Consider the following 288,358-nt stretch of genomic DNA (forward strand, 5'->3'; position numbering starts at 1 on the left):
AAATAACAGCCTGGAGCCAGGTATAGATATTTCATTTTATTGAAGTCAGCAATTCACCTTATGAAGTGAAGAAACATTTACTAACTTGTCCCCAACCTAGTATAACTTGTTTGCCAAAAAAATGTTTTCAGACCCCCATGTTAGTACTATTTTGCACCTTCAGTTTGTTTTGTACCTTCCTATTGCCAAGGGAATGCTGTTATGGGAACTGTTGCCGGGAGAACTAGAATGAACCTTGATTTTTCAACATGCCATACTTAACCTCAGATAATAGCAATTCATATTTTTAGTCCATAGGCCAGATCCTCAGCTGAAGTGAACTGGCAATGCACCATTGACTTCATCAGAGCTACACTGCTTTTCTCCTTTTGAGGATCTGGCCAGTAATTCTTTCCATGACCTTAAGATAAGATAAAAATATATGAAATAAAAGCTTGGAAGAGAAATTTTCTAAGGAAAATATAAATTGATTCTGAATATTGACATTAACATTGGATAAAAAACAAATACTTGGTTTTTAGTGCAGGGAGACCGTTATAACTAAGCTCACAACTTAGTTAGTCAATGATAGTGTGACTCGCTGGGGCATGCGTATAATACTCGAACACTGTCCCAATAACACAAAGTGCAGAAGGATTTAAAGTTCTGAGGGCTTGATTCAGCCACCCTTTACTTCCTACTACCTGAGGGTATATCTACACTAGCCACCCTAGTTCAGACTAGGGTGGCTAATGTAGTCATTCAAACTTGCAAATGAAGCCCGGGATTTAAATATCCTGGGCTTCATTTGCATGTTCCCGGACACCGCCATTTTTAAATGCCTGGTAGTTCGAACTACCTGACCGCGGCTACAGTCATTGCAGGAGTAGTAATGGTAGTTCAAATTTGGAGCTTTAGTTCAAACTACCTAGCCCGCACCACGTGTAGCCACGGGCAGGTAGTTCGAACTAAAGCTCCTAATTTGAACTACCGTTACTACTCCTGCAATGAGTGTAGCCGCGGTCAGGTAGTTTGAACTACCGGGCATTTAAAAATGGCGGTGCCCAGGAACATGCAAATGAAGCCCGGGATATTTAAATCCCGGGCTTCATTTGCAAGTTTGAATGACTACATTAGCCACCTTAGTCCGAACTAGGGTGGCAGTGTAGACATACCCTGACTGTGTGAGAGGCCACACTGAAATAAATAGATTGTTCTCCTGAAAGAATACAAGGTTGAAGTCATTCTAATGAGATCTCAAATATGTAGGTTGGCTACAAGAAGTCAATGCTCAGCTAATTTGTTCCAGAGGACTAGTGTCCTGGAAAAATAAAAGGAATGGTCACTTACCATCTAAAACCACAAAATACACAGTATTATGGGTCCTCCAGGGACCAGATATTAGAGGAAATCTTTGCCATATACTTCATCATGGGTTAATAACATTGTAAGACATTCTTCCATCTTCATGCTGATTTAGGAAAAAGAATAATTGTGCAGAGTTGCCTGGCATATAATTACAGAATAGTCTTTGTAGAAGCAAATACTATGTCCTCATTTAACCCTACTTATTGTAAAGATGAGTTCTGTGCAGACATGTTAATTGTGACCATATTTGTGGAATCATCCTATTGAATTCCTCTGTTTCCTGACATAAAATAGAAACCATGTGCTTTCCCCCTACATCTAGTACACTTCTCTTCCATTTGGTAAAATCCTTCCAGACTCACAAAATGTATGTTATGCTTAATGCAGCTATTTATATAGTGGGGTTTTTTTTTTTTTTTTGCTTTAATTTTTGCTATGGTTAAGAGTAGAAAAAAAACAACCTGTAATGACATTTGTCAGCTTTGCTCCTGGTGAGGTGAAAGATCCACACAACTATAGAGTTCTGTGTGGCATGTTTTCCTTTCAACTCCATAACCGTTAACTCTGCTGACCTTTGCAGGAGGAAGATGGGGCCACAGGCACCCCACACCATCTGAATGGAGTTAGGTACCTCTGGTCTATAAACACAAGGATTACAATCACATAATTTGGAACAATTTACCACAGGTCATGGTGCATTTTCCATCACTTACCACATCAAATCTTGATTTACAAAACTGTTTTGGAAGTGATGTTCTCATTCAAAAGGAATTATTGGGGGCGGGGGGATGTTCTGCAGCCTCTGTATACAGGAGGTCAGACTACATCATCACAGCGGTCCCTTCTGGCCTTGGAATCTATGAATAACTAAGAAATCCCTTACTACTTTTGCATCCACCTGTGCTCTTTGCTCCTGCCTGCAGCACAACGTAACACGGTGCCCTTAGATCACCAGAGCATGCAACAATAAACTGGTCTCTTGAGCAGCCACCATGTTACTTGCATTAGATATAAAAGCAAGATGGTGACAAGCACCTGTGCACAATTCTCTGCATAGAAAAGTAGCAGAATTCTAGGTATTTCTATTCTTGAATTATATGAACATGCTGGTAGTTCACCCAGCTCTACAAAGTCCATAAGGAACAGTCTTCAATGAATGATTTATTTGACACATTTCGCCGCTTTTTCTGATTCTGTAAGTGAATTTCTCAGTCAGGCTTTGATATTATTTTGGGTGACAAGTTTATTTCATTCTTATTTTGGGTGACAAGTCTATTTCGTTCTGTTGATTACTCTCCAACTATCCACTTCAACTGCTTAGTATTCACCATTTGCACTGTGTAATTAGCCAGTGCATTTGCTCCCTAATTAGATGACTCCAGAAGATATGCACAGCTTTCAATGAGACAATATGAATCTTCCCATCATGATTTCTCATGTGAATGATGAACAATGAAAAAGTATTTGCTCACTGGAACAGGGGTGGCAGGTTTGTAGAAATTTTGGAATAATTTTTAAAGAACAAAGCTTCTTCTTCAGTAGACATTGTCAAATCATTTTGCATTTGGAGCTTTTGAAATCCGATAGTTTTTGCTCTTCTGTATTGAGGGTTTCAAATCACTTTGCAACTATAGTTCCCAGTCTGGCACGCAAGCATGTGAATAGCTTTGAGACATTGTATCTGTAACATTACTAACTGATTGGAGAATAGTGACCTTAGTGGGTCAAACTCTTCCCCTAATTATACTGGTGTGAATCCACTGAAGTCAATGATATTGTCATGGTGTGATGAGGGGAGATGATTGTGCCAATGAATTAGCACACCTAGAAGTGGGTAAACATCATTGTCCCTGTTTGATAGGGGAACTGAGACATGGAGAGGTTCTGAAATGCCCAAAAATCTTGCACAAAATTTTTTATAAGTGCTGGTGCTAGTACTCAGAACTCCTGACGTTATTGCTTAACTTAAAGACCTTCCTTTCTTGCATTGCATTGTGTTGGACAATATTTGGAAGTCCTATCCCCCATTACAAATGAAGTTCTCATTGAAATCATGCCTGCACATATTTTGGCCCAAATTCTCTACACAGCAATATTTCCCTCTACTGGTTTGAACCTTGCAATTTGGAGTTAAAAAATCAGCTTGCTAACATCTGATAATTAGCTGTTGTCAGTACCTGTATCATAGGTAACTTCCTCCATTCTCTAAGAATAAAAGCATACCTTGCTATCACTCTCATGGAAATGTGCCCTCGTTAAAACTCACTTTACGTCACAGTTACATGCTTTTCTTGTTTCAGACAACACAGTGAAGTCATGGTTCATGAATTAAGAGGTCAATTGTTTGTCACTGAAGCTGAAAATATGTCCCAGAGGTTAGGCACCTGAGAGAGCCTTTAAAATGTTGTTAGGTTTCTGTGACACTAGTCCTTTGAAATAATGTGTTTGGGTTTTTAAAAAATACTTATTAAGGAAGAAACCAGCACTTGCCTTGATCACCGTCATCTGGAACTCTAGCTTGGAATCTTTTACCACTGTATTTGAATGAAGTGGCACATATCAGTGATACTTTGTTGTTGTTAATTCAGAAGAAGTTAAACTCTTCTGTTACATAGTGTAAAGCTCAACAGGTTGCTGGATTAAAAGTCTCAGGGGGTAGTCATGTTAGTCTGCAACTAAAAAAACTTAAACAAAAAATGGTACATTAGCACCTTAGACACTAACAAAAATATATAGAGATAGCATCATGAGCTTTTGTGGACACAACCCACTTCTTCAGATGAATGGAGTAAGGGGTCCGGAGGTACAAATATAAAGCAGAAAAAGAGGGAAGAATAGGAGGGAAAAAAACTGTCAATTAAAGTGCCTGTGCTAAATGAGGCTAATAGAGTGGGCTGTATGTGTCTGATACTTAGCTTTTGATGTCATTTGGGTGCTGAATACAAGGGCCCATCCAAGATATGTCTTTGTTCAATCCTTGGGTGAATCTGTAAAATTTGCATATGAAGGCCAGTTCTGCAGACTCTCTCTAGTTGCTTCCTGAAATTACTTTGTGAGAGGATAGCCACTTTTAAGTCCATTAGTGAGTGCCTGGGCAAGTTAAAATGTTTCCCAACAGGTTTTTGTGTGTTACCATTTTGAATATCTGATTTGTGTCCATTAATCCTTTGTTGTAGAGGCTGTCCAATTTGGCCAACATGGCAGAGGAGCATTGCTGGCACTTGATGGCGTATATCCCATTAGTGAATGTGCAGTTGTATGAGCCTCTGATATGGTGATTTAGGTCCCGTGATGGTGTTGCTTGTGTAAATTTGTGGACAGAGTTGGCACTGGAGTTTATTGCAGAGTGGGTTTCTGGGTGAGTATGTTTGAGGTGTGATGTGTGGTTGCTGGAAATAATTTGTTTCAGGTTAGGGGATTGTCTGTAGGCAAGGATAGGCCTGTCCCCCAATGTGAGCAAGGGATTGTTTTCCAGGATAGGCTGGAGATTAATGATGCGCTTGGAGGAGTTTAAGTTGGGGGCTGTAGGCGATAACTAGTGGTGTTCTGTTATTTTGTTGTTTGGGCCTATCTTGAAGAAGCTAATGTGTGGGTACTTGTCTGGTTCTGTCAATCTGTTTTTTTTCCACTTCCCCGGGTGGGTTTTAAGAATGCCTGATAGAGATCCTGTAGGTGTTTGTGTCTGTCTGTGGGATTGGAGTAAATCCGGTTGTACCTTAGGGCCTGGCTGTAAACAATTGATCGGGAAATGTGTCCTGGATGGAAGCTAGAGGCATGTAGGTAAGTGTAACAGTATAAGGTGGTGGAAATGTGACCATCATTTAATTGTAGAGTCGTGTCAAGGAAGTGAATCTCTTGTGTGGATTGGTTCAGGCTAAGGTTGATGGTGGGGTAGAAGTTGTTAAAATCCCTGTGGAATTCTTAAAGGGTCTTCTTCCGGTGGGTCTATATGATGATGATGTCATTAATGTAGCATAAGTAGAGTAAGGTGCTAGGGGATAAGGACTGAGGAAACGTAGCTTATCCATAAAGATGTTGGCGTGTTGTGGGTCCACGTGGGTGCCTATAGCTGTGCCGCTGACTTGAAGACATAAAGTGTCCCCAAATTGGAAATAGTTGTGGGTGAGGACAAAGTCACAGAGTTCAGTCATCCGGTGTGCAGAGCGTCATCAGGGATAGTGTTCCTGGCAGCCAGTAATCCATCATCATGTGGAATGTTGGTGTAAAGAGCTTCTACATCCATGGTGGCCAGGATGGTGTTTTCAGGAAGATCACTGATGTTCCGTGGTTTCCTCAGGAAATCATTGGTGTCTTGAAGGTACCTAGGAGTGCTAGTAGCATAGGGTCTGAGGAGAGAATCAACATAACCAGATAATCCTGCTGTAAGTGTGCCAATGCCTGAGATGATTGGAAATCTGGGATTTCCAGGTTTGTTGGTGTTGGGTAGCAGATAGAAAACTCCTGGTCAGAGATTTGGGGAGGGGGGTGTTTGTATTGATTTGGGCCTGAGTTGTAGCAGGGAGTTTCATGAGTAGAGATTTAGGGGTTTTTTGGAATTCTTTAGTGGGATCAGAGGAGAGAAGCCTGTAGAATCTGGTGTTGGTGAGTTGTCTGGCAGCCTCCTGTTCATAATTTGTTCTGTCTATGGTGACTGCAGCACCCCCTTTGTCAGCCTCTTTGATTATAATGTTAGAATTGTTTCTGAGGCTGGGAATAGCATTGCATTCTTCATGGCTGAGGTTCTGAGCTTGATGATCCAGAAAACCAACTCTTATGTGGAAAGAGACCAAACTACCCTGCATACACGTTCATTACAATTGAAATTATTTTTACTCATCTTAGGAGTCTGGCTTCATATGGATAAAGAGGTGGGCCAGGGAAGACAAAATTCCCCAACCTATGTGGCAGACAGGACACGGTGCATCAGTGAAGCTGTTCCTATGGCTGGTACTCTCGTCCGGCCGTGATGCAGTAGCACATTCTTACCATATTTCCATGAAGGGAACTTGATCTGTCTGACACTAACTCTCATCAGAGTCCTGTCAGGTTTAAGAAATGCCTAGGCCTAATATTACAGGGCACTGTGTGACTTCATAGAAGCTTGTCAGAGCTGAGGGAACTACCCAGCAACTCGCCAGATCAGGCACTCTGCCAGCATATCCATTTTCTTGAGCTCCCCACTTAGTTTGGTCTTGCACCTCGGAAGTCAATGTGATTTTTTGCAGGTGGCTTCAGCAGGAGCTGGATCGATCTCTGTCTGTATTGTTGAATTTCATTGCTCAGGTGATGAGAAATGGCATCATTCAATGCAGTTAAGATTAGGCTTGGCTTCCGAAAGAGTGGGCTAGGGATCCTCAGCTAAATGAATCCTCTAGTCCTCTCCCACTTCCCACTCATTATGTTGTGGGGTGCAGGTATTGCACAGACTTAACATACCTTTGTGATGGCTGCAGAGCTGCTTTGATGCCACTTTCAGCCAAGGGGAAGGATCTTTCTTCTGCACAACTCTTTAGCACTAAGTGTCTCAACACCTTTCCAGATTGTCCCAGTGAGCCTATTCTCCTTCCATTTCCTGTAGTTTCATATGGGAGTGGGGGAATCTGAACTTGTTACTGCTCTTTATTATAATTTGAAAGAATATTTGCAACAAACATGCTTTAATTTTAATATTTGGACTGCAATAATATTTCCACTCTCAGCCAGTTGAAATATTTCAACTCGTGGAAAGGATCTATCCTGTAATCTAAACACATTGCCATCATAATGTACTTGATTTTGATTTTCTAGCCATCCTGACATGAGCTCAAGACCTGCCTGGTTATCCTTTTTTCTTATCTTTATTTGAATAAAGCCTTTTTCTTTCTTGTTTAGTAGTGGAGAAGGGGGTAGGTTGGAGACATTTCTAGGACCACCATTTACAATCAAACTTTAGCACTTAACTAAAACAAATACAAAATAGTCTAACAGAAGCGGAGGTTGGGGGAGGGAAATGAGCAGACAGGAGCTCAGTTCTTCATTCCAGCAGACTCAACAAGCAGCAGAAGGGAAAGATCTGGGGCTTATTGCCAGAGAAACATTTCTTAGTGTAAACATTTGAAGGCATCTTTAGAATGCCCTTATCATAGGGAGCCCGGAAGCTTTTGTACTCTGGAAGTTTTCAACTCATCACCAGCTTGGCAGGCAACTATGGCAAAAAGACTTTTTATTGTGGATTTTTAGTACACAGAAAACTAAAACCTAGCTGACCAGAAAGACTGGAATTTCAGCTCTCTCTCTCGCCCCCTCATTGGATTTTTTTGTCTCTCTCTCTCTTTCTGCAAGCTCCTTAACTCAGAGATTACTTGGGTCAGTGACTGACTTTCATTATCCCTCTTGTACCAGTATACTCTTGTCTCCAAGCTCCTGAAGGAATATTGCTACCTGTAAGTATTGTCTCTGTGCCCTTCCTCTCCTATTGAATATATTGTATCAATTGAATGAATTTAGAATTTAGTTGTAGAATTTAATGTTTTTACTTAATGTTACAACAAGGCATACAGGCAATATTTACAGTATTCGGTATGAAAGCTACATCCCAATTTAAGATGCAAAAGAGGCACTAAATATTGGACTTACCAGTACCTTTAGATTAGAAGTGAAAGATTCCAAGTGTCATATTATCTTTAAATGATTTTTAACTAATTGATATGTATTTTTAAACTTTCTTTATTCTACCATCAGCACACTAACAAAGGTTTATACTTTTATATTTTGTTACTTCTACCTTAAACTAAAGGGTCTGGCTATATTTTTTAGCAAAGTTTCTTTGAATGTGTTTTTTTTTAGTGAAACACACTAAAAGAGAGAAATGTGGTACCAAAACTTGAATGTGCTTTTAATATTAATAAAAAGGCAAAGTAAAGCCCTTCAGATAGATATATTTACTTTAGCTGGGAGACTCTGAGTTTTTAAAGCATATTTTACAGATATATTTTACCTTGCAGTAGAAATTTTGAGTTAAGTTTTGTTTGCTGTCTTCTCTTGACCTGAATTCTACAGATGTCATTTGTAATATATTTTAAAGAAATGCTTCACTTTTCTCTTCCTACATTGATAAAAAACTAATTCCAAAATTCAGCTTTCTGGTTGTGTCTTGTTTAACTTTTCTCCTCAACATTACACAGAACATTAATAAGCCATGCTGCTGCTGATAATTATAATTATAAACTTTTTGGAATTTATGATCTGGGAAATTCTATTAACTGAGTCAATTAACTGATTCAATGCTACTGGATGGGTACAATGAGCAAAATTCATCTCCAATGCTAATCATGTACAGTACCCAGTATGTGCATATGAAGCACTGGAACTTGACTGTGATCTGCTGCAGCTGTGCTTCAGTAATATAAGAGCTCATGTCTTAAGTCACTTGTCCTCTGTCTTCCATTATGAACCTTCCCTATCATTTTTAAAGGTTTTCACCTAGTACTTAAACACAGAATTAGAGCTTCTGCTCTGAATTCTTCTTCTAATTTGAAGTAAAACCTTGCTTTGATGCTAATTTAGTGTTCTGTGATATGAAAAAGTCACTGTATGAAAAAGTTGGTGGGAGCATGATCTTTCGAGTTTATTTTTCCATGTGGACATTGTAATGCTGTTTAATTGCTCCCCTCCCCTGCCTATGCAAAAACAGTGACCCCTCTCTTAAGGAGAAAATGTAATACAAGTAGCTTAGAAACCAATTACTTTCTTTCAGGGGATGAATTTCTGCCCGGATAAGGGAGATACTCTTTATATTTTAGGAACTTTCCCAGAAAATGAATTTCCCACACTATTATGCCCATTAGCTATGTTTAGTGTATGGAATGACTATATGCTGATGATATACAGAGTTATGGAGACTTGGTTTGGATTCTAATCCTATATCTGAGACTTTTTCTACTGAGAGGATTTGTGCTCTATGCAGAAATAGACAAGTAATACAGCAAAAACAGGTCCATAGATACATTCATTTAAAAATAAATTAATGCCTCAGTTATGTTGTATTCAGTTTCTGCAAGAATTCAAGTGATCCAGGTTAATAGCAACCATGTTCACGGCAAGTGAATTTCAGCATTCACACCAGAAGTGAGCTTATCCAGTGAAGGAAAAGAAACGTGATCTGACCAATCACATCTGAGCAACACATTTAAAATGGTCATTTAAAATAGTTATGATCAAATGGTCAGTATTAGTTGAATGATGAATAAAACTAGAGGAAATAGTTCTCTGCTTCTAGATAGACTGTGGGCAGAAAGAAAAGATATTGTCCACTGGGAATTATTCACTTTGCTCTATTTAGCATGATTACAAATGATTCTGCAATGGTCTCATTTTGCACAAGGATAACCTTCTCTCATACATATAGCTGTCTGTGGAACCAGTTATTGTACCTAGGTGGTCAGTGCAGATGGCAGCAGCTCCTTCACAATTTGCCACATGAGATACTAAGGAAGATTCATTTGCCTTTTATGCAATTAGGTGAAAAACTTGACTAGGCTGAATCAAATGTTTTATTTTGTCTATAGCTGCCATTATTGTGATGGCTGTAAGCAGCATTTCAAAGGCTCTAAAAGCCAGCTGTGAAGATAAACTGTAGGTATTTTTCCATCTTATTATATATAAAATATTGATACATTGCTAAGGAGTGATGTGTTACACTTTTCATTCCTAAATTACCACATTTACAAGCCTGAATTAACTCTTATGAGAGAGACTATACATGTTAAAAATAATGCACTCACCTTTGTAGGTTAATCAGCAATTGCAATTATTAATAGCAATACCATGCATGTATACAGCATCTTTCATTCAAGAACCTCAGATTGCTTACAAAGAAATGTGTTATTCCTACTCCACTGGTGGGGAAAATTAAGCACAGAACAGTTCAGTTACTTGCTTGAAGATCACACACTAAGGCTGTGTCCAGACTCAGGGGTTTTTTCGAAAAAAGTAGCCTTTTTTCGAAAAAACTTCACCTGCGTCTAGACTGCAGCCGCGTTCTTTCTAAATTAAATCGAAAGAATGCGGCTTTTCTTTCGACGGTGGTAAACCTAATTCCACGAGGAAGAACGCCTTCTTTCGAAAGTGCTCTTTTGAAAGAAGGCGTTCTTGAAAGCAAACAGGCTTTTTAGAAAAAGAGCATCCAGACTCACTGGGTGCTTTCTTTCGAAAAAGCGGCTTGCTTTTTCGAAAGTTCCGCGTGCAGTCTAGATGCTCTCTTTCGAAAGAGGCTCTTTCGAAAGAGGCTTGCAGTCTAGACATAGCCTAAGTCAGTATGAAAGTCCAGAACAGAGCCCAAGTTTCCTCACTTCCTGCTCAAACCACTAGATGACACTGCCTCCCTCTCTTTATGGGATACTCGCTGATGTTAAATTCAAGCATTCAAAAGCTGATCTTTTTTAGAAGGTTTGAAAATTCTCAGTTAAAATTTTCCTCCAACTACTGCCTCCCCGGCTACTTCTCATATGTAGTGATAGGAAGTTCCCTACAACTTCAATTTTAAATGACCTGTCTGCTGTCTGTCTATTATATTGCACTCTTGGGGGGATGAGGGCCACCCATTTATGCACACTCTCGCTCTCCAATGTTGCATTTCCCTTTAGGAGACATTTGGTAGCTCACCTTCCTGCTTTTGTGCATCAAGACATGGTAATGCTGTAAATGGTATTCCAGGCCCCTCAATTTATAAAGCAAAACACATAGCCTGATTGCAAAAAACCCAGAGTGCCTGGTATCCCTCCCTCTTCATATTAATTGCCAGTTTTACACAAAAGAAGAGGGGGACCATACATGCTTCAGGATTTCATAACTCTTTTAGTATGTTGCAAGGAAATTTCAGTGTATTCTTTAGTTTTAAAACATGGATACCAGCAAAACCACTGGAGAGGATACTCGATTTTATCATCAAAAGTGAAGTATGGCGTACTGCCTGATAATGCAACATAGAATAAGGTAAAGCGAAAACTCATTTACCTCTTACCAGAGGTAAACAGTAAAATAGCTGGTTATGGAATAGTTGGGGAAATGTTTTAACTGGTAATGTTCAAACTTTCCAAAAAGTTTGATGTGTGATTGACTGAATTCCTCTGTTCTCAAATAGAAGCATAATGTTCAGGGCTCGTGCTCCTATTTGAGGACAGAGGAATTCAGTCAGTGCATAATTCCACAGGGCTCAAAAAAGAGGGAGGGAGGATAACATGGCAAGTAATATTTTACCAGTGACATAAATTCTACCATAAGCTGGAATGTGTAGTTTCCTTCAGACAGCTATCAAGACGATACAGCTATTTATTTGTGCATGGTATTCGTGGTAAGGGACCTATAATTCCTAATAAAAAATATATAATTGTTTAACGGTGTAGGTTACATTCAGCGCAAGGGCTGCCCTCTGCTCTAGGGGAGGAGTCTGCCGGCAGCAAAGCCTCCTCCCTACGCTCTATACTGAAGAGCCTGCAGCGCGGGTAAGCATGTAACCACTGAGAATTCTCAGCGGTTACACGGTTATCTTATGACACGATTTTTAACATCCCTAGAAGAGACCCAGTAACATAGATTCAATTTTACCTTCTCAGCTTCTTATGGGTCAGTTGTTTTCTTCTGGGGATAAATGAGAAGAGTCTAGAAGCCTCCTAGGGAATTTTTTTATGTGGAAAATATTTACAATATTAATGCAGTTCAACCCAACAACTAATTTCCAGCTGAAGAGACTGAAATGCATTAAGAACTGATTTTAATTGTTGGTCTCTCTAATTGCAGAATATGAAATGTCCCTTTTAAACAATGCAGTCTCTAGATCTAAGTTTTATAACTCTCAGTATGAACAAATAAATATACCACTTTAAAGAGAAACAATGCGCTAAAAGGAACTGCATGGAAGACAATGTTTTAAGGAGAGACAGCAATGGACAGCACATGTTGGTTAGTCTCAGTCAGAAACTATGAGCTATTTAACCACAATGCCTTTTCAACAATGCACTGTTAACTGTACTGGGGTACTGTGTGGTTTTTGAAGAGGTCTGCGTTATTGAAATAAAGTTTAAAGGATCCTGTTCCTGATGGAGGAGAGGGGCTCACAAGACCTTTTTAGGACTTGTCTGCACCTGGAGAAGCCTAGAACACCTGGTATGGAGTATGTATTGTTAAATAGCTATTCCATGTTAGAACTCTGTGTGGACACAGTGATGACACTTAAAAATGTTCCAGTTGTTTTAGAAAAACAATATTTGTAATTGGATGTCTTCAGTAATTGCTAGGATAAGGAAATTCCATGAACAATGAAGCAACCTTATAGGTGTTTGTCTCAGGAAAAATGGCAAGGCCCAGAACCCAGCTATTCTGGAAAACACATTGGGTGCGTCTAGACTGGCAAGATTTTGAGCAAAAGCAACTGCTTTTGCGCAAAAACTTGCCAGCTGTCTACACTGGCCACTTGAATTTGCGTAAGAGCACTGACATTCTAATATAAGAATTCGGTGCTTCTTGTGCAAATACTTTGACTCTTCCACTCAGGGATAAGCCCTCTTGCTCAAGAATACTTGTGCAAGAGGGCCAGTGTAGACAGGCATCTTAATTTTTTGCACAAGAAAGCCTGATGGCTAAAATGGCCATCGGAGCTTTCTTGCGCAAAAGCGCATCTATACTGGGCACGGATGCTTTTGCGCAAAAGCATCCATGCAAATCTAGACACTCTTTTGCAGAAATACTTTTAACGGAAAAACGTTTCTGTTAAATGTATTTCCGCAAAATCATGCCAGTCTAGACCCAGCCATTCAGTTTCATCCTCAAATACTGTAGGTTTGTCTAAGCGCAGCAATGTTTTTCCCCGGGGACATGGGCATGCATGGCATTGTGTCAGGATGTGATATGAAGTAAACTGAGTATTTCAGTAAACATAAAACAGGTTAAGTGTGGATGAAACATAGGGGATCATTGGCATTTTTGGCATTGGCTGCCTGTTGTATAACCCAATGTTCCACTGATGATACCTGATGTTACAGGAATTAAAAGGAAAATCTGTTTGTTTGTAGTCAGTCTCATAAACACCAAGAACACAAGAAGTGACAGGAGTGACAGCCCACTTCTTCCGGAGTTTTGAGTCAGCTGAAGAAGTGGGCTGTGCTCATGATACCATCTACATGTTTTGTTCATCTATAAAGTGGTACCAGACCATTTGTTATTTTTAAGTTTATCCTGTACAGACTAACTCAGCTACCCCCTGAAGCTTCTATATATACAATGTTCACTCTTATTTCAAGATAAGCTGCAATACAAAAAGGGCAGGTCCTTTCTATGTCTAGGTTCTTTGATGTAGATCAGAGTGGAAGTGGAGGGATATGCCAGGAAGACCTGGATACATCTGAAATAATTTTCTGTCTGAGGGCTGTTTTCCCTGTTTGAGAGAGAAGATTGCTGTGAAAGAATGATTAAAGCATCATGCACTGAAATAGCTAAAATCAAAGGACAATAACTTTTTCAAGTAACAAACAAAAGTTACTTACATAGATAAGGGCTATTTGAAAAAGAAAAAAGGGGGTATTGTTCTCTAGCATCACAAAATTCAATAAAAAAAACTATGCTAAGTATCTGGTTTCTGTATGGCCTGTAATCTGTGTTTGTGGTGAATGGGACTAGTACATTTAACAACAACTTGCCAGAATTGTGCTTGTGGTAATTGCATGTGACAGCTACATAATTTAAGAGCTCAGAGTCCCTGCCTTTGCCCCTGGCAAAGTTTCAACTAGAGTAATAATCTGTTTCTTTCCTAAAGCACTGTAGGACTGATTTTGTTCTTTAATTCTCTTTTTTTCTAGTGTGTATTTTTTCTACCTCACATTATTTTTTCTTAATATTGTTCATTACAAAAAAACCTCCCAAACCTACTTTTACCCCATACTAGCCACACAACACACTCCTTACCCTCCCCCCTTTAAAAAAATACAATTGCTAAGTGAAAACTTCCAGGCATCCAGAGATTTTGTCATGCACAGTGCAACTCTCATGGCCTGATCCAACTCCCTCTGAAGTCAAGGAAAAACTCCCACTGATGTCAGACCCCAGCAATTAAAGGTCTTTTACAGAGTATTCTGTACTCTAATTAATTGGAAGCCATTGAGCCTATTTCTGATTTTACTTATGGTGGTTTTACACCAGTATAAGGCCAATGAAGTCAATGGAGTTAGTCCTGATTTGTATCAGATTAACCATGATTACAATTAGGCTCAGAATACACAAAGATAAGTAAGCGCATGCAGGAATATTTCCTAGATTCTTTTAAGGTGCACATTGGTTATTTAAAGACCATCTTAAATCCTGCCATTTGATTGTGCAAAGGGATTTAAGACATTATTGGGGCAGATCCTCCCCCAAGGACAGGTGCTCAGCTCTTACAGACTCCAGTGAGAGTTGCACAAGTATATCGGAGGACACAATTGAGCCTTATAAAGTTTCCACAGCGTTCAAGTTTGTAAGGAAGTGATATTTCACTACACTTTTCTAGTGCTTGGAATGTGTATTTCTAGCCAAGTAACACCTGGTAGCATTTAAGAATGGCACATTTTTTTAAAGGAACACATTGTTTCAAAATAATGTTTGGGCTGAGGATGATTTGCAACAAGACATCCTGCTTTGAGATGATTTTGTCCACTGATTGCTTGAATGACTTGCAATAGTAATTCCAGATTTAAAATTGACCATACTCTGAATGGCGGATGTTAATCTCAAGGCTCTCACTCGAATATTTTTCATTTTTGTGCTTTTCTATAAGGGAAAGGATTCCTTATATCCTTCCATTTTCAGCCATCATGTAAGTGACTGAAAAAAACCAAGGCTCCCATTCTTAACAACTTAGAGACAGCATGGTCATGGACAAGGGAGATGATGGCGGGAGCCTATGGAGGGAATGTGTATGTGTGCACTGATGTAAGAGTAGTGCTTGCAGGCACAAGTGGTTAAAACTGGTCCCTAACAGACAGTGACAAAAGGGCAACAGATCCATCTTCAAGCATTTCAAAGAGAAGACACCTCCCCTAGGGTATGTGTAGGGGAGTAGGGGTGGGGAGGGGCTGACTCTGCACCCCTGCAAGGGATGCGGCCTCAGGGAGAAGGGGTGGGGCTGATGTCAGCCAGCCCTCCGGGTTCCTGGGCCATAGCGTGCCCTCATCCCACAAAGCCACTTGCAGCACTTGGTGTGTCACTCCAGCACTCTGGTGGCAATTCAGAGAAGGAGAAGGAGGGCTAATCAGATTTGAGCAATATTTGCCCATTCCCCCTGGAAAATGAGAGAATGTCTTGACTTTTTTATGGAAGGGGGCAGAGTATGTGGAGGGTTAAAGTGTGGGATGCTCGGGCCCACTGATGGGGGCAAAGGGGGCAGCAAGAGCCTCCCACCCCTTCAACCTCCACACACTCTGCCTCCCCCATGCATAAAAATGTCAAGACATTCACTCATTTTCCGGGGGAATGGGCAAATACTGCTCCAATCTGTTTAGCCCGCCTCCTGCATGTGCACACCTTACTAATTGACACAGGGCAATTAATTTTGCAGAAAGACAGATAAGAGCGGCCTGCTGGGTCAGTCCAAAAGTCCATCTAAGTCATTATCCTGTCTTCTGAGAGTTGCCAATGCCAGGAGCATCAGAAGGAATGAACAGAACAGGCAATCCTCAAGTGAGCCGTCCACTGTCACCAGTGCACTGCAGCACAGTTTCACAGGTGATTAATTAGGCCCACCCAGTTAGTGAGCTCCCTGCAGGGAGCCCTGAGCTTCTGACTGGGGGAGTCTGATTAATCACCTGTGAAGCTCTGCTGCCCTGCAGCTTAGAGGGAACACTGACTGTCACCCATCTCCATCTGACAAACGTGCTTGTGCCGTTGCCCTGCGTTTATGGGACAACGTCCAGGGGCACAGAAACTAGATTGGCTCATTCTTACACTGATTCAAGAAAGGCAAGTAAGTCTGACATGGGTTGTGGCCCAGGCTCTGAAAATGCTTCTTATGTGGCGCAAGAGTGGGCCCTCTACTTCTGCAGGCTCACTGGGAGCACAATGCCATTTTGTTCCCAAACAATATCTATGTTTATCTCGTTCTCCTGTTGCCCACGCTCCAATTCCCTCATGTCTTGCAAAATCAATAGTGTCGGGTTCTGTTAATACTTCAGGGGACACCTCTCTCAGTTCATCCCTGTGCCAGAATGCATCTTGTCTGTGGATTGAAATAATTATTTTCTGTGTGAAACAATGACCCTGTTCGGTGTTAGGAAGCACTAAGCTACCGGAGATGCCTTCCGTTGGGACAGATGTAAGCCTGTGGGTCTGGTCCCTTGCAATCATGGACAAAGTGCTACAGAATAATTAATGTCCCAGTCAAAGCCTAAAATCAGTAACAAAATGCAGGACAATGTAGCACTTTAAAGACTAACAAGATGGTTTATTAGATGATGAGCTTTCGTGGGACAGATCCACTTCCTCAGATCAAATAGTGGAAGAAAATAGTCACAACCATATATACCAAAGGATACAATTAAAAAAATGAACACATATGAAAAGGACAAATCACATTTCAGAACAGGAGGGGGATGCGGGGGGGGGGGGGGGGGAAGGGGGAAGGAAGGAAGGTAAGTGTCTGTGAATTGATGATATTAGAGGTGGGGAGAGTGGGATGTCTGTGAGCTAATGGAATTAGAGGTGATAATTGGGGAAGCTATCTTGGTAATGGGTAAGATAGTTTGAGCATTTGTTCATTCCTTCCCGGAGAGTGTCGAATTTTAACATGAATGACAGTTCAGAGAATTCTCTTTCAAGTGCAGATGTAAAAGGTCTTTGTAGCAGAATGCAGGTGGTTAAGTCACTGAGGGTACGTCTAAACTACATGCCTCCGTCGACGGAGGCATGTAGATTAGCCAGATCGGCAGAGGGAAATGAAGCCGCGATTAAAATAATCACGGCTTCATTTAAATTTAAATGGCTGCCCCGCTCTGCCGATCAGCTGTTTGTCGGCAGATCGGGGCAGTCTGGACGCGCTGCGCCAACAAAGAAGCCTTTCTTGATCGGCACAGGTATGCCTCGTGAAACCAGGTTTACTTGTGCCGATCAAGAAAGGCTTCTTTGTCGGCGCGGCGCATCCAGACTGCCCCGATCTGCCGACAAACAGCTGATCGGCAGAGCGGGGCAGCCATTTAAATTTAAATGAAGCCGTGATTATTTTAATTGCGGCTTCATTTCCCTCTGCCGATCTGGCTAATGCATGTAGTCTAGACACACCCTGAGAGAGTGTCCTTTCTGGTTAAAATGGCAAGAAACTGTTTTTTCTTTGTGATCTTGTCTGATATCTGTTTTGTGGGCATTAATCCTTTGGCGAAGTGTCTGAGATGTTTGTCCAATGTACATAGCAGACGGACACTTTCGGCACATGATAGCATAAATTATATTTCTGGATGCGCAGGAATATGTGTTCTTGATTTTATAACTCACTTGGTAGGAGCTACTCTTCCTACCTCAATACCCGCTGTGTTTTTAAGAAATCAGAAGCTTATCTGTAAGTGGACAAAGGGTTAGAAGGTGAAAGCAGTCCCGATTCTGTACAAATGCCTCATTAATTTGGCACTGGCTTGCATAAATGACAACGTTATGCTCCTAATGCACAGTCTTCTGTCTTTTTGTAGTCAATACACAGCTTTACATGTGACAGTGTGACAGCACTGTGAATGGTCAAAAGGGAGGTAGGAAAGGCCATGCTCGAGCTGGAATAGTCTCTTCACCTCCCTCTGCAGACTTCTATCTTCCAATCTAGAAGTTTCTCCTCAAAACTGAAGCCAGGGACTTATCTCAGTTCCTTCTTCCAGCGTCCTCGAGCAAGAAGAGGATATGGAAAATAGAGACGATCCCTAAGGGTATGTCTACACTACCCCGCTAGTTCGAACTAGTGGAGTAATGTAGGCATACCGCACTTGCAAATGAAGCCCGGGATTTGAATTTCCCGGGCTTCATTTGCATAAGCCGGGCGCCGCCATTTTTAAATCCCGGCTAGTTCAAACCCCGTGCCGCGCGGCTACACGCAGCACGGAGTAGCTAGTTCGGATTAGGCTTCCTAATCCGAACTGGCTATGCTCCTCATTCCACGAGGAGTACAGCTAGTTCGGATTAGAAGCCTAATCCGAACTAGCTACTCCGTGCCACGTGTAGCTGTGCGGCACGGGGTTTGAACTAGCCGGGATTTAAAAATGGCGGCGCCCGGCTTATGCAAATGAAGCCCGGGAAATTCAAATCCCGGGCTTCATTTGCAAGTGCGGTATGCCTACATTACCCCACTAGTTCGAACTAGCGGGGTAGTGTAGACAGACCCTAACAGTGGCCACTATAGTCTCCATTAGGCTTTAATTGCTATTTATAGGTTGGGATGTGATGCCATTCTATGGATACTAGGATTACAGCTGATATAGTCTAATAATCCTGGCATGGCAAAATACATGCCAAACTTCTATAACAGGTATCCAGACTACTTCTTAGTTACATTCATTATCTATCTCTGTAGTGCAATTAAATGCCTCATACTGCTGCCCTTTACTCAGTGATATCCAATGTAGGAGTAGGCGAGTTATCCCATTAAGGATTTATATGGCTGGGCTCCTGGGCTGTAGTTTCTTATCTGTGGGGATGTTGTCTCCTTATATTTTACCATAAAGCACCATGTACTGTAGAAACCATTCTGATTAGTTACTAAATTAAAATCCAAAGAAATGTTGAGGTGGATTATTAGCTGCTTAAATAAACTGCAATTAAGTATATTTGGGGGAGGGGGATTAGGGTTCTTTTAGAACACTTTACAAATGTACATAGCTAAGAATGGAGAGAATATATTTCTGTTCATTTCCTGAATAATTGCCCTTATTATGGTTATTTATTTTTGTCCTGGATTGCCTTTGTTTGCATGTGTTAGGAATTGCTGATTTGGAAACACCACTTATAGAAACGACAAATCTGGGAACTGGTTACCCATGGTTAAATAACATTTTATATGGACTTTTTTCTTGAAGAGAAAACAAAATGTATTTAAAACATTATAAACAGGTCAGGAACTTGAGTGTGAATCAAAGTTCTCTGCCCTTCTTGGGCAAATGAAACTGTTGTCTAATGATGCAATATATGAAGAAAAGGAAGACACTGGATTGTTTTGCACTTATTGGGACCTATGACTAGAAAAAAGGCAGAGGTACTATATACCAAGTCATTTTCAGTGCAATATACAAAAGCTTGACCTTGTCATTCTTAATATACGGCACTGTTGAATTGCAGACTATTTAAAGTACTATTCAACAACATTAATCAGTTTGGGGTACATCTAGATTGCAGGGTTTTTTTGGGTATATCCTGAAAAAACTCTGTCACATGCAGGGAACGCGTTTGCTCTTCTGCTTTTTTTTGCGGAAGCACAGACACGCTCCTTCAGAAGCCCTGTGTTCCTCGTCCCACGAGGAAGAAGGCATCTTCTGAAAGAGGTTTTTTTTCATGAAATTTGACCCAGTGTAGACGGGCCAAATTTCAGAAAAGCCTCTTCTGGAGAAAAAAAAAGTGGAAAAAGGTGTAGTCTAGATGTTGTGATGGTCTCTACGTGGCTCAGCAAATTACTCACCTTCTTGAAGTCAATTCCAGACCAACTGTAAATTAGTACAATTCTAAGGAAGTACACCAGGTCTGAATCTGATGTGGTAACACTGTTTAAAATCCAAACCGATGCCTGCATACTTTATAAATTTATGCTGTAACAGATATGTGCCACCTAAGTTTTTACATTTCTCATATGTCAGATACCACTGTAATTTGGAACTTCACATCAATAGAAGGTGTTGGATGATAGGATCTGCCTAGTATGAAAGCACAGAACTCCACCTTTTGAACCAGAGAAGTATCTCTATGAATTGCTAGCTATATAGGGCCTATGACATGCAGCTGAGCAGTCTGATTCTATCCAGTTAAGGACAGCACACATTAACTAATTACTGACAATTTATTTACTGCACCATTGATTGGAGCTCAGCAAGCAAATACTGCAGAGCATGCTGGATGCAATATTTCAAGTATAGTAGGAGGCAGTCATTGGGTGTTATCATGTGTCTCACGGTTACTTGGGGAGATGGTCCTACATCATATTGTGGTGATGAGACATAGCGGAGAAGAAATATGTTTGAAATGTGTTTCTGCTCCCAGTCAGGTCAATAGCCAGATACATGTTTGAATAAAAACCTCTTATCTTTGTATGGGACAGTGGTATAGGGAGGTGGATGAGGCATATTTTTGGTGCTCCCCACCCACATTCCTATTCAGATTTGACTAGGCTGGGAAGTTGTGGGGTTGCAATACAAAATGGGGCAGGTAAAGAAGGCCCTGATGCTTTACCTTACCATTAACACATTTCAAAAAATAAATGGAATCTTGCATAAAAATGGATTTCCTAGTGATCATCTGTCTTTCTCAGGCTTTGTCTAGACTGCAAGGTTCAATTTGGAAAAAGAAATGTAATTCGTGGTATGCAAATTGTGTATCTTTTTCCGCTTTACTGTCGAAACAGGCTTTTCTGAAATTTGGCACGTCTACACGGCACCAAATTTCAGAAAAAACTACTCTTTCAACACATCCCTTATACCTCGTAGAATGAGGTTTATAGGGATGGTGAAAGAGCGCATCCGCTTTTTCAAAAAAAAATTTCGGAAAAGTGGACACCTTCTTTGAACACGGCATTGCTTTTCCGGGCTACCTCTGGTAACCCGGAAAAACAATGCAATCTAGACGTAGTTCTAGAGAGTAGAAGTGTCTACTGTTGGTATCATTTGTCCGGGGGTTTTATGGAGGTGACTATTGATTTATTTAAGTTAGCTTTTCAGAATGGAAAACTTCTTTAAGGTAGAAGCAGATCTCCTATCTGACCTAGAGAGTTTTGAGGAGAGGAGAAGTGTATTAGCAGGTTGTTAGCCAGGAGTCAAAGCTTATGTTCCATGGCTGTCACTTTTAGCTTTTTCCAGAAATGAAGAAGATCAAAGGGCAATGGCTAGAGTTTCAGTGGCCAAGTTCTGTCATAGTTGGAGTTTGCTGAAATTGACCACAACTGGTCAATTCTAGGGTTGCAAATATATGCTAAAACAAACAAAGAAAACCCAACCATGCTATGAAACAATCAGGTATCTTTTCTGAGTTGAGGTTTAAAGGGTTCAATTATGTAATCAGGAGCCTAATATCAAGGATGTGAGCAGTTCCATTGAAGTCACATGGCTTAAAGCTAGGCATATGCTTAAATACCCTGCTGAATCAGGATCAAAGTGAGTGATCAGCCTTATGCAAAACCATAGTGATTAGTATGTACAATTGTAGGGAGCAGTGGGGCCAGTATACCAGGAAAAACCTTAGCAGGAGCTGAACTGTTACCTTTAAGGAAGGAAATGAGGCAATGAGAGGTATGTAGTTCTAGATTTTTATCATTTTGGGGGAAAAACAACTGGTGGCAGCACAACTGTGATTAGTTTGGACATTGTATATAAATAGAGGGTGAAGGTATTAGAAAATTTCTCATAGAAACTTAAGGAGTGTCTATAAGGGCCTGTAGTTTTACCATCATGGAGATATTTAAGAGGTTATCAGATTTTATTAGAATAATGTAATTCTCTAAATGTTATGAAACGTCTTTAATTTGTCTGGGAAATTTTAATGTCTGATTCTGGGTGTGAAGGAGATGCGGGTCAACTAAGCCCCTAGCTAGATAAATGGACTGTGACATTAGAAAGACTGTTGTTACTCAGAATTCAGCTGATTTTTAACAAGGTTCTTCATTCAAAGAACCCCAAGCAAAGTAAATTTACTGATACTCTGTTTATCCACCTCAGAAGGATGAAGGTTAACTCTAACTAAGCTCTTTAAGAGCCATCAGACAGTTTTTATTTCCTTGCTGCAGCTCCTCTTGGCTGGAAATGGCAAACTGCAGCCAATGGGAGATGAGGCTCTGTGCCTATGGACGTTTGGATAAACAAAGCATCTTGTGGCCCACCAATGGCTTACCCAGGCGAGTGTGCAACCCAACTTTGAAAATCCTTGTAGTAGTAGATTTAACAAATAGAAGGTAGCTCCAATACCCTCCATGCAGATATACTGAATCTAGGAAACTATTTCTATCTCCATTTGTAACCTACTTAGCTATTGTCTTAACACACTACTCAGAACAGAATCCAGTTCAGACTCTCATTGTGGCTCTGCAATGCTAACAAGAGTAAAAAGTAGTTGGATGTAGGATTCTATACACACTCAAGATTCAATGTATGTATATGTACAAGTTTGCAGAAACAACTCAGAATTCATAGACGTGAATTGAGTGAGATGGTGCCATTTCTAAATAGTCCATTTTTTGACCATGACTACACTTAATATTGCCTAGAGTCAATTTATTTTACTGTTTGACATGAACTACAGTTGTAGAACTTATAAGATATCTCTTTGCCTACCTGTTTCATACTACATTTTCCCTCTAATTTTTTTTTTTGCAGGATTAGCAGACATATAAAGCACCCTGAAAGCGCATACATCATTTTTGTCACAATTGGTCAACGAATTTTATTAAAGCCCAAGAACACTCTGAAAGGTGCCCTTGTCCAAATTTCAATCACACGGGCATATCTTAATAGAAAATATACAGTACGTTATTGCCTGCGACTAAAGCTGTTTCCCTTAATTATATGGTGAAGTTCTACGGTAGAACGAAGAGACAATCTCTTTTGTTTGGGACGTTTACTAGTTGAAGGCAACTGGATTTCCCTAAAAATATGAAGCCCTTTGAGATTACCTGTTTATTTCCACTGCTCGCTGTTATCCTGAGATGCATCTGCTCCTCCTTTGTCAGCGTCAATCTTGGGGTGAAAGTGATGAAGGGCCAGTCTGTCTTCCTGTCAGAAGATGACCTGCAATTTTCCATCCCCAGAGAGAAAGATGCTTGCAAAGTGGAAGTTGTGATTAATGAGCCAATAACACAGAGGGTTGGGAAACTAACTCCACAGGTATGTAGGGTCAGAATTTTACTTCAGTGTTGTTTCTTTAGTTGTGTGTGTCTTACAAGATGTGAAATAGTTTTATTGTAAAGAGCAGTCATCTGAAAGGGTGAGGTGGTAATTAATAGACATACTATTACATTGCCTTTGTGAATGACATTTAATTTTTCATTAAAAAGAGTTGGATGGATGAGAATGTTATCACTAGTACTGCAAACATTTTGTTTATGAATACAGTAACACCTGCACGTGAAGGTAGAGTTGACCAGTATCTGGTTTCCACTGTAATGATCTTAATCAGCAGGTCTTTCAAAACTTTTGTTAGAAGTCAGTGTGTAATCTACCAGCTGCTTGTTTGTGTTCAGTGAGGAAAACCAGTGTCCCCAGGGTAATGCATAGAAGGCAAAAACTCTTTATATTTTAGTCACGCAGTCGCTACATAGGGAGCAATTAAAAATAATCATCACATACATTAAGCACATTGAGTGCAATGTTATTTGTTCTGCTTCTCAATGACCAGATTACTAACAGATGGGAAGTATATAAAAGGATTTCGTTTTTTCTTTACACTTCTAATATGTAGTAACATCAAAGTGTACTTCATGTATCACCTTTCCTCTAATCTTTCTGGTAAATTTCACCATATGAGTTTTTTTAGAAAGAAACTCTTGGTAATAAGCATGGACGAACTGGCATTGATAAGAGATGAATAAACACAAAACAAACCATAATCAAACTTTATTTCCTACTAAGATTTGAAAGGGTAGGGTTAACTTTAATATATGCAGTCTAATGTATAATCTCCTTGCTTCCTGATTTTAGAAGCAGAAGTAATAAACTCCCCAGAGAAATATCACTTTCTTGAAGTATTTGTGATCTGGGGAACAATTTTTTTCATACCAGAATTGCTTAACTAAACTGAACTAAAACTTTGAGTTAATTTTTTCCTGTAAGAGCCTGAGCATCTGCAGACTGTAAGGGCAAGTAGAGAATGCTGAAGTTGTGGTGCTGGGCTATTACTCCTCTACATGCTGTTCTCATTACAGCTTCTTTGAGTCATTCTGGTGACCCAAAGGAATTGTAGAACTAGTTTAACTGCACATGGAAGATTCCCCCAGTGTGGAAAAATCCTCATGTGGGACAAAAGCCCTGCATTAGCTTCTATATGTCCTCCTCCTCCCCTGCTCCTTCTCTCCCCCTCCCCCCGTTGCTTTGGACCCTCTGATATTGGAGACATATGTAAGAGAAAAAAGGGGAGTGGCCAATACTTCTCTATGGCTAGGTCTACACTGCAAAGATAAATTGGAAAAAGAAATGCAATTTGCGTACTGCAAATTGTGTATCTCTTTCCACTTTACTGTCGAAAGAGGCTTTTCCGAAATTTGGGGCGTCTACATGGCACCAAATTTCGGAAAAAACTCCTCCTTTGACACATCCCTTTTTCCTCATAAAATGAGGTTTACAGGGATGGTGAAAGAGCACATCTGCTTTTTTGAATTGGATGCGACATTCCTTGGATGTGGCATTGCTTTTCCGGGGTACTGGAGGTATCCCAGAAAAGCACTGCAGTCTAGATGTAGCCTATGTCCTAGTACATCCCCCAGGGCTAGAGTGGCTCTTTGGGGAACATGCAGCTGGGTGAAAGTTTGAGCAGACCTGAAGATGTTGCAACTTACTTTTGAGGACTGCCTCAGTTCATAGGCTCAAGGGAGTGCAGGCAACATAATACAATCTGAGCTGCATCACTAGCCTGAGCTGTGCCAAGCACTAGATTGGAGCCACTTCTCCAGGAGCACCGTGGAATATGATTCACCAGAACCTTATTACTTGGACATCTGGAAAACACAGCCAGCGGCTGTTCTCTCATCCACAGCTCCTTCTCTTCCTTCAGTGACCAGGACCCTATTAATAAAACATTCTACCCCATGTTGATAACAAGGGCCTCTGTTCTACCTTTGCTATTTGGAGGAGGCAACAACCAAAGCAAAGGCTTTCCTCTCCATTCCCCCAGCATCCAGAGGAGCTGGGAGGGCCAACTTTTTGACTGGTGATGGTGACCCTCCATGTAAACAAACAACTGGGTGGCACCCAGAACTGTAGCAGCCTCACTAGGGCCTCCTAGGTCTAGTCTGGAGCGAAGAGGCCTGCTCTACTTTGCTGTTGTATTTGGAGCCACATGGCTTCATCCTCGACTCTAGTCTTTGTCGCTCGTCCTTTTGTGGGAGGCTGCCTGCAGACTCAGGCAGACGTCACTGCAACACTTAGACTCAGTTCATGTTTCCAGTCTGTAGTTTGCAAAACCGTTAAGGAGAGAACCTTCTTTCAAGATGAGAGCTTAATGAAATAAGAGCTTTTAATCTAATCACATGGCTTTGTGAGGCAAAGTCTTAGGCACTGTCCTAAAGTGGTAACTCATCCTGAGAAAAGTTATTAAGCTGGCCCATGGTTGGTGCTGAGCATGCCCTCTGTCCAGGCCCCCTGTGGGGGAGGGGAGCAAAGGCAACACTTGCCCTGAGGCTCTTAGCTACAAAGGTGGAGCTGCCCCCTCCCTTTTCTTGTCAGGGGCCTGTGGATGCTGTCAGTGCCCCTGCCTCTGTCAACTAGGAAATGCTGCAGTCAGATCTAGTCTCTGGACTGATATGTTTTACTGCCATTACAGTGAGTAATGTGCTAGGAATGTGTGACAATTTAATTATAAATTATAATTGAAAAGGAGTTGAAGTGGAAAAAACAAAGCTAGACAGTAATTAGGAAAAGATTTAGCTCTCCTTTGTTTTACTTAGGAAATTTATAGACAATTACAGTTGCCTGTTCATATAAAAGGAAAACATATTAGGAAACATAAAACAGATGTTTCTTTTAGCAAAGCAGATTGTGCCTTTATTTTATTATCACTATCTATCAATGGTAGGAAGCCTGTGTGGAAAGGTCCTTCATTTTTTTAAAATCTCCCTTGTTATCAGTTAAGAACAAGAACTAATGATGTCTTGTAAAAATGTTTATTCATAAGATAAACCTTATTCATCTGGTGAATCACAAAGCCTAACACCAGAGATGCAAGATGAAAACTGGGTTCCCAAACTCCGAGGCCAGATTCTCAACCTGTATTGATCTGTGTAATGCCATGGAAGTGGAAGGGGCTACATGGATTTACACTAGCTGTACAGCTCTGAACTCTGGAGAGCTAGCACATAGAAAGGGTTTAAAAATTATACATTCTGCATATTTGTTGTTTGGGCGAACGGCCCTAACTTAAGCTGAGTATTCTTTCTTAACATCATGCTTTGAGAATTTCAATTACCATAAATTAACGTATATAACCCGCAGGTTATACATGTTTTTACAACTTCCCATGCCCCACTGGGTATACATGTCCATGAGTATACACGTTTATTTTTACTCATTAGAATTGGGTTGGGTCAGCTCTGTTCTGCTGCAGGGAGGGCCTGATGAGCTTCCAGTGCGCCTGTGCTGTGCTCTCCATTCCCCCACCCAGAGGAGGGTGGGTTGCGCCTGGGTGCGGCTGCGCGGGGCCTGGGCACAAATGCGGCTCCCCTTCCACAGGCCGGCCAGCTTGCCTGCGCTGCACTCTCCGTTCCCCCCGCTGGCAGAACAACAGATGGATGGAATGCAGGACCCACGGGTTATACACGAGTGTGGGTTATACATGGATGCGGGTTATATATGCTAAAATACGGTAACACTTTCTAGTTCACTAATTAAAATAATATTTGCATACCATTCCTCTCTATAAAAAGAACATGCATTTCACAAAACTTTGATTCACTTAGTTTGTTAACCAAAGTCATCACTAAACAAAAAAGAGGCAGGTTAAGGTTGATAAAACTGATCAATCCTCAGAGGTATTAGTCTGTATCTGCAAAAACAACAAGGAGACCTGTACTATACTATAATCAGTTAAGTCTATTTTAACCCACCTTTATCTACCTGTAGAACACATTAACCCTTTAGTTACTACATTAAAATATTATTGTCTGATAGGCAATTATTTATGAAAATATTCGAAAGCCCCAGAAACAAATTACAGCTACTATCTGGCTTCAAGACTACAAGAACAACATACAGCAGAAAAGCACAATATATTTTTAATGTTGACAACCTGATGCAATGTAAATACGTTTATAATAGTAAAAATAATGTAAATTCTAGTTTTGTAGTATTTACTGAAAGGAACAAAAGCTAGTATTTTCATCCCACATTAATTAACAGCTATTCAATTATCTAAGGGTTGACCTATTGCGGAATGAAAGAGTGATGCTGTTGAAGAGAGTTGCTGCCTGGGATAAAGATACATGGCATCAGTGAATCTATGTCTTCACATCAGGCATTAGTTCAGCAAAGCATTTGAGTATGTGCATGAATCCATCATTATTCTACAAAGCACTCAAGCAGGTCCCGTTAATAGAACTTAAGCGCATGCTGCTTTGACTGAAACTAACTTGTACTTTTTAAAATTGTAGACTGCTGGTAGCCCCTTGGTGCCTAATATTTCTCTGCTCCTTTTTGCTAAATCTACCACAATTCAGGGCAACTGCACTGGCATTTCCTCTCAGTGCTTCAGCCAAAGCACCCACTCTCAGGCTTCTAGCTCCCCAGCCATTGCCTTTCTGGATGGAATCAGATATGTCTCTCCCTTCTGACTGGCGTCTTTTCAGTTCCCTGTCTTTGCTGTGTGGTTCACAGAGCAGACGGGTTGCCCAAGGACACATGTTTGCATTTCCTTTGGAAATGGTTAACAGATGTAATTTGCTACAATTATAATGAACCACACAATACTTCCTAAGCAAACCTACTCCATTCTTAAACTAAAATATACAAGAAATACACTGAAAACATATTTGTTGACATCACAAAACATTTACAGAGAAGATGTAATAAAAATAATAAATGAACCAACATGCATGCTAATGAGCTTACCAGAATTAACCCCAACCCTGACATGGATTCTGTCAGGAGCAATCCTCCAACCTTGCATCCAACAGGAGTTCTTGAGAATACCATTTTCTCATAATTTCATTTCAAAAGCATCCTTCTCACAGCATGGTTAATTCACACTGTATACAGTTTGGGGGTGTTTGGGATGGAGTTTTCAGAACATGCAGCTCCTACTCAATGGGCATCTTCAAAAGGTTGGCTTTGGAGGGGAAAATGTGCATTCCCCGCAAGATATTTCCTAGGAAATCCACTTCACATTTATTGTTCTAAAAAGACCTTGGATGTTCTTAATGCCTTCAAGAGATGGCATTAGTCTTGTCTTCCTGATAAAGTTCCATATAATTTCACAATAATACCTAATCCTTTGCAGGTCATTGTATTAGAAATATAAAGATGATAAATGTAACTCAGTTACGTTTAACTTTTATTCAGTGAAGTTTGTTCAGGATGTGGATAGTCTGGCACACACTGCACAACAAAAGTGACTCTGTGTTGTAGAAACAAACTGCAGGTTAGAAAGCATGCTTTGGTCTAGCAGCAGTTCAATGACAATCAAAGCAGAACTAAAGAAAGCAACTCTGGAGCCTGACTTTCATGACAGCATTTGCTTCTCTATTTTTTCTACCTCAATAGGTGTTTGACTGTCATTTCCTTCCTAATGAAGTCAAGTATACTCATAATGGTTGTCCAATTTTAGATGAAGACATGGTCATGCTTCGGCTATACAGGTAAGCAGCACTGAAGTATTATTATGCATTGTTATCACTAGTAAAACTACTGTTTTTCCCATGAAGAAAAAACACTCCATGTTTCAGGCAAATAAAAATTCTTCAGTTTATATCTGCAGTAACTACGTAAGCACACCCGAAGGCATCATTAACCAGTAACCCATACCGTGAACTATTTATAGTTTTAGCTGTCAAAATGTATACAAGAAACGCTCTGATGACATATTTGTTGACGTTGCTAAACATTGGGTTATTTGTACAGTAGAGAAACTGATTCTTCGTGTTACTCTTAGTACTGACAACAGCACTTACAAAGTGTATGACATTCTCAAAGTGCTGACATTAAGGGTCAGATTCTGTAACCCTTACCCCCACTGATCAACCTTTTCTTCCACAAGTAATTCCTTTGAGTTCAACAGGATTTCTTGTGGTGTGAGGTACAATTCAGTGTAAGCAAGTAAATGACAATCAGGACATACATAATTCTCATGATTCCCCTTTACATATAATTTTCCTGGATGGAAAACAGAAACATACTACCCCTGTCCTTTCCACTGGGGTTTTAAATAATTTATTCTCTTTTCAAAAAAAGGAGTATATCAAACTTGCCTGCTGCCATACTACCATATTCCTTCTATTAATGGCACTTGGGTTTTCAGATAGGATGGTAATTGGGGCAACACAAATTTTTAGTATATTTATCCTCACAGCATCCCGAAGAGATATAGTACAGTACTATCAAACCCATTTGACAGGTGGAGAACTGAGGCACAGAGAGGCTACGTGACTTTCCAAAGGTCATACAGCACAGCAGAACCTACTAAGACCCTAAACCCCTGGCCACTAGATCATCCTTCTTGTCCAGGCACCAGAGGAATGACAAATGGGAATTAGAATAGATAACAGTGCCCAGAATGAGGGATTCAGGAACGGAATGTTTTCCTTGGAGGAAGCTGTAGCATGTCAGTATTCAACATAGGCTCTGCTTGTCACCTTCTCTTCCTTGGGTGAGCTCCACTGATCTCCTTCTCCCTAAGATCGGAGTCTATTACAGTCCTGTCTCCATTTTGATATTAAAGGTGACAGGTGACATTGTTTATCACATCAGATGTGCAGGTCTAACTTTCATAAGACTATGAGCAGTGTAATGTTAGAGCACATGATCCATCTTCGAGGAAGACAAATTGATGAGATAAGGATATGTGGTTTCTAACTGATCTCATTAGCGTGTACAGAGGAAGCACAGCCAGAGGGCAAGAGCTACGCAGAAGATTTGTGGTTCAGCAGTAGCAAGGCTTGGAAGAAATAGAGTCAAAGCCAGTATTGGAAGAGGAGGAAGCTGAAATCAGGGTGTAGGAGTAGGCAAAAGGGAAAGAAATCCAGTCCATGAGCTTGGTGGAACAAGTTCCTGGGAAGTTTTATTAAACAAGAACAATTTTGAACTGGATCCTGAAATGAATAGGGAATCGGTGGAGTTTGAGGATGAAGGTGGCATGATCATACTTTTTGTACATGTGGAAAGGGGGGGGGGGCTGCAATATCTGCTCCTACTAGAATCTGGGGATCTAAGATTTTAAAACGCCTCAGAGAAGGGAGTTGAAATAATCAAGATGAGGAGGCACTGATAAGTTTCAGCTGTTGTAAATCTGAGTGTCCTAGAGATGGTGTATAAGTAGGTAGCAGTCCCACTCTGAGTTTTCTAGCATAGTACACATTCAGGGGGTAGGATGCAAAGTCACCCATGTGTTTCTGGGAACCCCTTATTGCTTGCTTACATGAGAGCAGCCATAAAATTCCCTTAGCTTGTTTGTTCTCACTGTTTCCTGCTACCCTTTTCCCCCTGCTCTAAATTCTGTATACTTTATGTGGCAGGTCCTGCGCTTCCTGATGGTTCTTAAGAAGCCTCAGAAGCTTGCAGCAACCCTCGCACTGCCTCTCTGTGCTTTTAGAGTGAGGGTTCCCCACTTAATGAGCCGTTTGCCTCATCGGTCAGTCATTAGCTGGGAGGGAAAAAAAACTCTTGCATGGACCAAAAGTCCCCTTTCACTAGTGGCAATTCACCAGGTATGGGGGAGGGTTGGGGGGAACCTGGGCCTGCCCACTTATTCCAGGATCGGGCCCAGGGACCCTTGGTAGCAGCTACTTGGGGGGGGGGGAGTAGGGGAGAGGCTCTTGACCTTATCCCCACCATATAGTAGCCTTTTCTCTGGGCCACTTCCCTAACCCTCCCGCAATACCTTCTCCCTAGTACCTTGAGAGAACAGTACCTCTTCTGTTTTCCCCTCACAGTCTGTCTCTCTGTACTACGTCCTCTGTTGTGGTTCATCCCTCTTTCTCCTCTCCCCTCCTTGTCTGAGGGGAAGAAACCTTTTATAAGGGACCAGCAGGCCCTAACTGGCTGCAGGCTGGCTCAAATGAGTTCCAGGTATCTTCCTGTCTTAATTGCTGGGGCAGCAGTCTCCGGCAGTCTATTCAGTCACCCAACTGCCTGTATACCTGCCCTCCCACTAACTCCTGTAGCCTGCTGTCTTTTGCCTGCCACACTTATAAGACAATCAAATCCTTTATTACCCTGGATTCAAACAAATAGGAAGTACCTGTTGTGGGATGAGTCCATGGAAATAATTGTCCAGTTCCAAGTCAGAGCTCTTAATACCAGGGTGAATCAGGAGAAAAGCCCTTTAGTTCTATTAGGGTCATAGAACTTGACCACATATTTATGTAGCAATAAGGAGATCTGCAGAAATGGGAAATGTCAGAGTTGAGGATAATGCTGAATTCATGGGCAATGGAGGAGGTTGGCTCGACATATTACTAAGCATCTTTTGTCCTTTACAGATTTACAGAAACTGAAACGTTCACAGAAACGTTCATCCTTCAGGTGCAATTACTTGAACCAGATTGTAATATCATCAAAATCAGCTCCAGTGCCCTGGAGGTCCCCGAGTTTTATGGCCTGTCCAGGGTGATTGACAAGAATATGCTTACTTTTGACTATGACAAGAGGACAAACCTGGAGTGCACCATCACACTGGCCTCGTTAGAAACGTTTCTACCAGCCCACGGTCAACTTGTCATTGGAGAACCTCAGCAAGAAGAGCCTCGTGGAGATCAACCTCATAGCTTCTTCCCCAGATCCAGTATGCCATGTTTTAATTGTTTGCTTTAACGCTTACAAAGAGAGGGGGTGGAATACCTGCCACAATAATATCCTTCAGATATATTGCAAAGATCTGGTTCTTAAAATGGATGTGGTGATGCAACTGAGAGAGAGAGAGAGGAGGAGAATATTAGGGATAAAATGGGAGTTAAAGATGCTCAGTTCTCTGATTGGCTGTGTCTTTGTCCAAAGATGGACAATAAAGCTTCTAGGCTTTGAGTCTAGTATTGTTGGATTAATATCTTAGCCAGAATTAAAGGCTTACTTGACAAGAAACACAACGAAGAAATTGAAGTAGGAGCTGGAAAATATCTGTCAACCCAACACAATTATTATTCAGGGAAAGAACGGAGGGGAAAAGGTTCTATGCTGTGTCATGCTGCCCTTTTATGACACTTTTAGCTTAGCTACATTGATTGAGCTTTCTTATAATGTTTATCCAGTCTATTCTTTAAACAAATATTTTACAACTGCTTCTGTTGAATTCTAGAGCACAGGACGAGCCAAAGGTGCAGGAGTGGAAACTGTGTTCCAGAACTGAAGATGATTCAGAACACCAAAATGAGCTGTGAGGAATTTTTGCTGATGGGAATTAGATACCAGCATCTTGATCCTCCTTCACCCAACATTGATTATGTTCCTATCCAGCTGCACCTCACAGACAGCAGAAGCAAAACTCTACACAAGGTAGAGCTTTCTACAGCTGTGTAGCTTCTCATATTCTGTCATGTTCATGACTGTATTTATGTGAGTCAACAACAGGCCAAATTAATGGCTGCCATAAATCCACTGAAGTAAATGGAGTTACAATGGGGACAAATGCTTTTAACTCCTCCTCCAATACTGGCAAGATCTGCAGCTTCAGGGGATGAGGGGGTTCAGTACGCAGGCTGCCTTGGGGAGAGAGGAAATAAACACATGCTTGAATAACTTGACTACCCAGAGAAGCAACTACTAAGCATTAAAAAAAGGGGTGAAGAGGGGAGGGGAGGGATGGTGAGGAATGAGAATAATGATCGTGACACGAGAATGGTTATCATAAACTGAGTAGCTTTGTGCAATAACCTCATAGCGAGAGCCTGTGTAGTGGTTAAAATACAGGAATCAAGGCTTCTATTATTGGCCCAGCTATTGACTACTAATGTGTCTTTCCTGACCAAATCACTTAAGACCAGTTTTTCAGAAGCAGGCAGTAATTTTGGATCCGAGAACTGATTTGCAGGGGCACTGAAACCCACAATTTCAGCTGAAAATCAGGCCCTTGGAAGCTCAAGTTGAGCACCTAAGAACAAGATCAACCCAGATTAGAATTTGGCTTCCACATCCTGGTGAGTCAGTGTCCCCATTTGTACACTGTAGATAATATCGCTTACCTATATCACAGCAGGACAGTGAGCATTCATTAGTGCCAGCAAAACTACTTGGAGATGCTGTCATGAGCCTATCATGGATAGAGAACCCCTTTTCATAGCTAGATGGGGAGCCCAAGTGAATGACTTTAATTGCCCACACCCCAGCAAGTATGAGTTGCAGGTGACACAAACAAAACAGTCCATGGTCACCAAACAAAGTTAAATATAAGCATAAAGGAAAAGAAAGAAACCTGTTAACAGCTTCAGTGAGAATATTGATTCCTCTCACTTCTTTGAACCTCAGCAATAGCACAATCTGCCCCAGAGTCCATCAGGTCTCCATGATTAGTCTTGGTCTCTCCCCACTTCCTTAGCCCAGAGGATCTGTGCCTTCCTTTCTGCAAAAACAGAGGCTCTGTTGTCTGGCAGACCTCTCTCCCAGAACAGGCGGGCTCTTGTTGTCTTCCCAGTTTTGCAACCATCTGAGTGGAGTCTCCTTCTTTGAACTCCTCCTCCAATCCTGGCATGATCTGCAGCTTCCAGGGGCGCAGCCGAAGCAGTTCCTTAATAGTTCATAGGTTCTCAGTATGGGTGATTATGCTGCCCTTCCCATAACATGGCAGGGAAAACCCAACACAAAAAAGTTGAAAACAGGTGGATTAGTTCTTTAGGACTCAGTTCAATAAAGGAAATAAACACATGCTGAACCTTAAGTACAAATTTGCTTAAATACCATTGGAGTACTCCTCTACTATATATTTGAGAGAGTTTGTGAGTCTGTCTGTCTGTCTATCTGTTTGTTCAAGAACTCCTAAACGGTAAGAACTACCACATTCGATATACAGATTCCACTTATAACTTAAAGCAGGGTAAGGGTTTGGATGTGCCAGGAAAATGGGATGGGACTAGAATAGGATTGCTTCTCATAAAACCATACAGAAAAGAGACAGAATCACCAGGCTGGTGAAAGGGGCTGCCTGGGGGCATGCCCCCCCATCCAGGAGCCTCCCACCCCTCGGCACCCTTTAGGGAGTGCTGAAGATCCCCCCCTCCCTGATTTGGATGGAACATTTCAGGCTGTTTCCCTTTGTCAGGGAGAGAGGAGAAGTGCACAGTTTGCTGCATTCCTCGCTCTGCTGAGAAGCGCCGGGAGCAGATGCCAGTGACATGGACCCCTCCCCTTGCAGGGCAGCCTGCGTACTGAACCCCCTCATCCCCAGCCCCACCCCAGAGCACTGATTTAAATGAAACATGTACATTTTCATTTCATTGTCTAAAAAGAAATGTAATTGAGTCAAGGGCCCAAGCAACGCTGGGTAAATCTAGTCTAATATAAAATTTGAACTATATTTTGTCCTCGCTTTTTTTCCCTTTCATAGACAGAGCATGCCTGGCTCCCTGTCCGAATCAAAGGTGCTGTTCCCAACCAAATCCCCAGAGCTGCCTTCATATCTATGTTCATCCTGGAGGTGGACCAGTTTATTCTGACCTCCTTGACAACAACAACATTGGATGCCGAAGACAGTGAAACACCCAAATCCCTGCTAGTGTTCAACATTACCAAGCCACCCTCCCAAGGCTACATCACTCATCTGTTAGACCATACCAAGCCTATCACCTCCTTTACATGGAAAGATCTCAGTGAGATGCTTATAGCATATCAGCCTCCAAACAACAGCCACACAGAGAGGAGGAATTATGAGGTAACAATGGGACAAACAGAACCTTTTATTTCCCCCCCTCTAGCATTCAAAAAGTTACAAAAAGCTATGTTCATTTCTAAGAGGTTTCTATGAGCAAAATTCATTTTTAATTGACATGAAAAATACCTCACTAAAATGGGAAGTATGTTTTAATTACATACCTTGAAGGCTGATTTCATTAGTGGTAGGACTCCCAGGAGAAGAATCTTGTGACCCTGGTGAGCTAAGATAAATCCACTAAAACATCCCCTCAATCTACTGTAATGCTCAACCTTGACTGACAAAAACATATCACTTAAGGGATCTTATTTCTCTACATTCCTGCCCATTGAGCACTGACTTCCTCACAGACATTTTTCATGAAATTTTATGCCTGGTTGTGCAAGAGCCATATTCTCTGTATCTACTGGAGTCACTAGTATCTACTGTAATTTGCTTCTGCGGTCTAGTGCCATTTATACACAATAGGCCTGGTTCTGATCTCATTTGCTTGTCTTTCATATCTTGTAACCCCACTGTCTACACCAGGGCTGGGCAAAATATAATCTGGGGGACAGATTCAGCCCAGGAGAGCCTCAGCCGGCTCCCTGCCTACTTGCCCTCACCCCTGTTTGGCACTCAGAAAAGCCAGGCTGCAGAGCCATGTGTGCATCTCTGAATGCTGAAAGCCCAGGGAAAGGGGGAGGGAGGGAAAGAAGGATTCTCATGCTGGCCCCACTCCCACAAGCTCCCATTGGCAGGTTTCCAGCCAATAGCAGCTGGCTGTTTGCAGGACAGCAAATATGGCTCTTGTAGCTGCTCTAAGCACAAACACGGGAGTGGAAGGCAGGACTCTGGCTAAAGAACCTGCTGGTCTGCTGGCTGAGAGCCACCCAGGTAAGGTCTCCTAGCCAGAGTCTGCCTCTGGCACCCCAGCCCCTCCCTCCCCCTACCCTCTGCCCCCTCCTGCACCCCTACTCATGTACCCTGAACCTTCTGCAGCCCTGCTCCAGCCCCCATACACCTTCCCAGATACTGCATCCCCTCCTACGCCCCTGCTTGGGGTCACAATCCCCTCCCAGACCTTGCAACCCAATCCACTGTCTCTGGTCATAACCCAAATCTTTGCACCTCCTCCTGCACTCCTTCCCCAGGTCACAACTCCCTCCCAGACCCGGCACCCCTTTCTGCACTTCTGCCACAGGTTACAACCTCCTCACAGACCATACACTCCTTCCTCCTACACTCCTCCTTCCAGGCCAGAAACCTCTCCTGCACCTGGTAAACCTTGTTGCATGAGGGATAAGGGATGGTTCGAAATAGCACATCATTTCGAAAATTGGTCCTGTGTAGAGGCGCCAAATTTCAAAATAAGCTATTTTGAAATAGGTTCAAAATAAGATACGCAATTTGTGTAGTGCAAATTGCCTATCTTATGTTGAGTTTAGGGTGCTGTGTAGACTCATCTTAAGATTAAACATATTTTACATTCTAATGAAATTGCACATAATTTCCAACACTACCCATTTTCAACATACCCATGTGCTCCTCACTTCAGGCCTGTGCCACTGGGTTTTACTTATTCTTTTATGAAGTCTTCTTGATGCATTATTCTTGATATAAATAAACATTTGTGGTTTCAAGTGTTATAGAAATGCAACGTTAAATATAGTACACTAATAGGAAGGAGAAAGAAAGAAGAAGAGGTGAGATAGGAAAGAAATTGTGTATTTTCAGAAGTTGAGATCTAGGCAGATGGCTGCAGGTGGCAAGATATGCAAAAAAGGACTCATTCTAACAGCGTTGAGGTATATGAAGATAGGAAGTCAGTGGCAAAAGAAGTGGACGAAGTAAGTAGAGATACAAGGTCCATGCAGTAAAATAGTATAGTAGCTTAGTCTGCTCCCAGTCGACAAATAGGGCCTGGCAATTTTAGTTCAGGGACTCTCACAGGAGTTTAAGCAGGAATAGCAACTTCCCAAGGAAATTAAATATCTGCCTGCTGGGCACATCTTTATTAATCCCTGGAAAGTGTTTATGTTTTTAAAACTTATTTTAATTTTTATAGCTCATGTACTTAATTTTCCCCAGTTTTTATTTATCGTATTATGCTTGACAGACTTATAAAGCGGCAGCTGAGCAAGGAATGTACCCCAACGCTTCTTTTACTATTGCAATATCCATGTGTAAATGCATAGTCTACTCTAGTGCAAATTAAAATGTATGTCTTTCCTGTTAATTTATATAAATTTACAACTATATTAATCTTATTTCCTCTGCATTAACTGTAAAGAACACAACATAGGAAGCCAGAACTATAAGGTAGTACGGAAAACTGGGAGGGATGCCTTTAGTGACATCATGAACCACTTGCGATTTATTCCTTTGGTTATAATATTATCAGAATCTCTTGAAGTCTATAGAGCCTTATCTTTCAATTATCTGCATGCTGCATATATTTTGTATGCACATAGACAAAGGTATTTCAACCTTTTTTTCCCAACAAACGATATGCCCTTTTATATAACAGATGGAGTTAGAGGTTCATGACTTTTACTTTGAAAGGAGTTTACCAATGACTGTGCATATCTCCATCAGAACCACAGATACAAATGCTCCTCGGGTTTCATGGAATACAGGTGAGATGGAATTTCACTGAATGAATTCTGCTACAGAATGTATGTTTATGCAGAGATGGGCTGAAGGGACAAAGTTCTGGTCTCAATCGACAGTCTGAGCAGCCCAAAGTTCACGGCTGTGTAGCTCTGAGTCGGAGTATGTTTATTTGTTTCCTCCTCTCTATTTTTGTGTGATCCAGTCATAGAAGCCAGAATAAATGTCAAAACGAAGCAGAATGAAAACGCAGAGTAACAGAAGAGGGAAATGGGGACATGAGAAAAATCAAGATATTATTTAGGATTGACCTCTGAAAAGATGGAGAGCATAGGGTGTGCAGATTAATATACAAGGTGCAGAGGGAATGATATGGGAAACAAAATGGGTGGAAAGGCATTTAAAAAAAAAGTGGCAATAAGTAAGTAGTAAGTCATGACTAACAACTTAGAAAAGCCCAAGGATCTGTGATGTGGGAGGATCACATATAGGATCTTACATTTAGGGGCTATGGAAAATTAAGTGATAAAGTAATAGAAAGGGATACAGAAAAAGAAGACTGGAATTTGACTGAATGATGCACATTTAATTCTCTGTAGTAACTCAGAGCCCTCCCCATCTAGTACCCTATCTCTGGCTGTTCGAGATATTTGCTGCTAGCAATCACAGATCATGCTCTTGTACATGGTCTCGTTATACCATCCCCGCCAGAAACTTATCAAGATCAATCTTGAAGCCAGTTAGGACTTTTGGCCCCAGTGCTCTCCTTGAAAGATTATTCCAGAATTCACTCTTCTGATGATTAGAAACCTTCATCTAATCTCAAGCAGACTGGTTAACTGGTTAAAAATATAGTTTAACATTTTAAATCGGATTTTTGTCATCTTTACTGTCTGAAGCAATTCTTTGTTCTTTGAAGGCCTGGATCTCCTGGAAGGGCAGTCCCGACCAATCACATGGCAACAGTTTCAAATAGTGGACAATGACAACATCGGGGGTGTTCGCTTGGTCACAATTGATGGCTTGCAGCACGGACGGCTGACTGTAAGAGGTAAATTGCCATTTCTTCTTTAGGGATTTGGAAACAAAATGCTTATTGTTTGATCCACTAAAGGGGGAAAGCACAAAAGCATTTAGGCCCGTAGCTCCCATTGAAATCAATGGGAACTGTATGCCGAAATTCCTCTGAAATCCATTAAGTTACACCATTATGAAACCAATGTCTCTGGAAAGAGAATAAGGCCCAAAGTGTCTTTATGCTGTTAGTAGAGAAGAGTAGTTTTCACTTTTGCAAAAATGTTGTATACATTGCAAAATGCGATGTACATTAGGAAAACAAAACCATGGCTAGTTTGGAGCCAAATCCCATATGGTTTGAGGAAAAGGTTAAGGAAAAGATCCAGTCTTTACTTATTTTGGTATAAACAGCTGCTTAAGTTTATTCACTTTTGCTGAATTTATATATAATACTATAAAAATACAGTAAATGAAAAAACTCTGTAAGTGGTTAACTGCAAAGATCTAAGCAACTGAACAGTATCTGGTTATGAAGATCTTGATCTTGAACTGAGGGTATGTCTACACTACAGTGCTAATTCGAACTAACTTAGTTCGAATTAGTTAATTCGAACTAAGCTAATTCGAACTAACGCATCCAGACTAAAAAACTAGTTCGAATTAGCGTTTTGCTAATTCGAACTAGCATGTCCACATTAAGTGGACCCTGAACCGGGGTTAAGGATGGCCGGAAGCAGTGCCGGCAGGGCATCAGATGAGGACTTAGAGCATGGAGCTGCTGCCTCAGGCTAGCCGAGGGCTGTGCTTGAAGGGACCCGACCCCCACCCCGGACAGACAGTTCTCAGGGGTGCCCTGCTTGCAAAGCAGTCCTGTCTTGGAGTGCCCTGAGTGCCCACACTGGGCACATCACAGCACTTAGCCATCAGACCGGCTGCACTTGCCACAGGCTGCCATCAGGGGAGAGGGGGCAATTGGAGGGCTGCAGGAGAGCTTCCACCCCCAGAAGCCCGCAGAGCCAGCCCAGTCCTCCCCATCGGGGGTTCATACCCCGTTCCTCCCTCACCTCCTTCCACTTACCATTCCCTAGCCCCCATTCCTGATGTACAAAATGTGACTTGTGGTCAAAAATAGAATCTCGCTTTATTGAACAAAACTCGGGGAGACTAGGAAAAGGAGGTGGGAGAGGGGAAGAGAGAGGGTGGGAGAGGGGAGGGCAACTAAAATGATCAGAGGTTTGGAAGAGGTCCCATATGAAGAAAGGCTAAAGAGACTGGGACTTTTCAGTTTAGAAAAGAGGAGACTGAGGGGGGATAGGATAGAGGTCTATAAAAGCATGAGTGGGCTGGAGAGGGTGCATCAAGAAAAGTTCTTCATTAGTTCCCATAAAGAAGGACTAGAGGACACCAAAGGAAAGGAATGGGTAGCAGGCTTCAGACTAGTAACAGAAAGTTGTTCTTCACAAAGCAAAGAGTCAACCTGTGGAACTCTTTGCTGCAGGAGGCTGTGAAGGCTAGAACTAGAACAGAGTTTAAAGAGAAGTGAGATAAAGTGATGGAGGTTGGGTCCATGGAGTGGTATTAGCCAGGGAGTAGGAGTGGTGTCCCTGCCCAAAGTTTGTGGAAGGCTGGAGAGGGATGGCACGAGACAAATGGCTTGGTCACTGTCTTCGGTCCATCCCCACCAGGGTCCCTAGGGTTGGCCGCTGTCGGCAGACAGGCTACTGGGCTAGATGGACCTTTGGTCTGACCCAGGACGGCCATTGTAAGCTCAGGGCTCAGGGTCGGGGGTCTCAGTGGACCACCTTGATTTTCATGCACACCTGCTCCTGGGTGGCCAGGCTGGCAGCTCTCCTGCCCTAGGCGGCCACTTTCCTGTGCCTAGTGCGGAGGTCGTGGACGAGGTCCACGATGTCCACACTAGACCAGATGGGTGCCCGCCTCTTGCGGTCCCGGGCAAGCTCCCGGGAGCCACCAGCCTGGTCCCGGGAAGAGGGGGAGGACTGGGGGGCATCGGGTGGCTGGCTCGAGCCATGCCAGGTGCAGGGTCTGTTAGTCCAGCCCGTGCCCCTTTAAGGGGTCCGGGGCCGGGAGGGGGGCAATACAGTTTCCCTGGTGTTGGCCAGAGTGGCCACCAGGGAAAGCTGGGGAGGGCTAGCCTCCCACTAGTTCGAATTAAGGGGCTACACGCCCCTTAATTCGGACTAGTAAGTTCGAACTAGGCTTACTCCTCGTAGAATGAGGTTTACCTAGTTCGAACTAAGCGCTCCGCTAGTTCGAATTAAGTTCGAACTAGCGGAGCGCTAGTGTAGCGCCTATCAAAGTTAATTCGAACTAACATCCGTTAGTTCGAATTAACTTTGTAGTGTAGACATACCCTGAGGGAGTAAAAATGCGGTACTGCTGTGCATGGATTTATTTTGTCCCTATTTGTCAAAAGCACACTCAATGATGTCTTCTGTTGTACTGAAACAAAATACAGGACTATGTAGCACTTTAAAGACTAACAAGATGATTTGTTAGTCTTTAAAGTGCTACATAGTCCTGTATTTTGTTTCAGCTACACCAGACTAACACGGCTACATTTCTATCACTATTCTGTTGTACTAACACTATTTTAAGAGACGTTTTTGTTACTTAACTGTTTTGCTCCCTCTGCTGACTGGCCACTTCTACAGCTATTGAATAATAATAATACTAAGGTAGAGGCAGGTACTAAGATGTTGGTATTTTAAAACAATTATGTAAAAAGAGGTGAATTCAGTGATGCTGGAACAATTTTTAGAGTGAGGGTATTGAGCTGCACTCTTCCGCCTTACACCATTTGCACCCCTCAACAACCCAGCCACGAACCACAGGCAGAGCCCAGGATGCAGGGCTAACAAATGAGGTCCCAGGGGCTGCAGCTGCCAAGAACCTTGGTAGCAGCAACGCCCCTGGTAGCTGGGACCCCAGGGCTGACAGCAGAGCCTACAGGACCAGTGGCAAGGAGCCGAGGTGGTGGCTAGGACCCCAGTGTGGGGCACAAAATTTGAGTGATGGTGTAGCACTCCCTGCATTGCTACTTCCCATGCCTATGGGGGAATTTAAGCAACTAAATGATATCTCAATAAACTAGTCACTCAACCTGAGTAAATGTGACCTAGTTAAAATGTAATTATTTTCTTTTGCCACTTATGTACTAAAGATGAAACTAAAGAACAGTGGCATTTGCTAAGGACAGCTCCTACATAACTATATATCATTTAGAATCCAGAGTTTATCTAATGTAGATGAAATTTTTTGTCTAAACTCCTTTACAGTATTGCTGTAAATCAAGTCCAAACGTGGCTTTTTAGGGTGCTAATCTTTCATGCAGTGAATGTTGCTTAATAACAATACAACATTCCTTAAACATTATTTGTAGCAGAAGAATAGTTTTATTACTTTAAAGACTTATGGGCCTAATTCTTTATCTCATTTACACCTTTTCACATTAATGTAGCTCCATAGATACATACAATCAGAGTAAGGTTCCAAAAAGCTGTTAATGTAGTTTCTTTGGAGCCAAAAGAGACATTATCAATATAAAAATCATACACTTAAAAATCCTTCCCTCTATTATTGTAACAACTTTGATTATAAAGCAGATCTTTCACATTCTTTCAAAGTGATTTTTCTCTAACTATGCAGTGTTGCTATTTATAATGGTTTTTACATTTTATTTGGCTTGGCAATGAAGTGAGACTGCTCCATTTCACTTTAATTGTGATTGTCAGTTGTACATTTTGCTATTTATGCACTCGCACAATGCTGTTCTGTTTGGGAAAATATTTAAAGAAAAGAAATTCATCCCTATTGTTCAAATAAAAGAAAAATCATTAAAGTCTTTTTAAAAATGTTGTTGAACTTGCATATGTGCACAGATATAAATGATTTCCGAATACATATGCATAAGACAATAAAGTACATATTAAAAGAAAATAGGAAACTCATAGGGGCTGTTTATGGAGCAAAGAAAGGCTTCTGAAGCCAGGGAACTGGTATAGTCCTTTGGCATAATAGGTGGGATAGCTGTTGAGAGAGAGACTCTGTAAAGGGATTTTGCCCCTTGTGTGCACTGTAAAGCAGTGCTGTAGGCAGCTCTCTCTGTACAACCATACAAGAAGCTTTCGGTGGATCCAATGACTGTACACTTATTGGATTCACAGCTGTGGTGGACAGCCTTCTCCAATACGGAATTGCAAGACCAGAAGTACTTTTGCAGCTGTGAATGGCTGTGCTGGTGCTCCATATCCTGGGAGGAGGAGGCTAATTCGGTACCTGTGGAGAACCTGCTCTAGAGTCAGAATTTGACTTTCAAGGCATTTTACTTAAATGAACAGCTGTGTCTGAGCATATAGTGCTAAGTACAATGGAGGCCTTTTCCCTGTTTGAAATATCTAGGTTCCAAATAAATAATAATTATAATTAATTATTGTGGACGTGATTATTGAAAATGATTAGAGGGCTGAGGTACAAGACTTATAAGGTGAGGCAGAGAGAACTGGAATTATTTAGTCTGCAGAAGAGCAGAATGAAGGAGAATTAGATTGCAGCCTTCAAGTATCTGAAGGAGGGTGTATCCCAAAGTGGATGGAGCCAGGTTATTCACAGTGGTGGCAGATGATAGAACAAGAAGCAATGAGTTTCACGTTGCAGGTTGGACAATAGGAAACATTATTTCACTATGAGGGTGGTGAAGCACTGGAATGGGTTGTTTAGGGAGGTGGTGGAATCTCCATCCATAGAGGTTTTTAAGGCCAGGCTTGACACATCCTTGGCTGGAATGATTTAGTTGGTGTTGGTCCTGGTTTGAGGAGGGAGTTGGGCAAGATGACCTCTTGAGCACTATTGCAACTCTAATCTTCTGTTCTGTGTTACTTTTGGCTTACCATAAAATGTTGATCGGTAATCACAGAACATAGATTCTTTGGCCTTGACATTAATTTTGAGTGATGCTTTAAGAAACACTGAAGTCAACAAATGATCTATACCCATGTTGGACAGCTGGCAGCCCATTAGGGTTCTATGTGCAGTATGCAACACATTTTGTTTATCATTGCTTATGCATAGGGTTACCAGATTATAGTTTCTGTCCATATCATTTTTTTCATACCAGTATTACTAAAGTGCCATGCATGTAAAGCAAGGGCATGTGAAGTGAGGTGTGTGCTGATTGTATACAACATTGACTGTAAAAGCTGTGCACTCCCTCTGCCTACAATCAAAGAAGTGTAATTTAATTGGCACACCCCACAAATTCTAAGCATGTAAGCGCAGTTAGCAAAACTACCCTATTCCAGGTATGACAGGAGGAGGCCCACTGAGATGAAAGAGGGTTACTCATATAGAATGGGAAGAGACTGTCTAGGAAGGAGTACTGCAGTAAGGGATCTAGGGGTCATAGTGGACCACAAGCTAAATATGAGTCAACAGTGTGACACGGTTGTAAAAAAAGCAGATATGATTGTGGGATGCATTAACAGGAGTGTTGTGAGCAAGACATAAAAAGTGATTCTTCTGCTCTACTCTTCACTGATTAGGCCTCATTTGGAGTATTGTGTCCCGTTCTGGCCATCACATTTCAAGAAAGATGTGGAAATAATGGAGACGGTCCAGAGAAGAGCAACAAAAATGATTAAAGGCCTAGAAAACATGAGCTATAAGGAAAGACTGAAATAATTGGGCTTGTTTAGTTTGGAAAACAGAAGACTGTGAGGGAACATGATAGCAGTTTTCAAGTATCTAAAAAGGTGTTACAAGGTCGAGGGAGAAAAATTGTTCTCCTTGGACTCTGATGATAGGATAAGAAGCAATGGGCTTAAACTGCAGCAAGGGAGGTTTGTACCTTAGGAAAAACTTCCTAACTGTCAGGGTGGTTAAACACGGCAATAAATTGCTTAGGGAGGCTGTAGAATCTCCACCCCTGGAGATATTTAAGAGCAGGTTAGACAGACATCTATCAGGGATGATCTAGACAGTGCTTGGTCCTGCCGTGAGGACAGGGGACTGGACTTGATGATCTCTCGAAGTCCCTTCCAGTTCTAGTATTTTATGATTCATTCAGCCCACTCACTAGCACTAGTCTAGGTTACTCATCACTTGTCTATACGACAATTCATATTGTGGGGAGTTTTGTTTACCATGAAAGTTATATAACTGTTCGAAAAATATATAGCTTATTGCCTGTGTTGGCCCATGTTAATATTTTAATATTAATATTTTAAAGACTGAACTACATATCTTTGAAGCATCTTTTTTCCTTGTTTTGACAGGAGGGAAAGGATTCATGTTCATGGTCTCTGACCTTAAGGCTGGGGTTGTTCGCTACCACCATGATGACAGTGACTCTACAAAGGATTTTGTGGTATTTAGGATCTTTGATGGCCACCACAGTATTCGCCATAAGTTTCCAATCAATATCCTGCCTAAAGATGACAGCCCGCCTTTCCTCATCAGCAACATTGGAGTTGAACTATATGAAGGGCAGACGGTTCTGATCCAAGGCTCTATGCTTCAAGCTTCTGACATGGACTCCAGTGATGACTACATATTCTTTAATATTACCAAACTACCACAGGCTGGAGAAATCATGAAGAAACCAGGACAGACCCTTATAGGTAACCTAAGAAATCCACAGCAAGATGATTTTTAGATACTTTTTGTTTGTATAAATTCACCTTTCCCTCCTCATCAGTGGGGTTCAGATCCATCAGTAAGGATGCTCTTACGTTGTATTAGTATTATCTTACATATTGAAGAATTATGAAGTTATATCAAAGTTTTTATTAAGGAGTTTTCAATCAAGAAGAGAAACTGTATAATTGGTCTCTCCCTTATGAGGATTGAGATAAGAATAAGTTTTATCAATGAATAAAATTATAAATAGTTCTATGAAATGTGTTTTCTTTTATTCTTTGATTCAACAGGCTATCCTGTTATTGGCTTTCTTCAGAGAGATCTGTTTAATGGACTAATTTATTACCGTCACTTAGGAGGAGAAATATTTGAGGATTCCCTTGAATTTGTCCTGTGTGATAGCCATGACCCTCCCAATCTCTCAGAGCCACAGGTAGGATTCATTGCAGCATGTGGAGTAAATATCAGGACACCAGCATACCTTCCTATAATGGATTGTTGAAAACATTGTGATTTTTTTTTCTTTCTAATAGTCGGTCTTAAAGTTCAGTATAGGATGTGAAAACCAAGCTGGATCCTTTACCAATAATAAAATTCTCCAGACCAAATTCTCCCCTTGTTTATAACTCAGTAACTCAATTTTCTTTAATTTTTGTCTGATAGAAAAATACTGCCAGTTCTCAAAGACATTAATGGAGATTGTATCAGGTGTTGACAGGTCAAATTCATTCTAAGGGTTAGATTCTCAGTTAGTACTAACTGGCAGTAGCCCCTTTTAAGTCAATAGATCTGCACCCATTTGTACCACATCTGGATTGATCTGACTGAATTTAATGTATTTTTTTTATTTTAGAGGCACACTGCCAAGATTTATAGAATTAAAATTTGCCTTCCTGAATATTTATGGTATATTTTACACGAGTCCATCAGTTATTTTTCTATACAGATTTTTTAAAAAATAGGTTCAAGGCCTTCCTATCTTTAAAAAATATTTGAGCCCCAGAGCTTATGTGCAATTCTACAGTAGCAAAATGGTGTACATTGTAAGTACAGCCGGTTAGAATTTTTTCTCAAATGTGCTTTTGATGGAAAATGCTATTTTTATCTACATTGAAACATTTGGGAAAATATTACCATTTTGAATTCTTGCTTCAAAACCAAACACATATTGGAATTTCATTTCTTATTTCCAAATTTTCATTTCAGAATTTTTAAAAATTATGTTTTTTAAAAAGTTTTTTAACGTTATATTAATTGTATTATTTTACATTATTTCATGATAAATAAGTAGTTCAAAAATGAAATAAAATAACAGAATATATAAAATCATTAAGGGCAGCTGATACATACTACTATTCTTTTTTTAAAATATCTTGTCTTCTGTCTCTGGTCTGCATAAATTTTCAAAAATATTTGTTTTGGTTCCAAATGAGAAAGAACCAACTTTTGAAATGGCAAGATTTCCCATGCACTAGAAATTCTGAGTTTTAACCAGCTCTAATTGTAAGCTCCTCAAACAAATAATAAGGGAGAATAACCAATATTACAAGTGTATGCATTTTGCAGGAAAAATCGAATTGGAAAATGTACTTCATTTTGAAAAGATTTGTTCAAATATTTTAAATCTGACCTAAATAAACTCTGGGGGGAGGGTTTCTTAAAGCATAATTCTGAGAGTTCTACAAGCAATTAGTATGTTTCCAATACTCTACCAAGCCTGTGATATTTTTCTGTATTCTTTAGGTGATGATAGTTCACATTATTCCTGTGGATGATCAGCTTCCAAAAGAAGCTTCTGGAGTTACTCGTCAACTAGTTGTTGAGGAAACTAAGATAGCTCATCTAACTAAGAAACATCTCCATTTCATAGACATGGAAGCACAAGAGAGGGAACTCACCTACATAGTAACCACCTCTCCATTTTTCTCTTCTACTCATAGGTATGTGAGAGTGAATGTACATTTCTCCTCACAGGAGAGGAGCAGGCATCATGTTGATGGCAAAGTAAGACTGTTGCCATGGTGCACACACACATGTCCCCAATTGCGCATGCGTGGGCCTACCTTTATGGAGCTAGTTGAAGGATTGGGATCTACTATATTAATAATCATGCAGGTCAAAGTCTAAAACAGGACATATGGGGCAACATTAGGATGTTAAGAGAGAGAGAGGCAGAGAACAGACAGACGCACATGCTTTTTTCCCCCCTATTTTTGATTGAGTTTACCTTGTGTTTCACTGTGGCCCACTGGATGGTTCCTAGCACCCACAAATTTTATGCACAGTGAATCCTTATATATATGTGGTGAGTGACATTTTAGCTAATGCACCGGGGTGAACCAGGGACATCCAGAGCTAAAAACATGAGCTACCACAGGTTGAGCTGAAGCGTCAGACTGTAATAGATTCTTATCTTTATGAATCAGGCACAGAGAAGGATTTGTAACCTACACTCACCAGAGGGTAACATATTCTAGATATTTTGCCCATTTGGTGCGTTACCAGTACTCTCCCCAATTTACCCAGAGGAAGGAGTTTTGCTTACTACTGCTGTGTGGCTGAGGCAGAGGATCATCACATTTTTGTACGAAGCCAGCCAACCGAGAACCAGTCTGCAATTTTGTAGAATGACTACCTGTCAGGTAGGCACATGGTTAACAGCGTTGAACAAGACAGTGGGCTAATCAGAAGAACCGCAGCTGAATCCCTATGGTGGGCCGAAGAGAACTCAGAAGCCAGGTGCAGAGAAAGACAGGAGGGATGTGGGCCTTTTAATATGCATATGTGATGTGAAGTCAATATACTCAAGATCATAAAAAGGGGAAAAAGTGACTCCAAACTATTCCATACGGTGTGAAGGAGATCTTGCTAATAACTGTAAGAATGTGAAGAGCTTATGTGATCTTAATAAAATAATGGCAGAAGTTGTTTGCAAGAGGTTAAACAGAATAGACTGTAGGGGTCATGTTCAAGCTCCCAAAGCAAATACCGGTAAATAATGAAGTCTCTTTGGAAGGGATTTGTGTGTGTATATAAACATTAAAATAAGAGATTTGTAAGTTTGATGCACATCATTTGACAAAGTCAAAGGATTAGGAAATATCATACGTAGACAGCGGAGACAAAAAATATTTTTGCATAATTATCTTTTCTCCTGTTTTAGAAGTTTTGCAAGTCAGCACATAATGTGTGTATGTGTCTTTGTACAGCCCCTCCGATGCGGGGAAGTTGTTTATGATAGACAGCATGCCAAAACCAATCAAAGATCCTGCTGCTCCAGCATTGAGATCATTCACTCAGGTTTGTTGCTTAATGATACCATACTGGAACTGGACCTGGTTAAGAACTACCTCCAGTGGGGCTCTCATTTTTCTTCAAGTCACTTCCTTTCAGGCTGTCATGAGGCTTAGATGTGGAATCCAGCCATACACAGTGCTATCACTATCTCAGTTTAACAAACACAAAATTCAGATAACTCAATGCAGATTTTAAGGAAGTGTCTACTAGGACTCACATAAGTAGGCATAGCGCCTATTGAGGCTAAAAGGCACTGAGCTTGCTTCGCTCAAAGTATTTGGCTCAAAGTATTTGGCCTGAGATGGCATAATGTCAGGTTAAGAGATGGCTACAAACTGGGGATGGTTTGGGCTTTGCAAAGACTCATCAATCTGATTTCTTATCACCTCTAAGAGTCTTTCACACTGGCTGAACTCCATTGGAGAAGTTCTGTGCATCCACATTTTTTTGTTTGAATTTTAAATAATTTGTGTTATGGTTTTTTATTATGTTGCAGTTCAATAAATCCCATTCTTATTAATATTTTTAAACTGCCTGGTCATCACAATTTACTATAGCCTTTTAATTGGGGTCCTGAACCTGAAAACACTTCACTAAGTTCATAACATCAGTTTCTGGAGGGGAAACTTTGCTGATCATTTTAATTTTCTTCTAGCATCTTCTTGTTATTTGGGTAAACAAAAGCTTGTGCAATTAATAAATATTACTAAAGACAAATTCAGAGAGTTCTGAAATTCAGAGATTTACAGATATTATAGTGAATCATAGATTAATAGAAACATAGGGTTGGAAGAGACCTCAGGAGGTCATTAAATCCAACCCCTTGCTAAAAGCAGGACCAATCCCAACTATTATGTGTTATTGTAAAAGTATTATTATTAGGAATGTAGTATTAAAAGCTATACTATGATGATGGTGGTTATATAAAAAGATTTTGGGGATGGCATATCTTCAGCCAGGCTGAAGCATCCATATGATGTTTGGAATTGTAAATTGCACCTCCACAGATCTGGGTCTTTGCATCTCTATCTAAATAATTCATAGTGAGAGGTGCAGATACTCAGATATGTGCCAGTAGTTGTAATGTGGGTGCAAAGATTCAGAAGGGAATTTTGTGGGCACATGCCAAACCCAAAGAAATGATTATACTCCTTAAAATGTAATGTACCCTCACCAATTTACCCAGAGGAAAGAGTTTTGCTTAATACTGAAGCTTTGAAATGACATGTTCCCTTTCTTTTTCCTCCTCACTTCTTGCAGCATGCTGTGAACTATATGAAAGTTGCCTATATGCCCCCTATTCAGGACATTGGGCCTGAGCCCCAACATGTCCAGTTTATTTTTTCAGTCAGCAATCAGCATGGAGGCACTTTGTACGGGATCTGCTTTAATATTACAATTCTTCCAGTGGACAATCAAGCTCCTGAGGTACATCTGGGGGAGGAAAGTCTGTGCATGAGAAGAAGGGAGGGAATCTCTGAATATGGATATTGCTTTACTAGACAGATAAAACACTGCTGTAATGATCCATCTGTTACCGATTGGCAGCTGGGAAGAATATTTGTGCTACGTGTTGTAGTAATTTCCTAACATCCTCCCAGCATATAACAGACAAGTTAAACCTTTGGCATTTTGATATTTATCATGTTACATCTTTTAAATCTAAAATTTAAAGGTGCAAATGAAACTGGCAATTCATCTCTTCCCCTCTGTTCAGGTATTTACAAACAACTTGAAAGTAAAAGAAGGGGGACTGTGCATCATTACAGGGAATCATATTCTGATGTCAGATGTGGACACAAAACAGGAGAACCTCCACATTTACCTTCAGAGGCAACCGCTACATGGAATAGTGGTACTAGATGGATTTCCCATGAATGAAGGTGACAGGTTCACCTGCAAGGACCTGCAAACATTAAGAGTCAGGTAAGAAAAGGGTCCTGTTTTTAGTTTTGTTTGTATTAGTTTGCACAATCCAACTGGTATTAAATTACAGAAAACATAGAAAGCAAGAGCGTCAGCTTGTTTGAGCTGGCATAGCCTAACCCCTGTGGAGCTCAACAAATTAACACCAGCTGAGCCTCTGGCCTACAATGTTCTCTGCAGAGTCTTAAGTTTGCATTAAAAATAATAATATATCATTACCACATGGTGAATGAACTGCTGAGTCAAAAAACATGTTGCATTAGGGTGAATGGTTGGTTAGTATGGGTAGCGCCAAGGTAGTAGGGCCAAAGAAGGCCCTAAACACTGTATAAACCCACATCAAGGGGTATAAGTAGTACCCAGACCTTTTTGCACTGGGGTAAATTTTCCATTTTGGGGACACTCATCCATTTTGCTGCAAAGCTTGATTTTTTACTTGATGCAGGCACACATTGTCCATGTGAAATTAGTGCAGAATTTAATTCCCACAGGTATCAGCACGATGGCTCTGAGACTCTGCATGATGACATCCTCTTTGCAGCCACAGATGGCATTAATTCTTTAGAGTTTGTCCTACAGGTCAAGGTCAGTGTGTTATTCCCTGTTTGTACTCATGAAGGCATTCATCCGCAAAGAAAATGATAGAGCATGAGTTTTGAAAGCCTTCAGAGCACCTCAGAAATGGGAAGGCGTTAGATGGGCTTTTTGCTGTTAACTTTGGAGCTTATGTGACAGTATTGGTTAGAGAGCAAATTTGGCAGGTATTACTTATGAGACATCTGCACCTGCTCCTACTTAGCCACTACTGTCAGGAGAGAATCCCCAAAATTAAACTTGGAACATGTGTCAGATCAGTGAAGGACATGGTTTTCTTTCTGAAGACATCAGTTCCGTACTTACGGGGAACATAGCAATATCATATTCCTTTTTTTAAAAAATGCACTTTCCTTCCAGATCTGTGATCCTAATAACTCCAGTGAATGCTTGGCTTGGGTTGCAAAAGCTGCAAAGAAATGTTTAAACCAATTTTTCATTGGAATTAAAGGAAAATCACAATCTCTTGACCATTAGGTTTTGCAAATGTTTGTTTCTACAAAACTTAAATGAGTATGGACTTGGTCTGACATCGTCCTTCTAAGATCTTTATATTCTCTTTCTCTCTCTCAAAAAAAAAAAAATGTTTCCTGTGGGATGACACAGTGACATCATCATGCCACTCTGCATCCCACCTGCCTCCTCTCTCCCCTTTCCCTAGTGCTTGGGAGCTGGGGATGCAGCAGCCTCCTTCCTCCCCCCCCCTTCCCTCTCCCCAGTGCTCAGGGAGCCAGGGCTGCTGTGCCATGGCCTCGCCCCCACAGTGGCCAGGGGGAGAAAGTCAGAGCTGGCAAGGCCTCGGCCCAGCGTCCCCCTCTCACCTCAGTGGCCAGGGGGAGAGAGCCAGGGTGGGTGAGGCCCTGGCTCAGCCCCGCCTCTGCAGCAGTCAGAGGGAGAGAGTTGATGCCTGGGGGTGGAGTGGGGGAAATCTGGGGCTGGTCTGGCTTCAGCTCCCCCCGGTGTCTGAGGGAGAGGAAGAGCTGGGGCTGGCCCAGCCTCAGAGCAGCCAGGGTGGGGAGAACCAGGACTGGATAGGCATCACCCCCACTGTCCCCGTGGCTGGGCTAAGAGAGCCGGGACTGACCCGGCCTCAGAGCAGCTGGCAGGTGGTGGGGAAGTCAGGGGTGGGCCGGCCTTGGCCCAGCGGCCAGAAGCGGGTAGGGAGCAGGCCAGGGTTGCCATGCTTCGGCCTGGCCCTCCCTGGCAGCAAGGGGAGAGCCGGGGCTGCCTACTCCCAGAAAGAGAGGGGTTGATGATTGTAGCAAATGTGAGGCACAGTGCCCTAGCTTGTATATATAAAGATAAAGGATGTATGGTCACACAACCTCCTCTAGAGCACCCCCTCATGGCCAGAGATGGCTCTGCAGCATCCTACTTCAGTTCTCCTCTTCAGGGGGCTTCTTTATAAATTTCCACATAGGCTTTTTTGTTCAGTAATGCCAATTTATTAGCATAAGACACAATTCCAGAACTCTGTCCTGGAGTTTCTTAACTTCCCCCAGTCTCCTCTCTGGAGCTCTTTTCAGCCTTGACAGGCCATTCGCAGCTTACAGAGCCGGATACTTTTTCCACTTCGGTGGAATCTGTTATCCCTGGCCTTCAGACTGCTCACCCCAGCTTTTCCTCAGTCTTTGCCATGGCTTCCTCTAAACATACCCCCTCTCTCTGAAGCTTCCTGCTACTTTTATAAGGGAATCACCTGAGCTCTGCTCCGGTGTGCCATCTGATTAGAGTTGGCTGAGCTCAAGCCATTAGGTCTTAAAGGGGCAAGCTAACCTATTACAGGACAAAAATATACAAAAGTGCTTGGAGTGCCGAAATCTTGTGTATTTAGGTGCTGGTTAATTTCAAAGCACAGTTGCTAGAGAAGAACTGGATTCAGTCCCAGCACTTCCCTAAAGCCAGATTTACTAAACATTTCCATAAGGTGGGCTATCTGTTAGTAGAGAGATCATCAAGCCAACCCTCTCCCCTCCAAATCATGCTCCAGTTTGTGATCACACAGTGTTTCACTAGCAATAGGGAATTGCACGTGTGAGATTTTGCAGTGTTGCCATCCCAAGTGCTCAAAAATCACGAGTCAGGGCCTTTCAGAATCATGAGACTGGCTTGAAAAATATGAGATTTTTAAATATGAAGTCTCCCCTTCAATACACACACACACACACACACATGTGTATGCACAGTTCCTCTGGCTGGACCTGAATCAAAGCAGCTGCACTAAGTGATCATTTCAACAGTCCTAACTGGCTTTGCAGACTCCATAATTAAATTTAGTGATCATGATAATACTTCTGTATTACATTTCATCCGAGAATCACAGAGCACTTTCCATTATTTAACAGCACACTGCATTGCTTTGAGGTAGATAATGACTATTCCAATTTTATGGATGGGGGACAGGGAAGTGAAGTGGCTCATCCAAAGTCATGCAGTGAGCTGGTATTCCAGTTGACTGTGTCTCGAGTGTCAGTACCTGGTCCTAACCATTAGACCATAGTAGTTGTAGTTTGGAATTTTTCCCCCTTCTTTCTGTCCCCCATCATCTGAGCATCATGGTGTTTTTGTTCTACAACTCGATAGTTTTTAAAATGCCAGAATATTAGTTGAAAAGGGCACTGTTTTCTTGCGCCTGTGGTAAACTCCTAACTACTGTAAAGCTGAAAAAAGATGCATCGTGTATACTGCTGCATCTCCACTGGAATCTTTGGAGTTGTACTGGCTTAGACAAGCAGTGAACTTGGCTGGAAGTTCCAGGCTTATCCCTGTTGATTTGCACTCTTACCACAGGTTATCAGAATATGTCTGATGAATTAGCTTTCTGATGAGTTATGAATGGCATTGCTGCTTCAGAAAAAAATATTAATGTGTGTGGCTGATTGAATCCTGCTGTGTACTTAGTCCTTACTCAGGCAAATTTCCCCTTGATTTCAGTCAGACTATTGTTCCTTCATTGTTAGATCCTCTTAAATGAGGGTCCCGGGATTTAAGACTTTTATAAGATAAGGATTGGCTGTCACTAATTTAGGATACAGTGGTTGGTAGTACATGCAGCCTGAGCGAAGAAGCTAAATTTTCTCTGTCTTTTCATTTATTTATTTGTTTCACCTTTAAATGCGTCCTGGAATATGTCTGGTTTTTTAGTGGATATGTTATTTATTCCAGTTTTTTGACAATTTATATATCTGCAAGTCTAATCATTTACTTTGGTTGAGCATGCCCCATGTTTCCTCTCAGTGAACTGTGCTGGAAAGGAGTAGTGATGAAGTGACATGTACTTGATGTGAAACTGTGTGTCTTTCTGTTTAGGTATTACCTGTAAATGATGAGCCACCTATCATGAAAGATGGCCTCATTCCCCTAATACAATGTCCAGAGGGTGAGGAAGTTGTGATCACTTCAGAATATATTTATGCCAATGATGCAGACACTGATGACATGAAACTGATGTTCATGCTGGCTCGACAGCCCTACCATGGGGTTGTGAAGAAAGCTGGTATCATTGTGGATCGCTTCTCCCAAGCGGACATTGTCTCTGGAGTAGTGATCTACAAGCATACTAGTAAGTGAAACTAAAAGCATTAGATTGGAGGTACAGCCAGATATCTTTAGGATTTTGTATAAATCCAGATTATGCCTAGCTCCTCACTTGGAGATACTGAAAGGCTGCATCTACACTACTGTATATAAATAACCGCATGCAAACACAGCTGCGTAAGGTGGCTGTGGCCCAAATGTGCTGGAACACACTTTCTAATTTCCTGTTTGAATGAGAAATCATCACATGGCCAGTTTATACAGCTGGGGTTTTAATCCTTCTAAATATATTCAACCATTGTTGGATATTAAGCTAAAATACAGTTCCTTAAGATGATAAAAATAAGTCATAACATCTTTGCAAGTATAAACATTTTTCACAACTAGGTTTGGATAAATCAAATTATTTTTATACACCAGAAAGGGCTGGAATATAACATTATTTTTATACTCCAGAGATTTAATAGAACAACTGAAGAGTCCCTCAAGTGGTTGATGTTGTCAGCATGGTAGACTGAAACACCTGTTCTGGAGAGTTTACAATCCTTTTGCACTAGAAAGTAAATTGTGTGGTTTGACAGACGGCCATAATATTAGCAGCGAGCTCTTTTTATTTTCTTTTTAAAATCAAAGCAACTTTTCTTTTCTATAAGCATCATACACGGTTTGGATTCATTTGATTACTTTTTGTGTTCCAAGTGTTTGCATGTCAAAAAAGCATCAATGACTGCACATGCAAATCAAGGTCAATTGCAGCTCCCTGAAAGTTCAGTCTTTAGGTTTCTCTTCAGGGGTTTTCCCTGGCTAATAAGTGTTTTCCTTGTATATGTGTGTGAACACTACTGTTCCAACTCTTGTTTCAGAATAGAGTTGAGAATAGACTTGACCTTTTCACTATGATTTTTATCTGTAGTTTAATTTGAACAAGGAGGGATGCAGTTGAATATAGCCATTCTTGAGAGACTTATATGTAATGCCATAGAGGAACTGGGGAAATGTCTCTACACTTCAAGAGTTTATTCAGGCAAAACTGAGATTACTTTGGAGGCATTATAATATATTTTGTTGTCCATTTAGCAATAAACCCCCACATTTGGCAGTGTCAGTTCTGGGGAATATGCAGTACATATAGATATGAATATTTCTAAGTCCATAAAAAACATGCTGGTATGATTTTATTGCATCTTCTTCCTACATCCTTTTGTCAGTTCTCTTCAGGACGTGGATGCATTTCCATCCTCCATCAGAGGATTGTCAGTGAAATTATAGGCCTGTTCTCCATTGATGCACAGGGGATTCACAACAAGTAACTCCCGTCCTTGATAAATTGGGTTTTGAGCTTTAATTGGTCGTGTGCAAAATAGACCTTCCCTGGAGGCAAAAGATACAAAGTAGATTATTTGTAGTAAATGGTATTGATTAACATATCATTTTTCATCTTGTTCTTAAACAGAGTAGGGCTGTATATAGATTCTGTTTGCAATCTCTGAAACACATATAACTGAGAAGTTTCAGTGTTTTCATTTGAATTGTGTTGATTTTATATCCTGTCTCTGTCCCAGGATAGACCTGTAGAATATTGTTGACTGCCCATGACTGATACAAGTCACTGCTTCATCGAGTTTTGGTTTCTTATTGTGGAATATCATCTATATAATTTTTCCAGGTGGGGAGCTTGGCCTGACTCCTTGCTTTGACACCCTAACCTTGGTTATCTCAGATGGTGAAGCTGGTGTGGATGTGAATGACTGCTGTTATGATGGACTTCTTCCTCCTCCAGTTCCACTTCATGATTCCTTTCCAGTATATGACCTTAACATCAGTGTATTTCCAGTGGACAACCAACCACCATCCATTGCAATTGGTGAAAAGCTTCCTCTTTATTTCTAGTCTTATCCCTGTATAAGCTAGTGTTGGCTAAAGGCTAGCATCTCAATATTTGCTAGCACCAAAAATTGATCGGACAGGAAGATAAATATGCAAAACTTGTCATAGGGACCAATTTTTCAAACAGGCAGCCTTCTTTTCTGCAGGTATAGTTTGCACCTAGAATTTCATTTCAAGTGCAAATCTTAGTAATTGCCATTAGCTCAGTGTGCAAATCAGGTAGCTAGAGATTCAAATACTCAGATCTGCCCCAACTTTTTTTTTTCTTGCAAATGCTTCCAGAAAGTGAGGCTGAACCTCAGCCGTCTGAAAATTTACTCCATATCCTTCTAGTTAATAAATCATATAATAGAAATCATCCTGAACCAAAAACTCAGATCCAAACAGCCCTGAATGTCACAAAAAATTCAGAACTGATTAAATAACTGCTGGTATTACATGAAACAAAAATATAGCCATAAATATCTCTACTTTATCCTACTATATCTTAGAATGCATTTGACAAACTGGCCTTTTCCATATGAAGGTAGAGGGGTAATATTTATAGTACTTTCACTTTACTCTGTTAATTGATAAAGTCAAAGATAAGATGGTACACTTAATTCATTTAATATATGTTCTTACAAGGGTCAAAAAACAAATAGTAAAGAAAATAAGTCATCTTGTAGTTGAAAGCCTAAATTTAATCTACCAACAGACCATTGTTAGATAGATTTTTCCATTGACTTTGATGGGTTCTGAATCAGGCCCATAATACATGTCACAAAGACTCACTTTCTATGGATGTATCTTTTTCTTTTACAATGCCATTTTATAAAAGCTACTTATTGTAGGCATCATGTATATGTTCTGTACTGCAAAAGAACATTTAAACATATGTATGGGTAACTTTGCAATTTGCAGCCTATCACCCGAGCAATGTTCTGGAAATGAAGTATTGTCCCAGCAGGGAAATTAAGCTCTGATGCATGAAAAATTGTTCATTATGAGCAATTCGTAACAGCTCTCAGGCAATTAATGCTCTGAAAACAGAGGTAACAACTGATCTTGAGCAGCACATAAACCATACTTAATGGCTTATCAGTAAAATAGTTTTGTAATTTTCTCTTCAACCCCCACCCCACCTGCTTACCCCCACCTGGAAAGGAGAGTTGATACCATGATTAGAAAACATTTGCACCAGTCTGTTTGAAGTGCAGTTTCCCATTAGCTATTGTGCCAATTTCTTCAGTAAAACATCCCAGTAAGTTGAGTTAAATAATACTCATCATCATATCGTTTGTGTTTAGGTGCCATGTTTGTTGTGGATGAGGGTTTCTCAGCTGTCATTACCACTAACAATTTGTTTGCTACTGACCCCGACACCGCAGCAGATGACTTAGAGTTTGTTTTGGTTTCTCCTCCCCAGTTCGGTTACATTGAAAATATATTACCTTCTCCTGGGTTTGAGAAGAGCAACATTGGTATAAGTATAGGTAGGTGTAGAACCAATGGCAAGAACATCAATACATGCATGTTACATACATGATTAATGGATTGCCATGCAGTAGACTGATGTGTAATCATGGCAGATGCCATATAAGTGTATATAAATAAGGAGCATTGAGTCTGTGTTGGAGGGATTCAAATAGAGAATGTAACCCTGTGAACATAAAGAATTTGCACTCAGATAAAATAAGCATATTTCAGTGTTACACATTTGAGGTGCAGTCTGTATTAGAAATTACAATATATTAGCCAATTTTCTCTACTCTGCCTTGTCAACATTTCTCCCAACCTCCCTCCCTCAACACACATACCTGTTTTTTAATAGTAAATAACTTATAACCCTATGTGCATGATTTTAAAAAAATAGATGACTCAAGATAGACTCTAGGCCTATGTTTTCAAAATGACTTAGTTATTTTAGTTGCCTCACATTTGAGTCGGGGGGGAAGGCGGGAGAGGCTCCCAACTTCAGATGCTTTAAAGGAACCTAATTTTCAGAGCAGCAGTTTCTGAAAGTCAGGACTCTTACTGGTGTTTCAGGTTGGGCACCCCAAGTCACCAATCACTCTTGAAAATGTAGGATTCTTGCAAGGGACTGAGTGATACAAACCTCAGTGAGTCCCATTGGCTTTTGTGAGCCTCGGTTAACAGGCCTTCCCAAAATCTCTCCCACAGTCCCTGTTTAGACAAACCTTTTTCCTATCTAGTTACTTGTGTTTACTCTGTGCAAACCAGGTATCTTCCATAATGGGGGTGGTGCAGAGCTGCAGCATCCTAGGAGGAGCACCACGTCAGGCATTTGGGGGGCAAAGCAAATGGGACAGCTGCCCCAGAGCCCAGCAATTTAAAAGGACCTGGGGCTCCCAGCCACTGCCATCTCAGTTGTGGCAGTGGCCAAAGCCCCAAGCCCTTCAAATCGCTGCTGGACCCCCTCCCCACTCTGTTGGCATTCGCCCTGTGGCCCTGGTGCCACTGAAGGGTTGGCTGGAGAGACTAGCTCCTAGCCCCAGTCTTTCTTCTTTAGACTCCGTCCCTTCCATTGGGGGAAGGAAGGGAGACAGAACTGGCCTCCCGCAGGGCCTGGCAGTCCCTCATCAGCACTATTGTCTCAACCCACAGCAGCAAACCTCACAATTTGTGTCAACAGATTCTGGCCAATACTGCTCATGCTAGTGCTCTAAAAATAGCTTTACAGACAGTGCTTTGAAGTTGTAGCTTAGCTGCTGAAGCCTACAGAGAGGGGTGGGCTTGAGAGAGTCTAAGCCACAACTTCAAAGTGCTGTCTAGAACATTAGTTCTCAAACAGGGGTATGGGTACCCACTGGGGCCTTTCCAATGGGTATGACAACTTGTCTAAATATTTGCCTCATTTTACAACAGGCTACATAAAAAGCGCTAGTGAAACCAGAACAAACTAATAGACAATGATTTATTTCTAGTGCTCTGTATACTATGCGCTGAGATGAAAGTACAATATTTATATTCCAGTTGATTTATAATATGCTAAACATGAGAAACTAAGCAATTTTTCAATAACAGTGTGCTATAACACTTCTGTATTTCTATGTCTGATTTTGTAAGCAAGTACTTTTTAAGAGAGGGGCAACTTGGGGGTACATAAGACAAATTAGACTCCTGAAAGGAGTACAGTAGCCTGGAAAGGTTGAGAGCCAGTGGTCTAGAGTGCTTGTGTGAACCCCTAAGTCTGTCGACCCCTTAGCTATAACTATTCAGACATACCTTACGTGGCTAGCTAGCACAGCTGGCTTGTGATTGGCAGGAATGCAGCCCTGTCTTGCTCCCCGCACCTTGAACATTAACTTTGCGGCACTGTGCACCCCAGACAGATAACACAGAGACTCTGCCTTCTCTGTCTTGAACTTCAGCTCAGCCATTATACATGTTGCACAAAGAATGGGAGATGGGGCTCTTCTAAACCCACAGTTATAAATTCAATCCTTGAGGGGGCCATTTAGGGATCTGAGGCAAATCTGTCAGGGATAGTACTTGGCCCTGCTGTGAGGCCAGGGGACTGGACTCAATGACCTCTCCAAGTCCCTTCCTGCTCTATGAGATGGTATAAGATGAGGCAGACTATGGCTCTAAATGAAAAAGAACCTACCCAGGAATTAAGAAACTTACACTGATCTGGTCCTGCCTTGTGCCATTTACTTAAACCACTTCCACAATTGGACTACTGATAATCATATTTGATCAGTTTGGGCATGCAACTCTGAGCCATTTAAAATGCTTACATTTATACTACTGTAAGAAGCAGGAAGACACTGTTCACAGTGATGTCAGATTACCTGTCTTGGGAAAAGTCTGTACTTCTTTTGGCTCTAAACCTCGTGAGCTATGCTGGATTTGAAAGAAATTGAACATGACAGGTTAAATTCATTCCACATGTAACTTCACCTTGAGTAAGGATAATTAAAATGTGTACTATTTAGAAAGATGTACTATTTAGGCTTGGTCTACATTTAAAAGTTAGGTCAACATAGTTATGTTGGCCAAGGGTGTGGCAAGCCTCCCCCGTTCCTCCAGTGTCCAACATAAACATGCTGACCTAAGTTCCCAATATCAACACAGCTATGTCACCAAAAGAATGCTTACCTCAATGTATAGCTGACTTCATTTGGGGAACTTGTGTTCCCATACTGATGGGGAAAGTCTTTTCTGCATCTGCACTTTGCCTATGTAGCTACACAAATGTAATTATGACAGTATAGACTCCATAGTGTAGACAAAAAGGCTACGTCTAGACTATAGAGTTTTTCCAGGATACCAGTGGTATCCCGCAAAAACTCTGCCATGTCCAGGGAACATGTTTGCTCTTCCAACATTTTTTGTGAAAGAGCATACGTGCTCTTTTGGAAGCCCCTGTATTCCTTGTTTCATGAGGAAGAAGGGCTCTTCTGAAAGAGAAGATTTTTCCAAAATGTGGCCCAGGGTAGATGTAATGTCTACACTGCGCTGTTTTGCGCAAGAAATATGCAAATGAGGCAAAGCATGGAATATCACTATGCCTCATTTGCATAATTCATGAACAGCCGCTTTTTGTGCAAGAGGCTTTTGCGCAAAAAGTGTCCGCTCATTAATTATGCAAATGAGGCACGGCAATATTCCACACTTTGCCTCATTTGCATATTTCTTGCACAAAACAGCACAGTGTAGACATAGCCCTAGTGTGGTTCGCTGTCCCATGCAGTGGCACCTAGACCACAGCAACAGCTAAGAACAAGATACCTCTAAAGCATTGGCTGAGACCTAGATGGCTTTTAGCTCAAAGAGTAGAGGCTCCTATAGTGAGGTCCCAGGTTCAAATCTGCCTGGTAGCAGTTGCATAGATGAAAAACTGTCAGAAAAAGGTGCACAAACTGTGGAGTGCAATTTGCATACCTTTTTCCGATAAAACTCCATAGTCTAGACATAGCCAAACTTTGTTCTCTTTAGGGCTCATATTCCCTAGATTCCTCAGCATTTTAAGAAGGCTTAAAGATCCATCATACCCAAATTATTTGTACCTGGAATGTGCATGGATTTACAAGTGTTTAATGGGTTACAGTGTTTGTTAAAAGAAGATGAAAATAAACGTTATGTTAATTTGTTATCTCTTTTAATTCCCTAGCTTCATTTCAGCTGAAACACCTGATAGCCTTGCATATCAATTATGTGCAGTCCAGGCATGTGAGAACAGAACCAACTTCAGATCAGTTTATGATTTATGTCACTGATGGGAAGCATCATTCAGTGGAGACCCCATTTTATGTCCTGATCAACCCAACGAATGATGAAGTCCCAGAATTCATAGCAAGAAACATAACTGTAAGGAAGGATACAAAATACTAGATATCTAATGACTTTTGTGCCAGAAAATATACAGCCAGTAGATCCTTTTAAATATACATATTATCATCTTCCTAGACCTAATCCTCTTTATTTGGCCTGCACTATCATGATTCATCCCAGTGCAGGGAAACACAAGGTCTATTCATCACATAAATCTTCTGTCATCCCTTAAAATCTGGTGTTAATGTTGCACCGGCCTGGTGCTGGTGCTCTGCACTAGAGTGAAATTCACCATTTAACCACTTCAGTAGTGTTTTAACTACTTACCTGAGCAGACTTGATTTATGTATATTTCTGTACATTGTCTATGTATATTAATCAAATTGCTTGTATAGACATGTTTGTGTATATACATGCACAGATGTAGCTTCAGTACATTTCATGACTCCAAATCTCAACACACCCAGGGCTAAATGCCATTTTATTGGCAATTTGCACAGATCTTGGTATCTGAGGTAAAAGTAAGCTGGTACAGTCCGGTATGCTGTACTGTCAAGAAACTGTCTGGCAAGGTCCGGTACACTCCCCAGTACATCATATGGGAAAGGCACTGTACTGCTCCCAGCCCCTCCATGAAGTTGCCTCTCAGGAGAAAAGAGCTGGAGGGAAGGATCCTGGAATGATATGGCAGCCAGAAGAACTGCTGGTGTTCTGCTCCTTTCCCACATGCTCTTGCCCCTCCTAGCAGAGAAAGGAGCAGAACTCCCTGTCCCACCCCACAGCCCTGTCTGCTGCTGTATGGAGAGGAGACAAAGCTCCATGGAAGAGCATGGGGGAAAGGCTGGGGCTTCTGTTCCTTTCCCCAGATCAGGGAAAGCAGCAGTTCCCCAGAGCAGGGAAAGCAGCAGAACTGCTCCTCCAGCAGTTGTACTGGCCCCATTCGCCCCCCCCCCCCCCCCGTCAGGTAATGTGGGATGGGGAGAGAGGGAGAAAAGCATGAGGCCCCAAGCTGGGGTTGGGTTGAGGCCTCATGAAGATTTATGTGGGATAGTCATGTGGACCCCTTAGCTGGTGTGTGTCCCTCCCGCCCCTCCTCCCCCCATACTGGGAAGAAATTAATTTTACATTTACTCCTGCTCGATATCCTTTACAATACTCTGGTACAAGAAATTGTCAACTTTTCTTTTCACAACAAAAAAAGGCAAGGGGCAAATAATGTCACCACAGAAGCATAGATTGAAATCCTGGTCCCAGCTGCCTTTGAATTCAGTAGAGTCAGGATTTCATCTTCCATGAAGCCCATGGAATTTGGATGCAACTGGAGCGTACGCGATGTTTCACAAAACTGATTTTTTTCAAACTGTGTAGAACTGTCATGTAGGCTCTTCTTAATGTATTTAAGCACGGCCTCTAAAAATAGCATCTTCTCATTCATTCCTGGCTGGATTCTCAGCATGGCACAGGAGACAGAGGAGAACCAGGGAGCTGATTTCTTGTGTTTTATTGATCTGTAAGTGGCAATTCCGGCAAATACTTACTGCTGAGCATAACAACATTTACTACTGTGAATTGTCCCATTGACTTCATTTGGGCTGCCATAATAGTAAGCAGTGTGCTGGTAAACAAATAAAAGCTCAAAGAATCAAATTTTTGAATAATAAAAGAATCTTCACTGAGGAACTGTAGGGTTGGGATTTTTCCCCTTTTGGTTTCACAGGAACCTCTGTGATTTGTGGGGGGAACAGGCTGCTCTATGTGAGGGATAAATATTTCATTTCTAATAAGTAAATAAATAAATAAATAAAGCTACTCTTTCTACAAACAAATCATGGTTCTTTTTGCTTTATTTTGTTTTTCTGCTCAGGTGCAGGAGGGCCACATACAAGAACTAGATTCCTCTGTAATCAACGTGATTGATCTGGATGTTCCTCAAGATCATCTGATGTTTACAATTATCCAGCAGCCCCGGCATGGATTCCTCATTAATGGAGTTTATGGCAATGACATAATGAGTTACAAACGATTCATTAGCAATCACCACAATCATGAGTTTCCTGTGCATGACTTCTCCATGAAGCTTCTTAAAAATGGTAAATGCAGTATTTCCTTTCTATCAGTCCTTCTGTACCATTAAAAATGTATCCTAAAGTGACATTGGAAGAAACATTTGCCACTTATTTATTCACCTGGCCTAGATGTAGTTTCATAGCAAACTTTAAGAATAGAAAACTAAATGTGAGCGGCTTTTTCTTAGTTCCAAATATTTTAATCAGAGGCCTGTATATGAAATGGGTATGGTATATAAAAAAACAGCTTGTTCAATTAAGTGAAAATAAATCTGGATTTAACAGGTAGCTTTATGGAGCCCTGTTTTGTCTGGTGTTTTAAGTGCACTCGATAAATATTGCTCATTTAAATCCTTGCAGTCCTTTTGGCAATGTGTAAATGAGACTGGCATAAATATAAAAAATGACAAAAAATGATGTCAGATTCTTCTCTAAGAAAATATAATGTTATTTTTAAAACAATATTTTCTGTCCATGATAAAAACTTTATGGAAGTTGTATCTATTGCAGTGATAATGACAAATATGTACGGTCTATCCATTATGCTTATTTCTTCCTGGCTCTATTTCGAGAAGAAATAGTCCAACTCATTTAATTTTTTGTAATTACTTCTCCAGTGTTTGAGTATTCACAAGTGGGGTTTAAGTGTCATTCATTTGCACTATTGTGGCACCCAGAGGTGCAATGGAGATCAAGTCCTCATTGTGTTAGGCACTGAACAAACATGACAGTTCCCTATAGGACATATAGTCAAAGTGAATAAAACAGGTAAGATGGGAGAAAGGAAATACATTATCAGGCTTTTTTAGATTGGGAACTGAGGCACAGAGAGATTGAACAACTTGTCCAAGGTCACACAGAAAGTCTTGTATCCATTCTTTCAAACATAATGCCAGCCTTCCTTCCTAAAGTAAGCCCCCACCCCGCAAGGATCAGGTAAGGCACAGAAGAGTGTTTTCTGAGCATCTTATCGCCCAGGCAAGGGTGATATTTTGGGAGCATGTGGGGGGAGCATAAGCCCCTCATACTGGGACACTGCTTATTCTTCTTCCCCTCAGTATCAGGAAACAAGGGGAAAGTATGCAGCATGACTCTCACCAACCTCCCACTCCACACTCCTGAAATGGCGCCCTTGCCACAGTCAAGTAGAAATTTTCAATTGGGAGGGAGGAAGGGATGGAAAAAAATATAACCTATTCATTCAGAGCAAAGATAATTTGGAAAGGAGTTTCATTCTTTTAACAGGTCATACTGCTCTCTTTTAGTTGCTGGTATACTGATGGATTAATGAACAGCTGCTGTTTACTTGGCTTCTCGTGTACTAGCTGAAATAAACGGGATGTGACCAGAAGCTATGGTGGGTTGGGGAGAGAAGGAGGATGATGAAGGCAGAGGGGACATGTCGTGAAATAGATTTTGAAGGAGACAGATTTTATTTTCTCTTTTCCCCTCCTCTCCACAGGACTGAGGCTGGTGTACATGCATGATGACTCTGAAAACCTCACTGATGGTTTTACCCTCCAGCTGTCCGATGGGAAACATAAAGTCCTCAGAACCATTTTGGTAAAGGTCATCCCGGTTAATGATGAGAAACCAATGCTGAGCAAGTAAGCCACATGTTCCTATCCCCAATTGTGGAATGTGTTCAGATGAAATGATTCAACAGTGATCAACACAGCAAAATGGTGATTAATAGGGCTATTCTGCCATAAATAGCCACAGACTAATGCCAACAAAGATGTTTCTGCATGTTCCACCATAGGACTGTTCAACAAGAGCATTCCCAACAAAGGTCACAGTTGATAACAAGAAGTGCCTACATCACAAAGTTTGTTTTCATGTTTTTTATTTAGGATATGATATATATGTAGGGATGTATTCATTCAGACCTTAGTTAAAATATTTAAACACATCCGTAATCTTTGTACTCCCTCTGCTGGCCAACACATTCAGTGGGGTTGACTTTAGCGATCTCAAAGACTAATAGATTTATTTGGACATAAGCTTTCATGGGTAAAAACTACCTACAATAGCTTATGCCCCCAAAAATCTGTTAATCTTTAAGGTGCCACAGGAGTCCTCATTGTTATTGTAGATACAGACTAACACAGCTACCCCTTGGAAATTTCTCTCTCTATTTCTTCTGGCCAGTGGTGACATGTAGCTATTGTATACATCAACCAGCACTGTGAAAATAGCATAGGATTTGAGAACCATTGGACTCCCAGCCAGCTCCAGCACCCTCTGGTCCTGCCGGACCACTGATATGGCCGGACCAGAGAGTTCCAGACCAGAGAGATTCAACCTGTTCTAGAATTCCTTGCTAAACACAGAGGTATATATTACACTTCAGCTGGAGTGATGACCATAGCTTAGAATACAGAGTACAGTTTACATATTAATAAAATGAAATGAGATAATCATAATTACTGAGCACATATCCTTTGATATTTTTCTAGTTAGGATAAAGCTCAGTACATCATTCCCCACATTTTCTCTTTAGAGTGAGGTATAGAAGTGACTGCAGATAAGTGTGTTTCACCTTCTATGCCAAGATGAGTCCAGAAACTGTGTTGCTGCCTTGACAGGCAGTGATTAGATCTTATAATTGGTGATCCCCAGTTGGGGAATCTTGCTCACCCACTGATATGGGATCACCTTTCCTTCCCACGTTAGCCTTGTTCTCCAATAGCCTGCACATATTATGCAGCTGGCAGAGTAAGCAGTTTTGAAAAGAACAGACAGAATGTTCCTGATTTAGCAGACTCTGATTCACTATGAGTCGTGCACAATTAACTTTGCATCTTCTTCCATTTAGCTATATGGATCACCTTCCCTAAATGTAAATCCAATGGGTTTCTTTTCTACCCCAAAGCCCCTTCTAAAGACCCTTTACTCAGACACCGGAAACAATTAGCCAACTAATTCCACTAATGAGATGAAGAATTGGGGTCAGATGACAGTTAGCATTTTTAAAAACGTACCTATAATGGCTTTGTGTTTTTAACCCATCTTCTAATCCCTTTGCATGTTGCTTGTCTTCGTAGATGGTAGGCTTTTTGGGGCAGCGATTGTGTCTCACCTTATCTCTGGTTGGCATCTAGTACATAGTTTCACTTGTATAAAAGTAACTAACTATAGTAAAATTATATGATGGGAGAGCTAAGAAGCAGGTACTAGCTAAAGGGAAGGAAATGGAGGGAGAGAGAGACTGAGAATTAAATTGTAGTAAGTCTCTGGGGGAATTTTAAACCATTTTGGGACTTCCATCCTACCTGACTCGGGGGGGGGGGGGGTTTGTGTGCAATGGCAGCGAGAGCCACCAAGAAGCAAACGGTGGTAAGCAAAACCTTACAGTGATTTGTTCCTAAAGGGCTAATGGAAAGTCTGATTAGGGAAGTAAAGGCAACCAGCAGAATGGGCCTCTGTTCCTCATGAAAGTTCTTTTTCAGAGCTTTGCCAGCCAATGATTAAACAGCCAGGCTACGTCTAACACTGGCATGATTCTGAGTTTTTTCATTAAAAGTATTTGCGCAAGAGAGCGTCTACACTGGCATGTGCTTTTGTGCAAAAGATGTGCTTTTGTGCAAAAGCATCCGTGCCAGTGTAGACGCTCTCTTGTGCAAGAAAGTCCAATGGCTATTTTCGCCATCAGGCTTTCTTGCGCAAGAAATTAACGTTGCCTACACTGGCCTCTTGCGCAAGAATACAAGAATACTTGCACAAGAGGGCTTATCCCTGAGCGGGAGTGTCAGAGTATTTGCGCAAGAAGCACTGATTTTATACATTAGAACGTCAGTGTTCTTGCGCAAATACTCGCGGCCAGTGTAGACAGGTGGCAAGATTTTGCACAAAAGCAGTCGCTTTTGCGCAAAATCTTGCCAATGTAGACACAGCCCCAATGAATTAAGTCACCGTCAGAGCCAATAGAGCACCTATTGATATGGTCTGTAATAGCAGTTTGGCCACCTTGTTCATGCTTCTCCTCTACGGCAATCCAAATAATGACTGTAGAGGGGGCAGACAAAATTGATACTTGTTAAATCCAAAATTGCTTCTGATCTGTTTTGTTTTTGTTGCTTTTCACTGTTGTTACAAGAAACCAGTCTTCTCTGCTTGTTGTTTTGCAGATAAATGTGTTCTTCTTTAGTCATTCCATCTGCAGTTATTATTCGTGTCAGCTTCTGAGTAATCCATTTCCTGGCAGTGCTATCACTTGTTAGAAAGATTACTTTTCTATTTTCACATCAATGCACGAGGTTTTTCTTTTTCTTTTTTCCCCCCAGGAAGGATGAGCTAGAGGTGAACATGGGTGAAACCAGAATAATTTCTAGTGCTGTTCTGTCAGCTGAAGATAAAGATACCCCTAGGGAGAGAATTTACTATTTATTTGAAAAAATTCCAGAATATGGGCAGCTTCAGCTCAAGGTTAGTCTTTGTGCTTAAAGAATAAACAAGCAAACAACTCTCTCTTGTTAAAACAAAAAGAAGCTGATTCTCCTTTATCCTGAATGCCTTCCGTGTTTTGGAATACAGTGCTACGGCTAGCTGACTTGTGTAGCTGAACCATGCAAGATACTAAATCAGAGGTTTTGATACTAGTGGTGGGAGTCTCAAGTCTGGTGAAGCAGAGGTTAAAACCATCTGAGGATCTTTACAGGATAATGGTAGAGATGGGAGGAATAGGAAAGAGAACAACTAGACGAAAGGGGATGAATGAACAACCCGAGAAACAGAGGATGGGGAGATATTTCAGAATCCTGGAAGAAAATGGAAGGAGACCTCACAAATGAGACTCTAACAATTGTTTAAGAGAGAACCTATCAATAGGGGGAGAAAGAGAAAAGGGAGGTCAGAAAATAAGTGTTTGAGAGAGAAAAAAGGAATAGAGGAAAAAATAGGATAAAAAAGCAAGGCAGAAATAACAATCTTTTCTTTTTCATGTATGTAGAAATTGGATATTGTATTCCAGGTAGCATGATTCTAGAAGACAAGTGGGACTTGGTTCTGAATGAGGGTGTTGAAAATGGGAGCCTAGTGCCCCAAACACCAGGGAGGGAAATAAACTGCTGTCCATGGTGTCCAATATTTGGCCAGCTATTTGGCCGATTGAGTGTGGCTAGTTGGCTTGAACAATGTGGCTAGTTGGCCAGTTGAGTGTGGCTAGTTTGCTGTAGTAGTAGCCACAATAGTGGCTACTGCTTCAGAACGGAATATGAGTGTGTCTGAAGCCTGTGCTTGTTGGTATTTTAACATCGTTTGCTCCAGCAGCATGTAATGCTGGGACACAACTCCTGCTCAATACCACATAGTGTATTTGTTGTTAGATATCTTGAAATCTTCTGCAGTGCAGGATATTGCATCTGACATTTTAATTTTTTCCAGGGAAAGAGTCCATGGTTCCCCAATTCTCCCTACCTCTCTCTAATTCCCCACAGGCTCTTCACTTATGCCTGGCTGGCTTTGAGCCTGAGCAGAACTAGGAGTAATGGGATGAAATTAAGAAATGGAAAATGTAGGTTGAATATGAGGAAATACTTCCTAGCAGTGAGTTCTGTTAGGTTCTTAGCATGTGTTTTTCCTCCTGCTCCTATGGCTGCAAAACTCCTTCCAGCTAGTGTCCCTGAAACTTCCTATTAGGCAGGAGGTCCAAATTGTGAAAGGGGAATACAGGTAGGCTATTGTTGGCAATGGTGTAAATATCTGAACTATGTCTACTAACTGAGCAAAGTTAACTTAGGGGAACTTATGGGATAATGTGAGGTTGCTGACAGATTTTTATTCTTTCTAGGTTGGTGGGGAGTGGGTGACTCTCCAAACTGAAATGAAGTGCACCCAGGAGGAAATAGATATGAATCTTGTGAGATATGTGCATACAGGAGCTATGGGATCCAGGAACCAAGACAGCTTCACATTTCATCTGTGGGATGGGGACAACAGGTCCCCAGCACTGGACTTCCACATAACTATCAAGGATATAGAAAAGGGTAAAGATCTGGCTAATTTTGCATTCTACCATGCCTAATCCTTATACTAGGGCAATCTGAAAAAAATAGCCATTTATGATCCCTTCTTAGGCCTTAACCCTTTAATGAGCAGGGTCTAACTATCTTCAGCGGTCTAATTATCTACCGTAGTATCTGCCGGCAAAGAAGTCCTTGTGGGATTGGATCTATTAATTATTTTTGAAGAAGGCTTCCTAAGATTTCAAAAGGTTGTATACTCCGTTCATACTTTATCCTTCACCTCATGGGACAATAAAGTGGGTATTGTACATATTTTGTACATGGGTAAACCTATGCAAAGAAAAGTGGGAAGCAATTTCTTCAAAGCATGTAATGAGAACAGCAAAGCTGAGCGTATGGTTCAGGATTCCTGACTTCTCATGGAATTAGGCCTTACTTCCTTCACTGGATTTGTATTACAAAAGATGTTTCCTCTATTGTGGATTTATTCTTGATAAATGTGACACTACTTGAAAACATGAATACATCTACCTACATTATGTAGAATCCTATATATAGTAGCCCAATGTCTGTGACTCTAACACTGAAATGCTGGCTGTTGCCTCTGGGTGGCGTTGTTGCCTCAGTCACGTCCTTCGCCTCCCGCCGTGGCACTCAGCTGACTTCTGCGCCGCTCAGCCGGGCCACAGCGGGGAGCAAGTGGTGCAATCGGCTGTTTGGGTGCCACGGTTCCCATGCAGCACAGGCGCCATGGTGCCCAAACGGCCGATTGCACCACTTCTCCACCGTGGCGGACCAGTAGAGCGGCGCAGAAGTCTGCCGAGTGCCACGGTGGGAGGCGAAGGGGGGCGGGGCGGTGACATACAGCGTGACAGCGGCTCCAGGCCCCACCCCCTTGCCGTCATCACTCCGCCCCCCTTCGCGTCCCACTGTGGCGCTCCATTGACTTCTGTGCCACTCAGCTGGACCGCTTTGTGGGAGCAAGCAGCGGTTTGGGCTCTGCGCTCCCTATGCAGCATGGGGAGCGTGGAACCCAAACAGCCATTTGGACTCTGCAGTCCCCTGAGTGAGAGAGAAGGGGGAGAAGAGAAAGAGAGAGATGGAGAGAGAGGCAGGAGGCGGAGGAGAGGTGAGGTGAGGTGAGGCAGTAGGAGGAGGAGGAGGAGGAGAGAGACACGGATGTGGAGGAGAGACCCGAAAATCCCATCTTATGATGGGCTATTGGCTACTGTTATAATAATAGGCCAGAGAGAAATATAGATGACACTTTTACCTTGGTATCATGTATCTTGCAGGGGATATTGCTGTTTTCATAAGGCCACTTACTGTAACTAAGGGGGATAGAGGTTACTTGACAACTGATGTTCTCCTTGCAATTGATGGAACTGACAAACCAGAAGAGCTCCTCTATGTGATAACTTCTCCACCTCAGTATGGACAGCTGCAGTACGTCAGGTATCCTGGAGTCCCCATTGCAAGTTTCAGCCAAATGGATGTAGCAGGTCAAGCAGTCTGCTATGTCCACAGTAGCAAGGCAGCTGCTCCCCAAGATCTATTCAGGTAAGCTCTGAAGAATTCCTTCTTGCTTGTTACTTTTGCTAATAACAAAACTGATGGAAAGATGGTAGTGATGGTGCTGTAGCAAATAGCCAGTGTTTATATGACAAGAGGCATTGCTTCTATCTTGAATTTAGCCCTGACTTACACTATCTCAGGGGTGGCCAACCCACGCCTTGTGAGCCTCATAGCTTCCCCCATGGCTGCCCCACATGCCCCTACAATTGGCCCCCAGCCCCCTATGCTCACTGGGTGCAGGGGAACCATCCAACACAGAAAATGGCGCCGGCCAATGGGAGCCTGACATGGCCAAAAAGCCTGCCCATGGGGCAGTGTCCTTTTTTTTTTGCTCAACAATTTTGGTGCAGCTCTTCACATTTTTTCTGCTGCTGTTTCGGCTCTCTTTATTTAATGGGTTGGCCACCTCTGTGCTCTGTGATCACTACTCTTCCTTTAAAACATGAAATAGGAATATGGGCTATATTGGTTTGTCTATCATGGTTCAAATATTGTTAGAACATGCAAATAAACTAGGCCAACAGCAACCATGTGAGGAGAGTGGGCTTCAGTAATGTTCCTTGTGGCATTTCTCCTTAAACTATAATATTTTTCTTGTTATTTATGACACTGATTTTAGTATTAAATTTGTCAGTAGACAGGAGACAGAACTGGGATGCACATTCTTTCAATATTCACCTGAAATCCTTCAGTACCATATATTATTTCAACTACATGTTCTTTATATTCCGTCTTAAAAATCTATGGATTTTGCTGCATCATGTTACAATTTGTGACTTTGCAACATATATTTTTGTGGGGATTCTTTTCATTGTTGTTTAACATCAGTCTGCTGATAACTTGTCTAGGTGTTGCCCTACCATGGTTTTGATGGGATTTGTTATCTTCATTTTGGGAGTGCTTGCTTTTAACTCCAAGGTTGTCAATCTGCCTCTCACCCATCACTGAATACAATGAGCACGTTCAATAATTCCTTGGTGCCCCTGACTGTCTGGCCTCTCATCTGGCCCTCTGGATGCTGTGCTGGCCTTCATGCTAATCTCTTTTCAAATGCTCACGTTCTTCACTCACGCAAAGAAGAATTACATGGTTGCTTCACACAAACAAGGATTACATAATTGCTTTTGTAAACAAAAAAAGATCTAGTGCAAAATGTTCTAAAAAGTAAATACTACTATTACTACTATTCTCAAATTTAAAAAAGAGAGCAAGTAAAAGGGTGACCATAGTGAGTCCCAAGGACCCTTCTGGTCTGTTCTTGCCTTGACATCAGTAACAGACACAAACAGCCCGTTTGGATCCATCTTTTCCAATGGCACTAGTCCATTCCTTTCTGCAAGTCAGGGTACACCTAGGCACACTATTGCACAAGGGTACATTTTAGCTACATGGCTACAACTGAAGTATTGAGATCTTTGCTAATTTCCAAAGCATTGTGGTTGGTGTTCAGTGACACACAGTTTTCTAAGGCCCATGGAATTCCCAAAACTTCCCATTTCACTTTGCACAGAAGATCTTTTTGACTGTTGAAGGGAAGATTTAATTAAAGGGTAAATCTTTAGCAAAGCACCTAAACAAAAAGGATTGATTGCTGGGGAGCTGTGTGGCATAAAAGAATTGCCTCTCCTCCCCTGTAGAGGGCACATGGTAGTAGAAGTTGTGGAGTGGCAAAGATATAAGAATCTGAACTAAAGTGGAGCCTCTCTCTCTGGAATTCCCATTTAGGGATGTAAGTGACTAATCGATTATCAATAAGCCAATGCTTATCGGATAGTCGACTAGTGACTTGACTAGTTGCTTCCCCCTGCCTTTGCTGGCTCTATCAGAGAGAGGCAGCAAGGTGGGGAGCAGGATCCAGTGCTGGGGGAGGGGGGAAGTTGGCTAAAAAGCCGGTTCCACCCCAGTACCATCTCCATGGGGTGAGGGAACTGGAGGCGCTTCTGCCTTTAAAATATAGCAAGAGCAGAGCTCTTGCTACATTTCAAAAGCAAAGCACTGTACTCCTGTCTTATGCACTCATCTTATAGAAATCCCATCTAAGTTGTATTTTCATTCTCTATTAGTAAGTAAAATAATAGCTTTTCAAAAATAATAGCTAATGGCTCAGATACTTCCTCAATCAGCTCCTTGAGTATTCTGGGATGCATATCATCAGGCCCTGGTGACTTGAAGACATCTAACTTTTCAAAGTAATTTTTAACTTATTTTAACTTCAGAACATACCCAATTTTCACTAGCACCTAGCACTATGTTAATATCCAGTCCAGGGCTGGCCTTACCATGAGGTGAACTGATGCGGCCGCCTCAGGTGCCAGACTGTAGGGGGGCACCACTAGGACCCAGAGTGTAAAAAATTGTGTCTGCTGTTGGTGCATATATAGGTAGCGGAGCAGTACCATGAGAGGAGCAGGAAGAAGGCAGAATTGAGCACTTTCAAAGTTTTGGCCCAAGCGAGGGAGCATGAGGGCATCATTTCAGCTCCCCGCCTCAGGTGCCAAAATGTTGTGGGCCGGTCCTGTTCCAGTCACCACCAAACTTCTAGATGAAAACCAATAGAAAGATGTTAAGCTAACCCTAACCCTCTCCCATTTCCACATTTTCTGTTATTGTTTCGGCCTCTTCATTGAGCAATGGGCCTACCCTGTCCTTTTTCTTCCTCTTGCTTGTAGAATGTCGTCTTATGCCTTCGCCTTTCTAATTTTGCCCTTATATATTTGTGTTATTTCCATCCTTTGTACTTTGACCTAGTTTCCATTTTTTTTATAGGACTCTTTTTTTATTTTTAGATCATTCAGGATCTCCTGGATGGTCTCTTGTCATACTTCCTATCTTTTCTATATAGTGGAATGGTATGCTTAATAATGTCCCTTTGCTCCCTGACCTTAATAAAGTCTGCCTTCTTGAAATCCATTGTCTTTATTTTGCTGTTCTCCCTTCTACCATTCCATAGAATCATGAACTCTATCATTTCATGATCACTTTCACCCAACCTGCCTTCCACTTCCAAATTCTCAACCAGTTCTTCCCAATTTGTTAAAATCAAATCTAGAAAAGCCTCTTCCCTAGTAGCTTTCTCCATCTTCCGAAGTAAAAAATTGTCTCCAATACATTCCAACAACTTGTTGGACAGTCTGTGCTCTGCTGTGTTATTTTCTGAACAGATTTTGGATAATTGAAGTCCCCCATAACCATCTAAAACCATTGAACTGAATTAATCGATAACATATCCCATTGATTCCCCCATTCCTCTTTTGTTTATTCTAGATGGAAGTCTGAAGCTTGGGCTATCCATCAGGGGTGTGTCTAGCCTGGCAAGATTTTGCGCAAAAGCAACTGCTTTTGCACAAAAACTTGCCAGCTGTCTACAATGGATGCTTGAATTTGCACAAGAGCACTGACTCTAATGTACAAAATCAGTGCTTCTTGCACAAATACTTTCACGCTCCCGCTCGGGAAAAAGCCCTCTTGTGCAAGAATACTTGCGCAAGAGGGCCAGTGTAGACAGAGAAGAACTGCTTTGCGCAAAAAAGCCCCGATGGCTAAAATGGCGATTGGGGCTTTCTTGCACAAAATCACATCTAGACTGGCCACGGATGCTTTTGCTCAAAAGCACTTTTTTCACAAAAGCATCCGTGCCAATCTAGACGCTCTTTTGCGGAAATACTTTTAACAGAAACACTTTTCCGTTAAAAGTATTTCCGCAAAATCATGCCAGGCTAGACGTAGCCCAGCTGTTTTTCTATGGCTTTAAGGTTGGTTGTTCAATACTTGAGATCTCTCTGCCTGAGGTATTAACATATCTTGATTATCTCTCTGGTTTCAAAACCAATTTTAATAAATAAATATACTAATAAGGTAGCCAGATTACATTCTTTGACACAGCTCTCTTTTGAATAATCATAAATTAATTTAAATACCTTGGTGCCTATCAATTTGAATCCTCATATTAGTGTAATGTCTTCCTGATGATTTGCTTCCATGAACCAATGTAATAATAACAACACAGGTAGGTAGGCTCAAACTTGGCAAATTGTAAATTTGCCATTTTCTGTCTCATATTCCAGTACCTTAATAACAGATCTTTAGCTGATGTACACAGGAACATCATACATCATTTATTCTTTCCCAGTTCTTTGTCTTCCTAAGAAACAAGAAGGTCTCGCTCTGCCTAATATGAAAACTGGCTTTTGGTGACAGAAAGTGAGAGCAAACTCACCACAATGCAACTTGTGTTGGGAATCTTCTTTTTTTTATCAAAAAGAACATAAGAATGGCCATACTGGGTCAGACCAATGGTCCATCCAACCCAGTATTCTGTCTGCTGACAGTTGTCAATGCCAGGTGTCCCAGAGGTACTGATCAAGCAATTTCTCTCCTGATATCCATCTCCACCCTTCTGACAAACAGAGGCTAGGGACACCATTCCCTTAATGGACTTAACCTCCAGTTCTCTTTTAAACCCTGTTATAGTCCTAACCTTCACAACCACCTCAGGCAAGGAGTTCCACAGGTTGATTGTGCGCTGTGTGAAGAAGAACTTCCTTTTATTTGTTTTGTCAACAAATGACTTTGTTATATGACGGAAGAACTTAAAAAACAACGAATAGGCCTGCAGCACCTTAGAAAAATACTGTTTGTGACCATGGGTGGCAAATCATGTAGGCGAAGGAAGGCACAGCCTTCCCAAAACTGCCTATGTGCCCGACCGCTGGGGAAGGCTGAGACCATGGCGCTGCGGCTCAGCTTTCCCAGACACCGGAAAGGCTGGGGCTGCGGTGCGGCAGCCCAGCTTCCCCAGCCACCAAGGAGAGCTGCCCCGGAACTCCAGGTGGCCAGGAAGGAATGGGCTGGAGGTGGGAGGAACTTGGCTCCAAGGGTAGGCTTCATGCAGAAGGCGTAGACCAGGGGCTTACCTTCCCCAGCTAGGCCTTCACCTGACACCAATGTCTGTGACCGTCAATAATGTATTCCCTCATGTACATAGACTGTGCCTTTCCTTCTTGTGCTGTGCATCTCATTTCAGTACAATACGCTTATTAAGTCTTCAGTAACATTAATTCTCCCACAGGATTTTTGAATACTATAATGATTCTTTGACATGCTGATGAGCATTAATCTATTCTAGTTCCGCAAGAGGAGGAAATGAAGAAATACAACAGAATTTGTAGACAAAAGTTTGTCACCTTTAAAGCCCGGTTGGCAGTCTAGTGTCAATCAAATGCTCTGTCACATGCCCAAGTTCTGGGTTCAGATCCTGAGCCAGCTGCACAGGCCACATAGACTGAAGGCAAAGTGTCTGGAAGAACATAGTTCCCGATGGTGTTCATAATTTATCCCCATGGGCCATAGAAAAGAAGGGTGTAACTAGAGGGAGAATCTCTACTGCACACAGCCTTTTTTTTGGGGGGGGGGGGGGGGTTAAGCTGATGAAAATGCAGATCATGTTCTGCAAAAATAATGAGTTTTGAGTAGAACCAGCTGAGAATTGTCCATAAAAATATTTCATTTATTAGTTTTTGTTTTGCACAGAAAATGGGATGTCCATAATATTCACATTTTCTATGGGAAATTTTCTATTTTTCCAACATTTATGGATTTTCCTTTGGGCAAAGTCAAATTAAGTATTGGGTTACCCTGATCAAAATACTGTAGTTTGTTGAACCAAACAGAAACATTTAGTTTTGGGTCAGTTCTATATTAATTTGCCTGAGCTGCCATGGTGCCTCGTGGGAGTTGTAGTTTAGATGCCTCCATGTCTCCAGTCTCCTGTAAGGGCTATGCTCTCAGATTGGACTACATCACCCATGAATCCTTACATTCCCTTGTATGGTAAAAGTTTCATGAGGCATTTCAACAGTTTTATGATTGCAGTATTTCTTGGGAGATGTAGTCCAATCATAGAAGAGAAGTCCTATGTGACTTTGTGGCAGACATAGTTCAACAGTGAACCTAGTTGAAATGAAATGTTTAGACATTTCTGAATCAATATGTTCAGTTCAGAATATGAACTTTTCATTCTACAAATAAATTGATATTGTGACCTTTTGTCCCCATTTGAAAAAAAAATCAAACATTGAAATATTTGAATTTCCTATGAAGTGGAAAGTCTGATTTTCAACAAGCTCTAGCTGTGCTTATTTCTGTAACAGAGAACACAAGTGAGTGAGTATTTGTTAACTTCCTTGGCTTTGTGATAGCCATGAAGCAATATGGTATTGTATAGATCAAACTTGCACAGTTTAAATTAAATCACTTCAAATCTTTGTGGGGGTGTGATTATTTTAGTTTGAGTGACTTTTCAGTTTAGCTCAAACCAGTTCTTAATTACTTTAAGATTATCTGAAATAGATCCAGTTTAAATTAAAGTAAGTGTCCACACACCCTTTTGCATTTGCTTGACTAAATCAGTTTTAAATGACCTCTTCAGCTAAACTGATGCAACTCTGCATGTAGACAAGCTCTTCATTTTCTGTCTGGATCAGTGGAGCAGAACCAAATTAGAAAGGCTGGCTTAATAAAAGTAAGACTGTGGTATTTTAATAAATATGTCAGTATGAATCACTATAATTTATGTGCCTTTCTGTTATAATTTGGCAAAGAATTTGGTTGTGTTTAGGGATATAAATACAGTAACAGATTATTTTATTTTTGAACTAGGAATGGTAACATTAATTATATGAGGTTGGGGGAGTTAAATGATCAGATTTTTACCTTCCACTGAAGTACTTTCTTCAGTAATAAATTTTCTTGCATTGTTTGGTGCTGCTGGCCTGGAAGAAAGATTTGGCAATGCTTGTTTGGACAGATGACTTCAAATGATTAGCAACCTGACATCAGATGCTGGCAGCAGGACGCTAAAAGAACATGCTAATGTCCTCCATTTTGACACGCTGGCTTGCTTTTGTAATGAGCTGGCTCTATTTATGATTCCATTTTTATCTTTTAAATGCCATGACAGATGGCAGGTTCTGCAGCCAACTCTATTGCCATGGAACTGCAGAAAGCATAAAACTTTGGTAATGGTGAAATCAAACCATGCGACATGTCCTTCTAACTAAACCTGAGAGTTCTGCCCCAAATTTCATCAGAGTGATGAGAAATTTGGCTGCTTTTCATTCCTTGGGGAAAAAGAGTCGCAGTAAATCTGAAATAAAAAAGACTGAAGTGTAGAAAGAGGAAAGTAGGGGAATAGGAACTTCTTGGACACAGCCTCTTCATTATTTGCTAGATCAAGTTACATCTACTTTGTCATTTTCAGCCTTATTTATGTATCTAAGATAGTCACAGAATCTGTCTAGTGACCTGTAGAAGAGTCTGGATTAATTTTTTGTACACATGAACTGTTCTTCCTAACTCTTTTTATTAAATATTGGTTTCAGAGATTTCTCAGACAACCATCCAAGGAGATCTCCAAAAAGGTGGCTTTGTCAATTTGCACTTTTCCTCTTTCTATAAAGCCAAAAATAATCTTTCATGACCATGAAAACTCTTTTGTGCCTGTTATTTAGTATTATTATTTCAGCGGTATATTGGTCGAGCTAGATTATCAGTAGTACACCCCCTTTATCACTGGCACAGTAACTTCAGGTCAGTACAGACAGCTGCCACTATGTTCCCTGCTGGGAATACTGCCCTTAGTAAACATACTTCTTCTAACTCCTATATAGTCTCTGGCCTGCCTATATTCATTCCCATCTGTCTCATGGCATAATGCCTGCTTACAAGTTGGTCAGACCCTAATCATCGGGCATTGGCACAGGCAGTGAAGGGTTTTAGTTGGACAGCCTGTGTAATTCTGCAAGTCATTTCCATGATGAAGGTCACTTATAAACAAGGTAAACCACTGCAATCTTAGTTCTGAGCATTTGGTTCTTTTAATACCTCTCTGAGTTCAATTTGCAAGATTCTCAACCTCCAGATCAAGGTGAAACAAATTATCAAGTTGTCGACTATCTTTTACTTGGTTTATGTAAAATGGCAGTCCAGTGCTGAGAGGAAAAAGCAGCTAACTGGGAATGCATCTGTAGTTATGCTTGAAATATCAGTTGCACTTTCCCATGTTAATGTACAGTGCTGAGCCTGATGATGCATGCACACAAAGTGCAGTATATTTTGGGAGGTAGGATGGGGGTAGAGGAAATATATCAGCACAGAAAACAGCTTATTGAAAAGCAAATCTTTCCACTTAGTGCATCCACACTGTGGGCTAAAGTTGAATTACGATACGCAACTTCAGGTACATTAATTGCTTAGCTGAAGTCAAGTAGCTTAACTCAGTTTTAAGTGCTGTCTACACAAGCAGGAAGCTGAAAGAAGAACACTCTTCCTTCAGCTTCCCTTACTCCTCATGAAATGAGGGTTACAGAAGGCTAGGTCTAGACTACACTCTTTTATCAGAAAAAGCTACGTAAATTGTGCTCAGCAATTTGCATAGCTTTTTTCTGATTGTTTTTCCAGAAGAGGCTTTTTCATCATTTGGTCCCAGGACCAAATGGAGGGAAAGCCTCCTCTTTCGGAGGAGCCCTTATTCCTCGTAGAATGAGGCACACAGGTCTCCCTGAAAGAGTGCATTTGCTCTTCCGCAAAAAAAAAGAAGAGCAAATGTGTTCCCTGGATGCGACATATCCCGGAAAACCCCGCTAGTCTAGATGTACCCTGAAAAGCCTGTTATTCCAAAATTACAGGCTTGCTGTGTAGACACACCCTCCGTTATTCTGAAATAATGTGAGTTATTTCAAAATAAACGTGCAGTGTAGACGTAGTATTAGATGGATAGCATAGTCATTAGTACACATTTCCATCCTTTGGGATTTAAACTCAGGATCCTTGAGTAAGAGCCTTACACTGAACTATACAGCCACTCAAGAGCTGAGCTATTTCATTAGGGGGGAAGGCCATTGCCAATTAGGTAATGAGAAAAATAATTAAACAAAGTCTTTGGCAAGTGAGGTCCTTTCATGAGCATTGTGCATGGTTCATGAACCAAAAAACAGCAGAAACAACTTTTAAAAAAGCAGTGAGTAGCCCTGTGGCACCTTTTCAGCAGCCACACATCACGGGACTACTTTTTTGTTAAAGTTGCTTTTAAAGTTACAGACAAACATGGCTACCCCTCTGAGACTGAAAAACTGCAAGATAGATATACCCTAAGTTGTGTGACTAACTTCCCTTTGGTCTAGGCTTGAATTAAGAGAAAGGCAGATACTGTCGGAGGTGCAGTTTTTGATGTGTGTTTCAGAGTCAATGCAAGGCAAATCCTTTAGTAAAGGTGTGTATTATCATTTCATTTCAGTAGATGGTGAATCAAGAACACATGTTGAAGGCTGCCTTGCCTCTCTTTGCCAGATTTATCATCAGCAATGGACTGAAGACTAAACATGGAACGTTCGAGATCATGCTGGAAACAGTGGACCAAGCTTTGCCCATAGTGTCTAGGAACAAGGGGTTAAGATTAGTGGAAGGCACTATGGCACTCCTTTCTCCTGATGTCCTGCAGCTTTCAGACCCAGACACTTCCTCAAAGAACCTTACTTTCCTCTTGGCACAGCTCCCTCAATATGGCCATCTGTACCACCGAGGGGCAGTGCTGCTGCAGCACAATTTTACCCAGCAAGATGTGGACAACATGGACATTGCATATAAACACGGAGGAGGGGATTCCCAGATTGACAGGTTTACATTTGTTGCAACAGACAGGACTAATGCAGGCTTCCTTGTAGATGGGAAGGTGCAAATGGAGCCTGTGGCATTCATCATTCAGGTAAGTATGGCCAATCGGCCTGTTTTAAAAAGATGAGTAAAATTAGATTAACAAATATAAAAATATTGGCTCCAATGGGCTTAGTGCTAGAGCTTCCTTGCTGTTCTGCTTCAGGGACTCAGCAATGGTAGGGATGGCCTCACAGGATAATTAACCAACGGAACTCATTGCTACAGGGTATCACTGCAGCAAATAGTTCAAAATGGATTAGACAAAAGAATAGGAAAATATACCATCTCTGTTACACAAAGGTGAGATGAATATTACAAGGCTTTTCAATCTTCAAGTATTAAGGCCTGTCAGGGGTGACAGCCCTCAGAGGCCCTTCAACCTTATTCTCTTTATTGAGTGACCTAACAGCCCCCAAGTCTATTTACAGAACAGCCACATGGACTCAATCACTATAGGCCCCTGTATTCAGGGTATTCGAGCCCAGTGGCCTCAGTCAATATGTCCACCCATGTATTTGGGGTATTACAGCCCAGGGGCTTCAGCAACATAAAAGCCCCATCTTCAGGATATTACAGCCTGGCAGTCTCAGTATATATACATGTCCCTATATGCAAAGTATTACGACCCCATAGCCTCCGTTGATATACATGCCCCTATATGCAGGGTCTTACAGCCCAGCGGCCTCAATCAATATGTCCGCCACCTAAAGTCAGGGTATTATGGCCCAGTGGCCTCTGTCAATATGCACAGGTAAAGCTCCCACCCCATGCATAGGTAAATGAGGTGGAGGTAGGGGGACCCAAGCCCTCCCTCTCCACTGGATCTCAGCTCAGGGCCCTGTTGGCAATGGCACAGTCCACTGCTCACTTAGCAAGGAAACCTGCTGCAACACACTGAGCACTCAGGGAGCAAGTCCCTGCCCTAGGCTACTTCCTACCAGATCCTGGCAGACGTCCTCTCCGTACTCTCACTTAAGTCCTGCAGCTTCTCTTGTAGCACCTCTCGGCCTGGCTGCCACTGCTTGGTCTAGCTGCATTTCCTCCCCTGAAGCTCCCTCGGGTCTCTTTTCCCTTCAGCAGTCAGCCCAGACTGAGCTGCTCCAGCAGCCTTTATAGTTAGTCTCCAGTTGAAGCAGAGCTGTGGGGGAGGGGCCTTCTCAACCAGCAGGGCCAAGGTAACTCCACCAGCTGCAGTGTGGGGTTGATACACCTCATCACAAGGCCCCAAAGTTAATGCCAGCTGCAATGAGGATGAAAACCTGTATTTTCTTCCCAAAGGTATATTGCACAATAAGTTGCACTTGATGTGGCTGGGTGTTGTTGGGCATACGAAAGCATCTGTCATGAGCCACATCCAGGAGAAAATACTCAACTAGATAGCCTATTGCAGTTCTGTGAGGGAAAGTATATTTTACAACTCTTACAAGAATCTATTTAAACTTTAACCCTGCCCTAGTACTGAACCAGAATCCTTTCATACTATTCTGCTCCATTACAGAGTCCTCTCTCCTTACCAGTATCAGGCTATGTCTAAACTGGGAAGGTTTAGTGACAAAAGTGCTGTCAACATACAAAAGTGGCCAAAAGTGAAAACCAGTCAAACCATATTTTCTGCCTCCCATTGTCAACATTTAATTGCCACATTGCTAGCACCCTATTGACAAATAGAGCAAAGCAATGTGGGTAAGCAGTGCAGTGTTGTAGGAAGGCAGAGCTGATACCTGTGCTCCTTTCTATTCCCTCTTAGTTGCTCTGTGAGTTTTCCGTGCTGTGGCATGCCAAAGTAGCATAGCAGTTTCTCCAGCATTTCTTCTGTAGCAGCAGTGTGCCTGCCACTGTGTTCCAAGTGCAGGTCAGAACAGAAGTAATCCAATGATTTGCTCTTTGTTCCCCAAACAGAGCAGCTCATTCAGCTGTCAGATACTTCTGGGAGCTTTGAGAGGGGAGGGTGCATGCCTGCCGGGCACCAGATATCACAAAACACTGAGTACAGCCATCAGGCTCAGCATTGCAGGATATTGACAGAAGCCAGCTCTCTCAACAAAACAAACAACAGAGTCTACATTGACTTTTTGTCATCAATAAGGGGAGGGAAAAAGACAAAAGTCTCTCACAGGGCTGGATGTTTTTTGTCACCAAAACTAGGGGTTTTTTCCAACAAAAGCAGCATTGCACTGTAAACATGATCTCTCTTTTGTCAACAAAAGGCAGTTTTTGGTGACAAAACGTGCTATTGTAGATAAAACCTCAATGCTTGCAATCTGTATTTTCATCCTTTCCTTGCCATTAATTCCAGATTCCTATCGTTTGCCTACCATTAGCCTAATCCAGTTCCTCTTTTCCATACTATGATTGTTCCTTTGGTCTATGATTTCTCTCATCTTGAAGAGTTCTCATCTATGTCAGCAATAGGCCTACGTGTGTCTGTTTTCTTGTATTATTAAGTTCTTGTATTATTTGGCATGTTTTAGCATCAAGTGACTCAGACTGCTTTGTATAGCAAAACATGAGACATAGTAAAGTACAGATTTAGCAAAGAGGCTTCTGAGCCTCATACTGCCTGTTCACAAGAAAGCTTGAAGATGGATGGGGATGCAGAAAATAGTTTTGTGGGAAGATAATGGGATGTAGATGGAGCAGGAAGCACAGTGGGAATTTGACGGAAGGAATGCCTGACAGCATATGTTTAGGGATGGTGAGGCAAAGGTAGCTCAGGATAGGAAAGGATATATTGACCAGGTCAGTGGGAGAGATTACCGAAACCTTGATTCAGATGCCAGTTGGTACCTGTGTACTCCATAAAATTCAGGGTAATGTCTGGTTCTGTGAAACAAATGCACATTTGTTGTTTTTAATCCTGATTCAGGTGGACCATTTGGACAAAACTGCACCAAAAATTGTTCATCTCCGTTGTGCTTCATATGTAGAGCTCCTAAAAAATGGCAAACATGGGATTTACATTACTGCCAGGTCCTTGAAGGCATATGACCCTGATACAGAAGAGGATGAAGTTATTTTTAAGATTTTACGAGGCCCTCGTTATGGCTACCTGGAAAATATAACAACAGGTATTGTTCTCTAACCTCTTCATATGATGCTCTAAAACAGTCGTCACCAACCCAGTGATCATGATCAACTGGTAGATCTGGAGCCTCTGCCAGTCGATCACCAACCTCAGGTATGCTGTGTCTGCCCTCCCGGCCCTGCACTGCTCCCTGAAGCAGCCCGTTGACTGAATGCAAGCGTTCTTTGCAGCCCCTTCTGCAGTGTCTGGGAGGGGGGTAGTGAGGTAGGTCTGTGCTGTTTCCACCTCCAGCAGCATCCAAGCAGCTTCCATTAGTTCAGAACTGGCCAATGGGGCAGCACTTGAAGTTGCCAGGCAGCAGTGCAGCACATGAAGGCTCCCTTCCCTCTTCTCCTCTCTCCAGGGGCCACGTACAAAGAGTGCCTGCGCTCAGCCAGACAGTGTTTCCAGGAGCAGTATGGGGCCGGGCAGAGCAGTTTGCCTGAGCCCCACTGTGCTGCTCACTGGGAGCTGCCTGTGATTAGCGCCCCCCAGCTGCAGCCTGCGTCCTTGCCCTGTGTGCCAGCCCTGAGCTGGCACCTAACATCCCTCCCAGAGCCTGTACCCCCTTCTGCACCCCAACAATCTGTCCCATCTTGGAGGCCCCTCCTACATCCAAACTGTCTCCCAGAGTGTTGGGGTGCAGGAGGAAGCGAGGGGTGCAGGATGAGGCTTCAAGCTGCGGCAAACTCCCTCTCAGAGCTTGCACTCCACACTCCTACACCATATCCATAGCCTGGAGCCTCCTCCTGCACACTCCCTCCCAGAACCTGCACCTTTCATCCTCTCTCACACCTCAGTCAGATGAAAGTGAGTCAGGGAAGGGAACAGCAAGCAAGTCGGGGAGAAGGAGGGATGGAGAAGGCAGGGCCTCAGGGAAAGGGGTGGAGTAAATTCTGGGTTGTCCTGAAATTCAAAATGAGATCTGCAGCGTAAAAAGGTTTTAAAACATCTTGTGATACACTGAGGCAGATTTCAAACCCTGTGCCCCTATCTATATAGAGAATCTCTTAGCTGTGCTAGAACAAACTGAATTATGATTCTGGGCTTCTTTGAGAGGCTCAAGTATGATAAGAAGGTTCCAATACTAGTATCCAGATATAAATTGATGAATTCTTAAACACCTTGGTCACCTATTTCATAGCTACTACTTAAGACCTGCTTTTTGCAAATGAAGCTTGAAACATCAGAGTAGAAAGGGACAAAGCCTTGAGGAATCACAGACATGTTATAAGCTTAATGGCAGATAAAACAATGATAAATATTGAACAAAGGAAGCTAATCTGTACCCAGGTAATTTGATGTGATGTCACCTGCGAGCTGGCTAATTGCCAGACATTTTTAGTAAATAGTGCAGTGGCCCTGCTGGGAGAGGAGTTTTCTGGAAGATCTAGGAACTACATTGCAGAATTCTAAGAGTTAATAAAGAGACAGTTCTATAATAATCAATCCAAACCATGTGGCTTTTGCTAACCCTTGTTTCACTGGATTTTGATTGATCTCAACATTTTCCCTCTTTCCCAGGTGGATTTATTCAGGAAGGATTCAGCCAAAAGGATTTAAATAGCAAAATCATATTTTATGTCATCAATCCATCCTGCGGGGTGAATTCGGACAGTTTGGATTTTCAAGTCACAGATCCCACCAGAAACTCTGCGGCCCCCCAAACGTAACTTAGATTTTCTATTCTAAACAGTTCAATACATTGTGCATGACTTGTACACTGGACTTCTTTCTGCCTCAGGTCAAACAAGCTATTGGTGGGTGTGAAGCTGACTTAAAAAAAATGTGGATACATTTTCTCAGATTCAAATTGCATCATTTTTTCAGGAAACTCTGAATAAAAGAGTAAAGAGATTTTCCTTATGAATGACCATGAAAGAATGAGGAAGCTGTTGTCTCCTTAGAATGAAGAAATATAAAAGACCAGTTTTTGATCAAATTCCACATTTCTCACAGTACATGACCGTGCAAGTGTGCACACACGCACATACAGATGGCCCCTTTAAGAGAAATGTAAAGGGCCCTTAATGTAAATAAGGTCCATACACTTAAATACTGCCTTGGACAGCATTGTCCGATTTATATACATCCTCTGGCAGCTAGAGGTCATTCTAAGCCTGTGCTGAGAGCAATGGCCTTTCCAAAGCAACAAAAAGAAAACATCAGGTAATAAAAAACTGTAGGAGCTATGTTCTGCATAATACGTCGAAGGAAAAAATATAGGAACCTTCTGCCTCCCACTCGTGTGCTGCTAACATTTAACAGGCACCCACTGAAGTTTCATCTTAGCCTGTGATAAACCCCATGAATCCAGTGTGTGTAAAATAGTTGATATGAGACTGGGGAATCAATAATTTAATGTAAAATATTATCTGATAAGAATAACCAATGAAGGAGACAGCATCGCTTTGGAAGTAAAATAAGCTGACGAATCAAGACTATTTTATTTCAGAATAAGCATGTCCATGCAGGGATTTAATGCCATTTTAAGTAATTTAGTTTACATTAATGCTTTTAGTTAATTCAGATTAACTTTGTGTGTTCCAGACAAAGCCTTATTGAACAAAATTGTATTTGGCTAGAAACAAGATTGACTATGTTTTCAAGCAACTTGTTTAATCTGAAGCGAGTAAAAAAGATGGCAAAGGATGTTTTACATGTGGTGTTTACAAATCAGACCCGATGGAGGAGAGAAAGGAGAAATGGTTGATTTCACAAGAGCTTTGGGTACATCTACACAGCAACATTATTTCAAATTAACTTAGGCGGTGTCTACACAGCAGGCAGTTATTTCAAAATACTGTCAAGCTGGAGGACTTCTTACTCCAACTCCTGTAACCCTCCCTTGTATGAGGAGTAAGGGAAGTTGGAGGAAGAGTGCTCTATTTCAAACTAAGTGCTGTGTAGACCCTCCCAATTTCAAAATAAACTACGCAATTGACATAGCTCAATTTGTGTAGCTTATTTCGAGTTAAGCCCTGTTGTGTAGACACATCCTATGTGAGCACTGATTCATCATGAGATAGTGAAAGGAGGTCTCAATAGTTGGGATTGAAGTTACTGCAGTACCAGACCATGTCAATAGATGTCTCTGTAGACAACCTCATAGGAATATGGCTAATCTAAGCACTTTATAGCACTTTACAGTCTCAGAGATGAATTATTGTACATATTTTCCACTATGTATTTAAAGACCTCTTACCCAATTTTGGTGCAGTCAGTTCTAGGGTTGCATTGTATGTCAGCACCAATGCACAAAATATTTTAAGAAGAAAGCTCAAAAATAACAGCTTCTCATATTAAAAATTCAGGGGGGAATTCTAGAGAGGCAGAATGAAGGTACAGTAATTAATGGAACTGGAGTTTGGTCTTGGCTTCAGGTGTTTGTGTTTTAAATTAAAAATGATAGCACACTCAAAAAATAGTGGTGACTTGAAAGTATGTATCATTTCAATGAAAGCACAAACATTTATTTGAATGATGCTGAATTACAATGTGTTCAGACTTTGAACATTTCCTGATATGTAGATACACTGAGGGTGAATATTCTTATTCTTAAGTGCTATACTGTGTGCTTTACAATGCCAGGTAACTCTTAGCATGCAACACAAGCCTCCGCTACATTGGAGGTTTCCTGGCATAGCTGTAGAAGAATATTCTGCTGTATTTGTTCTTGTACATTTTAGCTATTTCAAAATACCTCCCATGTATGGACACTGAATTTTGTAATAAAAGTGATTTTTATTCTGGATAAAATAAAATCATCTTTATTTTGGAACTGAATGTTCCCATAGGGGAGTTATTCTAGAATAGCTATGTCAGTATAGCATTTGTGCTAAGGCTATACCAGTCAGTTTCCCCATGTAGACAAGCCCTGAGGGTATGTCTACACTACAAAGTTAGTTCGAACTAACGGACGTTAGTTCGAACTAACTTTCCTAGGCGCTACACTAGCGCTCCGTTAGTTCGAACTTAATTCGAACTAACGGAGCGCTTAGTTCGAACTAGGTAAACCTCATTTTACGAGGACTAACGCCTAGTTCGAACTAGCTAGTTCGAACTAAGGGCTGTGTAGCCCTTTAGTTCGAACTAGTGGGAGGCTAGCCCTTCCCAGGTTTCCCTGGTGGCCACTCTGGCCAACACCAGGGAAACTCTATGCCCCCCTCCCGGCCCCGGACCCCTTAAAGGGGCATGGTCTGGCTACGGTGCCCGTGCCAGGTGCAAGCCTGCCAGCACCCAGCTAGCAGACCCTGCACCTGGCACGGCACAGAGCCACCCACCCGATGCCCCCCAGCCCACCCCCTCTTGCCGGGACCAGGCTGGCGGCTCCCGGGAGCTTGCCCTGGACCGCAAGAGGCGGGCACCTTCCTGGGCTAGTGCGGACATCGTGGACCTCGTCCACGATCTCCGCACTAGGCACAGGAAAGTGGCCGTCTAGGGCAGGAGAGCTGCCAGCCTGGCCACCCAGGAGCAGGTGTGCATGAAAATCAAGGGGGTCCACTGAGACCCCCGACCCTGAGCCCTGAGCTTACAATGGCCGTCCTGAGTCAGACCAAAGGTCCATCTAGCCCAGTAGCCTGTCTGCCGACAGCGGCCAACCCTAGGGACCCTGGATGGGATGGACCGAAGACAGTGACCAAGCCATTTGTCTCGTGCCATCCCTCTCCAGCCTTCCACAAACTTTGGGCAGGGACACCACTCCTACCCCCTGGCTAATACCACTCCATGGACCCAACCTCCATGACTTGATCTCACTTCCCTTTAAACTCTGTTCTCGTTCTAGCCTTCACAGCCTCCTGCAGCAAGGAGTTCCACAGGTTGACTCTTTGCTTTGTGAACAACAACTTTCTCTTACTAGTTTGAAGCCTGCTACCCATTCCTTTCCTTTGGTGTCCTCTAGTCCTTCTTTATGGGAACTCAGGAAGAACTTTTCTGAATGCACCCTCTCCACCCAACCCCTGCTTTTAGAGACCTTTATCCTGTCCCCCCTCCGTCTCCTCTTTTCTAAGCTGAACAGTCCCAGTCTCTGTAGCCTTTCTTCATCTGGGACCTGTTCCCAACCCCTGATCATGTTAGTTGCCCTCCCTTCTCCCAGCCTTTCTCTTCCCCTCTCCCACCTCCTTTTCCCAGTCTCCCCCAGTTTTTTTCAATAAAGACAGAGTCAATGTTGGAAGAAACGTTATCTTTATTTTGTACATCAATAAGAAGGGAGGCTAGGGAAGGGTAAGTGGAAGGAGGTGAGGGAGGAATGGGGTACGAGCCCCCGATGGGGACGACTGGGCTGGCTCTGCGGGCTTCTGGGGGTGGAAGCTCTCCTGCAGCCCCCCAATTGCCCCCTCTCCCCAGATGGCAGCCTGCAGCAAGTGCAGCCGGGCTGATGGCCGAGTGGTGTGATGTGCCCAGTGTGGGTACTCCGGGCACTCCAAGCCAGAACTTCTTTGCAAGCGGGGTACCCCTTAGAACTGTCTGTCCGGGGTGGGGGTCGGGACCCTTTAAGCGCAGCCCTCGGCTAGCCTGAGACAGCATCTCCATGCTCTAAGTCCTCCTTTTATGCCCTGCCGGCACTGCTTCCGGCCATCCTTAAGCCCTGTTCAGAGTCCACTCAATGTGGACTTGCTAGTTCGAATTAGCAAAACGCTAATTCGAACTAGTTTTTAGTTCTAGACGCGTTAGTTCGAATTCGCTTAGTTCGAATTAACTAATTCGAACTAAGTTAGTTCGAACTAGCGCTGTAGTGTAGACGTACCCTAAGAGACAAGATTGATACTCAGGAAATCACATCAGATAAACTAAGATGTAAAAACATTGTCAAGGAGGAGTTCAATACAGGACTGATGGATAAGTGACATCAAGTTTTAAGGCACTCACCAATGCAACCAGGGGGGTCTCAGTGCTCCCCAGAAATACGCAAACATCTCATTGTTCTTCTTTATGGCATACATTTACAATATCAATTTTTATCCTTTAGGCCTCTGATATAGAATCATTTCCAGCAGCCCCTGCATTAACATTACATCCAGTATATAGATGTTACATACGTTACAGACTTTCAAATTGGTTCTGAAGGGGTTTGTTTTCCCATTAGTATCCAAGGTTTTGTGTGTGTCTCTGAGGATACGTCTACACAGCAGCATTATTTTGGAGTAACTGATGTTGTGCCGAAATAACATAGTGCACGTCTATACTAGAAGCTTTTATTTCGAACTAATGTTGAGAGGGAAGACTTCTTACTCTGACTCTTAGTAACCCTCATTTCACAAAGAGTAAGGGAAGTTGAAAGAAGAGTGTTCTTTCTTCAATTTCCTGCTGTGTAGACAGCACCAGAAGCTGAATTAAGCAATTTTGATTTAAGGTACGGAATTGACAGAGCTGAAGTTGCATAGCTTAATTCGATTTTAGCCCTGCTGTATAGATGTATCCTGTATGTGTGAGGGGGTAATATCCAATAATTCTAGCCATGGTCATACTCCAAAAGTTTGGAAGCTTTCTAGATAATGATTTAAAGTGGCATAGCTGAGGCATTCTCTCATTTCATCTCTGACTCTCCACCCACCCTCTTTTTTATCTTCAACCTTTTGAGGGGGCTTATCCCATGTTTTTCTCCATCACCATTCCCAGCTTGTGACTCTATAGTAAGTTCATCCCAATTCCCTCTTAACTGATTCTAGGGGGAGTTTTATACACGATTTTAATTTAGCAGTCTTTGGTGGCTGGTTTGAAAGACAGGCACTGTTACCTGTGGGAGTAGGGGATCACAGGAATGGGGTATGTTGAGTAGATGAGGGGTCTGGATACAGGTAGAGCTGTAAGGTGGAAGGGAGGAAATAAAGGGTCACAGTAAAACAAACCTAAAGGGAGGGAAGAAACAATGGCCTTATGTGAAATCAAGCAGGAGAGAGAGCCAGGCTTAGCCAAACAGATCTTAGAATCAAAGTTTGGTCCCACTGAAGTTCATGGCAAAATTTTCATTGACTTCAGTGGAGACAGGATTTGGCCCTGAGAAAGTGTTCACATTTGGTTCAGTGGGTAGATGAAGTCTCTGTTGGAATCCTGGTTTTCCTACATCTAATTAATACAATCTCTCAAACAAACCTACTGATTTGAAAACAAAAACTTAGTGTGTGTATTCACTGAATCAACAATCAAGAGAGAAATGGCACTTGTACAAAAGCCAGCAGGGGGGATGACTGTGAACTGCAAGAGTTTTTCACACAGATTTTCTTTCCTCCCCCCACAGTCTGGAACTGAGGTGGTCTCAAATTGAAATGCAACAGGCTGCGTATGAGGTGTGTGAGAATGTGGGAATGTTGTCTTTGAAAATCACCAGAACAGGGCATTCCATAGACTCTGCCTTTATTGCAGTGAAGGTAAGGTTAAAAAACAAAATTTGTGTGGGAACTGAATAATGGCCAGAAGCAGTTACTTTCTTTCTTATAATTACAGGAGCTGTTTGATTGGGTTGGTAAGCATGAATCATGCTCTTTATAAGGAAACAGGTCATATGGTTCAAGCCGTGTCCATTTTCTTGCAGGTTTAGAGCTAATGCCGTTTCTCTGGCAAGCACCGCATGTTTTTGTTCAATAGCTTACAACCCAGTTCGATGAGAAATTGTAGACTGATGGCTGTAAATAGCCCTAACTGAAAACTGATCCTGTCCTCACTGAGCACAGTGGAAAATTTTCCCGTTGATTTCTGTAGGGGCAAGACTGGATCCATAATGATGTATCTAAAGCTGTTTTCCCTTTATCATGGATAGAATTGTTTATACTCTGAGGATCATAGTCTAGTTGGCATTGAGCTTTTGACACTTGTAGGCCAGATAAATTAAGCCCAGGAGAAAATATACAAGGTGAAAACTCCCAAATTCTACCTTTTGTGAAAAGTAATGGAGAACCACGATTCCCCAAGCTTCTGTATGTACATGGCCCTTCTGATGAGGCAATGGTGTGTAAGGCCAACCTGCAATTTATCATGGGATGGACCCTACTAACTTTGCAGTGCGGATACTGGGGAAGTATGATCTCTTAAGAGCTGATCATTCTCAAATTCCTTTCCCATAATTCCCCTAAGAGACAGACAAATTCTCCTGCAATTGACACTATTGACTGGAAAAGAATCCAGGAGCATATCAGTGCACAGAACTATGGTACATATTCCCAGACACACATAGGGCAGTGCAGGAACAATGAGGACAAATAATGCAGGAAGACTGTGAGGATGCTCATACTCTTGCTGGGCTAACCCCAGTTCCAATCACCCAGGCCAAATGTCCAGTGTACACTTTCAGGGAGTTACTGTGTCTGTTTCAAAGTGCCGGCTATAACTATGGCCCCAGAGTAAAAATGCTAAGTGATTCCTCTTATACAGTGATTAGAGATGTGAAATTACAAGATAAATAATGAGCTTTTATATTATGACTTTCAACCCAAAGGCAAGGTTGGAGTTTGGGGGAAACAGAGGCTCCCCTGTTTAAACTGGCAAGATTTAATTTTCTTCCTATTTCTTTTCTCATTCAAGTGTCACAATGTATCATACAGTACTGTGTGTGCTTTTGAGAATATCCATTGTAGCTTGCAGCATATTAGAATGCATTGGTTTGATTAAATAGACTAAAAAGATTTAGAAAGATTAGGCTTTTCCATTGTATGGTATTCTCTGTTTAATTTCTTCTTAGGTTAAAGAAGTGTCTGCTACATTGGGAAAGGATTTTACTGTGACTCCCTCAAAGCTCATTCAGTTTGATCCAGGTATGTGGTGGCATATCAGTTCTAATTGTACAATGAAATGTGAAAGGTGCCATATTGGACAGCAAAGTCTTTTAACTCATTAACTAAAAAGGTAAAGCAGGGTCATTGCCAGTGTAATCTTCTGCACCCTAAACTCAAACTGCTCAATGAACTGATCAGTCTCCATCTCCATTAATTCCTTGACCTCTCCACTGAGACTGCTAACAAAGGTGGCATTACTGCCAAGCGTAATGGAAGCTTTAAGAGTTTTCACATTTTTATAATTTGTGTCTGAATACTGCATTGTGTGGAGGGACTCCATAGAATGTCTTCTAATACAGCTTATAAAAGAGAACTCCAAATAGCAGACACAATGTTTATTTTCTTAATTGAGATGAAGTAATTTTTACTATGCTCTTTCTAAAGAGATAGATGCTTAACTGCTATCCTTTACAGAAGTGCAGGGTGGTAGTTGAGTGAACAACAGAAATGGAAGAAATACAGTAATTCCTCATTTAACACGATAGATGTGTTTCTGAAAATGTTCATGCTAACTGAAAACGTGCTATGTGGGATCAATTTTCCTGTTAAAAATAATGGAAAAAGTGGGGGTTGCGTTTCAGGTGGTGGTGGTGAAGTCAATTTTTTGTTGGTACTGGGTCGTCAATGTCAACATTAGATGATGTAGATAGAACAGGGCTATCTTGTTCATCAGCTGATTTTTTTTTAGGTTGAACACAAAAAAAACTTTTGATAGAGAGCTGCTTTGCTGCTTTTTGTTTTTTGTTGTGAAGTTGCTTGTAGCAAGATATGGTGCTTTCTAAGCTTTTTGCTACTTTTGAGCTCCATTCACAATCAGGATGATTCTCATAAAAAATGTTTATTACATCACTTATAAACACAAGTCACCGTGGTTTGTTAAAACACAAAGATAAACATGTGAGTGAGCAGAGGATCACTGTGACCACGTGTATTCATCTGCTCTTGTGTATTACCACCATTTTCACCAACTTATACCGCCACGCAAAGTAGTCTACCACTGGATTATCTACCACTGGCCCTCCCAGTTCAGGGTCCCCTCCTCCCCCCTCCCCACAGTGCACTCCCTTCCCCATGTAAATAAAAAAGTGCCTTATGTACAGCAAGTGCATTTTATATATTGGGAGGTGAGGGAAGGGTGGCAGGAAGGGGTGGTGCTGGAAGCGGGAAGTGGGAGCACAGGGGCATCCCTGCGGTCAGAGGTGTAGGAGTGGCCTATTGTGGGGCCTGGTCCAGCATCACCCGGAGGGCTTTCCGGACCCGAACCCCATGGCAGTTGGTCTGCCGGGTGGCAGCCATGTGGGGCTGCTGGTAGGTCTGGCCCTCACCTACCATCCACCTGAGGAGGAAGGTCTCCCCCCTCCCCTCAATAATATTGTGGAGCACGCAACATGCAAAGATGACCTCCGGGATGTGGTGCTCCCCCATGTCCAGGCGGGTCAGGAGGCACCTAAACCATGTCTTCAGACGGCCAAAGGTGCACTCGACGGGATTGTGGGCCCGGTCCAGGTGGCTGTTGAATGTGGCCTGGCTGTGGTCCAGGTGGCCGGTGTATGGCCACATCAGCCAGGCCATCAGGGGGTAGGCCGTATCCCTCAAGATGCACACTGGCATCCTGACATCCCCAATGCTGAATTCCCGCTGGTGAATTCCCGAGGTGCCCGCCTCCAGCCTGTGGCACAGGCCTGAGTGCCTGAAGATGCGAGTGTCATGGGCCTGCACGGACCACCCCGAACTGGTTCGTCACGGAGCAGTAGCTGTCCAGGGTGGCCAGTTTCCAGAGGGCAATCGCAACCGTCTTCTCCACAGAGATGGCGGGGAACAGATGGGTGTCCTGCTTCTAGAGAGCAGGGGTGAGCCAGGTGCAGAGCTCATGGAATGTCCCCCTGCGCAACCAAAAGTTCTGCACCCATTGCTGGTCTTCCCATTGTCCCAGCACTATGCACTCCCACTGATCCCCACTGGTGTCGTAGCTCCAGAGGCGCCTGTCAGTGGTGGGGTGCAGGTGCCTGAGCCCAACTGCAGTCGTGGTGAGGTCCTGCACCTGCTGCCCAGTCTCCAGCTCCTGCTGGAGCAATGTGGCTCCCCGGTGGAGGAGCTCCACAGCCTCTGTAATGGCCATGAGGAGCGGATGTTGCTGGCTGGGGTCCTCCTCCAGCTCCATGGCTGTGACGGTGGCAGCGAGGGTGCCCAGGGGCACTTGCCAGGAACAGAGGTGACAGGTGCTGTTCTGGCTCTCGCTCTTTCAAAAGGGTGTGTGAGCATGCAGCCACAGGGAAATGGCCGTCCAGGAGTCCCTTTCAGTACGTTTCCCAGTGGGGGTCCGGCGCGTGTCCACAGACGCTGCTGGTGACCTTCTGACATGGCCGATTTGCTTCCGGAGACACGTTCTTGTGCAAGGGCTTCCCGCCAGTGTGGACACTTTCTTGCGCAAGAGCTCAGCGTTCTTACGATGTGGTTCTGGCCAGTGTAGACGTTTTCTTGAGCAAGAGATCTTGTGCAAGTATACTTGTGCAAGATATTCCTGTGCAAGAACCCGCCAGTGTAGACATAGCCTAGGTGTGTGGGTTACAGAAGTATTTACTTTCAATGTGTGTTGGGTAAGAGCCCATAATCTCAGATTGAAGATGCAATTGAAAGGAAATGGAGACCAAAACAAATGGGAGGCCAATAGTGGCAGCATAAATAAATAATACTGTATATATGTATCTTACTACATGTATGCAGAATATCCATCTTAAATCTGAGTCAGTTTTGTACACAAAAATAGTACTAATCCAAGAGGTTTCCCTAACAATAATGCCTATGCTGGAATCTGGGTCTGATCAACTAAAATGTGACTTATCCTAATGGAAATGTTTAAGAGAAGGTCTTTGCATATTATCATGCATTCGCCTCTAAAGCTGTGTGTGTGAGTGTAAATATATATCTACACACATATCACATACTGTCATTTGATGTATGTTTATTTATTGGCCTTTCAACTAATGACCAAAATACTCCTCTGAATTAGAAATAGAATTTGTTCTCATTTCTACTGGTGTAAATCTGAAATAACTCAATTAAAGCCAATAAATTTCTCAGATGTTATAATTGAGGACAGAATCTGGCTTTTGAAATATAGAACTAAAAGTGCAATTTTTGATTAGTTAGCTAAATATTTTAAAGAATTGTAGCATCTCTAGAATCAAGATTCTGAGATAAAAAGAATACATCACATTTCTCTTTAAAATTGCAACTGAACCCCTAAATCTATGTATTGTATCCATCATTTCCCATGTCTGAGGCAGCTTTTTGTTACACTGTGTGCACATGAACTGAATCATCATTGTCCAGGAACAAAATTATTTGAGAGAACAGCAGGAGTCCAGTCAGTTGGTATGAGCACAATAGCATACAGAGGCAATTCCATTCTAGCTGTAGACATGTTAATTAATATTTTTTTTGACACCCAGATTGATTGAAATAGCAATTAAAGAGTAATTAAAATGTTTACTTCTGGTAGGAATGTCAACCAAGACGTGGAATATAGCAATTACCTATGACGGATTAGAGGAAGATGATGAGGTCTTTGAAGTAGTTCTGAACTCCCCTGTGAATGCAATTCTTGGCACCAGGACAAAAACTGTAGTGAAAATTCTGGACTCAAAAAGAGGTATTCATTTTTGATCATCATCTTTAAAATCTGAAGCAATATTGGCTGATTAGCCACTAACTTTCAACAAAAAATGTTGCCAATACTTACCTTTAAATCAAAATGCTTAATTTAAAAAAAAAAAGAAAACAGCATGAAGAAAGCAACAAGTATTAAAGAAAAAAAAATTGCTAATCACAAGCATATTAGATTTTAGCATTCATCATTATTTTCAAAGGAATTTATTTTGAAGGTCGATTAAAATATTTTTCTGGTGTTTGTGTAATAGTTGTTGCGTTCCTTCAGGAAAGATGTCAGAAAAAAAATTAACAACTGAAACCAGCCCTTAAATTCTGTAATATCCTATTAGTTTGGGCAGTTCATAGATTCATAGAAGATTAGGGTTGAAAGAAACATCAGGAAGTCATCTAGTCAAACTCCCAGCTCAAAACAGGATCAATCCCAATTAAATCACTCCAGTCAGAACTCTGTCAAGCCTGGCCTTAAAAATCTCCACCAGTTCCCTAGGTGACCCATTTCAGTGCTCCACCACTCTCGTAGTGAAATAGTTTTTCCTAATATCCAACCTACACCTAGCTCCCCCCCCCCCCCATACTGCGAATTGAGACTTTTGATTCTTGACTCTATTCATCCTCTTTGGAAACCCTCTTCAGGCAGTTGAATGCTGCTATAATATCCTCCCTTACTCTTCTCTTCTACAGACTGAATAAGCCCAAATCCCTCAGCCTCTCCAGAGCAAGGGGTGGGGCAGTGGGAGATTGGGGCCACCGGAGCAGGCAGGAGATTGGTGTGGGGGTTGTGGGTTTCAGCCTCCAAGGTTTGGGGGATTGGGCTGCTGGGCCAGGAGGCGAAGTAGGGCTGAGGTCCTCAGGCCGCCAGAGTCTGCCCTGCCCATTGGCTGGCACTAGGCATATGCAGGATAGGGCAGCACTATGCTGTTGTATTTGTCAGTGATTGACTGTGGTGTGTTTTCATGTGGAAACAGCTGAGGAAAGTACAAGTAATTATCTAGACAGCTAAATGCTTTGAGGATTGGAGAATCTTCTTCTGTCTGGTCACTAGCAGAACAGCAAGAACCATCAAAATGTAAAAATGAATTTGGATTAATTTGGCAAAGGTCATTTTTAAAGATGCAGCATTTCATTTTCTGTTTAGTAACTCAGATGACCAGATGTCCAAGTATTAGAGGCTTTGTCTTACCCTAGCTCCATCCCCACACACATACTCCCCATACTAAAATAAATGTCCATGTGTTTCTCATTTGCTATTTGGTCACCCTATTTGTTAAAATGATGTAAATCCAAATTACTCAACTGAAGTCAGAGCTTCATCAGTATAAAACTGGTTTGAGAGGGAAATAGGGCCATGTCAAAGCCTGAAAAAGAAGGGACCTATGACTTATAAGGCCAATGGGACCAATGGGCTGCGTCTGATTCACTAATAGGAAAGATACTTGGGCTTTATAAGGGAAAAAAGAATCAGCCAGGAGAGAGACTCAACTTTGTGTGAGAAATAGTTGAAAAGCTGGGGATTGCTGCTGGAGACAAAATAACTGGGGAGTTGTTTGAGGTGGTGCTGAGCTCCTGATAGGACTCCTGAGGGCAGCAGACTTTGGGAAGCTTTCTGAAGACGGTGGCTTTGAAGATCCACAGACCACAAGTCCACAAGGAGGAGCTAAGTAACTCAAAGGACTCCAAAGGGAAAGATAATAAAGAGCACCCAGGGAGAGCTGATGTGCTGTGTGACGGGGGAAGCTGAAGAGATGAAGGACAGTGAAAGTGATTAAACATGCCTCAGTCCAGTGGTAGACCAGAGAGACTGTATTTGAGGCTTCAAAATAGACAGACCTTCAGGAAAGGAGGGGATTGAACCTAATGGGAAACTAGGACAAGAGAGACTGTGTCTGAGCATATTCTAGAGGCTTTGGTGTGTTTGATGGGCATTGGGGGACTTATTGGTAGCTCCTGGGTGAAGTGAAACTGAGGCCAGCTGCTGCTGAATCATGTAAGGGTCAGAAAAGAGTGCTACAGAATACGTATGGTCACTTGGGGTGCATCTACACTTAACCCTTACCTTCAAATAAGCTATGCAATTTGTGCTACAAAAATTGCATAGCTTATTTTGAGATGATTTCAAAATAAACAATGCCAAATAGTTAACTATATCTGAAAATCTATCGACCAAATGGGTACTTTCAACAGGTACCTCTGAGTGCATTTGATTTGCAGGGAGTTGATTTTATTTACTTGTGCTAAAGTAATTAGATTTTTACTTCTCACAGATCATACTATCCCTGAAAGCTGTTTTCCTCTAGGTAAACAAATCAGAGAAATGAGGACTAGTGAATAAATAGCAAATCGGCAACATCAAATGAAAAATCATCCAACTTTTAATGACAAGCTGTTTCAGTGCCCTAGTCAATGTGACCAGCTATCTGCTTATATAAAAAAAGCCTGACCATCTGCCATCTTGTATGCTTTCAGGTCAATGCAGCTCTTTCCGATCCTCTGGCCAAAACAAGCGCAACTTATGGGGGACAGGCACATTGCTTCCAGTTTCCTCAGGCTCTTCATTGCTCTCCAATCCCAGCACTGTTCACTTGGAAGAAATCCCACCTTCCTCTTCAAAAGAGATGATGGTGCATAGAGGGGATGTGTTACAGGAATTCAACGTGGTGAATCTGTCAAGGATGAGGCTTAGAGCCGTCAGAAATGGCAGAATAGTAAGGCAGATCTATTTTACGGTGATGGGATAGTGATTTTAAATAGTGATCTGACCTGAATTTACTGTAGCTAGAAAATATCTGTGCATTGAGTAAATAAGATTTAAGAGGCTTTTGAGACTATACTGTATCTTCTAAAGTCTTGAAATGGAGGATGTGTCTATCCAGGGGTGGATATAGGGCAGGGCAAACTGGGTGGCCGCCCCGGGCCCCGCCCTTCAGAAAGCCCCGCGCATGCACCGTGGCGCCGCTGCGCATGCGCATGGCGTCACTGCGCATGCGCCGTGGCAAAGGGGGGCCCAGAGCCCTGCAAAACGGTCATCTGCCCCTGTGTCTATCTGAGAAAGCTGAGTTGAGGAAGGAAATGTGTATCAAGCAGCTAACCAAAATAATGCAAATTCCAATGGGGTAGATTCTCAGCTGGAGTAAATCAGCAGAGTTCTATAAAATTAATGGAATTAGGTCAATTTTTCAGAACTACCAGCTGATCCTGAAGGTACCAGAAAATAAATAAATAAATAAATAAGATGTACCTAAATTGGAAAAAACAGTGCAGACACGTCACGAGGCAGATTTCATGTACCCTGATGTGATTCATATGAGATTGTGATCTTTAACTGGTTATATAAACAGACTTTGTGTGCCCTTTTGTGTATCAGGCCTAGTCTACACTTAAAATTTAGTTTGATACTGCTATGGCACTCAGAGGAGTGAAAAATTCACACCCCTAAATGTTGTAACTAGAGCTGTCTCTTGGGTACAGCAAATTGGGGCAATCTTCCTAGGCCTTCGGGGGGACTCTGTGGGGAAGTGAGGCAGGCAGATGGACAGGAGGGGGGAAAGGTGAGGAGGAAAGAATAAAATGGATGGATTCTGAGCACTCCCAAACAGCCCTCCTAACAGAACCCCTTCCTCTCTCCCAGTGCCTACTGCCTGCCACAGATCAGATGTTTCATAGCATCAGGCATGGAGGGGAGGAAGAGAGCAAGAACATAGAGCACTCAGGGGAGGGGGCAGAACTGTGCAGAGCAGGGGAAAAGCAGGGTAGGGTGGGGCCTTATGAGAAGAGCGGGAGTGGGGTGGGGCCTGGGTGGAGCCAGGGATATCACCACCCAGCAAATTAGGAACTTGGTGCCTATATCCTTAACCTGGCAGTAGGTATGCCAACGTAGCTCCCAGTATCACACAGCTTGGTTGATGGAAGAGTGTGTCCATTGATCTAGCTAATTTTATTTCTCAAGTACAGTAGTTCCCAACTTTTTTTTATAATGTGGACTGGCAAACCCATTCACAAATGTTTAGCAGACTGGAAACATTATATTTGCATATTCATTACACAAATAATTACTATGTAAATATGCAAATGTGGTGTTGCCCAAAAGCCTTGGCCCCCAAAGCCACCATGAACAGCTGGTTTCAGCTCTAGCAGTCACCATGTGGAAGATAGCTGCCACAGCCGAAGCTGGCTTTTCGCAGTGGCTCTGGGGCCAAGGCTGGGGTACACCCCTGTCCTCTGAGCCCCCCCAGTGCCACCAAACTCCTGTTTCCAGAGCCCCATTGCACCCAACCTCCCCCAGAGACCCTCCAGTGCCAGCTTCTAGTCCTCAATATTATCCCTGTATTCAGAGCCACCCAGTGCCAGCCCTGCCCTGTAGCACCCTCACTATTAGTCCCATCCCCAGAGCCCCCTAGTGCCAGCACCTCACAAAGGATACCCCAGTGCCTACCAGTGTAAGCCCCCCCACCTCTTAGAGCCCCGCAGTGCTAGCCCCCCGCCTCTTAGAGGCCCCTGTCCCAGAGTTCCCCATCACTAGCCCTTCCCCCGGAGTCCCCAGTGCCTGCCCCAGACCCCTCACCTAGCCCTGCTCTACCTTCCAGCTGCCATTTGAGTGCTGCTGCCATGTTGGGCTCTGCATGGTCATGCCACCGTGCAGCAAACTGCCCCTGCCCGGCACTGGTTGGCTGAAAGGCTGTGCAGGACATGCCTCTCTGAATTGCCATGGTAAGAGGGGAAACTCTGGGTGCTGTACCCCAGCTTTCCCTCAGAGCCACCACAATCCAGTAGCCAGCGGGTCACGGACTACACCAGTCCGTGGACCAGCAGTTGGGAACCGCCGCTCAAGGAGATAGAATTCTACAATGACAGAAAATATTTTTCCATTGCTGTAGGTTGCCTACACTATGAGGTTATGCCAGCATAGCTACAGTACTCTACTATGCCAATGTAGTCCCTGTAATGTAGGACAGGTTTAATTGCCCACTTTTGGATGTCTGCCTCCATTGTAGAGGGAAAAATTAAAAGCAAGTATAAAATCTGTAGTGTTTGCTAATGTAGATTATCCATCATCAGCTACCCCAGTAAGACCTCCATGAAAGCTTCAGATAGAAACCTGCTTCTATATTGTGTATATATGAAAACTCATTTTACTGTCTGACCTTTTCAGGTTCGTCCTTCATCTGTGTTAAGAAATGGCACCAATGTGGCTTTTAGAGTAAGAATATTATAATGTGGCTGCTTATGTGATTCTCTCCTTATTGTGTCTTACCTTAGCTGCATGTACAACTATTTTAATAATTTGATGTAGTAAATGCTGATTGCATGTTCTCATTCTTTTTGCCTTTCTGGAGTGTGTGTGTGGGGGTGGGGGAAAGGGCTCTTCCCTTTGATTGACAATAATTTGTGCTTCAAAATTCCTTTCCATTGTTGTGAGGAGAATTTGAAGCTGCTTATGAATTGTAATCTTCCTTTTTTTCCCCCCCTGTTACTTTAAAAATCAAGTATCAGGGGTTGGTTTCTCTCAGAGCTGAGAATGACACCTCATCAGCTAATGCAAACAAGGCTAATGAGTCAATAATTAACCAAGGGCAGACAAAGATAAATATGATCTCCTCCAGGAAGACAGAAGTCCCACAAGCTGATAAGGCAGAATTAATATCTGAATCACACGCTAGCCAACAGGTCTGAAAAACTTTTGTTTCATAGGCATCTTCACCAACTGTTTTAACTCAAGTTGTTATCTGAGATATTTCTCAGAACCCCATATCCTACCTCCAAAATTTACTCTTCTAGTTCTTTAGACCAATGTAGCCAATACTTGGATAAATTAGCAACTCAACATATTTAGTGTGGCATGTCACAATAGGCACAGAGTCTGGGGCTGCTCTTGGGCTGAAGCACCCACAGAAAAAAAATAATGGGTGCTCAGCACCCTCCATCACTCCTGTAGATCAGCACCTGCTGCCTCTCAGGGTACATCTACACTGCATGGCTATTTTGGGATACCAGAGGTATCCCGAAATAGCTACCCTGCGTCTACACAAGCTGCCCGGTATTTCAAAATATTTCGATGCCACTGCTATTTCGGCATCCCAGTAAACCTTGTTGCACAAGGGATAAGGAATGGCTTGAAATCACACGTTATTTCGAAATTTGGTGCTGTGTATACGTGCCAAATTTAAAAATAAGTTATTTCGAAATAGATTTGAAATAAGATACACAATTTGTGTAGTGCTAATGCGTATTTTATTTTCAGTTTAGGGTGCTGTGTAGATGCGCCCTCAGTGACTCTCGCAGATCAGCTTCTTCCCTACCTCCCAGTGCGTCCTGCTCACCTCGGATCAGCTGTTTAGCAGCATGCAGGAGGCACTGGGGGAGAAGGAGAGGGGCAGGGGTTGGGCAGGAGCAGAGTAGGGACGGGACCAGCCAAGGGTGGGGACTGGGAGGAAGGGTAGAGTGGAGGTGGGACTAGGGATGAAGCAGGTGTCGAGCCCCCCCAGGAGTCTGAGTAAGTTGGTGCCTATGTATGTCATAATCTGACCATTCTGTTCCATTTAACCATTTTGCTTCAATGTACAAATATTATTCCTTTTTTTAGGACCCAGTCCTCTCATTTCCAAAGAGCTGCACTCCTGATTTAGAAGGGCTCTTTCATTTTGACGAACACACCCAAAACTTATTTCAGTGTGATGGGATTTCATGGAAGTTATGGACTTCGAAAAGCAAGGTAACTATTGTCTGGCCTTTGTATGTGTTTAATTTAAAGCTACCCCAAGGTTAAATTGTATAGTCCTTTCCACAAAGCATTTTGATTTTGTATTTTGGTTGATACATTCAGGCTACATTTTGGAGGAGTAAAAAGGGAACATTTCTTTATAAGAAGTTTCAAGAAGGCTTAGCAAAAACCGGTCAAAATAGTGTTTCTTGACATGATGTTGATACATCTTAAACATCTTTAGATGCAGTTTCATCGGTGTTGCCTGAATCAGCTGGCACGGGACAGCAGCTGGTGTTCAATGCAGTGTAGACAGACCCATAATGTACAGTTCCTACCATAGTAGCACTGCTGGGTGCTACCATAATGCATGTAGGAAAGGATCCAACAAGAATAATTGGAAGGCTGGAATGTATGCCTTACAACAAGAGACTCGATACATTTAGCACGTTGAAAGAGAGTTGGGAACTCACTTGATCATGGGCTCTAAGCACCCATATAGGGAACTAATATCAGCAGGCTCTTTAATTTAGTAGCTAGACAAAGACATACAACCCTGTGGCTGGAAACTGAAGTTAGACAACAACACCCAACAAAATTATTAATCTGAAAAAGACTGCTTTGATCTTGTGCATGCCTACTCCACTAGATGAATGTTGCATGCATTGTATCTTTTGAAATTACAGATGTTGAATTAAAAACAACTCCTTCAGTTTTATTAATATAAACAAATATTTGCATTTGTTTTGATCCAGAAGGGGCATGTAAAGCAGCACTTTCAGAAGGCTGATGCTTGTAACAAGTCACTGTAAGCATAAGCAATCTATTTATTTCAGGATGTTAGCATGAAAAAATGCCCATCTGGATGGAGCCATCATGGTGGCAGCTGTTATTTCCTGGTTACAGATCAGAAAGCCACTTGGAACACAGCTGCTCGGGCTTGCCGAGAACAGTAAGTCTTTTTCAGATTGATCATTTTAATTGGTAGTTGGGTGTCGCTCTGACCTGCACCGAGTGGCTTCTTAGCCGCAGTTGATTCTGTTAACCCCCATTGCATCGATGCTTTACAACCAAGGGTTCTGGCCCCATTCAAGAACTAATATAAAAATAAAAGCCCAAGAAAGGTTAATCTCAATATGTTTGTGTTGGATTCTTACCCCACCATCTTTAAGATTTCCATTCCCGCAATGCCTTGTTTGCAGTAGTGACACTTTCCCCAGAACATGAATGAATGGGGAGTTGGGGAGGAAAGTGAAGACAATGTCTCACATACTTCACCCTCCAGCTCATTAACTAACACTTTCCTGCTTCCACGGCATCGTTCGAAGAACAATAGGGACAGTGTAACCAGCTGCAACAATTTTCTTGTGTGCCTCACAACATTTGGGGTTTGGTTTTTTTGCTTAAAATGACCAAAAAATGACTTGTTTCTTGGAGTCATGTGAAGACATGAGAATTTTGGCTTGAATTTAAAAACAAAATTTCTAGCCCTCCAACTTGTGGAAAAAAGTTAGAACCTCTACAGTTCTCCAGTACTAGAAGGCAAATAAAGAGAACCCAGCACTAAATGACTTAAAGGCATATAATTTCTGAACAATCTTGTGTTTTGTTTTCTTTTCTTTTTGGGGGTAGAGGGAGGCTGACTCATAATTTGTGAAAACTTGGAGCTGGAAATGCTTATAGCACAGACTCAACATAACCCTGGGGAGGCGAGTTTGTTTATTCTCTACCATACAATGGAATCTGGGAGAGCAGTGATGTTCTGTTAAACTTTATAGTGCTGAAGCTTAGCAGAGCACACATATGGTGGGTGCATTTCTTCCTTTCTTTCTAGTCTCTTCACCTACTGTGTGATACATCCTTCTATCCTGTAAGCATTTCAGCATGCTTAGTCAGGGTGGGACCACATTTCTCATCCTTACTTTAAAGGGGCCTCAAACTCAGTTTATCATATAAAAATGTATTTCTGTGCACAAGTTACTTTCACATCTATAGGACATTCATTGGGCTCACAGTTCTGTGGTTAAAAAACTCCACAGAAGTTGACTGAAGCAGGAGAGGAGGGAGTAAAGCAGGATGTAGGGAACCCCCAAGCTGTGGGCTGCATGCAGTTCATCACAGTTAACCATTGGTGGGTGGCTAGACAGTTTGCTTCCTAGATCATCCATAGGCATAGAGCCCTGAATCTCTGGTTGGTTGGGATTCGACATTCTTGGCCAATGAGAACTGTGGGAAGCGGTGAGTGCTGGGCCACCACTTCCATTGGGCAGAGCTCCATGCCTGCAGGTATTCAGGTAAACAAACCCTCTGGTGTCCTGGCAGTGGTTAGCACTGTCAAGTCGCGTGTGGCTGGCCTGCTGGAAGTTCTCATCCCCTGGAATAAAGGAAGGGGCCAGGGAGATAGGAAAGCAGATGAGTCATTTCCTAAGATCCCTAGCTAGAATTCTCCAGGATCCTTTTCTGTCCTTAGAAGCCCTCTGAATGCTGGTTCCAACCCGGATAAGAAGCTCTGGGGCATGGATAATGGTGGCAGACTTGTGGAGTCAGTTGTGATGAGGTGAAAGGGTTCAAGTCAAACAAGGACAGCAGAGGGGCCAGGCCTCAGAACTGTCATGCAATGGGGAGCTGTGGAGGGCTACAGCTGGCTGACCATAGGGATGCTATAGGGAATGACTGGAGTGAGGGATGATTAGGACCAGGCTCATCCAGAAAAGTGGCTAGGGAGGAGCCAGTGTGGGGGTTGAATGAGGCTATCACCCTAGGGTTGGAACCCATGTTTCACAGTCACTGACCTCGGCTGTCCTTGGGAAGGCAGGGAGCAGGCATAGACACCTCCCAACATGAGGGCCAGGCTTCATGAACTGGGCTTGTTTAGTTTGGAAAAAAGAAGATTAAGGGGGGACATGATAGCGGTTTTCAAATATGTAAAAGGGTGTCACAAGGAGGAAGGAGAAAATTTGTTCCTCTTGGTTTCTGAGGACAGGACAAGGAGAAATGGGCTTAAAGTGCAGCAGGGGAGGTTTAGATTGGACATTAGGAAAAAATTCCTAACTGTCAGGGTGGTCAAATATTGCCAAGGGAGGTGGTGGAATCTCCCTCTCTGGAGATATTTAAGAACAGGTTAGATAGACATCTGTCAGGGATGGTGTAGACGGAGCTTGGTCCTGCCTTGAGGGCGGGGGGCTGGACTTGACCTCTCGAGGTCCCTCCAGTCCTATTATTCTATGATTCTATGATTCTATAGCAGGATAGAGACGGGAACAGAACTTGGGAAGCCCTGCCTGCCTCTAGGGACTTATTTCTCCTGGAGCCCCTGATAGATTCTGAAGCTGAGTTGAACAGGGGCCAGAACTTGTCTCTGCACCCAACTCTCTCTGCCCCTCCCCCCACACTTGGCTCCGGGCTGTGATGGGGCTGTGCAAGTATTGCTGCCCTTGGGACTGCTCCACTGGGACTGTAATGGCAGGGGCAGCGGCAGCAGCCAAAGGGTTCTAGAAGAACTCTCCTTAGGGCTCTTCGGCAATAACCACCCCACTCCAATCTGCTTCTCTAGCTCTGTGGCCCCTTCCTTTATTCCCTCTCTGCTCCCATCCGGCTTCGCTCATATTATTGGAGCTGCCTCCTTTATGCTCAAGGTTTAACTGATCAGCATATTTGGGGTTGGGAAGGAATTCCCCCTCCCACGCAGATTGGCAGATGCCTGGGATGGGGGAAGTTGCCTTCCTCCTCAGCACGGGGCATGGGACACTTGCGTATCTGGTGGATTCTCTTTAACTTGAAGTATTTAAATGATGATTTGAGACGTCAGTGACTCAGCCATAGCTTAGGGTCTATTTTACAGGAGTGGGTGGGTGAGGTTTTCTGGCCTGCGATGTGCAGGAGGAGGTCAGTCTAGATCATCAAGAATGGTCCCTTCTGACCGTAAAGTATTAAGAGTGGATTTTGCTTGATGTGGGCTGTGGCCTCTGAGCTTGCTTCCCAATCCTGAGATTTTGGGGGGTGAAGAGGTGAGCAGGGGAAGGTCTTATAATGCCACTTGAATTTAGCTTTGTGGATATTGTGGCACGGGCAGTGGCTTGGGCTAGTCACCAGAGTCAAAGCCCACCTGATCCTGGGTGGCTAGCTGCCCACACCACTGTTTTAGCATGCTAGCTTGAGCTGGGTTCTCATAAGTCAATTCACCTGCGCTGCAAAACACACCTCCCAGCTGCAATGCAGGCCTACCCTGAGGCTTTATAAGTGGCAGACTGCATGAGACGTGAAAGTGGATTGGGCCTAGCAAGTACCCATTTGGACCCTGCTGCTAGTCTGTAAAATAAAAGGTGCAACAGAGAGGAGCCACAGGTGAAAAGAGTTTACTGGGGACTGGATTAGAGCATCTGTTTTGAGCCAGAGGAGCATAGAGAATCAAAGTACTGCTTAATTGATTCCTGATCATTTGAGTCTACTCTGGACAACTGGCAAATGTTAGGCCTTAGTTCTTGTTCCAGTCCAACAAAATTCACCCATCCTAACTAAAAGGTCAGCTCAGGTGGACAGCTCTGGCCATTCTTATCATGAATCTCAAGGTGGTGTTCATACAGTTCCAGCTCCTGGACCCAAGTGCTCACAGCAGAGTCCCACCTTCCCTTTTTAAAAAGGAAGTGTCTAGGCCTCCTGACTATAGAGAAAAGTTGGGAAAGTGTGATGCAAGGGCACCCTAAAAGTTCAGACGTCAGAAAGCAAGAAACCTCGTTTTTGTTAATTTCATTATTTCAATGGATCTGGTTGGTGATCTGTTGATAGCTTGAGGTTGGCAATACAGTCTACGGTACTTCTTCCCAACCTACAAGTGAAAGGGAAAGGGAAAGGTCCCTCTCCTGGCCTCTCTGCTGTTTGAGGCAGTTTTCCTCTGGTTGTATTTATTGTGGCAACAAAATTTGCTCCCACATTCATTATGACTTTGTTTTGCCTGGTGAGTAATATGAACCATATAATGACCCTTTTCCTGTCTTTTTCCAAACAACATTCCTAAGGACAAAGTCAAATTAAGATAGGCACCTTCAGCTACGTTAATTGCATAGCTGAAGTCGAACTAGCTTAATTTGGCTTTTGTTGCTATCTATACTGCAGGAAGTCGAAGGAAGAATACTCTTCCCTTGACTTCTCTTACTCCTTGTGAAAGTACGGTAACTGGCATCAACCAGAGTGCCCCTCTTGCTTCAAATTAGCTGTCTTCACTAGACCTCCAATTGTGCTGGAAGATCGACAGCAGCAGCTTAGATCTTCCTTGGTAGCATAGACATACCCAAACAAAGCTGTCAGGTCTGCAGATCCTGATTATTTTCTCTCTCAAATCCCTTTAACATTCCACTAACTGGGAGGAACCCTCCCTAAATTATAGAAGTCAGACTTCTGTTCTCTGGGAAGTCCACCTTGTGTGCGACAGCAGCTGCAGAGACTCCTTTCCTTCTAGGAAGTTGTGCATAATATGAGAATTAAATAAGGTTACATTATGGTTGGGAACACCAAGGCTGTGTCCAGACTCCATGCCTCCGTCGACGGAGGCATGTAGATTAGCCAGATCGGAAGAGGGAAATGAAGCCGCGATTAAAATAATCGCGGCTTCATTTAAATTTAAATGGCTGCCCCGATCTGCCGATCAGCTGTTTGTCGGCAGATCGGGAGAGTCTGGACGCGATGCCCCGACAAAGAAGCCTTTCTTCATCGACACAGGTAAGCCTCGTGAACCAGGTTTACCTGTGTCGATGAAGAAAGGCTTCTTTGTCGGGGCATCGCGTCCAGACTCTCCCGATCTGCCGACAAACAGCTGATCGGCAGATCGGGGCAGCCATTTAAATTTAAATGAAGCCGCGATTATTTTAATCGCGGCTTCATTTCCCTCTTCCGATCTGGCTAATCTACATGCCTCCGTCGACGGAGGCATGGAGTCTGGACACAGCCCAAGAGGAAAAGTCAAGACTATCAGCCAACTAAAAAGGAAAAAAACAGAAAAAAACCCACCTGTTATGAGCTGTGATAATTTAATTAAAGCCAGAGACTTCTGTGTTCCTCCCCCCTCTACTGCAAATGGCTTACAGATGTGTAGGTCCCAGTCTCAGAAGATGTTTAATTCATTTTAAAGTGCTGATTGGGAGATAAGTTAATACATTGTTTTATTTTTCCATTTTTTTCTTTTTGTTACTGGAACAGATCAGTAGTTTCATTCCCAAAGTAATGCAAGTACAGCTCCTTGTTATTTTACTGGTGATATTAGAGCTGTAATGAGTTTCAGGTGATTTGAATTCCAGTGAAATAGCCAGCTTCCGAACTCTGAAAAACTCATTTCACTACCTGGTTTTCATCTGAGGAAACTGCTCTGTGGATTATTACTCCCCTTCCCCCCAATTTTATAAGAAACAGTTGCTAGTGGATGTACAATTTAAAACCAAAAAAAAGTTAAGCAACAATGTGGTTTTCAACCTGGGGTCTGTGGACCCCTAAGTGTCCACAGACTATGTCTAAGATTTCCAAAGGGGTCTGCACCTTCATTTGAAAAGTAATATTATCCCCAAATGAAAAAAAATTGAAAACCCCAAGTTGGCTGTATAAATAGTCCCTGCAGAATCCCTGGAAGATCAACAAACTTAGGCCTTATCTAAACAGAGGAGTTGTATGGATATAGTTAAAGTAGTACCCGCTTAATGTGGATGCAGTTAGACTGGCAGAAAATGAACCAGTAACCCACATTAGCAGTTGTGTTAATATAACCACAATGCTAAAGAAAATCACATCCCTAACAAATGAAGTTCGTATATTGGTACAAAAATTGTATGTCTGCCACCTCTCAGAATGGGACATAAATTGCTGAATTAATGACCCTTTCTGAAAACATCCTTGCACCACATATTTCCCATTTGTAACTGGAGACAGTACAAGCAAATTAATAGCAACAGCCTCAGCCAAAAATACTTGGTACATTTGACTTAGGTCTGTAGGTATGTTTCCTAAGGCATAATCTGGTCCATTAATACTATAAGGCTGTGTCTAGACTGGCCAGTTTTTCCGGAAAATCAGCCGCTTTTCCGGAAAAACTTGCCAGCTGTCTACACTGGCCGCTTGAATTTCCGCAAAAGCACTGACTTCCTACTGTAATACTATTCTGCTCCCATTCAGGCAAAAGCTTTTGCACAAAAGGGCCAGTGTAGAAAGCTAAGATTTGTTTTTTGCAAAAAAGCCCCAATCGCGAAAATGGCGATCAGAACTTTTTTGCGGAAAAGCGCATCTAGATTGGCATGGACGCTTTTCTGCAAAAAGTGCTTTTGCGGAAAAGCGTCCATGCCAATCTAGACACTCTGTTCCGAAAATGCTTTTAACGGAAAATTTTTCCGTTAAAAGCATTTCTGGAAAATCATGCCAATCTAGATGCAGCCTAACAGTGTATAGGATTGTTCATATCATCATTCTGACAGGACTGATCATTAGGGAGGAATGAACCTGAAGACATTCAGATTTGGGCTCTGGTTGCAAAGTGGCAAGGTTCAAGTTTCAGCATTGGGTTGTGACATAATCATTAGAATCTGCATTTTGAATGGCATCTGAACCGGTCTGTTCAGCCCTCTAATAACAAGTCATGACATTTCACAATAAAATGATTCCCTTGAAACAGATTCATTCTGTGTTTTATGTAAACAACTAATTGCTCTGCCAAGCTTGCATCATTTCTGCAACACTACTAGCAAGGAAGTGTTCTCTGACACACAGTGTAGACATGACATTCCATGGGTTACTGACGAATGTTTAATACACAAAAAGAGGGTTGCACAGTGGAAAGGATACCTTCCATTTAAGTAACAGAAGTGTTTTCAACACTTGTCAAAGTGCTGTTTATGAATCTGATTCTCTCAGCTCAATTCTCCCCTGCCTCCAAGCTCCTCTTGTCATGAGGGGAGGAGAGCTCCTTTATAGTTCCCTGATTCGACACTAGCCAGACCCAGCAATTGGTAGAGCAGCCTACAGTTCTTGCATCAGTTGAGGAACAGTGCTTGCACAGGAGCTTGTTGCTTCTGATATAGGCCAGTAGGTAGCTCCCCTCCACAAGGGGAATTTTCTAGGGAACATTTATGATCATGCACTTTCCACTGCCTGGCTATATCTACACTCACATCTTCTTGCGCGAGTAATATGCAAATGAGGCTAAGCGTTGAATATCACCAAGCCTCATTTGCATAACTAGTGAGCCGCCATTTTTTTCAGAAGAGGCTCTTGTGCAAGAAGGAGCATCTACACTGCCCCTTCTTGCGCAAAAAAAACCCTCTTGCGCAAAGCTGTTCTTCCTCTCAAGTAGTAGGTGTAACAGCATTGCGCAAGAGGCTTTTTCTTGCACAAGAAGGGCAGTGTAGACAGCACCATCTTGCGCAAGAACCTCTTCCGCAAAATGGCGGCTCATTAGGTATGCAAATGAGGCTCGGCGATATTCAATGCTTAGCCTCATTTGCATATTACTCGCGCAAGAAGATGCGAGTGTAGACATAGCCCCTGAGTAGTACAAAGGATCCAGGAAAATCAGGGCCTCTAGTTCATTGGCCAGCAACCTGTTTGCACTCTCCATGCTTTATCATTTAAATAAAACTTACTAACAGGACTCAGAATGTAGCTCTTCAGGGCATCTGCCATCTCTTTGCTGTGTATAGCACAACTGGGTCCTGGTCTGTGACTGGGTTTCTCAGGTGCTGCCAAACTACAACTAAAGAACAGATGTAAGGCCTTGTCTTGGAAGCTGCTCAGTACCTTTGGAACTCCCCTGGTCTTAGAATCATAGAATCGTAGAGCTGGGAGAGACCTCAGGAGGTCATCGAGTCCAGCCCCCTGCCCAGAGCAGGACCAATCCCAACTAAATCAACCCAGCCAGGGCTTTGTCAAGCTGGGACTGAAAAACCTCTAGAGATGGAGAGACCATCACCCCCTAGGTAACCCATTCCAGCGCTTCCCCACCCTCCTAGTGAAATAGTTTTTCCTAATATCCAATCTAGACCTCGCCCACTCTAGCTTGAGACCATTGCTCCTTGTTCTGCCATCTGTCACTACTGAGAACAGCCACTCTCCATCCTCTTTGGAACCTCCCTTCAGGAAGCTGAAGGCTGCTATCAAATCCCCTCTTCTCTTCTTCAGACTAAATAAGTCCATGTCCCTCAGCATCTCCTCGTACGTCATGTGCTCCAGCCCCCTAATCATTTTGGCTGCTCTCTGCTGGACCCTCTCCAATGCGTCCTGGTCCAACTGCGTTAACTAGTACTGGTGCTAAAGGCCCCAATGACCATATGACAGCCTGGGATAGCTGGGTATGGGATTGCCCCAACCATTCCTCCTTTACTGTCCAGAAAGTATGTGATGAATAGTCTTTTACAGCTGTTCACCACCACCCAAAGGTCTCCCTCTGTTATAGGGGTTCTTTGTGTACAGGGGTCCTTTGTGGGTCCAACTGGCTATTGGGCATTTTTAGTTTGGTAAAAAACTTTCTAATGCACTGGAAAAAGGATCTAAAAGTTCTCAGCAAATTCTTTATGCTAAATACCTTGCATATTACCACAAATACCCTCAAAAGGCACTATCTAGCTGAGAAGTTTGCTTAGTTGGAACTGATTGTTCTGATGTGATAGGTGCTTTTGAATGCACGGTATAAATTTTAAAGCACAGAGAAATAAATGTAAATAGACATATTTGGAACCAAAGGAGTATTGTGTATATTTTAAATAAAGTGGTATGTCCTCTTCAGTAGACCTTTTAATTAGGCTATGTCTAGACTGCCCCCTCTTGCGCAAAAAATATGCAAATGAGATAGTGTGGAATATAGCTGTGCCTCATTTGCATAATTAATGAGGCTCCATTTTTACACAAGAGGCTTTTGTGCAAAAAGGAGCTGTCTACATGTCTTTTTTGTACAAAAACCCCCACTTGTGCAAGAACCATTCTTATGCATTTTTTTCAGGAAGAACGGCTGTTGTGCAAAAACCTCTTGTGCAAAAACGGAGCCTAATTAATTATGCAAATGAGGTGCGGCGATATTCCATGCTTCGCGTCATTTGCATATTTTTTTGCGCAAGAGGATGCAGTCTAGACATAGCCACAGGGTTTGGTTAGATTTAGATTTAGCAGCTCCATGAATACCATTCTTTTGTCATTTCCTGCCTGTCTGGCACCCAGCCTAGGTTAATGCTATTATCATAGGTGCACCTGTAGCTCACACACATAGTGGATGTGGTTCACTGTACCATGTAGTGGCACTTAGACCACTTGCAGTGAGAGATAAGAATGAGTGAACTCTACAGCCTAAGTTAAGAGGCAGTTGGCTTTATAGCTCACGTTGTAGCGGCTTCTACTCTAAGCTCAAGGTCCCAGGTTTAATCTGCCGGGAGGTGGTTACACACCTTCAGAGCTTTTTCTCATTTTGTCTAGAGTTCTGACTACTTGTAAGAATTAAAAATGTCTTTTCATACAAGCATGATTTTTAATCACTATCTAGATCAGATCACTCTTGAGATTAGATTTTATTAGAGCCAGACCTTTGCTTTCTTCTGGCTGCAATTAGATGCTTCTATTATTTGGATTGAAATAAGAGGTTGATCTCTTTATTGCTATGATCATTAGCATGTATATCACAGATTTATAACAGTCAGTGAAGCAACTGTCTCTACTGCCAGTGATTTATTTTTACTGAATTTTCATGACCCAATCCAAGGATAGTGATATACTGCTGTTAAATTATTTGGTTCCAAGGTTTAGAAAGAAGGGCAATATGTAAGCAGAGGCTCAGCTGCTGATTGAACTAAGTGGAAGGCACTGTAAATCCAACAAGTCTTTACTGAAGACATTTAAGCTTCATCTAACTACAGTTTCTGCTGTGTCAGGAATAAGTTTCAACCATGTCCACTCCTTTCCCCACTGGGAGGGACAGGGCAGGGCAGACAAGGAGCAGAATGCTCCCACCTCCACCCCCCAGCCCTGTCAGAGACCTGGCATGCAGCTCTGAAGAAGTGAAGTGGGGCTGGTAGTTCTGTTCCTTTTACCACAGAACTCTGCCCTGCCCCCCAGTCCTGTACATAGACAGCTCCTCCTTTCTCCATTGGCTCCTTTTCCCTTCATCTGTCATACTGCTCTGAGTCCCATCTCCTCCCAGGTAATATGCAATATGGGGCAGGGGGTGCAGCAGAGGAGAAGAAGAACCTGGGTGTCCCGAACTAGGGGCAGGGTGGAGTTCTGAGGAGGGGGGCATTACGTGGAGAGTCACATGGCCCTCCTCTTCCTATGCCAGCAAAATCTTTTGTTTACTTGCACCGCTGGAGGAAGTACAAGGAGAAGGGTTCAACAGAGGAGGCCTCAGAATTTCTACTGAGAAAGAAGGGCAATTGCTAGTTATCTTATGTGCCTGTACATGATCACAAGAAGCCTGGGAAACAAACAGGAAGAACTGGAAGTCCTGGCACAGACAAGGAACTGTGATGTGACTGGAATAACAGAGACCTGGAGGGGTAAGTCACATGACTGGAGCATTGTCATGGATGGGTATAAACCATTCAGAAAGGACAGGCTGGGTAGAAAAGGTGGAGGAGTTGCATTGTATGTAACAGGGCAGTATGATTGCTCAGAGCTCCAGTATGAAACTGAAGAAATGCCTGTTGAGAGTTTTGGGATTAAGATTAGAGGCCAATACGACAACGGTGATGTCATGGTGGGCATCTGCTATAGACTACCAGACCTGGAGAACGAGGTAGACAATGTTTTCTTCAGACAACTAACAGAAGTTTTCAGATCACAGATCCTAGTTTTCATGGGGGACTTCAATCACCCTGACATCTGCTGGGAGAGCAATATAGCAGTGCGCAGACAATCCAGGAAGTTTTTGGAGAGTGTTGGGGACAATTTCCTGGTGCAAGTGCTGGAGGTACCAACTAGGAGTCAAGCATCTATTGACCGTCTGCTCACAAACAAGGAAGACTTGTAAGAAGTAGAAGTAGGTGATAACCTGAGCAGCAGTAACCATGAGATGGTAGAGTTCAGGATTCAAACAAAAGGAAGAAAGGAGACTAGCAGAATGAGAACACTGAACTTGATACAAGAAAACTTTGACTCCCTCACGGAATTGATCCGAGGATTCTCTGGGAGGCTGAGGAAGAAAGGAGTCCAGAACAGCTGGCTTAGCTGTATTTTAATGAAGCCTTATTAAGGGTATATCTAGACGACATCCCTCTTGCGAAAAAAGGGATGTAAATTAGACATATTGAAAGTTCAAATGAAGCTGGGATTTGAATCTCCTGAGCTTCATTTGCATAATTGCATCACAGCATTCTTTCGAAAAACGATATTTTGGAAGTGAAACTGTGGTATAGGCGCAATTCTTTTGAAAAGAAAAGCCTGAGGAGTACAGGATCTTTCTAAAAGGCCTTTTCTTTTTGAAAGAACTGCATCTAGATCGCGTATTCACTTTTGAAACAGCGTTTTTTGAAAGAACACTGTGACACAATAATGCAAATGTAGCACGAGAAATTCAGATCCCGGCTTCATTTGCACTTTCGATATGTCTAATTTGCATCCCTCTTTCGCAAGAGGGATGTAGTTTAGACGTACCTTTTGAGTGCAGGTACAAACCATCATGGTGTGCAGAAAGAATAGAAGAGATGGCTGGTAACTGGCTTGGCCTAAATGAGAAATCTTCGGTGAGCTTCATCACAAAAAGGAGACTTACAAGAAATGGGAACTTGGGAGGAGTATAAAACTAGGGAGGAGTATAAAAATATTGCTCAAGCATGCAGAGATGTGAAGTATAACAAGAAAGGTTTCTACACATACGTAAGCAGCAAGAAGGTCAGGGAAAGTAAGGGACCCTTCTGAATAGGGAAGGCAACCTAGTAACAGATGAAATGGAAAAAGCTGAAGTACTCACTAATTTTTGTGCCTCGGTCTTCACAGACAAGTTCAGCTCCCAGACTGCTGCACTGGGCAGCACAGTATAAGGAGGAGTTGAGTAATCCTCAGTGGTGAAAGAACAGATTAAGAACTATTTAGAAAACCTGGATATGCACAAGTTCATGGAGTCAGATCTATGCATGAGGGTGCTGAGAGAGTTAGCTGATATGATTGTGGAGACATTGAAAACTCATGGCGATCAGGGAAGATCCCGGACAACTGGGAAAAGGCAAATGTATCTGTCCATCTTTAATAAAAGGGAAGAAAGAGAATCTGCGAACTACAGACTCACCTCAGTCCATGGAAAAATCATGAAGCAGGTCCTCAACAAATCCATTTTTGAAACACTTGGAAGGGAGGAAGGTGATCAGGAATAGTCAACATGGATTCACCAAGGGCAAGTCATGCCTGACCAACCTAATTGCCTTTTGTGATGAGATAACTGGCTCTGTGGATATGGGGAAAGTGGTGGATGTGATATACCTTGACTTTACCATAGCTCTCGATATAGTTTCCCAAAACATTCTTGCCAGAATGTTAAAAATGTATGGCTTGGATGAATGGACAGGAATCTGGCTAGATCATGAGTCTCAACAGATAGTGATCAACAGGTTGGTGCCTAGAGGGTAGCATGTATCAAGCAGAGTGCGCCCGGGCTCAGACTTAAGGTCAGTTTTGTTCAACATCTTCATTAATGATCTGGATGATGATATGTATTGCACCCTCAGTATGTTCGCAGATTACACTAAGATTCAGGGTGAGACAGATTTGCTGCATGGTAGGGATAGGGTTCAGAGTGACCTAGACAAATTGGAAGATTGGGCCAAAAGAAATCTGATGAAATTCAACAAGTCCTGCACTTAGCATGGCAGAATTCCATGCACTGTTACTGGCTGGGGACCAACTGGCTAAGCAGCAGATGTCCAAAAAAGGACCTAAGGATCATAGTAGACAAAAAGCTGGATATGAGTGAGCAGTGTGCTTTTGTTGCCAAGAAGGCTAATAGCATATTGGGCTGCATTAGTAGGATCATCGTCTGCAGACCAAGGGAAGTGATTATTTCTATTTGGCATTGGTGAGGCCACATCTGGAGTGTTGCACTGAGTTTTGAAGCATTACCCCATCACCACTACAGAAGGGATGTGAACAATTTGGAGAGACTCTAATGGAGGACAACAAAAATGACTGGGGCGGGGGCTAGGGTGCATGATTTATGAGGACAGGCTGAGGGAACTGGGCTTATTCAGTCTGCAGAAGAGAAGAATGAGGGGGAATTGATAGCAGCTTCAGCTACATGAAAGAAGGTTCCAAAGAAGATGGAGCAAGGCTATTATCAGAGGTGGAAGACGACAGAGCTAGAAGCAATGTCTCAAGTTGCAGTTGGGAGAGGTCTAGGTTGGATAGTAGCAAAAACTATTTCACTAGGAAGGTGGTGAAGCACTAGAATGGGTTACCTAGAGAGATAAGAAATCTCCATCCTTCTATGATTCTGTGATTTCTCTGTTTATACTCCAGTTGTCCCAATCCAGTTATGATACTGTTCCAATTTGAAGTGTTAATAAGACTTAACTTTTATTTATCCAGGGCTTTACTATTGGTCAGAGGATGTTTTTAAAAGAGAATTTGGCCTACAAAATGGAGCCATATTGTAACCAAATTCCTCAGCACAGTTTTATTTGTAGGGTAGATGGTACTTACCTTACTATTGCAAGAGACAACTTGTTGCTTGGAAAACAAACCACCTACCAGATTAATTACGTTTACTTTTAGGGCCATGTGAAAGAATTTCTTGTGACCGAATTAATATTTGGGTTTAAAAATATCATAGCAGACTTACCCAGTGCTGCCCATGTCCTTTGCTCATGGGTCTGATGCTCTGGGTGGTGCAGAAGTCAGGGCAGGGCATTGGAGATGTGGGGGCAGTGCAGGAGGCTGAAGGAGGAGGGGATGAGAGTGAGGATTGGGAGATGAGGAGGAGCTCAGGATGGGGTCAGTCCTGATCTACATAGACATTTTCTCCTCCTCCAAACCCACCAGCTGCCAGGGGCATTTTCTCTCCTCCCACCTCCCACCCTTGGCCGCCAGGGGCATTTTCTCTTCCCTCAGCTCTGCCCCCCAGCCACCAGGGGCCTCCCTCACACCACTGCTATGGCCAAGGCTTGCGCAGTGGGGAGCATTTGGGACAGGCAGGCTACTTGCTTCGAGTGCTGGCAGGCAAGATGGTGGAACCCCAGCTCCGTTGTCCACTCCCTTGGTGGTATGGATGTCCCCAGTGGGAACTCTGCTGTATAGGTCTCCCCTGCAGACTCGCTGTCCCTAGTGTCGCATCCCTCCGGACAGCAGCCCCTCCCTTTGCATGTTATAGAAAATAGTCCTTTTCCCAGGGCTTCCAGTTGTCCTGGCACAACCAAACCCCAACCTTCCTTTAAATTAGGAGAAGAGCAAGCTGCATACCAAATTTGGTGGCCCTAGCTCCTAGGAGGAATTCTTGAACAACTCACTTGCAGACAGACACACTCAAAATATATATTTATTTTATATATAAAAATATATTTAAATAATTGACTAGTGACTACATAGTCAATTTCATGTTTACAGTGCAAACTAAACCCCCTGCTTCCAAATTATTCTGGCCAGATGGACATGAGTTATTAAAAAAAAAAGCTTGGATAAAGGGTATTTTTTGATCCAAACATCAATTTTAATATGAAATTGTAATATGTGTCTTACAGAAGAATAAACACTCATCACAGAAAAGTCAATTAGAAAGATGTCTAACTGTGTATTTCTGATTATCCTATCTTCTCTTTCTGAGCACAGATATCTTGGAAGTCTAGCAAGTGTGGTCACTAAACAACACATGCAATGGCTGTGGGATTTCAGTGGAAGGAAGCCCTTTTGGATAGGCAAGTATACAAAACATTTTGTAAGTATGATTGTCCCCTGGAGGGCACTAGTGCCTTTATATGGGCTTTCCTTGGGAAATGTATAAAAGGGAATGTGTAAAGCACCTATGCAGTTCTGCATATATTTATTTTAGAGAGGTATTTCATCTTTATTCTGCCCTCTCCTGGATGCTGAGTTTAATGTTAGTGCAATTCCAATGACCTCAGTGGTTCAAAGCTGTTGTAATGGAATGGAGAATCAGGTCTAACAAATTTTGTGAGTTCACATATTCCCATCTTTGCACCTTGTCTAGACTAGGAAAACAAGATATGTCTTAATATGTTAGCTAATATTATTTTAAACACTGTTTATGTGTTTGGGGTGAACCAACTAACGTTTTAACGGTGATAAGCTATACCTGCACTATGTGAAATGAAATGCTTAAAATTATTAGCCAACATCTTTTCAGATATGAAATATTTTCTTTGTCTAGACAAGGCCTGTATGAATGTTAAAAAACTGACAGTAATGTATTTTTACAGGGAGGTAAAATTTGAAGCTGCATTCTTGAACAGAATGTGCTTACCAGGAACATGAAGGGCACATCTACATAGCAGGGCTAAAGCTGAAATTGGTTATGCAACTTGAGCTACGTCAATTGCATAGCTTAAGTTGAAATAGCTTAATTTAGCTTTTGGTGCTGTCTACACAGCAGGAAGTCTGAGAAAAAGCACTCTTCCTCTGACTTCCCTTACTCCTCATAAAATAAGGGTTACAGGAGTCAGAGTTAGAAGTCTTCCAGTTCGCCATTATTTTGACATTATGTCAAAATAACTGCTTGTAGTGTAGACACGGACTATGTTATTTTGGAGTAACTGACATTATTCCAAAATAACACTGCTGTGTAGACATACCCCAAGAAAACTGTTGGACATAAAGTATAGAAAAATGGATAGAGATTTTTTTGGGATGAGTGATAGTGAGGGAAAGGATGCAGTCTCTTTCCTCAGAGGGTGCTGGTTGTCCTTCCAGAAGTTACACTGTACTTTACTTGCAGTGCTGGTATGTTCTCATAGTTCTCACTAGAGGAACAAAATAAGAGTCTTTCTTTTGTAGCAGGAGCCTTCAGACTGGAGGTGAAATGCATATCACTGACTTGATCTTTTTTATTCATGTTAGGCTTGAATTACCATGTCAATCCTGGCCACTGGGAATGGAATGGAGGAGAACCTGTCACCTTCACAAATTGGAGAAGAAGACCATCTCACGGTTCAAAGCAAGGAAAGAATTGTGTTTTGGTACAAAGGCGAGGAAACTGGCAAGCAAAAGACTGTAGGAAGGGTAATCGGCATAACTATGTCTGCTCAAGAAAGCTGTAAATAAAATTGACACTCATCCCCATCTGGCCTTTCTTGTGCACAGAATGAGTAACTTCTATATTTGCAGTGTAATGAGGGTATAAGTGTAGACAAAAAAATTCATTATTATCAAGGTTTATTTTTATACTCCTATTGTGATATATTTGTGTCAAATCAAGTGACTGTGGTAGTAGCACTGTGCTAAGCATAGCCAGAAAGTGGTGGGCAAATAGGCTTGTACTAGAGAACGCTTCAAATTCAAGCACCACTAAGGTCCAGAATATTTGGCTCTTGGTTTTGGTTTGAGCTCATTAAAACAATAGAAGCCACTAAATTCAGACTTGAATCCAATTTCAGTTTTCAAACACCTCCAAAGTATTTGGATTTGTCACTTGTTCTGAAGAGATGCCCATAGACTAAAGCCTTAGATCTTATACCTAACTGCTATTTATATCTATTCATTTATTTTAAAACAAAAATAAACTAACACAACAGTCCACTTGCAGGTTCCATGATTGGTGAATGTAAATTGTCTGTTGAATTCAGCCACAATAAAATCTACAGTTCTATTAGCTTTCTTTGTCACTTGCAGTTATAAGGAAAGAAGGAGAAGAGGGGCGGGGTAACAGGCTTATCTGCCAAGTGAAGTCTGTTTCTGATACTGAGGTGCTATTAGGGATCTTAGTGCTTCTGTCATTGTTGTCCTAGCATAGCACCTGATCCAGAATTCACTGGAGTCCATGGGAAGAATCCCAGTGAGAGTTGGATCAGGCCCACTGTGCAGAACTGCCGTGGGGAAGGAATTCCGCTTTTGTCTTTTCCCCACCTTGCCCACCTGCACAAGTCCAGCCATAATCTAAGTTCAAGGACTTTAGCTCCTAATTGGATCTGCCCACCTGGACCCAAATGCAGGTATAACACTTACAGATCTGGCACCTTTTTACAAATTTAAGTTTATTTCTTACAAAGTTTTTAAAAACTCAGAATTTAATTGGAAGAAAAACTGCTAGAAAAATAACTTCTTAATGTTATTACTACTGCATACGTACTGTACTCACTATAGAGTTGCTTTGTCTAATGAATCTCTCAAAGGAACCTTTTTGCCTCAATACCTAACCAAGGGTACGTCTACACTACAGCACTAATTCGAACTAACTTAATTCGAATTAGTTAATTCGAACTAAGCTAATTCAAACTAGTGCATCTAGACCTAAAAACTAGTTCGAATTAGCGTTTTGCTAATTCGAACTAGCATGTCCACATTGAGTGGACCCTGAACCAAAGTTAAGGCTGGCCAGAAGCAGTGCCAGCAGGGCATCAGGTTAGGACTTAGTGTGGAGCTGCTGCCTCAAGCTAGCCGAGGGCTGTGCTTAAAGGGACCCGACCCCCACCCTGGAAAGACAGTTCTCAGGGTTCCCCGCTTGCTTGTTTACCTCGATGAGGGATAGCAAAGCAGTCCTGTCTTGGAGTGCCCTGAGTGTCCACACTTGGCACATCACAGCACTCGGCCATCAGCCCGGCTGCACTTGCCGCAGGCTGCCATCCAGGGGAGTCAATCGGGGGGCTGCAGGAGAGCTTCCACCCCAAGGAGCCCGCAGAGCCACCCCAGTCCTCCCCATCGGGGGCTCTTACCCCATTCCTCCCTCTCCTCCTTCCATTTACCACTCCCTAGCCCCCCTTCCTGATGTAAAAAATAAAGGACACGTGTTCAAAAATAGAAACTCTCTTTATTTAACAAAACTGGGGGGGGGGGGATTAACCTCTGGGGAGACTGGGAAAAGGAGGTGGGAGAGGGGAAGAGAGAGGGTGGAAGAGGGGAGGGGGAAACCTGGGAGGAGGGAGCTGAAAGGGGGAAGCCGGGGAAGAAGAAGGAGGAGAAGTATAAAACTATGGTACACCGTATCTTCAGTACAGTGTACAGACGTGGTCTCATCACCTCAAAAAAAATTTTTTGGCCTTTGAAAACACCAAATGAAATGAATGGGTAGCAGGCTTCAAACTAATAAAAGAAAGTTCTTCTACACAAAGCAAATAGTCAATCTGTGGAACTCCTTGCCACAGGAGGCTGTGAAGGCTAGAACTATAACAGAGTTTAAAGAGAAGTTAAATAAAGTCATGGAGGTTGGGTCCATGGAGTGCTATTAGCCAGGGGGTAGGAACGGTGTCTCTGGCCTCTGTTTGTGGAAGGCTGGAGATTGATGGCACGAGACAAATGGCTTGGTCATTGTCTTCGGCCCATCCCCTCCGGGGTAGCTGATGTTGGCCGCTGTCGGCAGACAGGCTACTCGGCTAGATGGACCTTTGGTCTGACCCAGTATGGCCATTCTTATGTTCTAAGCTCAGGGCTCAGGGAGGGGGGTCTCACTGAACCACCTTGATTTTCATGCAAACCTGCTCCTGGGTTCGCATGTGGCCTTTAGTGGCAAGGCTGGCAGCTATCCTGCCCTAGACGGCCACTTTCCTGTGCCTAGTGCGGAGGTCGTGGACATTGGAGGCCTCCCCCCAAACCTCAATGAGATCCACGATCTCCGCACTAGACCAGGCGGGCGCCCACCTCTTGCGGCCCCAGGCAGGCTCCTGGGAGCCACCAGCCTGGTCCCAAGAAGAGGCAGAGATCTGGGTGGCAGCGGGTGGCTGGCTCATGCTGTGCCAGGTGCAGGGTCTGCTGGCTAGGTGCTGGCAGGCTTGCACCTGGCACGAGCACTGTAGCTAGACCGTGGCCCTTTAAGGGCTCCGGGGCCGGGAGGGGGGGCAGAAGAGTTTCCCTGGTTTGGCCAGAGTGGCCACCAGGGCAAGCTGGGAAGGGCTAGCCTCCCACTAGTTTGAATTAAGTGGCTACACAGCCCTTAATTCGAACTACTTAATTCGAACTAGGCGTTAGTCCTCGTAGAATGAGGTTTACCTAGTTCGAATTAAGCGCTCCGCTAGTTCGAATTAAGTTCGAACTAGCGGTTTGCATGTGTAGCGCCTATTAAAGTTAATTTGAACTAACGGCTGTTAGTTCGAATTAACTTTGTAGTGTAGACATACCCCAAAGGACATCTGAGGTGAATAAAGCAGTACAGTGAGAGGATAAGTCACTCAAGCATGGAAGACCTATAGAAGGCCTACCATTTAAACTCCCCAATATGGCCATGGGGAGGAAAGGGGAATAGATGAGTAACTTCTCAGGGTGCATCTGCACAGCATCCTTACCTTGAAATAAGCTATGCAATTTGCGTAGTTTATTTCAATGTGATTTCGAAATAAACCGCTATTCCGAAACATCCCTTAATCCTCATGGAATGAGGTTTAGAGGGAAATTGGAACAGCACACCCATTATTTTGAAATATATTTTGAAATAATGGGCACACTTTCAAGACATGGAATAGCTATTTCAGGATACCGGAAGTATCCCGAAATAGCACCACAGTGTAGACATACTTTCAGAGAGCATCTGCACCTCAGAATTCAGAGGAGGGGAAATCTGTTCCAGCTTGGAATAAGACAACGTAGATGGGGCTGTTGAGCCAGGCAGAAGCAGGCCATGCATGACCAAATTTAATCACCTCATCTATCACCACCTTGGGAGAACAGAAGGGTAGCAGTAAAGATGGCAATAACTTGTGCAGAAGACTGTGCCAGCAACCTTGCTTCTTTTTCTGTGGTTTTGTATGCATCCGTGTATGTAAATTCCATCACCCATCCCACTTAGTTCCCTCTGCTAATCTTAAGGCTTTGGACCAGGAGAGATGATATTGTACAGTTATGCTGAAATCCAAGAGAGGACAAAGACCATGGGTCAAATCCTGCCATCCTTATACAGGCAAGCTCCCCCTCCTCCTCCAGCAATCTCAAAGGGAGTTGTGCATGAGTAGGGGAGGATTTATCCCTATGTTTGTGTCATACTCTCATTTAAACCAGCCTTATTTACCGTTATTGAAGAGGATTTTAATATGGCTGCAAACTATGTATGCTTAAAAGCCTCATTAGATTTGTTTCCCATACAATAATTCAACTAAAAATCTTGTTTGCAGAGTATTTTGAATGTTTAGATATATGAACCGTGTTAATCATTTCATAGTATCTGAATGTTCTTTGGGCTTTCCCTAAATTCAAGGATAGAATTGAATACCTTTGTATTTCCAGGTTCAAAGAATGTAATGAATGCAAAGCAAGTTAATGAGAAGACTGGATGGCTCAAGGGATTGATAGTGGGAGGGATATAGCATGTTTCCATCAGTCACTGGTTTGAATATATTCCCATGTGAGAAGTGACAGAAAGACACCATCTCAAGGATGTTCAATGAACTATGGGCCTGATCCAAAGCCCACTGAAATCACTGCAGTTGTTTTCATTGACTTCAGTGGCTTGTGGATTTGATTCTCTTAAAGATTATAGGGTATGAGGTTGTTCAGGTCTCAGAGGACAAACTTGTCACCAAAAGTTCTGAGAGTCCTATGCAAAGGTCTAAAACTGAATGTGTGTGGAAGATAAATTACTAGTCTCGCCAGACTACACCTATTCTGTGAGTAAACAGAGGATTTAATTTGCCCCAACTGTCCAGCCAGCACCTTTCACAAATGTAAAAAAAATGTGCATAAAAGTTCAATGAAAAAAATCATTCCTTGGGGAAGAACCTGTTTTATTGAATTTATGTTAATCGGTATATAATAAATTTTATACAGATCAAGTTTGCCATTTTAAAATATTAATTTGGAAACAGAAATCCAGAAGAGAATGTTTCAATTCCCTCTAGTGGGCACTGCATCTGTGAAGATTATTTACATTTTGATTCATGTTCATTCTTTCTAAATACTAGAGAGAATTATGGATATGGGTCTCTCAGTACAGTGGTTCTACCTTATTTAAATAGCTGGACTGGTGCTAATCTAATATTCATATAAAAATAGTGTGTTACATGCATTATACGTTACTGTTAAAATTAAATATATGCTGTATACTAATAAAATCAATTGTATATGAAATACCCAAGTATTTCTTCTTGTAACAGAGACTGTGGTGATGAGCATATTCAAAATGTGTTTAAGTGATGATCAAAATGCATCTGTTGTAGACTATATACAGCTATTGAAATCGGTTTTCCTTTAATGTGTCTACCTCTTTTGGGTGCATACATTGGGTTTTTATTGTGGGATTACCAGTGAATATTCGACAGCATCTGTTTTTTAAGCAGAAGAGCACTGGGATATTTATTTTAGGAAATAAATCCAAGGAAGGGCACAAGTTTTGCCAACAGATATAAGAAAGGAAAAAATGAGATAAAGGCATGCTGTCAAGTTAAAAATCACATTTAAAATTTGATTGATAGATTCATAGATTTTTCAAGCGAAAGAGACCACCTTGTGATCATTTGTTCTAGCTGCCTGGATAACACAGGCCATAGAAACTCACCCAGAAATTCCTGGACCATGTTTGAACACCACAAATCAGCTGTTCCAGCTCTGGGAAGGAGGGAGAGGAGTAGAGATGAAGCACGAATCAGCAGCATCAAGGTGCTCCAAAAGTGCTGAGAGGGAGGAGTAGGCAGTGTGGCGCTCCAGTGTACCAGTGTATGAGAGGTACATGGGGAAAGGGGGAGACAGGAGATGTCTGGGCTGCAGGTGGAACCCCAATTCACTATTCTTGGCTGCCCATCACTGATGTAAATTTAGTGCTGTTACCAATAACAAAATACCGTTTGCTATAACATTACCATTACGCCAACAACAAAAACTTCTGCTATAATAATAATTCCATGGCATCATCATCTTACAGATGCTTAGATTATGCTGGAAATATTTTCTAGCTTTTTTTTCAGATTGTTTAGAGAATTTTCACTGCTCTCTTTCATCTTTCATGTACGTGAGGGATTCTTTCAAGATTTTAATTTCTCTCAAACTAGTCCAGATGCCTCGCTTTCCCCCCTTCATCTTCTACCTCACAGTAAGCCAGAGCAACCTATCAACTGGTTAGTATGATTTCCAGCTCTATACAGAATGTGGGTGAGATTCTCAGTTTAATGATATATAGATTCTGTCTCCAAGTGTTCTCAGAAGATGCTATCATATGTGGACATTCACACAGAGCCTAATAGGCTGGGACACATAGAACTAGACATGCGTCATCTCATGGATTCTTGTTGCATCAGCAATCCCAAGCTGTCCATGTTGATTTTCACACTATTTCCTTTATTGATATCTAGCAGAAAATATAATAAATTCTTCTGGTGCTAACAATATCAGGTGAATTCTGTACAATCCAAGCCTACTGAGGTGTTCAGGGCAACTGCCTCTTCCTAATACACCAGTAACATTTTTGCTTCTCAGAAGCAAAAGGTCCCAACAAATCACGTATATTTTAATGCTGCACAGCCTCTTACAGTGATATTAGGACTAAACTAGCTTCAATACCCAGGTTACACTAATGCTTGCCATTTTCATTCTTTACTTCAGATATGCTGAATCACAAAATGGATCTCACACATTTTATTTATTATAAATAAATATTGATTCTACATATCTCCTAACTTCTTTCTGAATTATTTTTGTTGTCCCTCTCTCCATCTTTCCCTCTTATTTTGCAGTAGATTAAGAGCTATATTACTTTCTCGAATATTTTTGTGTAGATTTTCCCACAGCATTGGGTTTTATTACTATATGGCAAGACTAAAGAACCAACACATTTAAAACACTAATTCTATTGGTTCCATTGTATGTAGAGGGCAACATTTTTAAATTAAATGTTGACATCAGTTTGGAATGCTGGTTTTATTCCTGTTAGGATAAGCACCCTGGCTGTGTCTACACTGGCCGCTTTTCCAGAAAAACTTGCCAGCTGTCTACACTGGCCGCTTGAATTTCCGCAAAAGCACTGACGATCTCATGTAAGATTGTCAGTGTTTTTGCAGAAATACTATGCTGCTTCCGTTCAGGCAAAAGTCTTTTTCCAAAAAACTTTTGCGCAAAAGGGCCAGTGTAGACAGCAGAGATTTGTTTTCCGCAAAAAAGCCCTGATCACGAAAATGGCGATCGGGGCTTTTTTGCGGAAAAGCGTCCGTGGCTAATCTAGACGTGCTTTTCCGCAAAAAGTGCTTTTGCGGAAAAGCATCCTGCCAATCTAGACGCGCTTTTCCGAAAATGCTTTTAACGGAATACTTTTCCGTTAAAAGCATTTCCGGAAAATCATGCCAGTATAGACGTAGCCCCTGAGAAAAACAATATAAAATTAGTATGAAAATCTGTTATACAAATAAAGAATCTCACTACAACAGAAATAGGTCATGTATATAAATTTTAAGGTGTAAAAGCCACCAAATTTTTTGTCCTGTTATATGTCTCAGAAGCCTATTGGTTAATTATTGTAACTGTTTTATGAAAGGCAAATATGTGACACTTTCTGCCTTTTAATAAACCTCAATAAACTAAAGAAAGAGAGTGGGTTTTGTTTGGAATGCATTATAATTGGGGAATGTAGTATAAAATAGTAATTCATTATTAATGAAGTCTTTAAATTGGTTCTTTAAAGGTTTTATCTAGCTACAAGTTTAAAAATGTTGTTCATAATTTATACTATGATGACCCTATTTAGCTCAACAGAAGGAAAATAATTCCCACATTGACTAAGAATGTTTAGGCATCAATTGGCATTGTAACTAATTACTCAGTTTATGTCCATGATTACTGAAAAAACCCAACCTCTGAAGCAAATGAATAATGATATTTTCATTTACAAAGCTCTTGTCATCTGTAGATCTCTTAATTTTAAAAGTCTGGAGATCATTAATGGTGACTAATTCAAGGTAAAGTGGTGCACTGAAAAATAAATTGATATGCAGTGAAAGTCGTTTGAATCTGAGCACAGTATTTAGCTCACAAAATGTAATATCCAAAATGGAGTGAAAATACTCATTATCCAAATACTAAAACAGAAAAAAATGTGTATATGTACGTGTGTGTATATATGCAGATACTAGTTATTCCATACAGTTGTTGTCTCAAGGAGTAAATTTGTAAATATTCTCTTTGGAATTTTCTGGGGAAAGTTATATTTCCTTCTGCAGGGAGGAGCTAAAGGAATTAAGGACTGAGCGTAGACCCCTGCATTGTATTAGCAGAGAATCAAATAACTAGATGCACTGGCCTGGAACTCAGGTAACATGAATCCGTTAGCTCTGCTACTAAAGAGCTGATTATTTCAGTTTAGTTTCTGCAACACTCTTTTTCTGCTTTGTTTTTTTTAATAACATAAGCACTTCTGGGGATTGTCTGTAAGTACTTCACTGTGACTAGCACACTGGAGTCCTTATCTCAGTTGGAGCCGCTAGATGCTACTGAACTATAAATAATTGTAACAATAAAACAGCATAATGCACAGCATGTATGCAATACTTTGCTTTTGCTCATTTATATGTTCTTTGCTGACCGTCTTTTTGTTGACCTCAAGAGGAGTTGGCTCAGGACACACAATCACACACACACACACACACACGTTCTCCTGCAAACTTGCATGTGATTGTCTTTAGGCTACTCATTTGCATAAAATTGTGTTCACAAGATAAGATTAAAGTTTGACATTTTCAAACTGTTTTAGGGCTATCCCAGCCTAAACCAAAGTGAAAAAATTGCTGTGCGGGTGAAAACTCCTTTTTGTCTCCTGTTTTAAACATTAGTATGTTGGTCAAGATACAAATATATCTAGTCCAAGTCTGTAGCCAAGTGACTAATTGTTAAAAAAAAAAGATTTTTAATGTCAGAAAATGTGTTTAGTAATTGATGGTTACTGTTCAACATGCACAACACCAGCGAAATGTTGGTACATTATTTTGGTTAAAGTTATTAAACACTAAAAATAGGAAATTAAATTTAGAATTGTACGTTTATAGAATGTCTTTACTAAAGCGCTCATTTAACTTTTCTACATTTGAGTTAGCCCAGCTCAGGCAACCATGGCTGCAGTTGAGCTGCGATGGTCACACAAGTGTATCACTCATTAGTGTATGGTAAGAGTTCTGCAGGCATATCACATGGGGCTTTGTGCTGTAGTAAGCAGAGGCAAGCTACGAAATTTTCCCAGTGAATTGTGGCAAAACGTGTTTTTCTGGACATGTGGAATTGTGGAAAAGCACTCAGGACTAGCAACACTCTGGAGGCTCTAGCCTCTGCCCAAGCTACAGGCTATTCCCATTACCTTTTGCAACTAATGAGTTGTGCTACCTTAAACTGAAGTTTATAGGCCCTAATGGGCTGGCTAATTCAAATTGGGCCCACCACTATGCTTGAGTTACAGGATTTTGTGTGTGAATGGTTAAGAAATTTGGGTAACATTTGAATTATAATTCAGATTAACCTTGCAGTGAAGATGTCTGAATCTGAAATAGCTTTGCATCAGTGATGTTGTAATGCACATACATAGCAACAATAAATGCTGCAAGACAGTGCCCCATAAAAACTTTATAGGGCAATTAGTTTAGTCCAATTAGAGAGCAATAAACTAGCCTCTCTGAGGTGAAAGACAAATAATGACATGCATTTAGCATGATAAACTAGGTCTTTGACACTAACATTCACTTTGATTTAAGCCAGTCTCACACTTTTATTGATATTCAAGTGGAATCAAGGATGTGTACAATAAACACAGGTACTAAAATGTCAAGTATTGTAGTTCATCTTCAAAACTAAGAAGTGTTATAGCGTATAGGCATGTTGGAAATACCTGTCAAGGACAATTTTTTTCTTACTCCTGAAGCTTGCATAAAAGTAATTTTGAATTCTTTAGACATTAAGGGCACGTCACCACAGCAGGGCTAACATCAAAATAAGATATACAACTTGAGCTACTTCAATTGCATAGCTTAAGTCTAAATAGCTTATAACTTCAGTTATTCCGATATAACTTAGTCCGTGTCTACACTACAAGCAGTTATTTTGACATAATATCAAAATAATGGCGAGCTAGAGGACGTTTTACTCCAACTCCTGTAACCCTCATTTTATGAGGAGTAAGGGAAGTCAAAAGAAGACTTGGACTTCCTGCTGTGTAGACAGTGCCAAAAGCCAAAATAAGCTATTTTAACTTAAGCTATGCAATTGAAGTAGCTCAAGTTGCGTAGCTTATTTCTGTGTAGACGTGTCCTTAATGTCTAAGGCATTTTAAATTAGTTGATAGATCTAAATTAGGCATCTCATTTGAAAATGTGTGTAGGTATCTCTCTGTAAGTCTATAGTTCTAGCTTCATGTTTTGAATTAGTGTTATTTTTCTTTTCATCTCTGATATTCCATCACAAAAGGACGTCCTTTTTTGATTCTGCTGTGATGGTATGAAAGGCTATGTGAAAAAAATATAAAGTACATGTTGAGTGAACTAATAAACATTCAAGAACTTTTCCTCATTTCCAGACTACAGCTAAACAACTTATCCAAACATTTTTCCAATTAATCACCCCACAGGGAACCAGGTTTGAGACAGGACTCTCTAATACACAAACAGGAGTAAAAGATGGTCTGAATTAACACAAATTCCCTTATCATAATTATAATCTACAAAAAATGAGTTTAACTGGTTATCCTGAGGCCCCCCCCCTTTAAACTCCCCTTCTTCACCACACACAGCATCGACAGAATGACTTCAGTCTCCTTTACAAAGCTAGCAGAGTACAATCCACTTTCTATGCTCACCTGAAACAGCAGGAAATTTATTGTTAAAATCCACACAAGTAAGATTATTATGTTTCTTCTGCTGCTTCAGCTGCTTGTGATCGCAAGTCTTGGGACAACTGTACAAGGCAGAGAGCTGCAAAGGAACAAGATGAGGAGAATTCAGCATTTTTCCTATCAAGATAAAAATTTCCTTGAAAGAGAGGGCCTCCGTAAAATGCGGGTGGAAAATCCTGTGAACTATGAAGAAATTCCAGAAGAACCAAGCTTATTTGTAGTAGCTCCAGAGATGATGGCAGAGAGTAAGAAGCAAGGAGAAAAAAAATCATCCAGATTTATCCTTCCTTTTGTAGAGCCTGAGATGCTCCGAGATCTGAGAAGCGGGACTGTACCAAAAGAGACCTCTCATTCTGAAAGCATGAAACACTTCCTGCCTTCCCACTCATCCAACAGGACGGAAGCTGAGTCTCCTTATAGGAAAGATGCTAGAAAATTCTGGGACTATTTCATGTTTAAAAAAAATTCAGCTTCTGAGGAGGTTGTTCTGCCAATCAAGACCAACGAGATGTACCAGGAGACTTGCAGGACTCTGCCTTTTTCCCAGGTAAGACCAGGTCCCAGGCAAGAGACCCAAATAGCAGTATTTGCTGTTATCATTCTGCCTTCACAGACTTCACTCTTGTGTCATCTGTAATCTCTGACTAAGGAAATACAGATCAATTCCACTTGCTAGGCCATTTCAGAGACATGATACTAAAAAAAACCCCGAAAGAACACTTTAGGTTTAGTAAAGTTCAACGAGTCACATTGTTTAAGCACAGGTCTGGGAATTGTTTTAATTAGTATACAATAAGCAGAAGGGCGTTTTTTTAAAATCTGTAATCAAACACAAATCATATATCCTGATTTAGCCTTAACAGCAGGGAGAACAGTAAGTTTTTCAGACAATCAGTTTCAGTGCAAAAACTTCAGACGGGTTCAGTGCAGTTATACAGGGGTTTGTTTGTGGTTTGATAGCTAAGCTCAAATTCTCATCCTGGTCTGCTAAAAATGAGAAATAAAACCTTGTCTGTACTAGAAGATTGTGTAGCTTTAACTCACTTTAACTATACTGGAATTGTTAAAGCATAAACCTCTCCTTACTATGGACAAAGTTACACCAGTATAAAAGTGTTTATACCAGGTCAGTTGATTCTAGTCTTGGGTTAGGTTTGACAGCTCTCCCTGACTGAACTACATTTGTGGCAATGGCATCCAGATCGGAAGTGTTGGCAACCCTATCTGGGGTGTGGAATAAGCTATCCTGATATAAGGCACCTTTATATAGGTATAATTGTATCCACTCTAGGGCTTTTAACTATTTTGGTTAAAAACAATCTATATACTAAGAAGTTATAATGTCTAGTATAGACCAGTGTGTAATATTACAGATATGATTAAAACTTGGTGGTGTTTTTCAAACATAAAGGCCCATTAAACCAAATAAATGTAAAGTTATATATTATAGAAACACTGACTGAGTCAGTGGGAAATATCAGTAGATAACTGTATCAGAAACTGTTTTGTTTTAATTTTGTTACTTGAAATAATTTGTAAATGGTGAGAATGCTACAGTAATTCACAGTAAAAGAAAAAACTCATGTATTAATTGTATGAGCCCAATTTTGCATTATTTTTGTGTTTACATCTTCCAGCAAAGTCGCTGGGAGTTTTGAACGTGCAAAGGATGGAGGATAAGGGCCAACGAGTGTTTAAAATGCCAATGCTATGTTGTAACTGAAAATTGTTTGTTGTTTCAGAGTATTGTGCATGAGAACTGTGAAAAAGTGGTGGTGGAAAACAACTTGTGCTTTGGGAAGTGTAGTTCCTTTCATGTCCCTGGCCCAGAAGATCGTCTTTACACTTTTTGTTCCCACTGCTTGCCTATCAAGTTTACCATGAAATCCTTGGAGCTGAACTGCACCATGTCTGTTGCTGTTGTTAAGGTGGTCATGATTATAGAGGAATGCAAGTGTGAGATTCAGAAGCATAAAAATTCTGAAATAGGACCTCTACATTCAGACTTGAATTCAAATGTACCTGAGCACAATTAATCTACTCAAAAGCTCCTTTAAACTCCGTAATAATTACCACCTGCAAGGAAATATAACTATGATTTTAGTCAGAGTATTATGTTATCATGTATTATGTTACCTGAAATATATAATATGTTTCTCTGTGTGAAAGAGAGGGAGAGGGGGATCAGGGTGTGGAAGTTTAATCTCTTCAAAATGTTCTATTCTTCAGGCCCAGCCCTAGGGCAAGGTGAGCCAGGCAAATGCCTTGGGCCCTATACTGTCAGAGCCCTGCACTGCTTAGTATTCACCATCCACCTACCAGGCCTGGGGCCCCGCTCCCAGCGTCTTGCCTTGGGTCCTGCAAACCCTTTGGCCAGGCCTGCTACTCTTGCTATCCTGCGTCAGTTCCACTGGTGTGAGCAATGTTGAGATCCTGAGCCTATCCAAGCCCAAATCTTCCAACACTGTTTTAAATACCATGTTGATTAGATCTGCTCAGAGCCTGACTTTTCTCTGCCAAAAAGGTGTGTTTTTTACATTGAAATAGCTAACTCGATGTAAAAGGGGAATAACAACACAGGTATTTATTACTGTGATGTAGCTAGTCAAGGTTAACCCCTTGTGGGATTAACCTTAACTAGCTGTATAGAGGTAAAATTACAGTGCCGTGTCTCCACTAGGATTTTACACTGGGATGGTGATCTTCAGTTAGCTAACTCAATGTAAAAACACACTTTTTTTGCACTGAATACAAAGCCTAAGTCTAAGCAACCATGTAATTTGTTAGATCTAGTCTAAATATTTTCATTGATGCACTTTTTTTTTAATTGAAAAGGGACTTTTCAACAGAACATTTTTTTTTCTGCAGATTTCCATTTTGGTCAAAATTGTCTGTTTTTTTGATTAACAAAACTTTCCCTTAAAAGCAACTGGCATTTTCTGAGAATCTATTTAAAATGTTGCCAGCAATTGGTGACCTTATGTGTTGCAACATTAGCAGTGGTGGGAAATCTTTGAGAAATATCCATAGCATAAACAGGGTTGAAAGTGAGATAAAGTTAAGACATAACACTAAAATGCTGAAGAATCTAAAACTAATAATTAAATTGATTGTGACTATACTTCCTGAACCATGAAGATTATGATTAAATGATATTTATAAAATGTTTTGAAAATGGGCACGAAGAGCCAGATTTTGATCTAATCATGTAATTCCATTGACTTCTAAGGAGTCAGTCCTGATTTACACTGGTATAAGAGGAGAATCAGATTCTCTTTATTATTACTATTACACAAAAAGAAAGAATCTTTGTCTAATGAATACTTCTAACAACAGAATATTTTAAAATGTTAGAAAGCATGAAGCAATTTCCTACCTGTTGAAATGTTTATACTGAAAAACTTTCTGGTGATACTGAAGTGAGCTCAATAACCAGATGGGAGTGACATAAGAGTAAATATTAATTTAGGGACTGCTTTTGCTGTCCTTATTCATGTTAGTAGTATCTAACAATGGGACAATCAACAGAGTAAGATATTAATCAAATGAATAAGGCCATCAGAATAACTTTAAATGACCCAAGATGTTTCTTAAAATTGAGTTAGACTACTGTGAAAATATAAGCTAATATGACAAGGTGGAATGGTATGTTGTTGTGTGTACTTCATTGTCATTTCTATAGAGGCAATTTATAGGATTTTCCCTGCAATGTGATCATTTCAATATGTTCACTCGCTACATGAACCCATTCAATGAAAGGTGACTTACAAAATGTTAGGAATTTGCATAAGCAATATACTATATGTATAATGGTTGGGACTAATTGTTTTGCTATTTTTGTAAAATAAATAAGTTTGAATTGTATAACTAACATTTATTTTAAATAAAGTGCTTTAACTATGACTCATTCTGTGAATGATTTAGGGTCTGATTTGGATCTCACACTAATATAAATCAGAAAACTGAAGTCAGCGGAACAATACCAATGTAAAACTATGATGAGCCAAGATCAGGTCCTTAATAAAAACCTTGGAAGTAGGAAGCACATGCCTGAATCACTTTGATTCCCTATATTTCTCTGTGCCTTCTATTCTTGCTGTTGCTGCTGTGAATATTCCTTACATTTCTAGAGCTAACTGACCAAAAGGCTACTTTGGACGTTGCAGATAGTAGTCAATTATCCTGTGTTGATAGAAAGCTGTTATTCCCCCAGAACTGGAGAACTGGTATTGTGCTTTGATAGTTCTGAGGAAAATTATCTGCAACAGACATAATGAACTCTAGTTTATTTCTAATATTTCTATCTGAAAATATTTTTACTATACTTCTATATCTATGTTTAATAAAAGGACTTTGCCATCAGACCCAATAATCTTTACTTGTGATACGGATTGTGTTTAGTAACTTTTCCCTACTCTGAAAGATTTCATGCTCTAGATGTGTATTCTTACTGTGCTGAAAATCAATGAAATGGTTAATCATTAAACAAACAAACAAACAAACAAATAACGAGACCTTAGCTGTCTTGGGATAGACACAAATTTATGTATGAACCATGAGATTGGAGCCTTATCTATAAGGAAGAGGTTTTTTCTGGTCTAACCTAAGGCATCACTTTAAACTGATTTAAACAATTTACACAGGTATGATCCACTATGGATGACTTGATATGAGCGACTTTTTTCATTTTCATTTATGTTGCTTGTTAAGGGGTTCAAGCAAAACCAAAAAAACATTCTTACAGGCATGACTGTCCCAGGGATTATCACAATATACTATGTGGCTGCGTGTAGACTGGCATGATTTTGCGGAAATACTTTTAACAGAAAAGTGTTTCTGTTAAAAGTATTTCCACAAAAGTGCGTATAGATTGGCACGGATGCTTTTCTAGAAAAAGTGCTTTTGCGCAAAAGCATCCATAGCCATTCTAGACGCGATTTTGCGCAAGAAAGCCCCGATCGCCATTTTAGCCATCGGGGCTTTTTTGTGCAAAACAATTCTTCCCTGTCTACACTGGCCCTCTTTAGCAAGTATTCTTGCGCAAGAGGACTTTTTCCCGAGCGGGAGCGTGAAAGTATTTGCGCAAGAAGCACTGATTTTGTACATTACAAAGTCAGTGCTCTTGCGCAAATTCAAGCGGCAGTGTAGACAGCTGGCAAGTTTTTGTGCAAAAGCAGCTTCTTTTGCGCAAAATCTTGCCAGTCTAGATGCATCCCCAGTGGCTGTATAACTAGTAAAACTTTCCCATGTAGGTCAGACCTGATACTAATCCTGGCTCACTCAGCACTCATAGCTCTAAGTCCAACTTTTGGCTTCTCTTCTTCCTGCTGCTTCTTGCAGCCCTGCCTTGCTTGCCAGCCAGCCTTCCTGTAGCTGCTTTCCCAAACACTAGATTTCATCCAATTTCCAACACTCCCTGATTTTCTTGGGACTGCCAGGCAGGCTGTTCAGGTGTTATTCTTAGATCTTCTGATTTGACCTTTTGCTGCTGCCTTGCCAACAGCTCACTGCTGGATCGTGGAAATCAGAAGTAATTCAGCCAATCTCCATCCTGTACTAGTTAGTTCATTTATACACATACTGCACTGCTTTCGCAAATCTTATCTTTGCAAAAATTAATACCATGTCCTTGAACGACAGCTCTTGTGAATGCATATTTATAAAAATTGTGTTTGAATGACCTCTCAACTGCTGATCCTGGATCAGATTTGTAGCAGTGGTTTGTGCATATTATAGTCAGCCCCATAATTAGTGTGTAATTATCCTTCAGTGTGTATGAAACAGCTTTTAAAGAGTCAGTTTACTCAAATCATAATAAAAAAGTGTCTACCAGATGGAAAACTTTCCTCTCTCTCCTTTTGCACCAGGGACTTCAATGTATTAATGGTGTCAGGCCATTTATATATATGAATGGACCTATTGGATGGTATAGCTCTTACTAGCAATATATAAAGGGATAAAAGTTCATGATCTCTGTTTAAAATGCATTGTTCCTAATAACATTTTTATTTTACACTTTACATCTGAGTTTTATAATGGTTACCAACTTTGTTAAGGTGTATGCAGGGAAAGCAAGCCAGCAGTCTGCCATTAAGTCTCATCACCACAAGTGTTTTCTCCAGGGATTCATTTGTGAGCTTTAGTAGGCACAGGATCCAATAAAAGGAAGAAATGCTTTTCCATAACAAGAAATAGTGCTGGGTATATAGGCTTTGACTTTTCACAGGACTCACCATTGTTTCCCAGCTAGCTGTATTGTATGAATTCCCACATTCCCTCTGAGCATCTGACTATGCCTTCTGTCCCCAGCCCTGTTTCTTTATTATTCCACATGGGCTGTGTCCAGACTCAGGGGTTTTTTCGAAAAAAGTAGCCTTTTTTCGAAAAAACATCACCTGCGTCTAGACTGCAGCCACGTTCTTTCGAAATTAAATCGAAAGAACGCGGCTTTTCTTTCGACGGCGGTAAACCTCATTTCACGAGGAAGAACGCCTTTTTTCAAAAGTGCTCTTTCGAAAAAAGGCGTTCTTGAATGCCAACAGGGCTTTTTAGAAAGAGAGCATCCAGACTCACTCGCTGCTTTCTTTTGAAAAAGCGGCTTGCTTTTTCGAAAGTACTGCTTGCAGTCTAGACATAGCCATGCTGTTTAGTCGTGGGAAACCTTAGCAAAGAGTGAATTCCCAGGTTTTTGGTGACCAGGGCACACCTCTGCACCCCTTTTAGCTTACCATGCAACATTGTAGCTGTGCAAATTTTCTTGAGTGTTCATTTTGAACCAAGTTCAGAGAAGAAAAGTTATTTCCTCAAATTAAACAAAGCATCACTATTCCCTTTCAGCAAAATGCTAAGAAAATCACAGTGTCATCAAGCCATTGTCATAGTGTCACTAACTCTTACAATGTTATTGTGATTTTAAGAGTAACTGGTGTTTTCTTTTAAAGCCCCAGCTCCTGGAGTCATGTGAACACATGAGACTTTCAAATCTCATTTTTTTAAAGTGTCTAACCCTTTTTGTTGAAGAAAAATCAAGTGGATGTGATTCCAATGCATCTTAAGGGCTCAAAAACAGCTGTGCAAATTTTCTTGAGTGTTCATTTTGAATCAAGTTCAGAGAAGAAAAGTTATTTCCTCAAATTAAACAAAGCATCACTATTCCCTTTCAGCAAAATGCTAAGAAAATCACAGTGTCATCAAGCCATTGTCATAGTGTCACTAACTCTTACAATGTTATTGTGAATTTAAGAGTAACTGGTGTTTTCTTTTAAAGCCCCAGCTCCTGGAGTCATGTGAACACATGAGACTTTCAAATCTCATTTTTTTAAAGGTCAATTTTTTATCCAACTCATGATTTGGAGGGAGATGACTCATAATATTTTAATGAAACCTTTGGGTTGGCAATACTGAGGATATGTACTGTAGTAGTTGGGCCACTGAGTGAAGTGCCTAAATCCCAATCTTGTAAATCCTCTGTGTGCAGAAGTACTATTGAAGTAAATGGGAATTTAGCCTGTGGAGAGTTTCCAGGATTGGGTCCTTGGTGAGAATTAGCATCACTTAAAAGTAAGTACAATAGATAACGACAGCTGTATTAATTGTTAATTAGATTAGTTCCATAGATTTTTGGGGTGAATGTTTAATTAACCCAGCAGAGGTCAGTTGCATGTAATTAGCACTATATTCTTCAATATCAAGAATGTGTTAATTGGATCAGATTTCAGAGTCTTTAAAAATTCTCAGTTATGCCCAGATGCTAATAGGACTTCGCTCTATGAAAAAGGACAAGTATACATTGGACATAAAGAGCCCTTAGCATCTTCAGTCTTAGATTAAATGTGTAAATACAATTTCAGGAGTTTTTTATTCTCTTTTAATTTGTGATAGTTTGAACTGTGGATAGTTTCAGCAACAGACCTAAAAATAAACAAGTGGAGGCTCTAGTTATTTTAATTGCCTTTAGGAATCACTTTCTTATGTAAAAGCGGCGAGGAGTCCTGTGGCACCTTATAGACTAACTGAAGTGTAGGAGCATAAGCTTTCGTGGGCAAAGACCCACTTCGTCAGATGCAACACGGCTACTACCCCTCTTATACTTTCTTATGTAGAGACTATTTTTGTAATTGAGAATTTAGTAATCAAATTGCTTTCAAATGGTCTTATGTCAAACACTAGCACATAATCTTCTTTTCTCACTAAATTATATTGAGTGATATCTAATTTCCACCTAGCCTATGACAACACTAATGAAATCTGGTGTTACATGCAGTATTTTGTGCTGGCTTTGTATTTGATCTTATTTAGATTTTTTTTAAATATGCATTTTCGTGATACAAACTATCTACTGATGCAGAACTACAATAAGATGGGCTACCAACAATCCCTTTTCAACCAGGTTTCTTGGTGGAAGAGAGGACACTAGTAGCTGCAGGATAGCAAACCATCACATTTGAACACAAGATCATTTTCTTCAGAGTGGTGGTTACTGTATGTGTGCTAGTTTGACCAAATTTGACTTGAGCTTAACAAAGGTCACCGCTGGAGACTGAAGTGCCATTAAGATAGGTGTACATGGAAAGAGAGAAACCCTGCTGCAAAGATATTACAATCCAGGCTAATGACAACATTTAACAGGTAAAGACAAAATATGAACTAGCATGCTAGTCCGGTTCCCACTAGACTGTACTTAATTAGAACCCAGCTAGCAATACCTCCCTGAGCTGCTTTTGAACTGTGCTGAAAATTAATCCCCCAAACTCCAAGCAGTCCACAGGCCTAGCATAGTCTTCTCTCTCCAGATCCCACAGCATATCAAGTTTTCATATTCTCTCCTGTGCGCCCCACCCACCCTGAGAGCCAGAGAAGCTGCTCCAGGGATGGAGCAGCAGAGTTAAAGCAGGCTTAGTCCTGCACCACTCCTGAAAGCAGCTGCACATTCTATCACAGGGGTATTTCCTTTCATTTTCCCCCTAAACACCTAGGCTGTGTCTAGACTGCATCCCTTTTCCATTGCAAATGAAGTGAGGATTTAAATCCCCCCCGCTTCATTTGCATAAAAATGGCTGCCGCTTTTTTCCGGCTCGGAGCTTTGCCGGAAAAAAGCACCAGTCTAGATGAGGCTCTTTTGGAAAATAAAGCCTAAGAGGAATAAGGGACCTTTCGGAAAAGGCTTTATTTTCCAAAAGATCCGCGACTAGACTGGCGCTTTTTTCCGGCAAAGCTCTGAGCCGGAAAAAAGTGGCAGCCATTTTTATGCAAATGAAGCGGGGGGGATTTAAATCCTCACTTCATTTGCAATTGCGAAGTGTCTAATTTGCATCCCTTTTACTGAAAGGGGATGCAGTCTAGACACAGCCCTAGTTCCTGGATCAGAAAGAGAGAGAAGGGATTCTAAAGGTTACTTTCTTTTCTTCCTATTCAGCATCTCCATTTTTTAAATAAAATCATCATCCACATGTCAATGGATGATATCATAACATCACATGCCATTGGCAACTAACAAATCTTCATGCCCCTGAAAATGTCATGCCTCATTTCTAGCTTCTGATATTGCAGATGATGAAAGCCTCCGTGGTGTCTCAAGAAAGTGGATCAAGAAAATAGCATTCTGAGTCATGAGGAATTTGGCTACCGGTCTAATATTAGAGTGTCTATTATATAGGTTAACAAGATTTACAACAAAACCAGGAAACAGGTTAGTGCTGTTATTGCAAAAAGGAGAAGTGGTAACACAGAATTCACTCAGAATTTAGCAGGATCCAGGAAGAGGAGGATGGTGCTGTATATGCAGTAGATTTCCCTGTTCATGTGAGGGGAGCGATTTCTTTGCACAGAATCCATTCTACACAAGGATCAGTCGGGTATGAGCCTAGATTTAATATTGGAATATATCCTCATGAAGCAGAGGATTTATAGGCAGTAAGAATCATGGGAATCATAAAACAATCCTCTCTCTTGCATATGACCTCCATAAGAGAGCATCAGCTGCCACTGCACATGGCATGATTTTAGCATGCTGGTTTAGTATTTACAGAGTGCCAATAAAATTTTTATGATGACAGCTGGTGGCTCCTGTGGTAATTTATAAATAACAACAGCAACACCACAACATAGACATCAGGAAACTCCAAGAAGGGTTCTGCACTATTGTGCAATATTTTGAAACCACAGAAATTGGCTGTTTCTGCTTTGCAGGTTTTTCCATAACGGACTAATCCACGCTGGTCTGCTGAACAGTTCCAAACAAGCTGGAGGAGATGTCTACAAAAAAAGCCAGTATTACTTTAAGGTACAGCTGTACTTTAGAGACTAGGTAAAAAGGGGCTACATATCTGTTTTTTGTTTCTCAATGACTCACAAAACAAACCTACTTAGTTCTCAGGTAACAATATCAGGAGTGAAACAGAGGGTGTGTTCCTAACTCTGATCTCTGCAAATTCAATGTGGAAATAGCCAACTAGTCTGGGATTTTTTTTCTGGTTCACGCATCCATCAAGAGCCAATGATTCTGCAACTGGAATTTACAGATCTGCTAATGAGCAAGCCAGAATACACTCCATCTCACTCTCCCAAAGAGCTGTGTATGTTCTGCAGGGCTAACATGAGCAAATTATGCAACAGAAACTAACTTTAGTAAATACAGTTAGCAGATCTAATGGAAAAGAAAATAGAACTATTAGTAAGAAGGGGGAATTTTACAAAATCATTTTCAGACTAGAAGAATATTCCAGTGTTTGCTTAAGAAAAGGAAAAATCTTTTTGCCATGATCTCATATATATTTTCTAACTTAAAAACAGCTTTTTTTCCCAGTAGAGAAAATGTTTCCATTTATCTGACTGTCCCTCCCTTTTATTTGTCTTGCATTTTTAGTCCCCAAATCCTCTTTTTCCTTTTCTCTCCTTGGGTTGTTTTGTGGCTCAACTCTTTCCCACTTGTCTCTTTTCATTTCAATATGCAGCTGTTATGAACCCCTCACCATGTCTGTTGTACATGGAAGTGACTACATACTGGCCCTTTGCCATGGGGATATTTTTCATAGCCATCTTTGCTCTCTGTAGTGTGACCCTTTTCTATTCACCCATAAATCAGATCCATTTTCAGTATTTCCTTGTTTTAGGGAAATATGCAGGCTGCTTTTTAATGTTTATGATACGGCTCTCTCTTCTGTTGTTATTAAAGTAGGGTACATTCACTTACCATGCAATCCCTAAACCTAGCTAAGAGCACATGCTTACATCACAGCAACACTGAATAGGTACATTAGAACATATCCTGAATAATATGACCAACAGTACTGAGCAAATGAGAACGAGTAGTCACTTTGTCCTACAACAGAGTTTTGATGAAAGCTCAAAATCCTTCTAAATTCCATCGTCTTTACTTCTCAGCTATTCTCTTCTTGGCATATATATGTCAATAACTACAATTAAGTTTAAATGTTTAGTGTTGTTAAAGAAGAGCTTCCTGTAAAAGAGGTGATCATTATGTTATTCTTCAGGCTGCCCATGCATCTATTATTGTGTGGGATCTATGCTCTAGGGCAAATGTAAGACCAATTTAGAGTGGGAATCATGCCACTCAAACAGATGGGGATGACTCTAGATAGCCAAAAGATCATGCATGTGCATCAGCCATGGGTGTTCAAGGCATGATTCCCAGATGGGAACGCAGATACTGCTGTCCATTATGAGCTGCCTATGGCAATTAGCCATCACTAATCCATCTCTGGGCAGAATTAACTTTTAAAAATAAAAATTTCCTCCTACAGTCTCATAAGGGAATCCTTTGTTCAATTCATCAAGCCCAATATGCTGCCCAGGGATACAGATTGAGGGAGACACTGAGTTTATCCATGGGGTCATCATCTTACTGTAAAATCACAGAGGGTGAATTTGTGGAGGCAAAAGGAGAGATGCAGACTTAGCTTGTATTTTACACATTGCAGAGTAGCACTGAATTTTAATGTGTTGGGAGAAGGATCAATTTAAGATTTAAATCAGTACTGGAGAAATCACATTTCAGCAAACTCTGGACTAAAGAGGTCTCTTCAGGTTTTTCCTAATTCCCTCTTTGCTCCAATTCTGTGAGTAAAGTCCATTCTAAAGCAATCAAAAAAGTGGCAATATAAAAATGTCTTACTATGGCTACATCTAGACTGCACAGTTAAATTGGAAAAAGATACTGCAAATTGCATATCTTTTTCTGATTTACTTTAGAAAGAGGCTATTTCAAAATTAAGTACATCTACATGGCTCCAAAATTCGGAAAAAAGTGCTCTTTTGAACCATCCCTTATGTCTTGTAGAATGAGGTTTACAGGGATGGCAAAAGAGCTCGTCCATTTAGAAATTTTTTTCAAAGAAGCAGACATGTTCCTTGGACATGGCATCACTTTTTCGGGATACCAGAAGTATCCCAAAAAAGCAATGCAGTCGAGACATAGCCTCAGTTGTGTGTGTGTTTTCAGCCATATTTGCTTTTCTTACTAATAAAAAATGTTTTGTGCCTGTTTGCACAGCAGAAGCAACATAACTATTGAAGAGTAAGTTACAGCATGTTCTTTCTTATGCACCATAAAGACCATCAGCTTTTTAAATCAGAATCATTATTACTGCTGCTGATATAAGAGGCCAGTACAACACATGGAACATATCTTGTACTGTGCAGTTAAATGAATTAGGTTCAGTTCCTTCTCTGATTGCTCTGTTGATCCTTCTGCCAGCCCAGAGCCCTGATGTCTTCAACTGGGGTCTGCACTGAAATCAACCTTAAACTATATGCTTTTCCAATCAGGAACTATGTCTCACTTCTTGTTTGTTACATGAATGCATGTTTATTGCATTACATAAACAACAACAATAAACTTGTTTTCCACATTAAGAATGCAGTGCTTGTAGTTGGACTATTAATCTTTTGACCTGAGCAAACTTAATATGGAAGCCAGGGAGAAGAGAAATATAGAATCATTAGCGTGAATTGGTGCCAAAGTTAAGTATTAATTCAGCTGTTGGTTGATACTTTTTTTCCTCCTGCAGCTCTTCTTTATCAATCACATTTGTAATGGGTCTATCAGTGTCCACCATGACAAATATTAAAAAATATTTCTTGTTGTCCATGAATAATCAAATTTCTCCTCTCCTCCCACAAGAGGAACATGATGAGTATAAGCTATGGTTTCTGGAGCCATAGCTTTTGTGACTTTGTATGTACAGTATTGCAAGTGGACCATGGGACTTGGTCCTGCTCCTCATGATTGGCACAGACTCACATTGTTTGGTGTCCTTCTGGAAGCCCCAGCTCCAGGAGCCAAGCGATTACATGAACAGTCCAGCTTTTAGTTCAAACTGGCTAGGGTGGCACGCTCACCATGGCAGAGAAAGGACTGAGCACATACGAAAGAAACTCAAACTTTTCTTAATCCTGATAGAAATCTAGCAGTGTTAGTCTGGTCTAGCTGAAACCAAAACCAGGACTATGTAGCAATTTAAAGACTAACAAGATGGTTTATTAGGTGATGAGCTTTTGTGGGCCAGACCCACTTCCTCAGATCAAATAGTGGAAGAAAATTGGCATGACCATATATACCAAAGGATACAATCAAAAAAATGAAAAGGACAAATCAAATTTCAGAACAGAAGGAGGATTGGGGGGGGGAGGTAAATGTCGGTGAGATAATGATATTAGAAGTGATAATTGGGGAAGCTCTTTTTTGTAATGGGTAAGGTAATTAGTGTCTTTGTTAAGATCTAGGCATAAAGTGTGAAATTTAAGCATGAATGACAGTTCAGAGGATTCTCTTTCAAGTCGGGTGTTAAAAGGTCTTTGAAGCAGGATGCAGGTAATTAAGTCGCTGAGACAGTGTCCTTTCTGGTTGAAATGGCAAGAAACTGTTTTTTCTTTGTGAGCCTGTCTAATATCTGCTTTGTGGGCATTGATCCTTTGGCAAAGTGTCTGAGACCTTTGTCCAATGTACATAGCAGGTGGACACTTTCAGCACATGATAGCATAAATTATATTGCTGGAGGAGCAGGAATATGGGTTCTTGATCTTATAACTCACTTGGTTAGGTCCAGTGATAGAAATGTAGCCGTGTTAGTCTGTCTGTATCTGTGCGAGTTTCTTCATATGGTTGATGGATTTCCATTCCAAACGGCTAAATGTAGTGCCTTGCATGTAGAATAGTGATAGAAATGTAGCCGTGTTAGTCTGTCTGTATCTGTGCGAGTTTCTTCATATGGTTGATCATTGGTTAGGTCCAATGATGGTATCAGCAGAGTGAATAGGTGCACAAAACTGGCAAAGCTCATCACCTAATAAACCAGGTTGTTAGTCTTTACAGTGCTGCATCCTCCTGTTTTTTCTTGATCCTGTGATTTTTTTAAAGCCTGCCCCATTACCTTAGGGATGCCCGAGGCCACGCGCGTTTGGGGCACTCGGGGGTGGCAACCTACTGGGCGTCGAAAGTCTGACTCCGAGGTTTATCACCGGGGTTCGCCCCGACCATGGCTCCGGCCCGGCCCGGCCCCCGCTGCCACTCCCGCCGGGCGCGGCCGGCTGAGCCACAGGAAAGGGCGGGCGGGCCTGGAACGCGCCCCGCCGCAGCCGCGCAAAGACCGTCCCGGCTCAGCGCCCGCCCCGCCCCCCTCTCTCGCCGAGCCTGGGCCGGGCCCCGCCACCCTCCGCGCGCGCGCATGCGGGCAGCACCGCGGAAGCGGAAGCTGGGGGACGCGGGTGGAGGAGGCAGAGGTTGCGGTTGGTTCGGCGCGCGCGAGCGGTCCGAGTGGCTCCTTCTGGGGCGGGGCAGCCCCCTCGTACCGGTCAGTTCTGCCTTGGGCGGGGAGGGGGCGCTGTGGGGATCCCCGCGGGGACGAGGCGGTGGGCGGGGGCGCCAGGAAGAGGGGCAAGGGCTGAGGGAAAGGGGACCTGGCGGGCGGGCGGGAGCGTGTCGGGATGTGGGAGTGTGTGTGTCTGCATAGAAGTGTGTGTGTGTGTGTGCGCGCGCGCCCGGGCGTGTAGGGGGACGTGTGTGTGTATAGAAGAGCGTGTGTGTCTGTGTGTGTGTCTCTGTGTGTGTATAGAGGAGTGTGGTGTGTGTATAGGAGTGTGTGTGTGTGTGTGTGTGCGCGCGTGTAGGGGAACGTGTGTGTGTATAGAAGAGCGTGTGTGTCTCTGTGTGTGTGTGTGCGCGCGCGCGTTTAGGGGTGTGTGTGTGTATATAGAGGAGTGTGTGTATAGAAATGTGTGTGTGCACATGTAGGGGAGTGTGAGTGTGTAGAAGGGTGCGTGTGTGTGTGCGCGTGTAGGGGAGTGTGTGTGTATAGAAGTGTGTGCGTGTCTGTGTGTTTAGAGGAATGTGTGAGCGTGTGTGTGTAGAGGAGTGTGTGTGTGTGTGTGTGTGTGCGCGCACGTGTAGGGGAGTATGTGTGTCTGTATAGAGGAGTGTGTGTGTGTATAGAAGTGTGTGTGTGTCTGTGTGTTTAGAGGAATGTGTGAGCGTGTGTGTGCGCATGTGTAGGGGAGTGTGTGTGTGTGTGTGTATAGAAGAGTGTGTGTGCCTGTATAGAGGATTGTGTGTGTGTGTCTGTATAGAAGAGAGTGAGTGTGTGTGTGTGTGTGTGTCTACAGGAGTGTGTGTATGGGGGGGATGTGTGAGTTGGGAGCCTGGCCAGGGGAGTGGTGTGCAAGTGTGGGGAGAGTGTGTGACTTGGGGGCTTTCAGTCTTGCACATTTCACCGCAGTTACATGTTGTTTCTTAAACTGCGCAGTATGTTCGTTCGTAGATGGAAATAAACTTTTTATTAGCTTTCGAGTATTTCTGTAGCTAATAAATAGGAATCAGATTTTGTTAGTATCTACAAGGCCTTCGAACACCTCAGCAATGGTTGTGTAACTCTGAATAGCTATGAAGAAGCTCTCTGTTCTTTTTCAGTGTGATTAGTTGTTTCCCATGCTCTTGTCCTAAATCAATGACTTGTTAAATGACTGGCATTTGTTGTCATCATTGTTGTTCTGCCAGTTGAAGAAATGTTAATGGCAGACCTAGTCATGTTTCCATTGCAACCTTAATGACTGGAAATGTGAAATAAGATTTCTTCACTTCACTGGGATTGAACATCCCGATCCTGCAAATTCTTCTGTATTTAAATAACTTGACTCACATGGATCAGCCCAAGATCAGGTCTTTGGTCAGTGTTTTGGAAGTGGAAAGACCATGACTTGTATTTGTTGATAACTAGGGCAATATTGCAGACACATTAAGTGTTGAAATCAATATCTGTTTCAGCTCAGTTCAGTGGGATGTCTCTCTTGAATACAGTCACTTGTCTAAATATTTGCAAAATCCATTCCATGAGTTTTTACTCATGGCAAAAAATGCAGGTACTTATGTCATTTGATTACCATGGCAAGGGAAATATTATTGATAGAAATAACAGTTTCGCTAAACTGAAAAAATGAACAGCTTAGCTAGCCTTATGTTTTTATTACTCTTCAATCAAGTAGCTTTTGAAAATAATATAATTAAAGGGCTATTAAATTGTTACATTCAAGTACAAAATTTCTTTCATGATTACTCTTCTGATAAGGGATAATAAGTATGCATAGTACAGTAAAACCTGTGTTATCTGGTATGCTGGGGGATTGGAGCATTCCGATTATCTGAGGGTCCCAGCAACCTAGGAAAAACCAATGGACAATAATAGTAAAACTCAAGTTTTTAATACTGGTAGTTTTGTAGTGTGAGGCAGTTGGTCTCCCATTTCTATTTTGAGTTAAAGTACTTTTTAAATAAAAAATTGTTAAGCCACTCATGGTAAACCAAGCCAGGTCTGTGCGCCTGAAGATGTGACAGTATTGTGGCTGGGAGCAATGCCAGTTAACAAAGTTTTCTGGTTAACAGAATGCCGGATAACAAAGGCTATGTCTAGACTGCAAGCCTCTTTCGAAAGAGGCTCTTTCGAAAGATACTTTCGAAAGAGCCTCTTTCGAAAGAGCGCGTCTAGACTGCACGCGGAATTTCGAAAAAGCAAGCCGCTTTTTCAAAAGAAAGCACCCAGTGAGTCTGGATGCTCTCTTTCTAAAAAGCCTGTTTGCTGTCAAGAACGCCTTCTTTCGAAAGAGCACTTTCGAAAGAAGGCGTTCTTCCTCGTGGAATTAGGTTTACCACCGTCGAAAGAAAAGCCGCATTCTTTCAATTTAATTTCGAAAGAACGTGGCTGCAGTCTAGACGCAGGTGAAGTTTTTTTCGAAAAAAGGCTACTTTTTTCGAAAAAACCCCTGAGTCTGGACACAGCCAAAGGTTTCACTGTACATATGGACCCATATTGAGTTGCTACATGTCACCTCAGGATTGGATGCAGAGACTAGATGCATTAATGACTGCTTCTTAGAGCAGCTAGTTCTGGAACCCACGAGAGCAGAGAAAATTCTTGATTACATTTTAAGTGGAGTACCGGATTTAGTGAAAGGGGTAACTAGAACAGCCAGGGGATTACATTGGGGACCTGGTAGGATGGCAGCAGGGTTTAAGCCCCCTTCACTCACTGCGGCAGTAGGAGCTGGACCCCTTTAGCAGCCTGCTCCACTCCCCTACCCATTTTCTAGCCTGCTGTGGTTTGCTTTACCACGGTGGCGGGAAGCAGAGCGTCTGGCCCTAGCCTGTTCCTATTTGCTCCCCTGAGCCCTGCATTGCTCATGGGAGCAGAGTGGGCCAGGGTTAGGATGCTCCTCTTCCCTCTGCCACAATGAAGCGAAGCACAGTGCACTGGGAGATGGGCAAAGGAGCAAAGTAGGCTTGCTCCGATTCCAGCCTCAGTGAATGTGAAGGGGCCTGACGCCTGCCACCATCTTGCACCAGGCCCCTCCACCCCCCCATATACTCCCAGAGGCTGTCCTGGGCCCCGCAAGTCCTACATGTAAGTTGGTTGAGGTGGCCACTACCTGGTGGCCCAGCCTGCACAGCTTCCCATAGCTCCCATTCACTGGGAAAAGCGAACCGTGGCCAGTGGGAGTTGCGAGTGGCCGTACCTGTAGATGCTCAGGTAAATAAAGTGTTTGGTGGCCCACCAGAGGCTAACCCTGGCAAACCGATTCTGGCCCGTGGATCACTGATTACCACCCAGTCTCTTGAGCACCACCTTACCGTGGCACCCAAAACACAAAGAAGGTACAAATGTGAGATTTCTAAAGATAGCTAGAGCACTTGACCCAAGGTTTAAGTATCTGACATGCCTTTCAAAATCTTCAGAGGAATGGTGGAGCATTATTTCAGAAGTCTTGAAAGAGTAACACTCGAAAGCGTAAACTACAGACCCTGAAACACCAAAAAAGAAAATCAACCTTCTGCTGGTGGCATGTGACTCAGATAATAAAAGGAGCATATGTTGGCCTGCTTTGGACATCATTGAGCAGAACTTGTCATCAGCGTGGTTGCATGTCCCCAGTAATGGTGGTTGAAGCACGAAAAGACATATGTAGCCGTACCACATCTGGCACATACATATTTTGTGAAACTGGTTACAACAGTACCATGTGAATACCTGTTCTCACTTTTAGGTGACATCGTAAACAAAAAATGGGCAGCATTATCTCCTGCAAATGTAAAACGTGTTTGTCTCAGCAATTGGCTGAGCAAGAAGTAGGACTGCGTGGACTTATAGGCTCTAAAGCTTTACATGGTTTTTTTTTATGTGCTTTTTTTTCCTACATAATGCTACATTTGTAAGATCAACTTTCATGACTGCGCTAGTGTTTTTGTATTAGGTGAAATGAAAAATACTATTTTGTTATATACACTGCTGGAAATATAAAATTTTGGTTAATCAGTTAACCTACCAATTAAGCAGGATCCTGCATGGGAGGAATGGGAGGAGTAGGGAGTGGGGTGATGGAGACTGCAGCAGAAGCCTGCACAGCCCCACGCATGTGGCAGCCCCAAACATAAGCTCCCTCACTGATCACGTAGAGGTGGAGTTGATCGAGCCTGCAATGCCTAATACTTTTGGGGCTATCAGAGACTTAATTGAATTAACTGTACCACCACCTTGGGCAGTTGTCTTTAAGCCTCCAGCATTGACCAGGCAGTTGTCCTTGTGAGGGAAGCCTGCTGTGATGAGGCACTCCCCTTCTTTGGACTGGCACTGGCCAAGGCACCACTTGATTCGCCAGCTGTCTACACTTGGCCGCTTGAATTTCCGCAAAAGCACTGACGATCTCATGTAAGTTTGTCAGTGCTTTTGCGGAAATACTATGCTGCTCCCATTCGAGCAAAAGTCTGTTTCCGAAAAACTTTTGCGCAAAAGGGCCAGTGTAGACAGCAGAGATTTGTTTTCCGCAAAAAAGCCCCGATTGTGAAAGTGGCGATCGGGGCTTTTTTGCGGAAAAGCGCGTCTAGATTGGCCACGGACGCTCTTCCACAAAAAGTGCTTTTGCGGAAAAGCGTCCTGCCAATCTAGACGCGCTTTTCCGAAAATGCTTTTAAGGGAAAACTTTTCCTTTAAAAGCATTTCCGGAAAATCATGCCAGTGTAGACATAACCTTGGAGTATTGTGTCCAGTTCTGAGCACCACATTTCAAGAAAGATGTGGAGAAACTGGAGAAGGTCCAGAGAAGAGCAACAAGAATGATTAAAGTTCTGGAGAACATGACCTGTGAAGGAAGGCTGAAAGAATTAGGTTTGTTTAGTTTAGAAAAGAGAAGATTGAGGGGGGACAGGATAGCTGTTTTCAGGTATCTAAAAGGGTGTCATAAGGAGGAGGGAGAAAACTTGTTCATCTTGGCCTCTGAGGATAGAACAAGAAGCAATGGGCTTAAACTGCAGCAAGGGAGGTTTAGGTTGTCCATTAGGAAAAAGTTCCTAACTGTCAGGGTAGTCAAACACTGGAATAAATTGCCCAGGGAGGTTATGGAATCTCCATCTCTGGAGATATTTAAGAGTATGTTAGATAAATGTCTATCGGGGATGGTCTAGACAGTATTTGGTCCTGCCATGAGGGCAGGGGACTGGACTTGATGACGTCTCAAGGTCCCTTCCAGTCCTAGTATTCTATGATTATATACATGGATTTTCTGAAACTACACTAAACTGTAAGGTCTAAGGTTTTAAACTGCAACTCATTGTGATCTTTCTCAAACTTTGTAATCTTTGTAACTCTCTTGTAACTTTCTCTAAGCTGCATTCTCCCCTGAGTGAATGGGGATGTGTTTGAAGAAGACTGGGAACAATGGACCACATGGAAGTGAGTCATCACAATCTGGACATGCTCCCTTGAGAAGGAGGTGAATGAGTCACAGGGGCAATTCAGACACAATATAAGGAGAGGGAGCATATGTGAGACTCTCTCTTTCTTCCCTTGCTCCTAAGAAACTCCTCTCCAGTGTCTCTCCTCCTTACTAGCTTTCCCAGACAGACCCTCCAGAATCTACATGCCTTGGCTTCTTCTGCAACCCATATGCCTGTGTGAGTGCCTGAGCACAGGAGTGAGTGTGAGTGTGTGTGTGAGAGAGAGATCTGTATCTTCTTTAATTTAAACCTTTGGTGGCTGCTCGCTCCTCTTTAGTATTACCTAGTGCAAATTAACCCATACTAGTGTAATCCTGGGTGGTCTCCAGTGAGAATATTTTTGGGGTAACACTGTCCAGTACTTGTCTTATGGCATAGAGGTTTCTGATGCTGAATCCTTCTCACTTCCTTCCAAACTCTATTTTATTGGACATCAGGATCCTTTTCCTCCTTTGGGTAGTTTTAGTTCTTCTTTTGCTCTTCCCAAACAGCAGCCTACTAAAACTAGCTTGCTTCTTGTCAGTTTCACACTTGCTCACAAAGTTAGGAATAACAGCAATTAAACTGAGCAGAAATTACATTTTCATTCCTGTACTGCTACTTTTGAGAGCTGAGTTGTAACAGTAACTCTGAAGCTGTTTATAGATTTAGGAACAAAGCACTACATGGCTATGTCTACATTCGCGGCTTCTTGCACGAGAAATATGCAAATGAGGCTAAGCATGGAATATTGTCGAGCCTCATTTGCATACCTAATGAGCCTCCATTTTTTTGCAGAAGTGGCTCTTGCGCCAGAAGGAGCTGTCTACACTGCCCCCTCTTGCGCAATGCGGTTATTCCTGAAAATAATTGGTGTAACGGCATTGCGCAAGAGGGTATTTCTTGCGCAAGAAGAGGCAGTGTAGATAGCTCCTTCTGGCGCAAGAGCCTCTTCTGCAGAAATGGCAGCTCATTAGATATGCAAATGAGGGTTGGCAATATTCCACGCTTAGCCTCATTTGCATATTTATCGCGCAAGAAGCCGCGAGTGTAGACATAGCCCATCAGTTTGTTTAGAAGATTCACAAGTATAAGGACTGCTAACTTATTTTTTTTTAAATGAGGGCCTATTTTTGGGGCATCTGATGGCTTACATAGTGGTTACTCCTCTAGAAAAAATTCTTGCAACTGACAAATGATTTTTTTTATTGGAAGGAGAACAAATATTCATTGGCAAACAAGTAAGAGAATGATAATGGTGTAATTGTCAACACTGTGTCCCTGTAGCCGAGAAGGCAAATGGCATATTAGCGTGCCTTAGGAGCAGCATTGCCAGCAGATCTAGAGAAGTGATTATTCCCCTTTATTCAGCACTGGTGAGGCCACATCTGGAGTATCGCGTCCAGTTCTGGGCCCATTACAGAAAGGATGGTGGATGCATTGGAGAAAGTCCAGCAAAGGGCAATAAAAACTATTAGGAGGCTGGAAAACATGACTTCTGAGAAGAGGCTGAGGGATTTGGGCCTGTTATACAGAAGAGAAGAATGGAGGGGGGATTTGATAACAGCCTTCAGCTACCTGAAGGGAGGTTCCAAAGAGGATGGAGAGAGGCTGTTCTCAGTAGTGACAGATGACAGAAAGAGGAACAATGGTCTTAAGTTGCAGTGGGGGAGGACTAGGTTGGATATTAAGAAAAACTATTTTACGGGGAGGGTAGTGAAGCACTGGAATGGGTTACCTAGGTAGGTGGTGGAATCTCCATCCCTAGAGGTTTTTAAGTGCCAGCATGATAAAGCCCTGCCTGGAATGATTTAATTAGGGTTGGTCCTGCTTTGGGCAGTGTTTTGGACTTGGTGACCTCCAGAGCAGTGTGAGTTTTGACTTGTGCACCAATATTGAGGTCACGTGTACTGTTTTGGATGTGTGCCACGATGGCACCCAATTTATTAACACAGACGGCCACCAGAGCAGAAACTCCTCCCTCCCCTGCCATGCAGCATGCCTTGTTCCCAGCTGCTGGAGCACATTTCCCACTCCCCCCCAACCCGCCATGCGGCAAGTCCAGTTCCCGGCCCCAACCACCGGAACAGGCCCTGCCCTCCCTCTCCCCCCCCCCCCACATGGCAGCCCTGGTCACCGGAGCAGGCATCCGCTCACCCCCACCATGTGGCTGTGGCAGGTCCGGGCCCCTTCCCTAGTGGCTCCCTCACCACCCCGTCTTAGCAGGCCCTACTCACCGGAGCCTGTGACTACTGCTGTGCGGTTCTCCAGAGGAGATGGGCGGGGGAAGAATTTTTTGTGTGTGGCTGCACAGGCATGCACCTTAGCAGGAACTATGCTCCAGAGGTCTCTTCTGACCCTATGTTCTATGATGTACATCAATGAAATACTGAGCTCCTTGATAAAATGTGCACACTATAAAGAAAAGTATTGTAGAAGAATTTGAACCATCATTGAAGAAAGAACATTACATTTAAAACAAACAAAAACCTCCATGTCAAAGAGCAGAAAAGAGAATGGAAAAACTGAATGTTCAATAACTAAATGGTCCTGATAATAGATATGAAATCCTGTTTTATGTATTAGCTATCAAATATGCAGATTATTTTTAAAACCTTAGGCTAATTGAGAAGATCCAGAAGATCGGGGGAAAAAGTAAAACAGATTTTTTTTTCAAAAACAAGCTTACCATCAAATTAGTAAACATTTATAGACCATTGGAAACATAGCTTTCTAAAACATAAATATTGCCAGACACACCTAATTGCTTTATTTAAAATAAAATAAAATAAAATAAAATAAAATGAATCCAATAATTTCCATCTTACCTAAAAATGTAACTCCAAGTACCTTGGATGTGAATGCTATTGAGAATTGGAAAGTGCTATAAAACAATAAACAAATGGCTATGATAAATGGCAGCACACAGACTAGGGATAGGAATGTGTCAAGCAGCTTGTTTAGGTCTAGCCTTGATTAATTATCTGGGAAAAAGAAGAAAAAAATGCTAATGAAATTGAGGAGTTGTAACTACAAGCAAGGACAAGTCAAACAATAGAAAAGAGCCTAGATGTAAAGATGTTGGAGACATGGTAGAAAACAACAAAATGCAACAGGTGTTGGAAAAAATGGAAATTGATAGATGTTGAGGGAAATCTGAAACACGCTTGTGCAGAGCTGGTAAACCTAGTAAACACTAATGCTGATGTACTAATGATTATGGACAACAAATTGGACATGATTGTAGAGCGATGTGATGGCAATGAAGTCTGTTGCAATATTAAGCGGCTTGTTCAGTGGCATCTCCTCAGAGAACATAGAGGTAATAATTCTTCTCTACATAGCTTTCATGCAACCACATCTAAAATTTTGTTTTCATTACTGAATTTCTTTCAAGAAAAAGAAAAAAAAATGAACGTGAGCTTATGAAAAATTAAAATTTCAAATATGTATAGTTTGTCTGAGAGACTTAACAAAATAAAAATACTTAAATATCTTGCAGGAGGAATAGAAATTGAAGAAATCTGTGAATATCAGCAAAAATGTTGTGATAGGGAAATGTATTGGGCTCTTGAGTGCTTAAAGTCCATTCACTTGGGATTTTAAAATTAGACTACAAAAAGCCACTCAGAAATGGATGATAGGTAACAATCTTGTATTAATAACTAGATAGAAAAAGAGACCATCCAATCCACTTTAGATTACAGCTGTGTTCTGCTATGTATAAAATAAATGATTTACAAATTCTTTTGTCTCTCATCTCCCTATAAGGTACAATATAATCTCATTTCTTCATCCCACTATCTCCATGAAAAAGAAGTTGGAATAAAAGGACAGCTCTCAGGGCATTTCATAAATCAGACGATTTTGCCCAACTGACACAGGAGTAAAATCTAGAAGGAGGGAGTCTCTTTTAGGCTACGTCTACACTGCAGGCTTTTTGTGCAAGAACAACTGTTCTTACGGAAAAACTTGCAGAGCGTCTACACTGCATGTGCATTCTTGTGCAAGTAAATTTACAGTACAACGTCGGAAAATGGCTTCTTCCGGAATAGTTATTCTTCTCCCCATGAGGAATAAGCCCTCTTGCGCAAGAGCTCTTCCACAAGAAGGCAGTGTAGACAGGCAACATGAATTTCTTGCACACGAAACCTCTATGGCTAAAATGGTCATCAGAGCTTCCTTGCGCAAGAGAGCATCCACACTGCCATGGACGCTCTTCCCCAGAAGCACATCTCTTGTGCAAAAGCACATGGCAGTGTGGACGCGCTCTTGTGGAAGACCTTTTGCACAAGAACTCTTCCGCAAAACAGTTCTTGCGCAAGAAGCCTGCAGTGTAGACATAGCCTTAGATTTTAAAAGCTTTGCAGTAAAGATAGGGAGGAAGGGAAGGAACTTTTGTGCTTCTTTCCACATTAGCTGCTTTTCCACCATAAATAAAGAAATGGAATATCTGCAGTCACTTGGTGTAGAGGAGGATCGATTTAGCAGGGGGCAGGCAGAAGAGGGCCTGTGGCATGATTTCATAAAGGTTATGTGGTTATATTGTAAATCATCGATATGATGGAAATTAAGGGTGAGCAAAAGGGCTAAGAGATCAAATTGTGACTGACCTATTTACCTTATAAATAATTTTTGCCATATTGCCTTTTAGGGGAAAAATGTTTATGAAAGTGCAATTCCTTCTGCTTTCAGCATTTAAAAAGGAATGAAAGAGGATATGATCAATGAAGAGATTTAACAGCAAATTCTTACAGAAGTATGTGAGGATTTAATTTTTAAAGAGATTAAATATAAATAATCTTTCACAATTTGGGTGGCACAGCAGGATGGAATGAGACATATGGTAGTCCCACATCCATCTGTTTGGCTTAGTTTAAAAAGAGAGAAAGAGATTCTTTTTTATGATAACCAACCTATATGCTATCCTACTGACAGATTTACACTCAGAACTACTGAGTTTTCCTAAAATCATTGGCTAGATTGGGGTGGGCAATAATTTTTGAAGAGGGACCACTTCACCGATGTTGGTAGTGGTGGCGGGGATTTAGGTGATGGGGTGGGGCCTAAGCAGAAGGGCGGGGCCTCAGGCACAAGGAGCGGTCCCCTCTAAGCATTACGTGCATGGGGGAGGAAACTTTGCACGCTCCCCCGTAGGTTTCTTTCCCCTCTCCCATCTCATGCAGGGTGTGCTGCACCCAGAGGGAACTAGTGGCCATTTTGCACAGCTGGTGGTTCTCTCTGGTGCCGCACACCCCTGGTGGGGGGAGGAAACTTCGCACACTCCTTTACCCCGATTCCCTCGGGGGTCGGGGGAGTATGCAAAGTCTCCCTCCCCCGCCCTAGTGGGACACATGACTCCAAGATGGACGAGACAGCCATTTTGAACAGCTAGCAGTTCCCTGTGGTGCTGTGCACCCCTGGTCGGGGGAGGAGACTTTGTGGGCTCCCTCCTCCCCCTCTGGTCTCAATTGGCCTGGAAGCGGGGGCACGGCGGGGCAGGCTATGGGTTGGATCAAACCACTTGGCAAGCTGGATCTTGTCTGCGGGCCGTATCTTGCTCACCCCTGGGCTAGATGATTATCTTTGAAAATGCACCTATTTTCGATTGGCAGTCCTCTTCAGGTTTTATATCCTTTGTGCCTTCACTTACCTTCATGGTACAAGTTAAGTAATAGACAATGAAATGTTTACAATAAAAAAGAAACCGAGATTGTATAATCCGTGGTAGTGCATGAACTCTGGGCACGAAGCTTTGAAACATTTAGAAGCTTGCATCCGATGCACACCAAACCTGTGCATGAACCAAAGACAGTTATGCTTCTGGATGTACAGGGAACATTTTATGAGTATTTATTAACTTTATGATAGCCAGGAATGAAGCTTTCATGTTACTATTTTGACTTACTGGGTGGTTTTGCTTTTGTTTGTTTTTTAGGATCATCGTTTCCTCCCTGAACGTGGCAAGCTGTCTTCAGATCATGTACAATGGGGCTACAAATTCATTTTGTGTTTGATCCACAAGGGTGGTGCTGCATGGGCATGATTATCTTTGTCTGGCTGTACAACACACTCTTCATTCCCCAAATTATCCTCTTTCCTCACTATGAAGAAGGACATACTTCAGCTGCTCCAATATTGTGTAAGTTGCATTGAGTCCAGTCTCTCTCTTGTATTGAGTTTTTAAAAAATGGTATCTGTGGGCAATAGCACCTACTCTGATCTACGCAATGTCAAGTTCCAGAATTCCAAAGGAAGGGAGCAATCCAACAAAAATCCATCTTCATGACAACTCTTAAAAATCCAAGTTCCTCCTCATTTTTTAAATAAAATAACATAAGAACGGCCATACTGGGTCAGATCAAAAGTCCATCTAGCCCAGTATCCTGTCTGCCGACAGTGGCCAGTGCCAGGTGCCCCAGAGGAGGTGGACTGAAGACAATGATGAAGCGATTTGTCTCCTGCCATCCTTCTCCAGCCTTTGACTAACAGAGGTCAGGGGCACCATTCCTTACCCCCTGGCTAATAACCTTTTATGGACCTAACCTCCATGAATTTATCTAGCTCTTTTTTAAACGCTGTTAGGGTATGTCTACACTTGCACCCTAGTTCGAACTAGGGATGCAAATGCAGGCATTCGAAATAGTCAGTGAAGCGGAGATTTAAATATCCCGCGCTTCATTAGCATGATCTCACCGGCACGTTACTCCAGAGGCCAGCTGTTTCCAAAGTGAAAGTGCGCACCAGGACGTGTTAGTTCGAACGAAACCCCTTGGTTAGAAAAACTCATGACAAAACTAATTAATTTGGTCTTCATAGCAGTGTTTGAATGGTGTGTAGTAAATGAACAATGAGAAGAAAACAAATATTAATCACCTGCTCATTCAGTGAGCACTGTCCATTTTGTGTGCTGGATGAGGCAGCAGTTCTGTGGAAAAAATATAAAGCAATCATGAAATTAAAGACTACCGTAATGCAGTTGTACAAAGAGCCCAGTTAAATTTGCATAGGCAACTTTAATTTTGTTATTTTTATAACTTTTGTGTCTTTGACTTTGCAGTCTTAATATATGTGTATGACTCCGGTCATCTGAAGAAGTGGGCTGTGCCCATGAAAGCTCATGATACAATCTACGTATTTTGCTAGTCTTTAAAGTGCTACCAGACTATTTGTTTTTTTTTAGTTTTTCCTGTTACAGACTAACTTGGGTACCCCTCTGAAGCTTTAAATCTTAAATGTTCCTTTAAAGGTTTTGTGTGGTGAGTGATGTATATATGCAGTATTTATATGCATAAATACAATTATGCTTTACATGTTAATTAAGTTGCGTTTGTTTAAATCAGATTTACTTTTCAAATCTACCAATTATTGCAGCTTCTTTTTATTTTTTTGCACTATTCTGTTGTCTTGCCTCATTCCTATAAAGTACTCTTTTGGTGTGCTGGAACTAAAGATGTAAAATCCCGTTTAATTAGTTAACCGGTTAAACATTAACTGATTAAATGGGAATGGTGGGGGGCCACTCTAGCTCAGCTGGGTTGGAGTGCTCCCCCCAACGCCTGTGGAGAGGTTCTGCTCCAGTCCAGCTGCTTCCAGTCCTGCATGGGGCTGCTGGTACCCAACCCCTTGTGGGTCTGTTGGCTCTCAGTGGGCGTGGGCTGGGAGCTGGCAACCCTGTGCAGAGTTTGGGAGGAGGGGCTGTTCCCCACATACCAGTTTACCGTTACCTGCTAAGTATCACCCATGAAAGTGATGCTTACCAGATAACCAATTAACCCTTTAACATCCCTAGCTGGAACTGATGTAAATGTGAAACATTAAGCCATGCAGTCTTTTGCCAAAGATATACTTGATGTAATATTCTGCATATTTATGTATTTGTTTTTCAGGCTATTATTTAGTCTCATTGTTTTGTATAGTTTCGTTATTGAGAGCCTCCATTGCTGATCCAGGAAAACTACCTGAAAGGCCAAAGATACCCCTTACAGGTACTATATTGCAAAATGTTTCTAAATAATACATTATTGGTTGCTTTAAATAATCTGTAATATTAGTTTTAATAGCTGTTGAATACTCTTGTTTGCAACCACTTCTTTGAAAGCCAGACAGGATTTGATAAATCTAGTGTTGATGCTGTTATGATAGAGATGAGTGAGGTTGTGTGATCGAGATGGCCTCTGTGCTGGATATCATTGGCTGCTTTGAGAAGTTAAGGTTCCTAAACAGTACCGGAATAATCCAAGTACCTCTCTGTACTACTCTACCAATCCGCATAGCCCATTAGTAGGAAGGGATACTATGTCCTGTGATGTAGGCCTTAGTGAATCACCATGGGAGATTTTTGGACATCAACATGAGTTGGTTTGGAAAAGTATATGTGAAGATTTATTTAAAACTTAACTGTTTTCCCCAGAAGCCAAAGCATTACTCTTCTCTCTAGTAATATGACAGGGTGTTGCACTATTGATGTGGGTGGAATATATGGCCCCAAAGAGTTAAGGTGTTAACTTGACCCAGAAATTATCTAACATTAAGTAGTTTTAAACATAGTTTGGGTTTTGGTATGCAGAGACCTCTGTCTGTTTAGTACCATGGCAAACTCAAAAATCCTTTTTAACCTTTTATTAAAGATACAGAAAAAGGACAAACTGCTAAAGTATTGAATAAGGCTGTCATATTAGCATAGTAAAGATGGTATGGAATAAATCCAAAATCATTAGTCTATGATTTCTATTTTTAACAAGTGCCTTCATCTTTTTTATTTTAAATCTGAAAAAAAACATAGAAAAACTACACCAGTTTTCATTGAAATTCATTCTGAAAGTTTACATAGGGAAACACTTCATACTGTATAGAAATGATGTATGGAACAAATTTTAAAATTCAGTTTGGCACTTTTTGAGCCGCCTGCTGGCAGCTTCCATCTTTTCCATTTTGCTGAAAAATGACAGTTGCACACTGGTAATACAGAAGCCCAGTACCCAAGCTCACTAAACTAGTAATAATGCCAGATGGAAACTGATTTACAATCTGTTCCCATAAAGCCAGTGTCATAAAGATTTCACTCTTTAATAAGACAACTGTTGTTAACAGGAGGTTCAGAAATACCCAAAGCTAGTTTTCAAATATTAGTTATACCACACAAAAAATGTCTCACTGTATCAATCTGCTCAGCTCTACAGAGCTTACTCAATACATAACTACGATATTTTTTTGTCTCAGTACTGTCACTAATAGAACTAGATGCAAGAACATTGTCACATTTATCCCTAATTGCCTAGTTGTCAGCAGTATCTGCAGAGCTCACTAAATGAATAAGGCATGGAGAATGAACCACCCTCTTAGTCAATGGAAATGTCTACATGACTCAGCATGCTGCCCAGGCTAAAAACAACTACACCTTCCTGTCCCTGAGCAAACAATTTCTGTTAGTGGTACAGGCTCAACTGGGAAACTAGCCTGGCATTGGCCTTTAGAGGTATAAAGCTCAATGGCAGCAGAAAGGCTAAGGCTTAAAGCAAACATACTAAAAAAAACAAAGAGTCCAGTGCCAGGTAGACTACTTATTCATTCCATGAGAATTTATTTAGCAACGATCCCACTAACAAGACAATGACAAGTCCTCTGACAACAAGGAGAACCTACACCTGGAGAAGAAGGGGCAGCTCCTACTAGCCAGGGACAGCAAAGCCAGGACCATCAACAATAGAACCCTCGGGCAGAGAAATGGAAAAAGTGAGCTTCAGTATCATTGCCTGCCACCCTCATCGTCTCCAAGACCCCAGAAATTTCTAACTAATCCTAAAATATGTCCTGACCTGGCCAGGCCAGAGACAGGTAGTCAGGCGATATCACCACCTGCAGCTAAATCTGGAATACCACATAGGATGTGAGACCTTGAGATCTCACCTCCGCCAGTGTGTCCATTTCCTTCCCCGTTTTGTTTCTTCTCTTTTTTTATTTCTGGAGGGGTTCAGGACCTGTGTTCTTAGTTTGTTCCTTATATAAGTCCTTTTAGTTTGAGCTGAGGCACTATTAGTTCAGTTTCCCCCCAGTTGGGGCCTATCTGCAGGCTCCCCTTAGAAGGTGGAAGACTCACTTGTCTCCAGTGGCTAGGAGATTGCCAGTCTGTTACATTTCCCCCACCCTATGGGTGTGTCTAGACTACATGCCTCCTTCGACGGAGGCATGTAGATTAGCCAGATCGGAAGAGGGAAATGAAGCCGCGATTAAAATAATCGCGGCTTCATTTAAATTTAAATGGCTGCCCCGATCTGCCGATCAGCTGTTTGTCGGCAGATCGGGGGAGTCTGGACGCGATGCCCCGACAAAGAAGCCTTTCTTCATCGACACAGGTAAGCCTGGTTTCACGAGGCTTACCTGTGTCGATGAAGAAAGGCTTCTTTGTCGGGGCATCGCGTCCAGACTCCCCCGATCTGCCGACAAACAGCTGATCGGCAGATCGGGGCAGCCATTTAAATTTAAATGAAGCCGCGATTATTTTAATCGCGGCTTCATTTCCCTCTTCCGATCTGGCTAATCTACATGCCTCCGTCGAAGGAGGCATGTAGTCTAGACACACCCTATGACTCCATCTGGTGTCTGCCCCTGCCCCACATAGCTCTCCACAACCTGTGAAAAGAAGGCTACATTCAGGTGTGTTCTCACGGCCTAGTGCTGGATGCAAAAGGAAGAGGATTTGATTCTGGGGTATATGTCTTTCATGGCATGCAGCCAACAGAGAGGGCCATGGTTGTGACTAGAGTACCCACAAGATAACCGAGTGAGTCCACAGCTCATTTTACTGCCGGTGCTACTTTCTCGATTAAGGAGTAGGCCTTCTCCCTCTGGAACAGCTTTCTTCCTAATGTATAGGATGGGACATTCATCATTTCCACTACCTGAAATAGAACAGTTCCTAGGCTGACGTTCAAGGGACATTTAGAGTTTGAAAAGTCTCCTCACAGGCTCTGATCTACTGGATTCTTTTAGGACTTTTGTTCTTGAGGAGTTTGGATGAGGAACACTAGGATAGTGGTGTAGTAACCTGCCAGTCCTAGAAACGGGTGTACTTGCTTTTTTGAGGAAGGAATGGGGTATAGCTGGAGGACCTAAACTTGGAAAGCTAAGGTTTGAACTGTGCCTTTTCCCAATGTGTACCTAAGCTAGATGGTCTGATGTTTAGTGGGGTTGCCATAGGCCAGGTTCCTTGAAGGATTGTAGAACTCTGGTTACGTGATTTAAGAGGTTCCGCCAGTCGCGACTATTAATTACCACATCATCTGGGTAGGCAGCTGCATAGTGGCTATGGGGGTGAGGAATATTATCCATTAGTCACTGAAATGTGTCAGTGGCTCTATGCAAACCAAAAGGTGTGGTCTGGAACTTGAAAAGCCTGAATGGGTGGAGAAAGCTGTCTTTTCTTTGGATTCAGGTATGAGTGGGATCTGCCTATATCTCTTTGTTAAGTCCAGAGTGGTGATGTACTCCACCACTCCTAGTCAGTATAGCAGGTCATCAAAATGCAGTATCGGATGTGAATTGAACTTTGGTACTGTGGTGACCTTCAGGAAGATGATGCAAAATTGGGTACTTCCATAGTTTAGGGATTAGTACCGTACGGCATTTCCAGTCATTGAATCATCCTTAATGCTATCATCTGCTGTTTCATGGTCTCTGTTAATTCCTGGAAAAGGGGCTAAGTATTTTCCCTGATGTTAACTCCTGGTTCCATCTGAATATGATGCGTTATCAGCTGAATCTGTCCAGATCAGGTTAAAATAGCAGGGGGAAGGAGGAGCAGGGAGAGGAGGAGAAGACAGTGATTAATTGCAGTGCCTAACTTTTCTCCTCTGGGATAAGATTGTTCCCCATCTTGAACCCTCCTGGTGTTGAAGTCTCTGCAACCTGCATGCCTAGTTAAGACTCTGGTGGGTAAAACTATTAATAAACCATCCTGAGTATTCCATAGTATTAAAAGGTTCACATGGTAGACTTGTTGTATATTACATTTGTTGGGTTGTTTGATTTCAAAGTTAACTAGTTCTACACATTGGAACACCTCATAAGGCTCTTGTCAGTGGGCTAGGAGCTTCAACTCCAAGGTGAGCAGTAACAACACTGTCAGAATCTCCAGTTTGGGCAGCAGGTAGGACTTGCAGCTGGGAGGGGGTGTAGTCTGGCAGAGTTGATACTAAAGACTGGAATGTCCCTTTACCAGGGCCTGCAACCTTCCCCCACACCTATGTAGCTTCAGGTCAGCTCTGTGGCTGAGGTAGAGGCCCTCAGCCATTGCAAGGAGGTTGCATCAGCTCAGCTAACAATTCTGCAAATTAGTTGCTGCCTAAAGTAATGGCAGAGTTGGTCTGAGAGACACCTTCCTATCAGGGACTCTTCTTATCTCCCCACTGTAAAGTTATTTTTGTATGGGAGTGGGCCCGCATATCTCTGTGCACACACTTTAGCCTGATGCCTGCGTTTGCCACCATTTTTTATAGTACCTTAAGGAGCTGGACAACCTAGTGGCTAGATCATTGGTTAGGGGAAATTGTAGGGGGACCTGACCGCTCCTCCTTCCTCCGGTCCTGGCCCAGGGTCTTGTGTCATTGAAACTCCTAAGCAGTGAAGATGGATTTTTCTTGCAGCCTGGGCTGTCCCTAATGGGATGCAGGGTCCAAAAAAGCCATCCTTCATTCTGCCCTAAAGCCAACCCCCTTCCCATCTCTTCATACCCCTGTTCTGCTGCCTTCTTTCCTCCATTCTACTGCTTTCCCCAAGTACCCTCTCTTGAGCAACACAGTCCAGGGTATTAGTGGGAGAAGTAAACTGGTACTGGCAGCAGGGCACCTGGCCCACCTCCACATACTACGGCAATGGCAGGAAGTGGAGCAACCCACCCCCCACTCATTCTGTTCAGCTGGCTTCCAAGTCCATCACTTCACTTCCTGAGTGGGGGGGAGTGGTTCCATACTTTCCTCCAAGTCCCCTTCTTCAAGTGCCATGGTCTGGGAGATTAGCAAGAGATTTGGCACCAGGCAGTAGGGGTCGACTCCACCTTACACTCACTGGTGACAGGAAGTGGAACAGCCTGGTGTTGTATATTGGGTTGTAGATATAGATCTTGTTGTTATGGTAACTGAGTAGGTCACTGGGGTCAGCCCAGCTAGTCTGGGCTTGTTCTGGTGAGTTCTGTGCTATGCAATAAAATGGACACTTGCACCTACTCCAGCTCTCTGCCTTTCCACTGATTTCTTCCTATATTCTGAAACTCCCCACGACATAACAAAGTGGCGACGAGGGTGGGATACCTGTGCTGCCTCCAGCAACAAAAGAAGTAGAAGTCAGTGTAAGAAAACAAACTCTTTCTGGCTGTTCTGGAAGGTGGGGGTAAGAACTGACTGCTACCCTGTGCAAACTGAAACTAAGATCAAGGAGCCCAGAGACTGGAAAAGAAAAAAAAAGGGGGGGGAGTGCAGCAGCCATGGCTACACTTACAGGGCCACTGGGACCTTTTGAGGAGACTGTAGAGCAATGGCACATATATACTGAGCGTTTTGAACTTTTTGTTATTGCAAATGACGTTAAAGAAGAGAAGAAGGTGCCAATATTTTTAAGTGTTGTAGGGGCTAATACCTATTCTCTGCTACGCAGTTTGCTGCTCCCTGTTAAGCCAGAGACCAAATCTTAGTGACATTGTGGAAATCCTGGGGTCACATTATGCTCCAAAACCACTGGTAATTGCAGAAAGGTACAGGTTCCATAGCAGAGACCAAAAAGAAAGTGAAACCATTGTACAATTTGTAGCCAATTTGAAAAAGCTTGCTGAACACTGTGAATTTAAGGAGATGTTAAATGATGCCATATGTGACAGGTTAGTGTGTGGCCTGCACGGTGAAGCTATACGGAGGCGTCTGTTAACAGAAGCTCAGCTCACCTTACAGAAGGCCATTGATATTGCGGTCTCCCTGGAACTGGCCACACAGGAGGCACAATACCTTAGTGCACCCCCTGTGGTGCATAAAATGTCCCAAGAACCTACTCACAAAACAGTGGGGAGCCAGGAATGTTACCGCTGTGGTAAGACAGGTCACCATGCCGCAGAATGCTGGTGTAAGAACCTAGTGTGTCAACAGTGTGGAAAAAAAGGACACATTGAGCGTGCCTGTAAACAAAAGAAAAAGAGGCCTGTGGCCTGGCAGAACAAAAAGGAAAATCTGCATACCATCGAGCAAATGCCTGATGATCAAAGCGACACCTTGTCTGAAGAAGAAGTGCCCTGCTATGTTTTGTCTTTGAAGGGGGGCTCCCATGAATACTGGGTAACCCCACTGTTGGATGGCAAACCAGTACGCATGGAAGTGGACACTGGTGCAGCAGTTTCATTGGTCTCAGACTGAGTATAAGGAAAAGTTGAAGCATCTTCCACTTAAGGCAACAAAGATCATTCTGAAGACATATACAGGAGAAGCAGTACCCCTATTGGGCACTACTGATGTTAAGGTGGAACTAAATGGACGGAGTGCAGAATTACCACTGTTTGTGGTGAAAGGCCATTACCCAGCCTTAATGGGGAGATCATGGCTTAGGAAGATCCCACTGGACTGGGCAGAAGTGCACCAGATGACTAAAGAAGAAACAGGTCTGACTGATATATTAAAGAGACATGCTGCTGTTTTTGGAGAGGATCTGGGAAGTATGAGGGGAATCACCGTGAAACTGAACATTAAACCTGGTAGCCAACCAAAATATCTGAAGGCCAGAACTGTGCTATCAGACCAAAAGTTGAAGCAGACCTGGAGCGCCTAGTCAAAAATGGAGTCCTAATACCAGTTACCCATAGTCCATGGGCAACTCCAATAGTTCCAATATTGAAGAAAGATGGTTCTATTCGGATTTGTGGGGATTTTAAGGTCACTGTTAACCCTGTTTTATGTGCAGAGCAATACCCCCTTCCTCGCATCGATGACATCTTTGCGGGCCTGGCTGGGGGACAAAGGTTCAGCAAGATTGATCTGAGTCAAGCATATTTACAGATGCAAGTTGAGGAGGAATCCCAAGAGCTGTTGACTATTGTGACTCATAAAGGGCTTTATCGTTACTGTCGCTTACCCTTTGGAATAACTTCTGCTCCAGCCTTGTTCCAGAGAGCTATGGACCAGATCTTGTGTGGCTTGCCAGGAGTTAAGTGCTATCTTGACGACATCCTGGTCATGGGTGGGAATGAGGAGGATCAACTTAAGAACTTAGAGGCTACCCTACAAAGACTGGAAGAGTATGGCCTACGAGTCCGTAAAGATAAGTGCATTCTTTCAGCCCTCTGTTGAATATTTGGGACACATCATTGATGCTACTGGTCTTCATAAGTCCCCTTCAAAAGTTAAGGCTATTGTGGAAGCTCCACCCCCTCAAAATGTTAGTCAACTTCGCTCATTTCTAGGACTATTGAACTATTATGGAAGGTTTATTTCACAGCTAGCCACACTATTAAAACCACTTCACGAGCTCCTTGGCCAGAACAAGGTCTGGAAGTGGACTGACGCCTGTGATGTTGCATTTAACAAGGCTAAATGTGCATTGCTAAATGCAGAGGTTCTGACGCATTTTGATCCATCCTTACCTTTACAGTTGGCTTATGATGCCTCCCCATATGGAGTGGGAGCGGTCTTGTCACATGTTATGCCCCCAGGAGAGGAGAAACCAATTGCTTTTGCTTCACGCACCTTAAGCACAGCTGAAACTAACTATGCACAAATTGAACGTGAAGCATTGGGAATCGTTTTTGGAATTCGGAAATTTCACCAGTACCTGTTTGGACGGAAGTTTACACTTCTCACTGACCATCGACCTCTGACGGCAATTTTTGGTCCACACTCAGGTATTCCACCAATGGCTGCTAGTCGTATGCAGCGATGGGCATTGTGGCTTTCAGGACACACGTATGAGATCAGATATCGGAAAGCCACTCTACATGGCAATGCAGATGGTCTCTCTAGGCTGCCTTTGCCAGTCAAACATCAAGATAGTGGCCAGAAGGAAATCTTTTAATTTGAGCAGGTAGAGAACAGGCCCATCACTGCTGCACAAGTTAAGAGAGCAACTCGTGTTGACCCAGTACTCTCCCAAGTAATAGAACTAGTGATGCGTGGAACATCTTTACGGAACTCTCAGGTCTCATCTGACCTTGTCCCTTACATGTCCAGGAGAAGGGAGTTATCAACCCATTCGGGGTGCTTGTTGTGGGGAATGCGTGTCATTATTCCAAAAATACTGAGACAACAGATGTTAGAGCAACTGCATTCAGGTCACTGTGGAATGGTGCGCATGAAAGAAATTGCACGAAGCTATTTTTGGTGGCCTGGTTTGGACAGTGACATTGAAAAGAAGGCAAGAGCTTGTATTTCTTGCCAGGGTGTGAGGAATGCATCTCAATTGGCACCTCTGCACCCATGGGACTGGCCTGAAAAACCATGGCAACGTATTCATGTTGATTTTGCTGGCCCATTTGAAGGTAACATGTTTTTGGTGGTGGTAGATGCTCATTCCAAATGGCCAGAAGTCTGTATAATGCCTTCCACTACTGCTGAAAGTACTATCCAAAAATTACGGGGAATCTTCTGTCATTTGGGTATTCCTGAACAACTTGTGAGTGACAACGGTCCACAGTTTGTGTCTCAGGAGTTTGGAAATTTTATGAAAGCAAACGGGATCCATCACATCACTTCAGCACCATATCACCCGGCCACAAATGGATTGGCTGAAATGTTTGTCCAGACAATGAAACAAGCTTTGAAATCGGTTAGAGAACATTCACTCGTACAAAAGAGTCTGGACACCTTCTTACTATCCTACAGAACCACTCCTCACGCTACAACCAAAGTGTCCCCGGCTTTTCTAATGATGGGACGTCAGCTACGCACGTGCTTTGATTTGCTGAAACCTTCAGAACCATGAGAAATTTTGCAACATCAGCAGGAAGGTCAAGTCATCAGGCGTGCATCCAGAGCAAAAGACCGAACCTTTAGTCCTGGACAGACAGTTTTGGCTCGGAACTATGTTCCTGGAGCTAAATGGGTCTCTGCCACTATTATTGCTCAAACAGGACCTGTTTCCTATACTGTCCGGACTGTGAAAGATCTCATCTGGCGGCGGCATGTAGATCAGTTATTGACAGGTTATTCCTGCCCCCGAGGCACATCTCCAGTTGAGTTGCCTGACCTTCCCACTGCTGGTGAGCTACCGTGTCAAGAATCACCTGCTCCTGACTCTCCTCCTCCATCACCACCAGCGGCGAACAATAACCTCCTCCCTGAGCAGGCTGATCCAACAGCCTCACCTGTTCACACTTCAAGTTCCCAGCCCAGTGTCAGGCCTGCACCCATAACATCTTCAGGTGCGAGAACGCCGGATGTCCGCCGTAATCCACCTAGAGAAAGGAGGCCTCCTCAACGGCTGGACCTTTAGTTGAGATTAACTCACAGATGGTGCAAAATAATCTCCAGGGTTAGCTGGGAACTTGAGGCGTTCTACCCTCATTTCATAGTTAGTTTTTGTTTTCTTAAAGGGACGTTTTTATTAAGGGGGGAGGAATACGTTGTATATTGGGTTGTAGATATAGATCTTGTTGTTATGGTAACTGAGTAGGTCACTGGGGTCAGCCCAGCTAGTCTGGGCTTGTTCTGGTGAGTTCTGTGCTATGCAATAAAATGGACACTTGCACCTACTCCAGCTCTCTGCCTTTCCACTGATTTCTTCCTATACTCTGAAACTCCCCATGACATAACACCTGGCCCCAGCCTGCACTGCTCCCCACAGCTGCATTACTCAGGGCAGAGTCTTTGGGGAAGGGGTGGGACTTTCCCCTGCACGGTGGCTGGAAGAGGAGTGAAGTGGCTATGAGCCAGGAGGCCTGACCCCTGCTCCTGGTGCCAGGAACCTCACTAATCCCCTGGGTCTCATCACTCAGGGGAGGAGGCTTGAGGGAAGAGTAGGGACTGTAGCTCACTTCGCACTCCCCCCTTCCCCCCCACACCCAGCCATGTCACTTTGCTTCCTGCTGCCACCAGGATTTGGCATGTGCTCCCAGCCGTGAGGGGAGGTTCAAGACCAGTTTTCCTGGGCTGCTTCCTATTCAGGTCCTATTTAGTTTAAGGTGTGGCCACACTACTCCAGTTTCCATGCAGTTGGTGCTTATCTGCAAGTTCCCCTTTGCCAGGGAAGACTTATTCGTCTCCAGTGGCAGCTTAGCTGGCAAATTGTCCATCTGTGCCTTCAGGCAGGCTAACAGAGAGCTCTTGCCAGTCGAATCCTGATTGAGCCAGGTTTCTTTCTTAACTCTTCCCTCAGGCCTGGCATTCGATGCAGCTATAATGGGGTGGGCTAGCTGAACCCCCAATTTTTCTTTAAAACCTGCTGTGCCAGGCAGTGGTCTTTCTGCTCCTTTATGAACGCCTGTATTTTCAAATGTGTCCACTGATTTTAGATACCCAATTTGAGGCAAATAAGACTTTTATTTTCATATACTCCCCAGCAATGTTAGCTCCTGTACATTCAGCTGGAGTTGTGAGTGCTGGGTACATCTGAATGACAGTTCCTAATTATCTCAAGTTCAGTTTCCAGACTTGGTGGTCAGAGTACCAGCCTACTGGTCCCTCATCTTTAAAATTCCTACTTCTTGAGTGTTATGATGTTTGTTTAATATTAAAAGTCTTGAGATCTTGAGGAAGAAGACATTTTAGAAGTCTATACTGTATTTTTATTATTGTACTGGTCAACTTTTTTGGATTGATCTGAGGATGGCCATAGGATTTGATACTCTGAGCTTTAGAGTTGATGATGTGTGCTAGAAAAAAACAATCCAAGTGGAATTGAGAATAGTTTTAAAAAGAGAAAAATTCTTTATTTCCCAGTTTTTGCCTTGTTTCTAGCCAAGAGTTTCATATTGTATTAGTGACTCTTAAAAAAATAGGAAGGAGAGATGGGGATTAGGAGTAAAAAGCAGCCCAGAGTGGTAGAGGTGTTCCAGTCATCCTCCTAGAGCAGTTGACAAGAGAAGAGATAGGTTCTTGCATGCTGATTTCCATAGGAAGAATGTTTTCCAGGAGCTCAAATATGTGTATCTGTTGAGATCTAAAAACTAGTGGCACTTCAGCAAGCATTCATTTTTATATAACCTTGTTCCAATTTTCTCTCTAGAACAAGAATTTTGGGAGCTCTGTAATAAATGTAATATGATGAGACCAAAGCGATCCCATCACTGTAGTCGCTGTGGACACTGCGTTAGGAGAATGGATCACCATTGTCCATGGTAAGGCCAAGATCCATTGATTCAGCAAGTTCTTGCTGCATACAAATTTTTCTTGTTTTTACTGTTTGTTTACATTGCAGGTTTTTTTTTATTGTTCCAGGATACTTTTCTTTCAGTATAATTCTTATTGCAGGATTCTCCTTCTAACAGTAATACTTCATCATAGTGGCTACGTCTAGACTACATCCCTTTTTCGTAAAAGGGATGTAAATTAGATGTCTCGCAATTGCTAATGAAGCGAGGATTTAAATCTCCCCTGCTTCATTAGCATAAAATGGCTGCTGCTTTTTTTCGGCATGGAGTTTTGCCGGAGAAAAGCTCCAGTCTAGATGCTGATCTTGCGGAAAATAAAGCCTTTTCTGAAAGATCCCTTATCCCTCTTGAAATAAGAGATAAGGTATCTTTCGGAAAGGCTTTATTTTCCGCAAGATCAGCTTCTAGACTGGCGCTTTTCTCCGGCAAAGCTCCATGCCGAAAAAAGGCGGCAGCCGTTTTTATGCTAATGAAGCGGGGGAGATTTAAATCCTCGCTTCATTAGCAATTGCGATACGTCTAATTTAATCCCTTTTACGAAAAAGGGATATAGTCTAGACGTAGCCAAAAAGTTTAAAGTAATGGGCTTAAAAAATAACCAAAACAGTTTGCCTTTTTGGTGGCAGTAGTTAATTTTTCTAGCTAACTATTGGCTTGCTCCAAATTTCATTAGGGTGAGTATATGGATTAGGCTATGCCTTCACTAGAAATGTTGCAGCACTTCAGTGTGGACACCCCTTATCCATATATTACTATGAGTTTCCTGTCACTCTACTTAATTCACCTTCCCAAAAGGCAGTATTCTTTTGTCAATCTGATGCTGTCTATCCTGGGTGTTAGGTGTGTTTGACTATATTGCTTAAATGTGTGGCTTTTTCACACTCCTTTGCAACCTAGATGTGCCAGCCTAACTTTTTGGTGTAAATCTTTCCTTAGAAGCTGAGCACTAGAAAGTTTCTCTCTCTAAGTGTATCAGTATAGTTAAAGCAGCAACACCTCCTCCCTTACTTACTCTACTGAGGATGCAATTAGACCGGTAGAAAAGTACTTTAATTTTTCCTGGTCTGGGAAGTAAAGTAAGCCATATGGTACCTTATATATCTATAGTTGGCCATATCCCAGTGTAATTAAAAAAACAAATCACATCCTAAGTAATGTAGTTCTATCAGTAAAACTTTTGTAACATAGGCTAGACCTAGATTTCCAAAAGTGTTAATTAGGAAAGTTGAACTGTCAGGAATTTTTTACATTGTTTTGATAAGAAAGTTGGAGAGAGGGTGATCTTGTTTTGTTGGGTGCCTCACCTTCTCAGTTTTCCAATTTCTCCTGCATATTTGAGATTTGGGGGGAGGGTTTCTGTCAGCAGACTGCTTCTTGACCACGAGGCACTTAAACCAGTCTCAGCATTTATCATTGTGTATAATATTTGTATTACCAATTTTTCTCTCTCTAAATTGAATATATGTAAATTTATATAGAACAAAAGTCAATTTTGTATCACTTTAGATTGTAATCTAGTTACTAAGCTGTAGAAAAGTATGAATTGCTGTGACATTTTGCAGGCTGTTTTTATAATTTTGAAATATTTAAAAAATTGCATCATTACCTTTGGTGTTGAAGGCAAAAAGTGATTTTTTTTCATTTTTAGTATCTTCAGTAGAAGCATATACCATTCTACATTATTAGTATATGGAGCATCTTCAAATATGGATATAATCAACTAATATAGTTCTGTACTTTTGAAAAACAACCAAAACCGTGTGTGTTTTTTTGTTTTTTTAATATGTTTGTAATGCTTTTAAATCCTGATGAAAATCAGGGCCTCCTTGTGCAAGTAGAAAGGGAAACATGTTTCCTGGTCTTAAAAGCTTACCTTTAAATGTTTATTTTATCAAATAGAAATTCCTGTCTTACACCCTCTATGCCAAATGAAAATGCAAGCAAATTTCTAACTACAGGGACATTGCAATTGCTTTAATGGAGAAGCCACATCTTTTTGTATAATAGATGCTGTGGGTATTGAGTAGTAGTTGCACATGGCCTGTACATTACCCTACCTAGCAGTGCATTTATAAATAAGTGAAGTTGTTTTGTCTTTGGAATTCATCATGCCTAACTATAACATTTTAAAAGATACGTATATTTGCTTTATTTTTGCTGCAGGATTAACAATTGTGTTGGTGAAGACAATCATTGGTTGTTTCTGCAGCTATGCTTCTACACTCAACTTCTTAGTTCCTATACGTTGATACTTGATTTTTGCCACTACTACTATTTTCTCCCTCTGAAAAAAGTTAACTGGGTAAGAATCTTATCCTTACATAAAATACGGTAAATGGATAATATTGCAATTGTCATGTAATTTATTCTGATATCCAAATCCAAAAATTCTACCGATAAATGCTAGAGTAGGCAAAATCAAGGCTGAGATCGACAAATTGACAAATACTCTCCTGGTAGGTAAAGGAGTAACCATTGTACAGAGGAGCAGATTTTCTGCTTCATATAAACAAGATTTTAGTTGTAACGTATGTTCCCTCTAATTTGTTACATTCATGTGCATAATAAATTTTGTTACATGTGCTCAGGCATGTTCAGATTTGCACCATCAGTAGAAACACATAAACAAATGCTGCTGGCGATAGATGCTCTGCTGATCAGCTCAGTGTCATTTGAATCTCTCATGTATGGCCGCCTAAGCTCACAGTTCACAGGGAACATTGGTTCTTCTTCAAGTAGTGCTCCACTCTAGGTGAAGGGTCGCCCTGAGCCGCAGATCGGAGCTTTGTACAACAGTTTCCCCTGTTGAGCCACGCATGCCCTGGAGGCGTCTCGAGCCCTTCCCACCTCCTGAGGAGCGCGGCTCAACCCCCTCCCTTTCAGGTCCTCTTTAACCGCCCTCCTCAGCGGATGGAGCAAACAGGAGCTTCCTGTCAGACTATCTGACTACTTTACCTTTATTTATTTAGCATAGTTATTTTCTCCTGTTCTAATCCATGTTAGTCTCTCCTTGTTTCTTTCAAAAAAACCCCAAAAAAACTAGAAATAGGAAAAATAGACTTCATTAAATCCCCCCTCGGGGGGGCTTGAATTCACCTCAAACCGGGACTCCGGTGAACCAGCGTTCTCCTGGCTGTCAAAGCAAGAGACACATAAAGACATTAAAAAAGGAAACCGGAAAAAAAAAACCACACACAAAGACATACTAAAATAACAGTATAAAAGATAAATACAATAAGCTGAAGGAGGAGAGAGTTCGTCGTGTGTGGCTCCTCAGGCTTTAAAAAATGCGGTCAGTGCCGGGACCCGATGCTGGCTTCAGATGGTCACTCAAACTGCATACGCTGTCTGGGGGAGACTCACTCTCCCCACAACTGTACCCATTGTAATTCCCTGACGGCAAGAGCCAGAAAAGATTGAGAGCTCCGCCTCGGAATGATTCTATTTGAAAAGCTTTACAACCTACAGCGCGACAAGAGCCTCCCCTGACTTCCAGGAATGAAGTGAGAGCGAGAGCCTCACCATCCTGCTCCCTTCCAGCCTCTTCCTCTCCCAAACGTAGAGGAGAGGCACACCAGGCTGGGAAGACCCCTGCCACTATGGCTTCAGGGCGATCCTCCCACTCCGTGCCGGCATCGGGGTGTGCAACAGCTGAGTGGCCCCGGGAGCGCTCTAAGCAGCCGGCACGGCAGGAAAAGCCGGCACCACTTCAAACGGCGGTGCCGCTTCAAACCGCGTCACTGCTTCCAGTCCTGGCGCCGCTTCAAGCCTCTGCAGCGCCAAAAGCTATAGCACGGCTTAAAGCTGCGGCGCCGATTAAAGTCACGGCACCGCAGCAAAAGGATGGGCAGCCTCCAAAGCCGCTGGCACCAGCTGATGCTCCGCTGGTCCTGCCACAGCCAGACAAGCAGCCAAATGAGACTGCTGGGGATCAGCCCCAGCGAGAGACTGATCCACACAGCAGGCATCAATATCCCTGCCTGCTCTCTACTTCTTACTCTCCTGGGAGGTCTCCATCAAGGCAATCCCCTCCCAGGTCGATATCACCGTTATCTCTTCAGGACGCTCCCCTTCCTGATGATGACCTCCACACTGTCTATTCCTCACGACATCCATCACCTGGGAAGTCTCACTCCCACCATTATAGGGCTCCACCACAACATAGCCCATGGCACCCATACTGGCCTTACCCACCTCCACCTTATCCACTGCAATGGGGACCGTGGGAACACTGGGAGCCATATGGACACCGCTCCCCACTTCGCTCCACCGCATCCCGGGGAAGCTTACCTCGGCCACAGCGCCTACCTCCAGCAAGTCTTTCGGAGGACGAGGCGGAACGAATCTCAGACAATGACTTAGATGCTCAGTCAGTAAACGTCACACACTCTGATGCCCTTGATGCACAACCAGATGATGCCGTAGTACCATCAGACACTGGAACAATTGACAATCTAAAACAGTTCCAAGAACTATTCAAGAGAGTAGCGACAAGCCAGAATGTCTCCCTGCAAGAGGTGCAGAAGAAACAATACCAATTGCTAAAGAATCTACATCCCAAGTGTACTGGGGTAGAGTGGCCACCCACTGAGCCAGAGGCGGAGAAACCCCTCGGGGAGCCATTTTGGGCCCAGCCTAGCCCCGCCCCCTCACCTGACCGGAAGTCAAAGGGCGGGGCTAGGAGTATAAGAAGGCCGCCGGGGAGCTCAGTCATAGGCCAGCCTCTGAAGGAGACGGAGGCCTGTCCAGAGCTCCTGCCGGGGGAGGCTAAGACCGCCCTTAGCGGCCTCCCCGGAGGCCAGCCAAGGCTTCCCTGCCAGGGCTACGGAGGCCTGGCCAAGCCAGCCAGCCGAACCTCCTGTGGACCCCGAGGACTGGCCCGAGCCGCTGGACCAGCTGGAACCCCGATGGGTACTGGAACGCCGGGGCCAAGCAAGCCCGCGGGACGCTGCAGAGTTCCAACCCCTTGACCCCCTGGATTGGGCCGATCGGACACTGCTGGGACGACAGCGCTTCGCCTCCCTGACAGACCTGCTGGAGGTACAGGTACCAGCGAAGGGGGAGACAAGAAGTGGCCCGGGGGTAGCACGGGCTGAGAGCAGCCCTAGTCCAGCAAGTTGCGGGCTGGAGCCCCTGCTGAGCCAGTAGCAGCTGCACTGCTGCAATCAGGGCCCTGGGCCGGGGTGCAGTGGAGTGGGTGGGCCTGCGCCCCCCCATCCCTACCACCCACTAACCGGGTGGCAGTCTCCCCCCCTCGCCACCGCTGCAGGTGCACTACCTGCCCGGCTCCTGAACTAGGAGCTTCTACAAACCTGTGTGTTTGTTTGCGGCCACGCCTTGCACTAGGTCCTGGCCGCCATTGTTAATTAGCTGCCCCGCCCTGTACCAAGGGCCTGGGCTCAGCTTACTGTGTTTTGCCGCCCCGCCCTGCTTGAGGGCCCGGGCTTGCACACGGTGCTCCGCTGCCCTGCCCTGCCCTGCCCTGCTTGAGGTGTTTTGGTACCCGGCCAGGATCCGGACCGGACCTTTAAAAGGGCCAGGACTAGGACTGCTGTCCTCATAACTGAGTTAAGAGACTTGGATATACGGAGAATTTCTTCCCCAGTGGCCCGGGCCTGAAGCAAGGCCGGGCACCTGAACTATTGTCTCTCACCCCGACCTGAAATAAGGCCGGAAATAGACTCATAGACTCAAACCATTTTAAGGCACGGTAGGGCCATAGGGCGGACTAGCCACCCATTGTATCGGGGCGGAGGAACCGCCTTCCAAAGGCCTGCCGACCTACAACCAACCGTCCCCCAGAAGGGGGGAAAAGCTCAGGCTAGTGTGGACATTGCCAAAGGGCAGTGTCCTGAAAAGACCGTGCCACCTGCCGGCAGATCTAATTCCCTGAACAGACGGCAGGGGGCGCTGTGGTGGAGCGGGAAGCCCGCTACACCACCCTACATGGCAAGATTGCCCTGCCCATAGACGAGGCAATAATGGAGACCTCAGAAGACCTGTGGAAGACACCTGCATCCATTCAACCAACTAATAAGAAAATTGACAGAAAGTACTTTGTCCCCTCAAAAGACAACGACTTTTTCTTCACTCACCCACAACCTAACTCACTAGTCGTGGACTCAGCACAACAACAAGCAAAGCTTCTACAGTGTAGGACAGGCAATGCAGACAAGGACCACAAAAAGTTGGACTCCTTTAGCAAGAAAATATACTCCTTTTCCACTCTACAACTCAGAATATCAAAATTACTCTGCTCTCTTAGCAAATCACGACTTTGACAACTACTCAAAACTGGGAGAACTAATGTCACACCTCCCCCACTCCAAAAGACCCATCTTGAAATCAATAGTTCATGAGGGCCATATGATCGCCCGCACTGCTCTCCATACGGCAATGGATGTAGCTGACACTACAGCCCAAGTTACAGCTACAGCGGTGGTGATGCATAGAGCTTCTTGGCTCCAGTCGTCTGGAGTTCCCCGCGAACTCCAGCCCAAAGTGGAAGACTTGCCATTTGACAAGCAAAAGTTATTTGCAGCCACTATGGATGAAATGCTCCACAACAGCAAAAATTCTAAGTCCACACTTCGCACGTTAGGCATATACACACCACCCTATAAACGCAGGTGATACACCCCATATAATTCATATAATCGATACCAATATGGGCAATACAATCGACCACAGAGGCCTTATGAAGACACCAGACCAAGATAGTGAGGTCCCAGAAGGCGACCCAACCAAGCCTGTCCACCAGCTACTCAACCGTCTAAGCAGCAAATTTGAACATTTGGTCGAGGGCCTGCAAGGCGATCGTTTACATCCCACCACGATATCCTCGAAGCAAAAGGGTTACTATCCCACCAAACGTGCTTGCATTCCTACGATGGTGGACTGCGCCAAACAATCTTCTGGCGGGGGTCCCATTCCAACAAACCGAATCCACTATCCAAATCACCACGGATGCTTCCCTCCTCGGCTGGTGTGCACATATGGATAGCCGTGAAGTTCAGGGCACGTGGTCCCCAAACGAGACACTCCTGCACATCAATCTTCTCAAATTATAAGCAGTAAGGAACACTTGCGCACACTTTGCTTCTGACATCGCCAGTCACACAGTTCGCATCCTAATGGACAATATTTGCATGATGTCCTACATAAACAGACAGGGCGGAGCCCGCTCCCGCTCCCTATGCACGGAGGCTATTCGCCTCTGGAATTCGTGCATCCACAACCAGGTCACTCTAATAGCATCCTACCTGCCAGAGGTGAACAATACCAGAGTGGACTCCCTCAGTCGAAACTTCACCTTAGACCATGAATGGGAATTACATACGGAGGTCACAAACTCAGTTTTCCACCAGTGGGGATGGCCATCTATAGACCTCTTCGCTTCGGCCCAGAATATCAAATGTCCCCAATTCTGCTCACGTCCGGGACTTGGCAAGCACTCTCTGGGGGATGCCTTCCTAATCAAATGGGCAGCCCCCCTACATTACGCCTCCCCCCCCATACCTCTGATCCCAAGAGTCCTATGCAAAATCCTGAGAGACAAAGCCCTAGTCATCCTGATTACCCCATCATGTTCTCGCCAAACCTGGTACCCATACCTTCACAAGCTAGCGGTCCAGCCTCCCCATCCACTACCATACCAGATAGACCTACTATCTCAGGACAATGGCATGATACTACATCCACAACTCCATACCCTGCATCTTCAGGCGTGGCTTCTTTCTGGTTCTCAGAGATAGAAGACCGCTGCTCGCAGCAAGTAAAAGACATCCTCCTCCATAGCAGGAGGCAATCCACTCGAAAAACCTACCAGCAGAAATGGGTACGATTCTCTCACTGGTGTCAATGAGCCAAAGTGGAACCCCGTGTCTCTCCCCTGAATACCATCCTAGACTACATTATGGACCTTAAAGCATCAGGACTGTCAATTTCTTCTCTAAGGGTATGTCTACACTACCACCCTAGTTTGAACTAGGGTGGTTAATGTAGGCAACCGGAGTTGCAAATGAAGCCCGGGATTTGAATTTCCCAGGCTTCATTTGCATATTGCCGGGCGCCGCCATTTTTAAATGTCTGCTGGTTCAGACTCCGTGCCCACGGCTACACGCGGCACAAACTAGGTAGTTCAGATTAGGCTTCCTATTCCGAACTACCGGTACACTTCGTTCCATGAGTACATCTCTCTGCAATAGCAGCATTTCATACCTCGGTGGATGGCTTCTCCATTTTTAACCATCCTATCACGAAGAGGTTCCTCAAGGGACTTCAAAATGTGAACCCACCATATAAGTCCCCCACCTCCCTTGTGAGACCTAAATCTCATTTTGGACTACCTCACCAGACCTCCTTTTGAACCATTGGCAACAATACCACTGACCTTCCTTTTTATGAAAGTCTGCTTCCTCTTAGCCATCACCTCCATCAGAAGGGTGAGTGAGCTTGCAGCACTAATGTCAGAACCTCCTTACACAGTTTTCACGAAGGATAGGGTCATACTTAGACCCCCCCGACGTTCCTGCCTAAGGTCTGTACGGAATTCCATATCAACAAACCGATCGTATTACCTACCTTTTTCCCGAAACCGCATTCTTCACAGAGAGATGCCACCCTACATACTCTGGACATCCGGAGGGCTCTGGCCTTCTTCCTAGAAAGAACAAAACCATTTCGTAAATCTGAAAGACATTTTATTTCCATCGCTGAATGATCCAAAGGGACACCAATATCATTGCAACGAATCTCAAAGTGGATATCAGCATGTATAATCAAATGCCACTCTCTGGGCAATAGACCGTTACAGCATGCACCACAAGCGCATTCCACCCGGGCCACGGCTGCCTCTACAGCCTTTCTGGGCAATGTCCCCTTAAGAGAAATTTACCAGGCAGCAACATTGTCTTCAGACCATACTTTTGCGAAACGCTACGCTATTCTTCCACAACTCAAGAGTGACTCAGCAGTTGCCACAGCAGTGCTCTCTACCACTGCCAAACAATGACTCTGGCTCCCTCCAGCCATACATTGAATACTGCTTTGTAGTCACCTAGAGTGGAGCACCCACGGGGACACACATCTCGAAGAACACTCATTACTGCACGAGGTCAGAAACTCCCTTTTGTGACAAACCTTGTAAAATAGGGACAAAAACAATTAATCTTCTTTAAAAGTGATCTACAAATGTTAGATTTTTTCCCTCCAAATAACTTCTGAGTTTCTTGAAAAGCTTCTCCTACATTTACTATATGGGGGAGCCCAGGCATAAAATAATGTACTTACTTTGGATGAAAAAGGTACATATAATGAGGTATGGAAACTAAGGATGTGTTAGTGCATATGTTTAAACGGTTAACCAATGAGTCTGGGCTCATCGATTAACCTTCACAAGGTTCTGCCCGCCTCTTCCCCCCCCCCCTTCCCCCACAGCAGTAACAGAGGTGGCAGCACTTAGCGGGAGGAGGGGAAGTAGGCAGGAGCTGGTTCTCGTTGGGAGTCAGCTTTTAAGCTGGCTACACATGCATACCAGTTCCTGTGGAGCTAGCTTCCCCAGAACCACCTTCCCCTTCCTCATGCAGTGCTTTTTTTAAAAAAAAATTAAAAATGGTGCCAGTACTCCAGGGGAAAAGTTGTTGAGCTCTGATTGGAGGTGTTGGTACTGAATCTGGAGATGCCAGTACTGAGTACTGGGCAGTACTGTCACAAAAAAAGCACTGTCCACATGTGTAAACATGTAACCACTGAAAATTTCAGCTGTTACATGTTTACCAAAAAACCCTGCAGATTAACATCCCTAATGGAAACTTAAAAGTTATCTTATTTTGTATCCTAAATGATAAAATATAAGAATATTAAATTTTCTTCAAGAGGCACAGTATTGGAAAAGACTAGAGCTTACCTTTATAAGCATCCTCTATTCTTCCATGTTGATCTGTGATAATGTGATGTCCTTAGTGAAGTACTGGCAGAGGTGAAGCATCAGATATGAACTGGCAGATTAGGGAACCTATACTCTTTGGGCATGCAAGAAGGGGTAAAATGTGCTAAGCGTAAGACAACATGTATTAACATGTTGAAATACCCATCTTCCTGCTGGTGAGTACTTCCTAGTGAAATTTGGGGGGTTTTGTAGATCACTTTGAAAATATTTTGCCTTATTTATAATATAATGATGGATGTTCTCTCAAAATAGATTTTCAATCTTAAACTAAATTAATCAAAAATTGGGTTTTCTATCACAAATGTGAATATATCTAAGTTCATATGCTTTAAAATTCTTAAGGTCTCAGTGCTTATATGCAGCTAGTTATTTGTCTCCTTTGCTTATATAGCCTTGTTTTTTTGATAGTATATGCTTTTTAAAATCAATAAAACGAAGAGAACAAATTCCCTAAAATATAGACTGCTTAGAGAATAAGCAGTTTTAGTTTTACTGGGTCACTTCATTACCTGTAAAATAGGTTTAATGCTTAGCTGTCTGAAACAGATGTTGTCTTGGCCTCAGTTGGAGTAAATTGCTGTAATTCTATTGAAGTCGAAAGAGCATGGATAACTTAACATAAACTGTAGATGTGCCCCTATTTTATGTAAAGTATTTTATACTGCTCACATAAGAATGGCCATACTGGGTCAGACCAAAGGTCCATCTATCCCAGTATCCTGTCCTCCGACAGTGCCAATGACAGGTGCCCCAGAGGGAACAGGTCATCACCAAGTGCTCCATCCCCTGTTGCTCATTCCCAGCTTCTGACAAACAGAGACTAGGAACCTCATTCCTAAACTTCTTGGCTAATAGCTATTGATGGAGCTATCCTCCATGAATTTAATTAGTTCTTTTTTTAACCCTCTTAAAGTTCTGGACTTCACAATGTCCTCTTGCAAGGAGTTCCACAGGTTGACTATGCATTGTGTGAAGAAATACTTCATTTTGTTTGTTTTTAAACCTGCTACCTGTTATTTTCATTTGATGACCCCTACTACTTGTGTTATGGGAACAAGTAAATAACTTTACTTTCTCAACACTAGTCATGATTTTAACAACCTCTCTCATATCCTCTCTTAGTCTCCTCTTTTCTAAGATGAAAAGTCCCAGTCTTTTTAATATTTCCTCATATGGCAGTCATTCCAAATCCCCAATCATTTTTGTTGTCCTTTTCTGAACTTTTTCCAGTGCCAAGATATCCTTTTTTGAGATGAGGTAACCACATCTTCATGCAGTATTCAAGATGTGGGCGTATCGTAGATTTATATAGAGGCAATAAGATATTCTCTTTCTTATTCTCTATCCCTTTTTTTAATGATTCCTAATTTTCTGTTCGCTTTTTTAACTGCTCCTGCACATTGAGTGGATGTTTTCAGAGAACTATCCACAATGATCTCAAGATCTTTCTCTTGAGTGGTAATAGATAATTCCGTCCCCATAATTTTATACATATAACTGGGATTATGTTTTCCAATATGCATTACTTTGAATTTATCAACATGAAAATTCGTCTGCCATTTTGTTGCCCAGTCATCTAGTGTTATGAGATTCTTTTGAAGCTCTTCACAATTTGCTTTGGTCTTAACTATCTTGAGCAGATAGTTAGTATAATCTACAACAGTTTAGTATCATCAGCAAACATATGAACAGTTTGCTATGATGCAAACCGTTAAGAAAAAAAAACTAGGAATAGTACACTGGTTTTAAGAATTTGAGTTTTAAATTACTGAAGGGTGTTATAACATAGATTCCACTTATTTTATATTGCAAATGCAGTTATAATTTGTACAGCAATCATAATGCCCATTAAATGCATACTCACTTAAGGCCTCCTACAAATAGAATTCCCATTGGCTGCAGAGGATATGCATATGAACTTCAGAATTGACACTTTACAATGTAGTAAAGCAAATTTATTTTTCTAAGGTAAAAATCTTTGACTGGTGCCAACAATTTACAGTTGAAATGTGTCTGGCAATGTATTTTAATGGCTTTTGAGTATTTCCTCCTTTTGTATAGGAGCCTTTTAAATACTATCAACAGAATATTTATAATTTAGTTATTTTCATTTAAGTATTTGCATTCCATTTAGTTGATTTACTCAAGTCTTAGGTTTTCAGCTTTCCTTTTTTAAAGGAAAACTATTTGATTTTTGGAGAAGAGGCAGAATAGAGGGAAATCATGTAATTTTTGTCCTGTTCAGGCCTTCCAAAATTGACACAATATTTTTTAAGAATTAACTATCTTGAAATGTTTACATATCTCTTTCTTTTAGTTTTCTAAAAATAATATCAAGTGTGTGTGTGTGTATAGTTCAGTATATTAAATGTATTTATAAATTTTGTTTTTTCTGCACGACTAGAAAACTGTTTATCCTTAATATTTAGGCATGTACATACAATAAATGTGGCAGATTAGGAGGCATACACATATAGACAGATTATACAATAATCATAGTCTAGTTTAATTGCCTAAATAGCACATTCAGATCCCAAGTTTGGGGTTTTAAGTCATCACAGGGCCTCAGAAAAGCATGTTTTTACTCACTTGTGCATCGAATAAACTGCCCAGATGTGTATTGAGGCATATACTTTTTAAAATTTAATCCTTGATACCCCATATGTCAACCGAACAAAATAAACAAGTTAACATTTTGTGTACAATTGTTTAGTAGAGACCGCATGTATAGCCTGTTACTATTGTTTCAGATTTGCTTTCACAAAGCTAATACCGAGCTGATAGTATTTGGCTCTTTTTTGGTTTTCACCTGCAGGATTGGTGGCTGAAATTAATGAAAGAAAAAATAAATATAATTTGTTTGAGAGTCCAGACAATATTTCAGCTTGAGAGATGACACTGGAGTGGATTTCTCATAATTAGGGACCTACCAATTCATGATCCATTTTGGTCAATCTCATCGTCATAGGATTTTAAAAGTCATACATTTCATGGTTTCAGATATTTAAATCTGAAATTTCAGAGTGTCGTAACTTTAAGGATCCTGACTCATCTCAGAAGGCAGAAGCTCAGAAGAAAGGGTGGTAATACCATGACACCCATACAATAAACTTGTGATCCTATCCAAACCTCTTTTGAATAGAGAGCCCCATTTTGAGACATGCTGGCCTCTGAATGAAGTTTGTATAGTACTGTATAGGCTAAAAGTACACAGAAGACCAGATTTCAAGATCCATTACATGTTTTTATGGCCATGACTTTGGTAGGGTTCTACTGATAGTATTGCTGAGCATTTCATATCACACGTGTCACATAATCATATGTCCGTCCATTTGGGTAACAGAAGAACCACAAGAGGACTTGGTCATAATTAAGATTTTAAGCAAACCACTTGCAAAATTATTTTAAGCTTTCCATACAAATTAATATGGCAGCAACCCAGAGATGTGCATGCATTTCTACCTTTCTCATGAGTGGCATTCTTTGTGGAAATTCTGGCTTTAATTAAGAGGTTTCATTTCATTAATCTATAAGAGCATGTATTCACCATGAAATCCAAAAACTGAATACATTTTGAAAAGTTGGCCATCTGGAGTTAGGGTTTTCTCCTGTCTCATTAAGAATACTTGTGAAATTTTTGGCTGCATGTCTTCACTTTGTTTTATTATTTTCTTTGGTATACTTAGTACAAAACCCATAAGATTGGGATGAAAATAAAGCCATTTTAGTAGTATAGAACACAATTTCATGTAGTATTTTGTTTGGATAATATGAAAATATGTTCAATGTATATTTCAGCACTTTGTATACATATCAACCGCACTATATTTTTAAACTTTGTGTCCAATGCATGACTTCCATTTTTATTTTTATGATTTTAGAAACCAAACCAAAACCAGATTTCATTTCATTTTATTAAGCTGGGCAATAGTTGGAAAATAGTTAAAGTCACCTACTTGAATACATGAAATTGCAGTGTGATACCACCAAAGTCTCCTTTAAGTACATGGTTAGTTTATTATGTAGCATGTTTAGCTCTTCGTAGCCGGGATGGTGTTTAAATGATTGATTGCAATTATTGCTTCTGTTTGTCCAGTAGGAGGAGTACTATTACTGCTGCAACTGAAGAACTGCATGTAGGAAATAAATGAATATTGACTTGTGTGCAGGACCCTAGCAAGAAGCATCATGTAATTCAAATAAGACAGCTATCAAATTCCTCAGTTAGTTCTGATGATTTGCATAAGATAGAAGGCTCTGATCTTTCTAGATTAGTATCTTCTTTAAATAAGATTTAAGCCTCAAATGAAGAGAGGAATGTAAACCATACTTCTCAGTAAATGCTTTCCAGTTGAACTTGTACTGGAGAAAAATGTTTTTATCTTAAAAACCTCTCCTGTTGTTACCTCTTCTTGTCTCTCCTCCATTCTGCCTCCTGCAGGGTTTAGAGAAGAGTTTGATAGTGGTGTAGTAGGATCTGCCTGACATTTCAGCTATCTAAGCTGTAGCTTCCAAAGAGGAAAAATAAACAACATCATTTACATAAAATACAAATCTTTTTAGATGTAAAAGACAAGATTCAGAACCCACATGCAAGAAAGAGAGCATGGTTTTGTGGTAAAAGGCAGTAGTGGGGATTTAGAAACCTGGATTCTATTCCCAGGTATTGATTTTTTTGTGTGCTCTTAAGCAGTTCTAGGTTAGTCTATATGGAGAATTAATATGTGGAAAACAGCACTGTGAATTTACAGCATGCTAAGATGCTATGCAATTAACAGACCTTGTGGAGCCTGTTACCATAAACCAGTGGTCACCAACCAGTAGATCGGGATCTTCTGGTAGATCTTTGAGCCTCTGACAGGTGATAGTAACTGGTTTGGCCAAGAGGCTATCAAGTGCCTGTACTTCAGCTGTCCCTCCCACCAACTGCTGCGCGCCTCCTGCCCTTTGCTTAAGAGTTTCCCCCCACCCCGGGGAGGCTCCTGCTTGTGGTACAGAGCAGAGAAGGGAGAGGAGGGGTGCTGATATCAGGGTGTCCCTTCTTCCATCCTGTATTCGGTCTCCACAGAATGGGGAGAGGGGGACAACAGGGCCTGGGATGGAAGGAGTTTGCTGGCTGCTTTTGAGAATGGTGCAGGGCCAGGACAGGGTGAGCCTGCCTTAGCCCCACTGCACCACCACCCAAGAGCCACCTGTAGTAAGCAGTGTAAAGCTGGAGCCAGCTCTGAATCCCTGCCCCAGTCATGTACCCCCTCTCTACACCCTAAACCCCTGCCCTAGCCCTGAGCCCCCCACACCCAAACTCCCTTACAGAGCCTGAACTCCCTCCTACACCTCAACTCCCTGCCCCATGCTCAGCTCAGAGCCCCCTCACACTCCAGATCCCTTAGCCAAAGACCAGAGCCTGTGCCCCAACCCTCTGCCCCTGCCTGGTGAAAGGGAGGGAGAATGGGAGGATGGAGTGAGCAGGGGCAGGTCCTCGGAGAGGGGCACGAAGGAAGCAGGGCAAGGGTATTTGGATTGAGGTAGATCCTGGATTGCACTTAAATTAAAAAAGTGATCTTGTGTTTAAAAATGTTGGAGACCCCTGCCATAAACTAAAAGTTCCCTAGTGCACTTTGATCTACTCCACTTTGAAACGAGAATAAGGTCAATGTGCGCTATAGAATTTTTAGCACATGGTAAGCAAGGTGTAATGTGTGGTACATTAATGAGCTGTAGATTTACATCCCAGCTTGTTGTGCACTAACTCTCTATCAGAAAAGCTCTGTTTGATTTAGTGAATACAGTAGTGGACTGGGACTCATTTCTGTTCCTGACTGCACTGACCAGCTTGGGTGGCTTGGGCAAGTCACTTCACTTCTTTGTGCCTCAGTTTCTCCATCTGTAAAACATGGATAATGCTACTAACATCATTTATGAAGTGCCTTAATATCAGCTGATGGGAAAAGCACTACATAAGAGCAAGCTAATTATCATCTGACCTACCTAGGCCTCAGTTTTTCCCATCAATGAAAAGGACATGAAATTACCCAACACCATTAGGATATCAAAGAAGTGTTTCAATAAAACCCCTTTAATAGGATAAATAACATTTTACTTCTGTTAATTATTCATTTTAAGACTGTCACACTATTTTGAAAAATGAGATGATAGATTTTACCCTGAGTATTCTAGGAAAGTGGTTTTTCTAAGGTCATAATTAGAATTTATAGGATGTAAGTGTTCTGAACCCTCTCCTCAATATAACTATAAGCACTATACAGGAATCCTGAATAACCTATGAAAGAAGACCAAATATGCGATAATAACAGTATTTTGGGGGAAGTAAACATTGAAAGGATGCTGTCTGGTAAAAAGTAAAACAGATATATTTATAGTCATTTGTGTTTTCATTTTTATGCTAAGAGTGACATATTATATTACTCGTTGGTAAACTTTTTTTTTCTGTTAGAGATATCTGGTTTATTTATCTGACTGTGTCTATGGTTTTGTTCTCTATCCTATCCTATCTTCTTCTATCCAGGTTATTATATTGAGCTCATCACCATGCTATCTGAGAGACTCCAGAATTGAAAATAAACAAGCAGACTAACAGTGTCATGTGAGGTTTCCTCCATCCCTCCCCAGAGGGAAAAGTCATGTGTATGTGTTTTACCTTTTTGTTGGCATATTCACTTTTATATATATATATTGCGTTAATCAGGAAAGTGATATTGAAGAAGTAAGATTCCATTTTGATTGCAAATTTGTCAGGCTGGTTCTCATTTTAAATACCTAGGTGAGTGAATCTCTTAGGGTTGGTCCAGTCCCTCTGAAAGCTCTATCTCCCGCACATGATACTGAAAGTATGATTAGAGTAGTTAAGGGTAGTTATGATCCCCACAGGACAAGGTTTATTTTTTTTAGGAATCCGCAACCCAGAGCATATAAAATCTTGAAAACCAGGACCTAAACTGAGAATGACAGTGACAAAATGGTTCAGACAAAACAAAAATTAAAAATCTTTTGGATACATGGCTGCAACTTTATTGAACCTTTAATTTTGAAAAGATATCTCCCAGAGGCAGCTTGCCTTGAAACAGCTGCTTTGAACTGTTTCCAGTTTTCCCACCTGTGCCCAACTCATGATCATCATTGCCATATCTAGTTTTATGAAGTCTGCATTTTTCTAATACCTGATCAGTGCTATGCAATTAACCAATTGCATGTAGCAACCATCAGGCCCTCATTCAGCATCCACTTTGAATTTGTAATTTGCACAGAAAAGGCATTATTCTAATACCTGATCTTTGTAGGGTTGAGAGCACTATTTACCATTCATTTTTTCTCTCTATGAAGGGGAATCTGATCCATGGTACTAGGGTCAACTTCAAATTGTAATCATAAAAATCATCAGCAAATTTAAGTGTGCTGTGCAATGGCAAGTATTCGCCAATAACAAGTTCTTATGCAATTGCTTTCAAGTTTTGAGGTGCTGCATTTTCATGAGCTATGACTGTAGCACTTTGCCTTATCACAGTTAACCATAAGCAGCTCCATACAGACAGGATAATAAAAAAAAATAGATGCCCCATGAAACAGTCATTCTCATGGAAATGGAAGGTAGGGTTGTACAAAAGGTAAAGTAAAAAGAGGCCTGCTTCTCATCCATGCTGTCCTTTCATGAGAGACCTTTGGCTACTTGCCATTTAACCCGCTGCCTTAATGTCTTGACCCTGTAAGCTTGTCTGGCCATTAAGGGACCATCCTGCTTGTAATCTTAAAGCATGTCTCTACAACTGAGGATTGATGCTGCAGCAAATGATCCACTGGGGGTTGATTTCGCAGGTCTAGTAAAGACATGCTAAATTCACTTCAGATCATTTTGTTGATTCTGGCACTCCACCAGAACAAGAAGCTTAAGAGAAGTTGAGAGGAGAGTTTCTGCCATCGACCCAGCGCAGGGTAGACACCGTAGTAAGTGGACCTAAGCTATTTTGACTCCAGCTATATTATTTACACAGATGGATTTCAGTAACTTGGGTCAACTTAACCTGCCCTGAGGAGCCATGTTCTGGCATTCTGGACTTGGTAGTTTTTTTTTCAGAGTTATCATCTACAAGGATGGGACGCTGACTCTTAGACAATCAAAAAAGATGATAGAATTCATTTGCTACAGATGCAGCTAGTTGAGACTCCAATTTTAAGGCATGGAGTCTAAAAGTAACCCCAAACTGCAGAATGTCCTCGTGTGTGTAGATCAGCATAATCTGTCTAATAAACTGTTTATTCATCCAGTTTTTCCTCATTAGTGTACTGAACTTGCCTAGATGCTGGGATAATTGGAAGACGATGAAGGTATAGTAGGTTGTGAATGACAGAATTGTATTCAGTGAATATTGTTGCCAGTTGAAATCTTACAATTTCCAAACACCTGCATCTTCCAGATGTGAATGATCTTTGGGGAAAAAAGATTAAAATTGTTTTGCAGTGAATGGTACTTGATTCTGCTATGGATTTCAAACATTATTGTTTGAAGCTGTTCACCACCTTGAACCGTTCTTTTCAGAATGTCTTTGGCAATGGCTGTTAAGATGGAGAGCAACGATCTCTTGGCCCGTAATTTGTTTTAGCATAGGCCTGTAGAAATTTGTTCTGTTAGACTATTTCAGCCCAAATTTCTTGCCATTCCTGCCCTTGTTTGTCTACACTTTTGCACAAGGAATGCAGTGCAATGGGGAGGAACAGACTTTTGGGGAATCATTGTGTTTATGATCATGACATACAAGCTATGCAAACTCCATGATCTACAGTATTTGTGAAGCATTGTCCTTGAGTCGTGTTATGGAACATGATGGGGTAAGCGAGCCTTTAGGACCAATTGTGGTTGAGTGGCACTCATATTGCATAAGAAGTAGGGAGAATCCTGACCATTACTTGCATGAGGTGAAGATGTGGCCAAAATGGATGACACTTTATTGTAACCGGGATTGCCTAGTTTTATTTCTGAATAGATTTAAATTGGTGATCTTGTAATCTTGGTTAGTTTTGTTTGGAAAAATTGCTTCTTCATACTTGAACGTAATAATACCAATTGGGGGACCTATGTATCTCAAATCTTAACTATATTATTAATACCTTAGGGTATGTCTACACTACCCCGCTAGTTTGAACTAGCGGGGTAATGTAGGCATACCGCACTTGCAAATGAAGCCCGGGATTTGAATTTCCCGGGCTTCATTTGCATAAGCGGGGAGCCGCCATTTTTAAAACCCCGCTGGTTCGAACCCCGTGCAGCGCGGCTACACGGGGCACGAACTAGGTAGTTCGAACTAGGCTTCCTAGTTCGAACTACCGTTACTCCTCGTGAAATGAAGCAGCAGGCTCCCAGCCAATGGGAGTGCGGACACAGGCTGCCCCAGGGTGGTGCTGGCTTCCGCATTAGGAAGGCAGGATAAGGAACCTGGAGGAAGGGAGGTGGAGTGGGTTCTGGAGTGGCTTAGGGGATAGGGCATTTGCCTGGAGATCTCAGGGCAGGGGCAGTGCATGGAGTTCTGTGCACTCTTCCCCTCCCCGCCTAGCAGCGGGTCTGTTGCTGGCCACCTCCGGGGTGCAGCACAGTCTGTTGTGCCAGAACAGGCAGGTAGCCTGCCTTAGTGCCCCCACTGGTCACCTGATTCTGATTACCCTGTGGCAGTGAGAACCAATGCCTGTTGTTCCATCAGTTTGAAAACCACTGCCTTAAGGTATTTAAACTGAAATTTCAAGTGCAGATTTCCTTTTTCCCCTTTGTCGTTAATTTTCTTTTTCCAGGAAGGGCAGAGAAAATAAATTGTCATTTTTACTGTTAAAGTAAGATTTGCAAAAGGATCCATGTTGGCAGACACAAGTAGGGTTTGTGAAGGGACATAGGTCCCTTGTGCCCATGTGGATCCTTTTGTAAATTTAAGGCCCCAAATTGATTTCTATCAATTACACTGCACCTAGAATGACGTGTCTTGATTGCATCTCTTGAAAACAGTGGTTGTTGGCAAAAAGAAGCCAGTAGGGTTAATCCACTCTGCTTTGTAGCAGATACCTTCCTTTCTCTTTAGCAGGAAGAGTAGTAGCAAGGGGAGGAAAGTTGGGAAGATTCTACCCTTTTCTATGGTATATCATAGGTCTTGTCTTCAGTAAAGAAAAAAAGTCGGGGGGGGGGGGGTTAACCACATTTTAGCTAATACAGAGTAATTAACATGAGTTTAAACCAGACATTTTGAAGTTTTAGCACTCTTAGCCATTGGAGGAACTAACACACAAATGCAGACTGCCTTGTCTTCACTAGGATTTTAACCACATTCGCTAAGCACATCTTAAAAGCATGCCTTTTTCCTACTGATTATGAGGCCTGAGGGATGGAAGAGTCCCAGAGCCCGTGGTCCAACCCAAGTCTGGAAGTCTGCATAGCACTGAAACAGCTGGTGCATGGAACCTGAGCCAGCTGCACACTTTGCTGTGTAGATATGCTCTGATGAAGAAAGAGTGAAGAACAGGTTGTGATTGAGAGGGAGAGGGTAGGAGTCTGTGAACAATGAGAAAAGGAGGAGTAAGAAGCTAGTGACCTGGTAAGGGAGATGGGGGGGGGAGGGAGGTCATATGAGCAGTGTGTGAAATCGGGAGCTTGTCACTAGATAAGGAAGGTTGGTCTGTACGGAACAGAGTGAAGGCAGTTGCCTACTTATTTTCAGCTGTAGTGGAGCAATGGGAGGAGTTACAGTGAAGAGGTGCTGTTGGCAGAGGGAGAATATACGGCAGAGAGGGAATTCCCAGTTTATTTAATTGATGCATTTTATTTGTATGTGTGGGATCAGAAATATTTTCCAGGAGTATGTAATGTCCAGTCTCAGTCCCACCATTTAGTTTGTGATCTTGTCACCATTGTTTGATATTAGTGCAATACAAATAATGAAAAGCTCTTTCTAGCTCTTAATCTCACAATTATCAGTGGAATTCTTTAATTACAAATCCTGGAAGAACATGGCTCTCTTTAAGTTTCAGAATTAGGAAATAAACTTGAAATTATGTTTAGCTTGATTTAAATCACCAATTTTAATTGTGATTTAAATTAGCAATCAGGAAATATTGATTTAAATAATCCTGCTTTTTTATCTGTACTTTTTAATTATTGTCACAAAGATTGATTTTCAGTAGCGGTATTTCAATTAAAACATGTAGTTTGCGACTAAAGATTAACTTTCCACTAAATTTGGTGCCAGTTTTTTCTAAACACAAGGATACACTATATCTATATGTATTTAAGCAGTTATGTAGCTTATCATACATTTATTCAGCTTGCTCATATTTACATTTTTATGATAGAAAATAGTAAATGACACATTTATAGCTTGGTAGATTAATTTTTTATTTTTTATATGTATCAAAGTGTATTTGAATGGAAATTGGAATTCAGTGAAAAATGAAAAAAAAAATCAGTTTAAAATTGTTAAATAAAACTAGCTCAAATATGCTAGATACATAAGAGAAAAAGTGTGTGTTTGTTGTTTCTGATCACCATGTCCTTCAATATTATAAAAATAATAGAACTCAGACTTGCAACCCTTGCAGCTTTTTGAGCTCCCAGGCAGCTTTGAATTAGTGCTTGTCTACAGTTGGAATGTTAGAGGCATAGTTGCCCTGCGGTAGCACCTCTGGAGACGCTGCCTATGCTGATATGGAGTTCTCTCCTCAGCATAGATCGGTGAGGGGCAATCTAGGCTAGTGAGTGGGCCGTATGAGTCATAACCAGACGGTCACCCAGAAAAGGGTAGTTTTGCTAATTGCATACCTAGAATTTGTGGGGTGTGCTGATTGAACCATAGCAGTGCTTTGATTGGATGTTGAGGGAATGCACAGCTCTCACACTGTTGTGTGCAGTCGGCACATACCTTATTTTACCTCCCCTTGCTTTAAGTGAGTGTCTCTTCTGTAATACTGGTAGGGAAAAAACTATGCAAAGGAAAACTAGCAGAATCTGGCAACCCATTATACGTGCTGGGGAGAAAAAGCTTTTATAGTTTGAGGCGGTGAGGCCATGAATTAATTATAAATGCTGGGTGGAATAAGTTTTTATTAAATGTTTAATAAAAGTGTATATTTTTAAGTTTTCTATTTTACTATGTGGGCATAGTATCTCGTGGGACACACACAACCCCAATGGGCTGTATGGCATAGATAATCCACCTTCTTAGGTTGATGGAAGAATTCTTCCGTCAGACTATGTCTATGCAGCAGCGTTAGTTTGGAATAACTGACATTATTCCAAAATAACATCATCCGCATCTACACTACAAGCAGTTATTTTGACATAAAGTCAAGCTGGAGGACTGCTTACTCTGACTCCTGTAACCCAGATTTTATGAGGAGCAAGGGAAGTTGGAGTAAGAGTGCTCTTTCTCAGACTTCGTGCTGTGTAGACAGCACCAAAGCAAAAACTAGTTAACTTTGAAATCGAACAAAGCAAAAATAATCTGTTTTGACTTAAGCTATACAATTGATATAGCTCAAGTTTCATAGCTTATTTTGGCTTTAGCCCTGCTATGTAGATGTGCCCTCAGTGTAATGTTATCTACACTGGGGTTAGGCAGACTTAACTATGCTAATAGTGATAGAAATGTAGCCGTGTTAGTCTGGGGTAGCTGAAGCAAAATGCAGGACAATGTAGCACTTTAAAGACTAACAAGATGGTTTATTAAATGATGAGCTTTCGTGGGCCAGACCCACTTCCTCAGATCATACCTTTGGTATATATGGTTGTGACTATTTTCTTCCACTATTTGATCTGAGGAAGTGGGTCTGGCCCACGAAAGCTCATCATCTAATAAACCATCTTGTTAGTCTTTAAAGTGCTATATTGTCTTGCAATTTGCTTTAACTATGCTATTCATTGTGAGTGGATGTGTGTGTATTCCACACTCCTGAGCGATGCAGCTGGGTCAGCCTAACTTTTTAGTAAACACCAGGCCTTCATCATTGAACTGAACTAGTTGAGTAAACTGAACAAATATGTTCTCTCTGTCAAAAGTTGGTTTAACACTTTAACAAACTTTGGTTCTTATTGTGCTTGCTCATGTCCATTCAACATAGGTGTGTGTGCCTGCCACATGCACTGGTGCTGCAAGTTTTTCCCTAAGCAGTACCCTAAGCAGGCCAGGGTCCTCAGGACCCCCTGGAGTGACACACACATGCTGCACAATATAGGGTGCCCCCACAGCCCCTCGTTCCTCAGTTCCTTCTCACCACCTGGATCATGCTTGAAACAGCAGGCTCCAGCCTTGGCTGTAGCAAGCACTCCCTTTGCATTGTTGGTAGTTCTCAATGAACTTGTAAATACCTTGCATATTCAAAAGCTTCAGAGGGGTAGCCAAGTTAGTCTGTAACTGTCAAAACTTTAAAAACAACAAATAGTCTTGCAGCACCTTAAAGAAAGAAGTGGGTTGTGCCCACGAAAGCTCATGATACCATCTACATGTTTTGTTAGTCTTTAAGGTGCTGCAAGACTATTTATTGTTTAAGTTTTTGCTAAGTACCTGTAAATTGTTGGATTTCGAATTTCCTTTGAAGAGACTCCATCTGCACTCCCCTGGCTTCAAAGTCTGCACAGCATGCCACAGGCCCATGTCTGTCAGCGACCTGCATACTGACTGCCTGCGTTGCCTGGGGGAAAGACATGTCTTGGACAAGTGTCGCATTTGCCGGTCTTTCAATCCCAGAGCAATTAAAGAGTTAAGCATTTGTCTTAGAGCCTCAACAGCTTGGTGCTGGTCCTCACCCATGGCCCCAGTTAGGCCTGCTAGGAAGCTGGGCGGAGACAAGTCCCCATGTAAGGAAAAGGGGAAGAAGAGTGACCAGTCTGTGGATAGGCCAGAACAGCCCCAGAAGGCACCACGCACAGCATCCAGGTTACCTTCATCAGTGCTGGAAGTCTGTTTTCCCTCCACGCTGGAGGTCTTCCAGGCTGCACAGCACATAAGTGCTATGCCAGTACTGTCCCTGATGTCGTTGTGGCCCCAGCACAGGGATAAACCACCATTCGGTCCCCGATCTCCTAGCACGGTCCAATCACGCTCTCCAGCAGTGTCCAAGAGGAGAGCTCCCTGAAGTTCTCATAGGTCTGCACATGAGAGACTGGGGCATGATGCGCAATCTCCCGCATCGCTGGAGTTGTTACATAGACCTGTTCAGGCATGAACCCTCCAACATCAGAGGAGTCAAAAGGATAGTGATTCTCCCTCTTCACCACACCAATGCTGGGATTCCTCTACACGGCACCGGCACAGGTACTCGCTGGCACTGAGTCTTTCTGGCCGCAGAGGTGCATGCCATTTTTCCCGGGCTCCGTTCTGGTACCGTAGAACTTCTCTCCGGAACTGTTCTACAGACTTGAGCGGCTCTTCAGGCTGTCATAGCTCCTGCAGACAGTCTGGCATTCTGGGTCTCCAAGGTCTATCAGTAGCGGAGTCTCAGCACCAGAAAGGCTGCTCTTCCTGCTCATTGTCATGGGTGTCAGCAGGCATCTGCTCCAACAGCATGGGTTCGGGGGTGGCCTCCATCCCACCTGCACTGCAGTCAGCAAAACCCTTGGTGCCATCAACATCGCCATTGCCATCCCAGAGCACACCGTGGCCACTGTCTCAGTGGCAGGTGCAAGGGTGCCCATGGACTCACTGAGGCTTCCTGGTACAGCTCCAGCCACTCGGTCGCCAAAGCGTCCCAGGCTCCTTTGGTACTTCCAGGCTCTCGTGGGCATCAGGGAGGCCTCAAGAGGGTGCAGGGACACCAGATTTCCTCCTTCCCTCCCAACAGATGGCTAGAGCGAGTGGCCAGCTGCCTGCTTCGTGAAGAAGGCCAGCTGTCCCTAGCTGCCTCCTCTTCATCTCTGGAAGAGGCGATTGTGGCTTCTCCTCCAGCAGTGCCCCAGGAGGACTCAAGCCCACCAGGACCTCCTGAGAGGGGTGGCTAATGCCTTCAGCCTCTAGGCTGAGGAAGTGCAAGAGACCTCGTACTTGTTGTTCGGGGTCCTTAGTCAAGCAGGGCCTCCTGCAAGGACTAAAAGGCGCTGATTGAAGAAGGGTCCTCCGTGGTGCCAGCAACCTTGCAGGTTCGTCTGATGCCACAGACTCGGGGGCACAGTCTTTTGCGTTTGCCATCTCCATTAGGCATGTGGCCTGGTTTCTTCTCTTAGGCCTGTCTCTAGGTGCACAGAACTCCATTCAGGACCTGCCTTTTGACACAGGGGCACTGTTCGCAGAACAGATAGACACCAAGTTGCTCGGGCTCAAGAACTCCTGTATGACCTTGAAAATCCTAGGCCTCTACATCCCGGGATCTGAGAGGAAGAAGGTTAAAGCCCCAGTTCTCTCAACAAAAGGGCCAGTATCCCCAGCAGGAGAGAGCCCCTTCATGCCCAAAGCCCTCCAAGCAGAAACAGGGCCGCCATCCTCTGTGTGGCCAACAATAGATTAGCCAGGCGAAAATCCAGAGCAAGCATTCCTTTTGAGGGTGCACCTAGGGACGACATACCGGATCCCAGGAACCTGCCCACCTGTTCTCCTTCAGGCTCCATCCCTTCTTCTCAGCATGAAGGGATATTACATCAGACCTTTGGGTCTTAGCCACTATCCAGCGTAGCTACACCCTCCAGCTCTCCTCCATACCATCTTCCTACCCTCTTCCCCCATCCTTCTTCAGGGACCTTTCTCACAAGCAGCTTCTCAGACAGGAGCTATCCCTGTTGCTCCAGGTGAGAGCAGTGGAGAGGGTGCCGCCAAAGTTTGAGAACAAAGGTTTCTATTTCAACTACTTTTTGAACCCTATGGCAAAAGGGGGCCTACGCCTATATTGGACTTGCAGGGCCTCAACAAATATTTGGTCAGCCTCAAGTTCCATATGGTCTCCCTGAGCATTGTCATTCCCAACCTAGATCCCAGGGACTATCATGCCACCCTTGACCTCGAGGATGTTTACTTCGATATCACCATCTTCAAAGGTCACAAGCGCTTCCTGAAGTGCATGGTGGGGAGGAACCACTACCAATTCACTGTCCTGCCCTTTGGCAAGGCCCCCAGGGTTTTCACCAAGTGCATGTCACAGGGACAAGGTGATAGTGATCTTCATTGCACCAACCTGACCTCAGGGCATTGATGAATCTGGTGTCTCGTATGCCCAGACAGCTGCCCTGAGACTGGACTTGCTCTCCCAGGACCAAGGGTACTCCACCTGATGTCAGGGTTTATCTGTGGTTGAACTCCCAGAAGCTAGCGGGTGCGGGTGATGATCAGTGGGTTCTTCTCAAGAGTCAAAAGCCCTCAACGCAGTCCGCCTATGCTGCCAAATGGATTAATTTGTCTGTATGGGCGCAGCAGTGGCAGGTCATCCCAGCCAAAGCTTCCTTCCAGGAAATCTTGGACTACTTGCGGCACCTGAAACGACAAGGCCTTGTTCTGCCCACCATTAGAATCCACCTGGAGGCCATTTCTGTGTTTCATCCGCCCATGCAAGGTCATTCAGTATTCTCCCACGATGTCACCTCCCAGTTCCTGAGAGGCCTAGAATGCCTATATCCTCAGGTCAGAGATTCTCTCCTGCAGTGGGACCTGAACCTGGTCTTGGCATAGCTCATGGGGGGGCCCTCTGTTCAAGCCCTTGGCCACATGTCACTTGTTGCTGCTCTGATTCAAGGTAGCCTTCCTGATCACCATTGCTTTGGCTAGACGGGTATTGGAGCTCCAAGCACTGATATCAGAACCACCATATACCCGGTTCTTCAAGGATAAGGTCCAGCTGCGGTCTCATCCAGCCTTTCCCCCCAAGGTGGTTTACACCTTCCATGTTGGACCAGGACATTTTTCTGCCCGATTTCTACCCCAAGCCTTGTGTGTGGGAGTAGGTGCCTTCACAAACTGGATATGCATTGGGCACTGGCCTTTTACCTGGAGAGGATATGTGCATTTCGCAGCTCCACACAGCTGTTCATGGCATATGCAGAGCATGGGAGGGGTTCCCCGATTTCCTCCCAGCAGCTGTCCAAATGGAGCACATGTGCATCTGCACATTTACTATGAGTTGGCAGAGGCCTAGCCACTAGAGTTGATTAGGGCCCACTCCACCAGGGCTCAGGCCTCCTCGCACGCTTACTTTGCACATGTCCCAATCCAGCGACGTGGTTGTTGGTACATATGTTCACATCTCATTATGCCATCACAATGCAGGCCAGGGAAGATGCTGTGTTTGGAAGAGTTGTACTGCAGTCTGCGTTCTCATAACTCTGACCCACCTTTGCAGACACTGCTTACAGACACCTGTGTTGAATGGGCATGAGCAAGCACTTGAAGAAAAGACAGTTACCTGTTCTGTAACTAGTGTTCTTCGAGATGTGTTGCTCATGTCCATTCAACCTCCCACCCTTCTCCCCTCTGTCAGAGTTCCAGCAAGAAGGAACTGAGGAGGGAGGGGCCAGGGGCACCCTATATAGTGCAATATGTGTGCGCCACTCCAGGGAGCACTGAGGACTCCAGCCCCTATGGGTACTGCTTAAGGAAAAACTTCCAGCACCAGTACATGTGGTAGGCACATATACCTATGTTGAATAGACATGAGCAATACATCTCAAAGAACACCAGTTACAGAACAGGTACAGGCCCGTCCAAAAAACTTGTACTTATAGTGAAACAACTTAAAGTGCGGAATTTTTTCCCCATGGCTGACTTCCATTTGCGCAAATTGAGGTGGGGGTTGGCGGGGTGGGAGGGGGGGTTGTGCAACTTAAGATTGGGGAATGGGAGGACTTATAACGCATCAGTTCATAGAAGCATTAACGACTGTAGTGCAGAACGGGTGTATACTGGGGCGACTTATAGCGAAGATGCTCTGTAACTGTCTTTTCCAAGAACATAGACAGTTTAGTGGTTGCACTTTAACATTTTAGCAGAAAACATAACTTCTTTAATATTTATTTGTCACATTATTTTTAAAGATACTTTTTAAAAAACAACTATAAAATCAAAATCCTATTTTAATGGCTCTTTAAAAATTACTTATTCATCCTATTTATCACATTCCAGTCCTTATTAAAAGTTAAACTTCTGGGCAAGCCACAACATAAAAATTTTGAAGTAAATGCTAGACATTAACAACAGCATTCATTTTTTGTTTGTGTTACTTTTATGTTGGTCATAGTTTCATGTCGCGATCCATCTTTTCTGAGTAGAAAGTCTTAAACCACATGTGTGCATTGGAGGCATATTTTTGAGATCATAGATTCTATTTAATATATTCATATGTGAGCAACAAATCCTGTTGGATTAATATGCAAGTTCATATGAGGATTTAAGTAGCCTAAAATTAGGATGGTAGTTGGTATTTCTTTAACATAAACCAAGTACTGTATATTTTCATTTTACTAGAGTACCATCTTTGAGTCAAGTTCTAAGTGTTATTTTTTTTAAAAGGTGTTATCAAAAATGAAATTGACTATGGCTAGAGCCAAGATAGCAGAGAAAGTTTAGTTGGATATTTTCTTGGGAAGACAAGTGTATAGAAAATAGCATGTGGCATGCTTTGCTGAGGAAAAGTCAGCAATAAATAGCAGTGCTTTCTCCCAAACCTTAAATAGTGGATTGAGTTATTTGTCAGTCTAGCAAATAACTTTTTATATGTCTGAATGTGTAAATAAAATATATATTTTTACAGGTACTGAGCTTTTAGGCTTTATGCAGTGAAAAAATACTACCTAGCTCATATAAGTGCATTGCTTTTAGCCATAAATGTCATGAATTAGTTATCTAATGTTATTGCTTTGTTCAGGAATCATTTTCTTCATGTAATTTTTAAAAACTAAACAATCTTTTCTCTTTTTCTTTGTTCATAGGATCTCTTTGTATTTAGACATGAACTTGCCCTGCTAAGAATATCGACCTTCATGGGCATAATAATGTTAGGTGGAATAAGTGGGCTCTTTTACACTCAGCTAATGGGTATTTTCACTGTAAGTATTGCGGTGTTTGATTTTTTTTTTTTAGATAGTTTATCAGAGTATCACAACTCAATTATATATGTATATACTATCAGGCAGTATTGAATGTATATATATATATATATATATATATATATATATATATATATATATATATAAACAGACAAATTGCTGTATAAGTAGTCTTTCAGTGCACTGTAGGGGAGGAAAGGGCAAAAAAATGTAGTTTTTCCCAGAGAGGAACAGTTATGGAATAACTTACCAATAGGGGAAATATATTCCTAAATTCCATCAGTAAGCGAATGGCTTTTGTCCTGATGATAAGGGTTTTATAATTATTTTTTCTTATATAGTGTAACTGTGACTCTACAATGCAATAAAATATATATAAATGTGTATATATATAACTTGCGGCAATGAAGCCTTGAGTTAATTATACATGCTGGGTAGAAGAACCTTTTAATAAATATTCAATTAAAGCATACAGTTTTAAGTTTTCTGTTAAGTTTGCAGAATTGCAAGAGTTTCAAGATAAATTAGTTTAATATTTAAATATCTGGAAAATCAGTAAATAGCCAACCTCTGGAAGGAAGCTTTCCAACTGGAATGACCATGAACACGTAATATCTACTTTATAATAAGAAATAAAACTTTGGTTGCTATAACATGGTTCTCCTTCTGTTAGAACTTAATAGTTGCAGAGGAAACCTTTTAGTCTTTATAAAGACTAAACTATAAGTTTCTGAAGTTCCAGTGCTCAGATAAAAAGAAAATATTAGAAAGTTTGTGCTTATGTACCGAAATGTATCATTTGTCTTGCAAAATTTATTACTGGTAATGATGTTCAGCAGCAATGGGCATCCAAGGCTAGTGAGAGGGCCACAATGAGTGTCCCTCTTTCATCTCAGTGGGCCTCTAGATAGTCATAACTGAGACAATCTTCTGGGATAGGGTAGTTTTGCTAACTCTGCTTACATATCTAGAATTGCAAGGTGTGCCAATTGAACCATAGCAGCGCTTTGGATGCAATGAAGCGCAGGGCTGTCACAGTCAATATTGTGTGCAATCAGCTTGCACTTCACTTCATGTGCACTTGGTTTACATGTGCAGGGCTCGACAAATACACTCGCCCGCTCGCCTGTGGCGAGTAGATTTTACCAGCTGGCGAGTGCAGGGGTGGACTGGCCCAGTGGGCTGTTGTGACGGACTAACTGAAGTCCGCACTATGGGCAGCGCGGCCCCATCTGATCCGCTGGCCGGTGGAGGAGCAGAACGCCGCTGGGAAGGGGGAAGTGCAGCGATTTTCAGCACTGGGCTGCCTGTGGGCATGAGGAGGCGGGGCGTGAGCCAGAGGGCGGGACCCCGGCAGACGCCAGGACGCTGGCATGACATGGCGTCCTGACGTCACGGCCGGCGACCGCCAGATTAAAAAAGGCTCCAGCAACCCCGCAAAGTGGAGGGGAGGGGAGGGGAGGGGAAGGGAGGGGAGGGGAGGGGAGGGGAGGGGAGAGGGAAGGGGCTTGTGCTGTGCGGAGGGAAGGGAAGAAAAAGGAAGGGGAAAAATATGGGGAAGGGGCTGAGGAGAGGGAAGGGGAGGGCAGTAAGTCAAGAGGAGAAGAAGAAGAAAGGGGAAGGCGCCAAGGGACAGGGGGTGAAGGAGAGACAAATGCCAGGGGACCAAGTGCAGACAATAAGGAAAAGGGTAGGAGCGGAGCTGTCAGTGGGAGGGGGACAGGGTGATGCTGGGAGAGGAGAGGGTAAGGGCATTGGGGGCTAGAGGGGGGAGGTGCTGGGAGAAGGCTTGAAAGAAGGGGTGGGCATGAGGAAGGCGGGGATGGGGCCAGGCATGTGCGAGGGCACAGGGCCATGAGGGTGGTGAGGGGGTAGGTATCAGGGAAAAAGAGGGCAAAGGGGGCAGGGGCAGTGAGGGAAGGAGGAGGCACCAGGAGGGTGCAGGTGCTAGGGGATTCTGGGGGTGAAGCAGAAGGGCAGACACCTGCAGGGGAGGGACCAGCACCAGAGGAGAGAGGCAGGGCAGGTGTGTAGAGGGAGGTGTTAGGAGAGGGGATGAGGAGAAGTAGCTCACATGATCAGAGTGGGGCTACTGGAGGAGTGGGCACAGGGGGGAGAGAAGGGCTGGTGGAGGGGGCTGGTTTCAGGAAGGCTGAGGGCAGTGAGAAGGGCAGGAGTCAGGACAGCAGAGGAGGGTGAGGGGTTTGGGAGCAGCAGGCACCAGGGGAGCTGATGGAGCAAAGGGAGGAGACATGGCAGCAGAGGGAAAAGGTAGAGGTTTATAAGATATTTATTAATAACTTGGGTGATATTTAACTTATTAGTAATTACTGTTCTTATTCTTATTAGGAATTTATGCCATTAAAAAAAACACTTGGGGGGTGTGGCGAGTCCCTTTTTTGTCTGGTGAGTAGGGTTTTCCATAATTTGTCGAGCCCCGTACATGCGTGTCATTTTAGTAATAATGGTAGGAAAATAAACTATGTGGATGGAAACCAGTGGAATCTAGCAACCCATCGTTTGGGCAACAGTAAACAAAATGTCTTGTGGGCCACCCATAGAACTCCAGTGAGCCACAGGTTGCCCACCACTGATGTACAAGATGGAAAAAGCTTAGCCAGACATTTAGATCCCAGAATAAGTTTGCAGAAGTTGTACTTGGAAAAACCATCGTTTTATTTCTCATTCAAATACCTCTTATTTCTGTTGGGAAACCAAGATGTCAACTAATATTATACATTAAAAAAACATACTTCGCCATGCTACATGTGACTTTACTAAGTAACCAGATAATCTTTTTCTGTATCTTGTTTTTTCTCATCCAAGTCTACTTTTTTGTTTAGTTTGCCCCATTTCTTCCACCACTGACTGAAATCAGATTGTAAGTTCTTTTGAGTAAAAAGTTGGTGTGTATTGTGACGCACCTAACATGCCCCAGGGGCCACAATGATACAGCACATGCCAAGGGCGCAACTTAAATGTGGTTGCATATACATGAAAAAATATATCCAAATAGCTTCTTTCACACTGATGGGCATGAATACAAAGATTAAGGCAAGACTACACAACACACAGTCCCCATTTAAGTTAGTTCTGATTATATTAATTAAATGTAATATTTACCCAATTTCCACCCATATGACAGCACTTTTAATGAGCAATGACAGTCTAGGAATTTAACTACTAAAATGCATATTAACAGAAGACCATTATATTGACTTCCCATTGTGGAGCGTGTTCCCAATGGAGGCCATGTTCAAAGGATTCCACCCACGGGCTATGTGTTGAGCCCCATATAAACCCAAACCGCACCGTGGGCTGCAAACAAACGGGCCAAGGGCCATGTGTTGAGTAGCCCTGTTGTAGAATAATAAATATTTGTAAGATGAGCAAATTTGATATGGAATCAATAAAACACAAACTTATCTTTTAAATTCTGTTGTAATAAACTAAAGGTAAAAGACTTCATAAGAGTATTGTAGTTAGCAAGAGGCAATCATTAAGCCAGGGAATTCAGAGGTAATGCTAATTTTAAAAGAAACCCAAACTTCTGAAAGTATGGGAAGTCACAGTTTAAGGTATTTATACTAAATTAGCATCTGCTCCAGCAGAGCTCTCGTGATTTACAAAGATGCTGAGGAGTGGATGCAAGTGGGATTGGCAAGTCAGAAGCCTTTGGAGAGTAGTTCAGCAGAACAGGCAGCATTCCTGCTCTTTTTCCAATGCTCTGTGCCAGAAATGTGAAGGGTGAGTAGCTTCTTCTCCCTGGCTCCCATCTAGCTCACAGTATTTCTTTGATGCTGTCATCAAACCGCAATTGGCTGTGTAGCTCTCAGATAATTGTGGCTGTATTATTTAAAACACCAACTTTTAGTCTGAAATTCATATAACCTAAAATTAGACCCTCTGTTCAAATTGTGACTAAATGAATTCAGCAAATTAACATTTTACACTTATTTTCCTTATGTTAGAAGTGATGCTGCAATCTGGCTTAAAATTAAAGAACCCCAAACTACAAACTTCAGTAGTGCTGACCTGCTCTATAATCCAAACTGACTACCACCTCTGAATAATACAATCTGTTAAAAAAAAAAAAAGGCTTATTATTTAACTTTATAGAAACCAAAGCCAATAGTTCATGTTGGTTATGGAGAAGGGATAATGTAAGTATGCTGAAATAATGTTAACTTAATCTAAGTAAGGGTACGTCTAGACTACATGCCTCTGTCACCAGAGGCATGTAGGTTAGGCTACCAGACATAGTAAAATGAAGCGGCGAGGCTTACCTGGGTGGTCGACAAATACCTTTGATGTCGAAACCCGTGCGTCCAGACTATCGCGCTGAGCCGACAAACAGATGATCAGCTGTTTGTCGGCTCAGCGCGGCAGCCATGTAAATTTAAATGAAGCGGCGAATATTTAAATCGCCGCTTCATTTTACTATGTCTGGTAGCCTAATCTACATGCCTCTGCCGACAGAGGCATGTAGTCTAGACGTACCCTTAGATTCAGTATACAGAATTTTTTTAAAAGCTTTAGAAGGTTCTCAGTTGCTTTCATTGATTTCCATATTAAATATGCTCATTAATTTTTTCTGCCAACCCTCCAAACTCAATATGGGATCTGAAGTGCAGCAGTATTTTTTCTTACTTGTTTATGAACACCAAAAATGAAAGAATCGGGGCCTCAAACTAAATCCCTGCAACTTCATTGTCTTTATAGTTAACTCCCATATTCAGTGCAGTTCAGTGGTTCAGTGCAATTACACTCTCTTTAATTGCATTCTTTTTTCACCAGTGTAAGTGATTGAAATTTAATAAACAGAGTCACAAATGAAATATAATCTGTAGCCCTCCTAGCTATGCTAGTTCTTTAAAGCTACCAGGAGAAGGGATGTAAGCAACTAGTTGCTTCCCCTCCCCCTCTTGCTGCCTCTGTCATACAGCAGGAGCCAGTGCTAGGAGGAGCTGACATTTAAAATGCAGAGCCGCAGCACCAGTGGCTTCCAAAGCTAGCACAAGCCAGGACTGCTCAGTCTCAACTTGAGCCAGGTCCTGAATGTACCTCTGATGTGGCTCTGCAGAGGAGTCCTATCGACTAACAATTTATATTGACTATATGATTAGCCCGATAACCACATTTTAACATCCTTAAAGGGCAACTAAAAGCAACTAAAAGATTATTTTTGTTAGTCCACACAGGAAAAAAAACTTGGAATACAATGGGATGTTAAATATCGATTAATTTACTAGTCGAGCAGTTAATGGAATTTCCATCAACTACTCAACTAGTCAATAGGCACTTACACATTCCTCCTTTGAAATGTAAAAGAGCCCCAGTGCCTCTCTGATAGAGGCAGCAAGGGGGGAAGCATTTGCTTATCAGATAGTCGATTAGTCGACTAGTCCTTAACAATGGGTAGATGAATGAAATGGCACCTCTTTATACCGCCCTTCATTGTGGATTGAGTTAAATGAATATCTGAACTAGAGCTTGTTGAAAATGCACTAAACAATTCACAATTAAGAAAATTGATGTTGTAAAATTAGGTGGATTTTACAAAAATTTTAAAAATTAACAGCTTCTGTCCTAAGAGACAATTACAAGACATTACTGCCTATTGTATTTCATCTTCACATGCTATTGGGTATCACTTCTGAATACCTGAAGAAGGGAAGTGGATGGGGACAGAAGTGGCTTTCTGCCTCCTCCTTGGTATCCGCCCTCAAAATCCTGGAGTTAGCTAGGGGCTGGTTGTTCAGCTCTTAATGCAAGTTAGAATAGTAGTAGTCCAAGATTGCCAGAACTCTATTCTGACCATGCTCTGTCTTCAATACATAGTTGAAATGCCTGAGGTTTTTATAGTGAATTAAATTTTTCATTCAACTCTCTCAGACCTCTGATATTTAATGGTTTTTTAAACTAAACAAAAAGCATATCACTTAGCTTATCTTTCCAATTGCCTGCAGTCTCAAAATGTACATTCTCATTTTTGTTCTTCTCTCTGAGACTGAACTATTTTGGTTGATTTTAAATCAGAATACTGAAATTGGTACAACTTCTTGTGTGCCTGTAAATATCATTATAAAGAGCCTCTTTTTGTAATGTGAATTATTGCTTAGGGGAATAAGCTGCATTGGTATAAGCACTTTTATACCACTTTAACTGCACCTACATTAGGGGATTATACTGTTTTAAATATAGTGGTATATAATTAAGGTGGCACAATTTCTGTGTGTAGACAAGCCCTCAGTCCATCTGCTCATATTACTATAATCTTTTAGACCATATTTAAAGAAACAGCTGTATGCCTGTACACTTCATTTCTAAAAACTGCTTTAATAATATGGTTTCTAAGCTTCTAAATCTCTCTTTGATTTAATTTTCTGTAGTATGAGCCAATTTTTGTAAATTTTTTTTTCCATTTTAGACCATGCTGTGCATTCTTTTAGTTTCATAACTTTACACCCTACTGGAAGGTCAGAGGAGTTTAAGACCTGGATGCTAAAAATGTCATAGTATTCTGGAGGGAACGTTAGGTACATCTGCATGGGATAATAGCCCATGTCATCGTCATGCTCAGCTGATTTAAGATTGCAGGGCTGGGGCTGCTGGTCTAAAATATTCTGTATAGATATTTGGTCTTGGGCTACAACATAACAATGGCCATGCTGGGTCAGACCAACGGTCTATCTAGCCCAGTATTCTGTCTGCTATCCGTGGCCAATACCAGATGCTCCAGAGGGAGGGATCGCTCCAGAGGGAGGGATCACAACAGGTAATCCTCCTATGATACCTCTCCTGTCACCCACTTCCAGAGAAACAGAGGATTGGGACACCATTCCTACCCATCCTGGCTAATAGCCATTGATGGACCTAATCTCCATGAATCTATCTAGCTCTTTTTTGAACCCTGTTAAAGTCCTAGCCTTCACCACAAATCCTCTGGCAAGGAGTTCCACAAGTTGATTGTGTGCTGAGTGAAGAAAAACTTCTCTTTGTTTGTTTTAAACCTGCTGCCTATAAATTTCATTTGGTGACCCCTAACTCTTATATTGTAGGAATTTTTCGTATTCACTTTTTCCATACCAGTCATGATTTTATACACCTCTATCATATCCCCCCCTTAGTTTCCCCTTTTCTAAGCTGAAAAGTACAAGTCTTGTTAATCTCTCTTCATATGGGACCCATTCCAATCCCCTAATCATTTTGTTGCCCTTTTCCGAACCTTTTCCAATGCCAATATATCAAAAGTAGAGGGTCTCAGAACTTAGAAAAGACCTAGATTTAGAGGTACAAGGATTAACAAGAAGTAAATAGATATCCGAGTTTTTTATTTACTACTTGTATATTACAGGCAGTCCCCGGGTTACGTACAAGATAAGAACAAACCTACAGTCCCTAAGTTGAATCTGTATGTAAGTCGGAACTGGCGTCAGCCGCTGCTGAAACTGATCAGTTTCAACAGCGGCTGAATCTGGACTCCAGTTCTGACTTACATACGGATTCAACTTAAGAACCCAGGTGTCCCCAAGTCAGCTGCTGCTGAAACTGATCAGCGGCTGATTCCAGGAAGCCTGGGGCAGAGCAACTCTGCCTCGGGCTTCCTGTAGTCAGCCCCTGGTCAGTTTCAGCAGCAGCTGACTTGGGGACGCCTGGGGCAGAGCAGCTGGGGTGCTGCTGGGTTGCTCCAGTAGCGCGGCTCCTCGGCGCTACTGGAGCAACCCAGAAGCACCCCAGCTGCTCTGCCCCAGGCGTCCTGATTCAGCCGCTGCTGAAACTGACCAGCAGCGGCTGAATCAAGACGCCTGGGGCAGAGCAGCTGGGGTGCTGCCGGATTGGTACAGTAGCGCCGAGGAGCGGCCCTGCGGGACCAACCCGGCAGCGCCCCAGCTGCTCTACCCCAGGCGTAGGCAAGAAAAGCCTGGTCTCCTGGGGGGAGAGACGGGGGGCACTAGCTGCACACCCCCCCCCCCAGCAGACCAGGGAGACGCAGGTGGCGTGACCGCCCGCGTCCTCCATGGCTTTGCTCCGTCTCCCTGGTCTGCTGCAGTGCATCTGAGCGTCCCGCCGCTCCAGTCCTCCGGGGCGAGAAAAGCCCCGTTTGTATCCGCATAACTCAGGGACTGCCTGTACTGTATCTCTCATTGTTAGGGTTGCCAGATGGTTTAACCAAAAATACTGAATACCCCTTCTCCCCTCCCCCCCCTAAACACTGGGGAAACAGTTCTGTTGAGGGGGGAAAAAAGGAGGGGGGGAGACCAAAGTTGTTGAGCAAAAAAGACTCTTTTTATTAAGCAAGAGTTATTAAGCAAAATAATAATAGTAATAATAAAAAAACAGCATTAAAACAGCATGGCCCCTTTCAGAGTGCATGCAGAGTCAGATTAGGTATAGGAATAGGGAGAGGTTGAGCACTAAGACCCAGGGAAGGCATTGCTTCCCCTTGGTCTTTACGCTTTTTGTTTTCTTGATCAAGCCAGAATGCAGCTTCCCTGCAGAACCAGGTAAGCAGGGGGTCGGGAGCCTGGGGGGGTCAAGAGGCCAGGGGTCGGCCCAGTTGCCGACTGTGTCGTAGGGTTGCCAGGTGTCCGATATTTTCGTCTCCTGGCCAGGAAAAAAATCAGAAAATATTGGACATTTTAGGTACCCGGTATTATCTAAATTTTTTTACCGGACAGGAGGCGAAAATACCGGACTGTCCAAGTCAATACTGGATACCTGGCATCCCCGCAGTCATTATTATTGAACCTGAAGTAAGGAAGCAAATACAGTACAGTACTAGAAATGTAAAAATTCATGTAAAAAGGTAATTGCGTAACCACTAAAAATCTTAGCGGTTATATAGTGACACACACTGCGGGCCCACAGTGAAGCTTCTTCACTGGGAGCGGGAGCCAGCAAGAGCTGCTGGCCCTGCTTCTGTGGAGGAGGCTTCACTGCTGCAGCAAAGTCACTTCCTAGGAGTGGGTCCAGCAGGGCATGCTGGTCCTGCTCCAGGAGAGGAGGCTTCTCTGCCACAGCAAAGCTGCCTCCCCAGGAGCAGGGCCAGAATTTCCTGCTGGCCTGCTCCTGAGCAGCCAGCATGTAACCTGCAGTGGAAGGGCCAAGCCAGGCCTGCCATGGACAGGGGCTGGTCCGGCCGGCTGGCCAGAGCAGCCCCTGTCTGCAGTGAGCTCCAGGGGGCTGGAGCGCTTAACCAGAACCGGTAAATATTACCCATTAAGGGTGCTGTTAACATGTTAACCTTTCTCATCCCTATACTGTATAAAGTAAAAAATTAAGTGTAATGCAGGTTTTTTTCATGTAATCTGGGCATTTTTTAAACTGCACTTATTTTGAACTTTTTTGCACTACTACTAATTTCATGTCCACCTTTACTTGTGACTTTGCACTTTTATGTGAAAATAAAATAAAAAAATACAAATACCGAATAATATGGGATGCTATTTAAAATCATATTTTAGTTTGTTTTTAATTTTTATTCTCTTTTTCATTGTTTTTAAATTGCTTGGAACTCTAAGGGATTCAGTCTCCTAACTTTTTTTTTAAGGCTGTTATTTTTTAGATATGTGGGGTTTAATGATCGGCCTCTTCTCTTTCTTTTATTTTGAGATGTAGATATAAAAACCACACACACACGCACAAAATCCCATATTCCCATGGTTGGTGGAAGGTAACAGGATAATCGCTTCAGCAGTGATCCTCTGATGTCATAGTAGGAGACCAGTAAAAGCGGATTATCTCTGACCCAGATAAAATAATTAGAAATTACTTGGACACTTACACATAACAGATCTACTAATCTCATTTCCAGAGTTTAAAAAAAAGGTTTGTCTCGCAACATAACACTACCAGATGTTTCAATTGAACTGCATCCTTTGCGGAGACTAATCTGAACCCTAATTTTAAAGGATTACCTTTGATTGTTTTTATTTAAAATGCTAAATGGGATGTGTTTTCATTTTTCCGTATGTTCTTACAGATGATTAATATAGAATTAAAGGATTTTTGTTCAATTTTTCGGTGCAGCCCAGCATTGTCATGTCTTTCTGTATTACATAATATATCTATATTACACAGATGATATGTTGTGTTTTCAATGCTAGCTATTTATGATTTCATTTATGTTTCTGTAGTCATTGAGCTATATACTAGATAGGTTACCATAGTTCTGATAAATACTCTATCATTTCTGCTAAATGTTGATGCTTATATAAGTTGAGTGGACAGTGAATTTAGTAATTTGATTAATGCTGCCAGGCTTTCTTGTTAATTAATTCTTTGTACAGTGTACAGTGATATGCCAGTATCATTGTATATGAATACTGTGTGGATCTCGTAGCAATGTTTTCTCTTTATTTACTCTGGGAAAGGCTGGAAGAGAAAATAGTTTAGCAGCTGGTATTGAGCAGCTTGTTCTGTTATACCTTGTGATGCCTTGACCGTCCATCTAACCTCTTGTCCTTTATAAGCATTTTAATGTGATCATGAACTGTGTATTGTTACAGTACATGTCCTTTTCATTGCGAAGTGGAAAATGGCTTTCAGCACCTGCTGAAAATAACTTGTAAATTCTTAAATATAAGTATTCAACCACTTTTAACCAACACTTGTCACTGTTTTTGTTTGATTGTTTTAATTCTCCTTCCTTAGAGAAATGAAAAAAAAGTTTAATTTAGCCAAATAAGTTTTGTGTAATGTTCTTTTACTCTTTGGGGATTATACTTTTAGTTTGGAGGGTAATATTTTATTTAACTTTCCATGCTAATTGAAAAATGGAAACTGAAAAATAAACAACAGATAAAAAACAAGAAAAAATTTACATCAGCAGATAAAATCCTAGCCCTTTTTTTGTTTTATAAACAGCAACTCAGATAATTGTTCCCTATAATGAAGCATATAAAGTATACTGTATTTACTTAATTAAAACTATTATGTAAATAAGGAATACATAAACTCAGAATATTTGCAGTTTTACTATTCTTTCCCCACTTTACAATTTTAATCCATTACATTTTAATATACACCGCACATTTTTTTTTATAAAGTCATCAATACACAAATTATACAACTCTGGCCCAAAATGCTTTTTGTCTCAACTATTAATCATCTTACAACTGAAAATATTTGCAATCCTATGCTTAATCAGATAATCTATTAAGTACTGTTTTGATTAGTCAAATAATGAGGATTTACCTGTTTTTCAAACACAAGAGAAATGTAATCAAAGGACTTTAAATCCTTGTAATTAAGTTTAGCAAAGGAACAATCGGGACCAGAGCTAGAAATTGCTATTTTAAAACTTCTCCTATACCTGGATAGAATAAAATAAAAAATGAAATTATAGGTTGGACCTCCCGGGTCCAGCACCTTTTGGATTTGATAGGTCCTGAAGGAAGGAATTTGCCTGACCAGGAGAGGTCCCCTGCCATGGCCCCTCAGCCTGCAGCCCCTGCCACAGGCTCATTCCTTCCCAAACGGGCTGCCTGCTGACAGTCTCCAGCCCCAGCAGGGCTGCCGCACTCTGTCCCCGCTGCTGGCTGGGCTGCCATGGTGCTAGCCCAGCTCCTGGGCGGCAGGCAGCTTGGGCCCCACTGCTTCCTGAGCTGCCATGGGCTCACAGTTCTAATGCCGGGTTGCTGCAGCCCCAGGCCCATACCACTCAAGCGACCCACAGTCTGAGCCCCTGGAGGGCTGTAGTAGCCTTGGCCACGGCCAACCTTCCTCTGCTAGGTTGCACTGGTCCCACTTCTGTGGCCTCGGTTGGGCTGCAGTGGCTCCGGTCCCACTACCATCAGTTGTCGGGGCTCCCAGCCCTGCCAGGCTCCCAGCTGCTGGCCCTCCTGCCCCGGGGCTTTCTCATCCAAGAACATCCATGGTCCTTTATGACTACAGATGTTGCTGGGCCAGAGTCCTGGTTAAGGGAGGTGCAACCTTTATTAGAAAATGTATTCGGGCAACATTCTGTCCATCTGTATCTCTGTTACTTTTATCCTTTCCTGTCCCCTTTTCTGCCTTCTCTATCCCCCTCCAAATATAGGTAAATCTACCTTTAGAAAGCTGCATAAAACCCTGGAAATTAAACTGTAGAAAGCAATCATACACAGTTCATGAATGGAAGTTAATAAACCATATAATGTAAGAGGCCTTTTTCATTTCTAAATTATTATTCTCTTATCTGCTAACCCCGTTGTTGTATTTTTTTCTACAAATGTGGTCTATATATATTTCAGATATTTAGCATCCTATTATATCTGAACTATTTTGTCTTCCAAGTAATATTAAAAAAATACAAATTCATTTAAAAATTGTTTAAATCATCCAGTCTCTTTTATGATGTAATCTAGCACATAAGAAGTAAATTTGGTTTATATCCTGTATCTTCATAAATTTAATTATGAAAAATAATCAGAACCCCATCTATCTCACCAGGGTATAATTTTTGTTTGGCCCAACCTAAACTTCAGAATGAGTCATAAATATTTTTTATTTGAGTAACATACCGCATTACTAAATGAAATTTATGGCATTATTTTTGAGAGTATAATTTGCAGTTGTAACAAATTCTGCTGAATAGAATGTTGTAGAAAACTTCTTATCCTCTTAATGGAAATAAAATTAAAATCTTCTGTTCGACAATTTGCAGTAAGAAATCATTTTTGTATCTCAGATACTTAAATGCTTTTCTGAACAGAAGAATAAGTAAAACTGAGACATTAAAATAAGCAACCATAATAATAAAACAAAGTGTGGCCTCTTACAAAGCTTGGAATTTTTGTTTTTCCATCAAATCTATACATCAGATCATTTAGATGGCAGCTTTTTGGGAGAAAGGAGAGTAGTCTGATTTTCTTTTCTAAACTATTTCTCTAGATGTTCCTTGAAGTAGTAGTGATGAGGATTAAGGGAAATGGTAAATTGTATAGTGTCATGTAAATATGCATATGCCTTCTTCTAAATTCCACAAACTTGGAAATAGATTGGATAATTGCTCTTGAACTTTTCACATCATTCTGTCTCCATTTATCAGGAGTTCCCAAATTTGTCGTCAGATGCTTTCTTTTCATCACATCATTTTTTAGGTATCTGACAAATTGGGCAGGAAATACAAAATCTGTCAAAAAGTCTGCGTAGCCAAATTCATTAAGGCACTGAGGAGAATGGATTTATTTCCCCAGAGCAGCATAATGAAACTTTCTTTATCATCTCACACACAAAAATATTTAATCAAAGAAAATGGGGGTGGAGTAGAGAAAAGAACAACTAAACTGAACGTAGATTATTCAAATAATTGTCTGGCTAGGTTTACAAACAAATAGACAAAAAACCTTAATCACATACATATAATCATATCAAAATTCTAGACTAAAAAGAGCTTTAAAAAAGGTTGGCCAAAAGTAAAAAGAGAATCAGACTAATAGCCTATATACAACTGCCCAGCCTTGTGGTCTATGTAAACAGTAAAAAGAAACATTAATTTTTAAAAAGTTAGCATTCCTTATGACATATTGGTATTTGATACTTCACAAGGGCTCACCTGTCACTTCCGTTTGCACAGTGAAAGGATGGTAGACAGATGAAAGAAATAAAAGACTGATGTTTTGTTCAAGTACTAAGGTATTCAGTATGCTCCCTTATATTCTGAGATATCAGCTATGGCTGCAGGTTCAGAAGAGGCACTATGGATTTTTTCCTCTTTCTTCTTAATTGCTCTCTCTTTCTACATTGCAATGCATTCAAGAGTTGGAAACGATGTACTGTGCAGATAGGACAATATGCTTGTGTTCATTGTAATTCAGGTATTAAGTAGTGCTGTAGTGATTAGACTTCACTTCTCTTAACCCACATGAGAGTAAATGAGTGAGAGATTTCTGCTCTATGCTTCAGAGTTAGTACAGTGAATTACAAATTGGTGCTTGTCCATTGGAAGGCTCAAATCTATAATCTAGGCAAAGGAAAAATGTTCCTTCAGTATGTTTGTTCCATCATAAATTAATTCATGATGATTCCATCTTATTGCACAGTTGCCTGTTGCATTTTATATTTAATTATTTTCTTCAAGTAGTCCGTTATATTAATAAATAAGTCGCTTTATGAAAGATGTATTCCACTTAGTAGGTCTTCACCGCGGTGAGTTCATTTTTCTATTGCTTCTTTAAGTTGGTTTGCAGGATTCAGTAAGGTCTCAGTTATATCTCTTCTTCCCTATCGTAATCACCCTAGTAACTGGAGCACCTTATTTTCCTTGGAGAGAGCAGGCAAGCTGTTCTTGCAGACTTGTTGCCAAAATAAGAAGACACTCAGCACCCACCACCAGAGACTGAATGCTACACCTGTGCTGCATCCCTTGCTGCAGCTCTTAGAAAAGCAACAGTTATTTTATAATTGTAATTATTTCTCAAGATATTTTGGCATTTCTCGCTAATCTAATCTTGAATTATTTTGCTTGGTTTAGCGATCCTTATAATTCTTCTGTTTCTGAATAACCACATGCATACTAATGGAAGAATACGTTTAATTCCAATGAGGATAGGTGGTTTTGGAATGTGGAAGACTAGATTGCTGAGCTGGTCAGTTGCTGATCAGTCATGTTTTCCTGTGTGCAGTTGTAACTTTAGTGTGTTTCTTGAAGTTAACAAGACTATTAATTATGCCACACTTGTGCTACTTTTAAAGATATTTGCACATTAAAAACTCTCAAAGGCTTTAAATATTAGAATTAGCTAGAAATCAGTATCAAAAGTACCTCTTAAAATATTTCCTGTACTCAAAGCTGATCATCCATACAGATAACCGAAGCTTCTTAGGTTGAACAGGATATTAATATTGAACAAACCAAAGTTTTGCATTAGAAGCATAATAAATAGAATGACCATATTCTGACCTACTGTTCTTTGATGAGGGCATTGACATTAGTGGGAGCTATTGAGAGGTCAGCCCTTGAAAATGAATTCACTTATTTAGTCTACTGAGTAAAAAACATGGGGTATGTGTACACTGCAATGAGACAGCCATGGCAAGCCTATGCCAACTGATTTGGTTTGTAAGGCTCAGGGTGTGGGATAGTTCATTTGTGGTATAGACATTAGAGCTCAGGCTGGAGCCCAAGTTGTAAGAACTTCTCACCTTGCAGAATCCTAGAGCACAGTCTCCAGCCAAAGCCTATACGTTTACACTGCAATTAAATACTCTCAAAGTCTTTAAACATCATATTTAGCTGAAAATCAGTATGAAATGTACCTCTTAAGTATACAGGTTGAAACTCTCTAGTCTGGCACCATGGGGACGTGACCAATGCCGAACCAGAGAATTTGCCAGATCATGGGAGATCAGTACTAATCTAGCAGCATTACCAACACTTCCACTATTTACTGGGCTCTTAGAAGACATTTAGGGGTAAATTAGAGCTAAATAACAGCAGAGAACACAGAGAAGCAAGACTGGAGGCTATAAACAAATGTTATGGGACCCCGGGAAACTTAGCCACACCCCGTAAGTGGACATCTGGCTAGCTAAATCATGCTAAATTAGAAATCAGTGTGCCTGCTTTTCATCAGGAGTAATACTTTTTCTAAAATAGCTATTTTAAAATAACGGTAGTGTGAATGCTTTGTTGCCACTATTTTGAAATAATTACTCCCCAAAGTAATTAGAAGTAATTATTCCTCAGTGCTTCCTGGGGCTCTAAATCCAAGGTAGCACATCCACATTAACAGAGCCTGCCTTGGACTAATTTTGAAGTTTCCCTGTTGTGTGGACACCCTAGTTTGAATTTGTTAAATCGGGAGCTAAGTTGAATTTACTAATTTTGAAATAGTTTCCTAATGTAGACATGGCCTTGGAGGCCTAACTTTGAAAATACATTTTAATTCACTTTTACTTTTTTGTTTGATTTGTTGTTTGAGGGATGGAGGTGGGGAAATCAGATGAAAAGAGCATTAGAAATAGTGCTTCTGCTTGGTATCTGGGAAGAAATGGTAAGTGCCCGATGAATAGGTCCAATTATCTTACTAAGTGTATTGTCCAACTTATGGTTTATTGATTTGATTTCATGGAACCTGATAGCTATATCCATGGTTTATAGAGAAATAAAAAATCACTAGTTCAATAAGACTTGGGAATTATTTTTCTAACATCAAAATTTATCCTGGTAAAAATTTTAAAACAAGTGTCTTCTGTCCCACTTCCACCCCACTTCAGCAAAAAAAAAAGTCCAGTTTAAATTAGTCAGACACTCATTATCTTTCATGGTTCATCACTTTGTCAACTATATTTTTTGTTTATTGAAGAGCCGTACCACCCCAAGCTGTGATCTCAAATACAAAGAGCTAAACACAAAATGCCAGAGTCAGCAGTTGCACAGGAGACTACTGCGAACTTAGAAACAGCGGGAAGTAGCACTGGTTATTCAGTAGATGGCACTCTTTCTTCGGAGCAACGCAATAAATTAATGTGATATTAAAGGCCTTTATGTTGCTGGAGGTGTCTTATTTAAGATGAGACTTAGACATAGCAAGTCCTGCCAAATGTGGTAATTACAGTTCCCCCGACTCTTTTTGGTGCAGTAAGCACATGTCTCTACTTGCTGCGCTGGAGATTAATATTCTGGGGTTCCATTTAATAGGTCTAGTGAAGACCCGCTAAATTGAACACTGAGGGTACGTATAAACTACATGGCTCTGTCGACGGAGCCATGTAGATTTGTTGTTTTGGCAAAGGCAAATGAAGCCGCGATTTAAATGATCGCGGCTTCATTTACATTTACATGGCTGCCGTGCTGAGCCGACAAACAGCTGATCAGCTGTTTGTCGGCTCGCGCGCTAGTCTGGACGTTCCCCCTGTCGACATCAAAGCCCTTTGTCGGCAGCCCCGGTAAACCTCATTCCACGAGGAATAACGGGGCTGCCGACAAAGGGCTTTGATGTCGGCAGGGGAGCGTCCAGACTAGCGCGCAAGCCGAGAAACAGCTGATCAGCTGTTTGTTGGCTCAGCGCGGCAGCCATGTAAATGTAAATGAAGCTGTGATCATTTATATCGCGGCTTCATTTGCCTTTGCCTATGTGTCTAATCTACATGCCTCTGCCGACAGAGGCATGTAGTCTAGACACAGCCTGAGAGTGGCTCCAGTCAGCACTGGTACTCTTCGCAGTTGTGAGGAGTAAGGGAAGCCAATGAGAGCTTTTGCTCCCGTCGGTTTCCTTCTGTTAAGACAACACCCAGCTTGGCTTAAGGTAAGCAGATTCCAGCTACATATTTTAAATAGCTGAGTTGTGTACCTTAACTCAGCCTTCCAGGTCTAATATAGACTTGGCCTGACACCTGGTCATATTGTAACTCGGGAAAATTACATTCTGCCTTCCTATGCTTCTCTCCTGCATTTTCATTTAAAATATTACTCTCTTCTTTCTGCCCTAAATAAACTTGTATGCATTATTGCTGTTACTTTTAAACTGTTGCCATATTTCACCCCAAGAGATAGGTAAAATGGTTACTTTGAAGCAGTTGTACAATTGGTAAACCTTGTCAAGTGCTTTGGTTTCTACCTAGATGAAAGATGTTATGTGAATATGATATCATTCATATTGGTGTCTATATAAGGTCTTCCTTCTTCCTTGATTGGTTCTGTACTGAAATCATAGTAGTGAAGTTTTTGCTAGCCCATTCATTTCTGTAGCAAAAGATGGAGTCCAGAACATTTTTTTACTTAATTGAAGGTTGAAACAAAATAGAAAACTGGGATGTGAATAAGAACCAGATTATTCCATCACACATTAGAATTAATTTCAAACAGATTACAGAAAATGTTGGCAAAAAGACTCTAATTTTGTTTTATTCCAATGTGCAGGTCTGGCATTAAAGGTTTTATATTGTGGGAGCTTTGCCTTTCCTTCCAGCAGGACTGAATTTATACTTTGTAAAATAGCATTCCTTCCTGAAGTATGGTATTTCTTCCTGATGTTCCAGGATATTAACAGGATTTGCATACTTTCACCCATGAATCATTGGTTTGAATCTGAACGATCAGTTGTGAGGAGGAAGGAGGATATTTATGTTTTAGCTGACTGAAAAATGCTAACTGAAACAATTCCCATTTTGTCCCCCGTACCTCCAAAGCCTAGCTGCTGAGTTTCATAGATTGCTGTGAAGTTTTAAATTGGTTCACTTCCAAGTGAAACTAATTTTCAAATTGGTCCAGCTGCTTGGCAGCCATGCTGGGGCAGTGAATCAGCAGAGGAGAGGTGGTTTCTTAAGTTCAGCAGCCAATCCTTCTCAAGGAGCTGAACTTCAAAGGGGAATGCTCCTTTACTCCCAGTACCTTCTGCCTAGCTCACAGCTCTTCAGAAGTGGTTGAGCTGCTTTAAATTCTGAAAAGGTACCCCACAAACAAAGCATTCCGAGCTCCCAATTCAGCTGATGTAAATTAAAAACATTAGCAGGTGGATTTCAGAATTTTTCATTATGGGGAGAGAGATGGCCACCTGCTTTAACTGCCTTTCCAGATAAAATCTTGACTCTTTAAATGAGTGGAAGCTGTTCTTCCACTTACATGAAGTGTGTAATGGGTTATGAGAGAGACTGTTTAGATTATCCTTCCATAGGTACTGCTGCTGTAATTTCAGTGGAAAAAGCCCTGGCAGACTATAGATTCAGTTAAAAACTACAACAGCTCAGTACAAATTTTGGTTTTGACCGTCAGTAGTATCCAGAGTTACAAATACTGTGATTTTCAGATGAGTACAAAAATGTTAATGGGTAGACAATGTGAAAGAACATACTACAAAGCTACATTATACTAATATACATTTGGAATGTTATTTTTGCTAACAAAAGTGCTAGCAAGTTTATATTTTTAGATAAAGCTTCAAAGCTTGAATAAATAAGAATTGATTATATGAGGTGAAAGGGTGGGAGAGATTTGCACTACCAGTCTGTCCCACAGCAGCAACATCTATTCTGAAATTGCCTAATTAGTCGCTAGTTTTAAAAACTCAGTAGGATGAGTTCTGGAACTGAAGCAATCCTTGTAACTACAGAGAGAGCTATAATTTAAAATGGACATATTCATATGAACTTACTGGAACATCATATGGTAGCAATGTGAATTTGATGCCCTCTTATTTGAAAGTTCTCAAACTCCTTACTAAACTATAATAGAAGATGGAATTCTAACTAAAGATAGAGATGGACAAAACCACTTTTCAACATAATGGGCTCTTCCGTGGCTATGCAATAGACAAGCCCTTTGATTCATCCAAAAACTGGTATATGATCTGATAGATACATTCTATACCTGCCTAAATTAATCATTAACAGAGAGATATTTATCAAACTACCTTGAAAATTAATTATTTTTTTAGTTTTTACATTTTGGACTTAAAGGTCTGAATTATTCTAGGATGACATAAACCATGTTTATCTCTTCAAAAGTACTACGATGCTTGAGTTCAAAACTAAAGTACCACTCACTTGCAAAATAATGGCTTCCATTTATTATACCCATAAAGTAAAATCTTTGCAATCATTTAAAGATGTATTTGGAAATGCTGTCAGCTAAAGGAAATGGCTTATCCCATTAAAGCACTTCATGTCAAATGAATCAAACCCTATTGATTTTGAAAGTTAATTATGGTTCTGTTATAGTTCATCTTCCCTTTCAAAACAATTAAGATGTTCTTTAATTTTATTCCCTTTAATGTTAACAAAATCACCTTTTATCTGCAGCAGTTACCTAGAGATCACTCTCTTGTACTCTTGGTGGCACTGTTCACATTGCAATATTTGTGAAAGTAAATATTATAAAACTTCTTAATAGCATCTGCTTTTTGAAGAACTTCTGTTGGTAGTCACATTTCAATAAATTGTGATGGAAATTCATTTTGTCCCTGTCGTAATCTGTTATATGATGCCACATTTGTCCTTTACATGCCTATGAAAAGTATGAGAAAAGTGTGCTTTTGTTCTTTGTGTGTAGTATTTTAAAACGTCCTATGCATAAATAATATTTTGATAAATTTTAGAAAAATCTTAATCTTTTTATTAGCATTCCATAGTGCGCTGCATCTTAAAAATCTACACAGAATATGTTTTCTAAGCCTGATACAGGCAGTCCCCGGGTTATGTACAAGATAGGGACTGTAGGTTTGTTCTTAAGTTGAATCTGTATGTAAGTCGGAACTGGCATCAGAAGTTGCTGAAACTGATCAATTTCAACCGCGGCTGAATCTGGACGCCAGTTCTGACTTACATACAGATTCAACTTAAGAAACCCAGGTGTCCTCAAGTCAGCTGCTGCTGAAACTGATCAGCGGCTGATTCCAGGAAGTCTGGGGCAGAGCAACTCTGCCTCGGGCTTCCTGTAGTCAGCCGCTGGTGAGTTTCAGCAGCGGCTGATTGGGGACGCCTGGGGCAGAGCAGCTGGGGTGCTGCTGGGTTGCTCCAGTAGCGCTGCTCCTCGGCACTACTAGAGCAACCCAGCAGCACCCCTAGCTGCTCTGCCCCAGGCGTCCTGATTCAGCCGCTGCTGAAACTAACCAGCAGCAGCTGAATCAGGACGCCTGGGGCAGAGCAGCTGGGGTGCTGCCGGGTTGGTCCAGAGCGGCGCTGCGGGACCAACCCAGCAGCCCCCAGCTGCTCTACCCCAGGCATAGGCAAGAAAAGCCTGGTCTGCTGGGGGGGAGGGCACTAGCTGCATCCTCCCCTCCCAGCAGACCAGGAAGACGGGGGTGGCGGGACCGCCCAAGTCCTCCACGGCTTTGCTCCGTCTCCCTGGTCTGCTGACCTGGGAGACACGGAGCAAAGCCGCAGAGCACGCGGGCAGTGGGACAGTCCGGGCGCGCCGTGGCTGTCCCACTGCTGGCGTGCTCCGAGGCTTTGCTCCCCATCTCCCTGGTCTGCTGGTCAGACCAGGGAGACGGGGAGCAAAGCCGCGGAGCACGCCCGCAGCGGGACAGCCCAAGCGCGCCCGGGCTGTCCCGCTGCGGGCGTGCTCCAAGGCTTTGCTCCCCGTCTCCCTGATCTGCAGGGAGATGGGGAGCAAAGCCTTGGAGCACGCCCGCAGCGGGACAGCCCGGGCGCGCTTGGGCTGTCCCACTGCGGGCGTGCTCCGAGGCTTTGCTCCCCGTCTCTCTGAAGACCAGGGAGACAGGGAGCAGCTTTTCTCGCCCCAGAGGACAGGGGCGGCGGACTGCGGCGCATCTGGGTGTCCCGCCTCTCCTGTCCTCCGGGGCGAGAAAAGCCCCGTTCGTAACTGCGGATCCAACATAAGTCGGATCCGCGTAACTCGGGGACTGCCTGTAGTTTGTCAGACTGAGTAAACCTGCTCTGCATAAAATTTTACAATGGTTGATATTAGTATGGAGTATAGGTCTATGTAATCCTACTAGATATTCTCCCAAAGAATCTGTCCAGTTCCTTCTCTGTTTACATATGTTAAATATAACATTTTTGTAATTTAGGAATGTGAGAAAATATTTTCTAATAGTATTTTCTTTCCTACAACAGGATATGACAACTATAGAAAAAATGTCAAACTGTTGTGAAGAAATGTAAGTATACAGTAATATAAAAAACTAGTAAAGCTTAAAACTGTGTGTGAAAGGAAACTAAAGGCAGCCTTAATAGTTTTTGCATGCTTTGTTTCTCTTCTGTAGCAGTGGTTCACTATTTTTATACTTGTTTTTATAAAATAGCTACAGAGTATTCTTCTTTTCTGCCTACCTAAAGGAAGCAAAATTATATTTTTGTGTCTAAAGCATAGATCAAAAGACATTTGCTATTGTGTTGTTGACATGCATTTAATTGCTCCCGAGAATTTCCTCCCCTTCAGAAGTTGCCTTTAGTTGATTGACAAAACAGATTCCGTTTCTGCTATCCAAAGTTAAATCTCAGCTGAATGTCATAATGAAAGAAAAGCTGTATTTGTGATGCTGGGACACAATTCATCAGAGTCCAGTAATGGATCCCCAGCCAACCTGTATTGTTCTAGCTGACTGAAGTGCACCATGGGAGTGCTGTCTTTCACTAATAAGGCTGTCTTCTGTAGATCGAGGCCCCGAAAGCCATGGCAGCAGACCTTCTCAGAAGTTTTTGGCACTCGCTGGAAGATCCTGTGGTTTATCCCTTTCAGGCAAAGGCAACCACTGCGAATTCCCTACCACTTTGCCAATCACGTCTAAACAGATGGATGTTGGGCACAGATGGGTCCTCCATGCTGGAAATGTGTTACAGGTTTTATGATAATAGAACTATGACAGTCATCAAGTCAATTAAAATCCACCCACCAATCGTAGACATCATAATGTGCCCCGGGCTTTATTTTAATAGTTATCTTGATTCTGTTCTGGGATTAGTACAAGTTCTAGGTTTAGGTTTAAGCCATATTTACTTTCAAGTTAATTTTCCAAAGGGATTTCTTGAGTGTTTGAGAAGTAACAAAAAACATAGATAATTGGAATACAATGTTAATCCATTTTTGTTTTGATACTAGATATGTTGATCTTTTTAAAGGAAACACTGAAGTTTACATAGATTAATAGATTTCAAACAATGTCTCATTCTGCATTTAATTTTTTTAGTGTTTTTATGAGTAGATTTATTTAGATTATATACAGGTCTTTTTCTTCTTATTGTGTTTAAAAATTCCCTAATGCCTTCTTTTATTTATGATTTATTATGATAATCATGCAGTACAGCACTAGAAAAAGGTGATATTTTAACAGAAGCAGATTTTTTCCTACACTTTTTCCAGAAGTGTTTTTTTATATAAAGGGAGATCTTGCAACTCTGCCTCGGGCTTCCTGAAGTCAGCCGCTGGTCAGTTTCAGCAGTGGCTGAATCTGGATGCCAGTTCCGACTTAAGAACAAACCTACAGTCCCTATCTTGTACGTAACCCGGGGACTGCCAGTTTTGTAAAAATGTAATCTTGTTAAAAGAGATATCATTGTTCTTGTATAAATAAAAGCTATGAGAGCAAACACCATAGGGCAAACTATGCAGCTATAAAGCATGTTTTTCCCTTTTCTCTAAAAGGATTTCCTTGTAACTTGCAATAATTCCACGTATAATCAATATGGCACAAATATTAGAGTGGATAGATTTAAAAATGCAGGTTTAATAAGTTAACATGAAGTATACAAAGTAGGGCATTGTCACTAAAGTTATGCTTTACATTTTGTTTTGGTTAGTCACTACTAGAACTAGAATTTGGATTACTTTTCAGGTGTTTATGTATAATGGGCAATGTGTATGAAAATATTTTAAGTACTTTATATGTAAATATTGATGGTATAGATAAGCACTAATTTCTGTGTACAACAGGGTCATTGAGAACTGCACTACCTTCCTGTTCTGTGTATATTGTAGGCAGAGAACCTTTTTGCTCTTGTGGTATTTGAGGGTCACCTCTACTTAGAAGTAGTTAACAAGAAATGGTTAGAAGATTAGAGCTGGTCAAATAGTAAACTGATTCATAAATAGAAGTATTGCCTTTCTTTTGCTGTGATTTGGAGCATTGTGTTGTCATTCATGTATGTCTCAGCAGTTGTCAGGTATTTGTGACTCTTGAAAGTTGAATGAATTCCCACAAAGGGAAACTTCGTAGTTTGTGTTATCTCACTATTCTGCATAAAAAGTATAATCATGTCTAAGAGCAGAAACAATAGTATGCATTTTAGGTGACTACAATACCACATGAATAACAAATAGAGAATGATCAAAGCAAATGAGACATAAACTGAAAATTATTTATTCAAGCTATTTGGGATTTCTAGTATTCTTAGAGAAACTTCCTTTCACTGTCTCTTTCACTGTTAATTTCTCTATAGAACAGTCTTATGGCTGATATTTAAACCAAAGTTCAAAATGTCCTAGAGATAATTAAAATGTTGATGTGGCCTTTGAAATTTACAAATGGCCACTGCATAAAGTAACTGCTGCCTCTCCTTTAAGAAAAGGCTTATAGTCTGCTATATCCTCTGATATAGCTCTGTCTGGGAAATTTTTGTTTTCATTGTACTGTATATACATCAAACATGTTTTTCAAAGCACATGTGTATGTAGATATAGCTTTGGGTGTATTTGTTACTTACTTGTCCTGCTACTGATTAATCATAGTTTTCAGGTTGTATCATTTAAATCAGTGTTTCTCAACTACCAGTCTGTGAAATGATCCCAGTCCCTGAGATCAGCATGATGCATTTTAGGAAGGCAGCAAGTTGGTCCTTGGTATCAAAAGCTTGAGAAACACTGATTTAAAGCACCAAAACATTAAAGAAAGATAAATGAATGTAATGTCCTTGATTCACTCATTGTGGGATGTATATTTATTCCTTCTGTGTTTCCTACATCTTCCTTTCGGCTACTTAACTTTGGGAAAAGCACATTTGCAGTGCATAAATTCTTGCAGTATCGGACCACAAATTATAAACAGTGGTAAACTGTACCTATATCTGAAATTAGGGCGCATGAAATCTTTACGGAGATAAAAAGTAGCAATTAGTCTAAATCTAATATTCTGTAAATACATTCCAGTATCTTAAAATAAAAGGAAATAACACTGTAATAAATAAAGTAATAAATAAATAATAACACTTAGTAGCACTTTAAAGACTAAGAAAACATGTAGATGGTATCATGAGCTTTCGTGGGCACAGCCCACTTCTTCAGATGACCGGAGAAGAAAATACATACATGCAGAATAAAAGTAGTCCAGTTTGGTTGATAAGTAGGTCTGTTTACCTAGTATATACTGATTTAGGACTCTGGCCTCTTGGCCAGTGATGAAGCTGACTTTACGAATACTCAAGTGTTATTAGAGAGAGCTTTTCATCTCTTGTTCCCAAAGTGCCCTCTTTTGGCCAAGTTATGCAATGACATTAGCTCTTACACCAGAGAAGAGATGATGTCCTGTTATGATTTTATTGCTTGGTGAGATTTGGAGCAGTAAGTGTTGTGGAGAATGGAGAAAAAAAATACATCCAGAGAATGTGATTTACAGGAATCTATATTCTTGTGATTCTATCATATGTCCTAAATATAAAAGCACTTTTACTGTCTCAGTTAAAAATGAAACATGTCAGACCTATTTCAATCCTCAGAATAGGTCTGTGATTTATATCACTATGCTCTTTTTATCAAGTAAAGCAAAATTCTGACTTTACTTTTGTTTGTTAAAGTTTAAAAATAAATCATCAGCATTAATGTAGCTGAAATATCATACTCATTCTCCTATTACATGATACAATTTGTCTGTTTGACTGTTGTGTGAGAGCGATAATGCCAAAGTGTGTGGATTCTCAAACTTTTTCATAGTGATGGACTTTCTTTTAGACCGCTCCCCTTTCAGCCTCTGAATCCCATTTCCACATTTTGCCCATAGCAACTGTAATATTAAACTATACAGAATGATAATACTAAGACAATAATGAGTGATCTGCTTCAATTTCTACCCCATTTTGCATTTCTTTTTTTTCTTTCAAATTTTGAGGGCCTAATTTGAGATCTTTTTATGGGGCTTGATTTTCAAAAAGTGTTGTGTATCCATCTTTGGAAAATCAGGCCTCATTAATGTGTCTGAAGTTAGGCATAGGGAACTTAATTCATATTAAAGTAGGGTTTTATTAATATTACATGGAGTAATTTGATTCGCTCCCTGTGTGAATTCTTTAATGTGTCCACACAGGAGGTTACTCAGGAATAGCTATTCCAGAATAATTCCTCATATAAACAAGTCTTAAAGTTCATAAACCTCTTGTGAATATGAACAATACTAAAGAATTGCCTATTAATAAGTACAATATGAGCTGTTGTACAGATGGCTATTATTATCTCATAGCTAATATATTTACTGTAGTACACAAATGGAAAATCCTCTGAGAATGTTCTGGAAACATTTTGTTTTCTTTTCAGCAAGGGGATGTTGTGATGTACTAGACATATTGAGTCAGAATAGTTGGTCAGAGTCTGGACAGTTAAGCATTTCAAACATTAATATCTTTTGCTGTGAACTAGTGATTTCTGATTACACATAAAACTACTAGTATGGGCATTTTGAAACTAAATGGAAGAAAGATTTCTAGTTAAAATTTGGTATCTATGATACTGGACAGTTAAATGAGTAAGTTTTACTAAGAACAATTCTGGCTAGCAGAGAGATTCTCTTTTCAATTTGGGGTATCACTTATAATTAGGTTTGAATTTCACTAAAAAAAAAAGGTAGCTAATATATATGAATAAGAATATTCAAATAATATTTTTCTTCAGTAATGAACAAATAGATGTTGACGTTTGTATTGTAGCAAACCTCTATTTATCAATGTATGTAGCCTTGATCATGAAGATGGTATCTGCCCATCATTGCTAGAGAGAATTTCGTGTAATAAGTCAGCGAAACACTCGTTGCTTTTAAATTAGTGATCCCATTTAAGCATTAGTTCACAACAAAATATTATGGTTTTTTATAAACTGCATGTATATCTGCTAGCTTCAATACATTACTCCTAGCTGACTTTTTTGTCATGTAGATGATGCATCAAATCATTTAACATAGCTATGTTTTGTATACCATTCCTTTTTCCCCAAAACTTGATTTTACTGCTAACCACAAATAATGAGACTGTAGCTTTGTTGAACTAATCAACTGTATTACAAGACTAAGATAACAGTACTTATAATTAGTCCTATATCCAGTATTTTAAGTGGATGTTACATCCCTCTATTGAAAAAAACTAAATGTTTTATTCCAAATCTGGTGGAGTCTTGATCTGAGTCACTTCTGCACATATGAGGCTTAAGGGCTATGTCTCGTACCCCACTGTGGATAAATAATATTACTTAATCTTCAGTAAAATAGCTACAATTTTAACTACAGGCAGTCCCCGAGTTACGCGGATCCGACTTATGTCGGATCCGCAGTTACGAACGGGGTTTTTCTCGCCCCCGAGGATGGGAGCGGCGGGACACCCAGATGCCCACGTCCTCCGGGGCGAGAAAAGCTGCTCCGCGTCTCCCTGGTCTGCTGGGGGGGGAGTCCCCCCCAGCAGACCAGGGAGACGCGGAGCAAAGCCGCGGAGCACGCGGGCAGTGGGACAGCCGCGGCGCGTCTGGGCTGTCCCGCTGCCCGCGTGCTCCGTGGCTTTGCTCCGTGTCTCGCTGGTCTGCTGGTCTGGTCTGCTTTTCTCCGGACGCCTGTGGTAGAGCAGCTGGGGCACTACTGGACCAACCCGGCAGCACCCCAGCTGCTCTGCTCCAGGCGTCCTGATTCAGTCACTGCCGAGGAGCAGCGCTACTGGAGCAACCCAGCAGCACCCCAGCTGCTCTGCCCCAGGCGTCCCCAAGTCAGCCGCTGTTGCTCTGCCCCGGGCTTCCTGGAATAGCCGCTGATCAGTTTCAGCAGCAGCTGACTTGGGGACGCCTGAGGTTCTTAAGTTGAATCTGTATGTAAGAACTGGCGTCCAGATTCAGCCTGTTGAAACTGATCAGCAGCTGATTCCAGGAAGCCCGGAGCAGAGCAACTCTGCCTCGGGCTTCCTGAAGTCAGCCGCTGGTCAGTTTCAGCAGTGGCTGAATCTGGATGCCAGTTCCGACTTAAGAACAAACCTACAGTCCCTATCTTGTACGTAACCCGGGGACTTCCTGTATTGTAAAATTAACACACAAGTGCATCTCAGTGACATTCAATACTGAAAGAGACAAGAGAAGCTTGAAGCAATATGGATGTTAATTGATCCCACCTCACACCTTGCTTTACCAAGGCTTATAACAAGTTCCAGTTTCACCCATAATTCTGCCATTGACAGAACAGAAATGTGGATTTCGTTTTCTGATAACCAAAATTACTGTTCTGCATATGTCTTTCAAACCAGTCAGTAGTGGTCTTTTTAAATCAGCAGGCCATCATACCTGTAGCTAGCTACATTCTGTAGCTAAGAATTTGCTTCTAATAAGCATCTTGACTAAGCTCTCCTTCTATTCACAAGCTCTTGGTGACAGATGTACTGCAGGGTAAGTTGAGACAGACATTCGCCAGACCTGCAAACTTCTCGGGGGGGTTGGCTCTTCAACTCAGCCAGTCATCTGGATTTTTCTTCTCCTTCTATGTCCAAATAGCTGTTAGTAACACGAGGCTGCTATTGTGACTCCCATCTTAGCTTCTGCAGTGATTCTCTTGTACACACTGCTGTATTCTGCTAGGCCTCAGGTCACTATCCCCATGTGCATCAGGTTAGTAGTCAGGAGCCAGGATGATTTTAGAAGAGCACAGTAAACTTGCTTCACCACATTGACCCACTGCTCCTGCATCTGTCCCTTTGCTACCTTCAGATTCCACATGTGCCAGCCTGACAGCAACAAAGCTTCCTGGTGGCCAGTGCTCATCAAAAGATAATATGGAAGCCTCCTGAGACCGTGGGGCCCAGATTTTGATGCAAGTCCACCCCTGATTTTGGGCAACTTTGTATAGCTGAATAAATTAGCTTAGTTGAAATGTTTGATAGCATTAATGACAAATCATGTAAATTTTTTATTTGGGAACGAGCAGCTGTTTCTAAACACAACTCGCATACAACACATGAGTTTTCAGAAGTTATGAGTGCCCACATCTCCAGTTGAGGTCAGTGGAAGCTGCAGATGAAAATCAACAAATCAGCTTCATTGTGTTGCAGTTCTGCTGTACATCTGTTGTCCTGTCCAGCCACTTTTACATTTAAACAGCATATTGCAGCTCAGTGTTAAGTGTGCATAATGAAGGATGAGTGTGGTACAAAAATGAAAACTCTTGCACAGAATGCTTAAGTTCACTAGGTTTGAAGTTCTATTAGAGGAATTAACTTAAAATCAGACAATGGAGGATCTGAGCTTTGGGGGCTCACCTGATTGTACCATAGTTTGGTCCTGTCTGCGCAGATAAAACCATACTCTTTTATAACGTTATTCTACAGGGTAGTAATTTTGCTGGTATAGACTGGTTCACCTCAGTCCTTCTGCTCTCAAGCACTCTGGGGAGGAGAGCACCTTGGTTGCAGTCCCCCAGTCACGTAAACATCATCACTGACTAGCTGTAGGCATGTCAGGTTCTCTTTGCTAACAGGAAAAGTCACTGAAGGGGCAGTGTATATTTTTATTTTTGGATGTCAATGTCTCTAGTTACATTTCTTTTATTCTGTTATAGTGCAGCTGTAAACACATATTAATGTGTCTTCTAGGATTGGGAGCAAGCGGTTTAATTACTTAAAATCCTGAGAGATATAATCCCCTGTTGATTCTGTGTAAGCAAACATGCAGAAAAGCTGTCATACTCTTTTGTAGATTCTGAGCTAATGTTCCTTTTTCATGATGTAGTAAAACACAGCAGGAACTCAGTGTACATCATCAGCACTGTTTTTGACATGCATATAATATTCACATTATTTTTAACCTGTGGGTGCTTGAAGTCTGCATTTCCTGACAAAAAGTACTATATTTACTGTCCCACTGCTACTAAAGTAGCATTGAGTAACGGGAGATCTTGACTGTTGCACTGAAGAATAATGTTTATGGTTTGGTCCACTTGGCAGACTTCTGTTCTCACATACACGTTTTATAGAATTAGATTTAACCTCAGGCAGAACGGGTCTGTTTAACAGAACTGAGTATCCAGACTTTATTGGCATAGTTGTTTTAAATTGTTCATTAAGGATGGTTTTGTAATAATGCCAGATACTGAAGTATTTTTTGCCATTTAACTGAATTATTCTAAAACAATTCAGTTAATTCTCAGGGTCATTCAACAAACCAGAGTTTTGAGATCAAGTTAGGTGGCACTGAGCTCAGTCACTTAAGATCTTCCTAATGCACAATGTAATAGATTTCTCTCATCCATGTCACACCGGCACACGTTATTCTAGCATTCCACCTCATCTCAGCAAGGGTTTTGGAGTGGATTGGGATAGAAGCAGAAGAGGAACTGATTGCTAAAGGACTATAATTTTGTAAAACACACAGACTGCTTATATTGGCTTCTGCAAACTTTTTGAAAGTTTAACCCCCCCCCCCCAAAAAAAAAATTACAGATAGGTAGATTAAATTGCCATCTGTGTAACTTTAATCTATGTTTCTTACACTGTCCACTATTTCCTCCCTCTTCACCAATAAAACAGAGGTCTTATCTCTTTTTAGAAATTAATCGAAAAATGAGGAAAAGCCATACATAGTGTTAAAACGGGCAGTTCTGAACTAGTAAGGAATATTAGTAGGCAGTAACAAATGCATGTTCAGAAAGACATCTGGAAGGCTATCAAAGCAAAACTTGTTTAAACTTGTTCAAAATCAAACCACTTAAATGTATGCATTTCACTGCTGAATATAGATAAAATATTAGGCTTTGAAATTATAATAAAAACATTTTTAACTGAAAAAATACAACATTGAAACTACATTTAACTTCAGAGATTGAAATAATCAAATTGGCAAACTAATCTGTCTGAAAATACATTATTTACTAGAGATAATTTCAGTACTGTTCAAAGATATTTGAAAATGAAATGTAATAGATGCTTGATCTGTATATTGTTTATATCAAAATAGTATTGTCATGCTAGTATACCTTATGTTTTATTTTATTATAGTTGTGCAGGTTGAAGATAGTTAAGCATGCAGAATACATAACTGGCAGTTGTTAATTGCTTTTATAAAGAGGGAAAATAGTCATTTCTCATGAATTAGCTAATTATAATCTGGGCTGGTCAAAATGGCATCTAAAAACCTTTTGGGGGTCATAGGATGCTGCTGTTTATATATTTTTAAGGTCTTTTGTTGTGGAGAGTGCTGGTTCACAGAGTTAGGAGGCACCTTTAAATCCCAGATAAGTCATTTTGTTCTGTTACGCCTTTATCCCATACTGCATATTTTAAAAAATCATCATCTTCCAAAATACTCCTAAAAACTTGTACAGCGTAGCTGAGCATTTCAGACAATGAAAGCCTGATTTGCCAGATATTTAAACTTGTGGCTGTCTTGAAACATGTTAAACTAGAACCTAACGTTCCAGATCTGCTCTGTTGCTTCCGTAGATTTCCACCTGAGTTCCTCTGAGCATTATTTGGACCTACGCTAGAATATACTCTTCTCAAGTAATACAGGAAATTTGATGCAGGTTTCATGATATGTGTACATTTGTGGGAAAAATTAATATTTTTGTGACTACATAAAATTGACTTTCACAGTTCTGGAATACTAAAGATTATATGCATACTCTGTCGTCTTAACAGTTTTCAACCTAAGTGCCACAATAAAATATATTCTGTAGCAAACTATCAAATTTTGTAAATTAGGTTTTTCTGAATTTTGCAGTTCACTTTCTAAGTGTTGTTGGTTTGTATTATTTCTCTCTTGATTGTTTCCAAATGATACTTTAATACTGTTTACATTAGTATTGTTCAGAATGACTAGTGCTGAAATTTAGCAAAAGAGGTACATAAATAATCAGTGCATGATGACTGTGGTGAATGGGAGAATGGTACCAAAACAGGGTCACTTGATGTTGTATTCTTTTTATTAAAATCCAGATATGAAATGTGTATCCACATTATAAACAATTATTTGTATTTCTTTTGTTGACTGTTTCATTTCTATTTTTCTTTCCAGAATGATTTAAGTTAAATTGTGGATATTTTTACTTCTATTGATGTGTATTATGTACTGTATTTTTAGACATTTTATTTTTTAAATAAAAATAAAAAAAAAATCCATCACCTTCCTCCTCTGGCCATCATTTAAAAATCAGATTAGAGTTGAAATTACTGCATTAGTTAATTTTCTGTAAATACCTTGCTAATATTTTCTCAGTCTTTTTCAGATTTGTATCATATTTGCGTGCTTTAATAATTCTGCATCTAAAACATGTTTTTATGTTGGTATGATCAAAAATGAACAAGAGTAGCAAAAGTTTGAGGTATTCTAGTATCTTATTGTTTCCACTATGACTAAATTTGCTTTATTTAGTCTTGAGTATATGTAACCTTGTTCCCACTCTCACAACCCTCTTTCTTGCAATAGCAAGGTCTTGAAAAGGAGTACCACTCCTAGAATTTTGTTTTCTACTGCTTAAATGGACCTGATTTTTGCAGGCACACTCTATGCATAATTTGCACTGTTGTCATAGAGTACTGGCTATAAAGCAGTTGCAAATTTTGTTCTATTGGAAAATGGAAGTATTGTAAGGGCTAAAAGTCCATAAATATGAGACTTACCATAGGTAAGGAACTGTGGGCCTGTACAATCCAGCATAATTCATGAAGACAACTCACTCTGGTATACAAAATGACACCATTTTGATTAGTGTGTTTTCTATTTGATGGGAACAGCAACTGATCCATTTTTCAGGTTAGAGGTGAGATAAGGTGGTGGCTACACAAGGTCATTAGGAGAAAGGAGGGGGAGGGAAAAAGTTAAGTAAAATATGGGTGGGAGAAAATTCAGTCTTGAGACAAACAAGATTTAGCAGAAGATGCATGCATAATGGAAATGGCAGTGGAGAAATTGCTCGTTCCAACTCCTGGGATGGTTCTACAACCAAAATCATGAGCAAAAGAAAAAAGGGTAACTATCATGCTTTCAAGACTGTCATGCTTTTAAAATAGCTGAGTTGTGGTATTTTCTGAGCACTAGCTTATTACTTGATGTTTCATAGCACAAGACTAGCTTGTTCTGTTTTAAAAAAAACTATTGTTTTATTATTAATAATACTACTAATAATAAATAAATAATCACTTTTATAATGATCCTTCCACAAAAGCATAAAACCACCTGGTAAAATTGTATATTGTTTGAATTATCCAGGAAAAAAATGCTACTTATTGCCAGCAATGTCAGTTTTTCATTTCTGGAGTTTACGGAACTGTATCCTCATATAATTATTTCAAATCTGGTTGATCTCTACTACTTTATTCATTTTAGTATTTTATAAAAATAGAAACAAATGAATTATGTTTCTTTCATTTCTGATGTGTGGAAACTGAGACCTTGCCACTTTCCTATTTAAAAAATTTATATGCTGCAATATTTGGAATGCATAACGCTTTTTGAAAGATTTCTAGATATATCTAGTCCTTTTATGAATGGAATGAAACAAAGTAGTCAATAATACTTTGAAGCTGTAAATTGTTTCTGTGGTTACCAGATAATACACATGAACAAATGTATGCAAAAACTGTTCTAAGCTGACCAATTACCCATATAAGCAGCAATTATATTAGCATACAAGGGCAATTGGAGGGAAAATTGGACCCTGTGGATATCCAGCTGAGTAAATAGGCTCAAGGAAGGATGTAGGATGTGTTAGTTTGAATAAAATACAGTTAAGCTAATTAAAAAAACAGTCCAGAATTTGTATCAGTCACAGCACATTCATTGTATGTCCTTTAGTTTCACAATGTTTTTCTCATTAGACTCCCCTTCTCAAAAATATTCCCTTTTGTCAAAGGATTAGTTTGTGATCAGACGTGAGCTGAAATAGATTTTGTATGCAGTCAAAAATTTGTTTCAAAAGTGTAGAACTTCTGTACCAGGAAAGATAATGGAGCAATTAATTAATTTGCAAACAGCTGGAAGATAATAAGATGAGTAACAGCATGGACTTATAAAGAACAAATCATGTCACACCGACCTGATAGCTGTTTTGATAGGCTAACCAAGCCTTTTGGGTAAAGGGCAATGGTGGATGTGGTGTTCCTAGACTTTAGTAAAGCTTTTGATACAGTCTCGCATAACCTCATTAATAAATTAGGAAAATGCAATCTAGATGGGACTACTATAAAATGGGTGCATAACTGATGGGATTCCAGAGAGTAATTATGGTTCACAAGTTATGGTGGAAGGGCTAACAAATGGGGTGCTGCATGGATCAGTTTGGGATCCAGTTCTTTTCATATCTTCATCAATGGTTTAGATAATAGCATAGAGAAGTGGTAGGGAACCTCAGGCCCAGGGGCCAGATGCAGCCTCTAGCTTGCCTGGATCCAGCCTCCAAGGCTCAGGGATCCCCCTCCGCCCCCATATTGGAGAGCCCGCACTGGCACTCCAGCCCCTCTGCCACCCACCTACAGGACTGAAGCATACAAAATCTACTAACCTGGGTCCCCCCAGCCCCAGTCTCTGGTGTGCGAGGGGAATGTGAGGAATGTCTATTTCCTTCTCAGTCAGGGGCTTCTCACTTTGCTCCTCTCTTGTGTGCAGCCCCTGACTGATTTTTCTGTGCATCAGCAGCCCTCAACCCAAAAAAGGTTCCCCACCCCTGGCACACAGATTACTTTTATAAAGTCTGCAGATGATACCAAGCTGGAAGGGGTTGAAGGTGCTTTGGAAGATAGAATTATAATTCAACATGATCTGGAAAACATGAAGAAATTGTTTGAGATAAATAACATGAATTTCAATAAGAATAAATGCAACAAAATTGCAAATGAAGTGGGGATTTGAATTTCCAGTGCTTCATTTGCATAATCACATCTGGCCGCTTTTTCAAAATACCCTACTTCAAGATAAAAAACGCTGTGTAGATGCAGTTATTTTGAAAGAAACCCCTTCTTTTGAAATAACTCTTAAACCTCATTTTATAAGGAGTAAAGATTATTTTGAAAGAAGGGTTTTTCCTCAAAATAACCACGTCTACACAGCGTTTTTTATCTCGAAATAGGGTATTTTGAAATAGCAGCTGGATGCGATTATGCAAATGAAGCATGGGAAATTCAAATCCCTGCTTCATTTGCAATTTTGTTCGGCTGCATTTGCATTCCTCTTTCGAAAGAGGAACGCGGTTTAGACATACCCAAAAAGAGAATACAAGAGGGGACATAACAGCTTTCAAGTTCTAAAAAGAGGAAGGAGAAAAATTATTCTTTGTAGCTCCTAATGATAGGACAAGAAGCAGTGAGTTTATATTGCAACAATGGAGGCTTAGTTGAACGTTAGAAACAGCTTCCTGTCAGAGTGGGTTATTAGAGATTTTTAAAAGCAAGTAGACAAACACCTGCTAGCGATGGTCTAGATGGTTCTTGTTTCTGCCATGAGTGCAGGGGACTAGACTTAGTGACCTCTTGAGGTTCCTTCCATTTCCATGATTCTGTGATACAAAGTTTTTTGGGAAAGGAGAGGAGGGGGAACAATGGAGACTTTTTAAAAAGCTTACTTCTTAATATTTGACCATTCATTTCAAGTGGAGTAGGTCACACAATGTCTGCCAGTGTCCACTTTCTACTGTTGCTTTCTTAGGCTACATCTACACTGCATAGTTATTTTGGAATAAGTTATTCTGGAATAGTTATTTCAAAATAGCATGTCTACACTGCAGGGAAGCCTCAAAATTAATCTGAGGCAGGCTTCCCTAGTGTAGATGTGCTATCTTGATTTAGAGCCCTGGGTGAAATAACTTAGAATGGCCCTGGTGAGGGGCTATTTCAAAATATCAGAAGTGGAGCACCTACACAGCCCCTGTAGATATCTAAATAGTTATCTAAATATCTAAATAGTTATTTCAGAATAGGTGTTATTCTTTGTAGAATGAGGTTTACAGAAGTCGGAATAAGCCATTCAAAAATTATTTTGAAATAACAGAATTGCTGTGTAGACACATGCATAGTTATTTCAGAATAACATCTGTTATTCCAAAATAACTTTGCTGTGTTGTCACAAACAGAGCTCTTGTCCATTTTGGAAGGTGTGCTATTAGACCACATCTGTACACTGTCTCACCTATCTCTTCTTATATTTTAAATTTTCTAATTTGGGTTGAGAGAGGATGTTGTGACTTCTTTGTGTGTGTGCTTTTTAACAGTAAAACATACATAGATTAGAAACTGGGAGATATGTGTGTCATTTTATTTAGGTGTATACTGTCTAAAAGCTGTCTCATTTATCTGTGCACTTTGGGAGCTAAAGTTGAAGGTCACAGCTAATGGTCCAAAGAGCAAACATATACATTGATAACTTTTCAGAAAATCTTCATATCAATAGGATTTGGTTCTGTGTTTAGTTATGGTTCATTAATTGATTTTTCTGGTCACTTTTATGCTCTTTTTAATGTATTCTCACATGCACTGTATTTAAACTAATATCAGGGAGAGGTTACAGATAGCGAGCTCATACCTTAATTCCTGGCTGGATGGCAACATTTTGTATACTCATCCCACGAAATCACCTGTTGAAGAGAGCTTGCAGTAGAAAAGGAATGGTGAGGAGGCATGCTTGTTACATGACCAAACTGGATTTAGAGATTTGTCGTAAGTCATGGATTTTTTTACACTGTTACCAAGGAGAACTTTCATTCATTCATTTTTCTCGCTTTGGGGTTTTACTATCTTTATATGTTGTTAGGTCACTAACAGCAGCTATATAGCATTATTTAACATTTTTCTTGCTCATGGGTACTTGCCCAACTGATTATGACTAGTTTAATTGTTAGTGAGGATTGCTTGTACCTATGAGCTCTTTATAAAAATCTCATAAATAAGAGTGCTAGCCAAATTGTGCTCCTTCTGAAGTAATTGTTAGGGAAACTGAACATTTTTTAAAACACTACCCGTATTTTTATTTTTAATAACAATCTTAAATGACTTGGAATCACCAAATTATGCACATATATAGACTGTGTGTACTTGTTACCCTTGTCTTTCCTCTTTACTTCCTTCAGCTTACTGTTATATCCACTTGTCTCTTGTCAGTCAGTATTGGGACCTGATTATGTTTAGGAACTGTGTGAAAACACAATCTCTGCCACAAAGAGCTTCCAGTCTAATTCATGACAAAATCTAACCAGTCATTGTTACAAATGAAGGAAGGATGAGGAGGGAGGATAACAAACTAGCCAGAAGCACAATTAACGGACATTGAGGTTTTCTTTCTTTAAAACTTTAGTTTTAAAATATGAACAGGAAATATTAATGATATCAAAAATTCCTACTTGCCATGTTAATTATGATTATTGTCAATTTACTGTGGAATCAGCTGGTCACGTTGGTAAATTACGCCACTTATTTTGGCACCAAAATGCAGACTTATGAATCTAGGTTTAGGCACCTGCTTTTGAAAATCTTGGGCAATATAATTTGTCATCCTTATAGAAACCTAAAAATCCCAAATTCTCTTCCTAAAGGGACTGAGGAATATTCTCTAGACCATAGTTCTCATGAATATTCTCCCCGAATATTCTACTAGAGAAATGGTAGGGGAAGAAGCTGCATTGTGGAAGCACACATTTTTTTATCCTCTTGAAAAATTGTAATGGCAGTGGAGGCATTAGGTGAGATGAGTAGCTACATATTTTTAATGTGCAAACATTGACAACTCTTGTTCTCCGGACTATCATCACTGGGATCAATCTATATACTCACCTTTAAATTCCTTTGTCTTACAAGTTGCATAGTAAAGTTGATTCATTGCTTCATTGTGTCTTACTATTTAAAAACAAGGTCTTTCTGAAGCCTAGAAAATCTCTGGCAATGAATTTCTACATATAATAATTTTAGGTTCAGTAATTATTTTGTTTGTATTTAGTTAATCTTGTATGCATATTTTTCTCACATAGTTTCTCAATATATATTTTACTGTAGATGTAATTTTAAAAAACACAAATGTATTTGTTTAGACATAGTATTTATTGATTGTCTGTATTGACTGGAGGGAAGATAAATGTTGCTTTGATCAGGAAAAAGGCAGGACTTTTTTTGTAAAGCAGGCACATTGTGCTCCTCAAAACAGAGAAACAATGGGAGCCTTATACACCACACTCCACTGGCAACACTAGTACCAAAGCCTGCGTAAAAAAGCATGCAAGAGAAAATAAAGAACAATTCATAAGCATCATGAGCAGAAAGATTGGCTCTTAAGTCTGATCTAGACCAGGCTGATAGGTATTCACATTTCACTGAAGGAAAGGCAACCTGTTGGAAAGGAGGACCTCAGGGAGGCTAAGGTTTTGCATTCATGTGTAGTAACCTATGACATTATGGAGCACAAAGCATATCACTTGAAAGCACTAAGTGTGTCCACAGCCAATAGGAGCAGGTGGAGAGGGGATGAGAGAATGTGGGAGTACAGAGGGTGGCTTTTGGTAACATATAGTCTCATTTTTGCCTATGTATGCATGAAAGAATACATACAAGCAGATTCTGAAGCACACTGCTTCACATGCAAGCTTTTAACATTGATTTCTCAAAGACCAATTGCTTTTGCTTATTGGATTGCTTTCTGAATTCACTGGTGAGAGGGAGTATTTCTATGGAATATTCTAGGTGCATTGCTTTTCTAACACCAATGTCCTTTTTTCTTCTGCTTGCTGAAGCATGGAGAAAAGTGTTTTAGTTGATTTCACAGGGAGATTTTGAGTCCTTGCTATTCGTAGTCGAACAGTGTAGTCAAGAGGGAGAAGAGACTGAAAACAGAAGCAGTATGTGATGGAGACAGTGATGGCGGTTGGTAATTGCAGTGTTCTCCACTACCTCTACTATCATTTGTTTTTACCTCCAGATGTCTCTGAAGCTCAAGCTGTTTTGTCGAAGTTAATGGGGCAAAAGAATGCAACATGGGGTTAGTTTACCCAGTAAAGGTTCTTCAGCTCTTGCCCACCCTTTACCCTGTGCAATATTTTATTCCATCACAGCAGATTGATGGAATGTTAAATTTTTAAGTCCAGAACAGACCATTAGATCATCTAGGCTGACCTTTATAGCAAAGGACTTAGAATTTCACCCAGTTACCTCTGCAATGAGCCCAATCACTTGTGTTTGAGTTGATTAAAGCACATCTTCCAGAAAGGCTTTATACATATTAAGAGATTGAGAATCTATCACTTCCCCAGCAAGCTTATTCCAAAGGTTAATCAAACTCACTGTTTAAATATTGTCCCTTATTCTAATTTGAATTTGTCTAACTTTACCTTGCAGCCATTGGTTCTTGTTATGCTTTCTCCTTCTAGATTAAAGATCCCTTTTGTACCTGGTATTTTCCTAATGTGAAGGCATTTATATACATTAATGAAGTTGCCTTTTGATCTTCTTTTTTCATAAACTAAACAGATTGAGGTTTTTAAGTGGCTCTGTGTAAGGCATTTTCTCCGGACCTCAAATCATTTTCGTAGTTTTTTTCTGCACTGTTTCTATTTTTTTCACCGTCCTTTTAAAAATGTGGATACTAGAATTGAACAAAGGATTGTACTAGTGGTCTCACCAATACCATATACTGAGATAATACAACTGCAGTGCCTCTATTTATTACTTCCATTCTTATACATCCAAGAATCAAATAATTCTTTTTGCTATGGGGTTGAGTTGCTTGTCCATCGTGATCCCTAAATCCCTTTTAGTCAGTAGTGTCAAGGATACAATCTCCAATCCAGTATGACCTCCAGTTTATGAAAAAGGAAGATCAGAAGGCAACTCCATTCTTTGTTCATACAAGTATGACCCTGCATTTATCTATATTAAAGCACATTTTATTCAAATAGGTCCAACACACCAAGTAATCCATAACTTTTGGTATGACCGTCCTGATCCTGATTTCTCACTATGCCAATCTTTGTGTCATCTGCAAAATTTATCAGTGATGATTTTATATGTACTTAAAGGTAATTGATAAAAACATTGAATTACATTGGGCCTAGTTCTGATCTCTGCCGAACCCCACTAAAAATGCTCCCATTTGATGATAGTTCATTGACAACAACTTTGTGGGATCTGTCAGCCAGTTCTTAGGCCATTTAATATGCTTCGTGATATTTTGTCAGGCAAATATTTTAGTCAGGATGCCATTCAGTGCAAAAGAAATTGAAGAATATTACACCTTAACTGTAATTTTTATCAACCAAATTGATAAAGAATTAAATCGGGTTTGTTTGTTTAGGCCTGCTTTCCATAACCCCATAAAGATTTACATAAATTATATTCCCAGCCTTTAATTCTTTCACAATTGAGTCTTATATCAGCTTTTCTATTATTTTCCTTGGGACTGATATCAAGCTAATTGGCCTAAAATTACCCAATTCATCTGGCTTACCTTTTTTTTAATATTGAGATGTTAGCAATTTTACGCTTCTGAAATTTCCCTGGTACTCCAGAATTCATTTAAAAATAAAATCAGCAGGTCAGAGTTGCAAATTATATAGGCCTCCCAATTTAAAAATGTGTATCCCTGGTGGGTGGATGGTGTATAACAGCGAAGCATTAGCACACTTTGTCCCTAAGGCAGAGAAAATAGACTTCAGTGGACCTATAACATCATTTTTAAGTTGCCAGAGAGCAGTGAAACATAACGTCCACTATGCTGTTCCCTTTTCCACAGGCTGACAGTATTGCCATTGTGTTTTGCCCCGCTTCCATCAGGAACAGTTACTTGTTCTGTCACCAGTACCCTTACAGGGCAAATGTGCAAGTCATCAAGCTGTATTGCTTGGGAGAGTCAGTCTAATTCAGATTTGGTGATTCCATAAAACATGATAATGATATAGTTTCACTTTTAACTATTGCACCAGCTGAAAATTAAAATCCATTTGGTTGTTCTTTGCACTGCCTAGATATTTTGAAACAAGGATGTTTATTTAAATTAAGCAAATGTGTCGATGGTGTCTCTGGTCAGGTATATCTAATTATACAAAATTACTATAACTCAGCTCAGAGTAGAGTAGATTGATTTAAATCAGTGATCTACATCACATATTCTTATCATTGTTTACATTAGCAAGCAGGAAACTTTAAGTCATTGATTTTAATCATGTTATGCATTTGTGCTGTTTAGTTACTTTCATAAAAAAGGATTGTTTTTCCTTGGTTGATAAGCATTAAAACATGTTGATTTGCCTTTACATTAAATCTGGTGATTCTATTTGTCGACTAGGAGAATAACATTGTATCTACACATTTTTAAGTGATTATAGTGCTTAACTATTTGCTAATTGACTAATTTTTTTATGTACACTTTGTGTCAAGCTCTATTAGGTTGGAAATTTAAATTTAATGAAAAATGCACAAAAATAGCATTTGATTTTTGTATTAAATATTCTGGATGCATAAAAAATTAATTGAAAAATTTTGAATATAAGCAAATAGTTTCTGGTCACCATATTCCAGATTTTAGAACTAGATCTCCTTTCATAACTAGTTTTTGTTCATAGCTTGAGACAGGAAAACAAGCTTTTATGTTTTTTCAACTCCCAATTGTTTTCTTAACTTTGAATTAACTAGTCATTGATCAGAACTAGTTGAATAAACAGAAATGAAGAAAATATTCTCTCTGCATCTGCAGAAGAGGCTCCTGCCATCAAAAGCTGATTAGCACTTCAGCTAAGTCTAGTCCCAGGTGCTTAGCCAATGTTTCTCACCAGTCACTGATTTTGCTTTAAAACTTCACAGCTTCAACATACTGCTTAATATTACATTTTGTATTTATTTTGTTTCAATAGAGTATGAAAAAGTTAGGCCTCAACATAGATTCCAATTAAATTTTAAATTTTAAATTACAGGTTTATTTTTTTTAAATATTAACCTGACTGCCAGGAATTAAATCAGCGGGGAAGCTGTCAAAAGAAAACCAACAGGAAACAGAACAATTGCAAAGATGAGACACCAGAGGCAAACAACTTCAAGTAAACAGGATCATTGGTTAGGAAGAAACGATCTACCTGGCTCCCTACAGGCATGGGATACGCTTCCTAAAGCTGGTCTCAGGAAGGAAGAAGAGTGAGGATATGTCTACACTGCATTCCTCTTTCGAGAAAGGAATGCAAATGCAGCCTAGCGAAATTGCAAATGAAGCACGAATTTGAATTTCCCGCACTTCATTTGCATAATGGCGTCTGGGCACTTTTTCAAAACACCCTATTTCGAAAGAACAAACGCAGTCTAAAAGGTGTTATTTTGAGAAAAATCCCTTCTTTTGAAATAACCCTTAAACCTAATTTTTTAAGGAGTAAGGGTTATTTTGAAAGAAGAGTTTTTTCTCCAAATAACCTCGTCTAGACTGCATTTGTTCTTTCGAAATAGGTATTTTGAAAAAGCGCCTGGATGCCATTATGCAAATGAAGCGCGGAAAATTCAAATCCGCGCTTCATTTGCAATTTCGCTCAGCTGCTGACTGAGGCTGACATCCAAACTGAGGCTGACATCCAAATGGATTCAGAGATACAGAGACTGCAATAGGCAAGATGGCTCTCATAGCTCAAACACAGGAATATGCGAAACCTATCTGAACTAAAAATAGAAAGGTTAACTTCAGATCCATGTGTATGAATATTAGACTCTTTGTTTTGTTAACCCATTATCCTTTATCTTTGCCCTTGAAATATTATTCTGTTTTAAAGAAGCTGTTTTTGAGTCACTTAAATCAGCAGTAGTCATAGGTGCCTGGTAGCGGCAGACTTAGGGCAGGGCGAGCAGAGTGGCTGTCCCAGGCCCCGCGCTTCCCAAGGCCCCGCGCATGTGCTGTGTCAAAGGGGAGGCCCCGCGAAATTTCGCTGCCCTGGGCCCCACAGCACTCTCATCCGTCCCTGGTCCCTGGAGAAAAGCGTACAGTACCAGTAGGGGAATGGTCAACAGAGAATGTGAAGAGACCTATGTCCAGAACTATGAGGCTAAGGACTTGTCAGGACCCTGTAACCAAGCTTTATAACTGGGAACAAGAGCGTTGAGGCAGAAGCAATGCACAGGTGATTTACAGAAGAGGTTGCAAAATGCCATATCAAAATACTAAGACTAACTCAGAAGGGCCCAAAACAAACCTGGTATTTGAACAATCCCAATTATTCTGGAAGTAAAATGCCCAGGAGGTCTAGACTTTACTGTGCCTCAGGCCCACCCATAATAACAGGAAATGAACATCCACATCTGGCATTTTCATTGTATTTACGGAAATGACATTTCAGTAAATAAAATGGTTTGTTTTCCCCATTACGATTCCATGTTGCCTAGTTGGAGTAATCTGAGGAGGAGGAGGAAGGCTGGAATTCAGCATAGTGGCTGCACTAGAGAAAAGGCCTTTCTGTTTTACTTGCCAGATGTTAAAAAAAAATCCTAAAGAATTGTTCTGTTGTCCTCAAAAAACTTAAAACAAAATGCAACAAAGCAGCATTGAATATTTTCTTTCCCTCAATCTTGCTAGAAGAAAATAGGCTCATTCTGAAAAATAGTAATGCTCAATGAATGGATCACTGCCTTCAGCAGATTCTAATGACTGGACTTCTGTATCATCCCTATTTGTAAACAATATGTTGCAACTTTAAACAGATTTTTATAGTGTTCCAATTATCCACAAGATGGAAAAATTATGTTCAATGCGCACATCAAACATCTGGACTCTGTTTTTTACCATTGCCATTCATGTTTTGCAACGTATGCAGAGTAATATCTGAGCTGTTTTATGTGCTGTCTTTCTATGGTTTGTGGATTTCTCATAGCTAACAGTGACCAAGGCCATTTAAAAATATACATGCAGATCACGCATGTATATTTTGAAAATTATGAATGAAAAATTGTTGTGGTTTACCTCCCCCCTCCTCACACACACGCAACTTTTTCTTGTTGGTGAATTGAAATTTGGAAAACTACCCTGTGATCAAATGTACATGTTTGTGCATTTCCCTAGTGTCTTACTTAAAAAAGATACACTATATGAAAAAGTCTCCTTTTTGTGTACCATGCTCACTTGAATCATGGACTGATTCCCACAACCCTAGCTCAGTGCTGAAACCAGATAAACTATGAAGTCTGATGTATATTGCCACACACATAAAAAGGAGATCAGTATCCTTGCATGTTGAACTAAGATAATGAGTCTATTCTGTGACATTAAATGCCCAGTCATCCTTCTTAGGTCTGGTAAAAGTTTTGGCGGCTGTTTCAAAAATGAACTTTTCATTATAGTTACAAAGGTATAAATGCAGTCTGTCATATCTTGTTACAGTGACAGGTGAGTAGAAAACTAAGGCTGGGTAATCTGAGGTCTATTTAATTATCAGATCAAATAATAGATTCCAAAAAGCGCTTAAAAATAGTTTGTAAGAAGAAATGTAGCTACTAGATTGCAAATCTTGCAGAAATCTTGAACTGTATTCAAACGTTACTCACTGGTTGAGTATGGGGCAGCTCTTCACAAAATAGCCAACAGTCTTTTGGGGGTCAGCATTTGGATCACTATATAAGGTATATAGTGATTATTGTTAAAGGGGGGGGATAAATAAAGGTACTGAAAGCTCTCATTTAAACTGCCTAGAATCCCTAGAACCTCAACTTTGAAAACTGGTAGAATTGACTCAGCCCCTCATGAGCTCCATGCAATTTACTGTGTGAGGGTCTTTTGGAAGAGACATGAAAAGAGCTATGAATATGAGTAAAAGGGCTCAGCAAAGTTTTCATGAGGCTAATCATTTGCAGTCCTGTTTCCATTTTTGTATGTGCTAAGCTGACAGCAGCAAAAGACCAGTGCACCTTCACAATGTATCTGAGCTCCATCAGCCTGGCAAACAAGAAAGCAAAGGTTATCTGTTTCTAACTGGTGCATCACCAAAGTAGTTACGGAGCTTAAATACATGATGCGTGCTGAATGCTGCAAATAGCGCGAACATGCTGTGCTGCTAAGTATCCCAGGTATATTCTAAACTTCGTTAATTTAATGGAGTTATAATGGACATAAGCATCTTACCACATGGCAGCAGATGTTAATGTGTATGTATAGCTATCCTGAACTTAACTGTATTAACTGTGTAGAATTTTGCATAAGTTCATCATAGCATATCATACCATCTGATATGCCCTAGGCCAGTTTATCAGAGCATATGTTATGATAAACTGATCAAGGGCAATGACCATTATCTGACACTTTTTAAATGCAGCTTTGAAAAGCAACTGTCTAAAAATGTCTTAATGTTATTCAACTATCTGATCACTATGTATTCTGCTTGCTGTGGGAAGCCCTACTTCACTACTGCTAGCCCTACAAAGCCAATACAGGTCAGAGGAAGCTGGGTTCTAGCCTTCCTGTCTTGCAGCTATGCAAATCCATTTGAGGACAATGAGAGCTTAATCTGGTTTACAGAATCTTTATTTCTGGTGATGCCCAAGAAAGTAAGGAACTAGCTTTACACTTAGGGTATGTCTAGACTACAGGGTTTTGACGACAAAAGTGGACTTTTGTCGACAAAACTATACCTGCGTCCACACTGCCTTTGAGTTATGTCGACATAACGTTGACAAAACTCGGCAGTTTTGTCGACGTATGTAAACCTCATTCTACGAGGAATAACGCCTTTTGTCGACAGAGTTCTGTCGATAGAAGGCATTATTGCATCTAGACTGTCCTTTGCATCCATACTGTTATGTCGACAAAGCGGCTTGCTTTGTCGACAGAACTGGATGTAGTCTAGACGCTCTTTGTCGACAGAAGCTTTGTCGACAGTATCTGTCGACAAAACTTCTGTCTACAAAACCCTGTAGTCTAGACAGTACCCCTAGATCCCTTGTTGATGTTGTAAGGCTTAACTGTTCATACATATAGCTATATGGTTTCATGCACCTTACACTGAAACATGGGGCTGGCAACCTTTAGAAGCAGGAGTCTGCAAAAGATGGACCTTGGATTTGATTCTGTATGGAAATTCTTGCATCCTTAGTCATACAAAGAGTTCATAAATATAAAGGGCCTAATTTTATCCTGGTAATAATGCAAAAATAATGCTTGTGCTCCAGGCTGAATTTACAGGCCAGAAGTCAAACTTTTTTTTTTAATGTGAATTGAGCAGATCATGGCAATTATAGGGATAAAATAAATATGGAGTCACCAATGCACTTGTAGAACTTTCTCATTGTAGAACTGCAGTTTAAAGCATTTCTGAAAATTATTTGTAGTTGTTCTGCCTTCTCCCTTTCTTAATTTGGTTCTTTATTTATTAGCTTTCTGGCTCCTGAATTTTTGTTCTTTATTCAGTTTTATCTTCCCGAAAAGCAAAGAGTGCTGGCTCTGATTCTCAATTGCCCTGCGCCTTATTTTACATCAGTGCAAAGTAGATATAAAAGTTTATCATTCTGGTTAGATAGCATTTTGCTTCCATTTTCCACTTACCTTAAACTTATGGAAATGACTGCACAGCAGAGGTGGACTGGCAATCAAAATAGGCCTAGAAATGGGTTGAGAACAGCCGACTTTTTCACAAACACTATCTTTGTTCGTTTACACCATACTCGCACTGTTATTTATTGTCAGTTACAGAAAACCACACACCCACAACAACAGATGATAACAGAACTCATCCAACCACCGCGTACTCTCTACTCCCCAATCAAGACTCGAGCGACTCCATCACCGATTCCACCGTTGCACAAAGCAGGCCTGTCATGCACCATCGTGCATCGCATGTCCATTCTGTTGATTTCAACCATAATGCGACATCATTCACTTTGGTGCCTAGTGAATGGTGCTAGTGGGTGCTGGGGAAGGGGACAGGGTTCGGGGGTGGGGACAGGGTGCTGGTAGGGGACGTCGTGCCAGAGGAAGATGGGGAGAGGGGGCAGGGGACAGGGTTCTGCAGCAGGGGACAGGGTGCCAGTGGGTGCAGGGAGTCCCCTGCACCTGCCTCCTCCTGGGACTCTTCTCCCCTCCCCCTCCCTCTTCCCCTCCTCCCTGCAGAAGAGGGATGCCCTAGTGAAGGCCTCCTCCAGGGACGACTCCTTCCTCCCCCTTGCAGAGGACTCTGGGGACTTCCCCCACCCCTGCCATGCCACAGACCTGGGGATGGGGAGCAGCCACTGCACTTCTGGAACCACCGGAAGTGGCGCACAGCTGCTGGACTTCCGTCCACCACCGCAGGAAGCCACCACTACCTCCACTGTTGCTGGAGATAGGTAGTGGGGCTTCTTGGGGGTGGGGACAAATAGGAGGGGGCCCCCAAACATCTTGTGATCGACTGGTCGAGCCCTTGCAATCTACCAGTCGATCACGATCGACGGATTGGTGACCACGGTATTAGAAGCTTTATGGTGGATATTATGGTCTATTTGGACAACGGCCCACTGGGAAATTCCCAGTATCCCGCCGGGCCAGTCCACCCCTGCTGCAAAGGCTGCAGTGCCCTAAAAGAATTGGAACCCCGACCTAAGATGGGGTGCAATGCAATGGTTCACTCCACATCTGCTTACAAAAATACAGTATATTTGATGCTATTGGTACATCTGTCAATGAATCTGAAAAGAATGTATCCCTTTTTCTGAGGAGCTTGGGAATAGGAAACATAATTACTTCATTTTTACACACTTCAGAGGGGTAGCGGTGTTAGTGTGTAACTGGAAAAACTTAAAAAACCATGAATAGTCTAGCAACACCTTAGGATACATCCACGCTGTGGAGCTATTTTGGGATACTGGAAGTATCCCGAAAACGCTATTCTTTGTCTATTGAAGCAGCCCGTTATTTCAAAATAGATTTCAAAATAATGGGCAGCTTATTCTGACATCCCAGTAACCCTCGTTCCACAAGGGTTAAGGGGAATATCGGAATAGTGTGTTTTTTTTAAATTTGGCGCTGTATAGACAGCGCCAAATTACAAAATAAGCTGTAGCACAAATTGCGTAGTTTATTTCAAGATAAGGGTGCTGGGTAGACTCATCATTAGGCCACATCTACACAGCACAGTTATTTCGGAATAAGTTATTCTGAAACAGTTATTCCGAAATAGCTTATTTCGAAATAGCACATCTACACCGCAGGGAAGCCTCAAAATTAGTCCGAAGCGGGCTTCCCTAATGTAGACATGCTTTCTTGATTTAGAGCTCCAGCAGGAATAACGTACCATGGCCCAGGTGAGGGACTATTTCGAAATAGAAGAAGTGGAGCATCTACACACACCTTTATTTTGAAATAGCTATTTCAGAACAGGCGTTATTCTTCATAGAATGAGGTTTACAAAAGCCATCCATTATTTCTAAATTATTTCAAAATAATAGAATTGCTGTGTAGATGCTTGCAGTTATTTCAGAATAACGGCCATTATTCCAAAATAATTTTGCTGTGTAGACACACCCTTAGAAACTAACAAAACATGTAGATGGTATCATGAGCTTTCGTGGGCACAATCTACTTCATCTGAAGAAGTGTGTTGTGCCCACGAAAGCTCGTGATACCATCTACATGTTTGTTAGTTATTAAGGTGCTGCTAGACTATTTGTTGGTTTTTAAGTTTTCATTTTTACAGTGAGTGTCTTGGATTTGAATCTCAGGGAATACAATTCAGATTTAGATGATTCTACTGCTGCTGTTAGGAATGAAACAAGAATGTGATATATAAACTGCTATTGTAATAAAAACTAACTAATAAAGATAAATAAATAATATCGCTACTGTATTCCTTTTAAGAATATAATAAAATAAACATTTTTCTGGATAAGTGAGCAGTACAAATGCATCTAACCCTTGGGCTGGTGGATTTTCTCTAGAAATGTTTACAAAAATCATTAGGAAATTCTAAAATTGTAATTTGTTTTTTAAAATTCACTCAATATATTGAATTCTAATGATTTGATCTTGATTGATTTGTAATATCAATAAATAGGCTAAAATATAAAGGCTCCCATTTAACTATTTGACCAAGCTGTCAATATATGACAGAAGTCTATAAAATCATGACTGGTGTGGAGAAAATGAAAAAGGAAAAGTTGTTCGCTTCTTCCCATAACAGAAGAACTAGCAGTCACCAAATGAAATTAAAAGGTTTTTGTTATGATTGATTTGTAGGTTTAAACCAAACAAAAGGAAGTATTTCTTTATACAATGCGCAGTCAACCTGTGGAACGCTTTGCTGAGGATTTGAGAAGGCCACGACTGTAACATGGTTCAAAAAAGAGCTAGACAAATTCATGGGGGTTAGGTCTATCAATGGCTATTAGCCAGGATGGGCGGGACTGGTGTCCCTGGCCTCCGTTCGCTAGAAGGTAGGAATGGACAACAGGGGATGGATCATTTGATGATTACCTGTTCTGTTCATTCCCTCTGGAGTATCTGGCATTGGCCACTCCGAAGACATTGGCTAGATGGACCTTTGATCTGACCCAGTATGGCCATTCTTACGTTATTAAGAGGGCTGTAAAGTTACTTATGTAGCTTTTCAGGCCCAGGATAAAGCCCAAACTCTGGGACCCACAAGGGAGGAGGATCCCAGAGCCTGGGCTCCAGCCAAACCCAAACATCTGTACCTTTATTAAATAGCTCTATAACCCAAGCCCCGCGAGCCTAAGCCAGCTGACACAGGCCAACTGCTGCATATGTTCAGCTGCAGTGTAGACGTACCATGAAAGGTTTTCCTTTTCCTATTCACTTTGATAAGTACAAAAAAAAAGGTACCTCTTTCATTTCCTCAGTACAAGAGCAGATTTTAGCCTATGCCTGTAAGTTTTCATCTGGCCATTTACTCCCATTCTCTTCTCCCTGCATGGAGAGGAATTGACTCTGACAAATAGACTTTATTCAATAGATTATTTAATCGTCTTCTAGTCCACCATTCCCATCCCTATTCTCTGAAGCATCGTGAACTTCTGCTGTCAATTAACGATAGAAAAAGTTTCTTGTTGGAAAAGGGTTTCCTGACTTTTTGTTCATTTGTTTGTTTGTTCTCCAGAACACAGAAGATTTTTTAACCATTCAAATACCACACATCCAAATGGCAATTTCAAAGCCTCTGTAATTCCCTTTTACAATCTCAGATTTAGTTTGGGTCTCTGTTTCAGGAGCGCATATTCCCAAGTGTCTGTCAGACCACTCAAAATTTCATTAGTTGATCCACCTCAATACCAGGTGTCTGAACACTGCCCAGAGATACTAATTACTATAGACTTACTGTGGCAGGTGCAACTCATTAACTCCACTGTGAGTAGTGGCGAGATAGGAAATTATCCTTTGGAAATTAGAGTTTTGGGCTTAAAAATCACTCAAAAACCCAGAAAGATACTTACGTTGTGAGCTCTCTGAGGCAGAAGCTATCTTTTGGTTCCTTGTTTGGTTCCTTGATCTCTGACAAGGGCTCACAAGTCCTATATCCAAATAATAATGCAAAACTGGGCAGAAGACTTGGTCTGACATTTATTTTATTAATAGACAACACCTGAAGGAGAATGAGTTTGGTTTCTGCACAGAATGCAGAATTTCCTTTTAAAAAATAAATGAATGAAGGAATGAATGAATGAAATGAAGACAGTTTAAAAAAATATTAAGAATTAGTGCAAAACATTTTTAAAAAAATGTCAGTGGAATATGGTATTGTGTCATGGCACTTTTGAAGACTCATCTGAAAAAAAAAACATGGCAGATGGAAGATCTCTTAAAATGGATGCAAGACTAATGGAAGCTTAGGTTGCACCTCAGCAGAAAGCATCCTGGGAACAGGTACTGGAGAGATCCTTCTAACTTGATCTGGATGCAAGTACATCCCAAGCTATCCCTACCCAAGATGGCATGAGAGGATAATCTAAAGAAGTGGCCTGCTCACGTCTAAGTTGGAGAGAGTAGTTCTAACCTATCCATTTATCTCTTTTCTTAGTGGGAAAGGCACCAGCTGTGTATGAAGTTCTTGATGAAGAAGCTCTTATAGACTATCAAATGATCATAGCTGCCATTCTGGACCAGTGGACGACTTCGGAAGAGTTATAGATAGCAGTTCCAGAGTGAGCCCTTTTCCTTATGGATTTTATGGTGCATAACCTTTGCCCGCTACTGAAGGGACAGGCTGACTTATTGGTTCAACCATGAATATTGGATAGTAGGAGAAATTTATGGACAAAACTGCACTTGAGCAGTGGATTAAGGTGTGCTAATATGAGTCATCTACAGTAGTAAAGGTTGTACAACAGATGGTGTAAATAGAGGCTAAACTAACACAGGGACCCTGTTGCAATTTTGAACAGGAGGGGCTCGTCTACACTGGCCCCTTTTCCGGAAGGGGCATGTTAATTTCAGCTATCGTAGTAGGGAAATCCGCGGGGGATTTAAATATCCCCCGCGGCATTTAAATAAAAATGTCCGCCGCTTTTTTCCGGCTTTTAGAAAAGCCGGAAAAGAGCGTCTACACTGGCCCCGATCCTCCGGAAAAAGCGCCCTTTTCCGGAGGCTCTTATTCCTACTTTGAAGGAATAAGAGCCTCCGGAAAAGGGCGCTTTTTCCGGAGGATCGGGGCCAGTGTAGACGCTCTTTTCCGGCTTTTCTAAAAGCCGGAAAAAAGCGGCGGACATTTTTATTTAAATGCCGCGGGGGATATTTAAATCCCCCCCCCCGGATTTCCCTACTACGATAGCTGAAATTAACATGCCCCTTCCAGAAAAGGGGCCAGTGTAGACGTAGCCGAAGAGAACAACAAAGGGGTTTAAGAAGTCCAGAAGCAAGTCAAAAGGGAGAAAGGTACTTGACCACATCAGAATCAGCCATTAGTCCCACCAATGGTGGCTTCTTCCTGTGACCAACATAAATACAAAAAAATTCCATCTCTGTAGAAGTGTGACTAATGGAGATGTCTTACTGAGGACACGGTCCAGAACACTCACAATGCTTATGCTCTTAGAGTAGTGAGTCGCCTGATGAACTCAAAGTGCACCTAAATGTTGATGGAAGAGGAATTAGTAAATACCAAGCTGCTGCAGGCTAGATATCTGTTTCCATGGACACTTGAGAACACATCCTTCAGCTGTAATCCACACTAGAGAATCAGGGAAGCCAATTCCAAGTTACAGAGTCCTGATCAGCTGTCATGGGGCAAAACAAATACATTTTTATTCTCTCTTTGGCACTGGAGGTAATTGAGGATGTAATTAACCAGTTAACATTAATCTTAATTGTGGAGCCACTGTTGATGTACTCATAATATTCTCTTTCTTCCTGACCAAAACTAGAAGTGAGTTGCTTTTAGGGATTACATGCATCTTTCAGGTTAGATATAAAACTAGGGCATTGTTTCCACTTAGCAGGAGATCAGTGCTGTGGAGATCAATCTCCCAAAGATAGATTTAGCAGGTCTAGTAAAGATTCACTAAATTGACTGCTGATCCTACTCTCGTTTACTCTGCTATTCTACCTGCTTGGAAATTTATGGGAGCGTTTCTCCTATTGATCCCCTGCATTGGGGTTGCAGCAGTAAGTTATGTTGACTCCAGCTACACTATTCACGTAGCTGGAGTTTTGTACGTTAGTTCAGAAAAGGACCTGGGGGTACAGTGGATGAAAAGCTGGATATGAATCAACAGTGTGCCCTTGTAGCCAAGAAGGCTAATGGCATATTAGGTTACATTAAGAGGAGCATTGCCAGCAGATCCAGAGATGTGATTATTCCCCTTTATTCGGCTCTTGTGAGGCCACATCTGGAGTATTGTGTCCAGTTCTGGGCCCCCCACTACAAAAAGGATGTGGACGCATTGGAGAAAGTCCAGCGGAGGGCAACCAAAATGATTAGAGGGCTGGAGCATATGACCTATGAGGAGAGGCTGAGGGAGTTGGGTCTGTTTAGTCTGCAGAACAGAAGAGTGAGGGGGGGTTGATAGCAGCCTTCAGTTTCCTGAAGGGAGGTTCCAAAGAGGATGGAGAAAGGCTGTTCTCACTAGTGACAGATGGCAGAACAAGGAGCAATGGTCTCAAGTTGTGGTGGGAGAGGTCCAGGTTGGATATTAGGAAAAACTATTTCACTAGGAGGGTGGTGAAGCACTGGAATAGGTTACCTAGGAAAGTAGTGAGTCTCCATCCCTAGAGGTGTTTAAGTCTCGGCTTGACAAAGCCCTGGCTGGGTTGATTTAGTTGGGATTGGTCCTTCCTAGAGCAAGGGGCTGGACTTGATGACCTTGTGAAGTCTCTTCCAGTTCAGGCTAATTACTAATGGCCTAATTACCCGAATTAGAATTTGAGAGGAAAACAGGACAAACATCTTTTGTGACAATGTTATGGGATGTTCAGGTCATCAGAATCTCAGGCCAGCTCTATACTATGGGGCAAAGCTGAATCATAGAATCATACTTTCATGTACTCAGTATGATAATCTGTCTTTTACCTTCCAATCTAAATTGCTGTGTAATGTTGACGGTGAGTCTTCTGACAATCAATATTCTGAGGCTTCTAATCTTTGCACCTAGCTCTAATGTTAATACAGGAAAAGGAGGGAGGGTGTGTCTCTAAAGGCCCTTTGACTAGTTTTTCTGGATGAAAGGATTTACACATATATATGGAATATTTGTCTTGAGCATGAAGTAGAAAACACAGGATATAAACACTAGTGTCAAGCCCAGAGTTTTCATTAATTGTATGTATGCCTTAACTGGTCTAAGCAGTATATTGCAAAGCAGAAAACTGGTGGTGTGAGTTGACTTCATGGATATATAGCAGAAAATTACTGAGGAGATGGGATAATTGTAACATTTTGGTGCACCTGGCTTTGGGGCAATTTTTTTCATGCTGTTGTAACCCTTCTGGCAGGTGGAGCCAGCAGCAACCAGGGGCAAGGTCATTATCTAGAGGTTCCTCTCCATCCATCCAAATCAGAACTGGCTCAAGCTTCTACCCAGTAACCTGGAAAATTCACCCACCACTTCTGCACACCTCTGTGAGGCAATGCTTCCCCACTCACAAGCATAGAGTCTGAGCATAGAAAAGAAACTTATAATAAAAGGGAGGGAAGTAACTTGGCATTGATTTGGGAAAATACCACCAAGTTAATAAACGAAAACCATGAGTAAAAGTCCCACCCTAAGTAGGTTGAGCAATGTCCTTTTCCTCTCAGGTTCATAAGTCCAGCAATGTAAATGTCCCCTTCACGTGCCCCACCCTTCTCTGCATCCCACTCACAGTTGCTGCCCTTGGTCAGAGCAGACGTACAGTTCAGAGGTGCATTCACAGAGTTCACCTCCCATCCTGAGAGGGAGGGGAGGTAAAGAGGCATCTTACTCACTTAACTGTTCACTCGCCATCTGCCTGCTCACTGCTCTCTGCAGCCACCCTGCTGGCCACTTGTCGCACCTCTCTGCTGCCGCGCATTGTGCCTCTCTGCCACTGCCCTGCTGCTCGCTTGTTGTGCCGCTGCCATTCAGCTAGCTGCTTGTCGCATCTCCCTGCCACTGCCACATCTCTTTTCTACCACCCTGCCGGCTCTCAGTCACTATCTACTGCCATCTACTTCCTGGCTGTGACTTCTGTCTATCTGTCTCAAATGATTTCAGGTCCCAGTGATTTCAACTCTTAGCAAGCAGGGTAGAAGAAACAACTGCAACATAACATATGAAAAGAAGCACCTAATGATGCCTGTTTAGCTCTGTTCTAATAGAGGAGATGGGAGGGAAACAGGTCAAACCAGTCCAGGCAGGGGAAGCCATATAATCTCCAGACCAAAATAACCTTTACTCATCCCTTACCCCTCACGGAGTTCTGGAAGCCAAGCCCCTGCATTTGCAAGATTCATTCTGCTAATTGTGAGCCCTTTCCTTTGGAACAATCTAGCACCGTCCTACGTTTCTGTATTCCCACAAAATTACAAATATTGGTAACCATATTTTAGCTATCCCGGCATTTAATGCAATCATAGCTGGCACTGGGTCACAAATTAAGTTGATTACAGTGAGCAAAATACCACTCCATTTGCTGAATATCAGACACATCTAAGTAATGCAGGAGCAAAGTTTATTAGACACAACCAAGGTTTCTCCCAGGGTTTCTCTCCCATTCCACCTAGCTGTAATGGAAGCATTCCTTCAGATCCTGCTTACAAGGTGATAACTTCAGTTCGGTTCAGAAACCAATATGAACCGTTTCCATATTAAGATTTGTGACTGTTTCAAACCCGACACAGTGTAAGACCAACAGATAGGCTGTGGCCCCAGTGGTTCTTGAAGACTGCAGTTTGCTGAAGGTGATAAGTTTGTGCCAGATGTGCCTACTAGGTCACTAGACAATCAAAGGTGTTACATGCAGCTTTTGCATACATGAGTACCTCCTGTTCATCAGCTCAAGTTTATGACCATTAAACTGAAGTGGCAGCTGTTCTTGCTCTCCCAGCTGAGAGCCAGTTTATCCCTGAAAGCAACTTTTATAAAAGAATAAGCAAAAAGAGAGAGGAAATAGAAGCAAACACGTCAAATGAAAAGGATGGGGTTTAGTTATGAAAACCTCCAATAGCTATACTGTTTTCCTAGTAGCAGGGTATCTCCTCTGCTCCCACAGACTACCATTGTTACTCACAGTGCATGGTAAATGTAAATAATGCCCTAAGGAGTTTCTCAGCTGCAGCAACTTTTCAACTGTGAAATTTACAGAACAAAATGTTCTACGTATACAACATTGAAATGTTCAAAATCAACTGAAAACACAACCTGTGTATGTGCTGATAGTATCGTAAGATTTACGTTTTATTTTTATCCTATACTGTATTTTTTAAATGATTCCTGAAGCATGGCTTTTATCTAAAGAAGGATTTGTAGTTAAACCGAGAGACCATTTTTAGAAGGGTTCTAGAATCATAAAAGAGGAAAGATTCAAGAGGTCTTCTAGTCCAGTCTCTCATACTCAAGGCAGGAGTAAATATTATCTAGACCATGGGTTCCCAAATTGGGGGGGCGTGAAGAAATTCCAGGGGGGGCGCGAGGCGACACAGTCACACACCCCCCCGTCAATCCCACCCCAAGTTTTGCTGCTGGGGGGGGGGGAAACGTGATGGTTTCTCAAAAATTAAAAGGGGGGTGTGACGCCAAAAAGTTTGGGAACCACTGATCTAGACCATCCCTGAAAGGTGTTTGTCTAACCTGCTCTTAAACAATCTTCAGTGATGTGGTGGTTCCACAATCTTTGTAGGCAATTTATTCCAGTTATTGACAATATAGGTGCAAAATCAATTTTGATTCATGGAGACACAGACCTGGCAAAAACCTATCTACTTTGTGTATCCCTTCTAATTAAGTTTTTCATGTAGGTGTGTTGGTTTTGTGTGTGTCTGCACACATGCTTTTATTAAAAAATGTATTTCAATAATGTGAAATAATTTCAGCATTCATAGCTCTTTAATTTCACCTTTCATCCAAGAACTTCAGAGTATTTTAAATAGGCAGAGGGGCGTCATAGCATCTGTAGAGAGGAAATCTTGCTTGAAAAGTGTCAGTTTCTACAAGTGACAAGTCCAATAGATCAGAAGCTGTGGTGTGGGAGGGAAGAGGAAACAAAAGTTTTCTCCTCTCCATATCTCTCTTGGCTAACTCATCTACAATCTAGGGGGAGGGCAGTGGGCTTTTCCCACCCTATCACCTCCTATCTCTAGCACTGAAATCCTGGCCACACCCCCAGTTTTCATGATGACTTTTCAGACTGCTGCTTTCATGCTAAACTCTGATTGCAAAGAGTTAAACTGTTTCCAGATGCCCAGTATGAGACTAGAGAGTGTAGCCCTTGGCAACCATAGCTGAATCCAGCTGCAGCTGCTACCTGTGTGTTCCTCTCTGTGCATGTGTGTGTGTATGTGCGGGAGTGCAGTGACATCTGAACCATGCCCTGATTGTGCCAATGAAACTGTTATGCCTTTGTTGGGGAGATATTAATTCTGAGCAATTTTATGCCCTCTCCGCTCCAAGCTGCTCAGAGCTGACCATGGACCATGTCAAACAATATACAACACAGAAGAATGCAAATAAACTTTAGTCTGCGTAGCCCAGCAAAGCATTTTGCCGCCCACTTGCAAGATACTAACTCTTGTACACATGATACACAAGGAATGCTAGCTAGTTTCACCAATCCCTTCAGACGAAAAAAAAAATCCCACAGAAACCAACCTGATCCTTGTCTTTATATCTGTGAGGTTGGAGTTCTTGCTAATAAAGGAGCTTTTCCCATGATGCAGTGTGATAAGGATTGGCCTACATGTAGCCCAGCAAGGCACTGCTGATGTTTTCTTGATTAGGTGTCTTATCTTCCATTGAGCTGCATCTGATGAAGGTTGCTGACAGCGTAATGGCAGGGAAAGCGTCGGACAGCTCCATAAAATGGCAGCTATGTTATGACATGTCAGCCAGGACCTGGTGGATGGTAAGTTGGCGTGAAAACATTTTTTTTTTCCTCCCTGAAAGATTTTTCCCCCCTTTTCTGAACTCCTCCTTCATTGTTGCAATGCACATGTTATAAACTTCAGAGTCTGTGCAAAAGTTTCAAACACAAGTTCAGTGATTCTGTGGAATCTCTAAACTTCACAGGGCATTAGATAGAGTTTCTCTTCTATTGTAATAAGGGCATGGGCCTTCTTTTTAAAAAGGCAGCAAGGACAGCATGAGGGTTTTTTTAAAGCAAAATGCTAATTTTACAGTGTGCACCAAGTTGGTTGGTGTGAGAATGCAGAGGTAGAAGCAGTTACAGAAAACGAAAGCAGTTATGTCATATGTTCTTGGCTAATTGTTCTTGAGTTGGTCATAAAACAGAAAAATCTGCCTCTTTATTCTGTTTCCTCTGAATAATTATTTAGAAAGTGTATTGTATCACATTGTGAGCAGCTTCCTAATCAGTATGCAATTGTCCCCCATTCTTCCCCTTAATTTGGAGTCCTCCTCCCTTACAATGAATACAGTAACTGGAGCAACTACTGATTAATATGCTGCTTGGCATAATTAAATTTAGTTAATGAGGCTATGCATATTCAGTCCATTTTTTTTCTTTGTGTGGGCAAGCGTGGCTTTTTTGTTCATATTTATACAGCTGCAAATGAAGGGTAAAACAAAAGAGAGAGAGAGAGAGAGAGAGAGAGAGCACGCACTCAGGGAGGGGTGGAACCTGACAGACAACTTTTTATTGCTACTGGGTAAAGGAGAATTTTACTTAGATCAAAATACTGTAGCCAGGAGCAAGTGTTTTGGAAAAGAACAAATTTTCCTCTCACCAGTGCTACATGAAGTTTTCTTCATAAACTGATTTTGTGGACAAAAGGTCTCTTGTATGCAAAAGCTATGCCATGAATGGGGACCTTCTGCTGGCTAACATTCCATTATGAATATTAATTTCATTCTTGGGTTGCTTTGTCTGGTCATGTATTTTTACCCTTTTCATTCCTTCCTTGATTGCCTTTGCTTGTTTGTCTGGATAATTATTATGCTTACTGCATGGACTGTTTTTTCACAATTAGTACAGTGCTGAGACAATAGCCACTTTATTCTTGGCCGGTGGGTATGGGGAGCTCCAGTGGATAGCACATCCCAGTCCCTGGACAGAAGGAAGCTGTCTGATTATTACTGCCTTCCTACACTACATTGCAAGGACTTGATTTTTTCCCCCCGAAGGTAGAGGTTGCTATGAGCCTTCAATGAGAGTATCATATATTAAGGGAGTATTTAATTTAAATTATGTTTGCTGCTTGTGATCAGTTTTGTACAATTTCAAGGCAGGGAGGGAGAGTTTTCTGTCTTTGCTACTTGTTGAGCTATTGCAGTTTGAGCGATCCTGTTAATTTCAAAGGAGTAGTTACTCAGGAAAAGAGAGTGATAAGCTATTTTGTGAATCAGCTTGTGTTAGTGGAACTAATACTTTATAGTAGTATATTTAGGTTCTTATTTAAAATTTTAATCGGACTTCAGAACTGTATATATGTATATGAAATGAGCTATTAAAGTGGCTGGCATGTTTAGCGGAAGATGCTCTAAAATGTTTGTGTAGCAGATTTAATTCATCTTGCTTGTTTAAAAGTTTGAGGGGGGGATTGAGCACTGTGCTTTATTTTAATAAAAGTTTCTCTAAGGCTAGTTTTCAATAAGCTGACATCACTTCTAGAAGAGAAAAAAATCAATACTTTCACTAAGTGCAATATTTTATTGGGAACTACAATCTGTAAAATACAGGTAATTAACATAAATGTTCTACCATTATTGTGTCTTGTATGTGTATTTAAAAAAAGGAGCAAAAAATTCCTCACTACTCAATACTGTTGAGGATCAAGTGATTGCTGATAGAAGCTTTTTATTTCAATTAATGTTTTGATATATATATATATTCATAACTGTAGGACCTGAAGCAAATTCATGCATACAAACATAGATTCTTTTCTTTTGTAGCGGGTCATTATTTCTCAGGTTTGAACTTCATAATGTACAAATATCTAATACCAAAGTTTGTTTACATGTCCACTATTTATACAACGTTTATGTCAGGAAATTGCAGCATAAATAAATCATGAAGTTTTGAATAAAAATATTCATGGGTTTGTTTTCTTTCCTGTATGATTAGAAATGTTGAACTGCAAATGTTTCATGTAGAACAGGAAAAATGTTACATCAGACTTTGCTTATAGCTGTAAAAAATTAATTAACAAACACTATAATTATAAATATAATTACAAACACTGTTTTCTTTCATTATGGATAAACTACATATTTTAAAAGAATAATACATCATGAATATCCAAAATCAATTTCAGAGTGAATATGCCTAAAATAAAACCTTCTTAAACAAGTTTAAGTAAAAAAAGATTATCAATGTAACAATGTTCTCTCTCTCTTTGTTATTAAATGAGCTTTTAATAAGTGAAATCTGGGTCCCCAGCATTCATATCATGGTACTATTTCATTCAGACTCTTCTATTTCATAGCAATAATAACAAATTTTATTTGATGGAAAAAAATCAAGCAAACAACAATTATACAATTTCTCCATCTGTGGGTTTTCCAATATGGATATGTTTTACTATGACACAAAGGAAAGAAACTTTTTTGAGTCAGCAATAAACAAGTGCAAGGGAAAGTAAACTTCAATATATATTTTTTAAAACATAAGCTGTCAACTAGATAGATGTGAGATTTTTAAAAATTGCATTATATTGTGTATATATATTTTTATAGTTTATTTTTAATATAACTTTCTGATAGGGGAATTGTTTATAAATACTCTCTTAAGAATATAATAATTAAGGGTACTATATGTTAAAGACAGACTTTCTGATGTTTTAATACAATTTTTCTACTTGTGAAGTAATCAGATAAACTTCATGAATATTACACTTTTTCTTTCATTTACTTTTTATTTAATAAAATATTACCAACAACTTACCATATACCATGTTGTATATTGTCAGTAATTTCTTGTGTCTAAGAACAGTGAGTAAATCCAACACAATCTGTACCCTAATTCCAAAATATTTAAATTGTGTGCGTATACTACAGAGAGAGAGTGAGAGAGAGATAAATATTGATGGTATTTAATAGGTACTGAATTCATAGATCTGTAGTAAACATAATAATCTGGTGGATATTAGAATGCCCAGATTTATTAAAAATAAAGAACATATTCTTTCATTTAATCATTTGATCATAACAAAACTGAAAAAGTTTATCAAGAGTTAACTTTATTTTACACTTCAAAAACAATAGACTTTAAATTTCAAAGAGAGCCATACTTGTAAGAGAGCCATCGACACAATATTAATATTTCAGATGTTATTAATAAATATATAACAAGATAGCATGCTTAAAAATATATAATATTATCTTAACACAATTCATGTGCAAGCATGGTTCCTATCTAGGTTTAATAATAAGAGTAAGTTTTAATGTACTTTTTGGTTTTTCAAAACTTAATCACATTCCGAGAGAGTTGCACTCTGTCAGTATTTAGCAACAATCGATCTGTGCAGTTTTCTAATTTGAATTAAAATGATATTCATAGCACAACTCTATCAATTGTTCAGTTGTGCAGCTTGTTAATGAATCCTTTGTTCTCTATAATGACTTTTAATTAAATGATTTTGAAACAAAGGTCATTGCAACAGCGGACATATTGAACATGCTGTGCTTATTCATGGATCTAAACACAATATCTGCATTCTATAAATTTCATGGGAAGAAGGGCTAAATGAATAGGTTAGCTCAAGGTTACATTCATAAGCTATTGTTTGATTTACCTTGAATTCTTAAAATCCAAATCCCAAAATCCTATCTAAACCGTGCGATGGGACCGCTTTTTTCTGTATGACTAACTAAAGGTTTACAAATATTATTGCTTTATAAATCTATCTCAGGTTGTTAACGTATCATTTTTTGTCAGTCAAATCAGATATATAGCAGTCTCTAATACAAACATGTAGGAACTATATTAATTATATGTGCTACTAAATTAGATTGATTTGAACAGAGACTTTTGCCCACAGTTCTGTAGAAGCTGCAACATGAAAACATGTTCCTTTTTAGTTTCTACTGTTCTTCATGGAAAAGAAGAATTTTGTTTAAGCTTCTGGAGAAAATATCAGTACTACAAATAACTGCTCTCTTCAGCTAGTGACATTTCTTGTTTCGCTAAGGAAATGAAAACCTACAAGAAACGGGGAATTTAACTTGCTATCAGAATACACTAGTCTAAGGTGCAGGTGCCGCTTACAGTGGTTTCAATATTAACATTTAAAATTAGGTCTGTGTTATGATTTTAAAATTATGTATTCTTCTTGCCCCCCCCCCCCCAAAGGCATTTGTCTTCACAAGCATGGTTTTCAAATTTCTCTGCTCTCTTATCAGGACTTACAGAACTATATGTTGCATTTTTAAAGTGTGTATGTTTATTATTTCCTGTCAGATTTGCTGAAGACAGCAGTATGGTCAAATAGCTCCATCAAATTGAGTGATATCCTAAATTTTTCAGTTCTTGTTACATATTTATGTCCACTAAGTCAACAAATTTACAATTTCTTTGTTCCTATTATTTTTTGACTATTTTGGTAGTTTTCTCATAAATAAATTGCTTATACCCCAACAGCTTTATACAAGTAATTTGTATTACTTGTATGCGTGTGTGCATATATGTATTTTACATACATATAGGGCCTGATTCTAAGCCCACTGAAGTCAAAAACAAGAATCCATGGACTAAAATGAGCTTTGGATCAAACTCATAGAAGATGTGCAGTACATGTGTTTTTTATATAAACATAATATAAAAGCTATGATTAATATATCTCTGTGTATGCACTGCACATACTTACAAATTCCATAACTGGTATTTATGTACGTATGTAATTAATTTATACACCTGTAAACTAATGCAGTATGTACACATGTATTTAAAATTCTCAGGTTTTGTATAAATATTGCTGATAAAAAGCAGCTCTGAATAAATCAGCTTTTTCTTGCTATTTTGAAGTAATTGATAAATTAGTCTCCCTTTTAAGATTGATTTCTAGCCCTAACTGTTGTTTGGCCTAGGCGATGTCTAGACTGCAAGCCTCTTTCGAAAGAGGCTTTTTCGAAAGATACTTTCGAAAAAGCCTCTTTCGAAAAAGAGCGTCTAGACTGCAAGCGGAACTTTCGAAAAAGCAAGCCGCTTTTTCAAAAGAAAGCAGCGAGTGAGTCTGGATGCTCTCTTTCTAAAAAGCCCTGTTGGCATTCAAGAACGCCTTTTTTCGAAAGAGCACTTTTGAAAAAAGGCGTTTTTCCTCGTGAAGTGAGGTTTACCGCCGTCGAAAGAAAAGCCGCGTTCTTTCGATTTAATTTCGAAAGAACGCGGCTGTAGTCTAGACGCGGGTGAAGTTTTTTCGAAAAAAGGCTACTTTTTTCGAAAAAACCCCTGAGTCTGGACACAGCCCTACAGACATATATGTCTTTGTGGGTGGCAGTATTTTTGTGATAATTTATCAACGTACTTTTCTCAACTATAATTCATAAGCCCCTAATATTAACTCATACTCATTGATTCAAAATTTCTGTATGTAATGAAACCTATTTTTATGTATACTGAACTATGTATCATGTAAAGTTGATCTGAATGGGAAATGTGCTAAATTGCAAGTAATAGTTTGCATCCTCCAATATTCAGATGATATTTCTTCAAAATCTTGAATAAAACACCTGTGTAGGGAGGCAGCACTATGTATGACTTTCTGTCACGTCATTATTTAACTGGTGTGTTGTTAGTAACGGAAGGAAGCAGAGAAAGCGCGGCAGAACAGATCTGTGCAGGACACAGCAAACTACAGATCCAACAAGATGCCATTCTACGCTCCATACTCTGGGGCAAGCAAGTCAAGGGAAAATATGGATTTCATCATTAGGGATGTTCATAAAGAATAATTAAAGGAGTTTTTGCATTATAGTATATTGGAATTACATGTATATGTATCACAGTGGCACAGATTTAAAAAATGGTGCTTTAAATATGCTTAGGAGATAAATAAGTATTGATGACATTTGATATTGCATATATCAAATTAGGAAATACTTGAAGAGAGATGAGAGCTCTAGTATGAATAATGGATTATTCAAGATTTCTACCAACAAAATAATTTGGATGTAATTTTTCTCTGTCATATCTGTTACCAACAGGTCTACTTGTCTGTATGCTACATCCTAAACATTCTTAAAAGTTTCACTAACTTTTTGGAATTTTAAATAAAATATGTAATTACATATTTTTAAATGGGCAGGGTCAAGTTAGTAGGAAAAATATAATCATTCTTATTTTTTTCTCTGATTGTAAAAATCTTCAGTATTCTTGTTTGTTTGGGTTTTTTAAAGTATGGGCTCTTTTTAAACAAAACAATATTGTTTCCTCACCGTCACCACAACCACCACCTCCAAACATACACAAAATCAATTCCAGGATCCGCAGCAGTTATAAACAATCCTATAGTGACAAAACAGTGTATGTGCAGCGGCACAAATATTTGAATAAGCAGATTTCAATGTTAAGTTTCCAAATAATATTAAGTAATGAGAGAAAAAATATATTCATATTTTGGGGGTAAAACAGACACATTTTTATAATTATTTTAGAATTTCTCATTAACTAATCATAACAGAAAATATGTTTATATCCCAATTAATATTACATTTAAAATGCAAGGAATATATCTATCTATCTATCTATCTATCTATCTATCTATCTATCTATCTATAAGCCATAAAAAGAGCTGGCAGCCTGCATCTAGATCTGAATTTTCCATAAAGGCAGAGACATTTGAATCTGAGCTTTTGATTAGGGTTCATCTCAAACTAATGTAAGTAATTCAAACAAATGAAGTATTATAATTTGTTATAGAGAGATGTTGGGGTTTGAATGTGGAAGATCTATAATGTAAAATTAATCTTATTCTGTTAGTCTGAGAATTGTAGACACAACACAGAGCATGTCTTATTCTTACACACACACATACACACACTTTATAACTACACAAATCTTGGCTCAAACCCAGTGCATTTTTGTTAACGTGACTCTTCAACCAACCCAAGTCCACCAAAAGCAATTCCAGGCCGCAGGGCAGAACATTCAGTGGTCCCCTAAGCATACACAAGCTGTGCCCACGTGGGTGTGGCCTGCCTGACACTTGGGTAGTGTTGCACCCATGCCGGCTGGTGCCCAGAGACCTGGATGTACTTGTTCAGCATGGCCAGTGCTTCCACATGCCTTTGCCACCGCCAATACCACCCCGCGCACAACTCAGAGCCCTGAGACCCAACCAGGTGATTTAATATGTGTGTATGTATATTATAAAGTTAGACACATGTCTATTTGCTCTGAGTTAGTAAGTGATACATTTGGTATTAAATGTCTCCTTTTGAGGTAAAACTGTCACATTTTTATAATAGTTTTAGAATTTCCCTTTAAATTAACCAAACAGAAAATACAATGTGAACCTTTCGTTAAAAAAAAAAAAAGATCCTCAGGCTATGGGAGAAGCAGCACTCTGCTACCTCAAAGCAAAATTAAATATTGTTTCAAAATCTATTGAAGGGCTACAATACTGTTCTTGAAGACTTGGATTTTGCCCTCCAGAACATCCTTGCAGCCAGGGTCGCTTGAGCGACACGTAACACCTCACATTCCCAGTGCAAGGGAGCTCGGTGTTTGACACCTGCAAGTACCTCTTCAAGTTAAATTTGGAGTATATGGGTGAACATTTCAGGATGAGGGTAGCTGTTAGAAACTACTACAATAATACTCTGACACAATCTCCCTCTCTGCCCTGACAAAGCAATGAGCAAAGAAGAACTCGTGCTAAACTTCTCATTTTGTCTAATTTATACATATACACACCCATTTTCCTACCTATTGCATTTTTTTCCCTTTCCTGTAGTTCATAATGTGATGGCATTTTCTGATAGGAGAATTCCTTCCGTTCCTAAATTAAGAAATTATGCAGTGACTCTTGGAAAAGCTTTAAAATTGACAATACATTGTCCACCAGCCCAACTTAATACTAATTATATTTATTTTTAAAAAAGAGATTTCTACGCATCTATTTTTTTCCTTAGGGGAGATTTCATGTCCCCACTGGGCCTTTGAAGATCTTTTCCTTTTCCTTTTTTCCTTTTCCTTTTCTCTCTCATTCCACAATGCCATCAAGGACTGTCATTACAGCAACTATCATTCTGAGTGAAAAGTCTTCTCCCAGGAGCTTGAAGCCCTTCAACGCACACTTGGACTTTGTCAAGCCAAGAAATGAGAACATGATTGAAGAGTACTATTGCTAGGTCCCTAGGCCAGCCCCATGGCCTATGTTTTGTGTGTACTTGGGTGTTTATTTAGTGGTTGCAAAGATACTGCATGGACCTGTGCTGGAGACTACCCACAGAACATCTATAGCACAGGCAATGAATGGCAGTACAAGTTTCCCTCACACAGTCATGTCAATGAACTTCAACCCTGATCTGTACCCCCCACTAGGATTATGATGATAGCTTAGTCTCCATGAATTCTCAGTCCCTGCCATCAGTCTTAGTCTGATTTTATGTGTAGCTTGGCTTACACACAGTAACTGTTGGGGGGGGGAGGGGGAAAGGCTTCAGAGGGGTAGCCGGGTTATTATGTAACAGGAAAAACTTAAACAACACCAAATAGTCTAGTAGCACCTTAAAAACTTTAAGGTGCTACTAGACTATTTGTTGTTTTTTAAGTTTTGCCTGTTTGGGGAAAATAACTACTACAAAGTTTAGAACCAGAATATTCAGTGAACATTGCTACCTATATAAGCTATAGAGAAAACTGAACTGTGCCAGTATTTATTTAAGATTAAAATGAATAAAGATATTTTTTCCTAATTATTGCAATAGTACTCAAGAATGTTTATATAATAAAATACATAGTTATAAACTAACTGTATTAAAACCGCTTACACTGACTAATGTGGGCGTGTTAATGTTAATGACATTAGACTTTTGTGAACAATGAGGTTAATTTAGTACAGTGATCATTAGAGCATTTCATATAGCTGTGAACTTTACACGCTATGAGAAGGTGTTTGTCTGACAAGCAGTATGTATTTGTGTGTCTTCACAAATACATTAGTAAATCTATCAATAAACTTTGAATCAACAGAACAGCTACATTAATCAGCCTAAGGCCATTTACATAGATTTTCCTTCTTTGTCCTTACCTTATCAGTATGTATCTTACTTAGCAGACATTTACAATTTTCTCACTGCCTCATTCTTAAATAGAATTTAGATGTTTTTTCTTTATAATATGATTTTTCTTTTAGGTTTTGTAGCTACTGAGATTTTTCTGTCTCATACTTACAGTTCAAGATTCCTCAAGTGCAGTAATAGCCCACTGGAAATTCCAGGTTATCTAGTGTGAAGAGTGGCTCCTCTATTAACATTTTAATTACATTTTTACAATCCCTACACACTTTCAGAAAGCAATACTATCTAGACCTCACAAATCTCACTCATTCAGAGGGAAAAGCTTCAGAGGGGTAGCCAAATTAGTCTGTAACTGGAAAAACTTAAAAAACAACTAATAGTCTTGCAGCACTTTAGAGACGAACAAAACATGTAGATAGTATCATGAGCTTTCGTGGGTACAACTTCAGATGAAAAAGTGAGCTGTGCCCATACCATCTACATGTTTTGTTAGTCTCTAAGGTGCTGCAAGACTATTTGTTGTTTTTTAAGTGTTTCACTTGGAGGGAGATATCCTGATCTAAATTAGTTCTAAGGCACATTCAAAGAAGAAAGACCTTTTAGATCTCGTACGCACCAGTGTCATTCAGGAGTAATGCCAGCAGAGATAATAGGGGTGTACACAGTTGTAAGCTCAGGCTCAATGAGAGACGAATCAAGCCCAACGTATTGAAGTGGTTTTTTTTTAATTCATACAATTGCAATCTCTCACAAAATCCCATAACTTTATGGCCTAGATAATGTTCTACTGAAACAGAAATGGAGTTTTAAAGTAACATTAGACAGAAGGCTGCAAATGAAAAGCACTATTTGCTTCAGATGTAATTGCAATTTGTCATTGTGTAAAGAGCAGTATTTTAGGGGACTTTTCCCCTATGGCACTGGGTACCTGAAGATAAAGGCAGTAGAGCCAGGAATGTGCATTATTTGTTGTAAAATAACAATGTTAAAAATATCTTAAACTACTTTTGGGCATTATTTTTAACTTCAGCAGGTTTCTTAAATTCCACAACAGGTGGTGTTATGGTGCCTTAAAAGCACTTGTGCTGTGTTTGACACTTCTGTTTAGGCAAAATGTGATCATAATTCCAATATAGGGATTGACACACAAAAGCAAGTTGTCCAAAACTTCCCTGTTGCTACTTGGTGCTGTCATTCAACATGTGGTGTGTGATTTATCAGTCCTTTACCATTCTGAACTCCACAGATTGATTTGCAATTAACTTGTTACTTGTATCTTGTAATCAGAATGTCTAGATATACAATGTCAAATGTATCAGAGTCTTTCTTTTCCTATCAGTGTCCTACATTTTTACCAACAATAATGAGCTGTCACAGTGTGAGTTCTGGAGACGAGATTAGGGCATGGAAGAATGAGTAAACATGTATACACGAAGAATAATTAAATCAAGCAGAAAAGAATAACAAGCATGTCACAGCAGTTTGACGTGAAACAGGGACAAACTTGAAGCCATTGGGCTGCTAAATCTCTCTCACATCCATGAAATTGTGTTCAGTTATTACACTTTTTCAGATTAGCAGTTATTGTGATACAAGGATTTCATTATAACCCAACTATACATAGTTCAAGTAACATGAAACAGACACTGAAGTCTGGATGGCTGCTTTTTTCTTCAAGTTCACTGTTAACATAGACAATTAGGTCTCAGTCAAAAATATCATTTTAGTAAATAATCCTTCCTGGTGGTATTCCAACAGTACCAAACAAGCAGAAGGATTTACAAGAGCACAGATTTGGAAACTGGCTTAAAGTGTAACTGCAAACAGGTATGGTTCTAAGGTATGTAATCCGCTTCTATATGATGAGAAGACTATCCTAAAATATTCACTCAAATTTCTCCTGCATTCCAGAAAGTGCTTGAAAAGAGAAATTCAAGGGTTAGCAGTGGGCCTCAGTGTGATGATTGTTTTGTAATGGAACAAATTCAATTACATGAAATATTAGACTCTTCTCCACTGCCTTAGTGCTCTTCAATCTATTTAGGGGTAGTCAGGAAAAAAGGAAGCCTCTCAACAGATGCCTAGCTGCCTGGGTACAGAGAGGAATACCATAATTTGTCTGTAATCCCTAATGCAAACAGTTGTTCATTAAGAAACAAAACTAATGTAATCTTGATTATTTGCTCGGATTTCTACTCTATCATGTTGTTTTGTACAGCTGGCAGGCTAATGTAATTTTACTTAGAAACCCAAAGCAATCTGGTACTCAGACAACACCATGCAGATTTAGGTAAATTTGGGGCTCAGATTAGCATAATACTACCTAATCATGAATATCATTTGCATTAATTAGAGTATTGGGGAAAGACTGTTCTTAAATGGAAGAAAATTGAAAGAAAGATTAAGGGCAAGAGCTTACGAACCTCGTTTTGATACATGTAAGAATATAACAGATGATTTCTGCTATAATGCCTAATATTTTAATGTGTATTAATTAAAGTATTGGGGAAAGATTGTTTCTAATTGGAAAAAAATTGAGAGATTAAGGAGAGAGCTTACGAATCTGCTTTTGCTTCATGGAAGTGTGTAGCAGATGATTTCTCCTATAATGCCAAAGAGCTTAAAGTGTAAAAGATAGGGTGAATAATACACTAAATAGTAGAAATTGTATAAGGTTGTTTTCTAAAGTAAAAAAAGTTTAGGTTTCTCTCCTTATAAAAATAAACTATACGCTTAAGTATGTAATACTGAAAATAGATCAAATTTAATGACTGGGTAAAAGCTCTAACCTTTCAAGAAACATTGGTAATGATGCTAGGATTAAAATTTGATTGACTTTAAATATTTTAGTAACTTGTTGCAATTGCCTTGCCAATTATTCTAGCATTGGTAGTATTTGGATGCTCTCTTTAAAAAAAAAAAAACGAAAAAAAAAAGGCTGTGCAGATTTGTTTTCGCCTGCATAATAAATATGCTGTAAAAGAAATAAAACACTAAAGTTTTATTTTGATATTGTAACTATAGATGGAAGTGTGTGTACAACAATTTGTTTCAGTGTGCCTGCCTGCAGTATCTTTATACGAAGGCAGCATGTAGAAATGTGCAAGCATACACCTTCCTTAGGATTTCAGAAGCCAGTTTTATATGCTCTTCATTTATGAGTGTAGGGAAGAGTATCCCACCTAGACTCTGGATATAATTATATCCTACAAGAAAGCCTTTTCTGTATAGTTATAATACACTGTTAGCTATACACATGCTTGCATAGGTCCAAATTCTGTTCTGTTTTGCAGTGTAATGTCAGAGTAACTCTATTGAAGTCACTGAATTAAAAGCAGAATTTGTCCTGTTAAATGTAATGGCATGTATGACTTGGAAGATTATAGGTCTACTATATGCTGAAAGACATTGTATCATTTAGCACTTGTGTTTAGCCGTGATTACAAGTACACTTCCAGATCAGTTCATGAACCTCTATAATCCAGAATACAGCCAGTAAATCAAACTTCTGTCCTGGATCATGTGCCTATAACTTCATCTTTTCTAAACCTGAAGATTAGTATAAATGCAACTTTTTGAATGTGTGTAAGGGCTCAAAGGAAAGTGATTCTGATTGGTGATGTTCCTATGTGATACTAGCCACCTTTCTTGGTTTAATGGAAGAAAATCCTGATTGATTCTTGTGGGAAGGTCTATAAGGACTATCTGGCCTTTTAATGAATCAGCTCCAAAGGTTCTGTAATCATTTCTCCAAAGAATAAAGATTGGTCATAGATGCAAAATTTTCAGAAATAAATGGCATATCAGTGAACCAAGAATTGACTCCTTAGGGCCTCATCCTCTTTGTCTGCTTCCATGAGCAGAGGGCAGCCAAACCTAATGGAAATCGATGGAGAGAGAGATGGATGTGTAAAAGGAGAGCTGCTGTTCCAAGACTTTTTCCTTATCAGCTCCCAATCCTGGGTGGGGGAGGGGGGAGCGCCTCTTCATCAGTTGGATTGACTTTCCACATAGGAAAATCTCACTCAATGAGGCAGCATTAACTTGGACATCATGGCAGCATGACCCCACAGGGTCTTGTACTCTCTCAGGTTATATCAATACTACAGGGTTTTTGCACAAAAACCCACAGAGCGTTCACACCTCAAGCATGTTTTTGTGCAAGTAAATGTACAGTAAATCAAAACAACAGAGGGGTTTTTGCAGTATAGGTATTCCTCTTTCTATAAGGAATAACTCCTTTTTGCGCAAGAGTTCTCGCACAAAAAGGTGTGTGTGGATGGGCAACGGGGAGGGGGGGGGGTTGTACAAAAAGAGCCAATCAGAAAAAGCACAGGTGCTGTGGTGGCTATTCTGTGAATGGCAATCAGAGCTTTCTTTCAAGAGAGTGTCTGTGCAGTCGGGAAGCTCTCGTGCGCAAAAGCACATCGTTTTTGCGATGCGCTTTAGTAGTGTGGACGTGCTCTTGCGCAAGAAGTTATTGTGGAACATCTCTTCCGCAAAAAGCTTCTTGCACAAGAAGCCTGCAGTGTCGACACAGCCTCAGGGTAGCAGGGACCCAGTGAGCAGAGGGCAATGGAATAGGTCTCTGCAAGTAGACCTGTTGTGCAACTGAGGTGTCTTACCTTTGCTTTCTACAAAGGAAAGGGTTGGGATGGGCAACGTCCCTCCCACCCACCAATCAGACAGCTTGGAGGACTTTGTGAGTTGAACCTTGCAGAAATTCCTGGCCTCCAGGAAGGCATTTCCTGTGAATGGAGCATAGCTTGATCCTTAACATTTAAACTGCACTTTGGGGGAGAGAAGAGGTGGTAGTAGGCACCACATGGCCAGCTGCTGCCTATTTTCCCTGCATTAAAAATATACATGCCGCTGCAGTCCTCCTAATATATGTTTAGGGTTTTCAAAAATATAAAGATAATTTGATGACTGCACTCTTCTCCCAGATTAGTCTTTTTTCTCTGCCTGTGTATGCCTACCATGGGCCAGCAGTCTGGATCTGTGTGCCACTCATCCCCACATCCCTGCCTCCTCCCATTTGCATCTTTCCCACTGTAATGGGGGTACATACTCACACTGGATCTGAAAAAGCTAAATGGAGCAGAAGAGTTCAATTAGGACACCTAGAAAGTGGGCTAGACCCAATTAAAGAGGAAGCTCAGAGGAAAAGTAGGTTGCAAGGGGAAAGAACTCTGTCGTTTCTCTCTTTGGCAGTAGAGAGATTGGCAGGATTGAAGAGAGAGCCCGGAGTGGCGAGTTGGCCTTGGGATCCTCTCCAGAGTAGAGAACACTAGCAAGATGCCAGACGAGAGATGGAGAAGCTGTAGGTGGTGTGAAGCAAACTCCAGCAGTGAGCCTTGACAAGAGGGCAGGATTCGGCTCTGTAGGCAGGGAGCACAGGAAGGTGTTGAAGTGAGAAATGGAGCTAAGGGAAAACTTAGGAGGGACAAAAAATTGAGCTCAAGGAAGGAAAAAGCAGTTTGCTTGTATTTCCATATGGGATTTTTTTTGTAGGACTCTGGCGGGGGAGGTAGGGAGGTATCCTGTGAACTTCTGCCCTGAAAGAAGGTTGAATCTTGATTCTGGTGACATCTGAGAAGATAGGTTGTAAAGTGCTGAAGCAAGATGGTAAGGACCACTAGGCTGGGCTGGAGATCTGACACAAGGTTATGCTGGAAGAGGGGAAACTAGAAGTGACCTGGTCAGTTGGCTCTGTGGCAGGGAGTAGAAGGTGATGCTAGCTTGCTATGCCACGCCTGGCCACCAGGGGACATGCCAGCCATGTCTCTCTTCTATACTAATTAATTGTATTTCCATTTAATTTTTAAAAACATTAGCAACGACTAGAGAAATTAACCTCCATGGAGTTTAGTCATCAAGCTGGGGTATGAGTTGCAAGAAAACGTATTTTGAGAGAGGGGACTAGAAATGGGTAGCCATTCTGCCACCTTCATTTAAGAAAGAGAGCAAAATGAAGTTTCTGTTTTACAGTCTAAAGGGATTTTTCATTTGACAAGCCTTCCTGAAGGATGAAATGGGGTTGTCAGTTTAACTTCTTTTTTCTTTAGAGAGACAGGAAATACGGAGATATGGAGCCCAATTTTTTCCCCAAGTTGTTCTTTGGAAGAAACCAGCTTTCTTGTCATCTTTCAAAAACAGGCGGTAATCTATGGAAATCTAAGCATATTGTGATAACTAAAATGCACTAGAATAATCATTAGATGTTCTGGATTATGAAAAGTATTTATACACTTTAAGGGGTGCAATGCACTCTTCATAGTAAAATGGTTTACGTCTACAAAGTAAAGAAGTAAAAGCAGTTTTTTCCATGCCCTTTGTTATCTGAGCTGCTAAAACCCAGAGGCCCTATCCTAGACCAGTAATCAGTGAGAGCAGAATCAGGCCTGTAGGTTGATGTGTTTAGAAATGGGATGACATAAAAGAAGGCATAGTTGTCTTTCAATTGGTGACCAGATATTGGAGCAGACTTTTCCCCAAAGCAGAGTGTCTCATCTGCTAACTGAACTAAGACATACCTGATATAATAAATTACTACAGCTGAGAACAGATCTTGGGGTCTGACAGCAGCAAATCTCCCAAAAGGAACCTGCCTCTTGGTTAAGATAGAGGCCATGTCTTTTCTGGTACTTGTTCAGAGTCCATAACTGTGGTATCTGAGCACCTGTCAGGAGTGCATTATGAAGCAACATGACTAGTACCTGTCAGTGGCTGCTTCTCTAATTCTCTCTTTAGGAAGATAATATATGTGTGTGTGTTGTTTTTACTGGAGATGATTGGTTCAAATCATGTTCTGTGCATTTAGAAGTTAGAAGTGATTCTAGAAAATCCTTGCAAGTATGAGCGCCCCAGATTTGGACCAGCTCCTCAGAAGGCTTTTTTTTTCCCAGCACAGACGAACTGCAGCTGTGCATAGACTTGTCGATTATGACAGGCAGCAGAGTTGACGGCAGATGGTACAATTCCTGTTTCTGATTCTTTTAGATATTCTGGACTTAAGCACTGAGTGCCTTGAAAATAAATACATGCTGTGATAGCCAGTAGGAAGCCAGTGGAATGAGCAGAGTAGGACTCCGTCTACGCTGCACAGTTATTTCAGAATAAGCTATTCCAGAATAACTATTCCAAAATAGCTTATTTCAAAATAGCACGTCTACACCTCAAAATTAGTCCGAGGCAGGCTTCCCTAATGTAGACATGCTATCTTGATTTAGAGCCCCAGGAGGAATAACTGGGCTATTCTGAAATAGCAGAAGTGGAGTGTCTACCCATGCCTTAGTTTGAAATAACTATTTCAGAATAGGTGTCATTCTTCCTAGAATGAGGTTTACAGAAGTTGGAATAAGCCATCCGGTATTTTGAAATTATTTTGAAATAATGGAATTGCTATGTAGTTATTTCAGAGTAATGTCCATTATTCTGAGCTGTCTACACTGGCTGCTTGAATTTCCGCAAGAACCCTGACGATCTCATGTAAGAAATCAGTGCTTCTTGCAGAAATACTATGCTGCTCCAGTTCGGGCAAAAGTCCTTTTGCGCAAAAGCTTTTGTGCAAAAGGGCCAGTGTAGACAGCTCAGATTTGTTTTGTGCAAAAAAAAGCCCTGATCGTGAAAATGGCAATCGGGGCTTTTTTGCGCAAAAGTATGTCTAGATCGGCATGAACGCTTTTCCGCAAAAAGTGCTTTTGCAGAAAAGCATCCGTCCCAATCTAGACGCTCTTTTCCGCAAAAGCTTTTAACGGAAAACTTTTCCGTTAAAAACATTTGCAGAAAACCATGCCAGTCTAAACGTAGCCAACATGAATTAAAGATTTATGCCGTTGGGAGAGAACAGATGTTGCTTTTGTTGTAGTTTGCTTTTAAAAATGGATAAAAGACTCTAGGGAAAAGCTCTGAGGCCACTACTCTTCTAGAAGGGTAGAACACTGAGGAGCCTTTGGTGAGGGACTTTGTGTATACTATTTCCACTAACGAAATAGTGTCCCTTGTCCACATGTTTGCTGACCCCCTCAAAGAACTCTAGTAGATTAGTAAGGCATGATTTCCCTTTACAGAAACCATGTTGGCTTTTCCCCCCAAAATTATGTTCATCTATGAGTCTGACAATGTTATTCTTTACTATAGTTTCAACTTATTTGCCTGGTACTGACGTTAGACTTACTGGTCTGTAATTGCCAGGATCACCTGTAGAGCCCTTTTTGAATATTGGCATCACATTAGCTATTTTCCAGTCACTAGGTACAGAAGCTGATTTAAAGGATAGGTTACAAACCACAGTTAATAGTTCCACAATTTCCCACTTGAGTTCTTTCAGAACTCTTGGGTGAATGCCATCTGGTCCCAGTGACTTGTTACTGTTAAGTATCAGGGGTAGCCGTGTTAGTCTGAATCTGCATAAACAATGAGAAGTCCTATAGCACCTTATAGACTGACAGATTTATTGGAGCATAAGCTTTTGTGGGTAAAGACCTACTTCGTCAGATGCATGTGACATGCATCTGATGAAGTGGGTTTTTGCCCACGAAAGCTCATGTTCCAATAAATCTGTCAGTCTATAAGGTGCCACAGGACTTCTCATAGTTGTTACTGTTAAGTTTATCAATTTGTTCCAAAACCTCTGACACCTCAATCTGGGACAATTTTGCTATTACTTTTTGAGTTTTTGGCTTGCTGTTCTTTAAACTCCTTTTTGGTTTTTCTTATTATATTTTTACACTTAATTTGACAAAGTTTACGCTGCTTTCTATTTTCCTCACTAGGATTTGACTTCCACTTTTCAAAAGATGTTTCTTTATCTCTCACTGCTTCTTTTACTTGGTTGTTAAGCAACGGTGGCATTTTTTTGGTGTTCTCACTATGTTTTTTTAATTTGGGGCATACATTTAAGTTGGGCCTCTATTATGGTGTCTTTGAAAAGTTTCCATGCAGCTTGCAGAGATTTTACTTTTGTCACTCAACCTTTTAATTTCTGTTTAACTAACCTCCTCATTTTCGTGTAATTCCCCTTTCTGAAATTAAATGCCACAGTGTTGGGCTGCTTAGGTGTTTCTCCCATCACAGGGATGTTAAATTTTATTACAGTATGGTCACTATTTCCAAGTGGTCCTGTTATAAATCAAGAATAGCGTCTCCCCTTGTGGGTTCCAGAACCATCTGCTCCAAGAAGCAGTCATTTAAGGTACCAAGAAATTTTATCTCTGCATGTTGTCCTGAGGTGATGTGTACCCAGTCAATATGGGGATAGGTAAAATCCCCCACTATCGTCAAGTTTTTGAATTTGATAGCCTCTCTAATCTCCCTTAACATTTCATAGTCATTATTGCTGTCCTGATCAGGTGGTCGGTAATATATCCCTACTGCTATATTCTTATTATTAAAGCATGGAATTACTATCTATAGAGATTCTATGGAACATTTTGGCTCATTTAAGATTTTTAATTCATTTGATTCTATATTTTCTTTCACGTATAGTCCCACTCTACCACCAGCATGACCTGTTGTGTCCTGCTGATATATTTGACTAGTTTAAACATATAAATGGTGAGTTTAAACATTTATTTTTATGGTGGCTTAAATACATATTGAGCATGGTGCATGCAGGAAATATATTTTTAACAGTGTTTGAAAATAAATGATAGACCTCCAGGAATTAAGTTCTGAAAATTATTTGAAACCCCAAAAATGGCAAATCACTGTGCATTGAATAGAAGCTAGTTTGCTTCTGACCAAGTAGTGAGTAAACACCTTTCAGAGTAGAAAAGCGCTTTTCTGTGGATAAGCTCAGAGAACTTACTCCTCTAATTAATATGAAACTTGAACTAGCATCAGGTGAGTAGTGTGATAAGCTTCAGAGACAATGCTACTCCTTCTCCAATTCCAACTCATGTACAGGTCACTAGTGTTAATGAAAAATAAGAGATTGTGTTCTCCGCTACAGAATGTCTTTAATGCTCTGAAATTACTTATAAGCAATTAAGAAAATATGGGGGGAAAGTTGTGTTGTAATCAATATTTCTTTTTACAATTGCATTTAATTTTACAGAGATTCTATGTTTTTTGACTCTGGATGCCATTTTATACAACTAATTCAGCAGAGCTATAGTTAATTGAAAATATAGTTTTATATTAAATGAAATCCTGGAAGCAACCAGATAGCAAATCATGGTAACATCACATCAGGACTGAAAACTGCCTCCCAGAAGATTTTGCCCCATTCAGAATTCAGAGTCATTTACTGGGACTTAGACATTAAAGCTAAACACATGCAGGAACAAATAAAGTTGTGTGTGTTCATTTTAGTGATGGCATTGATTTCAGAGAAGCTGAAGACATCTTACATGGTTTCTAAAATACAGAAGCTTTTTAAAATCCCCGTAAGGAGAGTCCATTAAATACTTTAAAAACTCTCCCAGCTTTATGAGCTTATTTTTACCTACAGCGAATGGACATTTCTGAAAACAGTAACGTCTGTCTTCATCCCTGCAAACTTGAATAGATCCCTGTCTCTGCATGGAGCCCTTCAAGAAGTGCTGGTGCAGAACAGCTTGCAAGATCAGGATAAATAGGCCTCCACTTTCAGCTGGAGGGATGAGTCCCAGCTGGAGGGGACATACTCCTGTTACCTCTAGCAAGCTACCATGCTAACAATAGAGTGCATCCATGGGAACATGAGTGCTGAGAGGGGCTAGCCACACTGGTGAACATGACACCCACCCCCCACTTATACTGCTACAAAAAATTCTTGTAAAAAAGTTAACTATTTTTAGGATGCTATCTTGACCAGCACTAGCACAAGTGTATCTTCTTGAGCTGGGAGTTACACCTCCTGGCCAAGGTATAGTCATAAGCATTGAACCAAACCTCTTCATAGGCTCACCCTCAAACTCTGGGGGAAATTCTGATCCAAATCTGAACTCCGCAGGTTGTTTTTTTTTTTAATGAATCTAGAGCCTTGATTTAAGTAGAGTTGCCAGGTGCAGCCTCTGTCCGGTTAAAAAAAAACCCAGAAAATGCTGGATGACATGGGTTTTTTTTTCCCTTAATCAATTTTTTCCCAACAATGTTTGGTCTTTTTTGTGAAAGTATCTGGCAACCCTAGATTTAAGGACTATAGATTCAGGGGCAGATTGTGCCCTTCCTCCTGCTGCCCAAGGGCCAGCCTTTCTGCTTTCCTGAGTGTAGAGACTTTTGAATGTTGGTGTGTCCTGGGATGCAAGGATGGGAGACCATGGACAGATCTGTACAACAGCCAATGGAAAGGAACACACATGCATTTTCCTAAGGGTTTGTGCAGCAGGCATACTGCCCCTACAAATCAATGAACTCAAGGGTAGTATTATTTAGGCTAAATGAGGAATCGCATAATCCTGAACAAGTGTTAGTACTTAGAAGGCACAATATAGCCCTTAGTACACCCAGCTGTTTCCTACAGAATAGGAGGTTTCATTTTAGAATTTAATAAAAATCTTCAGCTCTTTGGAGAGACCCTTCAAAATGTAAACTGGGGTGCAATATAAGATTTAGTAAATATAAAACAACTATAGCATAGCCTTGTAAAGGGCATTATTATATTTTGTCATGCTGTTTTACAATAGGTATGACATTGGCTGTGCATGTCTATATGTGTAGCCAAGACTTTTTAAAAATAGGAACCCAAAATTGAGCTGCTTAATCTTTATATAGGTTCATGAATAAGGATCTGGCCCTGCAGACATTTATACTTTATGAATAACTTTATTCATATGAGAAATCCAGCTGAAGTGAATGGGTCTATTTCATAAAGCTACTCACATGAGTAAGGGCTTGCAGGGTTGGACTGTACAAGATCTGCATTAGAAGCACTGTTTGCTCAGGACTTTTATCAGGTCACTTACGGTATGTCTACACAGCAGGGCTAAAATTGATTAAAGCTACACAACTTCAGCTATGTCAATTGCTTACCTTAAGTTGAAATAGCTTAACTCGGCTTCAGGCATTATCTATGCTGCAGGAAGTCACAGGGAGAACACTCTTCTTTCAACCTCCCTTACTCCTTGTGAAATGAGGGTTACAAGAGTCGAAGTAAGAAGTCCTCCAGCTCGACATTATTTTGAAAAAAGGGCTTGTAGTATAGACACATAGGCTACATCTACACTGGAACCCTTTTCCGGAAATGCTTAAAACGGAACAGTTTTCCATTATAAGTATTTTTGGAAAAAGCACGTCTACATTGGCAGGATGCTTTTCCGGAAAAGCGTCCGTGGCCAATGTAGACGCACTTTTCTGGAAAAAAGCCCCGATCGTCATTTTTGCGATCGGGGCTTTTTTGCGGAAAAGACTACTGTGCTGTCTACACTGGCCCTTTTCCGGAACAGTTTTTCTGGAAAAGGACTTTTGCCCGAACGGGAGCAGCATAGTTTTTCTGGAAAAACACTGAGAATTTTACAGTAGATCGTCATTGCTTTTCCGGAAAAGCAAGCGGCCAGTGTAGACAGCTGCCAAGTTATTCCGGAAAAGCGGCTGCTTTTCCGGAATAAGTGGCCCAGTGTAGACACAGCCCTCCTGTGTTATTTCGGAATAATGTCAGGTTTCTGAAATAACGCTGCTGTGTAGACGTACGCTTATACAGAAATCTAAAGGGGAACTTATGGGCTTAAATTTATGCTCTTATTTGTTAAGGATGTTATTTGTTAAGGATGTTATTTTAAAAGGGAGCCAGGTGCCCAGACTATCTCTGACTTTCTGTTCATCAAAAATCAGAGTTTAAAATAATGTATCTGTCTCAAACACATAGAGCTTACTTGATCATTTAATTCTCTGAGAGGTAGCAAAGTATCAGTCAAACTTTAAAAAAAAAATATATGTTGTTTTGTGCACGTAGGTGAAGAGTTCTACATTTTCCCTTGAATTTTGCACATTTTGTGCACTTTCAGTATATAATTTTTTTGTATGTTTTCAATGATCACATAAGGGGCATGGGTCTAAGTGTGATTCCTTCATGTCTCTTTATCCTTGGATACCAGGAAACATCTTAAACAAAATGAACAACAGTATACGCATTAGCTACTTAATTTATTTGGCATCTTACAATGTAAGTTGTTGAGGCAAAATATTTAATACTTGAGAGAGTAATCCTGCAGAAGTAAATTGGACTTCTTGTGTGAGTAAGGTGAGAAAATGAATGTCCACAAAATGAAATGGCAGCAAGAAATACTGACCACCCCAAATATATGTTCAAAGCTTTGACTTCCTTCGTTAAATATGAGTTTTGCTGAGTCTAACCACGAGCCCTTTGAGGATATAAGATGTTAGATAAATGCCTTGAAAATGAGGCACTGAACAAACAATGCACAGTATCGTGGAAGACAGCATGAAATTTAGGTTTGCTGGTGGCACTGCTTGCTAAGGTGAGGTTATTCTGTCCCTGTGAAATTTTCCGATGAGCTTATTTCCTACTGTACATGTGACAACAATAAATAACATGACATATTCCCACAAAATATAGGCATCCTAGGACACTATTTTAAAGATGCTGCAATAAGACTAGTCTACCAAAAAGTGAAAATCAAAGTCCAGAGTGTCCTCCTCTGCACAGCTGTGCACATCTGTCTTCCCATATTCTTAACTGTGTGGCATGGTTGCAAATAAATAATATAGCTAGAGTAAAATATACATACAGATCAAATGCTAAAGGATGTTTAAAGTATGATCTTCATTTGATTTGCTTTAGCTCTTACCCAGATTACCTTAGATTCTGCCTTTGTACATGCACATCTAACTCCCTATGGCTTAAATGACAGTTACATGCATGTACAGGTTAAACCTCTCTAGTCTGGCACTGTCAGGACCTGACCATTGCAAAACCAGAGAATTTGCTGGGCCAGAGGAGGTCAATATTGTCTAGCAGCATTGCCAATACTTCCACTGCTTACTGGGCATTAAAGCTAAATAGCAACACAACACTGAGAGCCAGGATTGGGGGTCTATAAACAAACTTTTCTGGGCTGTGGGAAATTTGGCCACATCCATGATAAATGGGATTCCAGCTAACTAAAATCATCCTGGATCATGGATGTTGCCAGAATGGAGAGGGTCGGACTGGAGAGATTCAGCCTGTATTTGAGAATAGAATTTGGCCCAAAGTGTTTGTTTGAAATAGGAGGCTAAAACTGTGACTAGCGTGCACTGTAATTACTTCAGATTCATTCCAACCTTGTTCTGTAGTGATATTAATAGGCAATTATCTACATCATATTTGGATCACCCAAATGTTATTTCAATATGTAGTCCAGGAGGAGGGGACAAGAAAAATCAGTACTACTATTGGACGCTTTTGATACTTATCTGTAGCTCAGTGGAGCAACTCCTCTAGGAGCTAGTGGCATCATTTTTGTAATACTCCCAGCCACTGCAGTGAAGAGCAGAACTGAGTCTCAGGCTTTGTCTCTCTGTATTGTAACATAGTAATAGAGATGTAGCAGTGTTAGTCTGGTCTAGCTGAAACAGAGAGACAAGGCTATGCAGCACTTTAAAGACTAACAAGATGATTTATTAGGTGATGAGCTTTCGTGGGCCAGACCCACTTCCTCAGATCAAATTGTGGAAGAAAATTGGCATGACCATATATAGCAAAGGGATGCAATAAAAAAAGGGAACACATATAAAATTGACAATCTGATTTGTCAATTTTATATGTGTTCACTTTTTTTTATTGCGTCCCAATTTTCTTCCACAATTTGATCTGAGGAAGTCGGTCTGGCCCACGAAAGCTCATCACCTAATAAATCATCTTGTTAGTCTTTAAAGTGCTGCATAGTCCTGTCTTTTGTATTGTAACATGTACTGCTGGCACATCCACCCCAAACAAATTCAGTAGAATTTGACATTGAAAGTACAGAGCACACCAACACTTTGGGTCCATTACTACAAAAGGTGTATGGGAGGCAATGTCTAATACTACTGGGCGGTCTGCTTGGGAGCGGCAATACACTTAGGCTTGCAGAAGATTGTACCTACGTTGTTCACAAACTACTAGCCATACAGTCATTTAGGCAAGCAGGGTGGCACTAACTTGCTTTCTTTTCCCATCAGAAGCTCATAGTTAGCATTATTTACAGATGCTGCACTTACCTCACTTCTCCCAGTGAATAAGTTATGCCCTCTTTCATGCACTGTGAGGATTTCAGAGAGTTTGCAAAGCACTAAGTCTGGGGATCTGGTATGTTGTGGCATGATTCACAGCAGGCCCTTTTGCCTTGCTCTTGAGAAATGAAGAGCAGTTTGTCACCAACCATCTTGCTTCTCTTTATTTCACTGCACACAAGCTATGTGGCTCATTGGCCACATATTTAGGTACTGGTTATGGCCCCATTCTTGTAATGTTTGAGCATCTCAAACATTAATTAATTTTTCCTCACAGATCCCCCTGTGAAGTAGGGAAATGTTATCCCCATTTTACAGAAGAAGACTGGTACTCAAAGTATAAATTAAAATTGCTCTATTTTATCTTTACTAGAGTCAAAAATCACAAAGAAACCTTCTAGTATTAAAGAAAAAAGTAATTTCAGAGAATTCTACCACCAGTACCCCAACCCCCACCTCTCTAGAGAAAAGGTTGCTATTCATACAGGTAATACAAAGAAACCTCAAGGCAACAAAGGCATTATTGACTCTGGTGGTCATATCATATGCCCTTAGTTCAGGTATCCAGTGGTATAGCAGGGAAGCTATTCTGATTTTATCACAGAAAATTTCTTATTATTTGGACTAATGCTTTTTTATCAGCATGCTGGACAGGATGTAATTATCTTGTCCTTTATTCACAGTAAAACAGGACAAGTGAATGGTCATTGTGTGTATATATGTGCAAGAGGTGCATTTTGTTTTCTGAAGCATGGGAGCCAATTGTTCATGCTCCTTTTTAGTTAAAAGGAAAAAACAGAAAAGAGAGAATCCAAAGCATTTATGGGTGAATACAAACCATGCCAAATTTCAGATGCTAATATTAATGTCACATGCAGGGCAGACTAGAACTGTCCCTATAAGAAAGCAAAGCTCCCTTGTTTTAATAAATAAATAAATAAATACAAATTAGTGAATGTAGTGTAGTTGTAACATGTCATCCTTTTAGCAATGAAAAGCAAAGTCCTTTATTGATATAAGATCAAGTCTACAGGTATGGGAGAAAGTCGGCTAAGATACACAACGCCAGCTAGATGAAGAGCATAGCTGGAGTCACCAAATCTTAGGTCAAATTTCTGCAGTGTATCTCCCATCAACTTCCCTTACTCCTCATGCCTACCCTAGCAGCCTCTCTGCAGCCCCAGTACTCTCAGGCCTTGCTTCAGGCCCTGCAGCCTAGGAGCTTGCCCAGCCAGAACTTGCTCAGCTCTGCCTGCCTTTCTCCAACCCTGCAATAAGTTAGGAAGCCTCTCGCTTCCATAGTAGATAGGTTCCTCCTGCTTCACCAGTAGAGCAAGTGTGAGTCTATTTCTACCCTCCAGGAGCCTTTATTTATAGTGCCCTCAGCTGGGCCCTATTTGGCTCATTCCTGCCACAGCTGCTGGCTCCACAGCTTCATGACTTCAGCTCTCTCCCAGGACTGGGTTTTAACCTTTGAAGGGCCAGTGCAGGGAGATGCCCTGTCACACTTATCTTTTGAATAGTTCACTAGCTTTCAGTGATAGATAAATGTCCCATACTGAAACTCACTCAGACTAATGTTGAAAAAAAAAGTGAACAGGAAAAATACTGTGAAACAAGCTCTGAAGTCTGGCTAATTAGCTGTGTAAAATCATTGTGTTATGTTAGGATCTATATAGAAAATTCCAAACATTTTAATCTTTTTCATCAGATTCATGGCATGTTCAGAATGGGATCTTTAAGACTTACTTTTTGGACAATCACCTCCTAGTCCTTCTTAAATCCTGCCTCTTCTGGCAACTAGGACAGCAGCGTATGCAAGATGGCAGGCCCTACGAGCTGTCAATCTGAGGAATAATTCAAGGCTGTTTGGTACTGAAAACAGTTATTACACACCCATGCAAGAATCTGTATAGTCCAGCCTCCTTTCAGATGTCACTGATTACCTCCTGGTTATAAGAAGGGGTAAATAACATTCCCTGTTCACCTTCTTCACACCATTCATGGCTTTATAGGTCTCTATCAGCTCCCAACCCTTATTCATTTCTTTTCTAAAATGAACAGTCTCAGTCTTTTTAATCTTTCCTCCTATCTGCTCTGTACCCCCAATCAACTGTTATTCCCTGTACCTTTTCCATTTTAATATATCTTTTGAAATGGGGTGTATGTGATAGGGTATACCAATCCTGCACTGGACCTGCAGGGATTAAGCAGGGTTATCTGGCCAAGAGAGCCCCACCCCCACAGGCTTACTGAGCATGCACCAGCTGGAGGCCAGCTATAAAGGCTGGTGGAGCAGCTTAGTTTGGACTGATTGCTCCTGGGGAAAAGCTCTAAAGGAAGAGCTGCAGATAGCCCAAACTGTGGAAGCCAGTCAGCGAGGAATGGCCAGGGAAGCCGGCACCAGTGAGTCTGGTAAGAAGTAGTCCAGGGTGAGGAGTTACTGTTCCTGAGAGCTTGGTGTGTTTTGGGCAGATTCTCCTCTGAGCTAGTGGTGCATCATCCTGGTGCTGACAGGGCTCTGGGATGGGACCTAGCTGCTAAGCCATGCAGTTCTGAAGGCAGACAATGACTACTGACTCTGGCCACTAGGCCTCATTACCTCATAGGGTTGGGGTCTGGTTATTGGCCCTGAGCCATTGGAACCAACACACATATGAAGTGAAGCAAGCTTTGAGAGGCCTCCGAGGCCTAATGCTCTGCCTCTGAAGAGGATGTGCCATGACAGGGTTATCAAACTGCATGTAGTAGTCATGCTGTGGGCACACCATGAATTTATGCAATGGCATTATAATGTTTTCTGATTACTATCTGTCTCTTTCATAATGGTTCCTAACACTGTCAGCTTTTTTGGCCACTGTAGCACACTGAGCAGTTGTTTTTAGAGAACTCTTCCATGAAGACTCTAAGATCTTTTTTGAGTGGTAGGAGCTCATGTAGACACCATTGTTTTGTATGTGTAGCAGGGATTCTGTTTTCTATTCGGCATTACTTTGCACTTGACAAACAACATTGAATTTTATCTGCCATTTTATTGCCCAGTCACCCTGCTTTGTGAGATCGCTTGGTTACAGTTTGCAGGCATTTTGTATCTTCACATTTTGCCACCTTGTTTTTTGCCCACTTTTCCTAATCCTTGATGAACGTTGAACAGCATAAAGGGACTCCTGTTTATTTCTTAATTGTGGAAAAATGACTCCCTACCCTTTGCTTTCTATCCTGTAGCCAGTGATTGATCAGTGAGGGGACCTTCCCTTTTATCCCAGGACTGCTTACTTTCTTTAAGAGACATTGGTGTGGGATCTTGTCCAAGGCTTTCTGTATCACTTGGTTCTCCCTTGTCTGTGTATTAGCTTGCTGCATTCCTCTCTCTCCCTGGGGAGCACAGGGGACAGTTGAACCTTTACTTGACATACAGCCCCTCTTCTGGCTGTGCTTGCTGGAGATACAGCGGGCATGGAGAGGTGCTTCTCATCTGGCCCCTAGTTACTGCAGTGGGAGAAGGCTGGGGTAGTCCTCTCTTTCTCAGGCAGCCTGCATACCGAACCCATCACCCCAATCCTACCCCAGAGCAATGATTTAAAAGAAGAAAAACTGAACATGAATTGAGTTAAGGACCCAAGCAATGCCAGGTAGGATAAATCTTCTACAGGCTGAAACTCCTAAATCTACGACTCCCTGGTCTGGCAACATCCATGGGCCAGAAGGCAAGACGGACCACAGGTGTTGCTGGACAAGAGAGCCCTGGAGGTGAGGAGCACAAGTCAGCTGGGAATTCCGCAGCTGGTGGGGAGCCCTAATTGGGCTGGTGGGGAGCCCTAATTGGGCTGGCGGGGGCTGGTCCGGTGGTGGGTGGGGAATCCAACCCTGGGGAGCCCCTGTGGCAGCTGAAAGAATCCCCAGCCCAAGGCAGCAGCTGAGCTGGGTGTGGGGAATCTCCAGCCAAGAACCTCAGTGGAAGCAGGGCTGGCGGCATCCGGGCAGGATGTCCAAAAAGTGGTGGCTAGACGGGATCCCTGGCCCTAGCCGCAGCCCAGAACACCAGCCCCGTCCTGGGACCCCAGCGGCAGAGGGGCCAGTGGGAAGACCTAGCCTGACTGTGATCCCTGGTGGGAGGGGGGCAGCGGTTGCTGGGGGAATCCCAGCCAAAGCAGGCTGACTCTGAGAGCCGCAGCGTGGGGAGAGAAGCCCAGGCTCTGGGGACACCCACAGCCCAGAGAGGAGCATTGATCTCCCTGGTCTGGCAAACTCCATGGTTTGGGACCACTCAGATCCCAAGCGTGCCACACCAGGATTGACCTGTAACACTACATATCCATACAACCTGTTACTAAACATCCCCCTCCAATCAACACTTTTTATCAAGTTTGGTCTAAAGATAGAAAAGCAGCAGACAGACAAGTTCATGCAAAACTCTGACAAGCCACGGACTCAGTTGTCTCCCTACAATCCTGTAGCAATTTCACAGTGGGCTCAAGAGCAGAGCTTTTCTCAGTGCCTAAAAATAGCCCAGTGTCTGAGACTGAGAGTAAAATCTTGTATAATGGTAATGTTGGATGACGTGTATTCTAGCTGCAAGCTGTCATATTTTTAATCTACAAATACTTGCCCAGAGTTTCAAAGGCAGAGCCATCGATTCCATTCTGATTTTCTTGTTTGTTTGTTTGTTCAACTGATGGGATTAAACTCCATAATCTACTATGACCAATGGAGGCAATAGGATATACTGAGTTTAACATTAAGCTTGTTAACTTGCAGGTGAAACATCAGTCTCTCTAGCTGATGCTAATAAGGACGTACCATTTCTCTTCTGTGAACATCCAAAATATTGAATTGTGTTGTATTGTCAAGCACCCTTAAAGTAAATTACTTCCTGTGCCCCTCTAAGCAGTGATGTGCTGTAAGCAGTGTGGGGACAACCAACTAAAGTTCTACCATCTGAGGGAAAGCTGAATTGATATGATTTCTGTCTGATTAAATTCACCTCCTACTATGGCTAATGCTCAAGCATGAAATTTAGCAGGGATAACTCAGTCATGGGGCTGACAAATATCTCTGAAGCACAAATGCTCTGTCAGTTTGCACCATGTCAGATATTTTCAAAAATGTTCTTGGAAGATTTTTGCCTCCCTCCCATTTCTCCATCCCCAGACTTCCCGTTTCAAAGTACACTAGCTAAGACTCGAGTTGATTCAAACTACTATGGTGATCTCCAAGCGTTCACAAATTAAGAAAAGAGTGAGATTTAAAATGTGTAAATCTGAGGTTCTTTTGATTTGCCTTCTGGGTTTGGAATCCCTTTTCAAACTTTGATCTGCAGCCATGAGCATTAGCATTTTACGTTTTTAAAAATAAAAAGCTCAGCTTCATTCCAGGAGCTGGACCTTTAAGAAAACACTGAAGATTGTGAGTTGGGATAGAAATCAAAGTTATTGGTAACTCCATATATTAACATTTTTGGATCATTTTCAGACCATTCAAGCCAGAGCCATGTGTGAGAACGTGGCAGTGGCACCCGAGTGGACAAAGATAAGTGGTTTTCACTGGGTACAAAGCATACAAAAATGGCAGCAATGTTTATATTTTAAGGGTCTACTCAAGTGCGGATGTTGGTGCCTCTGTCTAAAATCAAACTATTGTCTGGTATTTGTAATGAGGCCTACTGAAGATCTGGTTCACACCTTCCTGAAAAAATGTCATGTGACTAACATGACTTCTGATTTTTTTTCCATCTATATTTACTCACAGAAAATGCCGGGCTCACTGCTAAGAAATGAATTCACTTAGCTTCTCCTATCCAAGATGCCATTCTAGCCTACTCCTTACTTAGGTATATTCTTGTTTTTTCTCCATGTTGTCCCATAATCTGTTCCTACCACCTGCCCTGTACATTCACTGGCCCTCCATATTTTCCTTTTCCCATTTCTCCTACCTATAACATTCCACCTTTCTGCTATGGTACATTCCCCTGCAGCCTTTTAAATCCACCTCCTGCTTTCAGTCTTTCATGCTGTCCAACTTCACCTGCACCAGCTCAGTTTTCTTTCTGCCTCAGACTCCTGAGTTTCTCTAGCTAGTTCCCTAATTCGTTATTCCTGCTCACTGCTCCTATTGCAAAACTCATGATAATGCCACAAGAGGTGACAAGCATGATGATTCTCATCAATGACTGATCAGCAAAGGGTCGTGTGGCAATTCTTCTGGGTGTAGTTTGGTGACTGCTCTGTTCCTTTCTTTCCACCAGATGTTAAGGCATGTAGAACTTAGCATGTAAAATACCACTGGGCTTGCATCAGCCATGGTACATGCCATTAGGGACTGAGTCATGGCCTAAGGCCAGGTACTCCTTGACCCTATGAGGACTGGAAATTCACACAATGGTTTGAAGGAGCTGGTTAATGGATCTGTCAAGGAGTAAGAAAACTTGGGAGTGGCAGCTGAAGAGGATTTGTTTGTGGCAAAGCAAATGAAGCAGTGTTGGTGGGGAAAGGATCTCAATCTTTTCTTGATTTGTTAACTCTTGGTGATCACCATAGTAGTTTGAATTAACTCAAGTCTTAGCTAGTGAACTTTGAAATGGGAAGTCTGGGGATGGAGAAATGGGAGGGAGGCAATAAGAAATTGGTTAAATCCACCACCCATTTTAAAGGCGCTGTGAGTGGAACATGGAAGATCGTTGGTTCCTCTGACAAAACAGGGGCCGATGCTGTTATCACAATTGGAGTGAAAAGAGCAGATACAAATTTGGACCTTAGTTATCCTAGAAGTTATGGAATTTTAATTTAGCCCAATGACTGGCCTGCCTTTTCAGTGAGCAGGATGCTGAAGCAGAGTCATGTCTCCACAATGAGAGAATAAGAAAAGAGTAGCATAATAAGCCATGTAAGG

General features: G+C 41.5%; 3 protein-coding genes and 1 long non-coding RNA gene across 14 annotated transcripts; 3 read left to right on the forward strand and 1 right to left on the reverse strand.

Moving 5' to 3' along the window:
* The first annotated feature begins 7,338 nt into the window (after positions 1–7,338).
* Positions 7,339–125,747, forward strand: FREM1 (FRAS1 related extracellular matrix 1). 7 transcript variants are annotated; one of them, XM_006117829.5, is made up of 37 exons: positions 7,339–7,769; positions 22,890–23,396; positions 28,977–29,071; positions 31,910–32,211; positions 32,722–32,918; positions 34,963–35,286; positions 37,796–37,904; positions 38,798–38,929; positions 45,189–45,533; positions 45,843–45,985; positions 47,296–47,492; positions 48,762–48,852; positions 50,110–50,277; positions 50,567–50,775; positions 51,267–51,360; positions 54,679–54,931; positions 56,573–56,770; positions 58,083–58,268; positions 61,913–62,109; positions 63,938–64,163; positions 65,602–65,746; positions 68,426–68,567; positions 69,931–70,126; positions 71,401–71,665; positions 81,026–81,440; positions 84,258–84,459; positions 85,980–86,124; positions 91,696–91,825; positions 93,133–93,205; positions 96,729–96,878; positions 99,362–99,600; positions 102,045–102,092; positions 102,380–102,559; positions 103,476–103,604; positions 104,429–104,544; positions 119,355–119,440; positions 120,600–125,747. In XM_006117829.5, the coding sequence occupies exons 2-37, from the start codon at positions 23,166–23,168 to the stop codon at positions 120,797–120,799; spliced, it is 6,558 nt and encodes a 2,185-aa protein (XP_006117891.3). In that variant the 5' UTR covers positions 7,339–7,769; positions 22,890–23,165; the 3' UTR covers positions 120,800–125,747. The 7 variants fall into 7 exon arrangements, 5 of the variants coding, with proteins under 5 accessions (XP_006117891.3, XP_075787664.2, XP_014426326.3 ...); XR_012904626.2 differs by lacking the exon at positions 104,429–104,544 and having other exon boundaries at positions 120,600–120,737; XM_075931549.2 differs by lacking the exon at positions 58,083–58,268.
* Positions 50,628–146,005, reverse strand: LOC149524129 (uncharacterized). Of its 2 annotated transcripts, none has more exons than XR_016349848.1 (4): positions 145,863–146,005; positions 131,437–131,551; positions 118,372–118,466; positions 50,628–50,755 (listed from the first exon to the last, which is right to left on the reverse strand). It is a non-coding gene; the product is annotated as an uncharacterized LOC149524129 (long non-coding RNA). The 2 variants fall into 2 exon arrangements; XR_016349847.1 differs by lacking the exon at positions 50,628–50,755 and adding an exon at positions 55,108–56,277.
* CER1 (cerberus 1, DAN family BMP antagonist) lies at positions 131,486–135,368 on the forward strand. The gene is made up of 2 exons (XM_006117828.5): positions 131,486–132,019; positions 133,215–135,368. The coding sequence occupies exons 1-2, from the start codon at positions 131,486–131,488 to the stop codon at positions 133,506–133,508; spliced, it is 828 nt and encodes a 275-aa protein (XP_006117890.2). The 3' UTR covers positions 133,509–135,368.
* A 120-nt stretch (positions 146,006–146,125) lies between the features above and the next one.
* On the forward strand, positions 146,126–231,763 carry ZDHHC21 (zDHHC palmitoyltransferase 21). Of its 4 annotated transcripts, none has more exons than XR_012904628.2 (9): positions 146,126–146,282; positions 157,662–157,865; positions 159,613–159,711; positions 170,915–171,026; positions 173,223–173,361; positions 199,895–200,011; positions 203,623–203,758; positions 221,516–221,559; positions 222,057–222,147. XR_012904628.2 is itself a non-coding variant. In XM_075931557.2 (9 exons), exons 3-9 carry the CDS (start codon positions 157,712–157,714, stop codon positions 222,187–222,189), a joined length of 798 nt encoding a protein of 265 aa, XP_075787672.1. In that variant the 5' UTR covers positions 146,146–146,282; positions 156,378–156,482; positions 157,662–157,711; the 3' UTR covers positions 222,190–231,763. The 4 variants fall into 4 exon arrangements, 3 of the variants coding, with proteins under 3 accessions (XP_075787673.1, XP_075787670.1, XP_075787672.1); XM_075931557.2 differs by lacking the exon at positions 203,623–203,758 and adding an exon at positions 156,378–156,482 and having other exon boundaries at positions 146,146–146,282; positions 222,057–231,763; XM_075931558.2 differs by lacking the exon at positions 203,623–203,758 and having other exon boundaries at positions 159,643–159,711; positions 222,057–231,763.
* Positions 231,764–288,358: the final 56,595 nt, after the last annotated feature.

This window comes from Pelodiscus sinensis, chromosome 6 (assembly GCF_052426305.1).
Source record: "Pelodiscus sinensis isolate ZL-2025 chromosome 6, ASM5242630v1, whole genome shotgun sequence".
Taxonomy (NCBI): Eukaryota; Metazoa; Chordata; order Testudines; family Trionychidae; genus Pelodiscus; species Pelodiscus sinensis.

What these genes read in the sequence shown, in the direction of transcription:
- CER1 (XM_006117828.5), top strand. Translation starts at nt 131,486, where the DNA reads ATGTTTCTTCTGCTGCTTCAGCTGCTTGTGATCGCAAGTCTTGGGACA. An exon ending in GGACTCTGCCTTTTTCCCAG is followed by an intron (nt 132,020 to 133,214) that starts GTAAGACCAGGT and finishes TTGTTGTTTCAG; the next exon opens with AGTATTGTGCATGAGAACTG.
- FREM1 (XM_006117829.5), top strand. Translation starts at nt 23,166, where the DNA reads ATGAAGCCCTTTGAGATTACCTGTTTATTTCCACTGCTCGCTGTTATC. An exon ending in TCGGGTTTCATGGAATACAG is followed by an intron (nt 37,905 to 38,797) that starts GTGAGATGGAAT and finishes TGTTCTTTGAAG; the next exon opens with GCCTGGATCTCCTGGAAGGG. An exon ending in CCAATCTCTCAGAGCCACAG is followed by an intron (nt 45,986 to 47,295) that starts GTAGGATTCATT and finishes TGTATTCTTTAG; the next exon opens with GTGATGATAGTTCACATTAT.
- ZDHHC21 (XM_075931555.2), top strand. Translation starts at nt 157,712, where the DNA reads ATGGGGCTACAAATTCATTTTGTGTTTGATCCACAAGGGTGGTGCTGC. An exon ending in ATGGATCACCATTGTCCATG is followed by an intron (nt 171,027 to 173,222) that starts GTAAGGCCAAGA and finishes TTTTTGCTGCAG; the next exon opens with GATTAACAATTGTGTTGGTG. An exon ending in TCAAACTGTTGTGAAGAAAT is followed by an intron (nt 221,560 to 222,056) that starts GTAAGTATACAG and finishes TGTCTTCTGTAG; the next exon opens with ATCGAGGCCCCGAAAGCCAT.